The sequence below is a fragment of the Bufo gargarizans genome, chromosome 1 (genome assembly GCF_014858855.1).
Source record: "Bufo gargarizans isolate SCDJY-AF-19 chromosome 1, ASM1485885v1, whole genome shotgun sequence".
Taxonomy (NCBI): domain Eukaryota; kingdom Metazoa; phylum Chordata; class Amphibia; order Anura; family Bufonidae; genus Bufo; species Bufo gargarizans.
In genome coordinates this window covers 230,048,315-230,336,672 of record NC_058080.1, presented here as the reverse complement: position 1 = coordinate 230,336,672, position 288,358 = coordinate 230,048,315, and the positions used below count along the sequence as shown (strand labels likewise).

General features: G+C 44.3%; 1 protein-coding gene across 1 annotated transcript; it reads left to right on the top strand.

The window, feature by feature from the left end:
* The first annotated feature begins 116,766 nt into the window (after positions 1-116,766).
* Positions 116,767-261,215, top strand: QRFPR (pyroglutamylated RFamide peptide receptor). The gene is made up of 5 exons (XM_044277462.1): positions 116,767-117,106; positions 208,303-208,461; positions 211,461-211,522; positions 226,787-227,022; positions 261,110-261,215. Exons 1-5 carry the CDS (start codon positions 116,767-116,769, stop codon positions 261,213-261,215), a joined length of 903 nt encoding a protein of 300 aa, XP_044133397.1.
* Positions 261,216-288,358: the final 27,143 nt, after the last annotated feature.

The window sequence follows — 288,358 nt, the reverse complement described above, 5'->3', positions numbered from 1 at the left end:
TTTGACGGACACTAAATATCTTGCCCAGCAACAACAGTACAGCGGTGGGTAACGAGAGATTTAGAGGGATTTAAATTTGAGGCCTAGTATTTAGGCGCTGGGTCACCGGTATGGATTTAGTGACAGAATTAGACTTGGAAATGCACAGAAGCGTGTGTGTGAAGTTATTCTGAATGACCCTATGTGCACCTTCAATATTATATACCCTTTTAGGGATAGATTTCAAATAGCTCTGATATAGCAGAAACCACTAAATTATGAAATTGCTAAATTGGGAATTGTACTTCAACCCAGAACAAAAAATGTGCTTTGACGGACACTAAATATCTTGCCCAGCAACAACAGTACAGCGGTGGGTAACGAGAGATTTAGAGGGATTTAAATTTGAGGCCTAGTATTTAGGCGCTGGGTCACCGGTATGGATTTAGTGACAGAATTAGACTTGGAAATGCACAGTAGCGGGTGTGTGTGAAGTTATTCTGAATGACCCAATGTGCACCTTCAATATTATATACCCTTTTAGGGATAGATTCCAAATAGCTCTGATATAGCAGGAACCACTAAATTATGAAATTGCTAAATTGGGAATTGTACTTCAACCCAGAACAAAAAATGTGCTTTGACGGACACTAAATATCTTGCCCAGCAACAACAGTACAGCGGTAACGAGAGATTTAGAGGGATTTAAATTTGAGGCCTAGTATTTAGGCGCTGGGTGACAGGTATGGGTTTAGTGACAGAATTAGACTTGGAAATACACAGTAGCGGGTGTGTGTGAAGTTATTCTGAATGACCCAATGTGCACCTTCAATATTATATACCCTTTTAGGGATAGATTCCAAATAGCTCTGATATAGCAGGAACCACTAAATTATGAAATTGCTAAATTGGGAATTGTACTTCAACCCAGAACAAAAAATGTGCTTTGACGGACACTAAATATCTTGCCCAGCAACAACAGTACAGCGGTAACGAGAGATTTAGAGGGATTTAAATTTGAGGCCTAGTATTTAGGCGCTGGGTGACAGGTATGGGTTTAGTGACAGAATTAGACTTGGAAATACACAGTAGCGGGTGTGTGTGAAGTTATTCTGAATGACCCAATGTGCACCTTCAATATTATATACCCTTTTTGGGATAGATTTCAAATAGCTCTGATATAGCAGGAACCACTAAATTATGAAATTGCTAAATTGGGAATTGTATTTCAACCCAGAACAAGAAATGTGCTTGAACGGACACTAAATAACTCGCCCAGCTACAGCACTAGGGACAGATTTAGCTGGATATAAATTTGAGGCCTAGTATTTAGGCGCTGGGTGACCGGTATGGATTTAGTGACAGAATTAGACTGGGATATGGCCAAAAAATAAACAGACTATTGCTGGTTAAATGCACTTGGTGTGACAGCTTCACCCTGATGTAGGCTTTAGCCAAAAAACAACCACACCATTGAGGGTTAAATGCACTTGGTGACAGGCGCAGCTTGCCCCTGATTTTGTATATGGCCAAAAAATGAACAGACTATTGCTGGTTAAATGCACTTGGTGTGACAGCTTCACCCTGATGTAGGCTTTAGCCAAAAAACAACCACACCATTGAGGGTTAAATGCACTTGGTGACAGGCGCAGCTTGCCCCTGATTTTGTATATGGCCAAAAAATGAACAGACTATTGCTGGTTAAATGCACTTGGTGTCACAGCTTCACCCTGATGTAGGCTTTAGCCAAAAAACAACCACACCATTGAGGGTTAAATGCACTTGGTGACAGGCGCAGCTTGCCCCTGATTTTGTATATGGCCAAAAAATGAACAGACTATTGCTGGTTAAATGCACTTGGTGTGACAGCTTCACCCTGATGTAGGCTTTAGCCAAAAAACAACCACACCATTGAGGGTTAAATGCACTTGGTCGCAGCTTGTGCTGGCGCACCACAAGACACAAAATGGCCGCCGATCACCCCAGAAAAATGAGACTGACAAACGGTCTGTGCAGCCTAAAAACAGTGAGCAATTGAGGATCAGCAGCTCAATGATCCACAGCTGCAGATCGATCAGTTAATCAAGTCCTTTGGAGGAGTTAATCTGCCTAATCTCGCCCTACTGTCGCAGCCGCAACCTCTCCCTACGCTAATCAGAGCAGAGTGACGGGCGGCGCTATGTGACTCCAGCTTAAATAGAGGCTGGGTCACATGGTGCTCTGGCCAATCACAGCCATGCCAATAGTAGGCATGGCTGTGATGGCCTCTTGGGGCAAGTAGTATGACGCTTGTTGATTGGCTGCTTTGCAGCCTTTCAAAAAGCGCCAAGAAAGCGTCACAAAAGCGCCAAGAAAGCGACGAACACCGAACCCGAACCCGGACTTTTACGAAAATGTCCGGGTTCGGGTCCGTGTCACGGACACCCCAAAATTCGGTACGAACCCGAACTATACAGTTCGAGTTCGCTCATCCCTATCTGTATTTTCAAAGATTTACTTGAGGCACAATCAAGTTTATCTTTCTGAAGTACCTCCCTCAGGAGCAGGAACTCTGTAATGTGGAGCTCTGTAATGTGCTTCCTCTCTCCAATGTGTCCAAAGGAACTTTCCCTTCTGACAGGACTTACCCACTCCTACCAAGAGGGAAGGAACAGGGTGGTTAGCCTAGTTCCTTGCCAACCATAGTCATCCAGTTTCTTGCTTGAAGAAATGTCCAGAAAACACATATAAAATACACAATAAAACAATAATTATTAACAGTTGTGGCACCCTCAGGTTTCTCCACCACACTGGTTAAAATCAACTTTATTTTATCTGTTAAAACTACAAAGTGTAGATCATGATTTTATCCTATATTCGGACAAAACATCCTTACTCACAGCATAATTATGTATTACATGTTTTAATAAAAACTTTTCCCAACGCCGCTGCTGCTTCTCAGTGTACACAAATGAAAACATCAGGTGTTGGGGGGGAGCAGCCAATGGCAGACGTCGCGGGTGACGCTAGGAAGGCTCGTCCCCATCCATGTCTGCCATTGGCTACTCCTCCTGACACCGGATGTTTTCATCCGTGTACAGGGAGAAGCAGCGGCCGTGAGGGGACCAGGAGTGGTGCGGGGAGCGGGGTAAGTATATTGCCTCTGAGGGGCCCAGCACATGGGGGAGCCGTTTATGATATTGGATAACCCCTTTAATGAAATTATCTTTTAATATCATAGAATTTTGTGACAGCTGGCAAAATCTAAAAATTAGTTTACTTCAAGATACACAAATAATTATCAAGAATTCAAAATATCTTTCAGAGTTGTGAAATATATTTTTCATATTTAGTATTTTTTTCTGTGGAGAGAAAAAAAACTGCAGGAGATGACAGACATTTGGAATATCTATGTGATGGAGAATTCAAGGCAACTCTCATAGCGCTGCAATTTTATGCTATTGCTACAAGTGCCATGGAGAAAATGGAGACATGATTGTGACATTGACAAAATATTACCTCAGCAACACACTTCACTTACTATATCAAGCCTAATGCACAAGACAGATATTAGCTGTATGTATGGAGGCAAATAAAATAAATACAAACTTTAGTTTTAAAACAAATTATATGCATCCATTCGTAGGAATATCAAGGATTTTGTCATTGGGCCTTCTTGAACATGCACAAACAAGCTTGCAGGAGTCAATGCTCTCAAGACAAATCCCTTATAAAAATGCTTAATTTTATTGTTTTTTTTGTGCCTCTTTTTTGTGAGTACTGTACCAATAGGAAGTTAGAATAGAATAAAAACTGTTTAAAAAACACATGTACGTGTATCAGTATCCGTAATTAATAAGAAAAATATAGCCCCTTGTTTTACACTCCTCAACATTGAAATTGTGGCACCAGGAAGGAAAAGTTGTGAAAATATGGAAATCACATGATGGATAGACATGTTAATGATAATCAAATAATTAAAAATGGAAACAAAGGGGCACATTTATTAAGACCGAAGTTATGAAGAGGAACCGGCCTGTACATAACTTCGGAGGATCGCCACTCCGCCACTTCTAAATGTAAGACAGCTTCCTGTAATCACTTTCAGAAGAAGTCACACTATAAAAGATAGACTAATGAGGAGTCGCTATGTGGAGAAAAAGAGTAGTAATGGGTTACAAGAAAGCAATGGCCGGACTGGGGGGGGGGGGGCGAAGCCCTTTAGGGGAGGCCCCCATGATGGGGGTTTGGTTAGGGAACCCAGGAGTTCGTGGGTTTGGAGTGTGAAGTTAGAGGAAGGGGGGGGGAGGGGGCTAAAGGGTAGAATGGGTTAGGATAGGTCAGTTTAAGATAGGGGGGAGGAGTTAAGGGGGGGTTAAATACTGCAGGGAAGAAGAAGAAGGGTGCCATTTTAGGTGAGAAGGAAGCTGGAGAAGGAAGCTGGCAACACCATGGCGACCATGGACCAATTTGAGGCGGCAATCCGTGAATTGTGGGCAGCAGCGTAGCTGAGGGGCTCAGCATGGGCCCATGAGCAAGTACAGCTGCTGCTGAGGGGGGCGGGTGAGGATCGTGATGATCCCGTTCCGCCTCACCCACCCGTTGCACGGCCGCAGTGGGCCAGGCCGCCGGCGCGCTTTTTACCATCTGCCTCCCCTCCTCGGGCTCAGCGCCGTATCCGGAGCCCCTCGCGGGACCCTCCACATCGGGTGCCTCGGGTGCCAGCTCCATCCGGGCCCCGACGTGGGAGAAATCCTACCTGTAGGCGGAGCCTTGGGGGTGGCCAGGCCCGGCCATCCCCTTCAACAAGCGGCGACATCGTGGGATCAGGACCTGGCACTGCGGCAGCCCCTCGGCGTGGGAGGTCTCGTTTCCAGCACGGGGCTGCTGCAAGCATGGTGTCCGGTGGCAGCAGGCTCCAGGAAATGTGCAGAGAGAGAAACTCCGTCCCCAGGAGCACGTGTGAGGAGGTAGTTAACCCCAGCGTCCCTGGCCTGTCCAGGGCCAGGGGACAGGAGACAGCAGGACACAACAGGACCTCAGAAGCAAGGCCAGTAGGGAAGACATGCTGCAGATCTGGTGCCTGCCTTGCCAGGAGGCAAGGTGAAGACCCAGAATCAAGCTCCATCGGCCAGCCAGAAGATGAGGTCCCTGGTCCCAGCGTGCCCAGGGGACTGCAGGACGACGGCGAGGTCACGGGATCGGACGGCGCAGCGCAGAGGAGAGGTCATCCGGATTCAGGACCAGCGGCTGGTGGGCACACAGCACCCAGGCAGCCAGGTGAGATTGCTTGGGGACCACTTGCGCAGGTAGTGCAGGGTTTGGGGGCTGGGGGGGTGGCCCGCCATTAGATTTGAGCAAAGGCTTGGGGCAAGTTTTAGGGGGATTGGCGGGGCTGGTGGCTAGTTGGGGGATGAGCGGGGGGGGGGCACCTTTGCAGGCCTGGGGTGTACAGGGCTTAGCGGCCAGTGCGGCGGCGGGGGTTTCCAGGCGTGGGGCTGTCGGTGCAGGCGGGAGCAGCGGAAGATAATGTGCGGGTGGATGATAAGGCAAAAGGGGAAGTTTACGTTTGTTTTGAGGGCCCGCTGGGGGCTCACTTGAAGCCTGAGGTTAGGGAGCGGATCTGGAAGGGAGAATATGTAGAGATATTTTCCCTGCTACCTTTAGAACGGTTCAATTTGGACGGGGTTCGCAGGGACGAGGGGAAAAAAGAGGAGGAAGAAAAACGCTGATTTAGATTGATACCGCGGACGCTTGCAAATTGGCTGCAAGCATTTGCGATATTGGCCAGTGTGATTGGGGAGAAGGCGCCGGAGGCTTGTTCGGGCCTTTTTTTTTTATTTGGACGCAATTGGGGAGGCTTACCGGGTATACGGGGGAGTTGCTTGGTTAAGATATGATGAGCAGTTCCGTCAGCGGAAAGCGGTGCGTCCGGAAATACGATGGGACCACAAGGATATTGCCTTGTGGTTGAAGGTTACGGCTCCGGTTCGATCAGGGCAGCCCTTTCGGGGGGAGGGGAGCGGCGGGGGGACACTCAGTTTAGCAACAGCCTCAGCTAAGGGTTTGTGTTTCGCCTTTAATGAAGGAAACTGTAGGTTTGGGGTTAAATTTAAATTTAAACACGAATGTTCGGGTTGTGGGGGAAACCATGGGGCAGCGAGATGCTTCAGAAGTGGGAGACAGAGAGGAGGGGACGTTAATGGAAAAGGGGGTGACGTCGGTGCAGCTGGTAAAGATGCAGCCCTACCTAGATAGGTACCCCGATAGGGAAGCTGCGTTGTTGTTGGGATCAGGGTTCTCGGAGGGTTTCAAGATTCCGTTCATGCCAGGGGGGGGGGGGGGGGCTGTGTTGCTCAGGAGGAATTTGCGGTCGGCCAGGGAGAAACCAGAAGTGGTGGGTGAGAAGCTGGGGAAGGAGGTATTGCTGGGGCGGATGGTGGGTCTGTTTTTAGGAGCCGCCCATGTTTAACTTGCGGGTGTCACCGTTGGGGGTGGTCCCGAGAAAAGAGGCGAATAAGTTTCGCCTTATCCATCACCTGTCGTTTCCGAAGGGCCCCTCAGTCAACGTCGGTATTGACCCAGCGGTTTGTTCAGTGGTTTATACGTCGTTTGACGCGGCGGTGGGTTGGGTTAAGCATTTTGGAAAAGGGGCTCTGATGGCAAAAACTGACATCGAGGCGGCGTTTAGGTTACTGCCGGTTCATCCTGAGTGTCAGCATTTGTTGGGGTGTTTTTGGGATGTTTTTTTTTTTGTAGATCGTTGTCTACCCATGGGGTGTTCGCTGTCGTGTGCCTACTTCGAAACGTTCAGCTCGTTTTTGGAGTGGGCAGTTGTGGACTCGTCAGGTTGTGAATCATTAATTCATTATCTGGACGATTTTTTGTGTATCGGTCCCCCGGGGTTGCAGGTTTGTGCGTTGGTGTTGGAAACGTTGAGATCGCTTTTTGACATGTTTGGCGTCCCATTGGCCGACGAAAAGACGGTGTGCCCGGTAACGAAATTGAGCTTCCTAGGGATAGTTATCGATTTGGTGAGAATGGAGTGTAGGTTGCCGGGGGATAAGCTAGAGGATTTGAAGGGGCTAGTGGCCAGGGCTAGACGGGTGAAGAAGTTACAGTTGAGGGAGCTTCAGTCGCTGCTCGGGAAGCTCAATTTCGCTTGTCGGATCATACCCATGGGCCGGGTGTTCTGCAGACGCTTGGCGCAGGCGACCGCAGGGGTGGTCGCCCTGCATCATTATAGTCGGTTGGGGAGGGAATTGCGAGCGGACTTGCAGGTGTGGAGCTCATTTCTAGACCAGTATAACGGTCGCTCGTTGTTCATGGGTGAATTTGTTGATTCGTTTGATTTTGAATTGTTTACGCACGCGGCAGGGGGTTCGGGTTTTGGGGCCTTCTGTGGGGGCCAATGGTGCGTGGGAAGTTGGCCGGCTGTGTGGGTGGAGCGGGGCTGGGTGAAGAATTTGGCCTTACTGGAGTTATTTCCCATTGTGTTGGCAGTTCTGTTATGGGGAGGTCGTTTTAAGGATAAGAAGATACGTTTTCACTGCGACAATATGGGGGTGGTTCAAGCAATCAATGGCTTATCAGCGTCGTCGCCGTTAGTGGTGCGACTACTGCAACGTTTGGTGTTGGAGTGCTTGTCGCTCAATGCTTGGATTGTAGCGGTGCATGTGCCGGGGGTCGACAATTGTATTGCTAACGCCCTTTCTCATTCGCAGTGGGAGCGGTTTCAGCGGTTAGCTCCGGAAGCAGAAGCGGTGGGTCTGGAGTGTCCGGCTTGCCTGTGGGACCTCTTGGAGGAACCATAACGGGGCTCATCCAAGCTTCATTGGCGCCGGGTACGTGGGCACTGTATCAGAGGGCCTGGCGTGCTTGGGAGGATTGGTGTACCGGTTTGGGAGGGGGGAATGAGGAGTTGGAGTTTTCATTGTTAATGTTTTTAGGCCACTGTAAAGAGGAGGGTTGGTCGGTAAGTAAGATTAACGGTTATATGGCAGGGATAGCGTTTGGTTTCAGGTTACGGCGTATGGTGGATGTTACAAAGTTGTTCTTGGTGGTTCAAGCTCTGAAAGGGTAGCGTAGGATGGGGACGGGGGTGGACGGTAGGAGGCCGGTGTTATTCGCGTTACTGCTTCAGTTGGGGAGTCAATTGCGGGGGGTTTGTAGTTCAGAGTGGGAAGTCCGGTTGTTTCGTTTGGCATTCTCTTTAGCGTTTTTTTGGAGCAATGCGGTTGGGTGAACTGGTTTGTCCATCGGTTAGCAGGATGGGGGGGCTTTTGAGGGAAGATGTTGATTTGTTTGCGGATAGAGTGGAGTTTGTGATCCGTCGGTCAAAAAATGATGCGGTGGGCCGGGGTCGGAGAGTGGTGCTTTTTAGGATTGGGGGTTGTGATATGTGCCCCGTTCAATGTTTGCAAGACTATGTGCCCCGTTCAATGTTTGCAAGACTACGGGGCGGGGACTGTTGGGGCGGCGGCCCCTTTTTTGGTGCACGCGGATGGCACCTTTTTATCCCGTTTTCAGTTTTCAGCGGTATTTCATAAGTGTTTGAACCCCGGGGGGGGCGGTTGGAAAGGGAGGGGTACTCCAGCCACTCCTTCAGGATTGGGGCAGCAACGGAAGCGGCAAGATTGGGCCTTGGGGAAGAGGTTATCAAGCGGATTGGGCGTTGGGAATCGGCTCGGTTTCGGTCTTACGTCCGATTAGATCGCTTATAGGTGTTCTCGTGGGAATGGGAAGATTGTAGGTCAAGGGATTGTGGGTTTGGCATGCAAAAACCTGCGATATTGTTCTTGCACTTTTCTCATTGCAGATGCGGCACCTGCTCTGGTGTGGATCCTGGGGCATTCCTACGTCTTCTGGGGGGCCGTCCGGACAGCGGTTCGGCCGGACGGCCAGCAGTTGGGATTTGGCAGAGAGTCCACGGTGGTAAGGTGGATTGGGCGTAGGGGCATGGTTTGGAAGGGGTGTTGCCGGAGGTACATCGATTTGTGCGGATGGACAGGGCGCCTGATGTGTTAGTGGTCCATGCGGGAGGTAATGATTTAGCAGCGAGGCCTCTTCGTGAAGGCTTCCTCACTGTGACATAGTCGGCGCAGGCGCAGTGAGGAAGCCGGCACCAGGATCGCATCATTCACTCACTGCGCCTGCCCCGAAGACAGAAGTGAACGGCGCAGGCGCGGGATTTCGCCAACGATGCAGGGAACAGTGGCATCAATCAAGAGGAGCTGGGCGGGCACAACACAGGACCTGGGCGGAATACAGGGTGAGTGGATGGAGCCTCTAGGTGCTGATTTTACGCCCATATAGCACCTAGAGGCTCATTAGCATATAATAAAAGTGCATTTTTTACAAAAACGGCTGCAGGGACTAACATTAGAAACATACTATTATGTAGTGCTGACATGGGCGCATCGCTAATGTCAGTCAGCTACATAACAGTATTTCTGGTGGTAGAAACCCTTTAATGATAAAAACGATTTAAGTGTATTCCTTTGATTAGTTTTTTTTTGTGTAATGCATCTGTTTATGTACAATGTTCAGCATGTATCGAGTCAGGGGCGGGTTTATGTCCGTGAACCCCATGGCGACCCCGCGTAATGATGAATAAGTACAGCGTGTGTATGCGTGCTGACGTCAGTGGCCTGAAGAAGCGAGTGCTGCGCGAAACGGCCGTCGCCATTTTATACACTGTGTGTCAGCTGTCTTGCCCCGGGCCTCATAACTTTTATCTTTGGAGAAAATAAAGGGCTTTGTTTATTTTACAGTGGTGAGTGTTGCCTATCTATTTTTCTACTTTTATTATATTCATTGTCTCAAGGTTGGAGCATCACATCGACTATATATACATGTGCGGAGACACTTAAAAGGTATTTGTTTGGGACTAAAGCAGTGCCGCTTACACCTTATCGACCTATTTATTATTTATAAATTATTCTGTTGAACCACAATTCAAAAGCAATGTCTGATTTTCATTAGTTGATTTTCAGTAAAAAAAAATATATATTACTACATTTGTCAGTTTGAAGTTATTTCAGTGACCATTTTGGTTTTTCTTTTTTCTTTAACGGAAGAATATCAACAATTTTGTCCTCATGAGTACCTAGGAGAGGCTATATCTGGGTTTAGTGATTAAGACCAGCTTGGTGGGGGACCAGTGAGGAACCATAGTAGAGGCCTGGACAGAGGACAAAGGGTGGGGAAGTGAATGGTAAGTGGAGACCTGTGTGAGACAACACGTCTCTTGTATGTGGATATTGAGGAGTTGATAGGGACCTACGTTCTACCACTGTAAGTGAATTCATATTATATTAAGTGTGCCCTAACAGCAGACTTACTGGGCAGACAGCGACCTTCATAGGTCCTCAGGGCTTAATGCGGATCACTCCCACAATCTCCAATCAGGTCACTGACCTGATCACAGGGAAAGGCAAGTTTGATCTTGCTATGGCATGGATCACAACATGATCAAAGGGTTAACAAATTAATTTGGGCTGGAGGAAGAGTGAAAAATAAGTTATCTTACTTGACTCTTCTATATAATAGAGGAGGATTGATGGTTCCTAATGTTAAGACATATTTTTAGCATCTATTATTAGTAATTACTAATGAAATCCAAAGAGGTTGATTTTTTGGTGGAGGAGTGAAGGACCTATGCCAAATATATATGCATTACTAGAGTCATCTCAGATGGATAGGAAATGGATGGGGTTTATACCCATTGTGAGAATGGTAGTTAGGGCATGGAAAAAAGAGAGATCTTGGGAGTAGCGGGTTCACTATGTGTCACCCCTTTATGGTTTAATGGTAAATTGGGACACATAATTGATGTAGATATAGCTAAATAATGGATTATTAGAGGAATGTGGTATATTTCACAATTTTTATAAAGATGGTAATTTAAAATCAAAGGAAATATTATTAGCTCAGACCAGTAATAAAATAGGAGAGGTATTCAGATACTCACAGTTAGGCCTCATGCACACGACCGTTGTTTGTTTCCACATCCGTTCCGCCGATTTTAGCGCTTCAGGTGCGGACCCATCAATTTTTATGGAGCCGTTGAAAATGCAGATAGTGCACCGTTTGCCATCCGCGTCCGTGATCCGTGGTTCCAGTCCGTCAAAAAAATATAACCTGTCCTATTATTTCCACGGAAAACGGTTTGCGGACCCATTCAAGTCGATGGGACCGCTAAAAAACGCGGAGGCACACAAAATTGTCATCCGCATCTGCGCGTCCGCATCCGCTTTATTCCTATCATTTGCATGGAAAACTGTCTTAGACTTTTTTTTACATTCCTTTATTTCTGGTGGTCCTCGAAAAATAAAGGAAGACACACGGAAACAAAAATGGAAACGGATCACGGAACAACGGAACCCCATTTTGCGGAACGGAACACAACAACGGTCGTGTGCATGAGGCCTTACAGGCACTAATTAAAGGGAGTCTGTCATCAACATTTCACCTTTGTAACCCTTTCCCTCTGACCGCCTATCTACTAACTTCTTGTTTTGCCGAGATCCCGCGCCTGCGCACTCAGTCCGTCGGCCGGCGCATGCGCACTGCGATGCGCACTGCGATGCCCATTCCTTGTACGGCATCACAGTAATTAATGCGCATGCGCTGGGTGCGGGATGAGTGCGCAGGCGCGGGATCTCGGCAAAACAAGAAGTTAGTAGATAGGCGGTCAGAGGGAAAGGATGGGTGGGCGGAGGGAAGGAAGGGGCGGGGGGAAGCGAAGAAAAGGCTGAGCTAGCAGGGCACCTACGAGGGTAAAGCCGCCCCTGGGCACTTGCGAGCCCGATTTGCATATGCTACAAAGATGTTTTTTGCCGGTTTTGTAAGTCCAGGATTGATCATAAAGGTAACGTTTTTATTAACTGTAAGGATGCTAGAAAGCTATGGGAAGGGTTACAAAGGTGAAATGTTGATGACAGACTGCCTTTAAGGATATCAAAAATAAGATATATTTGACAGTTGAGAAGTTAATAAACATTATATTTGGGTGGAGAGGTAAACATAAACTAATATCACAATTATATACTAGATTAAGTGAATTATTGAATGAAGTTTAGAGAGCATTAGTAAGATTAAATGAGAAAGGGATATAGGCCTGATGACCATAGAGCAATGGTATAGACTTTGTAATAACTCTAAATTTACTCGGAATCCATAATATAGAGTAACTCAATTTATGGTGCTCGATCGATTATACAGTATCTCACACCTAGATGGTTGCATAAGTTAAATACTAATACACCTATGGTCTGGAGGGGCTTTGGTAAGGGGTAGGGAACTAGGGATTATTCCTTGAGGTTAGGAAGAGGATAATTAAAATTAAGAAAAACAGATATGTATTTATTGAAGAATTGTATTTTTATCATATATGTCTTATTTCTAATAAAGATTAATTAAATGAAAAAAAAAAAAAAAAAAAAAACTGTTGGTACTGGGGTTTCATCCGACCTAAGAGTCTGCACCAAAAACCTAGACTGTTACTAACAGCTGTTTCATAGCATTGGAAGACTCTAACAGCCTTTAACCCCCCTCAACTGCAGTGACGACAAAATACATTGCTGCAGGCTGAGGACCTGCAACGCCTGCCATCAAAAGACAGTGAGCAGTTGTTAAGAGATAAAACAGAAAACCCAGCCTGCCTTTCTTACAATTCAGTCTTATCCCATAGAATAAATATAATACTGCATTAGGCCTCATGCACACGACCGTTGTGTGCATCCGTGGCCGTTGTGCCGTTTTCCGTTTTTTTTCGCGGACCCATTGACTTTCAATGGGTCCGTGGAAAAATCGGAAAATGCACCGTTTTGCAGCCGAGGCCATGATCCGTGTATCCTGTCCGTCAAAAAAATATGACCTGTCCTATTTTTTTGACGGACAACGGTTCACGGACCCATTCAAGTCAATGGGTCCGTGAAAGAACACGGATGCACACAAGATTGGCATCCGTGTCCGTGATCCGTGGCCGTAGGTTGCTTTCATACAGACGGATCCGAAGATCCGTCTGCATAAAAGCTTTTTCTGATCTAAGTTTTCACTTCGTGAAAACTCATTTCCGACAGTATATTCTAACACAGAAGCGTTCCCATGGTGATGGGGACGCTTCTAGTTAGAATACACTGCAAACTTGGTACAAGACTGCCCCCTGCTGCCTGGCACCACCCGATCTCTTACAGGGGGATATGATAGCACAATTAACCTCTTCAGGTGCGGCACCTAAAGGGGTTAATTGTACTATCATATTCTCCTGTAAGAGATCAGGGCTGCCAGGCAGCAGGGGGCAGACCCCCCCCACCCCAGTTTGAATATCGTTGGTAGCACAGTGTGTGCCCATCGCCCCCCCCCCCCTTCCTCCCTCTATAGTTAAAAATCGTTGGTGGCACAGTGTGTGCCCATCGCCCCCCCCCTTCCTCCCTCTATAGTTAAAAATCGTTGGTGGCACAGTGTGTGCCCATGGGCCCCCCCCTTCCTCCCTCTATAGTTAAAAATCGTTGGTGGCACAGTGTGTGCCCATTGACCCCCCCCTTCCTCCCTCTATAGTTAAAAATCGTTGGGGGCACAGTGTGTGCCCATGCCCCCCCCCCCTTCCTCCCTCTATAGTTAAAAATCGTTGGTGGCACAGTGTGTGCCCATCGCCCCCCCCTTCCTCCCTCTATAGTTAAAAATCATACTTACCTGCTTGCTGCTGCGATGTCTGTGACCGGCCGGGAGCTCCTCCTACTGGTAAGTGACAGTTCTTTAGCAATGCACCGCACAGACCTTTCACTTACCAGTAGGTGGAGCTCCCGGCCGGTCACAGACATCGCAGCAGCAGGCAGGTAAGTATGAATCTTCTACAATTGTACTATTGCTAAGTAACCATGGCAACCAGGGATGCAGTAGCTTCCTGGTTGCCATGGTTACCGATCGGAGCCCCAGCGATTAAACTGGGACTCCGATCGGAACTCCGCTGCCACCAATGATGGGGGGGGGGGGGAAGATGGAGGGGGGCGATGGTGGGCGCACACTGTGCCACCAACGATTTTTAACTATAGAGGGAGGAAGGGGGGGGGGCGATGGGCACACACTGTGCCACCAACGATTTTTAACTATAGAGGGAGGAAGGGGGGGGCGATGGGCACACACTGTGCCACCAACGATTTTTAACTATAGAGGGAGGAAGGGGGGGGGGCGATGGGCATACACTGTGCCACCAACGATATTCAAACTGGGGAGGGGGGGTCTGCCCCCTGCTGCCTGGCAGCCCTGATCTCTTACAGGAGAATATGATAGTACAATTAACCCCTTTAGGTGCCGCACCTGAAGAGGTGATTTGTGCTATCATATCCCCCTGTAAGAGATCGGGTGGTGCCAGGCAGCAGGGGGCAGTCTTGTACCAAGTTTGCAGTGTATTCTAACCTGAAGCGTCCCCATCACCATGGGAACGCTTCTGTGTTAGAATATACTGTCGGAAATGAGTTTCACGAAGTAGCTCATATCCGACAGTATATTCTAACGTAGAGGCGTTCCCATGGTGATGGGGACGCTTCAAGTTATGTTCGGGTGTCCGCCTGGCCGTGCGGAGGCAAGCGGATCCGTCCAGACTTATAATGTAAGTCAATGGGGACGGATCCGTTTGAAGATGACACACTGTGGCTCAATTTTCAAACGGATCCGTCCCCATTGACTTGCATTGTAATTCAGGACGGATCCGTTTGGCTCCGCACGGCCAGGCGGACGCCAAAACGACTTTTTTTTCATGTCCGTGGATCCTCCAAAAATCAAGGAAGACCCACGGACGAAAAAACGGTCACGGATCACGGACCCACGGACCCCGTTTTTTCGGACCGTGAAAAAAAACGGTCGTGTGCATGAGGCCTTAGACTGATTAATAATTTTACACCTCAAGAATGATACATTTTGCATAGTCATCTCGCCTGGTTCTTGCCAATCAAGAAAGAGGGGGAGAGGCTGACAGAGAAAGCAGAAAGAGCAAAGATACACAGAGTAAGGGCTCATGCACATTTGTGCGGATGGACAGGGCGCCTGATGTGTTAGTGGTCCATGCGGGAGGTAATGATTTAGCAGCGAGGCCTCTTCGTGAAGGCTTCCTCACTGTGACATAGTCGGCGCAGGCGCAGTGAGGAAGCCGGCACCAGGATCGCATCATTCACTCACTGCGCCTGCCCCGAAGACAGAAGTGAACGGCGCAGGCGCGGGATTTCGCCAACGATGCAGGGAACAGTGGCATCAATCAAGAGGAGCTGGGCGGGCACAACACAGGACCTGGGCGGAATACAGGGTGAGTGGATGGAGCCTCTAGGTGCTGATTTTACGCCCATATAGCACCTAGAGGCTCATTAGCATATAATAAAAGTGCATTTTTTACAAAAACGGCTGCAGGGACTAACATTAGAAACATACTATTATGTAGTGCTGACATGGGCGCATCGCTAATGTCAGTCAGCTACATAACAGTATTTCTGGTGGTAGAAACCCTTTAATGATAAAAACGATTTAAGTGTATTCCTTTGATTAGTTTTTTTTTGTGTAATGCATCTGTTTATGTACAATGTTCAGCATGTATCGAGTCAGGGGCGGGTTTATGTCCGTGAACCCCATGGCGACCCCGCGTAATGATGAATAAGTACAGCGTGTGTATGCGTGCTGACGTCAGTGGCCTGAAGAAGCGAGTGCTGCGCGAAACGGCCGTCGCCATTTTATACACTGTGTGTCAGCTGTCTTGCCCCGGGCCTCATAACTTTTATCTTTGGAGAAAATAAAGGGCTTTGTTTATTTTACAGTGGTGAGTGTTGCCTATCTATTTTTCTACTTTTATTATATTCATTGTCTCAAGGTTGGAGCATCACATCGACTATATATACATGTGCGGAGACACTTAAAAGGTATTTGTTTGGGACTAAAGCAGTGCCGCTTACACCTTATCGACCTATTTATTATTTATAAATTATTCTGTTGAACCACAATTCAAAAGCAATGTCTGATTTTCATTAGTTGATTTTCAGTAAAAAAAAATATATATTACTACATTTGTCAGTTTGAAGTTATTTCAGTGACCATTTTGGTTTTTCTTTTTTCTTTAACGGAAGAATATCAACAATTTTGTCCTCATGAGTACCTAGGAGAGGCTATATCTGGGTTTAGTGATTAAGACCAGCTTGGTGGGGGACCAGTGAGGAACCATAGTAGAGGCCTGGACAGAGGACAAAGGGTGGGGAAGTGAATGGTAAGTGGAGACCTGTGTGAGACAACACGTCTCTTGTATGTGGATATTGAGGAGTTGATAGGGACCTACGTTCTACCACTGTAAGTGAATTCATATTATATTAAGTGTGCCCTAACAGCAGACTTACTGGGCAGACAGCGACCTTCATAGGTCCTCAGGGCTTAATGCGGATCACTCCCACAATCTCCAATCAGGTCACTGACCTGATCACAGGGAAAGGCAAGTTTGATCTTGCTATGGCATGGATCACAACATGATCAAAGGGTTAACAAATTAATTTGGGCTGGAGGAAGAGTGAAAAATAAGTTATCTTACTTGACTCTTCTATATAATAGAGGAGGATTGATGGTTCCTAATGTTAAGACATATTTTTAGCATCTATTATTAGTAATTACTAATGAAATCCAAAGAGGTTGATTTTTTGGTGGAGGAGTGAAGGACCTATGCCAAATATATATGCATTACTAGAGTCATCTCAGATGGATAGGAAATGGATGGGGTTTATACCCATTGTGAGAATGGTAGTTAGGGCATGGAAAAAAGAGAGATCTTGGGAGTAGCGGGTTCACTATGTGTCACCCCTTTATGGTTTAATGGTAAATTGGGACACATAATTGATGTAGATATAGCTAAATAATGGATTATTAGAGGAATGTGGTATATTTCACAATTTTTATAAAGATGGTAATTTAAAATCAAAGGAAATATTATTAGCTCAGACCAGTAATAAAATAGGAGAGGTATTCAGATACTCACAGTTAGGCCTCATGCACACGACCGTTGTTTGTTTCCACATCCGTTCCGCCGATTTTAGCGCTTCAGGTGCGGACCCATCAATTTTTATGGAGCCGTTGAAAATGCAGATAGTGCACCGTTTGCCATCCGCGTCCGTGATCCGTGGTTCCAGTCCGTCAAAAAAATATAACCTGTCCTATTATTTCCACGGAAAACGGTTTGCGGACCCATTCAAGTCGATGGGACCGCTAAAAAACGCGGAGGCACACAAAATTGTCATCCGCATCTGCGCGTCCGCATCCGCTTTATTCCTATCATTTGCATGGAAAACTGTCTTAGACTTTTTTTTACATTCCTTTATTTCTGGTGGTCCTCGAAAAATAAAGGAAGACACACGGAAACAAAAATGGAAACGGATCACGGAACAACGGAACCCCATTTTGCGGAACGGAACACAACAACGGTCGTGTGCATGAGGCCTTACAGGCACTAATTAAAGGGAGTCTGTCATCAACATTTCACCTTTGTAACCCTTTCCCTCTGACCGCCTATCTACTAACTTCTTGTTTTGCCGAGATCCCGCGCCTGCGCACTCAGTCCGTCGGCCGGCGCATGCGCACTGCGATGCGCACTGCGATGCCCATTCCTTGTACGGCATCACAGTAATTAATGCGCATGCGCTGGGTGCGGGATGAGTGCGCAGGCGCGGGATCTCGGCAAAACAAGAAGTTAGTAGATAGGCGGTCAGAGGGAAAGGATGGGTGGGCGGAGGGAAGGAAGGGGCGGGGGGAAGCGAAGAAAAGGCTGAGCTAGCAGGGCACCTACGAGGGTAAAGCCGCCCCTGGGCACTTGCGAGCCCGATTTGCATATGCTACAAAGATGTTTTTTGCCGGTTTTGTAAGTCCAGGATTGATCATAAAGGTAACGTTTTTATTAACTGTAAGGATGCTAGAAAGCTATGGGAAGGGTTACAAAGGTGAAATGTTGATGACAGACTGCCTTTAAGGATATCAAAAATAAGATATATTTGACAGTTGAGAAGTTAATAAACATTATATTTGGGTGGAGAGGTAAACATAAACTAATATCACAATTATATACTAGATTAAGTGAATTATTGAATGAAGTTTAGAGAGCATTAGTAAGATTAAATGAGAAAGGGATATAGGCCTGATGACCATAGAGCAATGGTATAGACTTTGTAATAACTCTAAATTTACTCGGAATCCATAATATAGAGTAACTCAATTTATGGTGCTCGATCGATTATACAGTATCTCACACCTAGATGGTTGCATAAGTTAAATACTAATACACCTATGGTCTGGAGGGGCTTTGGTAAGGGGTAGGGAACTAGGGATTATTCCTTGAGGTTAGGAAGAGGATAATTAAAATTAAGAAAAACAGATATGTATTTATTGAAGAATTGTATTTTTATCATATATGTCTTATTTCTAATAAAGATTAATTAAATGAAAAAAAAAAAAAAAAAAAACTGTTGGTACTGGGGTTTCATCCGACCTAAGAGTCTGCACCAAAAACCTAGACTGTTACTAACAGCTGTTTCATAGCATTGGAAGACTCTAACAGCCTTTAACCCCCCTCAACTGCAGTGACGACAAAATACATTGCTGCAGGCTGAGGACCTGCAACGCCTGCCATCAAAAGACAGTGAGCAGTTGTTAAGAGATAAAACAGAAAACCCAGCCTGCCTTTCTTACAATTCAGTCTTATCCCATAGAATAAATATAATACTGCATTAGGCCTCATGCACACGACCGTTGTGTGCATCCGTGGCCGTTGTGCCGTTTTCCGTTTTTTTTCGCGGACCCATTGACTTTCAATGGGTCCGTGGAAAAATCGGAAAATGCACCGTTTTGCAGCCGAGGCCGTGATCCGTGTATCCTGTCCGTCAAAAAAATATGACCTGTCCTATTTTTTTGACGGACAACGGTTCACGGACCCATTCAAGTCAATGGGTCCGTGAAAGAACACGGATGCACACAAGATTGGCATCCGTGTCCGTGATCCGTGGCCGTAGGTTGCTTTCATACAGACGGATCCGAAGATCCGTCTGCATAAAAGCTTTTTCTGATCTAAGTTTTCACTTCGTGAAAACTCATTTCCGACAGTATATTCTAACACAGAAGCGTTCCCATGGTGATGGGGACGCTTCTAGTTAGAATACACTGCAAACTTGGTACAAGACTGCCCCCTGCTGCCTGGCACCACCCGATCTCTTACAGGGGGATATGATAGCACAATTAACCTCTTCAGGTGCGGCACCTAAAGGGGTTAATTGTACTATCATATTCTCCTGTAAGAGATCAGGGCTGCCAGGCAGCAGGGGGCAGACCCCCCCCACCCCAGTTTGAATATCGTTGGTAGCACAGTGTGTGCCCATCGCCCCCCCCCCCTTCCTCCCTCTATAGTTAAAAATCGTTGGTGGCACAGTGTGTGCCCATCGCCCCCCCCCTTCCTCCCTCTATAGTTAAAAATCGTTGGTGGCACAGTGTGTGCCCATGGGCCCCCCCCTTCCTCCCTCTATAGTTAAAAATCGTTGGTGGCACAGTGTGTGCCCATTGACCCCCCCCTTCCTCCCTCTATAGTTAAAAATCGTTGGGGGCACAGTGTGTGCCCATGCCCCCCCCCCTTCCTCCCTCTATAGTTAAAAATCGTTGGTGGCACAGTGTGTGCCCATCGCCCCCCCCTTCCTCCCTCTATAGTTAAAAATCATACTTACCTGCTTGCTGCTGCGATGTCTGTGACCGGCCGGGAGCTCCTCCTACTGGTAAGTGACAGTTCTTTAGCAATGCACCGCACAGACCTTTCACTTACCAGTAGGTGGAGCTCCCGGCCGGTCACAGACATCGCAGCAGCAGGCAGGTAAGTATGAATCTTCTACAATTGTACTATTGCTAAGTAACCATGGCAACCAGGGATGCAGTAGCTTCCTGGTTGCCATGGTTACCGATCGGAGCCCCAGCGATTAAACTGGGACTCCGATCGGAACTCCGCTGCCACCAATGATGGGGGGGGGGGGGGAAGATGGAGGGGGGCGATGGTGGGCGCACACTGTGCCACCAACGATTTTTAACTATAGAGGGAGGAAGGGGGGGGGCGATGGGCACACACTGTGCCACCAACGATTTTTAACTATAGAGGGAGGAAGGGGGGGGCGATGGGCACACACAGTGCCACCAACGATTTTTAACTATAGAGGGAGGAAGGGGGGGGGGCGATGGGCATACACTGTGCCACCAACGATATTCAAACTGGGGAGGGGGGGTCTGCCCCCTGCTGCCTGGCAGCCCTGATCTCTTACAGGAGAATATGATAGTACAATTAACCCCTTTAGGTGCCGCACCTGAAGAGGTGATTTGTGCTATCATATCCCCCTGTAAGAGATCGGGTGGTGCCAGGCAGCAGGGGGCAGTCTTGTACCAAGTTTGCAGTGTATTCTAACCTGAAGCGTCCCCATCACCATGGGAACGCTTCTGTGTTAGAATATACTGTCGGAAATGAGTTTCACGAAGTAGCTCATATCCGACAGTATATTCTAACGTAGAGGCGTTCCCATGGTGATGGGGACGCTTCAAGTTATGTTCGGGTGTCCGCCTGGCCGTGCGGAGGCAAGCGGATCCGTCCAGACTTATAATGTAAGTCAATGGGGACGGATCCGTTTGAAGATGACACACTGTGGCTCAATTTTCAAACGGATCCGTCCCCATTGACTTGCATTGTAATTCAGGACGGATCCGTTTGGCTCCGCACGGCCAGGCGGACGCCAAAACGACTTTTTTTTCATGTCCGTGGATCCTCCAAAAATCAAGGAAGACCCACGGACGAAAAAACGGTCACGGATCACGGACCCACGGACCCCGTTTTTTCGGACCGTGAAAAAAAACGGTCGTGTGCATGAGGCCTTAGACTGATTAATAATTTTACACCTCAAGAATGATACATTTTGCATAGTCATCTCGCCTGGTTCTTGCCAATCAAGAAAGAGGGGGAGAGGCTGACAGAGAAAGCAGAAAGAGCAAAGATACACAGAGTAAGGGCTCATGCACACAACTGTATATATTTTGCGGTCCACAAAACACGCATCCGCAAAACATACGGATGATGTCCGTGTGCACTCCGTATTTTGCGGAACGGAACAGCTGGCCCCTACTAGAACAGTCCTATCAATAATAGGACAGGTTCTATCTTTTTGCTGAATGGACATATACAGAAAACAAAATGCACATGCAGTAACTTCCGTTTTTTTTTTGCGGACCCATTGAAATGAATGGTTACACATATGGTCCAGCGGAACGGACACGTAAAGAAAATACGTTCGTGTGCATAAGCCCTAACTTGGACCCACGTAACTGCTCATTTATATATGGATTAAAATACTTTTTCTGCCAAATAAAGCAACAGATCATTAAGTGAAAGGCATCATTACATTCAGCTGAGCTACCTCTACAAGGCAGTGTGCCTGGTTTAAGGCCTCTTTCACACGACCGTATGGCCTTTTCAGTGTTTTGCGGTCCGTTTTTCACAGATCCGTTGTTCTGTTTTTTGTTTCCGTTGTGTTTCCATTTCTGTTTCATTTTTCCGTTCCGTTTTTCTGTATGGCATATACAGTACATAGTAATTACATAGAAAAAAATTGGCTGGGCATAACATTTTCTATAGATAATTCCGCAAAAACGGAACGGATACGGAAGACATACGGATGCATTTCTGTATGTGACCCATTGACTTAAATGGAGCCACGGAACGTGATTTGTGGGCAATAATAGGACATTTATCACTGGAAAAAGTTAACCTTCTTAAAACGTAACTTTTATATTTACTTCTTAAAATAAGTCCCACAAAAATAATTCATAAAATTGACTGCAAAGGTAGTTTGGAAAGTCATATAGGGAGGAAGAGCGGCAATAAATGAATGGCAAATGCAATTCTTTATGCTACGGTTTTGATGCTGGTTGAATCCAGGATAATGTGGTGGCTCTGAGCTTTAGGGTTGAAGGGGAAGTTGTCTTTGTGGGTGACTCTGTTTCTGGTTTTCACCTTGTCTCTTCCGCTTGATTGCTGGATCAGACACTGTAGGGTAGGTCCAGAGGTTGTATATACAATATTTTACCCCCTGGATCTCCAAGTCTACGTATCACTTCTTAATTAGGGGTTTTGGCTGGGTAGTGGGAGGTAAATCCCTACTTGAACTATCAAGCCCTGCCTGAAAGCGGAGGTGTCTCCCACCTAAATGTGGAAGAATCGCCCCAAAGGGAGCGACCCTAGCAATAACTTTCCCTTCCTAAATGTATTGCTCCCAAGCGGTAACCATACTACTTTCCAAGTATACCATCCTGACGCGTTTGCTCTGTCGAAGTAGAGGACAGACTCATCAGGGGATGAAAACAATACATTAAAGCTTGATATCTATAGAGCTTGATAGCTGCAATGATGTGCTGGCTGGATGTAAGCAGTCCAACTGGGTGTCTCTAGACTGCTCCCTCATATACCCAATCTAATCAATAAAAGTTACTGCACTTGTTCCTTGCGTGCTTCCATGGCGTGCGTTCCAGCTCACTGCGCCTGCGCCACCTGTTTTGTCAAGGCGCAAGCGCCGGTATCCACTGTGGAACGCATGACGTCATCAGTGCGCAGGGAGGCATCCATGTCGTGTATGAGCTGCTGTGCCACCGCACAGGCGCATGAATGACATCAGGCGGCTGCGCAGTGGAGATACCGCGTGTATTCAGGAATACTCAGTGTCTGCGCGGCTGAGACATCCCCAAGCGCAGGCGCAGTGCACTCCCCATCTGTTACGATTCCAATAGTACAATGCTATTGGAAAACATTGATAAGAGAAGAGTTATATTGCGAGAATGATTGATCTATTAATTGCTAGTACACAGGGGCAGAATACACAAATCTAGTTTAAAACTATCACCTATATATTGATAGTTACTTTTTGTTTATATGAAGTGATAGAATGTTTTCGTCACATTAAAGGGAGTAAGGCTGATATTAAGGGGATCTTGGTGGATGTACATCCATTTATAGCACTTTCTTTTCAGTATTTTACATTAGGATTAAGGGGCAAAAGCAAAGGGGGACAAAGTGAGAGAATAAAGAATTAGGGCTGATATGTTTGTTTATAAGAATCGAGATAAGCCCTGAATAAATTTACTCACCTGATCTTGATGTATAGTGGTGTTCGAACTTTCTTGGTCTAATGCACTTCTTCCTGACAGGTCTAATATGAAAATATCATTATTCCTATATGTTTGTCTGAGGCATATAGTTGGGTGTTGTATGTCATGTATATATACTGCAATGTTATGTAAAAATAATATAATATTGCAAGTAATTAATTCGGGAGGCCAGAATTTAATGTTGTAGGCACTGCCACGAAATGGAAAAACTGGAATAATACAGTAAATAGTTCTGTCTTATCTACAATTTTTGAGGATCAAATAAAACAAGCGAAGGACAGCGTCTCATTAAGGCCGAATGGATTCACCGTTTTAAGTCTGTCTCCATACGGGCTCTTTCTATTGAGGTCACCCCCCCCCCCCCCCCCCCCCGTGGTGAGGGGCGAACAACCTCTATCACACAGAATTTAGAGATTTGTTATCTCCTTCATGAAAATCCTGTATGTGCCTGGAAATAGTTGTGTCCCTTCTGTGTCTGATGTTTCCTAGGTGGTCCCCTATTCTTCTTCTAAGCTCTCTTTTCGTTTTGCCCACATTGCAGCCGACATAATGCATGTACATAAATACACGACTCTGGTTGTTTTGCAATCTGCAAAATCTCTGATGGAATATATTTTTTGGGTCGAGTGGCTGGTGAAGATCTTTGTTTGGCAGATATATTGGCAGGCTATACAGGAGCCACATCTAATGTGTTTTTTGTCCAGCCATGTGCCTGTTTTTTTTCGGTGGTGTGTAATGGCTATGGACAAACCTATCCCCCAGTGATCTACCTCTTCTGTATGTAATTGCAGGGTATGATGGAAGAATATCCTTGACATCTGGATCCAAAAGTAACATTTCCCAGTATTTCTGCAGGATATTTCTCACCTCCCTGCTACACTTGTCATATGTTCCCACTAATAGAGCCATGGACCTGTCCACAGTATGGTCTTGTTTAGCTTCTTTACTGGACAATAGGTCAGCCCTATTAATACTTAGGGCAGACCTAAATTCCATTTGTAAGGTCCGATTTGGGTACCCTCTCTGATTAAACCTCATTCTCAAATCTCTAGCCTGGTTATAAAAATAATTCTGAGTAGAACAATTCCTGTGAATACGCAGGTATTGTCCTTTTGGGATCCCACGTTTTAGACTTAGTGGGTGATGACTTTCCCATCTAGGCAAACTATTGGTTGCAGTTGGCTTCCTATAGGTCTTGGTATTAAGGAAACCATCAATCAAAGTAATATGCAGGTCCAAGAAGGCCAGATTACTGTCACTGACCTCAGAGGTAAAGTGCATACCAATTTGTATTGAGTTCTGCCAGAAACTCCGGAAAAAGTTCTCTGGAGCCACTCCACAACATTATGATGTCATCAATGTAGCGGCCCAGAAAACTATCCTCGATGTTCCGACACTAATCTCTATGAAGACCACTGTGTCCTCCCACCAGCCCAGGAATAAATTGGCATATGTAGGGGCACTAGTGCACCCCATTGCCATACCCCTGAGTTGGTGGAAGAATTTAGAATCAAAGAAGAAATAGTTGTGTCTCAAAACAAATTCAGTGAGATTAAGAACAAATTGATTATGTGCTACATATTGGGTTCCTCTACTTTTTAAGAAATGGTTTACAGCAGACAGCCCCAAATCGTGGGGAATGTTGCTTTAAAGTGCCTCCAGGTCTATTGATGCCAGGAGGATATCCTCTTCAAGGTGTAATCCATCAATGTTGGTCAATAAATCAGTGGTGTCTCTAATATACGATGGAAGCGCCATAACAAAGGTTCTCAATATACTCAATGTATATTCCCGCATTCCGCGTTAAGGAATTTATCCCTGCCACTATGGGGCGACCTTTCAGGGGAGTAAGGCCCTTGTGGATTTTAGGTATAGCATAGAAAATTAGGATCTGTGGATGTGATTTAAGCATAAATCTAAATTCTTCTTGGGACACTGATTTCTCTTCGAACGCCCCCAGTAGAAGAGCTTCAAGCTATGCATAGAAATCAAGTGTCGGGTCTGTCTTCAATATACTGTAACATCTTTTATCACAGAGAATGGCATTACACATCTGTTTGTAGTCATGATGGTCCATGACAACGAGGTTCCCTCCTTTATCGGACGGTTTTATTATGATATTAGGGTCTGTTTCTATCTTAACCATTGCCTCGATTTTCCTTTTTTCCAAGTTACATTTATTTATACTCTTTTTTTGTTTTTGTTCCAACTTCTCCAATTCCTTAGTGACTATATAAAAAAAAAGGTCTATAGTGTTTGTTTCCATTCGAGGAGGTGGTTTAATACTTTTGGATTTTAAGTTAGTGAAGGGTCCTTCACCAATTCCCTTCTCCCCCTCTGTGAGAAGGTCTGCCATCATTCTGGCAATTGGAAGTTCATCTAGTGGAATCCCTAGTTTTATGCTTTCCTCTAGGTCATTTTGCTTGAAGAATTTTTGCCATTTCAATTTACGGCAAAATAAATGTATATCTTTGACCCAAAGGAAAGAATTATACCTAATGGTTTGTAGAAAAGATGTTCCCTTAGATAATACACTGTAAAGACTCATTGTGTTAAATCAATGATCTGACCTTTATGAATCTGATCTATTTCTCCTGTCTGGGGCGGTCCCTTAAATGATATGGGGTACCCCCTGATTCTAAAAAACCCGAGGATGAACCAGAAGATCCAGAAGGTTGTTTTGCTTCTGAGTATGTAATTCTCTGATCGCTTCTGATTTGGTTTCCCCATCTTTGACCCCGATTTCTAGATCCTCTCTGTCCCCTGTTACCTCTGTACCTGGGTTTACCTCGAAATGTATAATCAGCTGATCTCTCTGTATCTCTGTATCTGAGGTTTCTACTTCCGATGAAGAAGCTTCTTTTTCAATGTGTATTGTCTTATCACATAGATGAGTATAGGCCGGTATTATGGGTATACGCAGGCCCTTAGGGAATATACCCACCTTGATGTAATTCTCTAGGGATTGAGTCTCCCACCAAAACCTGACGTTGTCCCTGTAGCATGCGTATAGTTCTTTGAATAATGATTTTAAATTGTTGGGTGTGTCCTCTGATTTGCATTTGCTATTCATTTAATGTCGCTTTTCCTCTCTATATGACTTTCCAGACTACCTTTGCAGTCAATTTTATGAATTATTTTTGTGGGACTTATTTTAAGAAGTAAATATAAAAGTTACGTTTTAAGTAGGTTAACTTTTTCCAGTGATAAATATTTGATACAAACCTACATATATATGCTTTTAATTATACCTGTGAAGCAATAATAGGACATGTTCTATCTTTCAACGGAACGGAAAAACGGAAATGCGGAAACTGAATGCATATGGAGTACATTCCGTTTTTTTGCGGAACCATTGAAATTAATGGTTTTGTATGCGGACCGTATACGGAACTCAAAAAAAGCCAGTAAACGGAAAAAAAAACGGTTGTGTGAAAGAGACCTAACAGTGAATTTCCTGATGACTGATTTCCTTTAACCACCTCCGGACCGCCTAACGCAGATGTGCGGTCCGGAGGTGGTGGCCCTGCGCAGAGTCACGCATATATGCGTCATCTCGCGAGGGCCGGGATTTCCTGTGAACGCGCGCACACAGGCGCGCGCGCTCACAGGAACGGAAGGTAAGCGAGTGGATCTCCAGCCTGCCAGCGGCGATCGCTCGCTGGCAGGCTGGAGATCCGAATTTTTTAACCCCTAACAGGTATATTAGACGCTGTTTTCATAACAGCGTCTAATATACCTCCTACCTGGTCCTCTGGTGGTCCCTTTTGTTAGGATCGACCACCAGAGGACTCAGGTAGGTCAGTACAGTCGCACCAAACACCACACTACACTACACCCCCCCCGTCACTTATTAACCCCTTATAAACCCCTGATCACCCATGATCACCCCATATAAACTTCCTGATCACCCCCCTGTCATTGATCACCGCCCTGTCATTGATCACCCCCCTGTCAGGCTCCGTTCAGATGTCCGTATGATTTTTACGGATCCACGGATACATGGATCGGATCCGCAAAACGCATACGGACGTCTAAATGGAGCCTTACAGGGGGGTGATCAATGACAGGCGGGTGATCACCCATATACACTCCCTGATCACCCCCTGTCATTGATCACCCCCCTGTCATTGATCACCCCCCTGTAAGGCTCCATTCAGACGTCCGCATGATTTTTACGGATCCATGGATACATGGATCGGATCCGCAAAACACATGCGGACGTCTGAATGGAGCCTTACAGGGGGTGATCAATGACAGGCGGGTGATCACCCATATACACTCCCTGATCACCCCCTGTCATTGATCACCCCCCTGTCATTGATCACCCCCCTGTAAGGCTCCATTCAGACGTCCGCATGATTTTTACGGATCCATGGATACATGGATCGGATCCGCAAAACACATGCGGACGTCTGAATGGAGCCTTACAGGGGGTGATCAATGACAGGCGGGTGATCACCCATATACACTCCCTGATCACCCCCTGTCATTGATCACCCCCCTGTCATTGATCACCCCCCTGTCATTGATCACCCCCCTGTAAGGCTCCATTCAGACGTCCGCATGATTTTTACGGATCCATGGATACATGGATCGGATCCGCAAAACACATGCGGATGTCTGAATGGAGCCTTACAGGGGGTGATCAATGACAGGCGGGTGATCACCCATATACACTCCCTGATCACCCCCTGTCATTGATCACCCCCCTGTCATTGATCACCCCCCTGTCATTGATCACCCCCCTGTAAGGCTCCATTCAGACGTCCGCATGATTTTTACGGATCCATGGATACATGGATCGGATCCGCAAAACACATGCGGACGTCTGAATGGAGCCTTACAGGGGGTGATCAATGACAGGCGGGTGATCACCCATATACACTCCCTGATCACCCCCCTGTCATTGATCACCCCCCTGTAAGGCTCCATTCAGACGTCCGCATGTGTTTTGTGGATCGGATCCATGTATCCATGGATCCGTAAAAATCATGCGGATGTCTGAATGGAGCCTTACAGGGGGGGTGATCAGTGACAGGGGGGTGATCACCCTGATCACCCCCTGTCATTGATAACCCCCCTGTAAGGCTCCATTCAGACGTCCGCATGTGTTTTGTGGATCCGATCCATGTATCCATGGATCCGTAAAAATCATGCGGATGTCTGAATGGAGCCTTACAGGGGGGGTGATCAGTGACAGGGGGGTGATCACCCTGATCACCCTGATCACCCCCTGTCATTGATAACCCCCCTGTAAGGCTCCATTCAGACGTCCGCATGTGTTTTGTGGATCCGATCCATGTATCCATGGATCCATAAAAAATCATGCGGATGTCTGAATGGAGCCTTACAGGGGGGGTGATCAGTGACAGGGGGGTGATCACCCTGATCACCCCCTGTCATTGATAACCCCCCTGTAAGGCTCCATTCAGACGTCCGCATGTGTTTTGTGGATCCGATCCATGTATCCATGGATCCGTAAAAAATCATGCGGATGTCTGAATGGAGCCTTACAGGGGGGGTGATCAGTGACAGGGGGGTGATCACCCTGATCACCCCCTGTCATTGATAACCCCCCTGTAAGGCTCCATTCAGACGTCCGCATGTGTTTTGTGGATCCGATCCATGTATCCATGGATCCGTAAAAAATCATGCGGATGTCTGAATGGAGCCTTACAGGGGGGGTGATCAGTGACAGGGGGGTGATCACCCTGATCACCCTGATCACCCCCTGTCATTGATAACCCCCCTGTAAGGCTCCATTCAGACGTCCGCATGTGTTTTGCGGATCCGATCCATGGATCCGTAAAAATTATACGGACGTCTGAATGGAGCCTTACCAGGGGGGTGATCAATGACAGGGGGGTGATCAGGGAGTCTATATGGGTGATCACCCCCCTGTCATTGATCACCCCCATGTCATTGATCACCCCCCTGTCATTGATCACCCCCCCCCCCCCCCGGTAAGGCTCCATTCAGACATTTTTTTTGGCACAAGTTAGCGGAAATTTTTTGTTTGTTTTTGTTTTTTCTTACTAAGTCTCATATTCTACTAACTTGTGTCAAAAAATAAAATCTCCCATGAACTCACCATACCCCTCACGGAATCCAAATGCGTAAACATTTTTAGACATTTATATTCCAGACTTCTTCTCACGCTTTAGGGCCCCTAAAAAGCCAGGGCAGTATAAATACCCCACATGTGACCCCATTTCGGAAAGAAGACACCCCAAGGTATTCGCTGAGGGGCATATTGAGTCCATGAAAGATTGAAATTTTTGTCCTAAGTTAGCGGAAAGTGAGACTTTGTGAGAAAAAAACAAAAAAAAACAATTTCCGCTAACTTATGCAAAAAATAAAAAATTTCTAGGAACTCGCCAGGCCCCTCATTGAATACCTTGGGGTGTCTTCTTTCCAAAGTGGGGTCACATGTGGGGTATTTATACTGCCCTGGCTTTTTAGGGGCCCGAAAGTGTGAGAAGAAGTCTGGGATCCAAATGTCTAAAAATGCCCTCCTAAAAGGAATTTGGGCCCCTTTGCGCATCTAGGCTGCAAAAAAGTGTCACACATCTGGTATCGCCGTACTCAGGAGAAGTTGGGGAATGTGTTTTGGGGTGTCATTTTACATATACCCATGCTGGGTGAGAAAAATATCTTGGTCAAATGTCAACTTTGTATAAAAAAATAGGAAAAGTTGTATTTTGCCAAGATATTTCTCTCACCCAGCATGGTTATATGTAAAATGGCAAAGTGCACCTTTCGGATTTCACAGGCCATTTTTTACAGATTTTGATTGCAAGGTACTTCTTACACATTTGGGCCCCTAAATTGCCAGGGCAGTATAACTACGCCACAAGTGACCCCATTTTGGAAAGAAGACACCCCAAGGTATTCCGTGAGGGGCATGGCGAGTTCCTAGAATGTTTTATTTTTTGTCGCAAGTTAGTGGAATATGAGACTTTGTAAGAAAAAAATAAATAAAAAAATCATCATCATTTTCCGCTAACTTGTGACAAAAAATAAAATGTTCTATGAACTCACTATGCCCATCAGCGAATACCTTAGGGTGTCTACTTTCCGAAATGGGGTCATTTGTGGGGTTTTTCTACTGTCTGGGCATTGTAGAACCTCAGGAATCATGACAGGTGCTCAGAAAATCAGAGCTGTTTCAAAAAGCGGAAATTCACATTTTTGTACCATAGTTTGTAAACGCTATAACTTTTACCCAAACCATTTTTTTTTTTTTGCCCAAACATTTTTTTTTTTATCAAAGACATGTAGAACTATAAATTTAGCGAAAAATTTATATATGGATGTTGTTTTTTTTGCAAAATTTTACAGCTGAAAGTGAAAAATGTCATTTTTTTGCAAAAAAATCGTTACATTTCGATTAATAACAAAAAAAGTAAAAATGTCAGCAGCAATAAAATACCACCAAATGAAAGCTCCATTAGTGAGAAGAAAAGGAGGTAAAATTCATTTGGGTGGTAAGTTGCATGACCGAGCGATAAACGGTGAAAGGAGTGTAGTGCCGAAGTGTAAAAAGTGCTCTGGTCATGAAGGGGGTTTCAGCTAGCGGGGCTGAAGTGGTTAACAGCCACAAATTAAAGCCCATTATTAGGAGAGTCAGAAATCTAGCACAATATAAAATTAATATTTTTCATCAATAGTGTGGCCCTACAACATATATACACACTGAAGGTGAATCAGCCTGTGGGCAGAAACTCCAGTTCGATCAAAGAAACCTGTATTCATTTTACAAACATGCTATATTTGTTTGTATTTTGTAAGGTTTTGCAATGTGGTTCTAGTGATTGAGTAAAATGCTGTTTTACATACATATGCTTTATGCTGATGGACTATGCTATTTTGATTATTAATAAAATAATTTCTGTTGCAGTATCTTTTCATTCTTTCTTATAGCAGGTCAAATGCTGCTACAGAGATGATGACTGCCTCTGTACATATAAATCAAACACTATGAAGATGATTGTTTACTCCCCTGGTGGTATTATTCATTAGTATTTTTATCTACAGAAACATAGAAAATTGATGACAGCAAAATACCATCTAGCCTGCTTTCATATTATTTCCTTTCATTTTTTTTATAGTAGGATAGATAAATATGCTTGTCTTGACCATGTTTAAATAATTACTGTGGATTTTCTGGAATTTTGTTGCAAGCATCTTCTATTACAGTATTTGGTATAATAATATTTTTTGACTTTTCTTCTGACCTTCAACAAATTTCAGATTGCCCTTCCTTGTTCATATGTCTTATTTAAAGAGTTTTCTGGGAGTAGAATATTGATTACCTGTTCTCAGTATAAGTCATCAATAGAGTTGAGCGGACCCATGGATGTTCACCGGGTTCGGCCGACCTTCAGGTCAAAGTTTGGGTTCGGGACCCGAACTTGGCCCGAGTTCGGACCCGAACCCCATTGAAGTCAATAGGGACCCGAACTTTGGTGCACTAAAATGGATGTAAAAAAGTCATAGTAAGGGCTAGAGGGCTGCAAAGGGAAACAAAAAGGGGGTAAGAGCAGGACAAATGCCCTGCAAACAAATGTGGATAGGGAAATTACTTAAAATAACATGGAATAGAATTTAAAAAAATAATAATAATCTTGAACTAGGAGGCGGTGGTCAAAGTGGAGTAGGAGGTTGAGGAGGCGGTGGATGTGGTGGCTTCAAATGGAAGCAGCAGTGGAGGAGGTAGCCAACACTGTTTTTTTTTTTTGTTTTTTGTTTTTTTTCTTACATTTTTTAAAATTTTTTTTTTTTAGGGAAGATCCCAAAACTTTGGGAAATAGAAAAGAGAATGCAAAGAGAAAGTGCGCTGGAGTCTAACAATGGCTGGGTGCAGACGGTATACTTGTCTATTCAGCACAAGGTGTTGTGGGAAATGTCCTGTGGGATCCATGCCTGGTTTATTTTAATGAACATGAGCTTGTCCACGTTGGCGGTGGACAGGCGGCTGCGCTTGTCTGTGATCACCCCCACGCCGTGCTAAACACACGTTTGGACAATACACTGGCTGCAGGGCAGGCCAGCACCTCCAAGGCATAAATGGCAAGCTCAGGTCATGTGCCTAATTTGGGGACCCAGAAGTTGAATGGGGCAGACTCATCAGTCAGTACGTGTGCACACGCACTGCTCCACCATGTTGGTGAAATGCTGCCTCCTGCTAAGACGTTCCGTATCAGCTGGTGGTGCTGGTTGTTGTGGCGTGCTGACAAAGCTTTTCCACATTTCGACCATGCTAACCCTCCCTTCTGAGGTGCTGGCAGTGCCTCAGCTGCGTTGGTGGCTTCTTCCTCCTCCTCTGCCTTCTCCTTGTGCTTCCACTGAGCCCCCGCTGTCAGGTGGTAATGCCATCAGCAGCGCGTCTACCAGCGTGCACTTGAACTTACGCATCTTCTGATCACGCTCCAGTGACGGAATTAAGGACGGCACGTTGTCCTTGTAGCGGGGATCCAGCAGGGTGGCCACCCAGTAATCAGCACTGGTTAGAATGTGGGCAACTCTGCGGTCGTTACGCAGGCACTGCAGCATGTAGTCGCTCATGTGTGCCAGGCTGCCCAGAGACAACGACAAGCTGTCCTCTGTGGGAGGTGTATTGTCTGTCTCCTCTGTATCCCCCCAGCCATGCTCCAGTGATGGCCATAAGCTGCTTTGGGTGCCATCATGCTATGAACACGGTTCCTCTTCCTCATCATCATCCTTATCCTCCAGAACTGTGTCCTGGCTGGACAGTTGTGAACCTGGGCTTTGTTGGTGCAGGAACCCACCCCCGGAGCCACTTATGAATGACTGGCATGATAACCGTGGAAATGACCCCTCTTTCTCCTGTGCCACATCCTCTTCCATCATTGCCTGAAGCGTTTTTTCAAGGAGACATAGAAGTGTGATAGTAACGTTGAGGATGGCGTCATCGGCACTGGCCATGTTGGTGGAGTACTCAAAATGGCACACATATCCCGCATGGAGGCCCACTCGTTGGTGGTGAAGTGGTACTGTTCCGCAGAGTGACTCACCCGTGCAGGCTGCAGCTGAAACTCCACTATCGCCTGCTGCTGCCCGCACAGTCTCTCCAGCATGTGCAAGATGGAGTTCCATCTTGTGGGTATGTCTCATATGAGGCGGTGTGCTGGAAGGCCGAAGTTACGCTACAGCACAGACAGGCGAGCAGCAGCAAGGTGAAAACACCAAAAGCGCGCACAGATGGCCTGCACTTTCTGCAGCAGCTCTGACATAATCGGGGTAATTTTTCAGGAACCTATGCACCACCAAATTCAGCACATGCGCCAGTCAAGGGATGTGCATCAAACCGGCTAGGCCCAGAGCTGCTATGAGATTTTGACCGTCATCGCACACCACAAGGTGGCACCAACCACTCATCAGTCTGTTGTCCAATGCCCGTCCACAGCTTTTGCTCGGTGTGTGGTTTTCCCCCAAACAGATGAGTTTCAAAACAGCCTGCTGTCGTTTCCCCCTGGCTGTGCTAAAGTTGGGGGTGCAGGTGTTACGCTGACTGGATGAGGAGGCAGTAGAGGAGGAAGCGGAGTAAGAGGAGGAGGCAACGAGAAACGTCCTGCAATCCTCGGTGGCGGTAGGACATGAGCCAAACTGCTATCCGCCTCAGGCCCAGCCACCACTGCATTAACCCAGTGTGCAGTTAGGGAGATATAACTTCCCTGCCCGTGCTTACTGGTCCATGTATCAGTGGTTATGTGGACCTTGCCACAGATGGTGTTCCGCAGTGCACACCTGATTATGTCTGCCACTTGGTTGTGCAGGGCAGGGATGGCTCAGCTGGAAAAGTAGTGGTGGCTGGGAACCACGTACTGTGGGACAGCCACCGCCATAAGGTGTTTAAAAGTCTCTGTCTCCACCAGACGGAATGCCTCGCTTCAGGCGAACTACTACGAACTTCGTTCAAACTACTCGCTTCTTGTCGTCAGCACATTGTCTGAAGAACTGCCATGCCAGGGAACTCCTTGGAGCTGGCTTTGGTGTGTTCAGTCCCTGGGTGCGGTGGGCATTAGAAGGTGTACTGGCTAGGGGACGGCCACTCTTCTTTTGCACCCTGCTCCCTCTTTTGCTGTGCGACTGGCGTTGTGTGACCAACACCTCTTCCTCCGAACTGCACTAGTCACTCAAATGGACTTGATTTCATATGGGGTCTAGGACCTCATCATCCTCCACAACATTTTCCACCCACTCCTCACCCCTGCCCTCCTTGCTGGTCTGCGCACTTCAGAAAGCAGCAGCAGTTAGCACCTGTGTTTCGGCATCATCAGAGATGTGCTGCGGTGGTCCTCCCATGTCTACATCCTAAAACATAAGTGGTTGGGCATCAGTGCACTCAATCGCTTCCACTTCTGGTGCAGGACGGAAACCCTGCCAGCAGAGTCATCAAAAAGCATAAGAGACTGCTGCATGACTTGAGGCTCGGACTGCTTGCCTAATTTGCAAGGGGGTGAGATGAAAGACAGATGTCCATGGGCTGCAGGTACCAACTCTGCGCTTTCAGCAGGGGACCGGGTGGGAGACAATGTGAAGGAACTGGAGGCACTGTCAGCCACCCAATCTACTAGTGCCTCTACTTGTTCTGGCCTCACCATTCGTACACCGGTATTCGGGCCTACAAAATAATGCTGAACGTTCTGTTGCCTACGTGCACCTGAGGAAGGTGTTTCATTTGGGCGTGTAGCTGGCACAGATCGACCATGTCCCCATCCTCTCCCTGCAACAGAAGCTCCACCAACAATAGCAGCACCACAACCAGGGCCACGTCCCTTATTGCTCTCCTCATTCTTTGAGATATCCCACCGAACTAACAGATGGATTAACTAGATTTATTTCCCTGTCACGTATACAGTGCAGGTGTACCTCAGACAAACAGTGGGTATATGTCACCCACCGAACTAACAGATGGATTAACTAAATTTATTTTCCTGTCAAGTATGCAGTGCAGGTGTACCTCACACAAACAATGGGTATATGTCATCCATCAAACTAACAGATGGATTAACTATTATATTTTTGTGTCAGGGGTACAAAGATGGTGCATTGCACCCATAAAAAAATTGCTATAGGTCACCCACAGAATTAACAGCCAGATTAATTATAAAATTTCTGTGTCATGGGTGCCAAGATGGTGCATTGTACCCACAAAAGATCGCTATAGGTCTCCCACAGAATTAACAGCCAGATTATTTATTATATTTCTGTGTTAGGGGTGCAAAGCTGGTGTATTGCACCCACAGAAAAATCACTATAGGTCACCCACAGTATAAATAGCCAGATGAGATTCGTAACACTTTCCCCTCACTTTAGCTGCCTTCTTCCTGTCCCAGCAATACTCAGAGCTGATGGGTGGTGCTACACGTTTTCCAGCTTTTTATAGAGGCTGGGTCACATGATGCACTGGCCAATCACAGCCATGCCATTACTAGGCTTTTAAGTGCCCACAGCATAGAAGCTTGTTGACAGGCTGCCCTGCAGCCTTTCAACAAGCTTTATTAAAAGCCTGAACACTGAACTCGAACCCAAACTTTTCCTGAAAAGTTCGGGTTCGGGTTTGGGTACCTGAACTTGCAAAGTTCGGTATGGACTTGAACTTTACAGTTCAGGTTCTCTCAACACTAGTCATCAACATCTGATTTGTGGGGCTCTGACTTCCAGCACTCCTGTTTATCAGCTGTTTGATAAGGCTGCAGTGCTCTTCCTAGGGCAGTGACGTCATGTTCATTGGTAACATTGCTTATGTGCTGCTCAATGAGCCTAGGCTGCACAGCTGCTATTAGGGTGGCCACTCAAGCCACCCTCAAAAAACGTCCCCGACCCAGTTAGGCCATGCACCCTCCCACTCCGCAGCTGACCAAGATTTAAAAAATTAAGATGAAATCAACCGCAGGTCAGTTGCAGGGGCAGGAGGGAGGGTGACTTTCTCCCCGCAGTTTACCTTCAGACAGCACAGTGGAGAGCCCAGTACATCACCGGATCTCCATAAAAAGCCTTTACCCTGCGTGATTCAGCACAGAGCAAAGGAGAGCATCGTAGCATGCTCTGATGCTCATGTCAGGGAGGCTGCCTGGGTGAAAATGGGGATATGTCCGGGTTTAGCTCTGAACCATACAACCCCTTTAAATGTGTCCACTTTACCATCTTTCACCAAGTCTATACTAATTATGACCTTTAAGTCTCATGATAAATTTTATGCCTCCACTATAGATGAGCGAGTCGAAGTTGAGAAAATAGAGTTCGATCCGAATTTCAGAAAAAATTAGATTTGTCCCGAAGTCGAATTTCCTTGTGCTTTATGGTAATGAATCATATTTTTTCTAAAATGGCTGATGCTCATGTTAGAAAGAGGAAGTAAGAAGCCTTTGAACTAAGGGTCACCCCATAATGTCATGCAGATAGCTAATCAGCACATAGCATTTTCCACACAATAGAGAAGATAGCAAGGACCAATTTGAACAGTGTAAAGCCTGTATAATAGAAACTATTCTATTACACTTTGCTGCACTAATTGGGGTTAAAAGTGTTCTAATACTACTGATTTACTTATATGGATGGAGTACAGTTAACACTCCTGTTTTCTGAGATTTCTGAGTTGTGTTATCTAATCTAAGCAAACACCTTCAATTGCTTTTCAATGGCTTTTGTCTCAAGATGTCCTTCTCTGCCTCCTCATCCTCAACCTTGTCCCCAGCCTCCACTGCAGGCACAATTCAGAGTGCTTGTACAGCATACCACATATGCAGAGCACTTCGGTGTCACGCTGTTCTGCACCTGGTTTACCTGGGCGAACAGAGTCACACCGGGGAGGAACTGCTCCGCGTTCTTCAAAATTGGAACCATGGTCACAGACAACAAGAACATGGTGTCTACGCTGTGTCAAGGAGGGCTGATGCCCTGCATGGCACTCATCTTTAATCTGGTTGTAAAGCAGTTCCTGAATATTGTTGGACGAACATGTGCTGGGACGATTCACAAACGTGATCGCGCGAACACGATCAAATATCTGCGAACCGCAAGTTTGCGGTGGGCCCCATTCACTTTAATGGCAGGCGAACCTGAAAAACCTTCAGGTCATATTTGCAGCCACCAAATACTTACAAGAAGTGCACAAATTGTCCCACAAAATGGACAGTGACATACCAGAGGGGGATCAATGGCAAAAATTCCAACAAAAATTAGGTATTTTACCCAGGGGCCATTATTATCAGCCTTAGGCCTCCTGCACACGACTGTTGTGTGCACCTGTGGCCGTTGTCCCGTTTAACGTGTTTTTCTGCGGTCCCATTGACTTTCAATGGGTCCGTTTTAAAATCGTAAAATGCACTGTTTGGCAGCCGCATCCGTGTTTCCTGGCAGTGAAAAAAATATGACCTGTCCTATTTTTTTCACGGCCAACGGTTCACGGACCCATTCAAGTCAATGGGTCCGTGAAAAATCACGGATGCACACAAGATTGTCATCCGAGTCCGTGATCCGTGTCCGTGATCCATGTCCGTTTTTTCCTATCATTTCAACGGCAAACTTGTTTTTTTTTTTCATGTCCGCGGATCCTCCAAAAATCACAGAAGACCCACGGAAGAAAAAAGGGCACGGATCACGGTACAACGGAACCACGTTTTGCGGGACGTTAAAAAATACTGTTGTGTGCAGGAGGCCTTAAAGGGAAACTCTCAAAAATATGCCATGATGGAGCCTAGAAAAATGTTATTTTAGGCCACGGGGGTACAGGCCCTAAACATTAGGCATTCACCGGACAGAAAACATCAAGTGATTATTAGTGTTGATCACGAATATTTAAACTTCGAATTTTTATCGCGAATATAGGTACTTCGAAAGTTCACGAATATTTCGAATATGGTTATATATTCGTAATTTCTAATATTCAATTTTTTTTCCGATTTATTTAATTTATTTTTTAGATGTTTTTTTTTAAATCTGTACACATGATCCCTCTGGGCCAATAAGAAGGCTGCAATATACTTGACTTTAGGAGTGGTAGTGTTTGCGAATTTTGCTCTATATTAGTTTTTTTCGAATATTAGCTATATTGCTATATATTCTTGTTTTAGAATATTACGAATATTCGAAAAAACAAAGTTATAGCAATATAGCGAATATTCGAAAAAACAAATATATAGCAATTTAGCTAATATAGTGCTATAATCTTCTTTGTGTAATAGGTAAAAGTTGAAAAATTCGCAATGAAAAATTAGAATTCGAATTACGAAAATTTGCATATTACACAATCATTACCTTGCCGATTTTTCGAGTAAAAAAAATCGTAGAATATAATGAATATTCGAATTTGCGAATATTCGACAAAATATTCGCGAAATATCGCGAATTCGAATATGACCCCTGCCGCTCATCCCTAGTGATTATGTGGCTGGAGGTATATTAGACAGTTATTGGATATCAATTTTACTGCAGACCAGTGGAGTACAGGCCCCAAAAATTATTAATTTAATGTACAGAAAAAAACAAGTGATTATGTGGCTGGAGGTATATTAGACGGTTATTGGATATCAATTTTACTGCAGGCCAGTACAAATACATGTCAAATACATATGTTTAAAAGAACTAAAAATATAAAATTGGATTAAAAACATGGCTAACGGAATCCCCCCTCTTGAATAAACCCCAAATGATAACAGGTTGTTGAATTCCTCTAAGGTCCCAAACATCAGGCATTCACTGGACAGAAAATACCTTTTATGCCGCTGTATTCACATAAGACAGGGACCATTATTTGTTCTGGGTGGTGGCGGATAAAATTCAATTAAACGTGGTCGTCACAAGTGTTGAATTCCTCCAAGATCCATGCCTCATTTATTTTTATAAATGTGAGGTAGTCCACACTGTCGTGAGCTAGGCGAGTGCGCTTATCGGTCACGATCCCCCCTGCTGCGCTGTACGTCCTTTTGGAAAGGACAGTCGACGAGGGGCAAGCAAAGAGTTCCATGGCAAATTGTGCCAGCTGTGGCCACAGGTCAACTGTTTCTCTGTGGGTAGAAATTCCTCTGCCAGCACCCGCAACAGCAGAATGCAGAATCTCTCGAAACAAGACCTGGAAATGCTGCATTCTGACAGCCCTCTGTGATGCTGGTAACATGTCCGCCATTTTGTGTTTGTACCAGGGGTCTAAGTACATTGCCACCCAGTACTGGTCCTTGCCCTTTATGCTTTTTATACGGGGGTATCTCTTCAAACACTGGAGCATGAAGGCCCATATTTGCACTAAATTGGAAGCGGTGGAGCGGCCTGGCTCCTGCTCATCGCTCAGGAGAATGTCATCCTTGGTCTCCTCCCCCATCCAGGGACAACACCAGGGATCCCAGAAAAGTTTAAAGCCTGCTCTTCTTGCTTCTTTCTACTCCTCCTCCTCTCCATAGGCACCATCCTCCTCTGACTCCTCTTCAGACTCCTGCTGACTTGTCTCAGATGGAGTAGCCTCCCTGGGAATTCATTCAGCATTACAACTTCCTCATCTTCCTGCTCCTCTACGGCTTGATCAATGACATGACGCAATGCACGCTCCAGAAAGAAGGCGTAAGGTATGATGTTACTGATGACCCTGGCTGTGACTGACCAGTTTGGTGACCTCATCAAATGGCCGCAGAAGTCTGCATGCGTCGCGCATGAGCAGCCACTGGCGGGGTGAAAAAAAAAAAAAGTTCCCCAGAACCTGTCCTGCTGCAGAGTTCGTGCAGGTAGTCGTTATCGGCATATTTCTGCTGGAGTAGACTATCAAGCATATACAAGGTGGTGTTCCAGCGCATCAGGCAGTCACAAATCAGATGTCTGACGATCAAGTGGTGTCGCCGCTGAACATCAGCAAGGCGAGCCATGGCCGTGTAAGATCTTCTAAAATGGCCAGAGATTTTCCTGGCTTGCCACAAGATGTCCTGGACCCAGGGGTATTTGGCAACAAATTGCTGCACAACTAAGTTCAGGACGTGTGCCATGCACGGCACGTGTGTCATTTTGCCATGTTTCAGCGCACGCAGACTGGCACCGTTGTCGCACACCACTTTACCAACTGTCAAATTGAGCGGGGTTAGCCACTGATTGGCCTATGACCGTAGAGCTGAAAGGAGTGCAGGACCGATATGGCTCTTGGCTTCCAGGCACAACAGCCGCAGCACAGCATGGCAACATCTCACCTGGCACATCAAATAGGTTCTGGGCAGCTTGAGGGGTGCAGCGGAAGAGGCGGTAGCAGTGGAAAAGGAGGAGTCAGCCGAGGAGGAGACGGAGGATGGAGTAGGAGGAGGAGAAGAAGAGGCAGGCCTGCATGCAATCCGTGGCGGTAACACCAAATCCACGGGTGCCACGGGTTACATGCTTGACGGCCGTCAGAAGGTTCACCCAGTGGGCAGTAAAAGTTATGTACCTTCCCTACCAGTGTTTGCTAGACCATGTGTCTGTGGTCAGATGTATCTTGGCACTGACACTGTGTGCCAGAGATATATTCACTTGCCGCTGAACATGGCCATATAGCTCTGGGATGCCATTCTGGGAGAAATATTTTCTTCCGGGGACTTTCCATTGCAGTGTGCCAATGGCCACAAATTTTCTAAAGGCCTCCGAGTTCACCAGTTTATATGGCAGTAGTTGGCGGGATAGCAGTTCCGACAAGCCGGCGGTCAGCCATTGGGCAAGAGGGTAATCCAGCGTCATCAACTTTTTGCGTCTGAACATTTGGGCCACAGAAGCCTGCCTTTTGCCAGATGAACGTGACGATGGCATGGTGGAAGATGGAGTGGAGGACAAATGGGAGGAGAGAGGAGAAGAGGCAGGACGTGGAAGGCCGGGATTGTGGCTTTGTGGGTTCTGACTGTGTTGCTCACACTGGGCTCGGAGATGGGAGTCCAGGTGCCTTCTTAAGGCGGTCGTTCCTAGGTGAGTGTTGGGCTTGCCGCGACTTACGTGTTAACAGGACAGGCTGCAGATGGCAACACTATTGTCAGCAGCGGACACGTTAAAAAAAAAACACACTGCAGAGCCATGTGCCGGCGTCCTGGGAGCGCCAGATGTGACCGTGCATGGTGGATGGCTCGCTCCAGATACATTTGCAGTCTGCTTTTTGCCTCCTGTGCACTGTAAGTTCTGCCTGCTTCCCCTCCTTCTCCTCCCTATCTGCTGCTCCGTCTCTCCCTCTGAACTCCCCTCCTCTTCCTCTCTTGTGGGCACACACATTATGTCCATCAACGCGTCATCATCGTCACCTTCACCACCACTGACATTAGAGACCTCGGAGTAGGCAGCAACAGCATGGACCACCCTCCTTTTGCTGATCTGTGTACTGTCGTCAGACTGCTGGGTGGTGGCTGCTGCTACCTCATCTTACTCATTCAATGCCAAGAAGGTAAGGTCTGGAAATTGTTGGGAAAATAATTCCTCTGACTCAAGTGGAGGGACTATGGTGGTGGTGTCTTTGGGGGTGCACACAGCAGAGATTGAGGAGGGTGCTTATACAGAGAATGAGGAGGGTGCAAAAGTGGAAGGCTGAGTGAGCCACTCAACCAAATCTGGTGCGTCCTTTGACGTAATCGCATGCACCTTCTCCAACTTCCCACTTCGGCTCCGGCCTGGTGCACCTGCCTGACCCCTACCACCCCTGCGGAATGGCCTGCCTCTTCCTCTGCCTGTCATTTTTAAAAATGAACCTATGACAAAGTGCCTATAGAAAAGCAGTATTTGTGGAAGCAAGTATATAGAACCCCTTAATGAGTATTTGTGTCCCCGCCAGATCTCTGAGAAATTCTTATAGACGTTCTTCAGTACCTCCTGCATGATGTTCTTTTGTTTTGGCTTCACTTTGACATCTCTTCTCCCTCTCCCAGCTGTCATCTATTAGCAGTGATTGCCTCCCTTTATATTCCCTCCCTTTATAACCACTTTGCGGTTTATACAACTTCCTGGATAGTGCTCACTGCTAGATGCTGCAACTGCTGGCTCTTCAGATAACTCTGTTACTTTATTTGTGTTTTCCTGTTGGCTTGATCCTGGGTGACCCTGACTCCCTCCATACTGAGTGCAGGGAGCCGGTGGTCGTATCCCCTCACTATTATAGGGGTTTCAGGTGTCACTCAGTCTAGGTACGTGGACATGCAACTTTCTATCACAGAGATCTTTGCATGGGCTGAGCAGTCAGGGAGAGCTATAGGGCTTTAATAGGGCTCACCCTTTTGTTCCTTAGTTTTGGGATCAAGTCAGTTGGATCTTTATTTGTTACTTCTTGTTTTCTGCAACACCATCCGTGACAATTTGCTGGAAGGAGGTATATTAAACCCCTTAATCAGTTTATTTTGGGGCAACAGGTATATCACACCAGTTGAAATTAGTTGTTCCAATAGCATTTGTCCCTCTGTATAGCTGCGGTATCTCAGCAGAACCCCACACAAAAGCTGCACATGCACTATATATAAATTATATTATAGGTATATCACACCCCTGCCTCAATCAGTTTTTTAGGGGGCAACTGGTATATTGCAAAAGTTGCAATTAGTTGTATATTAAAAATTAATGTAATAAATATCTTCAAAGGTATAATAAAAAACATCTAAAAACATTTCTTATAAATAAAACCATATAAGTTTGTATGAAATTGATCTATGGGGTTATTCTAATTATCCCTATAGAGACCTGTATGTCTGTATTTCTTTTGCAATAAATTAAAGGGAACCTGTCACCGGGATTTTGTGTATAGAGCTTAGGACATGGGTTGCTAGATGACCGTTAGCACATCCGTAATACCCAGTCCCCATAGCTCAGTGTGTTCCTTTATTGTGTAAAAAAAAACGATTTGATACATATGCAAATTATCCTGAGATGAGTCCTGTACGTGAGATGAGTCAGGGACAGGACTCATCTCAGGTGAATTTGCATAAGTATCAAATCGTTTTTTTTTGCACAATAAAAGCACACAGAGCTATGGGAACTGGGTATTGCGGATGTGCTAGCGGCCATCTAGCAGCCCATGTCCTCAGCTCTATACACAAAATCCCAGTGACAGGTTCCCTTTAATATCTTAATTTTCACTAGTCCAAATGAGTGTTTCACTCCACACTCATTTGGACTAGTGAAAATGAAGAAACTAATATTAATGTATTGTAAAAGAAATACAGACTTACAGGTCTCTATTGGGATAATTAGAATAACCTTTGAAGATATATATATTACATAAATTTTTTAATCTTTCCAGGATATGAATCAGTGGAATGACATTGTTCACCCCATAGTCCTGGCGACTGACAAATAAAGTGGCCTCCTCTAAAGGCACGAGCAAACGGCAGGTGTCACGCATGAGCTGCCACTGGCTAACATCGGAGTTACACAGGGGAGTACCTCTGTCCGCTTGGATCATCAAGAAATCATTTATGGCCTTTCTCTGTTTGTATAGTCGGTCCAACATATGGAGGGTGGAATCACAACGGGTGGAAATGTTGCATATCAGCCTCAGTGTTGATTGCAAATATTCAAATAACAAATTTTTATTTTCTCAAAATTCTCAAAATTGGCACTTTGAGAATTTGCGAATATCTAGAATATAGTGCTATATCTTCGTAATCGCGAATATTCTAGATTTTTTTCATCAGTATTAATGATCCCTCACTGCTTCTTGCTTGTGGAACAAATAAGAAGGCTGAAACATCTTTGACTTTAGGAGTAGTGTTGATCGCAAATTTTCGTATCGCAAAGCTTTATTGCAAATTTCCCGATTGCCGATTTTCGCAATCAAGAAGATAATGACTGGAGATCACAAATTCTTGAATATATGATGAATATTTGCCCAAATATTTGCAAAATATCGCAAATTTGAATATTGTCCCTGCCGCTCATCAATGATCAGCCTATGTTGGAGGACGCCGTTCTGCCGCTGCAGCTCAAGGAGGGTGTGCGTTGTAGTTTGAGTGGCTGAAGTGCATGCAAAGTTTCCTGGCCATTTTTAGGATGTCTTGCAGATGGGTGAAAGACTTCAGGAACTGCTTTACAACCAGATTGAACATGTGCACCATGCAGAGCGCATGGCTCAGCCCTTCTTAATGCAGCGCTGACACCATATTCTTCCCGTTGTCGGTCACCATGGTACCGATTTTGAGTTGTCGTGGAGAAAGCCAGGATTTGATTTCCTTATGAAGGACACGGAGCAGTTCCTCCCCTGTGTGACTCCGTTCACCCAGGCAAACGAGGTATAGAACAGCGTGACACCGCTGTGCCCTGCACATGTGGTATGCTGGAGGAGCACTGTGAATTGTCCCTGCAGTGGAGGCCAAAGGCGTGCGCAGCCTATTGCATTAGGGTGTGCACCCTAAAGTACAAACACACACGCCCCGCGCACTTATGTATATATATATATATATATATATATATATACACACATACACACACAGGCCGGGCCGTGGCGACTCTAGGAACAATATATAGGGGGGCACATAAGCAAAATAGGTATATATAAAGAAGATTACAAAATAGGAGAGTATTGCGGTATGCAGGGATACCTTTTTATTGTACTTTCCTAATACTTAAAAGACAAGCTTTCAAGAGTTTTCCTTTCTTCCTTGGTATTGCTTCAGACCTCAGAAAGAGAGAAACACTCTCCAAAACTTTTCTTTAGAGTTTAAAACAGTTTCAGCACTATAATAAAATAATTTACTTACAAAAAAAGCTATTCAGTCATCTGCTGTGCTGTCCTCTGCTTGCTTCCGCGGATCTTCCCCTCCTTTCAGTCTCTCCATAGTGCGCAGGTGCACTGTTATGAGGGATCTGTGGATGACATTCTGTTATGGGGGATCCGTGGATGAGACACTGTTATGGGGGATCTGTGGATGACACACTGTTATGGGAGATCTGTGGATGACACAGTGTTATGGGGGATCTGTGGATGACACTGTTATGGGGGAATCTGTGGATGACACTGTTATGGGGGAATCTGTGGATGACACTGTTATGGGGGAATCTGTGGATGACACTGTTATGGGGGAATCTGTGGATGACACTGTTATGGGGGAATCTGTGGATGACACTGTTATGGGGGAATCTGTGGATGACACTGTTATGGGGGAATCTGTGGATGACACTGTTATGGGGGAATCTGTGGATGACACTGTTATGGGGGAATCTGTGGATGACACTGTTATGGGGGAATCTGTGGATGACGCACTGTTATGGGGGAATCTGTGGATGACGCACTGTTATGGGGGAATCTGTGGATGACGCACTGTTATGGGGGAATCTGTGGATGACGCACTGTTATGGGCATTTGTAGATGACACTCCACTGTTATAGGGGCATCTGTGGATGACATTGTTATGGGGGCATCTGTGAATGGCACTGTTATGGGGGCATCTGTGGATGACACTGTTATGGGGGCATCTGTGGATGACACTGTTATGAGGGCATCTGTGGATGACACTGTTATGGGGGCATCTGTGGATGACACACTGTTATGGGGGCATCTGTGGATGACGCACTGTTATTAACAGTGCATCATCCACAGATCCCCCCATAACAGTATCATCCACAGACCCCCCTATAACAGTGTCATCCACAGATATCCCCTTAAGAGTCTATTAATAGGATAAATGTGGATGGCACTGTTATAAGGGCATCTGTGTGGAAGCTGACACAGATGCGGGGGGGGTCTGTGGATGACACTGTTATAGGGGGGCTAGGGGGGATCTATGTATGACATATATATAGCAGCATCTTGTGCTATATATGTGTCATCATCCACAGATTCCCCCCCCCATAACAATGTCCCTGACAGTGAGTGACCCACAACTTTTACCATATTGTACTACTATCTCTATTACTAACTTACTGGGACTCCAGCTAGTATTCACACTTTTTCTTTTTCACAGACACAATCACTGGGCGCCTTGGGCGGACGGGCAGGCGGGCTGGCAGGCTCCGCCAGCTTCATTAATAAAGTGGGAGGAGCAGGAGCGTGCGGCGTGACGGAGTGGGTGACGTCACATTACGCTGCCGCCGGCCTGGTTTGAATGTTTGAGAGCCTGCCAGCCCGCCTGCCCGTCTGCCCAAGGCGCCCAGTGATTGTGTCTGTGAAAAAGAAAAAGTGTGAATACTAGCTGGAGTCCCAGTAAGTTAGTAATAGAGATAGTAGTACAATATGGTAAAAGTTGTGGGTCACTCACTGTCAGGGACAGTGAGTGAGTGAGTGGAGTGAGTGACGTTACGCAACCGGCCGCCGGGCCACGGAGCACAGGAGCAGTCGTACTCGTCAGTCGAGCAGATGTGAGAATCTGAGATTTGATTAAAGCTGTGCAGCCGGGGCTGGCAGCCGGGGCTCAAGAGGCTAGGCAGCTGCGGCAGGCGGCAGTGCAGGAGCACAGGGGTGTGATTAGGGTGTGCCCAGGCACACCCGGCACACCCCGTGCACACGCATATGGTGGAGGCTGAGGACACGGTGGAGGATGAGGAAGCAGAGGTGGACATTGTCGCAGGACCAATAGTGTGAGAATGTGGAGACGGAAGCGGAGTCACCTGGCTGAGTTGCTGGTGTGGCTGGGCAGGAACCACATTTACCCAGTGGGCCATAGAGGACATATATTGTCCTTGACCGTAGTTACAGCTACCGACCAATTTTCCCAAAAAACGCTGTATCACAAAAAAAATTCACCACTGAATGACAATGTAAATTCACTGCAGAACAGCTAATAACATGTACTTATTTTTGCTATTAATACAGCGCAACAATATCTGTATGACAATGTAAATTCACAGCAGAACGGCTAATAACACGTACATATTTTTGCTATTAATACAGCGCAACAATGTCTGTATGCCAATGTAAATTCACTTCAGAACGGCTAATACCACATACTTATTTTTGCTATTAATACACCCCAACAATGGCTGTATAACAATGTCGGTTCACTGCAGACTGGCTAATACGACGTATTCTTTTTCCTATTAATACAACCTAAATAAATATAACAATCACTATTCACCACAGAATGGCTAATAGGACGTACGTATCTATCCTATTAATACACCCCGTAAATGGCTGTAGTACAATGGAACTTTACCGCTGAATGACAAATAATCCTTTTTTTTGTGCCACTAATACACGCCAAAAAGGGTTTTAATTTTCTCACTTCACCATAAAACAGCTAATAAACCCTTTTTCTTTTTGCCCGCTAATACATGCCAAAAATGGCTTTAGAACATAGAACTTAGTGCATGAGTACTTGCCACGTCACTCCCCATGCTCAGCTCACAGGACAATGGCGGAGACCGCACAGGATGAGTGATTTATAGGGCTGGGAGATCACAGGGGATGGATATCTGCAGATTCACTGGTTGTACAACATTATGGGTGATCTTGCGTTCCTGGGTTTCTTACTTTCACTTTGTAACATGTGCAGCCACTATTTTAGGAAAAACTGATCTATTACAACAAATAGCGAGGAAATTCAAATTCGTTGCAAATTGACGCTTTCCTAAATTTCGGACTAAATTTATCTTTGAATGCTTTACTCCGCTCAACACTACTCATAAGTTACAGATGTTATTCATGTTCTGAGGTTAGAAAAAATGATAATAAGAAAGTCACCTAGGTGAAGAACCTCAGCTGTGATGGGAGTCATAGCAAAAACACTTGTTGCTAGGGAAATGCTCTGACAGCATATTGTGGCTGTGAAATGATCAGTTCCCATAGATACTGTTTAGAGCCTTCATAAGAATATACTGAAAAAACCCTGAAATCATCTTTTAAAATAAAACTAAAGAACTGATTCTTGCATCTAGGTTTATAATAAGAGATGAGCAATTCTCTTGAAATTTGTTTTGGTTCGAATTCTAATGAATCTGTAGGATTAGATTTAGATCTGGGTACAACTAAATTCACCCGGAATTGAAAGTGTCTTGAATGCCCTGAAAAGTTGTGTATGACACTCTGGGGTCTCCTAAGATGATATCCAAGCTCTTTAACCTTCTTTAATGCCAAGAGGACATTAGTAATGTCAAAGTGACAGTGACATATATGGCTATGGGTGCTTTAAAAATCCACTCTATCAGATTTTATTTTTAAATTAAAAAATGGTTCACAAACTATCCCTTTTTGGTGGCAGTTGACTTCTCTGTATTGTGACCTGTAAAATGGTGTCCGCCATTTTGAGAGCTTTGTCCGCATTGAATTGCAAAAGATTCAGATTCAGCTGAAATCTGATTTTTTTTTGGACATTTGTGATGAATTTGATTCATTTACAATCAATTTTCTCATCTTAGGCTACTTTCACACTCGCGTTTTGGCTTTCCGTTTGTGAGATCCGTCATGGGCTCTCACAAGCGGTCCAAAACGTATTAGTTTTGCCCTAATGCATTCTGAAAGGAAAGGGATCCGTTCAGAATGCATCAGTTTGCCTCTGATCAGTCACCATTCCTCTCTGGAGGCGGACACCAAAACGCTGCGTGCAGCTTGACGAAACTGAGCCAAACGGATCCGTCCTGGCACACAATGTAAGTCAATGGGGACAGATCAGTTATCTCTGATACAATCTGGCACAATAGAAAACAGATCCGTCTCCCATTGACTTTAAATGGCGTTTATGACGGATCCGTCTTGGCTATGTTACAGATAATACAAACGGATCCGTTCATGACTGATGCATGCGTTTGTATTATTAAATCAAAGATTTAGGACCTGACCTGGGCAAGGTTAATAACAACTTTATTTACAAATGCCTACACGGGCAATGGCAACCTATCTTGGCCCAAGTACAAATTTAATACTTCACTTTTATTGTTTTATTCATTAAAAAGTGTCACTGGTGTATGTGATTCACATGTGATAGAACACAGACACACAAACAGAATAGCCTACTAAAGTGTTAAAAACACAGTCATACAGCCCACTGTGAGAGATGATGGATATGGCCGGTAGGAGGCGATACATATAATCGCTTGCTCCAATATACGTGAAGAACAGAAGAGAATATAGTGCCACCACGTCCCGCATATATTGTACCAATTAAATTCTACTGGACTGTCAGTCCAAAATCAATAGTGGGAGAGTGACGCCTCAATCCCACTATGTAGACCGAGAAAATGTTAGACCCACCCCTGTTTATTAATGCCAGGGTGTGTTGCCACATCCGCAGGTTCTAGTGACCAGTCTGACTGTCCAAATTGTTGCCCTTTATTTGTAAGGGAGGTGGGGGGGATTTGTTTCATCACCCCTCTACTCAACTGGAAGTGCTATTTGGCACTAGTGCTTAAATACAGACAATGGCTTCACTATTAACCACCTAGGTGTGGTGGTACATTTGGGGTTAACAATGATATTTTCCTCTTGAATGGTACAGCCTGCTTGTGGTGCCAGGCGCGTACCTATGGTACTAACGGGACTGGTGACACTACTCTCCTACTGAGTGAACGACCTGCTGGTGATGCCAGACAGGTTACAGTACATTGATCGGCCTGCTAACACTCTCCAACAGTGGGAGACATGGCTGCTATTTAAAACTTAAATCTGCCCCCCGACATGTTTCGCCAGTAACACTGGCTTCCTCAGGGGTAACGGGCATCAGCCTAATTATACATACTGTGTATGACAGTGCTGCTGGCATCATCACTGTGGGAGAGTCGCGGCAGTGAATAAATGCAAGCTTTCTTTTATACAGCCTTATGGGGCCTTTTTTGGGGCATTTTAGATGCATGTTTTGCAAATAGTGAGTTTTACCAAATACTTTTTTGGCATAGTGTTTTCTGTGCATTTTTGAACATTTTCCCCCACAACATTAACTATTACCATACCCATGGGATGTCAGATCTTTATGTAAAAAAAGTATATGCTGAATTGTTGTACTCTGATGTACTGTAGCTTTCTGTGCATCCAGAGAAGGACTGTCTCCCAAAGACATGGCAAACTGTTGCTTTTGGCTTGACAGGATCAGTTATTGAGATAAACATGTATGTAAATGGTAATTGAGGCACACGTATGCATGTCATATTATTAATATTAATGTTTAATTATGCTGAAATATAATAAATATACAGTCCCTTTTATGTTTTGGGTACATATGCAACATGCTGCTCCCCAGGGCCGATTGTGTCCCTGGTTTATAGGAATGCCGAGTGGTGTGGTCTTAACAGTCTCTGTATGTGTCACGGTGCTTCTACCTGGATACCATCGCTCCCGAGGGTTTGGCTCCGAATGAAATAAAAGGGATGAGTAATGGTGGAGGGGGAGAATAAGTCGAGTCCAGACTTTTATAAAGTTCAACAGCTTTATTGGTATCAACTTGTATCCAGACAATATTCAGAGTCTCTCTTGGTACCAGCAGACTTTGGCATAAACTGGCAGGCAAACTTGAGTAATCTGCTTCTGTCTCTCTGCTGTGCTAAATTCTGGTAGCTAGACTTTAGGACTGTTCTAGTATCTCGGGAGTGGGGTGCCTTTGGCTGTTGACCCTCTTGTGACACTCTGTAGGTGAATCTGCAAGGAGTCATGATGCTCTATGAGCTGTTTCCCTCTGGAGGGACTCCTGTTATAGGAGGGGGGCCTCCCCTCGCTGCTGCTACATCTTGGCACGTCTGCATCTCACACTGCCCTGGCTTAGACTGACTAGACACTTTCTGCTTCCCCTCCCTTGGTAGGAAATGGGACTAGCCCACTTCTGCCCAAAAGAGGGAGAATGGAATGGTAAGTTCTGAAAGGGATTTTTCATAATTTTACTATTCTATATAGAGATCATGGATTGTCCCTTGCTTTAATTATACAAGGCCTACAGACCTAATTTCCTGTGGAATGCAGTACTCCAAATTACGAGCACATCTCACACCCTGCCAGTTGGTGACACCACAGACGGGGGCAGACAAGTATCACTTGGAAACACAATAGCACCTTCCTCCGGTAACAAATGGCTATTTAACCACTTCAGCCCCGCTAGCTTAAACCCCCTTAATGACCAGACCACATTTTACACTTCTGCACTACACTACTTTCACCGTTTATTTCTCGGTCATGCAACTTACCACCCAAATGAATTTTACCTCCTTTTCTTCTCACTAATAGAGCTTTCATTTGGTGGTATTTCATTGCTGCTGACATTTTTACTTTTTTGTTATTAATCGAAATTTAACGATTTCTTTGCAAATAAATGACATTTTTCACTTTCAGTTGTAAAATTTTGCAAAAAAAACGACATCCATATATAAATTTTTCGCTAAATTTATTGTTCTACATGTCTTTGATAAAAAAAAATATGTTTGGGTAAAAAAAAAAATGGTTTAGGTAAAAGTTATAGCGTTTACAAACTATGGTACAAAAATTTGAATTTCCGCTTTTTGAAACAGCTCTGACTTTCTGAGCACCTGTCATGTTTCCTGAGGTTCTACAATGCCCAGACAGTACAAACACCCCACAAATGACCCCATTTCAGAAAGTAGACACCCTAAGGTATTCACTGATGGGCATAGTGAGTTCATAGAACTTTTTATTTTTTGTCACAAGTTAGCGGAAAATGATGATTTATTTTTTATTTAATTTTTTTCTTACAAAGTCTCATATCCCACTAACTTGTGACAAAAAATAAAAAATTCTAGGAACTCGCCATGCCGCTCATGGAATACCCTGAGGTGTCTTCTTTCCAAAATGGGGTCACTTGTGGGGTAGTTATACTGCCCTGGCATTTTAGGGGCCCTAATGTGTGGTAAGTAGTGAAATCCGAAAGGTGCTCTTTGGAATTTGTGCCCCTTTGCCCACCTAGGCTGCAAAAAAGTGTCACACATCTGGTATCGCCGTACTCAGGAGAAGTTGGGGAATGTGTTTTGGGGTGTCATTTTACATATACCCATGCTGGGTGAGATAAATATCTTGGTCAAATGCCAACTTTGTATAAAAAATGGGAAATGTTGTCTTTTGCCAAGATATTTCTCTCACCCAGCATGGGTATATGTAAAATGACACCCCAAAACCCATTCCCCAACTTCTCCCGAGTACGGTGATACCAGATGTGTGACACTTTTTTGCAGCCTAGGTGGGCAAAGGGGTACACATTCCAAAGAGTACCTTTCGGATTTCACCGGTCATTTTTTACAGATTTTGACACGCATATGGGCCCCTAAAATGCCAAAGCAGTATAACCCACAAGTGACCCCATTTTGGAAAGAAGACACCCCAGGGTATTCCGTGAGGGGCATGGCGAATTTCTAGAATTTTTTATTTTTTGTCACAAGTTAGTGGAATATGAGACTTTTGTAAGAATAAAAAAAAATATAAAAATCATCATTTTCCGCTAACTTGTGACAAAAAATAAAAAATTCTAGGAACTCGCCATGCCCCTCACGGAATACCTTGGGGTGTCTTCTTTCCAAAATGGGGTCACTTGTGGGGTAGTTATACTTCCCTGGCATTCTAGGGGCCCTAATGTGTGGTAAGTAGTTTGAAATCAAAATGTGTAAAAAATGACCTGTAAAATCCTAAAGGTGCTCTTTGGAATGTGGGCCCCTTTGCCCACCTATGCGGCAAAAAAGTGTCACACATGTGGTATCGCCGTACTCAGGAGAAGTTGGGGAATGTGTTTTGGGGTGTCATTTTACATATACCCATGCTGGGTGAGAGAAATATCTTGGCAAAAGACAACTTTTCCCATTTTTTTATACAAAGTTGGCATTTGACCAAGATATTTCTCTCACCCAGCATGGGTATATGTAAAATGACACCCCAAAACACATTCCCCAACTTCTCCTGAGTACGGCGATACCACATGTGTGACACTTTTTTGCAGCCTAGATGCGCAAAGCGGACCAATTTCCTTTTAGGAGGGCATTTTTAGACATTTGGATCCCAGACTTCTTCTCACGCTTTTGGGCCCCTAAAATGCTAGGGCAGTATGAATACCCCACATGTGACCCAAATTTGGAAAGCAGACACCCCAAGGTATTCAATGGGGGGCATGGCGAGTTCATCGAAATTTTTTTTTTTGGCACAAGTTAGCGGAAATTGATTTTTTTTTTTTGTATTTTCTCACAAAGTCTCCCTTTCCGCTAACTTAGGACAAAAATTTCAATCTTTCATGGACTCAATATGCCCCTCACGGAATACCTTGGGGTGTCTTCTTCCCGAAATGGGGTCACATGTGGGGTATTTATACTGCCCTGGCATTTTAGGGGCCCTAAAGTGTGAGAAGAAGTCTGGAATATAAATGTCTAAAAAATTTTACGCATTTGGATTCCGTGAGGGGTATGGTGAGTTCATGTGAGATTTAATTTTTTGACACAAGTTAGTGGAATATGAGACTTTGTAAGAAAAAAAAAAAAATTCCGCTAACTTGGGCCAAAAAAATGTCTGAATGGAGCCTTACAGGGGGGTGATCAATGACAGGGGGGTGATCAGGGAGTCTATATGGGTGATCACCCCCCTGTCATTGATCATCCCCCTGTAAGGCTCCATTCAGACGTCCGTATGTGTTTTGCGGATCCGATCCATGTATCCGTGGATTCGTTAAAATCATATGGACGTCTGAATGGAGCCTTACAGGTGGGTGATCAATGACGGGGGGTGATCAATGACAGGGGGGTGATCAGGGAGTCTATATGGGTGATCACCCCCCTGTCATTGATCACCCCCCTGTAAGGCTCCATTCAGACGTCCGTAGGTGTTTTGCGGATCCGATCCATGTATCCGTGGATCCGTAAAAATCATACGGACGTCTGAATGGAGCCTTACAGGTGGGTGATCAATGACAGGGGGGGTGATCAATGACAGGGGGGTGATCAGGGAGTCTATATGGGGTGATCACCCCCTTGTCATTGATCACCCCCCTGTAAGGCTCCATTCAGACGTCCGTATGTGTTTTGCGGATCCGATCCATGTATCCGTAAAAATCATACGGACGTCTGAATGGAGCCTTACAGGGGGGTGATCAATGACAGGGGGGTGATCAATGACAGGGGGGTGATCAGGGAGTCTATATGGGGTGATCAGGGGTTAATAAGGGGTTAATAAGTGACAGGGGGGGTGTAGTGTAGTGTAGTGGTGTTTGGTGCTACTTTACACAGCTACCTGTGTCCTCTGGTGGTCGATCCAAACAAAAGGGACCACCAGAGGACCAGGTAGCAGGTATATTAGACGCTGTTATCAAAACAGCGTCTAATATACCTGTTAGGGGTTAAAAAAATCATATCTCCAGCCTGCCAGCGAATGATCGCCGCTGGCAGGCTGGAGATCCGTTTGCTTAACTTCCGATCCTGTGAACACGCGCGCCTGTGTGAGCGCGTTCACAGGAAATCTCGCGTCTCGCGAGAGGACGCGTATATGCGTCCAGGAGGAATGAATCGACCGCCTCCAGGACACGTCCCTGCGTTCGGCGGTCTGGAGGCGGTTAAAATCACATCTCACATATAATGACCGAAAACTATGACAAGTCATTCAACTTGTTAGCATTTAGATTACCCTTGGCCAATATGTAAAATAACCCTTTCATGTATTGTATATAGCAGATACCAGTATTGTTTAACAAAGTTTCAACTGTAACATGTCACTCACTCCAGTAATTTTGATGTTCCCACCCCCAATGTCCTATAAATATGTGCTGTGGAATAAAGACTTCAGATATTGACTAAGTTCAGTCTGGGTAATTGATTTCTCCTGGCCAGTGCAAATAGGATATTCACTGCAAAGGGAAATATTCACAGGTTGGAGGTCTGATGCCTCATTGCATAACCATCATAAACCGCCCTGGAGAAAGAAACGCTAACAGTTTTGGTGTCAGAAGGTGGGATCCATCAAAAACAGTATTGGGTAAGTAATTTTATATTTTTTTATATATATTATTACTGCCCTATTCTGTAAGAGTGGATTATTTGAACACGGTAAGCGCTTCTGTAGCGCCTCCCAGGAATCTGATATTCCTAAAGAAAATTAAAGGGGTCTGGAGTCCCCTGATCTGAAAAACAGTACTGTGTGCAGTGAATATCCTTTGCTAAAAAATGTATAGTTGCTTTTTTTGTCATTATATATATATATATATATATATATGACCAGTTAGCAAAACTGCGGACGTAGAAAGTTTTATCATCAGAACTATTTTTAAAGGTACTGCCCGGAGAAATAAACGTGCAAGCTTTGCACTTGCCGCATTTGAAGGTGCTCCATATTAGGAATAGCATCATCTGTCACCGCTATCAGGGTCCTCCAGGGAATCACAGGAGGCACGAGACACGGGGCGGCTATTCCGTTTATAGGTAGGGCTACCATAATAGGGGATGCAGTAGGGATATTGCCCCTTTAGACGATTCACCTTGTCTGGTTACCCTCCTATAACCAAGGAGACCATTAACATACAGTCGTTTTGATTTATGTTTTGTCATTATGGTTTATTTTGGTATTTAAGGGTCCAATATTTTAATAATTATGATTAAAAGTTATGTCTTAGAATTAATGGTAACCCTGTGAAATCTGTTAATTAATTGACCATATTCTACTATATTCCCCTGAACAGGGTTATGTTCATTCTGTGATTTCTAAGCATAAGGTTTGTCAGTAAGTATTTGTACTAAACACAAACATAATCATCTTTAGATAAACCATCAAATTCAGCTGATCTCACTGTATATTTTTAGCTTAGTAAAATGGGCAAGTTTTATGGTAAGAAGGATCCCAAAAAGAAACTGAATTTAAAATTTAGAACTGAAAATCATGTTCCTAAGTCTGCTGCAAATCACTCTACAGGGAGTGCAGAATTATTAGGCAAATGAGTATTTTGACCACATCATCCTCTTTATGCATGTTGTCTTACTCCAAGCTGTATAGGCTCGAAAGCCTACTACCAATTAAGCATATTAGGTGATGTGCATCTCTGTAATGAGAAGGGGTGTGGTCTAATGACATCAACACCCTATATCAGGTGTGCATAATTATTAGGCAACTTCCTTTCCTTTGGCAACATGGGTCAAAAGAAGGACTTGACAGGCTCAGAAAAGTCAAAAATAGTGAGATATCTTGCAGAGGGATGCAGCACTCTTAAAATTGCAAAGCTTCTGAAGCGTGATCATCGAACAATCAAGCTTTTCATTTAAAATAGTCAACAGGGTCGCAAGAAGCGCGTGGAAAAACCAAGGCGCAAAATAACTGCCCATGAACTGAGAAAAGTCAAGCGTGCAGCTGCCAAGATGCCACTTGCCACCAGTTTGGCCATATTTCAGAGCTGCAACATCACTGGAGTGCCCAAAAGCACAAGGTGTGCAATACTCAGAGACATGGCCAAGGTAAGAAAGGCTGAAAGACGACCACCACTGAACAAGACACACAAGCTGAAACGTCAAGACTGGGCCAAGAAATATCTCAAGACTGATTTTTCTAAGGTTTTATGGACTGATGAAATGAGAGTGAGTCTTGATGGGCCAGATGGATGGGCCCATGGCTGGATTGGTAAAGGGCAGAGAGCTCCAGTCCGACTCAGACGCCAGCAAGGTGGAGGTGGAGTACTGGTTTGGGCTGGTATCATCAAAGATGAGCTTGTGGGGCCTTTTCGGGTTGAGGATGGAGTCAAGCTCAACTCCCAGTCCTACTGCCAGTTTCTGGAAGACACCTTCTTCAAGCAGTGGTACAGGAAGACGTCTGCATCCTTCAAGAAAAACATGATTTTCATGCAGGACAATGCTCCATCACACGCGTCCAAGTACTCCACAGCGTGGCTGGCAAGAAAGGGTATAAAAGAAGAAAAACTAATGACTTGGCCTCCTTGTTCACCTGATCTGAACCCCATTGAGAACCTGTGGTCCATCATCAAATGTGAGATTTACAAGGAGGGAAAACAGTACACCTCTCTGAACAGTGTCTGGGAGGCTGTGGTTGCTGCTGCACGCAATGTTGATGGTGAACAGATCAAAACACTGACAGAATCCATGGATGGCAGGCTTTTGAGTGTCCTTGCAAAGAAAGGTGGCTATATTGGTCACTGATTTGTTTTTGAATGTCAGAAATGTATATTTGTGAATGTTGAGATGTTATATTGGTTTCACTGGTAAAAATAAATAATTGAAATGGGTATATATTTGTTTTTTGTTAAGTTGCCTAATAATTATGCACAGTAATAGTCACATGCACACACAGATATCCCCCTAAAATAGCTAAAACTAAAAACAAACTAAAAACTACTTACAAAAATATTCATTTTTGATATTAATGAGTTTTTTGGGTTCATTGAGAACATGGTTGTTGTTCAATAATAAAATTAATCCTCAAAAATACAACTTGCCTAATAATTCTGCACTCCCTGTATGGTAAAACTGTCTTCTAAAAATGAATTAGGGGAAAGTCCAAAAATGTTTGTCCAGAGGTGTTTAGGTCTATTTTATACTAATCCTTGGGTTGATAATATGTGTAAATTGACAGAAGGAATGAAATGTACTGACCCGTTCCCAAAAGAGGGGTCTTTTTCAGATTTTCATATTGCCATGATCAAGGGCCTATGTTTGAATTACATAGACGCTTTTCCATGGCACAAAGGAGACCCTCACTCGGATAAAATATATATTAAAACTTGTGTACAGGCATGGTTATCATTGCAGACCTTTTGGACTGACTTTGGCAGTTTAAATGTAAGACAGCAGATTAAAACCCCCATTGTGACTCCAACTCCTGGTCCACCCCATAGGTGCTATTGTACCCTGTATTAACCAAATTACCAACAGAATCAGAAGATGAGATATGCGCACAGTTAACTGTCCCTCAAGTTTCTGGTTTTACAGAACCTGAAGTGCAGGATTTCTCTGAGCATGCAAATCAACCTATTGTAAAGTCTACACAGCCCAGTAGAACAATATACCCACGTGCAGCAAAGAGTAAGAATTCTGAATCAGGAGATAAACCTCCCATAGCAGCTGAAGCATTCCCTTTTGTAATAATGGGGAATCAGATGGTAATGAAACCATTACCATCCACTGTCTTAAATGATATTATTAAGAATAATAACTGTATCTTACTGAAAGAGAATGTGTAAAGGCCAACAGTTTACTGTAGAGGATTATAGATTAATTTTAGAGGTGTTCACAGGATATCAGGATTCAGGAGAAGGCGGTTTTAACTTTGAAGCATGTGACACTCTTAAAATACCCAGTGCAGACATCACGCCTGCCAATTATCCTTTAAGGACTTCTCTCCAGAGAGAGACAATGTGGACTCAAGTATTGGCACAATTAAAAAACATGCATGGTGATAGGAAAGATATTGGGATAGCCACAGAGTGTAAACAGAAGCCTGGGGAAAGTGTATCAGATTTTTCAAAGAGATTTAGACAAATTTGGATAGAGGAGGCAGGTTTGTCAACTGCAGATGATATGGGTTTGGTGTATACACAGACATTTGTTGCAAATTTGCTGCCAGAAGTTGCTAAGACTTATAAAATGATTGTGGATAACTGGCCAACATTGACCCCTACGCAAACCATGAGGCAAGCCATAGCAAAGGACTCGGCAGGATGTTTTGAGGTCCAAAAAACAGACCATCAAATCATCAGCTCGTGATATACATTTCTCCCAGCCCCGCCCTCACCATGACAATAGGGGTAGATATACAGACAAGCACGGTTTCCAGCAGCACACAGGACCTAGACAAACCCCACATGTATGTTTTAGGTTCAACCGCCTCCGGACCGCCTAACGCAGATCCGCGGTCTGGAGGCGGCAGCTCTGCGCAGAGTGACGCATAAACGCGTCATCTCGCGAGAGCCGTGATTTCCTGTGAACGCGCGCACACAGGCGCGCGCGTTCACAGGATCGGAAGGTAAGAGACAGGATCTCCAGCCTGCCAGCGGCGATCGTTCGCTGGCAGGCTGGAGATGCGATTTTTTTAACCCCTAACAGGTATATTAGACGCTGTTTTGATAACAACAGCGTCTAATATACCTGCTACCTGGTCCTCTGGTGGTCCCTTTTGCTTGGATCGACCACCAGAGGACACAGGTAGCTCAGTAAAGTACCACAAAACACCACTACACTACACCCCCCCTGTCACTTATTAACCCCTTATGAACCCCTGATCACCCCATATAGACTCCCTGATCACCCCCCCTGTCATTGATCACCCCCCTGTCATTGATCATCCCCCTGTAAGGTTCCATTCAGACGTCCGTATGATTTTTACGGATCCACGGATGCATGGATCGGATCCGCAAAACACATACGGATGTCTGAATGGAGCCTTACAGAGGGGTGATCAATGACAGGGAGGTGATCACCCATATAGATTCCCTGATCACCCCCTGTCATTGATCACCACCCTGTCATTGATAACCCCCCTGTAAGGCTCCATTCAGTCGTCCGTATGATTTTTACGGATCCACGGATACATGGATCGGATCCGCAAAACACATACGGACGTCTGAATGGAGCCTTACAGGGGGGTGATCAATGACAGGGAGGTGATCACCCATATAGATTCCCTGATCACCCCCTGTCATTGATCACCCCCCTGTAAGGCTCCATTCAGACGTCCGTATGATTTTTACGGATTCACGGATATATGGATCGGATCCGCAAAACACATACGGACGTCTGAATGGAGCCTTACAGGGGGGTGATCAATGACAGGGAGGTGATCACCTCATATACACTCCCTGATCACCCCCTGTCATTGATCACCCCCCTGTAAGGCTCCATTCAGACGTCCGTATGTGTTTTGCGGATCCGATCCATGTATCCGTAAAAATCATACGGACGTCTGAATGGAGCCTTACAGGGGGGTGATCAATGACAGGGGGGTGATCAATGACAGGGGGGTGATCAGGGAGTCTATATGGGTGATCACCCCCCTGTAAGGCTCCATTCAGACGTCCGTCTGTGGTTTGCGGATCCGATCCATGTATCCGTGGATCCGTAAAAATCATACGGAAGTCTGAATGGAGCCTTACAGGGTGGTGATCAATGACAGGGAGGTGATCACCCATATAGATTCCCTGATCACCCCCCTGTCATTGATCACCCGCCTGTAAGGCTCCATTCAGACGTCCGTATGATTTTTACGGATCCACGGAGAAAATACAAAAAAAAAATCAATTTCCGCTAACTTGTGCCAAAAAAAACAATTTCTATGAACTCGCCATGCTCCTCATTGAATACCTTGGGGTGTCTTCTTTCCAAAATGGGGTCACATGTGGGGTATTTATACTGCCCTGGCATTTTAGGGGCCCAAAAGCATGAAGTCTGGGATCCAAATGTCTAAAAATGCCCTCCTAAAAGGAATTTGGGTGAGATAAATATCTTGGTCAAATGCCAACTTTGTATAAAAAAATGGTAAAAGTTGTCTTTTGCCAAGATATTTCTCTCACCCAGCATGGGTATATGTAAAATGACACCCCAAAACACATTCCCCAACTTCTCCTGAGTACGGCGATACCACATGTGTGACACTTTTTTGCCGCCTAGGTGGGCAAAGGGGCACACATTCCAAAGAGCACCTTTAGGATTTCACAGGTCATTTTTTACACATTTTGATTTCAAACTACTTACCACACATTAGGGCCCCTAGAATGCCAGGGCAGTATAACTACCCCACAAGTGACCCCATTTTGGAAAGAAGACACCCCAAGGTATTCCTTGAGGGGCATGGCGAGTTCCTAGAATTTTTTATTTTTTGTCACAAGTTAGCGGAAAATGATGATTTTTTTTTTGATTTTCTTTTCTAACAAAATCTCATATTCCATTAACTTGTGACAAAAAATAAAAAATTCTAGGAACTCGCCATGCCCCTCACGGAATACCTTGGGGTGTCTTCTTTCCAAAATGGGGTCACTTGTCGGGTAGCTATACTGCCCTGGCAATTTAGGGGCCCTAATGTGTGCAAAGTAGTTTGAAATCAAAATCTGTAAAAAATGGCCGGTGAAATCCTAAAGGTGCTCTTTGGAATGTGGGCCCCTTTGCCCACCTAGGCTGCAAATAAGTGTCACACATCTGGTATTGCCATACTCAGGAGAAGTTGGGCAATGTGTTTTGGGGTGTCATTTTACATATACCCATGCTGGGTGAGATAAATATCTTGGTCAAATGCCAACTTTGTATAAAAAAATGGGAAAAGTTGTCTTTTGCCAAGATATTTCTCTCACCCAGCATGGGTATATGTAAAATGACACCCCAAAACACATTCCCCAACTTCTCCTGAGTACGGTGATACCACATGTGTGACACTTTTTTTCAGCCTAGGTGGGCAAAGGGGCACACATTCCAAAGAGCACCTTTCGGATTTCACCTGTCATTTTTTACAGATTTTGATTTCAAACTACTTTTCACGCATCTGGGCCCCTAAAATGCCAGGGCAGTATAACTACCCCACAAGTGACCCCATTTTGGAAAGAAGACACCCCAAGGTATTTTGTGATGGGCATAGTGAGTTCATTGAAGTTTTTATTTTTTGTCACAAGTTAGTGGAATATGATACTTTGTAAGAAAAAAATAAAAAGAAAAAAATAAATCATCATTTTCCGCTAACTTGTGACAAAAAATAAAAAGTTCTATGAACTCACTATCCCCATAAGTGAATACCTTAGGGTGTCTACTTTCCGAAATGGGGTCATTTGTGGGGTGTTTGTACTGTCTGGGCATTGTAGAACCTCAGGAAACATGACAGGTGCTCAGAAAGTCAGAGCTGCTTCAAAAAGCGGAAATTCACATTTTTGTACCATAGTTTGTAAACGCTATAACTTTTACCCAAACCATTTTTTTTTTTTTACCCAAACATTTTTTTTTTATCGAAGACATGTAGAACAATAAATTTATCGAAAAATTTATATATGGATGTCGTTTATTTTGCAAAATTTTACAACTGAAAGTGAAAAATGTCATTTTTTTGCAAAAAAATCATAAAATTTCGATTAATAACAAAAAAAGTAAAAATGTCAGCAGCAATAAAATACCACCAAATGAAAGCTCTATTAGTGAGAAGAAAAGTAGGTAAAATTCATTTGGGTGGTAAGTTGCATGACCGAGCAATAAACGGTGAAAGTAGTGTAGTGCAGAAGTGTAAAAAGTGGCCTGGTCATTAAGGGTGTTTCAGCTAGGGGGGTTGAAGTGGTTAAACAACCAGGGAATTTTGTTAGAGATTGCTCTTACCCTTCCCCAGACCAGGCTCAGCCAATACCCATACAGACTTGACAAACACAGATTAAATATCCCATTCAGTGGGGAATGAATACAGAAAACCCACAATGAAGGTGCCCAAACTCTGTCGCCATGTATGGTCTAACCTGCACTGCAAAAGAAAAGCCCATGATCAAACTAATTTTGACAGATGATAGATACCCACCATAGTATAGTGAAGAATATTTTTTAATCGAGAGTGAAGCAACAGTTTCAGTCATCAGACAATGGACAGGTAAAGAAACTCATCCTGGCGAACCTTCTGTGGGAATAAACGGAGTGTTAACACCCACCAGACATACCCCACCCATTCAGGTGTATAATCAGTGGAGGAAATTTTTAACAGATCATTCTTTTGCTATTTTGACAACATGTCCCTAAAATTTATTAGGAAGAGATTAAATGATCGATTTAGGCATATCTCTCCTGCCAAACAAGGAAGGAGGATTCTCTATTGACTGTGTACATACTCTGACTTGTCAGCAGGAAATTGTTCCCAGTTCTCTTGAGGAAATTCCACAGGAGACATGGGCACAAGATTCCTTTGATGTTGGTTTTCTCCCCTGCACACCGTATAAGGCTACTGTCAAGCCACATATGCCTGTGTACCTGAAACAGTATCCCATCAAAAAAGCAAAGGAAGAGGCCCTAGCACCAAACGATTAAGGCATTCCTCAAACAGAACGTGCATTCACCACTTCCCCATACAATACACCAGTGAACTCTGTAATCAAGTCAGATGGCTCTTACAGATTCACCCAAGATCTAAGAGCAATAAACGAAATTATTCTCCCCATCACACCTGTGATGCCCAACATGACTACACTCATAAACCAGATCCCAGCCACAACATAATGTTTCAGCATGGTCGATCTCTCCAATGCATATTTTAGCGTACCGCTGGATGAGAAGACACAGCCACTAATGGCATTTGTCTTCAAAGGACGTCAAATGACCTAGTGCAGATTGCCACAAGGTCTAATTGATGCACCTGCAGTTTACTCTTCCGCTCTCCAACAAGTCATTGTAAACTGGCATCTGCAGCATGGTTCCACATTGTTATCTTTTGTAGACGATTTATTAATATGTAGTCCATCTGAACAAGAGTGTCAGAAGGACACACTATCATTGCTGTGTTTTATGGGAACAGAAGGACAAAAGGTCTCTAAAAAACAAGATCCAGTTCTGTCAAAAAAGTGTTACCTTCCTTGGTATGATTCTCACACCTGGCTCTCGGTTGCTCGCACCAAATTGCATCCACACAATAATCAGTCTGCCTCACCCACAAACTAAGTCAGAGTTGATGAGCTTCCTAGGTATGGTGAACTTTTGCAGATTATGGATCCCAGACACTGGGACTCTTTCCTCAGACCTTCCACATCCCTCACTGCTCCCCAGAATATTGTTTGGTCACCTGAAATGATAGATGCTTTTGAGATTTTAAAAATGTCTCTTGTTTCAGCCCCTGCATTTGACATTGCACAAAACAATGTACCATTTCACCTTTATGCACGTGAAAATTACAAAACCATAGCTGCTGTGTTAGCTCAAGACCATGGAGGACGGTTGAGGCCTGTTGCATATATATCCAAACTACTCCCAGTCACTGTGCAGGGCATGCCACCATGTCTCAGGACCTTGGCAGCATTTGCAATGGCTGTAGAATTGACAAGCTTGATCATACTGGGACACAATACCACACTGTACACGTCACACTCTGTCCTACACCTTTTAAAAAATCATCATTAAACACATGACTGCCCAAAGGTTGGCGAGATATGATGTTATCCTTACCACCACCCCTGGGCTCCAGGTCCATTATTGTGCACCAACAACTGCATCAATGTTGTTTTTGAACTCTCTCCTAGGGCTAAAGGGCCCACAAGATGAGATTGCAGAACATCATGAATGTGCAGAACGAATTCACATAGCTACCAGCCCTCGCCCCACCCTACAAAGTGTTCCTTTTCCTGATGCAGAAGATTTTTTTGTAGATGGCTCCTGCACCAGCCAATGCTGGTTATGCAGTTGTACAATTGCCCGATAGAGTTCTTGAGGCCATTTCAGCCGCTGTCTCATCAGCACAAGCTGCAGAGTTAATCGCACTTGATAGAGCTTGCGGAATTAAGGCTGGCAGGCGAGTAAATGTGTACACAGACTCTAGATTCGCATTTTTGGTATGTCATGACTTTGGGGTAATATGGCAGCATAGAGGGCTCACTACAGCGACAGGTAAGCCAGTAGCACATGCACAACTCATTTCAAATCTCCTTGCAGCAATTCGACTCCCAGAGGCCATTGCAGTCATTAAGTGTCAGGCACGCACAACTTCAATGACACTAGTTGCCCAGGGGAACAGGTTAGCAGTCAGGCACGCAAAAGCAGCACACAAAATTGCGCGACCGAGGTTTTTGTCAATTCCCCGCTAGTACCGCTCACGCCTGAAAATAACATAATGTTGTCCCAGCTCCAAACATTTGCAACATCAGCAGACATCGCTTATTGGGAGGTTCAAGGGTTGACCAAAGACGCTAACGGTCTATGGTCAAAGGGAGGAGTAGTAGGAATTCCCCAAATAGCAGTCCCCATTCTTATACTCCAAATACATGGCTTAGGCCACAAGGGACTCAAGCAAATAATTGAGGAGGTAAGTAAAAGGTTTTGTGCAGAGAATTTAAAGCAAGTTACAGAAAGTATGATTTCAAGATGTCTAAACTGTGCTAGAAACAATGTTCAGGGGAAGAGAGTAGGCCGTCATGAACATTTACTGCCCCCGCAGGGACCATTTCAGGAACTGAAAATTGACTTTACACAAATGCCAAAAGCAACAAATGGGTGTAAAATTCTTTTGATAATTGTTGAAAGGTTCAGCAGATGGCCAGAGACTTTCGTGGTAAGAAAAGAGGACGCAAAAACTGTAGCTAAAATTTTGTGTAAGGAAATCATTCCCAGGTGGGGATGCCCAGTCAGAATCAGTTCTGACAACGGAACCCCATTCACAGCACAGGTAACTCAGTCCATAGCTGAACAGTTGGCTATAGATTGGAAGTTCCACATACCATACCATCCTCAAAGCTCCGGAGTCGTTGAACAAATAAACCGCACACTGAAGGACAAACTAAGAAAGGCAACTGAAGGTACCTACCATAAGTGGGACCAGTACTTGCCAGCTATTCTTGCTGAAGTCAGAATGACTCCAGACCCCAGAACCAAGCTATCTCACTTTGAGATTTTGATAGGGAGACCCTTCCCAACTCCATTGACAATGAGTCCATTAATTCTGATGCCTGGAGACTTGCAACAGATACAAGAGGAATATGTGGCAAAACTGATTGAGAAATTAAACTGTGATTATGGTGATATTTCGCTCTCGTTTCCTTTGTCAACAGGTGCACCAACCCACCCATTCAAGCCTGGAGACAGAGTCATGGTGAAGGCCCTCCATAAGTTGAAGTCGCTGGACCCACCCTATGGACCCCCTGTGACAGTCCAGGCCGTGACCAGAACTGCAGTGCTGACAGACGACTCTCCTGTTTGGATTCACGCATCCCGATTGAAGAAAGCCCCACCTTTGAGTCCTTTGCCCGAGTGACCAGAACCAGACGAGTTTCCAATTGGATCAAGCCAAACTGAAGAAGGAAGCATCAGTGTTCCGTACAATGCCGATGTACACCCATACCCCTGGAAGGCCTCACATCCGTGCAGCAGTAGCACTCTTTGTGGTAGGAACAATGCTAGCAGCCACTGTTTGGCTTGTAGCAACATTTGCTCATCATCCAGAGGACCTACCCTCAGTTTGCCCCTCATCACCCCAGGAAGTGAGAGACACAAGAGACATTCGTGTCGCCACTCTACAATTAACCCCAAATCTGTTAGACACAAAGGACAATATATGGGCATTTATTGCTGCCAATATACTGAATTCTTTGTATTTTTTAATTACGGATCACTACAACTCATATGACTTGTTTTCTACCTGCCTCTTATCAGTTCCTACCCCAGTTAGTGTCCTAAGAGTATGGAGGATACTGTTGTATATGCACATCCAAATCTATACACGTATTGTAGCAAAAGATCCTCATATTCACTGACAGAGAAAATGGTCGAGGTAGATACAGGATATATAACCTCCGATCAAGTCTGCTATCACATGACCTGCAGTAGAAGTGACACAACCAAGTCGCCAGCCTACATATACCACAGAATACAACGCCACCTGTTCAGCTTTTTGCCAGTGCAAGTCAGTAACCAGCAACATGACCTGTACTCATACCATAATACAACCTAGTTATGTGAAAAATGTCCAGCTCCCTAAGGGTTGGTTACTGACATGTGGGACACATAGCTGGACATATTTCCCAGGAAATATATCAGGGGGACTGTGTACACTTTCCCGGCTCTCGGTGATCCTACCCCCAAGATCGGTTGCCCACTCCTGATCCCCTAGGTCTCTAGGATATACTCTTCCAAGCGACTGTGACTCAGCAGTACATCTGTTCTCTAAAGCCGAGTATGTCTCTCTGGCCGTATCCCTAGTAGGAGTCCCAGGGCTTGCAACAGCAAATCACAGACAACTGAGTAAGGTCGCCTGTGCACTTGCAAAGGGGTTAAACCACACATCTAGTGCTCTGTCTGAACCATTGATCTTATTGCTTAAGCATAATATGGGATGTGATTCTTTTGAAGGCATGTGTTCTTTCAATCTGAGCGATCGTTCAAAATCCATACAAGGCCATATCAAGACACTGAGTGAACTAGCAAAAGACATCAAGAAGGATATCAGTCAAAATTGGTGGGATTGTTTTTTTGGGTGGTTGCCTGGTTGGTTGGGTTGAAAGGGATTTTTCATAATTTTACTATTCTATATAGAGATCATGGATTGTCCCTTGCTTTAATTATACAAGGCCTACAGACCTAATTTCCTGTGGAATGCAGTACTCCAAATTATGAGCGCATCTCACACCCTGACAGTTCGTGACACTACAGATGAGGGGAGACAAGTATCACTTGGAAACACAATAGCACCTTCCTCCCTTAACAAAAGGCTATTTAAAATCACATCTCACATACAATGACAGCATTCCTACACCCTGCTACGGTCTCTAATGGGCTAACTATAATGTCATCTGTGTATTTATTCTACAGTAGGTCCTTTTACACTGTGAATTAATTGTTCTGCTGTGTAACTGTTATTTGTTATTTGTCACTTTTATGCTGACGACACACAAATTTTCCTCTCTAGTCCAGATATCACCACCGTACTATCCAGAACCCCAAATGCCTATCTTCTATATCTTCCTTCTCCTTTCGCTTTCATCTTTCCCCCATCTCCCTCACCCCCCCAACAGACTTATCTATCACGATCAATGGCTGCACACTATCCACAGTCCACCAAGTCTGCTTCCTTGGAGTAACCTTTGATTCTGCCCTGTCCTTCAAACCGCACATCCAAGCCCTTTCCACCACCTGCTGCCTTCAACAAAAATCAGATGTTCATTATAAAATAATCATTAAAGGGGTTGACCCACGAAAAATATTCTACAGGTTTCAAACCAGCACCTGGATCTGAATACTTTTGTAATTGCTTGTAATTAAAAAAATTAGTATAGCCACTAAGTTGTTCAATAAAATGTATCTGTATAGCGTCACCTGCTGTTTGCCATTTTTTCTAATTTATCTGTCCTGCTCACTGAGATAGAAGCACATGCTCAATTCCATCCTTCAACTGCCACCAGCTGCAGCAGAAAGGATATACCCCTGAAAAAGGACATGTCCCCTAAGATGACAGCTTGAAATCAATCTACCAGAACAATTGGAGCAATGAATAGGGAGATCTCTGGATCCATGTGAGGTATAGGGCTGGTTCTAGCTGTGTAAGAAAGAGGTTGGTATGTACTATATTATGTCAGATTTCCATTTCTTACATTATTCATGGGATAACCACTTTATGGGTATGGCCAGATTTTTACTTCAAAAACTTATTTAAAAAACAAAACAAAAACAAATGTGTTGTAGCCTATTTTTGCACAGAATCTTATTTGCTAGTTTTGAGAACGCCTGCTTATACATTTCATTCTGCATCATAAAATATGAACAAAACCTGGTTGTGTAGGCCAAGACATAATTTCATTAAATCGTTCTTACTGTTCTCTACATGTGTTCACTATTGTTAGTTGCCTACATCCTCACATTATGAAGCAAAACTTTTGTTAGTTGTACAGTATGTGGCAGTCATTTTTCCAAACATGCTTTATTTATCAGATTAACGCTTATGATGTACTGTCATATAACTTTTAAGGGATTAACAGCTAGGATCTGTTGGCTGTCATTTGGGGTCTTAAATAGAGTGTTTCATCTAGAGGCTTTCTGGTGGATCTTTATTTGGGGGTATGCTTGTAGATAAAGGGTGCCACAGGCATTTACTTCAGGTCCCTTCCATAATGTTTTGGAGTGATCTTGGAATTATCGGGGACCACAAATCAGTCTTTACATTACTGTATATATTTATTAGACCTAATAGAAATATAATGTAAGGCTGCTTTTTGGTCCCAGATACTGTAATCCAAAGATAATTTCAATCTAGTAAGGAGGGAAGGTGGAGAGAATGACGTTTGCCTGTAGGAATCACTTTTCCCACCTATCCAAAATAAGGTGAGTGGAGCCTGCATTAAAGGGGTACTCTGGGATTTAAGAAAATGAAAATACTTAAATATTACTTATTTTTTTTAATATATTCCCAAATACCTTTCATTAGTTATAATGGCTCATTTTGTCTAGGGAGCAATCATCAGGAGAAATAAAATGGCCGCTGTCCTATTAGTGCACACAAAACCTGTCCTAATCACACAGCAGGAAAAGTTACTTTACAACAAGATCTGCCTCACCCTTCTCTCCTACTTGTCAGGAATTATACATCTGATAAGAACTTTAGCTGAATCTCTGTGGGAATGGAGTCCATGAGGAGACATGAAGTACAGACAGGACAGACTGTGGTAATAGAGACTGCATACAAGTGATGCTGCTCATTAACCACATCCCCACCTCCTCTCTGTCTCCTCATGAGCTCCCTTCCTACAGAGATTCAGCTGAAGATCTTATCAGCTGTATTCAGGATTATAATTCCTGACAAGTAGCAGAGGAGGATGAGGCAGCTCTTCACCTTAGTGTTGTGAAGTATCTTGTCCTTCTGTGTGATTAGGTGTCTCCTTCTCTCTGCGAAGTATTAATTTATCACACTATGCCCTGCAGCTGCCATAATATTTGGGGCCCTGGACAAAAACATCTGGGGCTCAAGCCCCAATTTTGTGTGATTCGATACAGGAGAATCAATGAGAAAGAAACTCTTTCAAATTGTGCTGAATTTATTTGGATCCAAATTGAATTGCATGGTCAATTTGGCCAAATTTGAGGTGAATCAAATTTTAAGAAATTCACTCATCTCTAGTGAACACCGAAATTACTATATCAATTATGGATTAATTTAAAACTGTTACGAAGGGCACACATGAATGTGACATCTGCCAATGTTCCTCAAATACATGATAGTATCCATTAATAGGGTTGAGCGAACACCTGAAAGTTCGGGTTCGCCAATCACTGGTTCAACCGAACTTCAGGTCAAAACCTGGACCCCATTTAAGTCAATAGGGACCCAAACTTCACTTTATTATTTTCCGTTATAACATGGTTATAACGGAAAATAATATCATTCTTAAAACAGAATATCTTCTTTTCTTCAGGACCTGCAAAAAGACCTGCGGTGACATCACCGCGCTCAGCACGTGGTGAGCATGGTGACATCACTGCAGGTCCTTTTGCAGATCCTAAAGAAAAGAAGATATCAGCTGCGCGATCAAGTGGATGAGGTGAGTTTTTTTTTTTAACCCCTCAATGGACATTTTATTTAGCATTCTGTTTTAAGAATGATATTATTTTCCGTTATAACCATGTTATAACGGAAAATAATAAAATCACCCGAACACCGAACCCCAGTGAAAAAAGTCCAGGTTCGGGTCCGGGTACCCGAACCCGCAAAGTTTGGTACGAACCCGAACTTTGCAGCTCGGGTTTGCTTAACTCTATCCATTAATTTGAATGAGTCATCATAGAGACAGTACATGTGACCTCAGTGTGTAAACACTGTGAAGTGAGTAGCATAGCATATGCTTTAAACATATGTCAACTGCCTAAGGCAACATATATTCCATGAGGGCCAATATGCCCTACATACAACAGACAGGTGCAAATTACATGTCGTACATATGTATCACAAATAGAGTTGAGCGGACACCTAGATGTTCGAGTTTGGGACTTTTCAAAAAGGTTCCAGTTTGGGACCAAAACTTAACTCAAACTTGACCCCGAACCCGAACCTCATTGAAGTCAATGGGGACCCGAATTTTGGAGCACTAAAATGGCTCTAAAAAAGTCATGGAAAAGGCTAGGGGTCTGCAAAAGGAAGCTAAATGTGGTTAAGAGCATTGCAAGTGCTCTGCAAACAAATGTGGATAGGTAATTACTTCAAATAACATTTAAAAAAATCTTGATCTAGGAGGAGGAGGTCCATATGGAGTAGGAGGTCGAGGAGGCGGTGGATGTGGCTGTGTAGGTGGAAGCGGCGGTGGAGGAGGAGGTAGCCAACACTGTTTTTTGGTTTTGCTTTTTATTTTATTTTATTTTTGTTTTTTGTTTAAATTTGGGTAAACCCCAAAACATTGGGAAATATAAAAAATAAAACAAAGAGAAAGTGCGCTCGAGTACAACTATGGCTGGGTGAGGCCGGTATACATGTCTATTCTGCACAAGGTAAGGACAAGTCCTGTGGGATCCCTGCCTGGTTCATTTTAATGAACGTGAGCTTGTCCACATTGGCTGTGCGCTTGTCTGTGATAACCCCCTCCTGCCGTGCTAAACAAAAGTTCAGACAATACACTGGTTGCAGGGAAGGCCAGCACCTCCAAGGCGTAAAGGGCGAGCTCAGGCCATGTGCCCAATTTGGAGAACCAGAAGTTGAAGGGGGCATACCCATCAGTCAGTACGTGTAGGCGTGTGCACACATGCTGCTCCACCATGTTGCTAAAATGCTTCCTTCTGCTAAGATGTTCTATATCAGCTGGTGGTGCTGGTTCTTGTGGCGTACTGACAAAACTTTTCCACATTTCGACCATGCTAACCCTGCCTTCTGAGGTGCTGGCGGTGCCCCAGCTGCATTAGCGAGCTCTTCCTCCTCTGCCTTCGCTTTGTGCTTCCATTGTGCTCCCACTGTCAGGTGGGAATGCCATCAGCAGCGCATCTACCAGCATGCCCTTTTAGTTGCGCATCTTCCGATAACACTCCAGTGATGGAAATAAGGACAATACGTTGTCCTTGTAATGGGGATCCACCCAGTAATTAGCACAAGTTAGAATGTGGCCAACTTGGCGATCGTTGCGGAGACACTGCAGCATGTAATCGCTCATGTGTGCCAGGCTGCCCAGAGGCAACGACAAGCTGTCCTCTGTGGAAGGTGTAACGTCTGTGTCCTCTGTATCCCCCCAGCCACGCACCAGTGATGGCCATGAGCTGGTCTGGGTGCCACCCTGCTGAGAACACGGTTCCTCCTCCTCCATCTCCTTCTCCTCATCCTCCACCTCGTCATCCTCCAGAACTGAGTCCACCCTCGGAGCCACTTGTAAATGACTGGCCTGAAACCCTTGTAAATGATCCCTCTTCCTCCTCCTCCTGTGCCACATCCTTTTCCATCATCGCCCGAAGCGTTTTTTCAAGGAGGCATATAAGTGGGATAGTAACGCTGAAAACGGCGTCATCGGCACTTGCCATGTTGTTGGAGTACTCAAAACAGTGCAACAAGGCACACAGGTCTCGCATGGAGGTTCACTCATTGGTGGTGAAGTGGTGCTGTTACGCAGAGCGACTCACTCGTGCGTGCTGCAGCTGAAACTCCACTATCGCCTGCTGCTGCTCGCACAGTATGGCCAGCATGTGCAAGGTGGAGTTCCACCTTGTGGGCACATTGCATATGAGGCGGTGAGCGGGAAGGCTGAAGTTACGCTGCAGCTCAGACAGGCGAGCAGAAGCAGGGTGAGAACGCTGAAAAGTGCGCACAGACTGCCCTCACTTTCTGCAGCAGCTCTGACATATTGGGGGAATTTTTCAGGAATTTGTGCACCACCAAATTCAGCACATGAGCCAGGCAAGGGATGTGCGTCCAATCGGCTAGGCCCACAGCTGCTACGAGATTTCGCCCATTATCGCACACCACCAGGCCGGGCTTGAGGCTCACTGCCACCAACCACTCATCGGTCTGTTGTTCCATGCCCGTCTACAGCTCCTGCGCGGTGTGGGGTTTGTCCCCCTAACAGATAAGTTTTACAACTGCCTGCTGTTGTTTACCCCTGGCTGTGCTGAAGTTGGTGGTGAAGGTGTTACGCTGACCGGATGAGGAGGCGGTAGAGGATGAGGAAGCAGAGTAAGAGGAGGAAGCAACAGGAGGCAAAGAGAAATGTCCTGCAATCATCGGTGGTGGAAGGACATGCGCCAAACTGCTATCCACTCAGGCCCAGCCGCCTCTGCATTTACCCAGTGTGCTGTTAGGGAGATATAACGGCCCCGACCGTGCTTACTGGTCCACATATCCGTAGTTAGGTGGACCTTGCCACAGATGGCGTTGCGCAGTGCACACCTGATTTTGTCCCCCACTTGGTTGTGCAGGGAAGGGATGGCTCGCCTGGAAAAGTAGTGGCGGCTGGGCACAACGTACTGTGGGACAGGCACCGCCATCAAATTCTTAAAATTGTCCGTGTCCACCAGACGGAATGAAAGCATTTCAAAGGCCAGGAATTTAGAAATGCTGGCATTCAGGGCCAGGGATTGTGGGGGCACTTCCTCTTTCCCTCCAGTGTTTGGAAGATAGACAGCTGAATGCTTCCATGAGACAGTGTGGAGATGCTTGGTGACCGAGGTGGTGGCGTTGCTGGCATCCTCTGTTTGCGGGGTGGCAGGTGCCACTGTCACTCCAGAGGGGGATGAAGAGGCCAACACTGCAGCAGAAGAGGAATCAGGAAGAGCCAGAGACCTTTCTTGGTTTTTGAGGTGTCTACTCCACTGCAGCTCGTGCTTTGCACTGAGATGCCTGGTCATGCAGGTTGTGCTCAGGTTTAGAACGTTTATGCCTCGCTTCAGGCTCTGATTGCACAGCATGCAAACCACTCGTGTCTTGTCATCAGCACATTGTCTGAAGAACTGCCACACCAGGGAACTCCTTGGAGTTGGCTTTGGTGTGCTCGGTCCCTTGGTGCGGTGGGCAGTAGCAGGCTTACTGTCTAGGGGATGGCCGCTCCGCTTTTGCACCCTGCTTCCTCTTTTGCTGTGCTGGTGGCTCTGTGCGACCACCGCCTCCTCCTCTGAACTGCCAAGGTGACTCGCATGACCTTGATTCCATGTTGGGTCAAGGACCTCATGGTCCTCCACATCATCTTCCACCCAGTCTTCACCCATGCCCTCCTTGTCGGTCTGGACACTGCAAAAAGCCACAGCAGTTGGCACCTGTGTTTCGTCATCATCCGAGATGTGCTGCGGTGGTCCTCCCATGTACTCATCCTGAAACATAAGTGGTTGAGAATCAGTGCACTCAATCTCTTCCACTTCTGGGGCAGGACTATGTGAATGGCCCTGGGAAACCCTGATAGCAGAGTCATCAAAAAGCAGAAGAGACTGCTGCATGACTTGAAAATAACAAACGAAGGAATCCCTAAGGGGGTTGCTACGCTAATATAGTGCAACAAATTGAAATTAAGTGGTCACTAGGACCTGAGCGTAACTTTGCAACACCTCTGACTAATGTTAAAACTAAACTTTATTTCACTATATTAAAAGTATCAACAGACTTCTTGGGAACATTAATTAAAATCGTCAGGAGTTCAATGGGTCAGGGTCATATGCCATATGTTGATATACATGTATATGTGTTTGCACTCCATGCTATTACTGGCTTGACAGATTGTTCACCATCTGGGTGTCCAAATAATTTCACTAGGCGCCCTAAACAACTCCTGCCTAAAAACTAAAGTCCTGTGTCCGTACATGTTTCGCCGAGCCTCTCGGCGTCTTCAGGGGAAACTATACACCTGTATAGACCTGTATAGTTTCCCCTGAAGACGCCGAGAGGCTCGGCGAAACATGTAGGGACGCAGGACTTTAGTTTTTAGGCAGGAGTTGTTCAGGGCGCCTAGTGAAATTATTTGGACACCCAAATGGTGAACAATCTGTTAAGCCAGTAATAGCATGGAGTGCAAACACACATACATGTATATCAACACATGGCATATGACCCTGACCCATTGAACTCCTGAGGATGTTAATGAATGTTCCTAAGAAGTCTATTGATACTTTTAATATAGTGAAATAAAGTTTAGTTTTAACATTAGTCAGAGGTGTTGCAAAGTTACGCTCAGGTCCTAGTGAACACTTAATTTCAATTTGCTGCATGACTTGGGGCTCAAACTGCTTGGCTGATTTGCAAGGGGGTGAGGTGAAAGACTGATGGCCATGGGCTGCAGATGCCAACTCTGATCTTTCAGCAGGGGACTGGGTGGGAGACAATGTGAAGGAACTGGAGGCACTGTCAGCCACCCAATCTACTATCGCCTGTACTTGTTCTGGCCTCACCATTCGTAGAGCGGCATTCGGGCCTACCAAATAACGCTGAAAGTTCTGTCGCCTACTCGCACTTGTGCGTGTAGCTGGCACAGATCGACCACGTCCTCTCCCTGCAACAGGAGCTCCACCAACACCAGCAGCACCACGACCAGGGCCACGTCCCTAATTTGATGCTCTCCTCATTCTTTGCGTTCACCCACCAAACTAACAGATGATTTATGTCAGGCGACAATGTAACCGCCAATAGTCAACAATTAAGTTAACTGACATTAAGGCTGTGCCGGTGTCATAAAGAGAAAAAATGTCTTGAGGTCACACAACAGTGTGACAGGCGAATTTAATACATATACTTTACGGTCACCAAAAATTTGAATTTGTCAACCAACAATGTAACAGCAGTATTGACTGGTTTTATTGGACTTTCAGAAATGCAGCGCTAGCCGCAAATGTACTATCTAGCACAAAAAGGGTGTTTTTTTCAAACAATATAACAGCACTATTTAACGGTTGTATTGGATTGTCAGAAATGCAGCGCAGGCCGCAAATGTACTATGTAGCACAAAAAGTGCGTTTTTTTCAAACGACAATGTAACAGCAGTATTGACTGGTTTTATTGGACTGTCAGAAATGCAGCGCAGGCCACAAATGTACTATCTAGCACAAAAAGGGTGTTTAATAAAAAACAAACAATATAACAGCAGCATTTAACGGTTTTATTGGACTGTCAGATTTGCAGTGCAGGCCGCATAGGTACTTTATGGCCCAAAAAATATTGTTTTTTTGACCCACAATGTCCCAGTTGTATTCAATTATATTTGCAGTGCAGGCCGCAAAGGTACTTTATGGGGGAAAAAAATATGTTTTTTCACCCACAGTTAAAAAGATGGATTTACTGATTATATTTTACTATCAGATTTGCAGTGCAGGCCGCAAAGGTACGTTATAGAAAAAAATATAAGATTTTTTTCACCCAAAATTAAACAGATGGATTTAACTGATTTTCTTTCACTATCACAAATGCAGTGCAGGACGCAAATGTACTTTTTAGCAAAAAATAAATTAATTTTTCCCCCCAGAATCTAACAGATGGATTTACTGAATTGATTACACTCACATATGCAGCACAGAGGTACTTTACAGAAAAAAAATTTAATATGTCACCCTCTGGGTCCCTGAACTCACAAACGCATTACCTATATTTTCCCTTCCCCTGGCACATATGCAGTGCAGGTGCACTTAAAAAATGGGTATATGTTGCCCACTGAACTAAAAGAACAAGGTTAAATTATTGTCCCTGGCACATATGCAGTGCTGGTGCACTGAACTTGCACAAAATGGCCGCCGACGCCAACCTAACTAACAGACGGATAAAACACATTTTTCTGTGTCACTGGGCTCAGGGCAGGGTACAAAAATGTTGCATTGCACCCACAAAAAAAAAATAGCTGTAGATCGCAGACTTAACAACAAGTTCTGATATCAGATAAATTCTTTCATATTCTCTCCCTCACAGCAGCAGCATCCTATCCCTATACTAGTAACAGCTGAGTGACGTGCGGCGCTACGTGACTCCAGCTTATATAGAGGCTGGGTCACATGCTCCACTGGCCAATCACAGCCATGCCATTAGTAGGCATGGCTGTGATGGCTTCTAAGGGCACACGAGTTAAACGCTTGTTGATTGGCTGCCCTGCAGCCTTTCAAAAAGCATAATTAAATCGCCAAACTTTTACTGAAATGTTCAGGTCCGGGGTCAAAAAATCCTAAAGTTCGGTACGAACCCGGACTTTACAGTTTGGGTTGGCTCAACCCTAAAAACTAACCTTTCAAGAATTGAGAAATTGACTAATAAAACACCCTGAATACACAATTTCTATATACTATGTATATACTATGTATAATACATTTTATATTGACGTGCTGAATCAACATAGGTGCATTCACGCACCTTCTGGAGTATCTAGGCATGTTTGAAATACAATATGGCCTAAATTATGGGTATTACACCTTACAACCATCTTACAGTTGTATGAATAGTATCTCAGATAGCTACTCACCCATTTTCTGTCCCTGTTTCAAGCAAATACTTAAAAAAAAGGCATGAAAATGCCATTAAAACAGCAAGTAACATTACAACATGTGTTTTGGCTGCTCCTCTCTCCCAGTCTAGTACTCACTCCTCCTGCTGCACCTTGCTCCAGTGTACACTAGTAAAATATATGGTATTGACACCAGGTAAGAAACTAGTGTCCAAAAATATATGAAGGCTTGCTACACCAAAAAACTAAGAGCAGAGCAGTTGGTAGCTTAATGCATAAATGGCAAGGGGCTTTAAATCCCCAACGGGAAGAGTTTGGGGAACTGGCCATACAGGAAAAAAGCAGGGTCTCAGAGAATTTTTTGCATAGAATCATCCAATTTAATATATTGTACCGCCTCTACTACTCTCCCAAGATTCTAATGAAGTGTTACAAGCCTAAGGCGTTTGGTTGTCAAAAATGCAGAGAGATAGGAGTTAACGATACACATATACTTTGGACATGCGTAAGAATTCGAGAGTTCTGGGCAAAGGTTAACGGAAAAATAGAGGAATATCATCGGTTTAAAGTACCTAGTCAATTTGAAAACTATATTTTGGGGGTGATGGAAGGAGGGGATTCCCCTCAACACCGAGAGATAGCATCCAAACTCCTATTCCATGCTAGGAGATGTATTGTTCGTCACTGGGGGGGGGAGTGCTTCTCCCACGGTTGATGAATGGGAGAGATCCAGCAGAGTCTCGCTGGTCAGCGAGGAATTCCTCCTGGTAAATAAAAAAATCTAGATTTGCCAGAACATGGCAGAAATGGTTAAATTAAATGACAGAGGATATTGGGTAGATGGGTTGGGGAGATGAGGTGGGGGGGGGGGATAGGGGAGAGAAATTATAATTTTTACCTCGATTTATTTTTTATTTTATTTTTTTGGAACAAGTGGCGGCTTAAGGTATGGGGGGATTCTAGTGTACAGTCGTGGCCAAAAGTTTTGAGAATTACATAAATGTTGGAAATTGGATAAGTTTTGAGAATTACATAAATGTTGGATATTGGATAAGTTTTTATAATAGCAATTTGCATATACTCCAGAATGTTATGAAGAGTGATCAGATGAATTGCATAGTCCTTCTTTGCCATGAAAATTAACTTAATCCCAAAAAAACCTTTCCACTGCATTTCATTGCTGTCATTAAAGGACCTGCTGAGATCATTTCAGTAATCGTCTTGTTAACTCAGGTGAGAATGTTGACGAGCACAAGGCTGGAGATCATTATGTCAGGCTGATTGGGTTAAAATGGCAGACTTGACCTGTTAAAAGGAGGGTGATGCTTGAAATCATTGTTCTTCCATTGTTAACCATGGTGACCTGCAAAGAAACGTGTGCAGCCATCATTGCGTTGCATAAAAATGGCTTCACAGGCAAGGATATTGTGGCTACTAAGATTGCACCTCAATCAACAATTTATAGGATCAATAAGGAAAAAGGTTCAATTCTTGTTAAGAAGGCTTCAGGGCGTCCAAGAAAGTCCAGCAAGCGCCAGCAAGAGGATTCAGCTGCAGGATCGGAGTGCCACCAGTGCAGAGCTTGCTCAGGAATGGCAGCAGGCAGGTGTGAGCGCATCTGCACGCACAGTGAGGCGAAGACTTTTCGAAGATGGCCTGGTGTTAAGAAGGGCAGCAAAGAAGCCACTTCTCTCCAAAAAAGACATCAGGGACAGATTCATCTTCTGCAGAAAATATGGTGAATGGACTGCTGAGGACTGGGGCAAAGTCATATTCTCCGATGAAGCCTCTTTCCGATTGTTTGGGGCATCAGTCCTGTGTCATGCCAACAGTAAAGAATCCTGAGACCATTCATGTGTGGGGTTGCTTCTCATCCAAGGGAGTGGGCTCATTCACAATTTTGCCCAAAAACACAGCCATGAATAAAGAATGGTACCAAAACACCCTCCAACAGCAACTTCTATCAACAATCCAACAACAGTTTGGTGAAGAACAATGCATTTTCCAGCACGATAGAGCACCGTGCCATAAGGAAAAAGAGATAACTAAGTGGCTCGGGGACCAAAAAGTTAATATTTTGGGTCCATGGCCTGGAAACTCCCTAGATCTTAATCCCATTGAGAACTTGGTCAATCCTCAAGAGGCGGGTGGACAAACAAAAACCCACTAATTCTGACAAACTCCAAGAAGTGATTATGAAAGAATGGGTTGCTATCAGTCAGGAATTGGCCCAGAAGTTGATTGAGAGCATGCCCAGTCGAATTGCAGAGGTCCTGGAAAAGAAGGGCCAACACTGCAAATACTGACGCTTTGCATAAATGTCATGTAATTGTCGATAAAATCCTTTGAAACGTATGAAGTTGCGTGTAATTATATTTCACTACATCACTGAAACAACTGAAACAAAGATCTAAAAGCAGTTTAGCAGCAAACTTTGTGAAAACTAATATTTGTCTCATTCTCAAAACTTTTGGCCACGACTGTATGTAAATGAATTAAATTGCTGTTAAAATTATTATTATTGATTGCAAAAAAGTAATAAAGATATTATTAATAAAAAAAACAGCAAGTAACATTACAACATGTGTTTTGGCTGCTCCTCTCTCCCAGTTGAGTACTCACTCCACCTGCTGCACCTTGCTCCAGTGTACTTGCAACCTTCCCTATCTTCTTTCTCCTGCTCTGGCTGGTGGCACACATGCTTACTTTTCTTGGATTTTAAAGGGCCATTGTGTACATGGGCTAATCTGTCTTAAGCCTATGGCAGAATTCTTTGGGGTATATATGGCACCTTACTCCTGGGGTGTTGCTAAGTTAAAACATTCTGGACCTGGGCCCCGGATGTTTTTGTCCCAGGCCCTGAATGTTCTGGTAGGGTGGCCAGACGTCCGGTTTTCTGGCTCCCTGTCCTCTGTCCGGCGCAGGGCCTGGATGGATGCAGGGATGTCCACCCTTTCAGTAGCTCACGCTCAGACAGCAGCATTGCGCTGGCTGAGTCAGAGCTGCAGCAACTGACTGAGGCTTCTCTCACCCCCAGTCAGTCACTAGAGCCGCAGACATGGCTCCCTGTGGCTGACTGAGGGGGAGAGAAGCACCCCGACTTCCCCCAGCTCACCTTCCCCAGAAATTTCTTCCTTCTCCTCTCCCCATTTTTTCCCCCGACCGGCGATGGGGGGGTGGCTTCACTGATGTGGGGGCATGGCTTCACTGAGGTGGGCATGGTGTATAGTGATGTCGTGAATATAAAATTTTCCATTCGCGAACGTGCGAACCGGGCGAACCGCAATAGACATCAATAGGAAGGCGAATTTGAAAACCCACAGGTACTCTTTGTGGCCACAATAGTGATGGAAAAGTTGTTTCAAGGGGACTAACACCTGGACTGTGGCATGCCGGAGGGGGATCCATGACAAAACTCCCATGGAAAATTACGTAGTTGACGCAGAGTGTGGTAAGTTGAAATCGCAATGCGATTTATAGAACTTGAATTAATCGCATTGCGATTTCAACTTTCTCAAATCCGACAGTACATTCTAGCATGGAGTCGTTCCCATGGTGACAGGGACGCTCCATGAGCACGGAAGTCAGCAGAAGTTCTGTTGAAATCGCAATGCGATTTATAGAACTTGAATTAATCGCATTGCGATTTCAACTTAGAGCTTCTGCCGACTTCCGTGCTCATAGAGCGTCCCCATCACCATGGGAACAGCTCCATGCTAGAATGTACTGTCGGATTTGAGAAAGTTGAAATCGCAATGCGATTAATTCAAGTTCTATAAATTGCATTGCGAATTCAACTTAGAGCTGCTGGGTTCCTAATGGTTGTATTGCTGGTATATAACAAAGATTGAGAATATAGTGCTATATTCGTTATATTCGTCAATTCTAGCAATACAACCATTAGGAACTTAGCTCTAAGTTGAATTCGCAATGCGATTAATATAACCTGCATTATTCGCATTGCGATTACAACTTAGATCTGAGTTCCTAATGATTGTATTGCTAGAATTGACAACGAATATAGCACTATATTCTCAATCTTCGTTATATTCTATCAATATAACCATTAGGAACCCAGCTCTAAGTTGTAATCGCAATACGAATAATATAACCTGTATTAATCGCATTGCGATAACAACTTTGTGACACTGCAGCTTCAGAATTAATCTAAGATGGATGCTGTCCTTGCTTTTCGATAGGTGGCGCCGGCGAATAGTTCGGGACATCTTTAATGGTGTATCAGTTTGGGGGCGTGGCCAGTGAGGCCCGTCTTTCTTGAGTGAAGCCAGTGGCCACCTGAGGTATACAACTGTATCGCCGTCCTCAAAATGGCAATACAATTGAATCACTGTAGCAGGACATGGGAGCCAATTGCTCTCTGTCCTGCTATTCTCTCACAAAGGCTGCAGGCAACTAGGCCTGAGGCCTATGAGAACTAGTACAGTGCAGACAGGTCCTAGACGCAGGTGCGTGCTGACTTCATTGCAAGCGCCTGAGTAGAGAAGCAAGGTCGGAAGTCAGGTGAGTATCACTATAAAGGCTGTGGGAACTACAGGGGGGTAATATAAGGTTTGGGGGCACTATAAGGTCCAGGGGCACTGCAAGGGGAAGTTTAAGGAATGTGGGAACTACAGGAGGACACAATAAGGTCTGGTGGCAGTACAGGGGGGCATTGTAAGGCCTGGGACACTACTGGGGCACTATAATGGGCATTTCAATCACTGGGGCATTATAGGGGACATTATAACTACTGAGGGCACTACCAAGAGGACTTAATACTACTGGGAACTCTATAGGTTGGCTTTATTAATACGAGGGGAGCTACAGAGATGCCTTATTACTACTGGATGCACTATGGCAGACATTATTTGGGATAATATAGGAGCACTTCTAATGGGCACTCTTTGGGATTATTATCAATATTGGGGTCACTAATGAGGGTACTCTGGGACAGAATTATTGCTAGTCGTGAGACTTTTATATTACTATAGGGGCAGACTATCTTGTCTGATACGAATGGAGAAGATGATGAAAAAGAAAATTTACGTACATCAGAGGAGATGTCACCTGTGAGGCACTGGATGTAACAGGTATGTGGTGCTGTATAGTCCTGTATGTTTGGTAGTGTCTATGCAGCAAGTAAAAAATATATTTAGTGCTAGAGTATGGTGATGGTGGGTCGACTTAGAGAATTGGGCCATATGCATTGGGACTTGGTCCCTGGATCTTTTAAGACCCTAGCAATGCCCCTGCCTTACTCTATAAGGAAGGTGTCTGCAAAAAAAATTAAAAATCTTCCTAGCCTGTTTAATCCTTGCAAAGAAGCGCTTATCATACATTCTAAACTCATGTGACTAGCCTCTGTCTGTTAAACGTATTGACCCTGTGCTGCCTGTTCTGTCTTCTGCTGTTCGCTGTATTGATCTTGTGTCACCTGCCCTATTGCCTGATTGCCATATTATACAAACCCTTAGTGCTGCTTCACACGAGCGAGTCAATTGCGGGAATCACGCTCCTTGTGTGAGTGTGATCCTCTGCTCTGGACTTGCAGGATCGACAGCATTATCATGATTTATAATGCTATGTGCCTCTGCTTGACCTTATTTCTACTGAATCATTCTGACAGCTTTAGGTTACTATGATTCTGTGTAAAAAAGGCCATGCAGAGACACATAGCATTATAAATCATGATAATGCTGTGCGCTCCTGCAAGTCCAGAGCGGAGGATCACACTCACACACTGAGCGTGATTCCCGCAATGGACTCGCTTGTGTGAAACAGCCCTTACCCATTGATCACATTCCTGCCTGTCCCCTTGGTGCCTTGCACCTGTGTGTCTTGACTCACCTAGGTCAGCAGCTTCCTAACGGAGACTACTCCTAGAAGCAGAAGCCCATTGACCCCTGCAGTGGAGTGAAGATCCTCATAAGAGGGTAAAAGTGTACATATCAGTAAACCACTATAACAGTGTCCCTCAGGAGTAGCCTCAGGCCAAATCCATTCAGAGGCATGATGAGTGCACAATCCATATGTTGCAGTTCATCGGTCACGTTCCACGTATGGACATGTCACTATGGACATGTCACCTCTGAGACCAAACTATTGCAGCAGTAGGCTGGTCTGCAGAAAGTTGGGTTGGTGCCTATTGCAATGCTCTGCAAATACATAGGATTGCTGTGGTCAGGTGAAGAGAAACTAGAGGAAGGGGCTGACATACTGTCTGCAGATAGGCCAAGGTGAGGGGCGGCAACCCAGCTAAAGATCAGTACCAGACAGGCCAGGCAGTACTGCTAACCTGGGGAGCAAAAGATGAAGGGAGTGACATAAAACGTTTCTTCCAGCATGTCATAAGGGGGATGGGGGTTAATGGTGAGATGGGCAGGGCTTAAAAGGAAAGGAACAGATCTTAGCATTGCCATGGCCTGCTACTAGTAAAGTTTTCAGTCTATCAACTGCAAAAAAAAGTGGATATGTATAACACTATGATGTTTATGAAGGTACAATCACACAGCACGACTGCTCCATGTAGTAGTACCTTAACCACTTCAGCCCCGCTAGCTAAAACCCCCTTCATGATCAGGCCACTTTTTACACTTCTGCACTACACTACTTTCACCGTTTATCGCTCGATCATGCAACTTACCACCCAAATGAATTTTACCTCCTTTTCTTCTCACTAATAGAGCTTTCATTTGGTGGTATTTCATTGCTGCTGACATTTTTACTTTTTTTGTTATTAATCGAAATTTAACGATTTTTTTGCAAAAAAATGACATTTTTCACTTTCAGCTGTAAAATTTTGCAAAAAAAAACGACATCCATATATAAATTTTTCGCTAAATTTATTGTTCTACATGTCTTTGATAAAAAAAAAATGTTTGGGCAAAAAAAAAAAAATGGTTTGGGTAAAAGTTATAGCGTTTACAAACTATGGTACAAAAATGTGAATTTCCGCTTTTTGAAGCAGCTCTGACTTTCTGAGCACCTGTCATGTTTCCTGAGGTTCTACAATGCCCAAACAGTAGAAAACCCCCACAAATGACCCCATTTCGAAAAGTAGACACCCTAAGGTATTCGCTGATGGGCATAGTGAGTTCATAGAACTTTTTATTTTTTTCTTACAAAGTCTCATATTCCACTAACTTGCGACAAAAAATAAAAAATTCTAGGAACTCGCCATGCCCCTCACGGAATACCTTGGGGTGTCTTCTTTCCAAAATGGGGTCACTTGTGGGGTAGTTATACTGCCCTGGCAATTTAGGGGCCCAAATGTGTGAGAAGTACTTTGCAATCAAAATGTGTAAAAAATGGCCTGCGAAATCCGAAAGGTGCACTTTGGAATATGTGCCCCTTTGCCCACCTTGGCTGCAAAAAAGTGTGACACATCTGGTATCGCCGTACTCAGGAGAAGTTGGGGAATGTGTTTTGGGGTGTCATTTTGCATATACCCATGCTGGGTGAGAAAAATATCTTGGTCAAATGCCAACTTTGTATAAAAAAAGATATTTCTCTCACCCAGCATGGGTATATGTAAAATGACACCCCAAAACACATTCCCCAACTTCTCCTGAGTACGGCGATACCAGATGTGTCACACTTTTTTGCAGCCAAGGTGGGCAAAGGGGCACATATTCCAAAGTGCACCTTTCAGATTTCGCAGGCCATTTTTTACACATTTTGATTGCAAAGTACTTCTCACACATTTGGGCCCCTAAATTTCCAGAGCAGTATATCTACGCCACAAGTGACCCCATTTTGGAAAGAAGACACCCCAAGGTATTCCGTGAGGGGCACGGTGAATTCCTAGAATTTTTTAATTTTTTGTCGCAAGTTAGTGGAATATGAGACTTTGTAAGGAAAAAAGAAAAAAAAAGAAAAATCATCATTTTCCGCTAACTTGTGACAAAAAATAAAAAATTCTAGGAACTCGCCGTGCCCCTCACGGAATACCTTGGGGTGTCTTCTTTCCAAAATGGGGTCACTTGTGGCGTAGTTATACTGCCCTGGCAATTTAGGGGCCCAAATGTGTGAGAAGAACTTTGCAATCAAAATGTGTAAAAAATGGCCTGCGAAATCCGAAAGGTGCACTTTGGAATATGTGCCCCTTTGCCCACCTTGGCTGCAAAAAAGTGTCACACATCTGGTATCGCCGTACTCAGGAGAAGTTGGGGAATGTGTTTTGGGGTGTCATTTTACATATACCCATGCTGGGTGAGAGAAATATCTTGGCAAAAGACAACTTTTCCCATTTTTTTATACAAAGTTGGCATTTGACCAAGATATTTTTCTCACCCAGCATGGGTATATGTAAAATGACACCCCAAAACACATTCCCCAACTTCTCCTGAGTACGGCGATACCAGATGTGTGACACTTTTTTGCAGCCTAGATGCGCAAAGGTGCCCAAATTCCTTTTAGGAGGGCATTTTTAGACATTTGGATCCCAGACTTCTTCTCACACTTTCGGGCCCCTAAAAAGCCAGGGCAGTATAAATACCCTACATGTGACCCCACTTTGGAAAGAAGACATCCCAAGGTATTCAATGAGGGGCCTGGCGAGTTCATAGAATTTTTTTATTTTGCATAAGTTAGCGGAAATTGATTTTTTTTTTAGTTTTTTTCTCACAAAGTCTCACTTTCCGCTAACTTAGGACAAAAATTTCAATCTTTCATGGACTCAATATGCCCCTCAGCGAATACCTTGGGGTGTCTTCTTTCCAAAATGGGGTCACTTGTGGGGTATTTATACTGCCCTGGCTTTTTAGGGGCCCGAAAGTGTGAGAAGAAGTCTGGAATATAAATGTCTAAAAATGTTTATGCATTTGGATTCCGTGAGGGGTATGGCGAGTGCATGTGAGATTTTATTTTTTGACACAAGTTAGTGGAATATGAGACTTTGTAAGAAAAAACAAACAAAAAAAATATATATATTTCCGCTAACTTGGGCCAAAAAAATGTCTGAATGGAGCCTTACAGGGGGTGATCAATGACAGGGGGGTGATCAATGACAGGGGGGTGATCACCCATATAGACTCCCTGATCACCCCCCTGTCACTGATCACCCCCCTGGTAAGGCTCCATTCAGACGTCCGTATGATTTTTACGGATCCATGGATAAATGGATCGGATCCGCAAAACACATGCGGACGTCTGAATGGAGCCTTACAGGGGGGTGATCAATGACAGGGGGTGATCAGGGAGTGTATATGGGTGATCACCCCTCTGTCATTGATCACCCCCCTGTAAGGCTCCATTCAGACGTCAGAATGATTTTTACAGATCCATGGATACATGGATCAGATCCGCAAAACACATGCGGATGTCTGAATGGAGCCTTACAGGGGGGTGATCAGGGAGTGTATATGGGTGATCACCCCTCTGTCATTGATCACCCCCCTGTAAGGCTCCATTCAGACGTCCGAATAATTTTTACGGATCCATGGATACATGGATCGGATCCGCAAAACACATGCGGACGTCTGAATGGAGCCTTACAGGGGGGTGATCAATGACAGTGGGGTGATCAATGACAGGGGGTGATCAGGGAGTGTATATGGGTGATCACCTGCCTGTCATTGATCACCCCCCTGTAAGGCTCCATTCAGACGTCCGCATGTGTTTTGCGGATCCGATCCATGTATCCATGGATCCGTAAAAATCATACGGACGTCTGAATGGAGCCTTACAGGGGGGTGATCAATGACAGGGGGGTGATCAATGACAGGGGGTGATCAGGGAATCTATATGGGTGATCACCCGCCTGTCATTGATCACCCCCCTGTAAGGCTCCATTCAGACGTCCGCATGTGTTTTGCGGATCCGATCCATGGATCCGTAAAAATCATACGGACGTCTGAATGGAGCCTTACAGGGGGGTGATCAATGACAGGGGGGTGATCAATGACAGGGGGTGATCAGGGAATCTATATGGGTGATCATCCGCCTGTCATTGATCACCCCCCTGTAAGGCTCCATTCAGACGTCCGCATGTGTTTTGCGGATCCGATCCATGTATCCATGGATCCGTAAAAATCATACGGACGTCTGAATGGAGCCTTACAGGGGGGTGATCAATGACAGGGGGGTGATCAATGACAGGGGGTGATCAGGGAATCTATATGGGTGATCACCCCCCTGTAAGGCTCCATTCAGACGTCCGCATGTGTTTTGCGGATCCGATCCATGGATCCGTAAAAATCATACGGACGTCTGAATGGAGCCTTACAGGGGGGTGATCAATGACAGGGGGGTGATCAATGACAGGGGGTGATCAGGGAATCTATATGGGTGATCATCCGCCTGTCATTGATCACCCCCCTGTAAGGCTCCATTCAGACGTCCGCATGTGTTTTGCGGATCCGATCCATGTATCCATGGATCCGTAAAAATCATACGGACGTCTGAATGGAGCCTTACAGGGGGGTGATCAATGACAGGGGGTGATCAGGGAATCTATATGGGTGATCACCCGCCTGTCATTGATCACCCCCCTGTAAGGCTCCATTCAGACATCCGTATGCGTTTTGCTGATCCGATCCATGTATCCGTGGATCCGTAAAAATCATACGGACGTCTGAACGGAGCCTGACAGGGGGATGATCAATGACAGGGGGGTGATCAATGACAGGGGGGTGATCAGGGAGTTTATATGGGGTGATCATGGGTGATCAGGGGTTTATAAGGGGTTAATAAGTGACGGGGGGGGGGGTGTAGTGTGGTGTTTGGTGCGACTTTACTGAGCTACCTGTGTCCTCTGGTGGTCGATCCAAACATGGGGACCACCAGAGGACCAGGTAGCAGGTATATTAGACGCTGTTATCAAAACAGCGTCTAATATACCTGTTAGGGGTTAAAAAAAATCACATCTCCAGCCTGCCAGCGAGCGATCGCCGCTGGCAGGCTGGAGATCCACTCGCTTACCTTCCGTTCCTGTGAGCGCGCGCGCCTGCGTGCGCGCGTTCACAGGAAATCTCGGGTATCGCGAGATGACGCGCCGATGCGTCCAGGAGGAGTAAATCAACCACCTCCCGAACGCATCGGTGCGTTAGGCGGTCGGGAGGTGGTTAAAGGGATTCTGTCACCTGCTTTTAGCATTTTAAGCTGGCACCATCGCTATGTTGACTAAAGTACCTTATTTCCTGCAGTCTTCTTTTTACTTATTTTCATTTGGTAGTTTTGATATAAAAGCGATTTTTATGTTATGCTAATTAGGGTCCAAGGTGCCCAGAGGGGCGTTTTTTTCAGTCTTCGAAGCTAAGATGTCTGTGTTTCACGCTCTGCAGAAACGAGGCGCTGCTGAGAGAAGTTGTCTGGACCGAATGGAGAAGATGATTACAGAGAAGATCTACAGCAGAGGAGACATCACCTGGGAGGTGCTAATTGTGAAAGGTACGTGCTGCTGTATAGCAAGTACAGTTAAATGTCTTCAGTGCTAGCGTTTGCAGGGGGAGGGGTTGGGGGGGCGATTGGTTGACTTTGAGAATTGGGCAATATTCATTGGGGCTTGTGCCCCGGATCTTTTGAGACCCTAGCAACGCCCCTGCTTTAAAGGGATTCTGTCACCTGCTTTTAGCATTTTAAGCTGGCACCATCGCTATGTTGACTAAAGTACCTTATTTCCTGCAGTCTTCTTTTTACTTATTTTCGTTTGGTAGTTTTGATATAAAAGCGATTTTTATGTTATGCTAATTAGGGTCCAAGGTGCCCAGAGGGGCGTTTTTTTTCAGTCTCCGGTGCCCAGTGACGCCCCCCTGCAGTGCCCAAGACAGCCTCCTGATCATCAAAACACCTCCCACAGCCCGGCAAACGGTTCCGCCCCCTCCCCACGTCATAATCTACCTTATAGAAATGCCCCGCCCTCCTTCCTGTCTGCGGCCAGAAAACTCGCGCAAGCGCAGTACCGCCTGCGGCCTGCGCCTGCACGATCATCAACCTCCTGAGGGCAACAGCCTCAAAAGTCTCACTGGGCACGCGCCGAGCCCAGTGATGTGACCTGAGTGCTGTTGCCCTCAGGACGTTGATGATCGCGCAGGCCACAGGCGGTACTGCGCCTGCGCGACTTTTCTGGCCGCAGACAGGAAGGAGGACGGGGTATTTCTATAAGGTAGATTCTGACGTGGGGAGGGGGCGGAACCGTTTGCCGGGCTGTGGGAGGTGTTTTGATGATCAGGAGGCTGTCTTGGGCACTGCAGTGGGGCGTCACTGGGCACCGTAGACTGAAAAAAACCGCCCCTCTGGGCACCTTGGACCCTAATTAGCATAACATTAAAATCGCTTTTATATCAAAACTACCAAACGAAAATAAGTAAAAAGAAGACTGCAGGAAATAAGGTACTTTAGTCAACATAGCGATGGTGCCAGCTTAAAATGCTAAAAGCAGGTGACAGAATCCCTTTAAAGCAGGGGCGTTGCTAGGGTCTCAAAAGATCCGGGGCACAAGCCCCAATGAATATTGCCCAATTCTCAAAGTCAACCAATCGCCCCCCCCAACCCCTCCCCCTGCAAACGCTAGCACTGAAGACATTTAACTGTACTTGCTATACAGCAGAACGTACCTTTCACAATTTGCACCTCCCAGGTGATGTCTCCTCTGCTGTAGATCTTCTCTGTAATCATCTTCTCCATTCGGTCCAGACAACTTCTCTCAGCAGCGCCTCGTTTCTGCAGTGCGTGAAACACAGACATCTTAGCTTCCTCACTTTTCTCTACCCCTAAATACTATCCTGAAGAAAAATAAGTGCCCCCCATAGTAATAGTACTCCTCATAGTCCCACCAATAGTAATTTCCTTCTAGAATACCCTCATTAGTAATACTACCCCCTACAGTGATAGTGCTCTCCAAGAGTGCCTCCATTAGTAGAAGAGGCCTCCGGTATTAATAATGTCCTTACAATGCCCAGTGTTATCCCAGTGGTAATAAAGCTCTCTACAGACCCCTCAGAAGTAAAAAGGCCTCCATAATGCTCTAAATAGAAATAATGTGGATCTATAAGTCCCTCCTATAGAGCCTCCAGTAGTAATAAGAACACTTAGTGTCCCCTGGATTTAAAATGTCCCCACAGTGCCCCCAGTATTTGTAATACCCCCTACTGTTATAATGCTCACCCTGAAGTGTTCCAGTATTTATATCGCCCCCTACTGTTATAATGCCCATACAGTGCCCCCAGTGTTTATATTGCCCCCTACTGTTATAATGCTCGCCTTGAAGTGCCCCCAGTATTTATAATGCCCCCTGCAGTGCCCCCTGTAGTATTCCTCCATTTACTGTCCTCAGAAATTATAATTCCTCAGCCCCTCCACCATACAGTCCCATGTAAATAATATTATTTCCCTCCTCCCTTGTAAATTCCATCACACCATATCTCCAGCCCCCTCAAATATACAGTCCCATGTAAATAACATCCTTCTATATCTACAGCCCCCTCCAAAATACAGTCCCACGTAAATAACATCACCCTCAATATTCAGTCCCATGTAAATAACATCACTCCACCCCACTGTCCCACATAAATAATTTCAGCCCTAACATACAGTCCCAGTTAAATAACTACAACTCCCAACATTGCTCTGCCTCTCACACTGAGTAATCCCCTGACAGCAAAGAACTTTGGATTCTGTGGCTGGAGGTACATTAGGCGGTCAGAGGGTAAAAAGGTAACTGTCGACCAGTACAGGCCCCAAAAATTAAGCAATAGGCATTCACCCGACAGCAAAAAACTTTGGATTCTCTGGCTTGAGGTGCATTAGGCGGTCACAGGATAAATATGTAGTATTGTGAATCAGCGGTCACTCGACCTTGTGTATGCGCTGCAGCGGGAAGGAGCAAAACTCCACGTCTAATTCAAAAGGAAATCACAGCAGTCGTCAATTGTGGATAAGGATATTCTTTTTATTCAGTCATAATAGTATATCTTATGACGCGTTTCGGCTATAGCAGCCTTCATCAACAAAGGTTACATACAAGTGTTCAGTACTATCTTATATAGCAAGTATAGGTGCTTTTTTACATGTGAATCAACCAATGTCATCTACATGATAAAATGCCCTTGTGGTTTAGCCTACATAGGTGAAACCATACAGGCGGTTAGGGATAGAATAGGGAAACATAAGTCCGCAATTAGAACAAAAAGTTTATTGTTACCATTACCTTATCATTTTGATAAATGTGGACACACAATATCACAATTGAGGATTTAAGGTTTTAGAACAGATCAAGAGACCTGGTAACATGTGATGCTGGTAACATGTCCGCCATTTTGTGTTTGTACAGGGGGGTCTAAGTACGTTGCCACCCAGTAAAGGTCCTTTACCTTTATGCTATTTATATGGGGGTCGCACTTCAAACACTGGAGCATGAAGGCCCCCATTTTCACTAAATTGAAAGCAGTGGAATGCCTGGGCTCCTGCTCATCGCACAGTAGAATGTCATCCTCGGTCTCCTCCCCCTAGCCACGGACAATACCAGGGATCCCAGAAAAGTTTAAAGCCTGCTCTTCTTGCTCCTCCTCCTCCTCCCCCCAGCCACCATCCTCCTCTGACTCCTCTTCAGACGCCTGCTGACTTGTCTCAGATGGAGTAGCCCCCCCCCTGGGAATTCATTCAGTTTTGCAACTTCCTCATCTTCCAGCTCCTGCTCCTCAATGGCTTGATCAATGACACGACCAATGCACATTCCAGAAAGAAGGCGTAAGGTACGATGTCACTGATGGCACCCTGGCTGCGACTGACCAGTTTGATGATCTCATCAAATGGGCTCAGAAGTCTGCATGCGTCGCGCATGAGCAGCCACTGGTGCGGTGAAAAAAAACCAAGCTCCCAGAACCTGTCCTGTAGCAGAGTTCATACAGGTAGTCGTTAACGGCACGTTTTTGCTGGAGCAGCCTATCAAGCATATACAAGGTCGAGTTCCAGCGTGTCGGGCAGTCACAAATTGGACGTCTGACAGGCAAGTAGTGTCGCCAATGAAACGTCAGCAAGGCGAGCCATGGCCGTGTAAGATCTTCTAAAATGGCCAGAGATTTTCCTGGCCTGCCACAAGACATCCTGGAAAACTTCTTGGCAACGAATCACTACACGACTAAGTTCAGGACATGTGCCATGCACAGCACGTGTGTCATTTTGCCATGTTTCAGCGCTCTCAGCAGATTGGCACCTTTGTCGCACACACTTTGCCAACTGTCAAATTGAGTGGGGTTAGCCACTGAGCGGCCTGTAACCGTAGAGCTGAAAGCAGTGCAGGATCGGTGTGGTTCTTGGCTTTCAGGAACAACAGCCGCAGCACAGCATGGCAAAGTCTCACCTGGCACGTCGACTAGGTTCTGGGGAGCTTGGGGGGTGCAGCGGAAGAGGTGGTAGCAGTGGAAAAGGGTGAATCAGCCAAGAAGGAGACGGAGGATGGAGTAGGTGGAGGAGAAGAAGAGGCAGGTGCCTTCTATTTATTTATTTTTGTAAAAAAAAATATTCGGGAAGAATAAGGACATAATCAAATGTACAATGACACCAATGGAATTAGCATGACAAAAATAAATGTTCATACAAAGACAGTATCATAATGACATACATTTCTCATCCATAGATTAGAGGCAGGTGTCTTTTTAAGGCGGTCGTCCCTAGGTGAGTGTTGGGCTTACTGCGACTTATGCGTTGACAGCACAGGCTGCAGATGGCAACACTATTATCAGCAGCTGACACGTTAAAAAAGGCCACACTGCGGAGCCATGTGCCGGCATCCTGGGAGCTCAAGATGTGAATGTGCATGGTGGATGGATCACTCCAGATACATTTGCAGTCTTCTTTTTGCCTCCTGTGCACTGCGAACTGCCTGCCTCTTCTCCTTCACCTCCCTATCTGCTGCTCCGTCTCTCCCTCTGAACTCCCCTCCTCTTCCTCTCTTGTGGGCCCCCACGTGACGTCCATCAACACGTCATCATCTTTGCCTTCACCACCACTGACATTAGAGATCTTGGAGTAGGCAGCAACAGCGAGGACCACCCTTCTTGGGCTGATCTGGGTACTGTCGTCAGACTGCTGGGTGGCGGCCGTTGCTACTTCCTCTTCCTTATCCGATGCCAAGAATGGCTGTGCATCGGTAAGGTCTGGGAAAATGGATGGGAAAATAATTCCTCTGACTCGAGTGGAGAGGCTATGGTGGTGGTGGTGGTGTCTTTGGGGGTGCACACAGCAGAGGGTGAGGAGGGTGCAGATACAGAGGATGAGGAGGGTGCAGAAGTGGAAGGCTGAGTGAGCCACTCAACCAACTCTGGTGCGCCCTTTGAAGTTATCGCACACGACTTCTCCAAGTTGCCACTTAGGCTCTGGCCTAGTGCACCTGCCCGACCCCGACCATCCCTGCGGAATGGTCTGCCTCTTCCTTTGCCTGTCATTTTCTAAATGACCCTCTGCCTAAGTCCGTAGAGAAGAGAAGTATTTGTGGAAAAATGTATATCGCAGCCCTAAATCAGTATTTGGCAGAAACAGGTATATAGCACCCCTCAATCAGTATTCAGTGGAAACAGGCATATGGCACCCCTCAATCAGTGTTTTGTGGAAGCAGGTGTATCGCAGCCCTCAATCAGTATTTGGTGGAAGAAGGTATATATCAATAGCACCCCTCAATCAGTATTTTGTGGAATAAGGTATATGGCACCCCTCAATCAGTATTTGGTGGAAACAGGTATAGAGCACCCCTCAATCAGTATTTGGCGGAAACAGGTATATGGCACCTCTCAAACAGTATTTTGTGGAAGCAGTTGTATCGCAGTCCTCAATCAGTATTTTGTGGAAGAAGGTATATAGCAATATCACCCCTCAATCAGTATTTTGTGGAAGAAGGTATATGGCACCCCTCAATCAGTATTTGGCGGAAACAGGTATATAGCACCCCTCAATCAGTATTTGGCGAAAAAAAAAGGTATATAGCACCCATCAATCAGATTTTGGCAGAAACAGGTATATGGCACTGGAGATGGCCTTGCGGTTTGCCCGGCGGTAGTTTCGAAGCGAACTTTGCTCGTTCGCGAGTCGCTGAACATGCGAACATATGGCGATATTCGCATGTGCCATATTTTTTTGCATAGCGCCGAAATTTAACTCATAACTAGGGTTGAAACTACCAGCCTACACTGGTTCAGGCCGTGTGAGATACACCCTCTACATATAGGGGTTTGATTCAGGCATTTAAAATACAGCCGTTTAAAATACAGCCATTTTGGGCAAATAAATATTTAATTCAGGCCTATACTGGATCAGGCCCTGTGAGCTACACCCTTTACATACAGGGGTTTGATTCAGGCATTTAAAATACAGCCATTTGAAATACAGCCATTTTGGGCAAAGAAATATTTAATTCAGGCCTATACTGGTTCAGGCCCTGTGAGATACACCCTCTACATACAGGGGTTTGATTTAGGCTTTTGAAATACAGCCATTTGAAATACAGCCATTTTGTGCAAAGAAATCTTTAATTCAGGACTACAGTGGGTCAGGCCGTGTGAGATACACCCTTTACATACAGGGGTTTGATTCAGGCATTTAAAATACAACCATTTTGGGCAAAAAATATCTTTAATTGAGGCCTAGTCTGGTTCAGGCCATGTGAGATACACCCTTTACATACTGTCGTTCTATTCTACTATTAATTAAATACCCATTTAGGGCAAGATCCTAAATTCGAAAAATATGAGGAGAGCGTCAAATAAGGGACGTGGCCCAGGTTGTGGTGCTGCTGGTGGAGCTCCTGTTGCAGAGAGAGGACGTGGTTGATCTGTGTCAGCTACACGCACAAGTGAAACCCCTTCCTCAGGTGCAAGTAGTACTTGTTCATATTCGTCATATTCCTTAAAACGAAGATAACTAAGTATTCTCCATCTTCGTTTTAGCTCCATATTCGTCACCTTCGCTAATTCTAGCAATCAAATAGGAAAGTTGACTAGGGACAGCTAAGTTTTAAATTCGAATAGCGAATTAAACACAGCTGTCTCTATAGTCAACTTTCCTATTTGATTGCTAGAATTAGCGAAGTTGACGAATATGGAGCTAAAATGAAGATGGAGAATACTTCGTTATCTTCGTTTAGAGGAATATGACGAATACATTTGTCATATTCATCATCTTCGCTAATTCTACCAAGCCAACCATAATAAACCAGGTGTAAGTTGAAATCGCAATGCGACTACTTCAAGTTATATTAATCGCATTGCGATTTTAACTTTATTCTCACATCCGACAGTACATTCTAGTATGGAGGCGTTCCCATGGTGATGGGGACGCTCCATGAGCACAGCTACACAGAGTGACAGACGCTATTGGAACAAATAATTTCAACTGGTGTGATATTCCAGATGCCCCCCAAAAAAACTGATTGAAGCAGGGGTTTGATATACTAATAATATACTTTATTTATGGTGCATTTAGGTAATGCAGCATTTGTTTGCGGTTTGGCTGTGTTACCGCAGCTACACAGAGTGACAAACGCTATTTAAAAAAATAATTTCTATGTCATGCCTTGCCCTGTGAATGTGCGGAGGTCTGTCAGACTGGCTGCACATGTCTGACTTCTCTGTTTGTTTTGATTTGGGTTTGAGCTGGATCCACCTTCCCTCAGGGTTTCATTTCTAGTGAGGCTGTTTATCCCTCCTTCCCCCAGTGGCCTGTGCGAGTTATAGTTCTTTCCTGGGAGCTCTTGATGTGTGGTGGATTGTCTGCTCCAGCTCTGCTCAAGATAAGTCCTCTCCGTTATTTTCCTTTTGTGTGTTTTATCTAGGCCTCTAGGGAGACGCTTGCTTCCTCCTGGTTTGAAGAAGCAGGTTGTCTCTTGCCTTTTCCCTGCTGCTTAGTGTTTGCCCAGGGTGTTTAGGTTTAGGCACGAGGGCATGTGCCTATCCACCATAAGGATAGGCACATGGGCACAGCAGTTTAGGGAAAGCTTTTAGGGATCGCTAGGAGGTGACCCTTTTCTCCCTAGCTTTTGGGCCTAGTCGTTTGTTCTGTTTGTTTTCCTGTGTTTGGTTATTTCCCCGCTTACCTACCTATTTGCAGCCAAGAAATAATTACTAGAAGTGCACAAATAGTCCCACAACATGGACAGTGACATACCAGATGTATTATTCGAATTTACGATCTCCATTCATTTTTGTTTTCAATGCGAAATATCGGCAATATCATTTTTGCATACGCGTATGCGCAAATGCACTATACAGTACCCAAATGCACTATAAAGAAAGTATATTGGTATATAACACCCTGCTTCAATGAGTTTTTTGGGGGGACGACTATATTGTATAGTATATTGGTATATCACACCAATAGAAATTATTTGTTCCAATAACGCTTGTCCCTCTATATACCTGCAGTATCGCAGCAGAACCGCACACAACTGCCGCACAATACAAATGCACTATAATATACTTTCTATAGAAAGTATATTATAACATTGTATAACAAAGGCAATCCATTAGAATATACATGAAGATAAAACGTAACCTTTAAAAATTTTACTATGAGGGTCCATTCACACGTCCGTAAGTCCGCAATGTGCATTCCGCAATTTGTGGACCGCACATCGCCGACACTATATTAGAAAATGCCTAATCTTGTCTGCAATTGCGGACAAGAATAGGACATGTTTTATTTTTTTGCGGAAACGTAAGCACAGATGTGGAAGTGCTGATCCGCGGATGCTCACAGCACATTCCAGCCCCATTGAAAATGAATAGGTCTGCACCCGTTCCGCAAAATTGCGGAATGGATGCGGACCCATTTTGCGGACGTGTGAATGGAAAAGATATCCCTCAAAATTAAAATAAATGAAATTATTAAAGTTAACCAAAAAGCATAAATGTGGTAGGCAATAACAAGTGCTCGGTGGCACTAAATCAGGTACTTGGCGGCACCAAATCAGAAACCATATGTCCTACCACAATCCGGGGGGTTCCAATGCACATCGATGAATCCAGGAGGGAAATCCCTGGGCTAGATGATGATGTGGTATTGAAGGACAGGGTGGGCAAAGAACTGTCCCTGATATTGCTTTACAGGGGGGTGATATTCTGGCCCTGATAGCCTAACCACAGACCACCCGCCCTGATAAGAGCGACCCCGTCCGGAACCTTACCCTATATAAAAATGGAGCTAGTAAGCCCCTAGCCCCTAGGCCCCTGACTTCCAGGTGATCACTATATAGATCTATGTGTTTTTGACTCATTATAAAGTATATTTTAAGTATATTGCACCCCTCTGTGTATCACACATATCGATAGCACACCTATGCTAGTGCGTAAAATGACTTTTGTGGCCCTATTAGCTAGCGTTTGGTGTACCTAACAGCCTGTCCCTGCTCCACACAGCAACCTCTCCCTACACTGGCAAAACACTGAATGTAAAATGGCGGCCGGATCAGGTTTATTTATAAGGTATGGGGTATGTCAATGTGATGAAATGTCTCAATTTGCTGTCCTGTACCACCTGATGGATGTGTCATGGGTCAAAGTTCTTCACAATGTAAAAGAATATGGCGGACGCGAATTTCTCCATATGTTCGCATGTTCGGCGAATTGCGAACAAGCAAAGTTCGCCGCGAAATGACCGCCGGGCGAACCGCAAGGCCATCTCTAGTGTTAAGTTCATTGTTGAAAAAGAACTCTGGAAAAATAGATGATGCTTCACTTAGGATCCTATCCTATGAAGTAATGTCTATTGTTAACAGAAGTCCACTTACAGTTGATAACATCAACGATCCAACAAGTTTGGACCCTTTAACTCCCAATCATCTACATCACCTTAAGTCGGATTACATACAGCCACCGCCTGGCAAGTTCACCAAAGAGGATTTATATGCCAGAAGGAGATAGCGAAGAGTTGAATATCTATCAGAACACTTTTTGAATAGATGGAGGAAAGAGTACTTAGCCAATCTTATGCTAATAAGTAAATGGCAAACACCCAGAAGAAATGTCCAAGTTGGTGACGTAGTGTTAGTAAAAGAATTTACCTAGAAGTCAATGGAAATTGGCCAAAGTTCTAGAAGTTCAAAAGGATGAAGATAAACTAGTAAGAATAGTGTTGTTACAAAAAGGAGACTCAAAACTTGACAAAAAAGGAAAACGTCTCACTACTCCACTCAAGTTGGAACGTTCTATACAGAAGTTAGTTGTTCTACTTGAGAGTGATAAAAGACACTTGGAAGTTGAGAACCTGATGGAAATTCATGTTCAAGTCCTACCACTAAGGACACTTTTGATGGGAATGTAGCTGGCCAGCTAAGACCTGTCCTAGGTTGCTAATATACCGTATTTTTTGCCCTATAAGACGCACCGGCCCATAAGACGCACCTAGGTTTTTGGGAAGGAAAATAAGAAAAAAAATATTTTTAACCAAAAGGTGTGCTTTTGGTGGGTTTGGAACTAATGGTGGTCTGTGGATGGCACTATTACTGGGGATCTGTGGATGGCACTATTATGGGGGATCTGTGAAGGACACTGTTATGGGGGGATCTGTGAAGGACACTATTATGGGGGGATCTGGGGATGACACTGTTATGGGCGGATCTGTGGATGACGCACTGTTATGGGGGGGATCTGTGGATGACGCACTGTTATGGGGGGATATGTGAAGGATACTGTTACAGGAGGGGATCTGTGGCTGACACTGTTAAGGGGGATCTGTGAATGACACTGTTATGGGCGATCTGTGGATGGCACTGTTATGGGGGATCTAAGGATGGCACTGTTATGGGGATCTGTGGATGGCACTGTTATTGGGGATCTGTGGATGGCACTGTTATGGGGGATCTATGGATGGCACTGTTATGGGGGATCTGTGGATGGCACTGTTATGGGGGATCTGTGGATGGCACTGTTATGGGGGATCTGTGGATGGCACTGTTATGGGGGATCTGTCGATGGCACTGTTATATATATGTGCCATCCACAGACACCACACCCCATAACAGTGCCATCGACAGACCCCCCAGCCCATAACAGTGCCATCCACAGACCCCCCCACCCCTTAACAGTGCCATCCACATATGTCCCCCATAAAACGGTCATCCACAGATTCCCCCCCCCACCGCTCCAGTGCTGCAGCATACAAATATAAAATCTTGCGATTTACATACGGTTTTCTATTATGTTCCATCTTTATATGATTTTCTGTGATTCTTTTATAGAAATATATTAATCATTTATAAAAAAAAGACATAAAAAGCCCACAGTTAATTAAAAAAAAAAAAAAAAAAGACTTTTTAAATTAAAAAAAAATTATGAGTCTTCTAAAAAAAAACGTAATTAGAAAAAGTTTGAAAAAAGGTTTTGAAAAAATATTTTTGAATATTTTTAAATAAATATATCTCAAAAACAAGATATAGAAAAAGATATATATTTGAAAAAAGATTTGAAAATGTATTATTGTGAATCCTCTCTGAAGTAAATATCCAATAGGAAATCAATGATCCTTATTTTGGTTATGCTGGTTCTTTATTTCATTAAAATTTAAATTAAAATAAAAAGGAATAGTTCTAGGTAGATGGATCATTTTCAAGAAGGTTATAAAGGGATGGAAACCCACCACCAAGGGAAAACCTGCCTGGCATAAATAACAGGCGGGTTCTCCATTGGTGAGTGGCACCCACCCAAAAGGATCACAGAAAACCAAAGAGTTCGAATTCTGCATTGAGGCCCTTAGGTATAATAGAATCAAACTCGAAGATACGTCTCAATTCTAAACGCAACATTTTGCTAATATGGTTGCCACCCCCTCCAATCTTTCTCCACTTTTTCTATCGCTGCAAATTTTAACCCCCTGGGGTCTTAATTATGGACCAGTTTAAAATGATTTAAGACTGAATGGTTAGTGAATACCTTTTTAATATTAGCTATGTGTTCGGGAACACGTTTTTTCAGTGTCCTCTTCGTCCTGCCTATATATAATTTTCCGTATGGGCACTCCAATACATATATTAAATCTGTTGAATTACAGGTTAGAAAGTCCCTAATTTTGTGTCTATGGTAATTAATTCTGGATGTAATTTCCAAGGTTTTCTTTTGAAATGTTGTGGTCCTACAATTCTGGGATTTTCCGCATCTGAAGAAACCTACTAATTTGACCCATTCTTGAATAGTCTGGTTTTTGGCCTTAGGCTGTTTAATGGTTGGTGCAATTTTTAGGCCTAAATTTGGAGCTTTGGTGAATGTTATCTTAGGTTTTGTAGGGATACGTGATCCTATTATCTTATCTTTTTGGACATGATGCCAATGTTGAATTTTTCTATATTCTGCATTGCACGGCAGAATAATTCGTATTTGGTCATCTTCTCGTGTAGTTTTACTGTCCTCTTTCTTTGTAAAGAAAGATATTCTCTCCATTTCTCGTACTATATTTAATGCTATATTTAATAGTGTTTCTGGATATTTTTTGTTCAAAAATTGTTGTTTCATATGTATAGCTTCTTGTTCGAATTGGCTATCATCTGTACAATTTCTCTTAATTCTGCGGAATTGTCCTTGTGGTATATTGGAGAGCCATTTTGGAAAATGGCAACTTGTGTGTAATATATAACAGTTTTTTGCTGTAGGTTTGTAAAAAGTATTGAACATAAATCTATCTTCTATAATCGTAATTTGGAGATCCAAAAATTCAACTGAATGTGTGCTGATATTGGATGTAAACTGCTGATGGTATGAGTTAACATTTATTTCTGTCAGAAAGGATTTAAGTTGTTCTTTTTCACCTTTCCATATAAAAAACACGTCATCTATGTAACTTTGCCAGAGCACCAGGTCCGTCCCCAGTCTAGGCTCAATGGTCTGATCTTCCCACTGTGCCATAAATAGATTAGCATAACTGGGGGCGAACCTGGTACCCATGGCAGTACCCCATATTTGGAGATAGTAGCTGGAATAAAATGTAAAGTAGTTATGTTTTAAAATGAAGTCAATGCCATCCACTACATAATCAATTTGTTCAACAGGGAGTCTTTTCTCTTGAGTCAATTGTTGTTTCCCAGCTGTTATACCTTGATCATGTTTGATAGTCGTATACAGTGATTGAACATCGAGTTTCCCCATACTCCATTGTGGTTCAAATCTCAAACTCTCCAATATCTGTATTATTTGGGTAGTGTCTTTAGTGTAGGATGTTATTTCTTTAACTTTAGGCTGTAATAGTCCATCCAGATATTTTGATAAATTGGATGTGATTGAGCCAATCCCTGATATAATTGGGCGACCTGGTGGATTATCTCTATTCTTGTGAATTTTTGGTAAGCAGTATAGTATTGGTAATCTTTGCTCCGTATCTAATATGAAATTCCGTTCACTTTCAGTCAATAAGCCTCGATTAGTGCCTTTATTGCAGTATTCAATCAACTCTTGGTGAAAATATTTAGTTGGGTCACTACCTAGTTGTTTATAAGTCTCAATATCTGATAATTGTCTATTACACTCTTCCTTGTATTTTAGGGTATCTTGAATAACGATCGCACCTCCCTTATCTGCTGGGTGTATAATGATATTGTTTTGTGATTGTAATTCTCGAATCACATTGACTTCTTTATTAGTTAAATTATTCCTTATTTTTGATCTCTCATTTAATTTCCTCAAGTCACTTTCCACATTTTGTTTGAAAGCTGCTAGTTCCTGGCCTATTTCTTGGCGGAGATTTTTCTTTGAGTTTTTTTTCAATGACATATGTATGTATTAGTTAACCACTTCCCATCTGGGCCATTTGCCCCCTTCCTGACCAGGCCTAATTCTGCAAAACTGACCTATCTCACTTTATGTGGTAATAGCTTTGGAACGCCTTTATTTATCCAAGTCATTCAGAGATTGTTTTCTCGTGACACATTGTACTTCATGATAGTCATAAATTTGAGTCAATATATTTCACCTTTATTTATGAAAAAATCCCAAATTTACCCAAAATTTTGAAAATTTGCAATTTTCTAAATTTCAATTCCTCTGCTTTTTAAACAGAAAGTGATACCTCATAAAATATTTATTACTTAACATTCCCCATTTGTCTACTTTATGTTGGCATCATTTTGGAAATGTCATTTTATTTTTTTAGGACGTTAGAAGGCTTAGAAGTTTAGAAGCAATTCTTCACATTTTTAAGAAAATTGCCAAAACCCACTTTTTAAGGACCAGTTCAGGTCTGAAGTCACTTTGTGGGGCCTACATAGTGGATACCCCCATAAATGACCCCATTGTAGAAACTACACCCCTCAAGTTACTTAAAACCGATTTTTACAAACTTTGTTAACCCTTTAGGCGTACCACAAGAATTAAAGGAAAATGGAGATCAAATTTTTAAATTTCACTTTTTTGGAATATTTTCCATTTTAATCCAATTTCTTCTTTAACACATCGATGGTTAACAGCCAAACAAAACTCAATATTTATTACCTAGATTCTGCGGTTTACAGAAACACCCCACATGTGGTCATAAACTGCTGTATGGGCACACGGCAGGGCGCAGAAGAAAAGGAACTCCACATGGCTTTTAGATGCCATGTCCCATTTGAAGCCCCCTTGATGCACCCTTACAGTAGAAACTCCCAAAAAGTGACCCCATTTTGGAAACTAGGTAATAAGGTGCCAGTTTTATTGGTACTATTTTTGGGTACATATGATTTTTTTATCATTAATTATAACACTTTATGGGGCAAGGTGACCAAAAAATTTGTTGTTTTAGCACAGTTTTTATTTATTTATTTTTACAGCGTTCACTTGAGGGGTTCAGTCAAGTGACATTTTTATAGAGCAGATTGTTATGGACGTGGCGATACCTAATATGTATACTTTTTCTTATTTATTAAAGCTTTACCCAATAATAGCCTTTTTGAAACAAAAAAACTATGTTTTAATGTGTCCATGTTCTGAGAGCTATAGTTTTTTTTATTTTTTGAGAGATTTTCTTATGTAGGGGCTTATTTTTTGCGGGATGAGGTGACTGTTTTATTGGTACCATTTTGTGGGACATACGCCTTTTTTGATCACTTGGTGTTGCACTTTTTGTGATGCAAGGTGACAAAAATTGCTTGTTTTGACACAGTTTTTATTTTTTTATTTTTACGGTGTTCACCCGAGGGTTTAGTTCATGTGATATTTTTATAGAGCTGGTTTTTACGGACGCGGCAATATCTAATATGTATACATTTTTTTTTTTATTTCACTTTAACACAATAATAGCATTTTCGAAACAAAAAAATGATGTTTTAGTGTCTCCATGTTCTAAGAGCTATAGTTTTTTTTATTTTTTGAGAGATTTTCTTATGTAGGGGCTCATTTTTTGCGGGATGAGGTGACTGTTTTATTGGTACCATTTTGTGGGACATACGCCTTTTTGATCACTTGGTGTTGCACTTTTTGTGATGTAAGGTGACAAAAATGGCTTTTTTTGACAGTTATTTATTTTTATTTTTTATGGTGTTTATTGGACTGGGTCGATTATGTGATATATTTATAGAGCCGACTTTCACGGACGCGGCAATACCAAATATGTCTATTTTATTTTATTTTTTCTATTTTTTTATTATTTTTTTTATTCCTTACTTGGGGAATTTTTTTTTTTTACATGTGAAAACTTAATTTTTTATTTTTCTTTTACATTTTATTTTTATTTTTTTTATTTTACACTTTGCGTCCCCCATAAGGTCATACAAGACCTCTGGGGGACATTTAACTTCACTTCTTTTTTTTTTCTTTTCACTGTTGATTTCTCCTGTACCTGGGGCTGACACAGTAGCCCCAGTTACAGGAGAAATGCACCCCCCAGAGAGGCTGTACAGCAGTATACTTTGCTGTACAGCCTCATTGCAGGGCTGATCGAGGTCTCTGGAGACCTGACAGCTCCTGCACTCACCCGGCTCAGACAGTCACATGTCCTGGAGATCGTGCTGATTGGAGTGAAAACAGCTGCTGGGTGAGTGTAAATGTTCCGATCTCCCTCTCCTGCCAGCACTAATGAGAGGGAGATAGTACAAGCCTTTCTGAGCGCTGTAACTGCAGATTACAGCGCTCACAACACATGCTCTGGAGACAATGCTGATGATTTGTCTCCAGTGTAAACAGCTGCTGGGGGATCGCTGCTGGAGTATGAATGTACCGATCTCCCTCTCCTGCCAGCGCTACAGAGAGGGAGACGGTGCAAGCATTTCAGAGCGCTGTAACTGGAAATTACAGCGCTCACATGCCCTGGAGACCATGCTGATCGGTCTCCAGGGCTTACAGTTAAGAATAACGATCGCGATGCCTAGTTTAAATACCGATCTCCCTCTCTGACTGGCAGTAATAAGAGGGAGATGGTAGATGCATTGGTGATTGCTCTGACTGCTTGTCAGAGCGATCAAAAGCCCGGAGACCAGCAAAAAAAGTCTCAGGGTAAAGCTCCATGTTCTTGGCTGTCAGGAGGGAGCTTAGTCACAGAGTTTCTATGTACAGGGGCAGAGCACAGGGGGGAAAGCTGCAGGACGTTTTAAAACGTGCTGTCAGAAATAGAGATCCACCTCCTGGACGTTTATAGTCAATGGGCAGACGGGAGGTGGTTAAGAATCTTAGATAATTGGATTTTTCATATAATATTTTTTGAGGCATGACCTCCTAATAAATTTTTCTACACCAATGAAAGTATCGAATTTATTACGTTTATTTGTTGTGCAAATTTAAGTCCCTTATTTAGTAATTGATTTTGTGCCAATGTGAGAGTGACTGAACTTCGATTGACCACAGCATCATTGATTGGCTGGTCTCTATTTAGTTTTTGTAATGCCTTCTTGCCTCTTCCTCTTCGTATTTTTTTCTTTTTCCCTTGTGTTCATTCATTGGGTATCAGTGTTTGTGAGTGTACCTCTTTTGATGTGTCGTTTCTACCTGTTGTTGTGATGGATAGGGGTGATGTGGTTTGTAGTTTTTCTCTTGTGATTGATACCTGTGTCTCAAATTGTATTGGTGATTTTGTGGGGTCCTGTGTAGATGTGTCAGTGATGGTGACCTCCTTTGTCGAGTGCGGGGTTTGTGATGTGGTGGGGTTCTGTCTAAAAAAAGGTGTAACTTTTTTTATATTTCAGTTCACATAGCTGTATGAGCATTTATTTGTTGGAAAAGTTTTCTTTATAATGCCACCATTAATTATGGCATACAAAGTAGTGGTAAAATAAATTCCAAATAGGGGGGAATTGGAAAAAAAAAAAACGCAATTCCTCCACCATTTTACGGGTTTTGTTCGCACAGCATTCTGTTTGCCGCAAAACTGGCCCATGCCCGTCATTCCCTGGGTCAGTATGATTACAACCATACCCCATATGTATAGGTATTTTTTTATGTCTAAATAGTGTAAAAATAAATGTAAACTTTGAAAAAATTATTTTTTTACATCACCATATTCTGACCCCCAAAACGTTTTTTATAGTTACGTATATCTACTGAGCTGTGTGGGGGCTAATTTTTTGCTGGACAATCTAGTTTGTATTGATACCATTTTGGAGTGTGTTTGACTTTTTGATCGCATTTTATTAAAAAATTTTGGGTGAGAGAAGCAATGAAAAAAATGGCAAATTGGTCATTTTGACCCTTTTGTCATTATGCCATTCACCATATTGGAAAAATATTTTTATATTTTAATAGTACAGGCGTTTTCGGTCATGGTGATAATAATTCCATGATGTTTAAATTTTTTTGAGAGAAAGAAAGATCCTCCAGCACAGCCGTCTGCTGTTAAAATCCAACTTTTATTCGGTGTACATTAAAAGTACAGGAACCTAAGTCATAACTAGTGATGAGCGGGAGGTGCCATATTCGATTTCGCGATATTTCGCGAATATTCGATTGAATATTCGTGTTATATTCGTCGAATATTCGTAATTATTCAAATTATCGCGAATAATATGAGATTTAATTAATCGCGTATTGCGATTTTTTTTCTTAGGCAACGTTCCTATGACTAATTGACTATGGCTAGGCTATATGTGTATTTTACAAATATTCTTAACATTGCTCTAACTTCGTCTTTTAGAATATTCGTAATATTTTAAAAGACGAAGTTAGAGCAATATTAAGATTTTTTTTATAGATTGTAATTTAGCTAATATAGTGCTATAATCATTTTTTTTTCTCAATTTTTTTTTGCCTCTTATGAACTTAAGTTTTGTAAAATATGTACACTATTAAAAAAAATTACTATAGCAGTATATTAGCTAAATTACAATCTATATGTGTATTTTACGAATATTCGTAATATTGCTCTAACTTCGTCTTTTAGAATATTCGTTATATTGCTCTAACTTCGTCTTTTAGAATATTACGAATATTCTAACAGACGAAGTTAGAGCATTAAGAATATACGTAAAAGTTGAAATTGCAATTCGATTATTATAACTTGAATTAATCGAATTGCGATTTCAACTTAGCATAAAAGACGAAGTTAAAGTTAGAGCAATATTAAGAATATACGTAAAAAGTTGAAATCGCAATTCAATTTTTATCACTTGAATTAATCGAATTGCGATTTCAACCTAACACTGCTATATTCCATATTTGTTAATTCTAGCCCAATATGGAGTATAGCAGTGTTAAGTTGAAATCGCAATTCGATTAATTCAAGTTATAATAATCGAATTGCGATTTAAACTTTTTACGTATATTCTTAATATTGTTCTAACTTCGTCTTTTAGAATATTCGTAATATTCTAAAAGACGAAATTAGAGCAATATTACGAAATTTCGTAAAATACACATATAGAGTATTTTACGAAATTTCGTAATATTGCTCTAACTTCGTCTTTTAGAATATTACGAATATTCTAAAAGACGAAGTTAGAGCAATATTAAGAATATACGTTAAAAGTTGAAACCGCAATTCGATTATTATAACTTGACTTAATTGAATTGCGATTTCAACTTAACACTGCTATATTCCATATTCGTTAATTCTAGCCTAATATGGAATATAGCAGTGCTAAGTTGAAATCGCAATTCGATTATTATAACTTGAAGTCATCGGATTGCGATTACAACTTAGCACTGCTATATTACATATTAGGCTAGAATTAACGAATATGGGATATAGCAGTGTTAAGTTGAAATCACAATTCGATTATTATAACTTGAATTAATCGAATTGCGATTTCAAAGTAATTCTCAAATCCGACAGTACATTCTAGTATATGGAGACGTTCCCATGGTAATGGGGACGCTCCATGAGCACGGAAGTCGGCAGAAGCGGCAACGGGCACTGACTGGAGCAGCCAGGAATCCAGGAATCCAAAGGACAGGTAAGAACAACTTTGGGGAAGTGGGAAAGTAAAAAATATAACAATAAAAAAAAACGAATATTCGATTTCGCGAATATATAGAACTATATTCTAAATATTCGCGAAATCTCGAAGTTACGATATTCGAGAAAAAATTCGCAATTCGAATATTCGCGCTCAACACTAGTCATAACAGGTTGACGCGTTTTGACATCAAGTCTTAGTCAAGTCCTGTTATGGATCCTCCAGTGGACGACCATGCTGTAGGCTTTTTCTTTTTCTCATTGCAAGTTTCCTAGTCCAGGAGCTCCATGCATGTCTCTTGCTAGCAGCGGGTGAGCTGATATTTTTTGTTATTTAAGTATTTATTTTTTTATTATATGGATTATATGGATTTAAACTTTTATGTTTTTATAATTTTTTATATATTTTTTTACAGTTTTTTTTATTTTTTGTAATGATTTAGAAGCTTGTATTTGAACCTACAAAACCAATTTTTTGAATTTTTAATAATCATGTATTTTTCTGAGAATTGCTCATTTATTATGTTGGCCTGAAATCTGGTGGCCAAAATAAGAATTGCAGTTTGAATGTTCTCAGCCTCTTCAGCGAAGCTGAGCGCATTTAAACCAATTACCGGTATCCCTATTGGCCACATAGGATGCTGGTAACACTTCAAGAAGTGCAAGCTTTTGGGTATTTGCTCATTTAAAGCCTTTAATTTCCGCGATCAGCATTATTGCTAGTCTCAATAATTCGCAGCAGATCTCTGCTGTTTGAAACAGCAAGGATCTGCTAGCCATGACGCTGGCTGCACGTGCAAGCGGGCGCCATGTTTGCCTATTGCTCCAGCGCCGTACATGTATTGGTCTGAACGGAGAAGATGACTAAAGGAGAATCTCAACATTAGAGAAGACGTCACTGAATGTAAGAGGTATGTGCACTGTATTCCCCTATATATTTGTAGTGCTGTATGTAATGGTTTCCAAGTATGTCTTTAATAGTAGGGCTGGGAGGAAGAGGTTAGGTTTTAAATTTGACCTCTGCAGCCAGAGAAAGTGCGGGACGCCGCACCCAGGCACAGAGCACCCCTTCTTCCCACAGTACCCGAATGATAATTACAACAGCATCCTATGATACAATGTACTAATGCACACGTACCCTCCATGGAATAACACGGCTCATAAAAGGAGTCCTAAGGCGCAATACCCATTCTTTTATTCATATCTAGAGAATATTATTATAAAAGAATAAGACTACCTTAGATTAAGGAACAATACGGATTATTCTAAGACTATTATTATATAGACGTATCTACCCATAAGGACATCGTTATTACTATTATAATTATTTTTACCCTTTTTGTTTTTCTAGCGCATTATTTTCCTAGCGCACATTTTATATCCATATATTCACATTTCCCAGCACATCATCCTTATAGCGCATATTTTATATCCATATCTATACATACACATATATATTTTATTCCTACAACCTCTTCAATACCAGCTGGTAACCATTGAATGATAATCCACCCATCTCCATAAAAAAGATCCTCCAATACGATATTTTATTGAACACTTTTTAATATACCTTACAGTCACTATATATACAAATAAATTAATTTATTGACCCAAGTCAGAGTGTGCCTGCTTACTCTCTTTATAGGTTTTAAATTTGGCATCGGTGGGGGAGGGTTCGCCATTTCAATTTTTGCCTCTGGCAGCAGAAAGTGTAGGTGCACCCCTGCCCCTTGTCACAAAGCACTGAGGGAAGGGGGGTTAGGCACATTCTTTGTACAGGGGCCCTCTGCTGTCTGTGTCTGCCCCTGGCTGAAATGGCTATACTGACATGATGGGTATGTATTAACATTATGGATTTTGGGGCTATGTTGAGGGTTAGGGTTATTAATTAAACTATAGCTATTCTACAGTATACAGGAATATTATGTAGTTGCTTTTAATCACTATGAACTAATGTATCTGATGGTCTACAAATGTTTTGCACATTGTACTTGATTATATTGTCTGACCTAATCTGGCAATGGCTGTATACTACAGTATATACTCTATTGAATTGTCTTCTAATGTACTGATATATATATTTTTTTGTACCATAAGAGTGATACAGTTCAATTGCTTTGTTATTGTGGCTCAAAATATCTCAGGCAAGTTAATTACAGCACTTGTTATTACCATTGCCATTACAGTCAAGCATGCCCTGGTGTTGCCGCCCTTCCATGTATGACTCACTCTTTATCCATATTTGTTTCACACTTATTTATAACAAACATTATTTTTAGTGATTTGCTGGCTATATTAACTCATTTTAAAATAGGATATTTGCATGTATGGAGTCTAGCCATATACTTGGTATTTAAACTAGTATGAACTGATGATTTTTATATAATTTTAGGTGCTTTTACCCTTTTGTCTACTTTGGTTATCAATTGTTATAAAATAAAGTATTCAAAGTAGGGTACATGCAATCCAGATCTTGATCAAATAGCAGGTAGAAGAGATAACAGCACTCCAGGGATGTGAAAAAATAGTTATTCCTCTATATCCATAAAAACACAAAGTTTGAGCTCCCCCCAAAGCTTTTTTGAAGCTTGAAAAAAGCTACACATAGGAGCTGAACTGTTTCATTTTTATGAATACAGAGGAATACATCTACTTTATTATCTATATATTATCTTTCTGTTTCTATCTCATATATTTGAGTTTTGACTTTAAGCCAAAAAACTGACATATGATTTGATAAATTCCCCTGAGGTGCTTTGCAAATTTGATATTTTAATTAAAAAAAAATATCTGTGCCCATCCACCACACCAAGGTGACCTCAGTTGAGACTTTCAGTTTTGGCGCCAACATGGACAGGAGTGAGTAAGAAGAGCTCCATGCAGCTAATCTCCAAACCTCCCCTTACATGCCAACCTGAAACCATGACAATCACTTTCTTATAAGACTGGACTAGTCTATGGATCATTTTATTGTACCCATGGGGAACAAAACTAAACCCAAAGGTCAAGGCAAGATTGTGAAGAGCGCAGCCAAAGAAACCATTATGGCTGCGGGGGACCTTCCTCCTTCCGCCCTCGACTCCCAGCCAGACCCAACTCTGCCAGAGCTGGATAATGAAGGAGGGGACACATATTGATTATTGGAAAGTTGCTATTAAGATTTTTGCATGTGATTCTCCATTCGCCACATTTGTGCCAATTCTTGTCACTAAAAGGTACATCTTAAGGCATTGGCTTACTTCATCTCTGCTCTCTCTCAGGGAAATCCTAGAACATGCTTCAATTCATTTGGAGGTGGACAGATGAGAGGCAGAGAGACAGAAAGGACACCACCTTAAGCTTTTTAACAAATTTTTTTTCAGTTTTTATCAAAGTTTTCCAAGCCTCATCTATACTACTGACTAAATTATTGTTTCGACATCTATAGAGAGACAATTAGAGGACATTTCTGCAGTGGGCGGGGAGGGGGGGGGGTAGGTTTTCTTGCTCTATATTTGTCTTTGACTCTTATTCTACTATCATTTAACATATGTCCGAATATCTTGCAATGTACTGCTTATATGGGTATATAATTATAAAAAAAACAATAAACTCTGCTAAAAAAAAAGTGACCTCAGTTGGGATGGGAAACTCTATTTACTACCTATCACTATGATCGTATGGGCATCTAAGTTCAAGGAGAACAGTCTGCTACAATTATTACCTTTCTAGGTCAGCAGGCCACAATGTGTTATCTCTCTCTATGCCAGAAGACTTTCAATGAGCAAGGAGAGCCATGGTGGATAGACAAAGATATTTTTTGATCAAAATATATTTGCTAAGCATTTCATGCTTATTTGTATATAAATATTGTGAGAAAGTGAAGAGACTGGTCTGGGAAAACAGGTATCTATTGCCCAGCAGATTGCATTGTGTATGGTGAAACCCCGGATTTGTCTGCCTCAACCTGTGAGCTGGCTGAGACAGATAAGCAGGAAAGAGTATTGATCTATGTCATGCGTAGCTGCCATAGACCTTCTCTAAAAGTCTGCCTTTTATGGAGTGAAGGGTAGGTGGGCAGGGGGACTCTTCACTCCATCCCGGGTTTTTCCCTAGCTCACAGCTCTGGGTCATGTGGCTCGATAGACGTCTGATATCATTTCCTTCAGAGAATCATAGGTGTGCATTACCTGGGGACTTGCATATGCTGTGTTGCTGTATCAACCAAGGTAACCGTGTGCCATCTGGTTCAGTGGAACCATAGCGTCGGTCTGGTAGCCAGGCATTTGTATCAAGGGATTGTTCTGTGTATTAGCTAGTGGCTAGACGGCCGAGGTGTTTATTATTGCCTGAGTTATGGATGCTTATGCATTATTTTGAAAGTATGAATAAAACACTGTTTTTGGACGTTAACCTGCTTGTGTCCCTGTCTCACTGCATTGCTACCACCTGCCTACCAGAGCAAATCTCCACTATATTATATATATATATATATATATATATATATATACTATACACACACACACACACATCTGGAGGAGTAGCTGCCTCCATGGTTGTACTATTGCTGACCCATCCTCCCACTGGTTGTTTTTAGTTAGCGTCATATGTATCTGAGTCTGCTCTCCCTGCTTATTGTAGGTGTTCTGGCATAGAGGGAGGTAAAACGTTGTGGCCTGCTGACCTTGAGAGGTAACAATTGTAGGAGATACTGTATATATTGTGTGAGTTCACCTTTTTTTGAAAAGTCGGACTGGGGTTTCTAGGGCCCACCAGTAAAATTAATTCTGGGGACCCACTGCACAGATACCTGCACAAATTCCCTGCTCACACAGCCACAGACAGCAGCAAGACACTGCAAAATGATTGATTATGAGGGTCCCTACAGAAGGGGGGGTCCCTAGGAAACAAGAATTCTGGATGCGTCTAGAAGTCATCTGCCACTGAATGCATCTAAAATAATAAACTGTACACTGTCTATCTATATGTAATGTACTAACTCTACTATGCCATGTGCCAATTGTGCAGAGGGTGAGGGACTAGGGGTTCACCTTATTCAGGGGCACACCGGGGGATTCACTTGCCCCCCTGTGGGCCAGTCCGAACCTGCCCATAGGGCATACTGATTGGTAGCAAACAGAGTAGTTTTGTTTGCACCAACACCGAGCATCTGCGCACTCCCAACCCAGCCCCTCCTACCACCGCGGGCACACCAAAACGCCCCACGCTGGTAATGGTGATGCCCCTGCCATCCCCCACCCAGCAAGCAAACCTGCCAATCCGCCCAATAACTTCACCAAACCCCTACTTAAGTCTGCCAGGGGAACCCAACCCCCCCCCCCCCCAGGACACAACAAAAAAGGCAAAAGGATTCAACAAGTCATCTCATCTGGCTGCATGTGTGCTGTGACTCCGTCAGTCGCAGATTCTGACTCCAGCTGAAACATTCTCTGCGCCGTCCCAGAAGATCCTGGCAAAGGAAAATCAGTTGTTAGTCCCCTAGCAACCAGCATGCCAGGGATGTTGAAGAAGCTGCTCTAAGAAGCCTGCGTGGAAAGAGACATGGAGCCAACTTCATGCTGCTCCAGGAGGGGAAGGACCTGTTGCCTCCTGCCACACTGCTCGAAGCAGCCCTGCTCTGAGCGCCAACTTTAACCTGCTAAGGGGCCCCCTCACCTGCTGCCAGACGAGGGGAGCTCGCTGTTCCTGGTCCTGCTCCATTGCTGACCGCTGCAAATGTTGGAGGCGACCGGCCCCAGCCCCGTGAGTCCGGCCTGCCTATTGGATTCCTTCCACGCCAAGGTGCGCGGGAAAGAGCCTGGCCCACCACCTTCTGGTCAGAAGGGTCATGGGAGCGGCTCCTGATGGTGCTGGACTCTGGGGGGCTGATCGGGACTGAGGCTCACCGGCAGGCGGGTCCGCCGCGGTCGGCGTGAAATAGGCTGAGGCAAGGCTGGTACTTTAGCCACCCCCTGCAAGAGATCCGGTACCTGCTCCTGCACCTACCCAGCGCCCTGGACATCAGCTGCTGGCCTCCAACTAAGCCATATCTATGCAAGGTAAGTGCTTCAGCTTCACTGAATCTAACAAAATAGCCTTGTCTACTTCCTGCAAACCCTATTTAACCTTTTATTTCCTGCCCATAAATCAAACTAACCAATCCCCATTCCCTGGGTCTCCCTGAACCAAACCCACCGTCATGCCAGCCTCCCCTAAGGCCCTGCCCCTGGTCTGGCCTCTTCTGGCTCTGGTTTGAAAACTGTAGAATATGTATCGTGGATCAACCCATTTAAGCTGAAGGATGGCATGACCAGAAATGCTCTGGCATTGAAAATCTGTGCTCATAGCAGACGTCAATTTTATTTTCTGTCTTTAGGAAAGTGTGCATCTCTTAATACATTTGCCACAATTTACTCCAACAGACTTTTACAAAATGTTAGTCTTAATGCATCTGCCCCATGGTGTTTCAACTAGCTTGTAATACTCAGATTCTTTTAACGTCATGTCATTTTTTAAGGGGTTTTCTGAATATTTTATACTGATGAACTACCCTCAGGATAAGTCCGACACTCTAACCTATCAGCTGTGGGCAGCCCCTCCTTGGCTGCTATGAGTTCCAGGGCCAGGCAGTGGCAAAGCAGTGAGAAAGAACTGTTAACAGATATGAGCGGAGCTTTGTTTCAACAAGAGCAATGGTGATGCCTTCATTGCACCAAATGCCTAATTTGCACATTAAGGTCTCATGCACACGACCGTATGTATTTAGTGGTCTGCAAAAAATACAGATGACGTCCGTGTGAATTCCATATTTTGCGGAACGGAACAGCTGGCCCCTAATAGAACAGTACTATCCTTGTCCATAATGAGGACAATAATAGGACATGTTCTATTTTTTTGCAGAATGGAAATACGGACAAATGGAAACAGACTGCAGTACCTTCTGGTTTTTTTTCGGACCCATTGAAATGAATGGTTCCGTATACAGTCCGCAAAAATAACAGAATGGACACGGAAAGAAAATATGTTTGTGTGCATGACCCCTAAGAAAAATCCTAACTCGGGAATATAGCCTCGGATCAACAAAAGAAAAACAGCACATTTTTGTATAAGTGCCAAATCAGATCCTTCTCATAGAAATCTGCTCACCTGGGGCTTATTCTTCCTTGCACTTTTCCTATTTTCTTGGAATGTAATCCCATATACAGCGAGTTGACGGAGTAGCACAACAGATTACCACACACTCAACAGTCATTAATTAATTCATAGGAAATGTTTATTGAACACTAGAAAGCTGCTTATTTTTGCATTTAATACGCAAAAGAAGAGGAAGCATATCAATGCAAAGGTGTCTATCACCTTTCTTATTAGAGGCAGTCCATTATAACATTCTGTTTTCCTGTACCCACCAGTAGTTGGTGCTTGCTGCATGATAATATAAACGGCTGTTACCAAACTTAAAGGGGTTTTCCAGGACTTAGCTATCATCAGAATAGGTCATCAGTTTCAAATGGGTGGGGGGGGGCAAAACTATACAGTGGACAGAGCAGGAGGATGAACGCGCCGTCCACTGTGTAGTGCCTGTGCTTGGGTACTGCAGCTCTGCATCCATACAAGTGAATGGGAGCAGAGCTGCAGTACACTGGAACAGGAAACTACATAGTAGATGGAGCTTTTGGGCCACTGTATCATTTTCAGTTGATCAGTGGTGGTGCCAGGTGTTCACCCCCTACAAATCTGATCCTGAGTATAGGTCATCAATAGCTAAGTCCCAGAAAACCCCTCTAGTAAAATTCAGTATATAATGCTCTATATAATTCATTGATTGTGTACTGAAATAGCACATACAAGACACTTACTAATGTATAGTAATTGACCATATTGCCTCCTTTTCTTTTCTTGGATTTTTCCATTGCATTATACAATGCTCATTTCCAGGCGGTACTGTTGTGCTTGCACATTATAGGAAAAAGCCCCATTCTCTCCACTGGGTAGGACTGTGGGAGCACGTGCAGGCAGCAGCTCCTCACCACCCCATTTCTGCGCTGCAGGGTGGTCGTAACCCCTGGAAATTAGTTTAGTCAGCAAAGGACGCAATATGGACAATCACAGTATATTAGAAAGTGCCTTCTCTACATGTTAAATGCCATTTTGCTGAAGCAAGACAATCACTTTAAAGGGGTTCTCCAAGGCCTATAATGGCCCTTAAAATGCCCAGGCCTCTCACACAGATTGTACTTACCTCGCTCCCCGGCAACCGTGTCACTTCTGATGCCGGCATGGCCAGCACTACATCTTCCCATCACGTGATTGAAAACATCTGGCATGGGTAAGGGAGGGGTGTCAGCCAATAGCAGGCCACGACAGGAATGAGCCTCCCTAGCATCGCGGGTGACACTAGAGAGGCTCGTTCCCGCCAGGGCCTGCTATTGGCTGCCACCGCCCCCCCCCCCCCACGCTGGATGTTATCATCTGTGCGATGGGGAGATGCAGCGGTGGCCGGGACGGCATGAGAAGTGACGAGGGTGCCAGGGAGGGAAGTACAATCTGTGTGAGGGGCCCGGGCATTTGGGGGGGGGGCATTATAGGGGTTAAATAACTCATTTAAGCCTTTGCGTATTGAGGGGGTAGAAATAATGCAGCCTTGAAAACTGAAACGACAAATTCAAATCTGGTGCAGGTGTAGAACAACCACAACTGGCAATCTGAAGCACTTAGTTATACCAGGAGCAGCAATCTACTTTCCTTATCTTTTGGAGAGGTAACAGCTGAGTAGATCACATGTAGTAGGACTGTATGTGTTACTTTTTATACAACTATTAGCAATTCCTATATTATCTTATGCCATGAACATTAGGGGCAGCCCCACACACTGCCACATGTAGTATTTCAGTCTACAGCACCAGATCTTCCTAACACTGTATCTGACCTTGTTACTTCAGCTTTTCTCATCTTGACTTGAGGTTTCTACTTAGCATTGCCAGTCATGCCTCGTTAGCAGCAATCACCCCGTGTGAGGGTCTTCCTCTCATTACATACCTACCTGACTAGTATACAAGATTTGGTAGAGTGAAGCTCCTTTCCTCTGGGTCAGTCCATGCGTCATCTGCAGGCAGGAGTCCACCCATAAAGGAGGCATTGCTGGGGGGGCATAGCCAGTGGAGGGAGAGGGATTCTAGGCTCCTGTAGCCTGCTGCAGCTCTGACTGTGTACACATGAAGAGGAGCTGTCCTTCAGCATCACGGACAGTGAAGCTCTGCACTTGGAGTCCTCCTGGATCCTAGCTCCCTAGTGTAGATGGAAAAGTTCTGTGGTGGTGGTGTCCCTCACAGTTCCTTCTCTCACCTGTTCTCTTTCTTGTAAGCAGTTGGATCTGATGCAAAATGCTATTGCAAGCCCTGGACACTTCAGAGTCTAATATTGATGTGAGAAGAAGTTCTACAGCATGTTCTTATGATCCTCTGAAGTGTTCTGCTGCACTGGCTGCATGAAGAGGAGTGGGTCAGCTCAGCCTGATCGCACAGCAGAGTTCGCCGACTGAATGCAGTCCCTCAACATCACCCCTGAGCTGATCTCCAGGCTCCTGCAGGAGAACAACCTCACCCGGGAGCGGTTCATTGAGCTTTACCAGCTGCAGCCCCTCATCTACATCCCAGAGCTCCCTGCCAGCACCAAGGTTGCTTTTGTGACAATATGTGTGCTGATATTTGTGCTGGCACTGTTCGGAAACTCCCTGGTCCTCTATGTGGTGACCACAAGCAAAGCCATGAGGACAGTCACCAACATTTTCATCTGCTCCTTGGCTGTGAGCGACCTGCTCATTGCCTTTTTCTGTATCCCCTTCACTATGCTCCAGAACATCTCGTCCAACTGGCTGGGAGGTGAGTAACTGTAATCAAGGAACACTTAGGAAGGGTTAAGAAAGCTGTTACTTGTAGTGAAGCCATGGTAAGTCACAAATACCCTATGCTGGGCAGTAGCTTTTCAGAGAAAAATCTGCTGATGAAGTGTTGCTAAAGAAACAGGTTGGCTGTGGTGTTAAAACGAGTGCAATCATAGAAGTATCAGAAATGTTCTTTTTCCATCAGGCTAAAAATGTCTTAATGGTCAAGATTACACATACCCCAGACTAGAAATGCTCTATAGAGCTTTTTTGGGGATGGATAGATGTCTATGGATTAGATACATAGTTGGACAGATAGATATTTGATAGCTGATAGATACATAGATAATAGTTGGACAGTTAGATAGATACATAGATGATGGCTAGATAGATGGATAATAAAAAGATCGGTAGAATAGATATTAGATAGAGAGTAGAAAGAGAGATACAAAGATGATAGATACATAGATGAATGATAGATAAAAAAAAATTGATATTAGATATATTGGATTTAGGTAGCTCAATGATAGATTAAGATTAGACTGGTATAGAGTATACTGTAGATTAGTTATAGGTTAGAATGATAGATAGATAGATAGATAGATAGATAGATAGATAGATAGATAGATAGATTCAGGAGTCCCAGGAGATTAGATCGATTGATTATATAGATTTTGATTAGAATGGTATGGAATACATATTCAATAGTTATAGGTTAGACAGGTAGACATATAGATAGATAGACTGACAGACCTATAAAACAGACCTGTAATGCAAAACTTGGAAAATACTGATAAATAGATACTTTACATAAATATAGATTAGATAGGTATAGATTGATAGAAAATGTATGAAAGGCAAAGCTTTCAGTCGGTAAATACTAAATATTATTTTATTATTTGCTAACTTGAAATTTTCTTCTCTCAAAGATGCTCTGCAGTTAGCTGGGGCCATATACATTAATAGCTTAGAACAGTTGGGCTGTATAATATTCTGAATGGTCTATAATGTATAGGATTATGCTGCTGAAGAGCTGAATTCAGTTCAAAGAGGCTGAACTGCAGAGATGAGGGGAAAAAAAGAAGAAGTCTGCATTCTCCAGGCTCCAACAGGTTTTAAAATGTCATTTGAGTGAAGTGTAACCTATAGTGTACTGTCAGTATTTGCCATGAATGTAAGAAATATAGGACGGCATACTAAGGTCTTGTTTTTGTATATTGCGGACTTGTAACAGTTCTCATACATGTACACAGTTACAGTATATTACATCTCTGTGATTGATCAAAATACAGTATTTAGTGCCAAGGGAAGGAGAGGAACCTATCCACTAAGATTAGAAAAGCATTTCCCAAAGAAAATAATTCTTGCCGCTAAATTTATGGCTCAAACGGAGAGCTATAATATGGTGTGTTTGAGCTCTTAAACTGAGACCGCTGTGCACCCATGTTTAAATGTCCATATAGCAGGTGTAACATCTGCATCATCTAAAGCTCTGTTGAATTGTACTCGAAAATCATGATCACCCCGTAGAACGGTATTGGATCCACATATTTTAGCTGTTCTATAAACCCTAACGATGGCCATATTATGAACCTCTGAAGTTTGCCTCAAATACTGTACCACATCATTTTGCAATGTAAACGGTAGTAATGCCTTCTTTCTCCCTTTATCAATGGAATGCAGTTTCGGTTTCGAGGATGAACTACTAAGCCTTGGGGTTCTCCAGGAATTAATAAAATTAAATTAATGAAAATACCTAAATATTACTTTATTATAAACACATTCCTTTACAGCTTTCATTATTTATAATGGCTTATTTTTTCTAGGTGGCAATTAGCAGGAGAAATAAAATGGCCATTGTCTTATTAGCAGACATAAAACCCGTCCTAAAAATACAGCAAGACAGGTTAATTCAAAGCACTGAGCTATAGAGCTGCCTCAGCTCTCGTCACTTTCTGCCTGTCATGAATTACAATCCTACAGTACATACAGCTGATAAAATCTTCAGCTACAATCCTGGTCAAAAGTTTTGAGACTGACACAAAGCTTGGTTTTCCCAATATTTGCTGCGTCAATTTTTATGGTGGCAATTTGCATTAACTGTAGATTGTTATAAAAAAGTTATCAGGTGAATTGCAATTAATTGCTAAGTCACTCCTGGCTATGAAAATTAACTTAATCACAAAACCCCCATTTGCATTGCATTTCATCACTGTCACAAAGTGGCATGCAAACATTAGTTCAGTGATCTACTTGTTCACTCAGGAGAAGGAGTTAATGCGGACAAGGCAGCTAATATCACTCTGTCATACTGATTGGAATAGAAGAGCAGACTGTTTGACTTAAAATGGAGGTGGTGCTTGAAATCATTGTCTTCTTCTGTTAACCATGGTTAACTTAAAAAAAAAAAAAACACATGCAGCCATCAATGCCTTGCATCAAAGGGGCTTCACAGGCAAGGTTGTTTCTACTTGTAAGATTGCACCTAAATCAACCATTTATCGGATCATGAAGACCTTCAAGGAAAGAAGATCGATTGCTTTGTAGAAGGTTTCAGGGCACCTAAGAAAGTCCAGAAAGTGCCAGGACCGCCTCCTAAAGAGGATTCAGCAACGGAATTGGTTCACTGTCAGTGCAGAACTTGCTCAGGAATGGCAGCAGGCAGATGTGAATGACTTTGCATGCACAGTGAGGTGGAGGCTTTTGGAAGATTGCCTGGTGTCAAGAAGGGCAGCAAAGAAGCCAATTCTCTCCAAAAAAAAGATCAAGACTGACTTTCTGCAGGAAATATGAGGATTGGATTGTAGAGAACTGAGTAAAGTTATGTTCTATGATGAAGCCCCATTCAGACTATTTGGCACATCTGGAAAAATGATTGTCCACAGAAGTAAAGTTGAGCCCTACCATGAGTCCTGTGTCATACAATCATACAAACAGTAAAGCATCTTGAGACCATTCATGTGTGGGGTTGCTTCTCATCCAAAAAGTGGGCTGACTTTTTTACAATTTTACCTAAGAACATTGAATATAGAATGGTGTCAAAACAACCCTCAAGAACAACTTCTTTCCATCATCCAGAAGCGATTGGATGATGAACAATGTTTTTCCCAGAATTGTGGAACACAATATCACAAGTCAAGAGTGATAACTAAGGCTCGATTAACAAAACACTGAAATTTCGAGTCCATAGCCAGTAAACACCCCAGATCTCAATTCCATTAAGAATCTGTGGTCAATCCTCAAAAAGTGGGCGAACAAACAAAAACACAGAAACTGTGATAAACTCCAGTCACTGTTTAGGTAAGAATGGGTATCGCATCAGTCAAGATTTGGCCCAGATGCTGATATCCAGTATGCCAAAGTGAATTGCAAAAGTTTGAAAATGAAGGGTAAACATTAAATATTAAGCTTTTGCATAAAGTTGATGTATTTGTTAATAAAAGTATGAAAAAAAATTAAATGCTTAAAACTGTACTTCAGTATTCCATATAAACATCTAGCACAATTTGCACTATATGGCTAGAGGGAACCAGCTATAGGTTTACTGCTCTTCCATCTAGTCATATTGCAGCTGCCTGAACACACAAATAAATGCATTTATGAAATCTATATTTTCCCTGTTGAGGTAGCCATGCTCTGAGATGTAATGTTAATTTTTGCATCCACTTTGGAGAGTGCCGGATTTTTCAATTACATTTAAAATAGGATGTACTTCCATATGGAAAGCTTTATTTGTTTTTACTGTGAGAGGCCAGGAAGTGACAGCTGATGTACATTGAGGACAGAAAGGACAGTGTCACGACCCTTGGTCATGGTCGTGACTCTTGTGGCCGCATGCAGTTGCCTGCGGTCTTGGTGTTGTTGTCAATCACAGGTGAAGGCTATAGTATGTTGCCTCACCTGTGGTTGCCGCTGGCAACATTGGGTATGTGGCAGCAGAGCAGCCTGAGCGGTGCTAGGCAGCTTGCTGCAGTAGGCATGCGGTTGCACCTTTCAACCTCTCCTATAGGTGTGCTTTTTATCAGTGTGCACGGGGTGTTATATATGTTGTGTGCACTTCCCCTTTAAGTTGATGTTTTCCCTTCCCTGGTGTTGGAAGGGTTATCTTCCTTCCTAGTGTTTGTGTGCACTGGGTGTGTCTGACTGTTGGGTGTGGCTTCTTGGTCCTATAAAGCCTCAGTGGAAGGTAGTAGTCAGAGGGGGTTCTTCAGCCATGCTTGCTGGAGACATCCTCCTGGTTATTTACCATCTGCCAGTGAGGGCCATCCTGGTGGTCATAAACTTTATGTCTGTTGTTGCAGCATATGGTTTACTGGGTTCCCGTGTGATGTCTGTTGTGTGCTGTGTCCTTGGTGTTGGTTGTGGATAGCAGCACTTGCACGTGGGTTCCAGGTTGTGTGTCTGTGGCAGGTAAGTGTGGTACTAGTCTCACTTACCTGTCATTACCATATGTCTGTTTATGTTTCCCCTTTCGGTGTAGCTTGGCCAGTGAGACTCCTGTTCCTCCGTGTCTAGGAGGAACGGGTCGTCTTACCCTGCTCCTAGTCCAGGGCCACCCTGAGGGCGAGCAGAAATATCAGGTTCCGGAGTATGGGGTTCAGGGTTGGCTCATACGGATAGGAGACAGGGTCAGAATTAGGGATGTGTATGAGGTGACCAGCTCCCTAATTCTCTGTCCTGGCCTTGCAGCGACTCCATCTGCTGATACCGCACGGCTGAGGGTTTTCCCCATCCGCAGCCGTGACATACAGACTGTGCTAATGTGGGGATAATGTGGTAATATAGCAGAGTTCATCCAAGTGCTGCTGCCCATTATCCCCACCCATCCTCTCTCCATTTCAGCTGTCAATTTGCTGTTCCTACACAGACAGCTGAAGATCTGATCAGCTGTTTGGAATATCACAATTCATGACAGGCAGAGCAGTGAGAAGAGCTGAGGCAGCTCTTTAGCTCAGTGCTCTGAAATAGGCAGTCCTGCTGTTATTACAATAGGTTTTGTGTGTCCTAATAGGACAGTGGCCATTTTATACCTGCTGATGATACTTGTAACTTCCATAGTGGCCAATGGCATGTTAATAAACGCTATAGGAATAAAACATGTATAGTATATACACTTTGTAAAAAAAAATACCAAAAAATTACATTATCTACTGTAGTATTGTTACATCCAATGCAATGATTTCAAGTGATATGAAGAAACATGGTAGAAAAGCAGAAACCATTGGCAACTCCACACTAGCCTGACAATGGTACACTGCACTAGCTTGACAAAGTTAATTTTCTTTCTCTTTTTGTCAAATTATATTACAGAGTTTAACCACTGTTATCATATACCATAGGTCTTCTACCACATGCACAAATGTTCAATTTATTCCACAAAATCATGGATCTCACAGCAAATGTCTGGCTAGGCACGTAAAATATAATTACAGTGCTAATTAGCACTTGCTATCTGATCTCTCATGTTGCAGAAGCCTGAAACTGAATAATAGCAGTCAAAAGAGTCTGACTCCTTATTGATCTTCGATGAAGGAAAACTTTAATAAATTGGCTGTAACTGAAACATTCCTTTGAGAACAAATACTTAATTCCCAAATCTCTTTAGAGTTGCTTCTGCAATATCATTTCATTTCACTTCTACTCTGACGCTACCAGGCCTGTCTCTGCAATTAGAGGCATACAGAGGTACATTTATTGACACCAGTGTTTTAGGCTCCAGTCTTAATAAAGGCCCACAGCTGGTTTTGGATCCGCCGAAGTTATGAAGGGGCGCCGGCCTCTCCATAACGTCTGCGCATGCAACGTCAGTTCTAAATGTAAGACAGCTTCCTAGCTGTCTTACATTTAGATTATTTTCTACACCTAAAACAAGCATAGAAAATGAATAATGAAATGGGCTTCCTGGCCCATCCCCTTCCCATCCACTCCATAGCCACGATTTTAGACCATTGTGCCACCATCTGCGGGTGAAATACGCCTAATTTAGCCCTTTTTGCTTAATTTAGGCGTATTTCAGATTAATAAATGACCCCATTAATGTTTTCCAGCCCTATTACAGCTCAAAACAGATCCATAATAGGGCCATGTCATAGGACTCAATAGTTTCAAAAAGTATATTAGAATGTCATGCCCTGCTCAGGTCATGTGCTGAGGTCTGCTAGATTAGCAGCACATGTGTAGCCTTTTGTTATTGTTTTGGAGTTGAGCTGTATCCGCCTCCCTTCAGGTGCACTGGGTAAATTACGCCCACTTCCAGTGTCCTGTGCAGGCTATAGCTTCTGTCTTGTTCAAAGGAAGGAAGGAGGGAAGGATTGCTGTTCCTGCTCAGTACAAGATAAGTTGGTTTTGTTTTCTTGTGATGGTCTGTCTAGGCTGTTAGAGAGACGACTGCACCCTCCAGGTTCTGAGGGAGCAAGCTGCCTCTTTCCCTCTTTCACCATCTTAGGGATTTTAGGGAATCTTCAGCCTAGGCACAAGGACATGTTCATTCTCACCTTCAGGGTCTGAATGTGGGCATAGAAGTCTAGGAAGAGCTGGTAGGGATTTGTCAGGAGGTTACCTTTATCACCAGCTTCTTGCCTAGACATTTGTTTTGTTGTATTCTGTGTATCTTGTATCCTGTCCAGCGTGACATAGAATTTTGGATATTTTTATTTATACATTTTCTATAAGTAGAAAATGTCTTTATTTTTATAAAGTATTATGAAAACCCAACTAAGCAGCCACAATGGTATAGCTGTAGTTTCCCAAAAATGTTATTATAGCGTAGGTATTATTGAAACCAAAATGGAGTTACAAAATAGAATAGGATTATAAAAGGATCAATAATCTTAATAATCTTGCTACTTCTAAAGACAAATAATGATAATATGCAGTTTTAAGCAGAACTAATGCAACATGTGAACACTACTGAATGGGCCCTAGTAGAGACCCTCGGGAGGTAAACCTCAAAAAGAACAGCCGGTCACAGCATGTGACAGTTCAACAAATTATATTGTATATTATATGGCAAAAATTATGCTAATGATCATCTAGACACTGATGCATGCATTTTAGTTCCCACTTGCTGACAAACATAGCCTCATAAGCATATATACATATAAATCAATATAATACAGTGACAGTAAAACAAGGAGTCCTAAATATATATTGTCACATCGGCATCCAGTTGCACAATAATCAAAAGCAAAAACAGATCCTCAGTTTTATTGGACATCAACTTAACATCAATATTTTTTGAAGTTTTAGAATCATTCTTTGACCACACTGCATCCAGACAATGCTGATTTTTTGTATTTTGTGCCTGTGCACCCACCACTGCATCTCTGCACTATTGTCATGGTCCCTGCTAGATAAACAATCACCACTGCTATCAATAGAAGCAACACATCATCTGTGTTTTATTTTTTCTTCTGCCATCATACTTTACGCTGGCTAAATGACCATACATCTCAGCTGGAAGCAATGGTCAAAGTCTTCCTGTACTATTTCCAAAGCTGTGAGTTACCTGTAAGAAAATTTACTAGTGTTGAGCGATCATGCTCAGCCACACACCAGTTAGGCTTGAGCATGGCTATGCTCGGCACATCACGGAGTTCGGCCGAACACCGCGTGTGCTCGAGTGCGATGCTCATGTCAGTGTATTTAAATCTAATTTAGCCTCTATTTCTATGCAGAAGATCGCTGTACAGTGAGAGAATCCCTAAGTTTAAGTCCATGGCTTAAGAATCCCTGCTCTGACTTCATATATAGCTATGTCTTTATATGGAGTCAGTGCTTGGGGACAACCCAGTGTATTTAACACTAAATATATAATAATATGTGAACATATATTATGGATAAAAAACATATATATACAGTCAGGTCCATAAATATTGGGACATGAACACAATTCTAAAAATTTTGGCTCTATACACCACCAAAATGTATTTGAAATGAAACGAACAAGATGTGCTTTAACTGCAGACTGTCAACTTTAATTTGAGGGTATTTACATCCAAATCAGGTGAACGGTGTAGGAATTACAACAGTTTGCATATGTGCCTCCCACTTGTTAAGGGACCAACAGTAATGGGACAATTGGCTTATCAGTTGTTCCATTGCCAGGTGTGTGTTATTCCCTCATTATCCCAATTACAATGAGCAGATAAAAGGTCCAGAGTTCATTTCAAGTGTGCTATTTGCATTTGGAATCTGTTGCTGTCAACTCTCAAGATGAGATCCAAAGAGCTGTCACTATCGGTGAAGCAAGCCATCATTAGGCTGAAAAAACAAAACAAACCCATTAGAGAGATAGAAAAAACATTAGGCGTGGCCAAAACAACTGTTTGGAACATTCTTAAAAAGAAGGAACGCATCGGTGAGCTCAGCAACACCAAAAGACCCGGAAGACCACGGAAAACAACTGTGGTGGATGACCGAAGAATTATTTCCGTGGTGAAGAAAACACCCTTCACAAAAGTTGACCAGATCAAGAACACTCTCCAGGAGGTAGATGTATGTGTGTCAAAGTCAACAATCAAGAAAGGACTTTACCAGAGTGAATACAGAGGGTTCACCAAAAGATGTAAACCATTGGTGAGCCTCAAAAACAGAAAGGCCAGATTAGAGTTTCCCAACGACATCTAAAAAAGCCTTTACAGTTCTGGAACAACATCCTATGGACAGATGAGACCAAGATCAACTTGTACCAGAGTGATGGGAATAGAAGAGTATGGAGAAGGAAAGGAACTGCTCATCAGTGAAGCATGGTGGTGGTAGTGTCATGGCGTGGGCATGTATGGCTGCCAATGGAACTGTTTCTCTTGTATTTATTGATGATGTGACTGCTGACAAAAGCAGCAGGATGAATTCTGAAGTGTTTCGGGCAATATTATCTGCTCATATTCAGCCAAATGCTTCAGAACTCATTGGACGGCGCTTCACAGTGCAGATAGACAATGACCCAAAGCATACTGCAAAAGCAACTAAAGAGTTTTTTAAGGGAAAAAAGTGGAATGTTATGTAATGGCCAAGTCAATCACCTGACCTGAATCGGATTGAGAATGCATTTCACTTGCTGAAGACAAAACAGGAGAATGCCCCAAGAACAAGCAGGAACTGAAGACAGTCGCAGTAGAGGCCTGGCAGAGCATCACCAGGGATGGAACCCAGCATCTGGTGATGTCTATGCGCTCCAGACTTCAGGCTGTAATTGACTGCAATGGATTTGCAACCAAGTATTAAAAAGTGAAAGTTTGATTTCTGAATATCTGTCCCATTGCCTTTCGTCCCTTAACAAGTGGGAGGCACATATGCAAACTGTTGTAATTCCTACAACGTTCACCTGATTTGGATGTAAATACCCTCAAATTGAAGCTGACAGTCTGCAGTTAAAGCACATCGTGTTAGTTTTATTTTAAATCCATTGTGGTGGTGTATAGAGCCAAAAATGTTAGAATTGTGTCAATGTGCCAATATTTATGGACCTGACTGCAGTTAGACCTGCTAAAATGTGAAGTTGTACGTATTGCGCCAAAATATGCACATCATTAAAGGGGTTAGCCATTCTCCGTGTATTTTCTGCAACTGTGTGGGAGGCAGGGAAAAAGGATATTTCCTAATATATGTATTTAAGTAGATATGCCTATTTTTTTTTCAACAATCTGAAGCCACGCTCCCTAAACCTCGCTCTGATGTGCAGCCAGTCCGTCCATGGCTGCACGCGACATGGAGAAGCTCCGTCCATGCCTACTGTGTAAATGAGCATGCGCTGCTTTTCCACATCGCATTGCAGCGCATGCCCAGTCTGCCACTGCCATAGGCGCGCTCCCTGCTCCTACTCTGCTTTTTCTGTCAGACTTCTGAGCGTCAGTACCATCCTACCTACAGCAGCCCCTGACGGTAGGTGTGCCCAGCTTGCCACAGAGTGCACGGAGGAAAGGTTCTGATCTCCACAGTTCATGACTGTGAAGATCAGAACCTTCTAAAATGTAGATATAATGTCCTTTCCCCCCTGCAACCTTCAATGTGCCCCCTCATTTTCTTTACTTAGCAGGCGGGAAGACCGGGCGCGTGATTCCCCGATCCTCCCCCCTGCAGCCCTCAATGTGCCTCCATATTTTATAAGCTGGCGGGAAGACCGGGCCCGCGGCACCGCCTCCTAGCTAATTTGTTCACTTCACTTGCCTCTGTGTAATCTCGCACAGGCTCACTGGCATAGGCATCGTCGAGCGAAGTGCACATGCGGCGTCTTCCAGCGCACCTCGTTAGACGATGCCTCTGCCAGTGCTTCTCTGCAATTACAAGGCAAGTGAAGTGAATAAATTAGAGGAGAATCCCCGCCCCGTCTATCTTCCGAACTGTCTCCCGTCTGCTAGCCCCGCCTCCCACCTCCTAGCCCCGCCTTCTAGTTCCGCCTCCCGCTTGCTAACTCCACCACGCATGATTCCTCTGGATTGCCACAACCCCACCAGTAATGAAGTAAGTGACATGAGGACAGTGCAGAGGTGTATGTGTGTGGAGGAGGGGGGGTCACTCAGCTTACCCAGGCTATTCCTCTGCACATATGCCATTCAGAACAGGAGGAAAGCTGGGTGCTATTATGTAATGTGACTCAGCTTTCCTGATAACCTGCATGGCACAAGTGCAGAGGCATGAGAAGATATGAGGGTAGGTGGGAGTTGTGTTATTCAGCTTTCTCCGACTATTCTCATGTCTCTCCTTATGTGCCATGCAGGACAGCAGAAAAGCTGGGTGCTATTACATCATGTAATGTCACTCAGGTTCCCTTCTATCCTGCAAGGCATAAATGCAGATAATAAGAACATGGAAAGGCAGGGGGGAGGGGTTCACCCAGCTTTCCCAGAGACTCATGTCTTTGCACATGTGTCATGCAGGATAGCGAGTAATGTCAGTGTCTCCCAGCTGTCCTGCATGACACAGAGGATGGGGGAAGGGGGGCACTCACTTACTCACACTTTTCTCATGTCTCTACTCATGTGCCATGCTGGACAGCAGGAAAGTTGGGTGGTATTATATCATGTAATGCCCCATATTCTTGTCAAAATATGCTGAACACCGCCGAAACCAACCAGATCCAATTCACTATAATGGGTCTGTTGGGTTCCGGCATGAGTACTGCCATTTTGTAGAACAAAATACTGCTGCATGAGATATGGCAGGTCAATATATTAGGTAGGGTAGTGAGAGGAGCCAGGGCGTATAGTGGGGGAGACTAGGAACGGGCATGGGGGCCCAATCTAAATTATTGCTATGGGGCCCAATGATTTCTATGTACGCCCCTGCTTAGGGGGATCTGTGGATGACATTTATGGGGTTCTGTGGTCGATGACACTTATGGGGGATTTGTGGATGACACTGATGGGGATCTGTGGATGACACATATGGGGATCTGTGGATGAGACTTATGGGGGATCTGTGGATGAGACTTATGGGGGATCTGTGGATGACACTGATGGGGGATCTGTGGATGACACTGATGGGGGATCTGTGGATGACACTGATGGGGGATCTGTGGATGACACTGATGGGGGATCTGTGGATGACACTGATGGGGATCTGTGGATGACACTGAGGGGGATCTGTGGATGACACTGATGGGGATCTGTGGATGACATGGTATGTAGCTGGAGGGAGAAAACATGGCCTTACCAAAATGAAGGGTACAGTCTGTATAAATAGGTAGCCAACATAAAAGGGGCGGGTCAAATGGCATGGTCAATAGGCGGAGTCAAGGGGGAGGCAAAATTAGCTTTTGCCTAGAGTGGCAAAAATCCTTGCACCAGTTCTACACGCGATTCCCCGATCTCCCCCCCCCCCCCCCCCGCAGCCCTCAATGTGCCCCCTTATTCTATTTACTTAGCGGGCAATTCCTCAATCCTCCCCCTCCTCTCCCTCTCTAATTTTCAGCATGGCTGAGCTGTTTAACCCCTTCCATGCCGCAGTCCATAGGGACCGCGGTATAAAAAGGGTTAACAGTGAGGGAGCTCCCTCCCTCTCCCATCGGGTGCTGCTGTGCCTTTGCAGCCGCCCGATACCCCTCCCTCCTTCACTCATCAGCGGCTGCTTTGTTATGGCAGCCGCTGATTGTTACCATGGCAACCTGACGCCTTCACAGGCTTTCGACTTGCCATGGTATAGCTAAGCTGGATCATGCTTCTGCTAAAGGCAGCAGCAGCTTGATCAGCCTGTGTGTAAAGTCACAGTACAGTACAGTACACACTATATAATGTGCTGTAGTGTATTATATAGGCATCAGACCCACTGGATCTACAAGAAACAAGTGGGTCTGGGTCAAAAAAATGAAAAAAGTAAATAAAAGTAAAAAATAATAAAAATTAAAAATCTTCTTATAGCCGCACATTTATCACCGATTATAAAAAAATAAAATACACTACGCGTTTGACATCACCGCGTCCGTAACGACCTGATCTGTGAAGGGGTCATGCTACTTTCCCAGAATGCCATTAAATAAATAAAAAACTATGATGAAATAAAAAGTTTGCCCACCTCACTTCCAAAAAAGGTAACAAAAGTGATCCAAAAAGTCGTATGTACGCCAAAATGGTACCAATCAAACCGTCACCACATCCTGCAAAAAATGATCCACTACATTAGACAATCACCCAAAAAATTTATAAAATATAGCTCTTAGACTATGGAGACACTAAAACTTAATTATTTTTTTTATAAAATGCTATTATTGTGTTAAAGTAAAAAAACAAAAACAAAAAAAAACATATTAGACATAGGAATCGCCGCGTCTGTAAGAACCTGCTCTATAAAAATATCACATGACCTAACCCTTCAGGTGAACACTGTAAAAAAAAAAATGTAAACTGTGTAAAATAAGCCATTTTTTGTCATCTTGCATCACAAAAAGTGTAATACCAAGCTATCAAAAATGGCTTATGCCCCAAAATAGTTCCAATTAAACTGCCATCTCATCCCACAAAAAATGAGACCCTACCTAAGATAATTGTTCAAAAAATAAAAAAGAGCCCTTACATAAGACAGTATCCCAAAAATGTAATTGATAGATATGAGATAGATAGATAGATATGAGATAGATATGAGATAGATAGATATGAAATAGATATGAGATAGATTTATATTAAATAGATAGAAGATAAATAGACAGACAGATGCTGACTTGTCTGTGATGAAATGACACCTGAGGTGCTGTTGTTACTATGGTATCATAATTGGCCAGGGATGTCATGTGACCACTCCTCTGAAGATGCTTGCTGTGATGCATGCTGGAATTTTTACTTTCACTTTGCAGCTGCTCCGCCCACACAGCCTCTCATCTATGGGAGCATACTATGCTGAACACATTAGAAAAATTATACATACACAGTATATCTATCATTATACTAATATCTCTTGGCTTTAGTTATTATCTGGGGCCATTTTTTTTTTTATTATGCATAAGGTAGCCAACCCCTTTAATTTTGCGCAATCGACAATATATTGGAACACTCTATCTGCATATATAGCTATTGTAATATTCTGCTGTGCCAACCATTTTCTCCAGTCTCGGGAAACTTCTAGCAGCTTGAAAAATGTAGCAACAGTGACCCACGCCTGTATTGCGCGCGCAATACGCGCTTATTACATTGCCAATTTTCGCAATCAAGAAAATAATCACGAATTCGCAAATATATGACAAATATTCGCCCAAATATTCACGAAATATTGAAAATTCGAATATTGCCACTGCTGCTCATCACTAGTAATGAGTCTATCTGTCTATCTCATATATTAGTTTCACCTTTTAAGTTGCATTACTGAAATAAATGAACTTCATCTGTGTATATATATTTATATATATATATATATATATATATATATATATATACAGTACAGACCAAAAGTTTGGACACACCTTCTCATTTAAAGAGTTTTCTTTATTTTCATGACTATGAAAATTGTAGATTCACACTGAAGGCATCAAAACTATGAATTAAGGGTACTTTCACACTAGCGTCTTTCTTTTCCGGCATAGAGTTCCGTCACAGGGGCTCTATACCGGAAAAGAACTGATCAGTTTTATCCCCATGCATTCTGAATGGAGAGTAATCCGTTCAGTTTGCATCAGTTTGCATCAGGTTTGCATCAGTTTGCGTCTTCAGTTCAGTCGTTTTGACTGATCAGGCAAAAGAGAAAACCGTAGCATGCTACGGTTTTCTCTCCGGCGGAAAAAACTGAAGACATGCCTGAACGCCGGATCCAGCATTTTTTCCCATAGGAATGTATTAGCGCCGGATCCGGCATTCAGAATACCGGTATGACGGATCCGTCGTTCCGGCATGCGCAGATCGGTAAAAATGAGAAAAATGTACAAGACGGATCCGTCAGTCCGCATGACAAGCGGAGAGACGGATCCGTCCTTGCAATGCATTTGTGAGACGGATCCGCATCCGGATCCGTCTCACAAATGCTTTCAGTCAGCAGCAGATCGGCGGATCCGGCGGCCAGTTCCGACGACGGAACTGCCCGCCGGATCACACTGCCGCAAGTGTGAAAGTAGCCTAACACATGTGGATTTATATACATAACAAAAAAGTGTGTAACAACTGAAAATATGTCATATTCTAGGTTCTTCAAAGTAGCCACCTTTTGTTTTGATTACTGCTTTGCACACTCTTGGCATTCTCTTGATGAGCTTCAAGAGGTAGTCACCTGAAATGGTTTTCACTTCACAGGTGTGCCCTGTCAGGTTTAATAAGTGGGATTTCTTGCCTTATAAATGGGGTTGGGACCATCAGTTGCGTTGTGGAGAAGTCAGGTGGATACACAGCTGATAGTCCTATTGAATAGACTGTTAGAATTTGTATAATGGCAAGAAAAAAGCAGCTAAGTAAAGAAAAACGAGTGGCCATCATTACTTTAAGAAATGAAGGTCAGTCAGTCCGAAAAATTGGGAAAACTTTGAAAGTGTCCCCAAGTGCAGTCACAAAAACCATCATGCGCTACAAAGAAACTGGCTCACATGTGGACCGCCCCAGGAAAGGAAGACCAAAAGTCACCTCTGCTGCGGAGGATAAGTTCATCCAAGTCACCAGCCTCAGAAATCGCAGGTTAACAGCAGCTCAGATTAGAGAACAGGTCAATGCCACACAGAGTTCTAGCAGCAGACACATCTCTAGAACAACTGTTAAGAGGAGACTGTGTGAATCAGGCCTTCATGGTAGAATATCTGCTAGGAAACCACTGCTAAGGACAGGCAACAAGCAGAAGAGACTTGTTTGGGCTAAAGAACACAAGGAATGGACATTAGACCAGTGGAAATCTGTGCTTTGGTCTTATGAGTCCAAATTTGAGATCTTTGGTTCCAACCACCGTGTCTTTGTGCGATGCAGAAAAGGTGAACGGATGGACTCTACATGCCTGGTTCCCACCGTGAAGCATGGAGGAGGAGGAGGTGTGATGGTGTGGGGGTGCTTTGCTGGTGACACTGTTGGGGATTTATTCAGAATTGAAGGCATACTGAACCAGCATGGCTACCACAGCATCTTGCAGCGGTATGCTATTCCATCCGGTTTGCGTTTAGTTAGACCATCATTTATTTTTCAACAGGACAATGACCCCAAACACACCTCCAGGCTGTGTAAGGGCTATTTGACCATGAAGGAGAGTGATGGGGTGCAGCGCCAGATGACCTGGCCTCCACAGTCACCGGACCTGAACCCAATAGAGATGGTTTGGGGTGAGCTGGACCACACAGTGAAGGCAAAAGGGACAACAAGTGCTAATCATCTCTGGGAACTCCTTCAAAACTGTTGGAAGACCATTTCAGGTGACTCCCTCTTGAAGCTCATCAAGAGAATGCCAAGAGTGTGCAAAGCAGTAATCACACTTTTTGTTATGTATATAATTCCACATGTGTTAATTCATAGTTTTGATGCCTTCAGTGTGAATCTACAATTTTCATAGTCATGAAAATAAAGAAAACTCTTTGAATGAGAAGATGTGTCCAAACTTTTGGCCTGTACTGTATACCAGCAGTATAACCAAGGTGAGCCAAATGTTTTGTTATATTAGACTTCTCCAGAGTTTGACTCTTAGTTGATTTATCGTAAAGTGGCTATTTCATGTATCATATTCTTGTATCAATGTATTCTCATAATTGCCACTTATTAAGTTCTATAGAAGCCAAATTGTTATAATTATAGTCTCTTCATCGCTGTTTGTTAAATAACGCAGCAGTATACACAAAGCACAGACATCTATATAGGTAATGTTATCCAGCTCGCCTGGTCGGCGTGTAATATCCCGTGTGCACGGAGTCAAGCCAGCAAGTTCCTGGGCGTAGACAAAGTGAAATAGAAAAAATGATTCCAGCACCTATTTTTCTTCCCATAACATCTTCCTCTTTATTCAATCACATCATATGCGGGACAGTATCACAAACAAGCTGTTTACGCGTTTCGGAGACGACTAAGGATAAGGTCTCTGAAACGCGTAAACAGCTTGTTTGTGATACTGTCTCGCATATGATGTGATTGAATAAAGAGGAAGATTTTATGGGAAGAAAAATAGGTGCCGGAATCGTTTTTTATATTTCACACAGACATCTATACCAAGAAGCAATCCATATAACCACCCCGCATAGTTGGCATTCTAAAGCCTCCAATCGGCATGCACTCGAAGGTACCGGCACCAGTATATTCACAGAAGCAAAAACAAATATGTAGATGGGTCAGTGGGTACACCGATTTGGAAAACTACAGGGAGTGCAGAATTATTAGGCAAATGAGTATTTTGACCACATCATCCTCTTTATGCATGTTGTCTTACTCCAAGCTGTATAGGCTTGAAAGCCTACTACCAATTAAACATATTAGGTGATGTGCATCTCTGTAATGAGAAGGGGTGTGGTCTAATGACATCAACACCCTATATTAGGTGTGCATAATTATTAGGCAACTTCCTTTCCTTTGGCAAAATGGGTCAAAAGAAGGACTTGACAGGCTCAGAAAAGTCAAAAATAGTGAGATATCTTGCAGAGGGATGCAGCACTCTTAAAATTGCAAAGCTTCTGAAGCGTGATCATCGAACAATCAAGCGTTTCATTCAAAATAGTCAACAGGGTCGCAAGAAGCGTGTGGAAAAACCAAGGCGCAAAATAACTGCCCATGAACTGAGAAAAGTCAAGCGTGCAGCTGCCAAGATGCCACTTGCCACCAGTTTGGCCATATTTCAGAGCTGCAACATCACTGGAGTGCCCAAAAGCACAAGGTGTGCAATACTCAGAGACATGGCCAAGGTAAGAAAGGCTGAAAGACGACCACCACTGAACAAGACACACAAGCTGAAACGTCAAGACTGATTTTTCTAAGGTTTTATTGACTGATGAAATGAGAGTGAGTCTTGATGGGCCAGATGGATGGGCCCGTGGCTGGATTGGTAAAGGGCAGAGAGCTCCAGTCCGACTCAGACGCCAGCAAGGTGGAGGTGGAGTACTGGTTTGGGCTGGTATCATCAAAGATGAGCTTGTGGGGCCTTTTCGGGTTGAGGATGGAGTCAAGCTCAACTCCCAGTCCTACTGCCAGTTTCTGGAAGACACCTTCTTCAAGCAGTGGTACAGGAAGAAGTCTGCATCCTTCAAGAAAAACATGATTTTCATGCAGGACAATGCTCCATCACACGTTTCCAAGTACTCCACAGCGTGGCTGGCAAGAAAGGGTATAAATGAAGAAAATCTAATGACATGGCCTCCTTGTTCACCTGATCTGAACCCCATTGAGAACCTGTGGTCCATCATCAAATGTGAGATTTACAAGGAGGGAAAACAGTACACCTCTCTGAACAGTGTCTGGGAGGCTGTGGTTGCTGCTGCACGCAATGTTGATGGTGAACAGATCAAAACACTGACAGAATCCATGGATGGCAGGCTTTTGAGTGTCTTTGCAAAGAAAGGTGGCTATATTGGTCACTGATTTGTTTTTGTTTTGTTTTTGAATGTCAGAAATGTATATTTGTGAATGTTGAGATGTTATATTGGTTTCACTGGTAAAAATAAATAATTCAAATGGGTATATATTTGTTTTTTGTTAAGTTGCCTAATAATTATGCACAGTAATAGTCACCTACACACACAGATATCCCCCTAAAATAGCTAAAACTAAAAACAAACTAAAAACTACTTCCAAAAATATTCAGCTTTGATATTAATGAGTTTTGTGGGTTCATTGAGAACATGGTTGTTCAATAATAAAATTAATCCTCAAAAATACAACTTGCCTAATAATTCTGCACTCCCTGTATGGTACGATGCTCACCCCGCGACTCACCCCAATGTCACAATGCTATTCCATCCGGTTTGCGTAAAGGGCTCTTTCACACCTGCGTTCTTTTCTTCCGGCATAGAGTTCCGTCGTCGGGGCTCTATGCCGGAAGAATCCTGATCAGTTCTATCCTAATGCATTCTGAATGGAGTGAAATCCATTCAGGATGCATCAGGATGTCTTCAGTTCCGGAACGGAAAGTTTTTTGGCCGGAGAAAATACCGCAGCATGCTGCGCTTTTTGCTCCGGCCAAAAATCCTGAAGACTTGCCGCAAGGCTGGATCTGGAATTAATGCCCATTGAAAGGCATTGATCCGGATCCGGCCTTAAGCTAAACGTCGTTTCGGTGCATTGCCGGATCCGACGTTTAGCTTTTTCTGAATGGTTACCATGGCTGCCGGGACACTAAAGTCCTGGCAGCCATGGTAAAGTGTAGTGGGGAGCGGGGGAGCAGCATACTTACCGTCCGTGCGGCTCCCGGGGCGCTCCAGAGTGACGTCAGGGCGCCCCAAGAGCATGGATCACGTGATTGCATAGCACGTCATCCAAGCGCATGGGGCGCTCTGACGTCACTCTGGAGCACCCCGGGAGCCGCGCGGACTGTAAGTATACCGCTCCCCCGCTCCCCGCTCCTACTATGGCAACCAGGACTTTAATAGCGTCCTGGTTGCCATAGTAACACTGAAAGCATTTTGAAGATGGATCCGTCTTCAAATGCTTTCAGTACACTTGCGTTTTTCCGGATCCGGCGTGTAATTCCGGCAAGTGGAGTACACGCCGGATCCGGTCAACGCAAGTGTGAAAGAGGCCTTAGTTGGACCATCATTTATTTTTCAAGAGGACAATGACCCCAAACACACCTACAGGCTCTGTAAGGTCTATTTGACCATAAAGGAGAGTGATGAAGTGCTGCGCCAGATAACCTGGCCTCCACAGTCACCGGACCTGAACCCAATCAAGATGGTTTGGGGTAAGCTGGACCGCAGAGTGAAGGCAAAATGGCCAACAAGTGCTAAGCATCTCTGGGAACTCCTTCAAGACTGTTGGAAGACCATTTCAGGTGACTCCCTCTTGAAGCTCATCAAGAGAATGCCAAGAGTGTGCAACTATGGTACGATGCTCACCCCGCGACTGACCCCAATGTCGCAAGGCAGAATTAGCACTAATAAATTATGGATATGGGGGGCACTGTAATATCCCTGACTGTATATAATGATAACAATGTATATAGTGCAAACATATATTTCTTTCTTTAGATAATTTTGGGTATAGAAATATTCGAATTCGCGATATTTCACGAATATTCTCTAGAATATTCGTTTTATATTCGAGAATATTCGTATTCAGGATTATTTTCGCGATTGCGATTAATCTAAAATGAAAAAATCGCATAATGCGAAGTTGATTAAAAAATAATATATAGCAGTAAATAAATATAGTGCTATATATTCGTTTTAAGAATATTTGTCATATTCTAAAACAAGAATATATAGCAATATAGCAAATTTTCGTAAAATACACATATAGACTGCAATTTAGCTAATATAATGCTATATGCTATAAAGTTGTAATTTTTCTTCAAATCGGAAGCTCATAAGAGAAAAAAAATTATGAAAAATTATGAAAAAAAGTTTATACCACTATATTAGCTAAATTGCAGTCTATATGTGTATTTTACAAATATTCGCTATATTGCTATATATTCTTGTTTTAGAATATGACAAATATTCTAAAAAACTAAGTTATAGCAATATATCGAATATATTCGTTATTTCGAATATTTGTCTTTTTTTTAAAAATCTGTACAGTTATTCCACTTTGGCATACTCCTCCCAGACAAGCGTCCCCATCACAATGGGAATGCCTGTGGGTTAGAATATACCATATGATCTGAGTTTTCACGATCTCAGAGAAAACTCAGATCCGATGGTATTTAAAAAAAGAAATAAAAGAATATTCTAAAAAAACAAATATATTCGCTATATTGCTATATATTTGTTTTTTCCAATATTCGTGGATAAAAAGGATATATAGCAATATTCAGCCGATCTCTAATAGTTTGATAAACAAAAATTTCGCTAGACGGGCTTAGACGATTATCTCGGTCAGGCAGGCCAAGCAGGAAGAAGCACCAGTATGGCAATAATAACCAGTACGGGTACAATAATCAAATAATATTCCATTTATTATATTCGCTACCGCTATCCCTAATTTAAATAAAGCAGGTAACGTAAACCTGCGTGAAAAAGCGTCTGGCGTAATTTACAGTATTCAAACCGCCCAGTGACTGTGACCAGTGTGAACTACCCTTCATCAATCATCAATAGTTGAACTTGAGAAGTGAATGAATACAATGACTACTGGAAGTACGTCAAAATTCAGACATATATTTGAGAAAGATGAGGATAACATCATATTAACTGTAAGTAATATTCTATTAAAGCATATGTGTTGTTTTTGTTTGTCATATTGCATGCAGCACAATGATAGTTTGGTAGATCACGAATTCTGAAATATTCGTAGATGCGATTATTATCTACAGGTCCTTAAAAAATAGCATATTGTGATAAAGTTCATTATTTTCTGTAATGTACTGATAAACATTAGACTTTCATATATTTTAGATTCATTGCACACCAACTGAAGTAGTTCAAGCCTTTTATTGTTTTAATATTGATGATTTTGGCATACAGCTCATGAAAACTCAAATTTCCTATCTAAAAAAATTTGCATATTTCATCCGACCAATGAAAGAAAAGTGTTTTTAATACAAAAAAAGTCAACCTTCAAATAATTATGTTCAGTTATGCACTTAATACTTGGTCGGGAATCCTTTTGCAGAAATGACTGCTTCAATGCGGCGTGGCATGGAGGCAATCAGCCTGTGGCACTGCTGAGGTGTTATGGAGGCCCAGGATGCTTCGATAGCGGCCTTAAGCTCATCCAGAGTGTTGGGTCTTGCGTCTCTCAACTTTCTCTTCCCAATATCCCACAGATTCTCTATGGGGTTCAGGTCAGGAGAGTTGGCAGGCCAATTGAGCACAGTAATACCATGGTCGGTAAACCATTTACCAGTGGTTTTGGCACTGTGAGCAGGTGCCAGGTCGTGCTGAAAAATGAAATCTTCATCTCCATAAAGCTTTTCAGCAGATGGAAGCATGAAGTGCTCCAAAATCTCCTGATAGCTAGCTGCATTGACCCTGCCCTTGATAAAACACAGTGGACCAACACCAGCAGCTGACATGGCACCCCAGACCATCACTGACTGTGGGTACTTGACACTGGACTTCAGGCATTTTGGCATTTCCCTCTCCCCAGTCTTCCTCCAGACTCTGGCACCTTGATTTCCGAATGACATGCAAAATTTGCTTTCATCCAAAAAAAGTACTTTGGACCACTGAGCAACAGTCCAGTGCTGCTTCTCTGTAGCCCAGGTCAGGCGCTTCTGCCGCTGTTTCTGGTTCAAAAGTGGCTTGACCTGGGGAATGCGGCACCTGTAGCCCATTTCCTGCACGCGCCTGTACACGGTGGCACTGGATGTTTATACTCCAGACTCAGTCCACTGCTTCCGCAGGTCCCCCAAGGTCTGGAATCGGTCCTTCTCCACAATCTTCCTCAGGGTCCGGTCACCTCTTCTCGTTGTGCAGTGTTTTTTGCCACACTTTTTCCTTCCCACAGACTTCCCACTGAGGTGCCTTGATACAGCACTCTGGGAACAGCCTATTCGTTCAGAAATTTCTTTCTGTGTCTTACCCTCTTGCTTGAGGGTGTCAATGATGGCCTTCTGGACAGCAGTCAGGTCGGCAGTCTTACCCATGATTGCGGTTTTGAGTAATGAACCAGGCTGGGAGTTTTTAAAAGCCTCAGGAATCTTTTGCAGTTGTTTAGAGTTAATTAGTTGATTAGGATGATTAGGTTAATAGCTCGTTTAGAGAACCTTTTCATGATATGCTAATTTTTTTAGATAGGAATTTGGGGTTTTCATGAGCTGTATGCCAAAATCATCAATATTAAAACAATAAAAGGCTTGAACTACTTCAGTTGGTGTGTAATGAATCTAAAATATATGAAAGTCTAATGTTTATCAGTACATTACAGAAAATAATGAACTTTATCACAATATGCAATTTTTTTTAGAAGGACCTGTATATTGATACGATTTGCATGCACATAGCACATCAATTTTCCTGCCACTAAATATATACCACACACTATATAACACACACACACACACACAATATATATACAGATTCTATTTTATGACCAAGAGCTTTCTTAGTCTGAATGTAAGGTTTTGCCGGTTCATTTTGCGTTACACAGGGTGCACCCCGGCGAGGCGAACCAGCTTTACAACACATACGGATAACAGTGCAGGTACATCTCAGCTTACTTGGGCAATATCTGGATAAATAGATTTGTCAGAGCCCACACACACATAGAATCGCAATAGAATCAGGATTCTTAACAGTAACATGAACATTTAAATTTGGCTTTTTTTCCCCGGATATATGTTTAATATGTGGTATACTAAAAATGTTTTGAATATATGCTTTCATCTTTATCCATCAGCAATTTCTTCTTCGGGAATATGACCGGACCAGGAAAAGAAAGGACAAAATGGAAATAGTACTGTCTCTTCAATCTGAATTATATGCAAAATATGGAGTGTGGTATGAAATACCAGCCATCCCAGAAAAATGTGTGACATCAAGTGGCAACACTATGATCGAGTAGTAGAGTATAGTAAGCGATTATGCCCAGGTACAATGCTTACATGAATTTGGTCCCTCTCTCTGCAACACTCTGCAATGTATATATACAGTAATGCTGCTAATCCGTACAGATGTAGTAGGGTTAACACACCTCTTAACTCAAATTTATGAACTCATCACGTTTTCTTGAAACAAAATCCATTAAAAAAAAAATTATTGACGCATAACATTTCATTTAGTTTACATAACGTGTCTCATAAAGCATCTGTGTTAACTTTACCATATCCGTATTTTATCCTTTTACAAATGATTACTTAATACCGGTTTTGACATGTGCAAAATCATCCGGTTACGTCATACATCTCTCCCTCGCTGTGATTGTATGCATATATAGAGTTATACACACAGCGCGGTACTGATCTATGATGTCACCGGATTATTTCATACATTTCACACACACATAAATATATATACATCTCGGCTATATACATATACATCAACAGCAAACATCTTTCAGTATTCCGGTGAAAGGACCCGTCCATTACATACATCCCCCTCGTAATTTGCATGGAATTACAGAGTATGTATATATATATATATATATATACATATATATATATATACAGTATATTTGTACACACACACACACCAGTAAATTCACCTCATAAACCAAAAATTCTATGCTATATGAGAGGTTAAGATTGTAATAGGGGGAAGTTATGGGAGATCAGACATTAGTGATGTAAACTGTTGATTTTACATGGAAGACTAACATTAACCGCTGAATAGACCTGTTTATTGCCCCTTCTAATAAGTGACTGAGGCAACTAAGTCATCAGGGAGGGAGGGCGGGCAGGCTGCAGATCATAAATATGTGGCTTGGCAGACAGTATAATGCTAGCAGCCACCACAAAGTAACTTACCCAACATAACAGCATCCAATAACCCCGTATCTAATTGCAGAACTGTTGTTTAGTTCCCTAACCATCAATAACCCAGCCACAATACCCTATAGCACATCCTCCTAACAAATCCCCTGTTACCCCATCGTACCTTGTAACTTCGACTAGTTCTACCCATCTATAACACTTGTTTTGGCATATTATAAAACCACAAATTGAGGAAAAAACACCATGTGGATAATCATAATCCCAAGCAGATCATTACATTTTGGAATTTCTTGATCTATTACTTTGTTATGAATTCTGAGTTTTTGGTCTAAATTCTTAACATTGTGTGAATATTTACAGGGCATCCCGTTCCATCGACAAAACGACGAAGACCCAAAAGACCTGTTGTGAATGTGGTGCAGGTGTCGATGGACTAAGAGTCGGAGGAGCAGTCGGAGGGAGAGCAGGCCGAACCCTTTGCAAATGTCTAGGCCACTTCCCCCCTGTTGTCTGCAGTTCCCCCCGATGTCTGCACTCCGCCCCTGATGTCTACAGTTCCCCCCCTGATGTTTGCACTTCCCCCTGATGTCTGCACTTCCCCACTGATGTCTGCACTTCCTCCCCTGATGAGTCGGAGGAGCAGTCGGAGGGAGATCAGGCCGGCCCCTTTGCAAATGTCTTGGCCACTTTCCCCCCTGATGTCTGCACTTCCCCTCCTGATGTATGCACAATGGTGGAAGTCGAGTCGGAGGAGGCAGGCCTTTTCATCCACCAGAATCTAACCACCCAGGTCAAGAAGAAGAAGAGGAGGAGGGATAGGTGGTCTACACCCCCCACCAGGACGGTAAATATGTGCACATATCAAAATAATTTTGTATACATAAGCTGTTTACATACATCACATGATCCCCCCACCCTCCTTAACCACTTCAGCCCCGCTAGGTGAAACCCCCTTCATGACCAGAGCACTTTTTACACTTCGGCACTACACTCCTTTCACCGTTTATCGCTCGGTCATGCAACTTACCACCCAAATGAATTTTACCTCCTTTTCTTCTCACTAATGGAGCTTTCATTTGGTGGTATTTTATTGCTGCTGACATTTTTACTTTTTTTGTTATTAATCAAAATGTAATGATTTTTTTGCAAAAAAATGACATTTTTCACTTTCAGCTGTAAAATTTTGCAAAAAAAAAACGACATCCATATATAAATTTTTCGCCAAATTTATTGTTCTACATGTCTTTGATATTTTTACTTTTTTTGTTATTAATCAAAATGTAATGATTTTTTTGCAAAAAAATTACATTTTTCACTTTCAGCTGTAAAATTTTGCAAAAAAAAAACGACATCCATATATAAATTTTTCGCCAAATTTATTGTTCTACATGTCTTTGATAAAAAAAAAATGTTTGGGCAAAAAAAAAAAAATGGTTTGGGTAAAAGTTATAGCATTTACAAACTATGGTACAAAAATTTGAATTTCCGCTTTTTGAAGCAGCTCTGACTTTCTGAGCACCTGTCATTATTCCTGAGGTTCTACAATGCCCAAACAGTTTTTTTTGTTTTTTTTACCTTTATAGAACAAACCTCTCCTTCCCCATGGGTCAATGTGCAAAGCGCAAATCGCCCAAAGATGTGGCGAAGTGCGTTATGCACTTTGTCCCATGTGAAAGGAGACGTTTGCAGCAGCAGTGAGTGAATGGGCCCTAATAGCCCTGTGTGCCTATCCTGGTGAGATGATCCCTATGCTAATAGTGTACCTGTGAGTGGTACTTCCGGAAACACTCTCCAAAGCATAGGGCAGGGTGGTCAGGACAGTCAGGACAGAAATAGCTGGTGTCACGCCTTATTCCACTCCTGCTACAGACACGACATCTTTTTCGGGGTGACGGTTGGGTTGAGGTACCAGGAACGACATTGGGGAAATGTCGCTCGTGTAGACGGCTAACTACACTGGTGGATGGGGCCACGGAACCTCCTGGGTATAGGAGGTTCTCGATGATCTCTTCCTGAAATTTGAGGAAGGATCCAGTTCTCCCAGCCTTACTGTAGAGAACAAAACTATTGTACAGAGCCAATTGAATTAAATATACAGACACCTTCTTATACCAGCGTCTGGTTCTGCGGGAAACTAAATACGGAGACAACATCTGGTCATTGAAGTCCACCCCTCCCATGTGGAGGTTATAGTCGTGGACTGAGAGGGGCTTTTCAATGACACGGGTTGCTCGCTCAATTTGTATTGTCGTGTCTGCGTGAATGGAGGAGAGCATGTAAACGTCACGCTTGTCTCTCCATTTCACCGCGAGCAGTTCTTCGTTACACAGTGCGGCCCTCTGCCCCCTTGCAAGACGGGTGGTAACGAGCCGTTGGGGGAAGCCTGCGCGACTAGTTCGCGCGGTACCACAGGCGCCAATCCGTTCTAGAAACAAATGCCTAAAGAGGGCCACACTTGTGTAAAAATTGTCCACATAAAGATGGTACCCCTTGCCAAATAAGGGTGACACCAAGTCCCAAACTGTCTTCCCACTGCTCCCCAGGTAGTCAGGGCAACCGACCGGCTCCAGGGTCTGATCTTTTCCCTCATAGATCCAAAATTTGTGGGTATAGCCTGTGGCCCTTTCACAGAGCTTATACAATTTGACCCCATACCGGGCGCGCTTGCTTGGGATGTATTGTTTGAAGCCAAGGCGCCCGGTAAAATGTATAAGGGACTCGTCTACGCAGATGTTTTGCTCTGGGGTATAAATATCTGCAAATTTCTGGTTGAAATGGTCTATGAGGGGCTGAATTTTGTGGAGCCGGTCAAAAGCAGGGTGGCCCCTGGGACGGGAGGCGGTGTTGTCACTAAAGTGCAGGAAACGCAGGATGGCCTCAAAACGTGCCCTGGACATAGCAGCAGAGAACATGGGCATGTGATGAATCGGGTTCGTGGACCAATATGACCGCAATTCATGCTTTTTTGTCAGGCCCATGTTGAGGAGGAGGCCCAGAAAAGTTTTAATTTCGGAAACTTGGACTGGTTTCCACCGGAAAGGCTGGGCATAAAAGCTTCCCGGGTTAGCGGTGATAAATTGTGTGGCATATCGGTTTGTTTCGGCCACAACTATGTCTAAAAGCTCCGCAGTCAAGAACAGCTCAAAAAATCCCAGGGCCGAACCGATCTGAGCTGTCTCAACCCGAACTCCAGACTGGGCAGTGAAAGGGAAAACTACGGGTGCGGCTGAAGTTGGGGACTGCCAATCAGGGTTTGCCAGCACCTCTGGGATTCTAGGGGCTCTACGGGCACGTCTTTGCGGTGGCTGCGATGGGGTCACTACTGCACGTGCCACCGTACCAGCTTCAACTGCCCTTCTGGTGCTCGCTACTTCACCAGGTTGTACGGCAGTGCTGGTACTAGGTCCAGGGAGGGCTGGGCTGCTGGTGTATGCCTCACCACATAATCCGACAGCACCAGCCCCACTCTGCTGCTCTTGAAGCGGATCCTGCGCAACCTGTGGTCTAGCGACACGGGGCCGGGTACGCCTGGTGGTATCAGGGACCTCAGCCTCCTCGTCTGAACTTTGGGTCAGAGAGCCACTGCTTTCTACAGGTTCGTATTCTGACCCGCTGGATTCATCAGATGAGGGTTCCCACTCCTCATCCGACTGGGTCAGAAGCCTGTAGGCCTCTTCAGAAGAATACCCCCTGTTAGACATGTGGGCAACTAAATTTAGGGGTATTCCCTGAGACTACCCAAGAAAAAAAAAGCAAGCCTGTCTTACAAAGGGGAGGCTAGCGAAGTACCGGAGGCCGCTGCGGTTGATAAAAAATATCAAAACTGATTTTTTTATCGCCGCAGTGCGTGTAAAGTGATTGTGCAGTGAACCAAAAAAAAAATTTTTTTTGTCACTGCGGTGGGGCGGGTGTGGGCGAACGCACGTGTGGGCGACCGATCAGGCCTGATCGGGAAAACACTGCGTTTTGGGTGGAGGGAGAACTAAAGTGACACTAGTACTATTATAGATCTGACCGTGATCAGTTTTGATCACTTCCAGATACTATAAAAGTACAAATGCTGATTAGCGATACGCTAATCAGCGAATAACGGACTGCGGTGCGGTGGGCTGGGCGCTAACTGATTGCTAACTACCTAACCAAGGGGCCTAAACTATACCTAAAACCTAACGGTCAATACCAGTGAAAAAAAAAGTGACAGTTTACACTGATCACTTTTTTCCTTTCACTAGTGATTGACAAAGGGGTGATCAAAGGGTTAATTGGGGTTCAGGGGGGTGATCAGGGGCTAAAGTGTAGTGTTTGGTGTACTCACTGTGAAGCCTGCTCCTCTGCTGGATCCAACCGACGAAAAGGACCAGCAGAGGAGCAGGGCAGCCATATAACAGATCATATTTACTAATATGATCTGCTATGTGGCTTCTGATTGTTTTTTTTAAAAATCAGCAACCTGCCAGCCAATGATCACGGCTGGCAGATTGCTGACGAAATAGTCCTGAACGAAATGCCGGCGCGAACTGCGCATGCGCGGGCGCATATTCGCGTCATCTTGCGTCTCGCGAGATGACGCGTATATGCGTGACTGTGCGCAGCGCTGCCGCCTCCGGACCGCACATCTGCGTTAGGCGGTCCGGAGGCGGTTAAACTCTGGAGCTAAAATGCACATGTGTAAGAATTCTAAACTATAGCCGAACTTAGTTAAAATGACTGCCTGTTTACCTGAGCAGCCTTTGCACACCGCTTAGCAAGCGACAATGCCTGGAGCCCGGGGGTTTGTTGTTACATAATAGTATGTACCTGTGCGTCCAGTCACTTCCCGCTGCGGCTTACTAGTAAATTGGCCTGTTGGTAATTGTTTATAAGTGCCTACAATGAGGGGGTGAACATAAACTACCTTAGTATAAAGAAACAGAAATGCACCCTTTCATTAGGCGCATGACTGTTGTTTAGGTCCGCCTCCAAGCCGCAGTTTTTGTCACTGCGGTGGGGCGGGTGTGGGCGAACGCACGTGTGGGCGACCGATCAGGCCTGATCGGGAAAACACTGCGTTTTGGGTGGAGGGAGAACTAAAGTGACACTAGTACTATTATAGATCTGACCGTGATCAGTTTTGATCACTTCCAGATACTATAAAAGTACAAATGCTGATTAGCGATACGCTAATCAGCGAATAACGGACTGCGGTGCGGTGGGCTGGGCGCTAACTGATTGCTAACTACCTAACCAAGGGGCCTAAACTATACCTAAAACCTAACGGTCAATACCAGTGAAAAAAAAAAGTGACAGTTTACACTGATCACTTTTTTCCTTTCACTAGTGATTGACAAAGGGGTGATCAAAGGGTTAATTGGGGTTCAGGGGGGTGATCAGGGGCTAAAGTGTAGTGTTTGGTGTACTCACTGTGAAGCCTGCTCCTCTGCTGGATCCAACCGACGAAAAGGACCAGCAGAGGAGCAGGCAGCCATATATCAGATCATATTTACTAATATGATCTGCTATGTGGCTTCTGATTGTTTTTTTTAAAAATCAGCAACCTGCCAGCCAATGATCACGGCTGGCAGATTGCTGACGAAATAGTCCTGAACGAAATGCCGGCGCGAACTGCGCATGCGCGGGCGCATATTCGCGTCATCTCGCGTCTCGCGAGATGACGCGTATATGCGTGACTGTGCGCAGCGCTGCCGCCTCCGGACCGCACATCTGCGTTAGGCGGTCCGGAGGCGGTTAAACTCTGGAGCTAAAATGCACATGTGTAAGAATTCTAAACTATAGCCGAACTTAGTTAAAATGACTGCCTGTTTACCTGAGCAGCCTTTGCACACCGCTTAGCAAGCGACAATGCCTGGAGCCCGGGGGTTTGTTGTTACATAATAGTATGTACCTGTGCGTCCAGTCACTTCCCGCTGCGGCTTACTAGTAAATTGGCCTGTTGGTAATTGTTTATAAGTGCCTACAATGAGGGGGTGAACATAAACTACCTTAGTATAAAGAAACAGAAATGCACCCTTTCATTAGGCGCATGACTGTTGTTTAGGTCCGCCTCCAAGCCGCAGTTTTTACAGCTTGGATATGAGCCCATTCAATTCCATGGTGCCGAAAAAGATGCGGACTGCAATCCATGTGCTGTCCCCATCCGTAGCTCTGTTATGTGGTGCCTAGAAAAATATTACCTGTCCTATTGTTGTCTGTTTTGCGATAATGTATATTCACCATAGGTTACTATTGATGCTGTGCGCATCGGCCACCCGCGGGATGATTGTCTTACACTCATATGAACACAGGACTATAGTTCCATGGGCGGCCGATGCAGAGTATCATAGTAACCTCTGCTGCTGTGCGCTCACATGTGCACGATGTATGCCGCTCCGGGACATATGGCATGCTCATGGACTGTATGTCTCGAAGGGCATACAGTCGTGTGCAAGTGGTGTGTCTAAAGTAGCTAAATAATATAAACTACCCCCCAAAAAATAACATTAAACTGTATCCGAACTATTGCTAATCCAAAAAACACTATAATGACCATAAACATGTGTAACTTCTGGATTTTGATGTAAATCTGAAGTGTATACACCTACTCCACACAATGCACTAATTGTCTGCTAAACTAAATTGCATTAATATTTTATGTTATTTTAAACATAGAATAATCAATAAATGCCATAGACGAATGGCCAAGTTCTAGAAGGAGCAAAATGATCTATTGGCTCTCCATAAGCTGCTGCGGCAGGTTTCGAAGAAGGTTCAAAAGATGGATAAGAGGAACCATCAAATAATGAAGGAAATAGTGGATTTCCATGAAAAACTAACAAAGTAGCCCGAAAGGACAGTTATTGTTAAAATGTTATTAATTGTTATTATTAAAATGTTGTTAAAAATATTGATCTGCCACAGACTATTTTTTTTCATGTTAGCCCATTCCTGCTGCACACTTACAACATGATACTGTCAGAGGTCTTGGTTTATCTTTGGTGTTGTCCTGGTCTGGTAGGGGCCCATTCCTGGGAACACATTCCTGCTGCACCTTTCGAACCTGCTGCTGGCTGTTGTGCTGAGTTAGGCCGAGCTATTTGTAGGCCTTATACTGGACCCATAACATCTACCTGCTGCTGATGCTGAAGTCTGTCCTGACCCTGATGACTTATGTGTGGGCCTTATACTCCACCGCTACCAATACTTGATGTTTTAGGTCCTGACACTGCTGAGTTATGTGTGGGCCTTATACTACAGTGTTACCATGTATCTACTGCTGTCTGTTCTGCTGTCTGTCCTGATCAAGATGAGTTTGACCCTGGAATAAAGGGGCCTTATAACTAACTTATAAAATTATACTGTAACAGAGCGCGTTATCAAACTAAAAAAAGGTATTTATTACAAACATAATAATAAAAAATGCCTCTAGGGCAGCTTTTTGAGATCCGACGTTTCGGCTCAGTGCTAGAGCCTTCCTGCTTTTTTTGTTATTAATCAAAATTTTACGAAATTTTTGCAAAAAAATAAAAATTTTCACTTTTGGTTGTAAAATTTTTCAAATAAAACTACATTTCTATATACATTTTTCTCTAAATTTAGTGTTCTACATTTCTTTGATTAAAAAAAATGCAATAAGTGTATATTTATTTGTTTGGGTAAAAGTTATAGCGTTTACAAACTATGGTACAAAAATTTGAATTTCCGCATTTTGAAGCAGCTCTGACTTTCTGAGCACCTGTCATGTTTCCTGAGGTTCTACAATGCCCAGACAGTAGAAACACCCCACAAATGACCCCATTTTGAAAAGTAGACACCCTAAAGTTTTCGCTGATGGGCATAGTGAGTTCATGGAAGTTTTTATTTGGATTCCAGACTTCTCACGCTTTAGGGCCCCTAAAATGCCAGGCCGGTATAAATACCCCACATGTGACCCCATTTTGGAAAGAAGACACCCCAAGATATTCCATGAGGGGCATGGCGAGTTCCTAGAATTTTTTATTTTTTTTTGGTACAAGTTAGCGGAAAATGATTTTGAAAGAGATAAAAAAATGAATAATAATTTTCAGCTAACTTGTGCCCAAAAAAAAAATATTCTAGGAACTCACCATGCCCCTCACGGAATACCTTGGGGTATCTTCTTTCCAAAATGGGGTCACTTGTGGGGTATTTATACTGCCATGGCATTTTAGGGGCCCTAAAGCGTGAGAAGAAGTCTGGAATATAAATGTCTAAAAATTTTTACACATTTGGATTCCGTGAGTACTAGAGATGAGCGAACTTCTGTTTTAAGTTCGGCGTCTAAAGTTCGGGGGCGGGTTACCGGAGAATCCCGATCTGGAACCGGATATGGATTCCGACTTCCGTTGTGGTCCGTGGTAGCGGAATCAATAATGGCCGATTATTGATTCCGCTACCACGGACCACAACGGAAGTCGGAATCCATATCCGGTTCCAGATCGGGATTCTCCGGTAACCCGCCCCCGAACTTTAGACGCCGAACTTAAAACAGAAGTTCGCTCATCTCTAGTGAGTACATGTGAGATTTTATTTTTTGTCACAAGTTAGTGGAATATGAGACTTTGTAAGAAAAAATAAATTAAAAAAATCAATTTCCGCTAACTTGTGGCAAAAAAAAAAAATTCTTCCATGAACTCGCCATGCCCCTCAAAAGTGATCTTTTTATAGCGCTGCAGCGGTTTTACTGTGTTTTTGTAGTGATCAGAAAAAAATTAATTTCTCTCACTGCGGTGGGGCGAACTGAACGCAAGTGTGCGCACAAGATCAGACCTGATCGGGCGAACACTGCGTTTTTTGTAGAGCCTATAGAACATGTCCTATTCTTGTCCGCAATTGCGGACAAGAAAAGGCATTTTCCATATAGTTCTGGCAATGTGCGGATCCGCAAAATGCGGAAAGCACATTGCCGGTGTCCGTGTTTTGCGGATCCGCGTGTCCGTGTTTTGCGGATCCGCAAAACACATACGGGCGTCTGAATGGAGTCTTACAGGGGGGTGATCAATGACAGGGGGGTGATCAGTGAGTCTATATGGGGTGATCACCCCCCTGTAAGGCTCCATTCAGACGTCTGTATGTGTTTTGCGGATGACGCACCGGCGCATCAAGGAGGAACAGATCGACCGCCGCCAGAACGCTATCCTGCGTTAGGCGGTCCGGAGGCGGTTAATCAGTACACATGATCCCGCCCTGCTTCTAGCTTGTGGGCCAATAAGAAGGCTGCAATATACTTGACTTTAGGAGTAGTGTTGTTTGCGAATTTTCGTAATGCGAATCTTTGTAATGCAAATGTTTTGTCAACTTGCAACTATTAGACAAAGAAGATTATAGCACTATATAGCGAATATTCAAAAAAACAAATATAAAAAAATCGTAGAATATAACGAATATTCGAATTTGTGAATATTCGACAAATATTCTACAAAATATTCGCGAAATATCGCGAATTCGAATATGACCCTTGCCGCTCATCACTAGTTAATACATGCTTTATGAGACGTGTTATGTAAACTTAATGCAATTAAATGCGTTAAGCTATTTTATTAAATGGCTTTTGTTTCAAGATTACGTTATGAGTTAAGAAATTTGAGTTAAGAGGTTGTTTGTTAACCATACTACATCTGTACGGATTAGCAGCATAACTTAATATATACATTGCTGAGTGTTGTAGAGAGATACAAAATTCATGTAAGCATTGTACTTAGGCATAATCGATGACTATACTCTTTGACCTGATCTGGGTGTAGGAGCTTCAGGTCGCACCACTTTTTTTGTATAGCTTTGTGATCTCTTTTCCGGGTCCTTTCATAGCCCTGCTCCAGAAAGCGGTGAAGGATAAAGATGCAAGCATGTAATCGCAATATTAGATGTAATGTTACCATTATAAGATCGGAGCAATCAGATATTGGCCAGCTAAGATGCAATGTACCTGTCTAGTTAAGTGACAGTATGGTATTGGGTGTACTGCTGTTTCGCCTCCCCATGGTGCACCCTCGGTAACGCTAAATGAACCAGCAAATACTTTTGGTCCAGCAAAAAAAGCTCATGGACATAAAATTAAATCTATATATTGTGGGTATGGTATATATATTCGCTATATTGCTATATATTCGTTTTTTAGAATAACACCAACAAGGCTTAGATGCCCTCAAAAAACAACTAACTTCAAACAATCCATAGAAAAAAGACCAAATTGATTTCATACTGGAATGCCTCCAATACATTTTAACTCAACTATTTTACGTTTGATTCAAAATTTTACTTACAGCCATGGGCACCAGATTTGCCCCCAGTTACGCCAATATTTTCATGGCTTAATGAGAGGAGAGTGTCATCAACTCCAAACTAGGAACAAGTCTGGTGTCATGGAGAAGATACATTGACAATTTCATATTTATTTGGCAAGACACAGAGGAAAATCTTAACACTTCCATACGAGAAATAAACACGAATGATAGAAATCTCCTGTTCACCATGAACATAAACAAAACAAATGTGGAATATTTGGATCTATCAGTATAGAGAAAAACTAATTAACGTGCAAAACTTATTATAAGCCAGTGATGAAAAATAATTGTAGTTCATACACTAGTTGTCACCTCCCTAGATGGCTTCTTAATATTCCCACAAGCCAATTCTGAAGAAGAATAAAATGGAATTGCACCAATAGCGATCAATTCGAACTGGAAGCAACAAAAGTGAAACAAGAATTTTTAACAAAGGTTTACCCATTCGACTGAATTGAAAACTCTCTAGAAAAAGTCAAGGCCATGAATAGAACATATTTTTTTACATCTATAGATAAAACATTAAAACAGGAAGACATTCTCTGCATTATTTTACCCTTCCATGTCCAACATAAGAAAATTGAACAAATAATAAATAAACATTGACCTCATCTTTTAAGAGATAAGACCATAGGATCTGTTCTGACTAACAAACCACAAATAACATACACCAATGCCGCAAATTTAGGTCTTAATTAGCACCGACTATCAAGACAAAAACCACGCCAAATCTATCTAATTGGTTGACATTTAAGGGTTTCCACAGATGCGGTAAATGCAACAACTGCAAAACCACCTCTGGCTGTCTACCAGCACCTCGATCTCCCCTCCCGGGAGGGCCCCCGCCCCTACCGTCTTCATATTCTATCTCAACACCCCTCTTCATTTATATTCTATCTCAACACCCCTCTTCATTTTCCTTACAGACATTTCCCTTCCGTTGTATATCGGGAGAAAGGAACAAATATACATGTCAAGTATATATGGAAAATATTAACATTAAAAGAAAAATAGATCAATATATAATAATTATTGATAATGACATATATATTAATTAGTATATGACACATGATAATGAAAAGAGGATAATGTATCCGATCACCCTCAACAACACATTCCATCTTAAAAAATAAATAAAAAAATAATATTTTTCACTTAAACTTGCACAAGAAATGTACTTCACAGCATAAGGTACATCACTACTATAAGATATTGAAGTATTTAATCATTATACTTACTATATTCACATTAGAAAATATTTTTACACCACATTAATACTGCACTAAATGCACTTCATTACACAGCCCACATTATTAGCACAAAAATCTCAAACACTCATATACAGCTGTAGAATAAAAACAGCCAGCACGACCATTACAAAAATTCTGACATTATACTCATGTCATACACCTACAGTAGTAACAGTCCTTTATCTACACTGTTATAACAATATATTAATAACATATGACTTACCTATATATGCTCCCTGGTGTAGAAAGGCAATATTCTAATAAAACAATAAGCCATAACCTTTATGTGAATCAATATTAGTATTGGTATATATATATTCATCTGTGTTGAGCGTTTTGTGATTTCTGCCTCAAGACGATCAATTGCTTCTAGTTGTTCTCTTCTTGTTTCTTGTATTAAGGTCATGCCAGCATCACAACTTAGCTCACCAGGCATCTTTTTACATCTTCCAACTCTTCTCTCTGTAGAAATGTTGCACATTTCACATATCTGCAGAGCTTTCTCAGTTGCCTCTAACACTACACTGTCTCGTTTTTCCTGGCAAAATAAAACCAGTGCTTTCAGCTTTTGCACACATTGATCAAGGGCAAGTCCTTTTTGCTGCAGGTAGAGCTGAGCATCATTCACTTCGTTTAATACTGGACTCCAAAAATGCAAGAATGAAAAAAGAGGATAAGTCATAATGCAAACTAATAGACTTCCTGCATCCCCTTTGGTTTCAAAGTTTTCTCCTGGCCTGTCTCGCAGCATTTCCAAAGCATCTATTATCTTGCTTTGAACTCCATCTTGTGTCACATGACCTTTTTAAGTTAATTGGTACATGTTCCTTAAAGGTATTCTGTCACCAAGTTTTGGGCTATAGAGCTGCGGACATGCACGGCTAGATCGCCGCTAGCATGTCCGCAATATACATGTCCTATATGGCAGTCTGCTTTTATTTTCTTTAAAAAAGGATTTTAGAGATCTGTAAATTAGTCTTGTAGGTGCCTAAGGGGCTATGCGAACCTTCCTGGTGCCCAGTTGTGCCCAGCCACGCCCGCCTGTGAAGGAGCTCAGCACCGTCTTTGTCCTCCGAATCTCCTCCTTTCATCAACGATAGACTGCGGTAATCTCGCGATGCGCGAGATCGCGTATGCGCAGCTCTTTCCCTGAGGCTGATGCAAGCACAGATTACGGCATCGCGAGATTACGGCAATCTATCGGTGATGAAAGGAGGAGACTCGGAGGACATAGGCGGCGCTGGGCTCCTTCACAGGCGGGCGTGGCTGGGCACGGCTGTGCACCAGGAAGGTTCACATAGACCCTTGGGCACCTGCAAGATTAATTTACATATCTCTAAATCCTTTTTTAAAGAAAATAAAAGCAGACAGCCATATAGGACATGTATATTGTGGACATGCTAGTGGCGATCTAGCCGTGCATGTCCGCATCTCTATAGCCCAAAACTTGGTGACAGAATCCCTTTAAGAACATCCCATCTATGGGTGGAGCTTGAGAAGAAAGTATATTGTTTTTCTACAGTGCTAAAGAAAGTTATAGACTTTGTTCCAACACCAACTGCATGCACACCGGCAAGATTGAGCAAGTGATTGTTACATGGCACAAACACTGCTTTGGGATTGATATCCAAAATGCGCTTCTGTACTCCACTAATATGTCCAGCCATAGTTGCTGCGTTGTCGTATCCTTGGCCATAGCAGTGCTCAGCTTAAGGCCATCTGTCTTTAACTTGTCACAAATGTGTTTTGTAATAATATCTGCTGATTTCCCAGATAACTGAATAAAATCAATGAATGATTCGAGAACGTTGACTTCAGTATCTTCAATGTGAACATATCGAATCACTTGTGACATTTGGTCAGTGTGAGAAATATCTGGAGTGCTATCAAACATGATAGCAAAATACTTGGCCTTTGTGATTCTTTGCAAGATGGCTGTTCTAACATGATCACCAAGCAAGCTGATGAACTCATTCTGGCTCTGTGGAGAGAGGTAGGATGCAGAGTAACCATGTGCCTGCTGAACTTTGTGAAGGTGCCGATTGGCAACTGGGTCATATTTTGCTAGTAGCTTGAAAGTTTCTAGGAAATTTCCACACTTATCATCAGTGCTTATATTTTCAGAGTGACCACGTAAGGGTAAAGATTGCCTTGCTAGATATAGCACACAGTCAAGTATTCTGGTTAGGATTGCCTTCCACTTTTCAAATGACCTCTGTTGTACAAGCTGGGCAGCAGCATCAATAGTCTCTTGTTTTTGTAGCCGCATTTCAAATTCTTTTCACATTGTAAATGCACGAAGGTGGCAAAAACTACGCTCATGTTCTAGCAACCTGGGGTTTAGTTTTCTCTATGCATTAAATCCATTAGACTTTACAAAATAACTTTTCCCTTTGGCCTTCTGGAAAAGCATACAAGAAAAGCAATATGCAGCACATTTCATAGGTGAAAACACTAACCTTGTCCTTAACATAGTCTCGCCATTCTCCATATTAATGTAGAACCATTCCTTAGAAAATGACCTGCCATCACTATCTTTTGGAAACAATGCATCCTTATTCTGTAGTTCCACTGTTCCTCTCTTGACAAGTTCAGTTTTCAAAGTTTCATCCACAGTTTCTGGCCAATAGCCAATATCGGTGAAGACTTTGAGGTCAATTCTTTCTAGTATAATATTTGGCTGAGCAGAAGTAGGAGCATCTTCACACAAAGCTGTCTCTTCTGTTTCTAAAGTAACAAAAGGAATGTCCACAGGCCCTTGTTCCAGTTCGTGAGGCTCTTGTGATGCTACTGGTGATGGTGATCCTAATGTACTTACAGCTGTGTTCACAAGAAACCCGTCAAGGCTTCCAGCTATTTTAGCTTGCTACTTCTGCTCTATCTTTCTCCTCTTTCTGCCTTGTGCACCTGATTCTTTTTTGTTTGGCATAATAGCTAACAGCAAAGGTATAGTCTTCAGCCCAAAAAATAATAATTCTAACTAAAATATTTATTCACGGTCACTCATTGGGCCAGCATACACATGACAATATCATGGTTAGACATGTGTGTCCATGCATTCACCTACCTTGTGTCTTTGTGATGATGTTGAGAAGGTCCTTGTTTCTCCTGGTAAGGTATAGTTTAAGCTGGGTAAGGAGTTTCTCCTTATAGTTGACCGCGTTGGTCTCCAAACGGCAAGAGCTGGAATGACACAGGAAGGCATCTTACAAATTCTGCCACACTCACTATCCACCAAGCATGGATGTCCATCTCTAAAAAACAAGTACCAGCAAACAAGCAGCTGCCTGGACCCATGGCAGTCACAGGCAGAGCTGCACACAGACTTGACATCCTCCCTCCACAGAACCCAGGAGCCCTCTCACAAAGTTGCAATGGTAGTCTATGGGGTTATTCACATGGCAGTTTTTTGCCTGTCAGTAAACAACAGACTTTAAAAAATAGAACATGTTCTATCTTGTCCGTTTTTAAATGACAGACTGCTCCCATATAATTGAATGGATCTAAAGGAATCAGTGAAATAAATGTCCATTAAAAGTGTTCATTTTTAACTGACTTTTTTTCACAGTCGTGTGCATATAGCCTGAGTCCCCTGGCTAGGTGGCCACACAAACAGGGCAGAGGGCATCACCAAGGTGAGGTGCATGGCTCCTGCACCCAGCAAGGCTGGAGACATACCGCCCCTAAACTCAGTCACAAAGGTCTATAAAGAGCACCTAGTGGCCACACACCCAGACCAAGACCATTAACCCCATCAGAATTAAACAGGGAGGGGAGAATGCATGAATACTGAAGTGAAAGCACAGGCTGCAGTACTGGACGTTGCTCCTAGCAACAAGTATTCAGGCGGTTGAACAGCCTGATGTATCTGTCCCACCGCTAGTTTACACGTGCCTCTGGACTGCCGCTCCATACCCATTGACTATAATGGGGGTGGTGGCTGAGTTCCCGCGGCAGTACGGAAGCGCACAGTAAGAGGCTGCCAAAACTCCACCCCCCCCCCATAATAGTCAATGGGGATGGATCATCAGTCCAGGGGCACATGTAAATCACAGGCAGGATCCGACAGGCTGTTCACCCGCCAGAACAGCCTGCCCTGCCGCTAATGAGAAATTAGCCGAAAACTTGGTCAGCGACTGCAGAGATACTTGTCTGGACATGAGGTGAAGAGGAAGCTTATAGCCAAACAGCAGGTATGCAGTGAAGTGCTATGAGAGCCAGGCAGGCCAAGCAGGTGGCAGTCAGGGTGCTGGTGAAGGGTGACTCTAGGATGCCATCTGCCCATCTCTGCTGTCCATACCAGCCCAGCCCCAGGCCCAGGGTAGGCCTGGTATAGAGATGGGCAGATGGCATCCCAGAGGCAGTAATGTCTCAGTGCCTCTCTACCGTTATCCTGCCACATTAGAACCATGAATGCCAGACTGCCATGCCACCTATTTGGCCTGGCAGAGCTCTGGCACTTCACTCATTGATTTATTACCCTTATTATTGCATGCCCAGACAGTGGTGCACACTGTAAACCCACCAGCCACCATCCCCCCCACACACAGACTCAGGAAGGTCATCATGGTGACATGGTCACCCAACTTAATCACTGACAGTGACACTAACACAGCCTCAGTGGGGTGGGGCAGCAGCTGCCTGGCTACCCCTCTACCTCTGCTCTGTAGTCTGGACTCTTCTAGGCTCAGGGCTCACTCAGGCTGACTGGTCAGTGACTGACTGTCTGACTCAACAGTTCTCTCTCTGGAGTCTGACACTCTGAGTCTGACTGGACTCAGTGTTCCGCCGCCGCCTCCTGCTCCTGGCAATCTTCTACTGGCTTCTGCTGGCTCTGGCTCCCGCGCTCCGCACTGTGTTTCCTGCCTGGAAAAGGGGCGGAGCCGGAGGGAGCCAGGCCAGCCTAATGATTGCCTATCCCGACGCCGACCCTATGTATGTGAACTAACAACTAACTGAAGTGCGCCGCGCCCGCACCGCACAAACAGCTCTCAGGCCGTTGCGCAGGGCCTGGCACTCCGGCAGAGAGAGAGAGCCGCCCTGAAAAACTTACTTTTACTATTAGCCGGAGCACCCCCCTGCAGTTTGGCGCCTGAAGCAACGCCCCCCCCCCCCTCCACGCTATGCCCCTGGACCCGAGCATTCCTCTCTTTGACCTGGCTTCGGTCACCAGACGGAACCTTCTCCCCAAAAGATAGTAGCGGAGAGACTTGGGTGCCCACTTGATGGCCAGGCACTCTCTCTCCACTATACTGTACCTAGTCTCGGCTGGGGTGAGCTTCCGGCTGAGCACCAAGACCTACCTCAGAGGCATTGGTCTGCACTATAAACTCCCTTTTGAAGTCGTGCGTCACCAAAACCGGGGACCCACACAGGGCAGACTTCAAAGCGGAAAAAGCCCTTTCCGCCTGCTTATTCCAGTGGACCGTCACTGACTTGCATCCCTTCAAAGGCTTGTCAATGGTGCGTGACTGTAGCAAAATTGGGGACAAACCTCATATAGTACCCCACCATACCCAGGAACGACTTCACTTGCCGAGTAGTGACAGGTCAGGGCCAATTCCTAATTGCCTCAATTTTGTTCACCTGAGGTTCGATCATTCCACGCCCAATTACATACCCCAGGTACTTGGTCTCTTCTAACCCTATCGAGCACTTTTTTGGGTTAGAGGTTAAGCCAGCCTTCCTAAGGGAGTCCACTACAGCCGGTACTTTAGGTAAGTGACTTTCCCAGTCGGTGCTATGGACAACGATATCGTCCAGGTACGCCGAAGCGTATCGACGATGTGGACGGAGTACAATATCCATTAGCCTTTGAAACATGGCGGGAGCGCCATGTAGACCAAAGGGTAATATCTTGTACTGATACAGCCCCTCTGGCGTGCCGAAAGCCATTTTTTTTATCTTTGGCAGCCTCAGTCAAGGGTACCTGCCAGTACCCTTTGGTGAGGTCCAACATAGAAAAATACCGGGCTTGGCCCAACTTCTCAATAAGCACATCCACTCGGAGCATGGGATACGCGTCAAACTTGGACACCTCATTAAGTTTGCGGAAGTCATTACAGAACCGCAATGTCCCGTCCGACTTGGGTATTAATACTATCGGACTGGTCCACTCACTTCTGGACTCCTCGATGACACCCAGCTGGAGCATTAGCTACATTTACTCCGTGATATCTTGCTGCCAAGCCTCGGGTACCTGGTACGGTTTTAACCGGACTTTCGCCTGAGGCTCAGTGATAATGTCATGCCGGATTATGGACGTGCGTCCAGGGAGGTCTGAGAACACATCTGTGTTCCGACTAATAAACTCCCTGGCTTCCAGAGCCTGTTTAGAGGAGAGGCTGTCAGCAATTTTCAACGTGGCAGCAGCTTCCCCTGCTTCAGACCGAAGGGCCGAAACCGCTTCCCCTAGGAACAGTACAGGTTTCCCTTTACTTCCATGGCTTGAGCAGATTCACATGGTACACCTGCTGCGGCTTTCGCCTCCCTGGCTGGTGTACATTGTAATCTGACAATTTTTTCAAGTACCTCGTAGGGCCCCTGCCACCTAGCTAGGAACTTACTGTCTACAGTCGAAACCAAAACCAACACCCGATAACCCAGGTTAAAGTTTTGGACCTGAGCCTGCCGATTATAGACCCTACTCTGGGATCGCTGCGCTGCCTCCATATGCTCCCTAACCAGAGGTAACACTGTTTCCATCCGTCCCTGCATCTGGGTGACATACTGAACAACACTTTTGTGCGGTGTGGTTTGTTGTTCCCACGCATCTTTGGCGACATCCAATAAACCACGAGGGTGTCTGCCATATAGTAGTTCGAAGGGCGAGAACCCGGTAGAGGCCTGGGGCACTTCTCGCACTGCGAACATAAGATAGGGCAGAAGAAGGTCCCAGTTCCTCCCATCCTTAGACACCCCTCTTTTCAACATATTTTTTAGCGTCTGGTTAAACCTCTCTACAAGGCCATCCGTTTGCGGATGATACACGGATGTCTGTAATTGTTTTATGTGGAGCAACTCACAGAGTTCCCTCATGACATTGGACATAAATGGGGTCCCTTGGTCAGTTAGAACCTCCTTAGGCAGACCCACTCTAGAAAACATTTCCATTAACTCCTTAGCTATGAGTTTAGCTGACGTATGATGCAGTGGCACTGCCTCCGGGTACTGCGTGGCATAGTCGAGGATGACCAGGATGTGCTGGTGCCCTCTAGCTGATTTCGGTACTGGGCCTATGAGAATCATAGCGATCCGCTCGAATGGAACCTCAATAATCGGGAGAGGGACCAGGGGACTACGGAAATGTGGCTGGTTATCTGGCAGGTTGGGCAAAACTTGCAATACTCTTCTACCTCTCTGAACACACTGGGCCAGTTGAACCTCGTTAGAATCCGGTCTTGCGTTTTCTGCTGGCCCAGGTGTCCCCTAAGAGCATGTTGGTGGGCTTAATCCAACACGAGCTTGTGATATGCCTTGGGCACCACCAGCTGTTCAATATGCTCACCCCATAGTTGATTTACTCGGTACAGCATCTCCTGTTGAACCCCAAATGGGGGAACATAGACCCGGCCCCCGGTTGTTGTGGATCACCCTCAACCACTACTACATTTTCCCAGGCTCGCGATAGGGTCGGGTCTTGGTGCTGTACCAAAATTATCTCCGGAGACGTTGAGGTCTGCCAACTCCGGACCCGGCGGCAAGTCTTCCACGTCACCTACCATCACACTTAGCGGGGTTGTCTCCCACTCCTCCACCGAAGTGGTGGTCACCCCTACCGCTGGCCCTTCAGATTCAGGTTCCTAGGGTTCTGCTCTCCACCCTGATCCGGGCCACTCTGCTAGAGTTGCATCTGTCTCATGTGTATTGGTGACTTTCGTATCTGGCCAGAGTGGAAGAATCTCCCAATTATTAATTCATAAGGTAGCCCTGTGGCGACGGCCGCCTCATGAGTCCACCTGCCGGCCACTGTTTTTAGACAGACCAATGCTGTGGGATAGTCCTTTAAGTCCCCATGGATACAGACGGCCGACCTTTCGGCCAGTATACTCAGCAGGCCGCACCAGGGCGGCTCTCACCAGGGACACCAGGCTCCCTGAATCCAGCAGTGCATCCATCAGAGTGCCCCCCACTTCCACCTGGCACAGGTGGCTATTGTCCATAATCTCGGAGGTTCCTGTGGCACACAACTTTCTGGCATATAATGAGTGGCGGTAGCCATAGTTTGTGTTCATGGGTTCCCCCCGATGGAGACAGTCGGCCCTTATATGTCCAGGCTCCTGACAACACCAACAGACCACTGGGGTTGGGTCTGCAGGGGGTACATCCCGAGCGGGTCTAGCTGGCACCGGCCGCCGGGTCTGGGGTGGAGTTTTCCGGGGTTTGACTGGCCCCCTCCCAAAATAACCCCCCTGTAGATTTCTGGTGGCCTTGTAGCGCTCGACCAGGTCGACCGTTTCCAAGGCATTACCCGGATACACCTGGCCGATCCAGTGCTGGAGAGGGTACGGCAAAGCCCTCCAGAACACATCCACCAGCAGACAGTCCAGCATAGCCGTGTGAGTCAAAACTTCAGGCTGCAGCCATTTTTGCAACCGGTGTAACAGTTCATAGTACTGTGGTCTAGCAGGTTCAGCCAGGTTAAATTCCCACTGATGTACCCGCTGGGCCCAGACCAACACATTCACCCCCAGTCTCGCCAGGATCTCACCTTTTACGGTCAGGTAGTCGGCCAATTGATTATCAGGGAGATCAAAGAAAACTTGCTGGGGTCCAGACGCCAGGAACTGAGCGACGACCTCAGCCCACTGGTCTTGGGGTAACTTTTCTCTCACAGCCACCTTTTCGAATACCGCCAGATAGGTCTCGACGTCATCAGATCCGGTCATCTTTGGGATTGCCGCACGGACAGCTTTCCGGGCATAGTGGATGTTGTGGGATGCTACTGCAGCTTGCAACGCCATCACATGTTGCAATAGTAGCTGGTTAGTTTCCTGCTGCTGCTTATTAGCCTCCCGCTGCTGCAAGTTAGCCTCCATAAGGGACTTCAGGACCGCCTCCATTTTGTCAGGGGACACGGGTCGCAACTTTGCCAGCCTGATATAGGACATAAACTTATGCCAGGGAAAACAAAAACTTTTCGGCCTTCAGGCCTGCCCCACTGAGTCTGCCCGCATCCGACACCAAATGTGGGAATTCGCTCTGGTAGGCAGGGTAAGCAGACGCAGTACAGAGGCAAAAACAAGGATGTAAATCAAAGTTCAGTGTTTTATTCACACAATAGGAAAAACAAGAAAAAAAGTAACGGTGTTCAGTTTTTTGTGCTTGTTTACACCACACAAAGTCCACAGTGCTCAAAACCTTCACCTGGTCAGTAGATTTCCACCCACAGTCCACAGCAGGCTTTAAAGGCCTGTTTCCCCCAGCATACGGCTCTCACAGCTCCACAGCTTCACAGCTTCTCTGTCATGGAGGATAATTCCCCAGCTAAACATGCTGGCTGAAATGTCAGACTGCTCTACAGAACTGACACTTCAGTAAAAGAATCCGGTGCTTACCTCACCGAGGCCAGGAACCTGGGTGACACGTATCTTCCGTCAATGATGGCTCCTTGTTCCTTCTTACAATATACAAAGACTATTATTTTACAAAATCAGTGGAAGGAAAATTTCTATGAAGTGGATTCCTTTTTCTACAAAATAATTATTTTTTATTTAACTTTTTTATTTTATATTTTTTTTTTAAAAAATGTGTTTTCTATTTTTTATCCTAAGCTAATCATTATGAAAAAAGATTAACATTTTTTTTTATATAACATCAGCAAGTGTACCTTTGATGATATGTGCATAACACCTTTTTAGTATCTCAACAAATAAATTTATACTGTGTTAAGTCATACTTGTATTGTCATAAACATTTTTTAATATTGAAGAGCTTTTCATACCCCAAATTATCTAAAGAAAGAAATATATGTTTGCACTATATACCGGTACATTGTTATCATTATATACAGCCAGGGATATTAGAGTGCCCCCACATCCATAATATATTCACAGAAGCGCAAAGACGAGCGGTCTGAATAGAGCATTGTCACATATGATCGAAAGCACGTATGTATAAAATCACTAACAAATACAGCAACTAACATCTCAGCATGTGGGTAAGCAACTGATATTGAAGTCTTTCTAATTTAACGACATGTGAAGACTGCATCATATATTGAACTGAGTTAACAAACAGCGGCAGAGAGACTCTATAATTATAGCAATTTGGCTTCTATGGAACTTAATAAGTAGCAATTATGAGAATACATTGATATAACAATATGATACATGAAATAGCCACTTTATGATAAATCAACTAAGAGTGCTACTCTGGAGAAGTCTAATATAACAAAACATTTGACTCACCTTGGTTATACTGCTGATATATATGAATTTAACTGTGAATAGTGCGAGAGCTCTGCACTAAAATACAGAGGGACCGTGACTACATTTATTTTTTACCATTTTTTATTTATTATCATAATTTTATTGTATCTGTATGTGTAAGGATTTACAATTGTGCACAAACTTTGTGAGAATAAATAGGGTTATTTTGACATTATATAGCCAGACATTTTTCATTTTTGTATATCTGATCAGCTAAGTGGTATAGCAGGCTGAGATTAATTCCAGGGAGCCCGCTAATAGATATTATGAATATGATTATAACGAAACCAGTAATATTTATTAGCTTTCTAAAAAAATAAAAAATAATGTTTTCTCAATACGATAATGATTTAGACCTTTCTTATGGGAAGAAAAAACTTTGGCGTTTCTCCCGAGATTCAAACCTGTGATCTCTACTAGTGTTGAGCCCGAATATTTGAAAAGCAAATTTTTATCGTGCATATCACTTAGTGAATTCGCTAATATTTAGAATATAGTGCTATATATTTGTAATGACGAATATTCGTTTTTTTTAACACAGTACACATCAGGTGATCATCCCTCCCTTCTTCTAGCTTGTGGGCCAATGAGAAGGCTTTGTCACAGCTTATCAACATCCCTAGCAACCAATAGAAAAGTTGCCCACCCCACGCCGGTATTTCACTCGCTTTACGCGAATAATACATTACCGATTTGTGCCATCAAGAATATAATCTCAAATTCGCAAATTCACAAATATATGACGAATATTCTACAAAATATCGCAAATTTGAATATTGCCCCTGCCGCTCATCACAAGTGTCGAGCGCCAATATTCGAAAAGCTAATTTTTATCGTGAATATCGGCACTTTGAGAATTCTCGAATATTTAGAATATAGTACTATATTTTCGTAATAACTAATATTTTTTATTTTATTTATTTTTTTAAACACAGTACACATCAGGTGATCATCCCTTCTTCAAGCTTGTGGGCCAATGCTTAGAAACATCCCTAGCAACCAATAGAAAAGTTGCCTACCCCTTACTATACAAGTTGCACGTAATGTGAAAAAATATGGGCATCATTAATTGCTGAATATTAGCAAATATATTGGAGCACTCTATCTGCATATAAAGCTATTCTAATGTTCTGCCGTGTCAACCATTTTCTCCAGTCTCAGGAAACTTATACCAGCTTGACAAATGTAGCATAAGTGACCCACACCGGTATTTCGTGCGCATTACGTGAATAATACATTGCTGATTTTCGCAATCAAGAATATAATCTCGATTTATCGAGTTCGCAAATATTTGACGAATATTCTACAAAATATTTGTGAAATATCGCGAATTCGAATATTGCCCCTGTCACTCATCACTACTCATTACTAATGTCTACATGCAAAACCACTTAGCTGTAACATTACCACACAGAAAATGTAGTTTATTCTATGGTTATAAGCTAACACACATTACTGGTGTCTATATTTATATACTAGCGGAAGGACACGACTTTGTATGTGTATATTTCGTTTATTTCATTTAAGGTTTGTGTGTGTCGTTAAAAGATATCAACAGTATTCCCTATAAAAGTGACATCTAGAGTACCCCACCCCCTTAACAGTGACCTCCACAGCCCTCCACCCCTTAACACTGACCCCCCACAGTGTTTCCACAACACCCCGCCCCCTTAACAGCCGCCTTTACAGCAATCTTCCTCTTAACACTAAACACTAACCTCCATAGCGGATTGTCCCCTTAACTGTGACCTCCACAGCAGCCTGCCCCCTTAACTGTGATTTTCACGGCACTCCGTTTCCTTAACAGTGTCATCCACAGCACCCTGCCCCTTTAAAGCTGATCTACAGCAGTGAAGAAAAATGGCTCAGTTGTTATGGAAACCTGGTGTAAAACTTTGTGTATATGGTGACTAAGGGCCTGTGAGCTTCTATTGGCTGATAAGGGTTATTTGACCGTGTGTGTAGCAGTTGGGATATGAGGAGAAAGACCTGCAGGCTTCTATTGGCTAATGTAGGTCATGTGCTGGTGCCATATTAGCATTTTCTGGGGGAATATCTCAGGAACGGTATGTGCTAGAGAGCCGAGACCCGGTCTAAAACCTTCCTGGACACCTGATGTACATGTGTGCCAAATTTCATGATTGTAAATGTGATGGTGTGGATTCCTTTAGCGGACATACATATATACATACATTCACTCAGCTTTATATATTAGACTAGCTGAAGGACCCGACGTTGCACGGGTATATTTCATCTATTTCATTTAATGTTTGTGTGTGTCGTTAAAATATACCGACAGTATCAACTATAACAGTGACATCTACAGTACCCCACCCCCTTAACAGTGACTTCCAAAGCTCTCCACCCCTTAACATTGACCCCCCCCCCCCACAGTGCCCTGTATCCTTCAAATGGGACCACCACAACAGCCCACCCCCTTAACTTTGACCTTCACAGCAGCCTGCCTCTTTAACAGTGAGTTCCACAGCACCCCACCCCCTTGACAGTGACCTCCACAGGGGCCCGCCACCTTAACAGTGACCTCTACAGCACAAGCCTCTTAACACTAACCATAGGTTATAGTCCCCTTAATTGTGACCTCCACCATTCCCGGCCCTATTAACAGAGACCTCCACTGCAACTGACCGTTTAACAGTGACTGCCACAGTCCCCCGCTCCCTTAACAGTCACCTTCACTGTACCCTGCTCCCTTAACTGTGACATCACAGTACCCTGCTGCTTTAACAGTGACCTCACAGTACCCTGCTGCTCCTTTAATAGTGGCCTCCACAGTCCCCTCCTCCCTTAACAGTGACCTCCACCATTCCCGGCCCTATTAACAGAGGCCTCCACTGCAACTGAGCATTTAACAGTGACTGCCACAGTCCCCCGCTCCCTTAACAGTGACCTTCACTGTACCCTGTTCCCTTAACTGTGACATCACAGTACCCTGCTGCTTTAACAGTGACCTCACAGTATCCTGCTGTCCCTTTAACAGTGATCTCCACAGCGGCCTGTCCCCCCTAACAGTAACATTCACAGCACCCTCCCCTTTAACACTGACCTCCATAGCGGACCGTCCCCTTAACTGTGACCTCCACCATTCCCTGCCCCCTTAACAGAGACCAACACAGCACCTGCCCCTTTAACAGTGACCTCCACAGCAGCCGCCCCTTTATTAGTTACCTTCACAGTACCACGTCTCCTTAACAGTGATTTACACAATACCCCGCCCCCTTAACAGTGGCATCTACAGCAAACTGCCCCTTAACACTGACCTTCATAGAGGACCGTCCCCTTAACTGTGACCTCCACAGAAGCCTGCCCCTAGGGTGGCCAGAGGTCCAGTTTTAGGCTAGACAGTCCAGCTTTCAGACTCCTTGTCCTCCGTCCGGAGCAGGACCTAGATGGACACAGGCATGTCCTTTTGAACAGCTTACTCTCAGACAGCAGCACTGTTCTGTCTGAGCGTGAGCTGCAGAGAGAAAGTCACCCTCCCTCCCACCCCTGCAGCTGACAGAAGTAGATTTTTACCTTAATTTTTTAAATCCCCGTCGGCTGCGGAGTGGGAGGGGAACTGGCCTAACGTGGTCGGGGCGTGGCTTGGCGGGAACGGGGGCGGTGTTTTTAAGTCTGTCTTTTGAGGGTGGCCACCTTACCTGCCCCTGAACTGTGACCTCCACAGCACTCCGCTCCCTTAACAGTGTCATCCACAGTGCCCTACCCCTTTAAAGCTGACCTACAGCAGTGAAGAAAAAGGGCTCGGTTGTTATGGAAACCTCGTTTAAAGCTGTGTGTATGTGGAGACTAAAGGCCTGTGAGCTTCTATTAGCTGATAAGGTTCATGTGACCAGGCTTCTATTGGCTTATGAATTTTTTGGGAATATCTAAGGAACGATATGTGCTAGAGAGCTGAAACCCGGTCTAAAACCTTTCCGGACACCTGATTTACCGTGTGCCATTTTGTGATTGTAAATGCGACGGTGCTAATTCCTTTACCGGACATACATACACTATGAAATATAAACGCAATGCTTTCGGTTTTGCTCTCATTTTGCATGAGCTGAATTCAAAGATCTGAAACATTTTCTACATACACAAAAGACCCATTACTCTCAAATATTGTTCACAAATCTAAATCTGTGTTAGTGAGCACTTCTCCTTTGCCGAGATTATCCATCCCACCTCACAGGTGTGGCATATCAAGGTGCTGATTAGACATCATGAATATTGCACAGGTGTGCCTTAGACTGGCCACAATAAAAGGCCACTCTGAAATGTGCAGTTTGATCACACAGCACAATGCCACAGATGTTGCAACGTTTGAAGGAGCATGCAATTGGCATGCTGACTGCAGTAATGTCTACCAGAGCTGTTGCCCGTGCAATGAATGTTCATTTCTCTTCCATAAGTAGGGATGAGCGAACCCGAACTGTATAGTTCGGGTTCGTACCGAATTTTGGGGTGTCCGTGACACGGACCCGAACCCGGACATTTTCGTAAAAGTCTGGGTTCGGGTTCGGTGTTCGTCGCTTTCTTGGCGCTTTTTGAAAGGCTGCAAAGCAGCCAATCAACAAGCGTCATACTACTTGCCCCAAGAGGCCATCACAGCCATGCCTACTATTGGCATGGCTGTGATTGGCCAGAGCACCATGTGACCCAGCCTCTATTTAAGCTGGAGTCACATAGCGCCGCCCGTCACTCTGCTCTGATTAGCGTAGGGAGAGGTTGCAGCTGCAACAGTAGGGCGAGATTAGGCTGATTAACTCCTCCAAAAGACTCCATCCAGTGATCGATCTGCAGCTGTGGATCATTGAGCTGCTGATACTCAATTGCTCACTGTTTTTAGGCTGCCCAGACCGTTTGTCAGTCACTTTTTTCTGGGGTGATCGGCGGCCATTTTGTGTCTTGTGGTGCGCCAGCACAAGCTGCGACCAAGTGCATTTAACCCTCAATGGTGTGGTTGTTTTTTGGCTAAAGCCTACATCAGGGTGAAGCTGTCACACCAAGTGCATTTAACCAGCAATAGTCTATTTTTTGGCCATATACTACATCAGGGGCAAGCTGCGCCTGTCACCAAGTGCATTTAACCCTCAATGGTGTGGTTGTTTTTGGGCTAAATCCTACATCAGGGTGAAGCTGTCACACCAAGTGCATTTAACCAGCAATAGTCTGTTTATTTTTTGGCCATATACTACATCAGGGGCAAGCTGCGCCTGTCACCAAGTGCATTTAACCCTCAGTAGTGTGGTTGGTCAAGCTGTCACACCAAGTGCATTTAACCAGCAATAGTCTGTTTATTTTTTGGCCATATACTACATCAGGGGCAAGCTGCGCCTGTCACCAAGTGCATTTAACCCTCAGTAGTGTGGTTGGTCAAGCTGTCACACCAAGTGCATTTAACCAGCAATAGTCTGTTTATTTTTTGGCCATATACTACATCAGGGGCAAGCTGCGCCTGTCACCAAGTGCATTTAACCCTCAGTAGTGTAGTTGGTCAAGCTGTCACACCAAGTGCATTTAACCAGCAATAGTCTGTTTATTTTTTGGCCATATACTACATCAGGGGCAAGCTGCGCCTGTCACCAAGTGCGTTTAACCCTCAGTAGTGTGGTTGGTCAAGCTGTCACACCAAGTGCATTTAACGAGCAATAGTCTGTTTATTTTTTGGCCATATACTACATCAGGGGCAAGCTGCGCCTGTCACCAAGTGCATTTAACCCTCAGTAGTGTGGTTGGTCAAGCTGTCACACCAAGTGCATTTAACCATCAATAGTGTGGTTATTTTTTGGCCATATCCCAGTCTAATTCTGTCAGTAAACATATACCTGTCACCCAGCGCCTAAATACTAGGCCTCAAGTTTATATCCAGCTAAATCTGTCGTTACTGGTGTGGCTGGTCAAGTTATTTAGTGTCCGTCAAAGCACATTTTTTGTTCTGGGTTGATATACAATTCCCAATTTAGCAATTTCATAAATTAGTGGTTTCTGCTGTATCAGAGCTATTTGAAATCTATCCCTAAAAGGGTATATCATATTGAAGGTGCACATAGGGTCATTCAGAATAACTTCACACACCCGCTACTGTGCATTTCCAAGTCTAATTCTGTCAGTAAACCTATACCTGTCACCCAGCGCCTAAATACTAGGCCTCAAATTTATATCCTGCTAAATCTGTCGTTACTGCTGTACTGTTGTGGCTGGGCAAGTTATTTAGTGTCCGTCAAAGCACAGTTTTTGTTCTGGGTTGAAATACAATTCCCAATTTAGCAATTTCCTAATTTAGTGGTTTCTGCTGTATCAGGCCTACTTTAAATACATCCCTAAAAGGGTATATCAGAATCAAGGTGCTGATAGGGTCATTCTGAATAACTTCACACACACGCTACTGTGCATTTCCAAGTCTAATTCTGTCAGTAAATCTATACCTGTCACCCAGCGCCTAAATACTAGGCCTCAAATTTATATCCAGCTAAATCTGTTGTTACTGCTGTACTGTTGTGGCTGGTCAAGTTATTTAGTGTCCGTCAAAGCACATTTTTTGTTCTGGGTTGAAATACAATTCCCAATTTAGCAATTTCCTAATTTAGTGGTTTCTGCTGTATCAGAGCTATTTGAAATCTATCCCTAAAAGGGTATATCATATTGAAGGTGCACATAGGGTCATTCAGAATAACTTCACACACCCACTACTGTGCATTTCCAAGTCTAATTCTGTCAGTAAACCTATACCTGTCACCCAGCGCCTAAATACTAGGCCTCAAATTTATATCCAGCTAAATCTGTGTTACTGCTGTAGCTGGGCAAGTTATTTAGTGTCCGTTCAAGCACATTTTTTGTTCTGGGATGAAATACAATTCCCAATTTAGCAATTTCAAAATTTAGTGGTTTCTGCTGTATCAGAGCTATTTGAACTCTATCCCTAAAAGTGTATATAATATTCAAGGTGCACATAGGGTCATTCTGAATAACTTCACACACACGCTACTGTGCATTTCCAAGTCTAATTCTGTCAGTAAACCTATACCTGTCACCCAGTGCCTAAATACTAGGCCTCAAATTTATATCCTGCTAAATTGCTGGGGCTGGGCAAGTTATTTAGTGTCCGTCCAAGCACATTTTTTGTTCTGGGTTGAAATACAATTCCCAATTTAGCAATTTCCTAATTTAGTGGTTTCTGCTGTATCAGGCCTACTTTAAATACATCCCTAAAAGGGTATATCAGAATCAAGGTGCTGATAGGGTCATTCTGAATAACTTCACACACACGCTACTGTGCATTTCCAAGTCTAATTCTGTCAGTAAATCTATACCTGTCACCCAGCGCCTAAATACTAGGCCTCAAATTTATATCCAGCTAAATCTGTCGTTACTGCTGTACTGTTGTGGCTGGTCAAGTTATTTAGTGTCCGTCAAAGCACATTTTTTGTTCTGGGTTGAAATACAATTCCCAATTTAGCAATTTCCTAATTTAGTGGTTTCTGCTGTATCAGAGCTATTTGAAATCTATCCCTAAAAGGGTATATCATATTGAAGGTGCACATAGGGTCATTCGGAATAACTTCACACACCCACTACTGTGCATTTCCAAGTCTAATTCTGTCAGTAAACCCATACCTTTCACCCAGTGCCTAAATACTAGGCCTCAAATTTATATCCAGCTAAATCTGTCGTTACTGCTGTAGCTGGGCAAGTTATTTAGTGTCCGTTCAAGCACAGTTTTTGTTCTGGGTTGAAATACAATTCCCAATTTAGCAATTTCATAATTTAGTGGTTTCTGCTGTATCAGAGCTATTTGAAATCTATCCCTAAAAGGGTATATCATATTCAAGGTGCACATAGGGTCATTCAGAATAACTTCACACACCCGCTACTGTGCATTTCCAAGTCTAATTCTGTCAGTAAACCCATACTTGTCACCCAGCACCTAAATACTAGGCCTCAAATTTATATTCAGCTGAATTTGAATACAATACATTGGGCCAAATAATATTTTTGTTGTTGTGGTGAACGATAACAATGAGGAAAACATCTAGTAAGGGACGCGGACGTGGACATGGTCGTGGTGGTGTTAGTGGACCCTCTGGTGCTGGGAGAGGACGTGGCCCTTCTGCCACATCCACACGTCCTAGTGTACCAACTACCTCAGGTCCCAGTAGCCGCCAGAATTTACAGCGATATATGGTGGGGCCCAATGCCGTTCTAAGGATGGTAAGGCCTGAGCAGGTACAGGCATTAGTCAATTGGGTGGCCGACAGTGGATCCAGCACGTTCACATTATCTCCCACCCAGTCTTCTGCAGAAAGCGCACAGATGGCGCCTGAAAACCAACCCCATCAGTCTGTCACATCAGCCCCATGCATACCAGGGAAACTGTCTCAGCCTCAAGTTATGCAGCAGTCTCTTATGCTGTTTGAAGACTCCGCTGGCAGGGTTTCCCAAGGGCATCCACCTAGCCCTTCCCCAGCGGTGAAAGACATAGAATGCACTGACGCACAACCACTTATGTTTCCTGATGATGAGGACATGGGAATACCACCTCAGCATGTCTCTGATGATGACGAAACACAGGTGCCAACTGCTGCGTCTTTCTGCAGTGTGCAGACTGAACAGGAGGTCAGGGATCAAGACTGGGTGGAAGACGATGCAGGGGACGATGAGGTCCTAGACCCCACATGGAATGAAGGTCGTGCCACTGACTTTCACAGTTCGGAGGAAGAGGCAGTAGTGATACCGAGCCAACAGCGTAGCAAAAGAGGGAGCAATGGGCAAAAGCAGAACACCCGCCGCCAAGAGACTCCGCCTGCTACTGACCGCCGCCATCTTGGACCGAGCACCCCAAATGCAGCTTCAAGGAGTTCCCTGGCATGGCACTTCTTCAAACAATGTGCTGACGACAAGACCCGAGTGGTTTGCACGCTGTGCCATCAGAGCCTGAAGCGAGGCATTAACGTTCTGAACCTTAGCACAACCTGCATGACCAGGCACCTGCATGCAAAGCATGAACTGCAGTGGAGTAAACACCTTAAAAACAAGGAAGTCGCTCAGGTTCCCCCTGCTACCTCTTCTGCTGCTGCCGCCTCGGCCTCTTTTGCTGCTGCCGCCTCGGCCTCTTACTCCGCCTCTGGAGGAACGTTGGCACCTGCCGCCCAGCAAACAGGGGATGTACCACCAACACCACCACCACCTCCGTCACCAAGCGTCTCAACCATGTCACACGGCAGCGTTCAGCTCTCCATATCACAAACATTTGAGAGAAAGCGTAAATTCCCACCTAGCCACCCTCGATCCCTGGCCCTGAATGCCAGCATTTCTAAACTACTGGCCTATGAAATGCTGTCATTTAGGCTGGTGGACACAGACAGCTTCAAAGAGCTCATGTCGCTTGCTGTCCCACAGTATGTTGTTCCCAGCCGCCACTACTTCTCCAAGAGAGCTGTGCCTTCCCTGCACAACCAAGTATCTGATAAAATCAAATGTGCACTGCGCAACGCCATCTGTAGCAAGGTCCACCTAACCACAGATACGTGGACCAGTAAGCATGGCCAGGGACGCTATATCTCCCTAACTGCACACTGGGTAGTAGCAGCTGGGCCCCAGGCGGAGAGCTGTTTGGCGCACGTCCTTCCGCCGCCAAGGATCGCAGGGCAACATTCTTTGCCTCCTGTTGCCACCTCCTCCTTCTCGGCTTCCTCCTCCTCTTCTTCCACCTGCTCATCCAGTCAGCCACACACCTTCACCACCAACTTCAGCACAGCCCGGGGTAAACGTCAGCAGGCCATTCTGAAACTCATATGTTTGGGGGACAGGCCCCACACCGCACAGGAGTTGTGGCAGGGTATAGAACAACAGACCGACGAGTGGTTGCTGCCGGTGAGCCTCAAGCCCGGCCTGGTGGTGTGCGATAGTGGGCGAAATCTCGTTGCAGCTCTGGGACTAGCCGGTTTGACGCACATCCCTTGCCTGGCGCATGTGCTGAATTTGGTGGTGCAGAAGTTCATTCACAACTACCCCGACATGTCAGAGCTGCTGCATAAAGTGCGGGCCGTCTGTTCGCGCTTCCGGCGTTCACATCCTGCCGCTGCTCGCCTGTCTGCGCTACAGCGTAACTTCGGCCTTCCCGCTCACCGCCTCATATGCGACGTGCCCACCAGGTGGAACTCCACCTTGCACATGCTGGACAGACTGTGCGAGCAGCAGCAGGCCATAGTGGAGTTTCAGCTGCAGCACGCACGGGTCAGTCGCACTGCGGAACAGCACCACTTCACCACCAATGACTGGGCCTCCATGCGAGACCTGTGTGCCCTGTTGCGCTGTTTCGAGTACCCCACCAACATGGCCAGTGGCGATGACGCCGTTATCAGCATTACAATACCACTTCTATGTCTCCTTGAGAAAACACTTAGGGCGATGATGGAAGAGGAGGTGGCCCAGGAGGAGGAGGAGGAGGAGGAAGAGGGGTCAATTTTAGCACTTTCAGGCCAGTCTCTTCGAAGTGACTCATAGGGAGGTTTTTTGCAACAGCAGAGGCCAGGTACAAATGTGGCCAGCCAGGGCCCACTACTGGAGGACGAGGAGGACGAGGAGGACGAGGATGAGGAGGAGGTGGAGGAGGATGAGGATGAAGCATGGTCACAGCGGGGTGGCACCCAACGCAGCTCGGGCCCATCACTGGTGCGTGGCTGGGGGGAAAGGCAGGACGATGACGATACGCCTCCCACAGAGGACAGCTTGTCCTTACCCCTGGGCAGCCTGGCACACATGAGCGACTACATGCTGCAGTGCCTGCGCAACGACAGCAGAGTTGCCCACATTTTAACCTGTGCGGACTACTGGGTTGCCACCCTGCTGGATCCACGCTACAAAGACAATGTGCCCACCTTACTTCCTGCACTGGAGCGTGATAGGAAGATGCGCGAGTACAAGCGCACGTTGGTAGACGCGCTACTTAGAGCATTCCCAAATGTCACAGGGGAACAAGTCGAAGCCCAAGGCCAAGGCAGAGGAGGAGCAAGAGGTCGCCAAGGCAGCTGTGTCACGGCCAGCTCCTCTGAGGGCAGGGTTAGCATGGCAGAGATGTGGAAAACGTTTGTCAACACGCCACAGCTAACTGCACCACCACCTGATACGCAACGTGTTAGCAGGAGGCAACATTTCACTAACATGGTGGAACAGTACGTGTGCACACCCCTCCACGTACTGACTGATGGTTCGGCCCCATTCAACTTCTGGGTCTCTAAATTGTCCACGTGGCCAGAGCTAGCCTTTTATGCCTTGGAGGTGCTGGCCTGCCCGGCGGCCAGCGTTTTGTCTGAACGTGTATTCAGCACGGCAGGGGGCGTCATTACAGACAAACGCAGCCGTCTGTCTAAAGCCAATGTGGACAAGCTGACGTTCATAAAAATGAACCAGGCATGGATCCCACAGGGCCTGTCCGTCCCTTGTCCAGATTAGATATTAACTACCTCCCCTTAACCATATATTATTGTACTCCAGGGCACTTCCTCATTCAATCCAATTTTTATTTTCATTTTACCATTATATTGCGAGGCTACCCAAAGTTGAATGAACCTCTCCTCTGTCTGGGTGCCGGGGCCTAAATATATGCCAATGGACTGTTCCAATGTTGGGTGACGTGAAGCCTGATTCTCTGCTATGACATGCAGACTAATTCTCTGCTGACATGAAGCCAGATTCTCTGTTACGGGGCCTCTCTCCTCTGCCTGGGTGCTGGGCCTAAATATCTGACAATGGACTGTTGCAGTGGTGGCTGACGTGAAGCCTGATTTTCTGCTATGACATGCAGACTGATTCTCTGCTGACATGAAGCCAGATCCTCTGTTACGGTACCTCTCTCCTCTGCCTGGGTGCTGGGCCTAAATATATGCCAATGGACTGTTCCAATGTTGGGTGACGTGAAGCCTGATTCTCTGCTATGACATGCAGACTAATTCTCTGCTGACATGAAGCCAGATTCTCTGTTATGGGACCTCTCTCCTCTGCCTGGGTGCTGGGCCTAAATATCTGACAATGGACTGTTGCAGTGGTGGCTGACGTGAAGCCTGATTTTCTGCTATGACATGCAGACTGATTCTCTGCTGACATGAAGCCAGATCCTCTGTTACGGGACCTCTCTCCTCTGCCTGGGTGCTGGGCCTAAATATCTGACAATGGACTGTTGCAGTGGTGGCTGACGTGAAGCCTGATTTTCTGCTATGACATGCAGACTAATTCTCTGCTGACATGAAGCCAGATCCTCTGTTACGGGACCTCTCTCCTCTGCCTGGGTGCTGGGCCTAAATATCTGACAATGGACTGTTGCAGTGGTGGCTGACGTGAAGCCTGATTTTCTGCTATGACATGCAGACTTATTCTCTGCTGACATGAAGCCAGATCCTCTGTTACGGGACCTCTCTCCTCTGCCTGGGTGCTGGGCCTAAATATCTGACAATGGACTGTTGCAGTGGTGGCTGACGTGAAGCCAGATTTTCTGCTATGACATGCAGACTGATTCTCTGCTGACATGAAGCCAGATCCTCTGTTACGGGACCTCTCTCCTCTGCCTGGGTGCTGGGCCTAAATATCTGACAATGGACTGTTGCAGTGGTGGCTGACGTGAAGCCTGATTTTCTGCTATGACATGCAGACTAATTCTCTGCTGACATTAAGACAGATTCTCTGTTACGGGACCTCTCTCCTCTGCCTGTGTGCTGGGCCTAAATATATGCCAATGGACTGTTGCAGTGGTGGCTGACGTGAAGCCTGATTCTCTGCTATGACATGCAGACTAATTCTCTGCTGACATGAAGACAGATTCTCTGTTACGGGACCTCTCTCCTCTGCCTGGGTGCTGGGCCTAAATATATGCCAATGGACTGTTGCACTGGTGGCTGACGTGAAGCCTGATTCTCTGCTATGACATGCAGACTGATTCTCTGCTGACATGAAGCCAGATCCTCTGTTACGGGACCTCTCTCCTCTGCCTGGGTGCTTGGCCTAAATATCTGACAATGGACTGTTGCAGTGGTGGCTGACGTGAAGCCTGATTTTCTGCTATGACATGCAGACTAATTCTCTGCTGACATGAAGCCAGATCCTCTGTTACGGGACCTCTCTCCTCTGCCTGGGTGCTGGGCCTAAATATATGCCAATGGACTGTTGCAGTGGTGGCTGACGTGAAGCCTGATTCTCTGCTATGACATGCAGACTAATTCTCTGCTGACATGAAGCCAGATTCTCTGTTACGGGACCTCTCTTCTCTGCCTGGGTGCTGGGCCTAAATATATGCCAATGGACTGTTGCACTGGTAGCTGACGTGAAGCCTGATTCTCTGCTATGACATGAAGACTGATTCTCTGCTGACATGAAGCCAGATTCTCTGTTAAGGGACCTCTCTCCTCTGCCTGGGTGCCTGGAACTAAATATCTGACAATGGACTTTTACAGTGGTGGGTGACGTGTAGCCAGATTCTCTGCTATGGGACCTCTCTCCAATTGATATTGGTTAATTTTTATTTATTTTATTTATATTTTTATTCATTTCCCTATCCACATTTGTTTGCAGGGGATTTACCTACATGTTGCTGCCTTTTGCAGCCCTCTAGCTCTTTCCTGGGCTTTTTCACAGCCTTTTTAGTGCCGAAAAGTTCGGGTCCCCATTGACTTCAATGGGGTTCGGGTTTGGGACGAAGTTCGGATCGGGTTCGGATCCCGAACCCGAACATTTCCGGGAAGTTCGGCCGAACTTCTCGAACCCGAACATCCAGGTGTTCGCTCAACTCTATCCATAAGCTGTCCCAAAAGGTGTTTCAGAGAATTTGGCAGTACATCCAACCGGCCTCACAATCGCAGACCACGTGTAACCACACCAACCCAGGACCTCCACATCCAGCATGTTCACCTCCATGATCGTATGAGACCAGCCACCTGCAGCAACAATCGGTTTTCATAACCAAATAATTTCTGCACAAACTGTCTGAAACCATCTCAGGGAAGCTCATCTGCATGCTCGTCGTCCTCATCGGGTCTGTACCTGACTGCAGATGGTCGACATAACTGAGTGGGCAAATGCTCACATTCAATTACGTCTGGCACGTTGGAGAAGCGATATGTTCACGGATGAGTCCCGGTTTTCACTGTTCAGGGCAGATGGCACACAGCGTGTGTGGTGTCGTGTGGGTGAGCAGTTTACTGACATCAACGTTGTGGATCAAGTGGCCCATGGTGGGGTTATGGTAAGGGCAGGCATATGTTATGGACAACGAACACAGGTGAATTTTATTGATGCCATTTTGATGCACAAAGATACCGTGACGAGTTCCTGAGGCCCATTGTTGTGTCACTTATCCACGACCATCACCTCATGTTGCAGCATGATAATGCACGGCCCCATATTGCAAGGATCTGTACACAATTCCTGGAAGCTGAAAACATCCCAGTTCTTGCATGGCCAGCATACTCACTGGACATGTCACCGATTGAGCATGTTTGGGATGCTCTGGATCGGCGTATACAGCAGCGTGTTCCAGTTCCTGTCAATATTCTTCAACTTCTGACAGCTATTGAAGAGGAGTGGACCAACATTCCACAGGCCACAATCAACAACCTGATCAACTCTATGCGACGGAGATGTGTTGCACTGCGCAAGGCAAATGGTGGCTACACTAGATACCCCCCCACCCCAGTAAGGCAAAACTGTGCACATTTCAGAGTGGACTTTTGTTGTGGGCAGTCTAAAGCACACCTGTGCAATATTGATGCTGTCTAATCAGCACCTTGATATGCTACACCTGTGAGGTGGGATGGATTATCTCGGCAAAGGAGAAGTGCTCACTTACACAGAGTCTTTTGTGTATGTAGAAAATGTTTCTTTGATCTTTGAGTTCAGCTCATGCAAAATGGAAGCAAACCCAAAAGAATTGCGTTTATATTTTTGTTCAGTGTACATACACATACATACACTCTGCTTTATATATTAGACTAGACATTAAGCCCGTTACAATAACGGACACTAGAACAGTAGTGCATAAACATTAGTAGGAACAGTCTATATTAAATGGCAAGTGAACTTGACCACACTGACTGGTGGCTGAGACTGGTGGCTGTGGCTGGTGGCCGAGACTGGAGGCTGTGGCTGAGATTGCTGGCACTGACTGGTGGCTGTGGCTGAGACTGCTGGCACTGACTGGTGGCTGAGACTGGTGGCTGTGGCTGGTGGCTGAGATTGCTAGCTGCGGCTTTTGGCTTAGACTGCTGGCCCTGACTGGTGGCTAGGACTGCTGGCACTGACTGGTGGCTGTGGCTGAGACTGCTGGCACTGACTGCTGTCTGTGGCGGAGACTGCTGGCTGCATCTTGTGGCTGAGAATGCTGGCACTAAGTGCTGGCTGTAGCTGAGAATGCTGGCACTGACTGGTGGCTCAGACTGGTGGCTCTGGCTGAGACTGCTGGCTGCGGATGAGACTGCTGGCACTGACTGGTGGCTGTGGCTGAGACTGCTGGCACTGAGTGCTGGCTGTTGCTGAGACTGTGGGCACTGACTGGTGGCTGAGACTGGTGGCACTGACTGATGGTTGAGATGGCTGGCACTGACTGGTGGCTGACACTGTTGGCACTGTGACTGGTGGCTGTGGCTGCACGACTGGCATTGACTGCTGGTAGCGACTGGTAGGTTAGACTGCTGACAGGGGCTCCTCTCTATATGGCTGATAGTGCTGTGACTGACGAACAGAAATGGCGCTGGGACTGACGAACAGAAATGGCAGCTGGGACTGACAAACAGAAATTGTGGCGCTCCGACCTGCTTGCCGGCGCGCAGGTGTGGGCGGTGCAGGCGGCATGAGGAGCGCCATGTCCTGATTGGTCGGCATGCTGGTGTGAGCGGTGCAGGGGGCGTGTTATTATTAGGGTTATTCCTGCTGTATAGAAATATTTTGCTAGAGGTAGTTGTGCATTGTGTGTGTGTGTATGTTTATATTACAAGGTAACCAAAAAAATGGCTGTTCTGGCACAGTTTTTATTTTTTATTTTTTATTTTTTACAATGTTCACCTAACAGGGTAGATAATGTGATATTTTTATAGAGCAGGTCGTAACGATGCAGCGATACCTAATAAGTCTATATTTTTTATTTTATTTTAGATTTACACAATAACATTTATTGGGAAAAAATCATGTTTTTGTGTTTCCATTTTCTGAAAGCCATATATATATTTTTTTGGGGAGATTATCTTAGGTAGGGTCTCATTTTTTGCTGGAAGAGATGATGGTTTTATTGGTACCATTTTGGGGTACATATGAATTTTTGATCTCTTGGTATTACACTTTTTGTGATGTAAGATGATGAAAAATAGCTTTTTTGGCAGATAATTTTTTTTTTTTTTTTTACGGCTTTCACCAGATGGGTTGGATCACATACTATTTTTATAAAACAGGTTGTTATGGACACAGCAATGCCTAATATGTGCTTTTTATTATTTTACACAATAAAAGCATTTTTGAAAAAAAATAATGTTTTTGTGTTTCCATTTTATGAAAGCCATATTTTTTTGGGGGGCGATTGTCTTAGGTAGGGTCTCATTTTTTGCTGGATGAGATGAATAGTGTGATTGGTAACATTATGGGGCACATATTACATTTTAATTGCTTGGTATTACACTTTTTGTGATGTAAGGTGATAAAAGGGATTTTTTTGGCACATTTTTTTTTATGGTGTTCACCAGATGGGTTGAATCACATGCTATTTTTATAGAGCAGATCGTTACGGTCATGACAATACCTAATATGTGTATTTTTTTAACTTTATTTTATTCAATAAAAGCATGTTTGAAAAAAAATCATGCTTTTGCTTCTCCATTTTCTGAAAGCCATATTTTTTATTTTATTTTGGACAATTGCCTTATGTAGGGGCTCATTTTTTGTGGGATGAGGTCACAGTTTGATTGGTGTTAATTTTGGTTACATATGACTTTTTTGATCACTTTTTATACAATTTTTTGGGAAGTGCGGTGGTCAAAATTGCAATTCCATCATAGTGTTCACCATGTGGTAAAAGTAACATGATCCTTTTATAGATCAGATCCTTATGGACGCGGCGATACCAAACATGTTTAGTGTTTTTTATTTTTAACCAATTATGTGTGTATATAGGAAGTTTTATTTATTTATTTTTTATTGTTTTACTTTTTTTCCCTTTTTTTTACATGCTTTGGACCCAGACCCACTTGGTTCTTGAAGATCCAGTGGGTCTGATGGCTTACAATACACTGCAGTACACTATATAATGTACTGCAGTGTATTGAACTTAGGGCTGGGCGATATGGCCTAAAATCTATATTGCCATACAGGGAGTGCAGAATTATTAGGCAAGTTGTATTTTTGAGGATTAATTTTATTATTGAACAACAACCATGTTCTCAATGAACCCAAAAAACTCATTAATATCAAAGCTGAAAATTTTGGGAAGTAGTTTTTAGTTTCTTTTTAGTTTTAGCTATTTTAGGGGGATATCTGTGTGTGCAGGTGACTATTACACAACATTCAACATTCACAAATATACATTTCTGACATTCAAAAACAAAACAAAAACAAATCAGTGACCAATATAGCCACCTTTCTTTGCAAGGACACTCAAAAGCCTGCCATCCATGGATTCTGTCAGTGTTTTGATCTGTTCACCATCAACATTGCGTGCAGCAGCAACCACAGCCTCCCAGACACTGTTCAGAGAGGTGTACTGTTTTCCCTCCTTGTAAATCTCACATTTGATGATGGACCACAGGTTCTCAATGGGGTTCAGATCAGGTGAACAAGGAGGCCATGTCATTAGATTTTCTTCTTTTATACCCTTTCTTGCCAGCCACGCTATGGAGTACTTAGACACGTGTGATGGAGCATTGTCCTGCATGAAAATCATGTTTTTCTTGAAGGATGCAGACTTCTTCCTGTACCACTGCTTGAAGAAGGTGTCTTCCAGAAACGTCTTACAGAAACTGGCATTAGGACTGGGAGTTGAGCTTGACTCCATCCTCAACCCGAAAAGGCCCCATAAGCTCATCTTTGATGATACCAGCCCAAACCAGTACTCCACCTCCACCTTGCTGGCGTCTGAGTCGGACTGGAGCTCTCTGCCCTTTACCAATCCAGCCACAGGCCCATCCATCTGGCCCATCAAGACTCACTCTCATTTCATCAGTCCATAAAACCTTAGAAAAATCAGTCTTGAGATATTTCTTGGCCCAGTCTTGACGTTTCAGCTTGTGTGTCTTGTTCAGTGGTGGTCGTCTTTCAGCCTTTCTTACCTTGGCCATGTCTCTGAGTATTGCACACCTTGTGCTTTTGGGCACTCCAGTGATGTTGCAGCTCTGAAATATGGCCAAACTGGTGGCAAGTGGCATCTTGGCAGCTGCACGCTTGACTTTTCTCAGTTCATGGGCAGTTATTTTGCGCCTTGGTTTTTCCACACGCTTCTTGCGACCCTGTTGACTATTTTGAATGAAACGCTTGATTGTTCGATGATCACGCTTCAGAAGCTTTGCAATTTTAAGAGTGCTGCATCCCTCTGCAAGATATCTCACTATGTTTGACTTTTCTGAGCCTGTCAAGTCCCTCTTTTGACCCATTTTGCCAAAGGAAAGGAAGTTGCCTAATAATTATGCACACCTGATATAGGGTGTTGATGTCATTAGACCACACCCCTTCTCATTACAGAGATGCACATTACCTAATATGCTTAATTGGTAGTAGGCTTTTGAGCCTATACAGCTTGGAGTAAGACAACATGCATAAAGAGGATGATGTGGTCAAAATACTAATTTGCCTAATAATTCTGCACTCCCTGTATAATTTGAAGCATGTGCGATAACGATATATATCGCAATATATTATTTTCTATATTTTGGTTATACTTTTTTTTTAACTTTTTATTTACTATTAGCCCTCTTAGGGGCTAGAACCCTTGTCCTTTTCACTTTAATAGAGATCTATTAAGGTAAGGTGAATAGAACTTTACACTGTCCATGCTGCCCTGTGCTTTGTGCACATGGCAGCAGGGAGCTTACCATGGCAGCCAGGGCTTCAGTTCCGTCCTGGCTGCCATGGTGACTGATCGGAGTCCCAGGATTACACTGCTGGGGCTCCGATCAGAAGCTGCCACTGCCACCAATGATTTAATACTGTGGGGGGGAAAGAGGGGAGCATATCATATAATACTGAGAAGAGGGGGAGTAGAAGGGAGGGACTGTGGCCACAGCGCCACCAATGAATATAGTTAATGCTTGAATACAAACGTAGCCTGCGTGTGCCGGCCATATCCCATACCCAGCCTCTATGACTGCACGCTGGGTATGGGATATGGCCGGCACACGCAGGCTACGCTTGTATCCATGCATTAACTATATTCATTGGTAGCGCAGTGGCCACAGTTCCTCCCTTCTACTCCTCTCTGTTATCATTGGTGGCCAGCGGCAGCCGCACACAGTGGGGGGGAGCTTAACCCTTCAAGCATTGGGCCGCTGCCAGGGCAGAGCAGCGGCCCGATGGTTAGCCCCTTCAAGACAGCGGTCCCTAAGGACCGTGGAATGGAAGGGGTTAAACAGTTATGGAGAGCTGTGTGTGTGTGGAGCGCTGTGTCCTGATTGGACGTCCAGCTGCGTATGCCCAGTGTAAAACTGGTGACACACACACGGACACAGCGCACTCACACAGGAATTTTATTATTAGAGATTGTGCCTGTAAATAAAGCAGTAATATTATATGTAGTTATATGCTCACACACAGCTCTAAGCTACAGCTTAGCCCTCAGCCTGCTGTCTAGCCCTGTCAATCAAGGGGAGGTGGAGTGAGCAGAGCACAAGGGGTATTACAGAACAGTGCACAAAGGATTTAGCCCTGCCCCCTGGTGCTCAAAATTCTCATTTACATATGAATACGAACACAGATATCTCTGCAGCTGTTTATCATATATAATACAACAAAAACAAAGACAGGTGCACTCTGCGGTCTTACTAAACCCTCAAACTGGTGTTAAAATTGAGAGATTAGCCAACATGTCCTATGTGAGGACATGTCTAAGCCCGGCACCGCGCCAAGGTTTCTCAAGTAGCTCGGGACCTAACGCTAAACCTACCTGGGCCATATGGGCAATACCAGGAGACAGTGGGCGAATTACAGGAGCGCAAGGTCCGACTCAGAGCAATCTCCCAGTAACCTCCAGCATGTGACCATGCATACAATGGGAGGAGGCATAGAGCTCTGAGCCCCACCCAAGACTGGCTGATATAGCCCGGGCCTCACATGTGCACCAGAATGCTGGCTGTAGATGGAAATAAAGGCACATTCAGACTAGGAGTTTCTACACCTCCAAAAAATTCTAAATACAAACTACAAATTGGCGTGGTATTAAAAGGCAGGAAGTGCTCAACCCCATACTGTTTATCACATCCACACATTTGCTATTCTGTGTAGGATGTCCATTGTGGTACTTGTGGTCCGCTGCAGGCATCCTCCATTGTATGCATTATTGCTGGGGATTGCCATTAGCAGCGGACCACAAGTGCAGGATCTGCCCCCCCCCCCCCCCCCCCGGTATAGATGCACCACTACATATGGGGTTGAGCACTTCCTGCTTTTTAATACCATGCCAATTTGTAGTTTGTTTATCATATAGACAAAAGAAAGATATTGTTTTAATCAGTATGATGAGCCCTTCCAGGCTGTATGTATGGTTTAGTAGGGTTGATCCTGGTGACAGAACCTCTTTAACAACTTCCTGACAGATGACCTAATAGTACGTCAGAGCGGCAGGTGATTTGCTGCAATTTGACATACTATTACATCATCGTAATCGTGCAGGCACCGTAGCGGTGTGCACCCGATCACTGCAGGGGACTAACAGTTACCGATAGCCGGGCCCCTGCTTTGTCCGCCGGCATCACTGTAAACGCCGATGCCGGCAGATTAACCACTTCTATGCCACGGTCAGCGTTGACCGCGGAATAGAAGGGGTTTGTGGTCAGTGAGGAATCCCATTGGGTCCCCGCTCTGCGATGACGGGAACTCGATGGGTGAGAAGACAACCCTATGCCTTGCAGAGGCTGCCCAATACCTTGCAAGTCATTGGGACCTGCCTTCTACAGAAGCCAAGGAGATCCAGCCCCAGGCTGGGTCTCCTAGGCCAGTGTTTCCCAACCAGTGTGCCTCCAGCTGTTACAAAACTACAACTCCCAGCATGCCCGCACAGCCAAATGCCACCCGGGCATGCTGGGAGTTATAGTTTTGCAACAGCTGGAGGCACACTGGTTGGGAAACACTGTCCTAGGCAACCTGTTAGTGTATTACACTGAGTAATACACTAACAGGCAATGCATTACAATACAGATGTATTGTAATGCATTGCAGAGGGGATCAGACCCCCAAAAGTCAAAGTCAGAACTAAAGTAAAAAGAAAACTAAAAAAAAAGTGTTTTTTAATAATAAAAAAAAGTAAAGAAAATGCCCCTTTCCCCTGATTTCATAATAAAAAAATAGTAAAAAATTAATAAAAACCACACATACCAGGTATCACCACGTCCGTAATGACCGGCTCTATAAATATATTCCAATATATTCCATAATATACCCCATCAGATAAACACCGTAAAAAAATAAAAAATAAATAAAAAATGCGCGCAAAAAAGCAATTTTTTTCACCTTATATAAAAAAAACACAAAGCGATCAAAAAGGCATATGCCCCCCAAAATGGTACCAATCAAACCGTCACTTCATCCCACAAAAAATGAGACCCTTCCTAAGGTCTCTTGCTGTCACGGAAGGTGTACAGGAAACAAGACAATGCAAAATGAATATATGACTCACTGGATCCAAAACTAAGGAACAAAAGGGAGACCCGTGCATCAGACCTGGCTCTCTCCCTTACTGCTCAGCCTATGCGATAATCCCAATGGTGGACGATCGCATATCCTCGTACCTTGACTGTATAACACCTGAACACCCTACAATAGTGAAGGGACACGACCACCGGCTCCCTACACTAGACACGGAGGGAGTCAGGGTCACCTGGGATCCAGCAAACAGAAAATCACAAATTAATGTACAACACTTAACTTGTAGAAGACTGGGAAATAGGATCAGCATGCACACACACTCCAGGAAGCTGTATAAACCGCACACTAATGCATTATGGGGAGGAATTTAAAGGGATGCAATCAGTCCAACTACATGACAGCTGAGAGCGGCTAACGAGATGAGGAACTGAAAACCAAAACCAAGAAAACTCAAGGAGGAGGTTCTGAAAGGCTTCTGTCAGAGCTTCTCAGCTGTCTGGTTGTGACAGTACCCCTCCCTCTACGAGTGGACTCCGGACACTCAGAGCCAACCTTCTCAGGATGGGACCTATGGAAAGCCCTGATGAGACGAGTGGCCGTAATGTCCGTCACTGGGACCTACATCCTCTCCTCAGGACCATAACCCTCCCAATGAACGAGGTACTGGAGAGAACCGCGGACAAGACGAGAATCCACAATCCTAGAGACCTGAAATTCAAGATTCCCATCAACCATAATCAGAGGAGGAGGCAAAGGCGAGGGTACAATGGGTTGAACATAAGGTTTCAATAAGGACTTATGAAAAACATTATGGATCTTCCAAGTCTGAGGAAGATCAAGACGGTAGGCAATAGGATTGATGACAGACAGGATTTTGTAAGGCCCAATAAACCTAGGACCCAACTTCCAGGAGGGGACTTTCAATTTGATATTCTTGGTAGACAACCACACCAGATCACCAACATTCAGGTCCGGACCAGGCACACGTCTCTTATCTGCCACACGCTTATATCTCTCACTCATGCTCTTTAGATTATCCTGAATCTTTTGCCAAATAGATGACAAAGACGAGGAGAATCTGTCCTCATCAGGTAGACCAGAAGACCCCTCTCCCGAGAAAGTCCCAAACTGCGGATGAAACCCATATGCACCAAAAAATGGTGACTTATCAGAGGACTCCTGACGACGGTTATTTAAAGCAAACTCAGCAAGGGACAAAAAAGAACACCAATCCTCCTGATTCTCCGCCACAAAACAGCGCAGATATGTCTCCAGATTCTGATTGACGCGCTCTGTCTGGCCATTCGACTGCGGGTGGAAAGCAGAAGAGAATGACAACCGAACCCCCAAGCGATAACAGAAAGCCTTCCAGAATCTGGAAACAAACTGCGTGCCCCTATCAGAGACTATGTCTGAAGGAATACCATGCAATTTGACAATGTGATCAATAAATGCCTGCGCCAGCGTCTTAGCATTGGGCAAACCAGGAAAAGGGATGAAATGCACCATTTTGCTAAAACGGTCCACCACCACCAGAATCACAGTCTTCCCCGAGGAACGAGGCAGGTCCGTTATGAAGTCCATGGACAGATGTGTCCAAGGACGGGAAGGAATGGGTAAGGGAAGGAGAGTACCTGATGGCCGTGAATGAGAGACTTTGGCACGAGTGCAAGTCTCGCAGGCTGCCACAAAACCCTCAACCGACTTACGAAGCGCAGGCCACCAGAATCTCTGAGCGATGAGATCCACTGTGGCTCTTGCCCCCGGTGCCCAGCAAGCTTTGTATCATGGTGTTCCTTAAAAATCTTGTGTCTTAAAGCGAGAGGCACAAACAACCTCCCAGGAGGACAAAGATCAGGAGCCTCTGACTGGGCTGCCTGCACCTCTGCCTCCAATTCAGGAAAAAGAGCAGAGACTACCACACCTTCAGCCAAAATAGGACCCGGGTCTTCAAAATTCCCACCTCCAGGAAAACAACGTGACAGGGCATCTGCCTTCACATTCTTAACCCCAGGGCGGAACGTGACAACAAAATTAAACCTTGAAAAGAACAAAGACCATCTGGCCTGTCTCGGGTTCAGACGCTTGGCTGACTCCAAGTAGGCCAGATTTTTATGGTCAGTAAACACGGTAATAGGGTGTCTGGCTCCCTCTAGCCAATGGCGCCATTCCTCAAAAGCCAACTTGATGGCCAACAATTCCCTATCTCCCACATCCTAAATTTCTCTCTGCGGAGGAGAGTTTCTTCGAGAAAAAGGCACACGGTCGCCATTTGGCAGGAGAGGAACCCTGAGACAAGACCGCACCCACACCTACCTCAGAAGCATCAACCTCAACTATGAAGGGTAGAGAAATATCAGGTTGTACCAAGATGGGAGCAGAAGCAAAACTCTCCTTGATATTAGAAAAGGCCTTACGCGCCTCTAGCGACCAGGAAGAAAAATCTACCCCCTTTCTGGTCATATCAGTGAGTGGTTTAACAATAGATGAATAATTCAAAATAAACTTCCTGTAATAATTGGCAAAGCCCAAAAAACGCATCAGCGCCTTCTGATTCTCAGGAAGCTCCCACTCAAGCACAGCGCGGACCTTCTCGGGATCCATGCGAAAACCAGAAGCGGAGAGAAGAAACCCCAGAAATTTAATTTCTGGAACCGCAAACACACATTTTTCCAGTTTCTCGCATAATTTATTCCCCGCAGGGTGAGCAAGACCTGACGTAAGTGTTCCTTATGAGTTTTGAAATCAGGAGAAAAAATCAAAATGTCATCCAAATACACTAATACAAATTTTCCCATTAAATGATAAAAAATGCTGTTCACGAAATGCTGAAAAACGGCTGGGGCATTCATCAAACCAAAAGGCATAACCAAATTCTCAAAATGGCCCTCAGGGGTATTGAAGGCCGTCTTCCATTCGTCTCTTTCTCTGACCAGGTTGTATGCCCCTCTTAGATCTAATTTGGAAAAGACTTTAGCCCCAACAATCTGGTTAAACAGGTCCGGGATCAGAGGAAGCGGATAAGGGTCACGAATAGTGATACTGTTCAGCTCCCTGAAATCCAGACAAGGTCTTAAAGAACCATCTTTTTTCTTAACAAAGAAAAAAACAGCGGCAACAGGTGACTTTGAGGGTCGTATGTGTTCTTTTCTCAGACTCTCTGAGATATAAGCACACATTGCGACCCTTTCAGGTTGGGAAAGATTATATAAACGAGATTTAGGCAGCTTGGCGCCTGGGATGAGATTAATAGGCCAATCGTACTCCCTGTGCGGGGGCAAATCCTGAACTCCACTCTCAGAGAAGACATCCGAAAATTCAGAGAGAAAAGGTGGTACAGTCTTAGTAGAAACCTCAGAAACAGATGTTGTGAGGCAATTCTCTCTGCAAAAGTCACTCCAACCATTTATTTGCCTCGCTTGCCAATCAATGGTAGGGTTTTGTTTAGTGAGCCAGGGTAGCCCCAACACAAGAGGAGTAGGTAATCCGCTAAGGACGAAACATGACACATCCTCAACATGAGCATCACTCACAATTAAACGAATATTGTGAACTATGCCCTTAAAGAAATAATGATTTCTGAGAAAGTGGAGCGGAATCAATAGCAAAAACAGGAATATCCTTTCCCAAAGTGCACACCTGGAAACCATGAGTTATCGCAAAATGATTATCAATGAGATTGACAGCTGCTCCACTATCTACAAAAATCTCACAAAAAAATGGTCTTGCTCTCTAGCGCCACCCTGGCAGGCAGGACAAAATGGGAACTACAAGCAAACGGAAAACCTTCAATTTCTGCCTCAACCCTGCCAATGGTAACCGATGGAACATTTTTAAAAGATTTTTTCCTTTTTGTTTCTTTATTACTCCCAGAAAACTGCCTGAATCTCCTAGAGGGACAAACATTTGCCAAATGATTTATACCTCCACAACAAAAACAAACCTTCCCATGCAGGCTGAATCTTCTATTGTCAGAGGCAATCAACCTCAGCTGCATGGGCTCCTGCTTAGAAGGGGCTGACAGCGACTGAGACCCCTGCACACAGAATGAGACCGCTGCACTGTCCAGGGTCTGAGTATGACAGGAAGGAGAGATCTCTCCTCTCTCTAAGACGCCTGTCAATACGAACGGCCTGAGACATAGCAGAGTCCAAGGAGATAGGCCTCTCATGAAAGGCAAATGCATCTTTCAATCCCTCTGAAAGACCATGGCAAAATTGACTTCGGAGTGCAGCATCATTCCAACCAGTATCAGCTGCCCATCTCCGAAATTCTGAGCAGTATATCTCTGCGGATTGTTTACCCTGGCATAACAGACGTAGTCTAGACTCAGCCAAAGCAACACAATCCGGATCATCATATATCTGACCCAGGGCTAAAAAGAATTCATCCACTGAACGGAGGGGCCGTGCCCCCACCGGCAGCGAAAAGGCCCACGACTGAGCGTTACCCCTGAGCAGCGATATAATGATCCCCACCCTCCGTTCCTCATCACCAGAGGAATGGGGAAGAAGGCGAAAATGGAGTTTGCAAGCCTCTCTGAAACGCACAAAATTCTCACTACCCTCGGAGAACGTATCCGGGAGCGAGATCTTAGGCTCAGAACAAACTCCATGAACGCAAGCTGAACCGGTCACTAGAAACTGAGAAAGAGTCTTACGGAGATCAGCTACCTCCAATGAAAGACCCTGGAAGCGTTCAGTCAAAAGTGAAACCGGATCCATGCTTGAGACGGTTTTGGCGGTTTATAATGTCACGGAAGGTGTACAGGAAACAAGACAATGCAAAATGAATATATGACTCACTTCATCCAAAACTAAGGAACAAAAGGGAGACCCCTGCATCAGACCTGGCTCTCTCCCTTACTGCTCAGCCTATGCGATAATCCCAATGGTGGACGATCGCATATCCTCGTACCTCGACTATATAACACCTGAACACCCTACAATAGTGAAGGGACACGACCACCGGCTTCCTACACTAGACACAGAGGGAGTCAGGGTCACCTGGGATCCAGCAAACAGAAAATCACAAATTAATGTACAACACTTAACTTGTAGAAGACTGGGAAATAGGATCAGCATGCACACACACTCCAGGAAGCTGTATAAACCGCACACTAATGCATTATGGGGAGGAATTTAAAGGGATGCAATCAGTCCAACTACATGACAGCTGAGAGAGGCTAACGAGATGAGGAACTGAAAACCAAAACCAAGAAAACTCAAGGAGTAGGTTCTGAAAGGCTTCTGTCAGAGCTTCTCAGCTGTCTGGTTGTGACACTTGCACACGACCGTATGTATTTTGTGGTCCACAAAAAACAGATTCGCAAAAAATACAGATGATGTCTGTGTTCATTCCGTATTTTGTGGAACGGAACAGCTGACCCCTAATAGAACAGTACTATCCTTGTCCGTAATGCGGACAATGAAAGGACATGTTCTATTTTTTTTGCAGAACAGAAATACAGAAATACAGAAACGGAAAGCATACGGAGTACCTTCCGTTTTTTTTTTGCGGACCCATTGAACGGACACGGAACGAAAATACATTTGTGTGCAAGAGGCCTAAGACAATCGCCTAGAAGATTTTAAAAAACGATAGCTCTTAAAATATGGAGACACTAAAACTTTTTTTTTTGCTTAAAATATTGTGTTAAAGCAAAAAAAAAAAAAAAAATATAGACATATTAGGTATCTCCATATCCGCAACAACCTGCTCTATAAAATATCACATGACCTGCCCCCACAGGTGAACGCTGTAAAAATAAATAAATAAAACTGAGCCAAAACAACCAATTTTTTGGTCACCTTTCCCCATAAAGTGTAATAATGAATGTTGAAGTACCCAAAAATGGTACCAATAAAAACATCAACTCTTCCTGCAAAAACGAGCTCCTGCACAAGACGTTCCGTTTTTTTGCATTCCGTATACAGACCGTATACAGAACCAATCATTTCAATGGATTCGCAAAAAAAACCGGAAGGTACTCCGTATGCCTTCCGTTTCCATATTTCCATTTTTCCGTTCTGTTCAAAGATAGAACATGTCCTATTATTGTCCGCATAACGAACTAGGATAGTATTGATCTATCAGGGGCCAGCTGTTCCGTTCCGTAAAAAATGGAATGCACAAGGATGTCATCCGCATTTTTTGCGGATCCATTTTTTGCGGACCACAAAATACTGAAAAAGCCATGTGGTCGTGTGCAAGAGGCCTAACCCTGGGTTCACACCTGAGCGTTCCTCAAACGCGCGTTTTACGCGTGTTTTTGTCGCGCGTTTTTATGCGCGTTTTTTGTAATAGTAAACGCGCGTTTGACGCGCGTTTGTGTCATTGACTGCAGTGTCCTATGGCCACAAACGCGCGTCAAAACGCCCCAAAGAAGCTCAAGTACTTGTTTGAGCGTCGGGCGTTTTACAGCGCGTTCGTACGCGCTGTAAAACGCCCAGGTGTGAACCCTTCCCATGGGGAAGCATTGGTTTTCATGTCTTAAGCGTTTTACAGCGCGTTTGAACGCGCTGTAAAACGCTCAGGTGTGAACCCAGGGTAAGGGAGAACCTTTCTAATTCCTCTTTCAGAGTAGTAAAAAGCTCTTCTACTGTTGTGCTGCTGACCAGGGGCGGATTGGGAACTCAAACTGGCCCTGGAAAAAAGGTAAAAATAGCCCCATGTTGTAGGTGGGCCTAAACTGGCAGAAGCGTGGCCGCGTCAAGTAGGCGAGGTCAGCAAACCGTTAGGCCAGCTACAAATACAGCCTTGTATATTATTGAGTAGCAGACTTTCATGCAAAATTCTTACACAGATCCCATATTAGGCTGAGATGAGATCACCGTTTATTTTTCTGTTCTTCTGATCCGCCAAAAGAACAGGAAAAAAAAAATAAAATTAATGGAGCCTATAAAAATAAAACAGATCCTGAACATCAGTTATGTAAATTTGGCATCCGTTTGAGCAATTTTTGCCTGAGATCCGTTTTTTTAGGAAAAAAAAGTACTGCATCAGAAGAATGGAACAAAAACATGCATAGCGGCTGTGTGCGTTCCTCATTTTGTGGAATGGATCATCTGGCCTCTAATTGAACAGTTCATGGTGCAGACAAAGATGGGACATGTTTTATTTTTTTTGCTGAACGGCCTTGTGGACATACAAACATGGGATGCACATGGAGTTATTTCCGTTTTTTTGCAGCCCCATTGAAGTAATTGGTTCCACATACAGGGCACAAAAAACGTGACACAGAACAAAAATACGTTTGTGCGCATGAGCCCTTAGATGTTACTTGACTTTATATTTTTGTATTTAACATATTTTGCTTTTGTATTTTTACTTTTTTTTATGATTATGGATCCATATTCATGTCCAGATCGTTTTGAAAACCGCATTTTTTTTCATTGGCGGAACATACATGTATATGTCCACACACACACACACACACACACATTCACATTGCAGGATTACCCCAATAGATAGATAGCTAGACACACTGCAGTACATATCTATACATATACACACACACACACACACACACTGCAGTATATGTATATATATATATATATATATATATATATATAAATAATGGAAAAAAATCGGACAGCACTCCAGACAGTTTCTTCGGTAAAGCAAGTAAAGTTTAATCACCCATGTAGTGGCAGCAAAAAAGCAACGTTTCGGCTCTACATGAGCCTTTCTTTTTGAGAAAGGCTCATGTAGAGCCGAAACGTTGCTTTTTTGCTGCCACCACATGGGTGATTAAACTTTACTTGCTTTACCGAAGAAACCGTCTGGAGTGCTGTCCGATTTTTTCCATTGTCTACTAGTGGGTAAGCTCCAGTTGCCGTACTTGGACCTTGCACCCGTTTTTTGTTTTACAGGTGGTGCTGCCGGTAGATTTTTTTACTATATATACATATATATATATATATATATATATATACAGTACAGACCAAAAGTTTGGACACACCTTCTCATTCAAAGAGTTTTCTATATTTTCATGACTATGTAAATTGTAGATTTACACTGAAGGCATCAAAACTATGAATTAACACATGTGGAATTATATACATAACAAAAAAGTGTGAAACAACTGAAAATATGTCATCTTCTAGGTTCTTCAAAGTAGCCACCTTTTGCTTTGATTACTGCTTTGCACACTCTTGGCATTCTCTTGATGAGCTTCAAGAGGTAGTCACCTGAAATCGTCTTCCAACAGTCTTGAAGGAGTTCCCAGAGATGCTTAGCACTTGTTGGCCCTTTTGCCTTCACTCTGCGGTCCAGCTCACCCCAAACCATCTCGATTGGGTTCAGGTCCTTTGACTATGTAGGCCAGGTCATCTGGCGCAGCACCCCATCACTCTCCTTCATGGTCAAATAGCCCTTACACAGCCTGGAGGTGTGTTTGGGGTCATTGTCCTGTTGACAAATAAATGATGGTCCAACTAAACACAAACCGGATGGAATAGCATGCTGCTGCAAGATGCTGTGGTAGAAAAACCAAAAAGGAGCACATACCAAACCGCAGTAGCACATTGCAATGGCAAGGAACAACATTAAAAGACAGAAACATGCAATGCGACAATAACCTGCAATATAAAGTACAAAATTGCATAATAATAACAAGTAGAGTTGAGCGAACACCTGGATGTTCGGGTTCGAGAAGTTCGGCCGAACATCCCGGAAATGTTCGGGTTCGGGATCCGAACCCGATCCGAACTTCGTCCCGAACCCGAACCCCATTGAAGTCAATGGGGACCCGAACTTTTCGGCACTAAAACGGCTGTAAAACAGCCCAGGAAAGGGCTAGAGGGCTGCAAAAGGCAGCAACATGTAGGTAAATCCCCTGCAAACAAATGTGGATAGGGAAATTAATTAAAATAAAAATTAAATAAATAAAAATTAACCAAAATCAATTGGAGAGAGGTTCCATAGCAGAGAATCTGGCTTCCCGTCACCCACCACTGGAACAGTCCATTCTCAGATATTTAGGCCCCGGCACCCAGGCAGAGGAGAGAGGTCCCGTAACAGACAATCTGGCTTCATGTCAGCAGAGAATCAGTCTTCATGTCATAGCAGAGAATCAGGCTTCACGTCACCCACCACTGTAAGAGTCCATTTTCATAAATTTAGGCCCAGCACCCAGGCAGAGGAGAGAGGTCCCGTAACAGACAATCTGGCTTCATGTCAGCAGAGAATCAGTCTTCATATCATAGCAGAGAATCTGGCTTCCCGTTACCCACCACTGGAACAGTCCATTCTCAGATATTTAGGCCCCGGCACCCAGGCAGAGGAGAGAGGTCCCGTAACAGACAATCTGGCTTCATGTCAGCAGAGAATCAGTCTTCATATCATAGCAGAGAATCAGGCTTCACGTCAGCCACCACTGCAACAGTCCATTGTCATAAATTCAGGCCCAGCACCCAGGCAGAGGAGAGAGGTCCCGTAACAGACGATCTGGCTTCATGTCAGCAGAGAATCAGTCTGCATGTCATAGCAGAGAATGAGGCTTCACGTCACCCACCACTGCAACAGTCCATTTTCATAAATTTAGGCCCAGCACCCAGGCAGAGGAGAGAGGTCCCGTAACAGAGGATCTGGCTTCATGTCACCAGAGAATCAGTCTGCATGTCATAGCAGAGAATCAGGCTTCACGTCACCCACCACTGCAACAGTCCATTTTCATAAATTTAGGCCCAGCACCCAGGCAGAGGAGAGAGGTCCCGTAACAGAGGATCTGGCTTCATGTCACCAGAGAATCAGTCTGCATGTCATAGCAGAGAATCAGGCTTCACGTCAGCCACCACTGCAACAATCCATTGGCATATATTTAGGCCTAGCACACAGGCAGAGGAGAGAGGTCCCGTAACAGACAATCTGGCTTCATGTCAGCAGAGAATCAGTCTTCATATCATAGCAGAGAATCAGGCTTCACGTCAGCCACCAATGCAACAGTCCATTGTCAGATATTTAGGCCCAGCACCCAGGCAGAGGAGAGAGGTCCCGTAACAGAGGATCTGGCTTCATGTCAGCAGAGAATCAGTCTTCATGTCATAGCAGAGAATCAGGCTTCACGTCACCCACCACTGCAACAGTCCATTTTCATAAATTTAGGCCCAGCACCCAGGCAGAGGAGAGAGGTCCCGTAACAGACAATCTGGCTTCATGTCAGCAGAGAATTAGTCTGCATGTCATAGCAGAGAATCAGGCTTCACGTCAGCCACCACTGCAACAGTCCATTGTCATAAATTCAGGCCCAGCACCCAGGCAGAGGAGAGAGGTCCCGTAACAGACAATCTGGCTTCATGTCAGCAGAGAATCAGTCTGCATGTCATAGCAGAGAATGAGGCTTCACGTCACCCACCACTGCAACAGTCCATTTTCATAAATTTAGGCCCAGCACCCAGGCAGAGGAGAGAGGTCCCGTAACAGAGGATCTGGCTTCATGTCAGCAGAGAATCAGTCTGCATGTCATAGCAGAGAATCAGGCTTCACGTCAGCCACCACTGCAACAGTCCATTGTCATAAATTTAGGCCCAGCACCCAGGCAGAGGAGAGAGGTCCCGTAACAGACAATCTGGCTTCATGTCAGCAGAGAATTAGTCTGCATGTCATAGCAGAGAATCAGGCTTCACGTCAGCCACCACTGCAACAATCCATTGGCATATATTTAGGCCTAGCACACAGGCAGAGGAGAGAGGTCCCGTAACAGACAATCTGGCTTCATGTCAGCAGAGAATCAGTCTTCATATCATAGCAGAGAATCAGGCTTCACGTCAGCCACCAATGCAACAGTCCATTGTCAGATATTTAGGCCCAGCACCCAGGCAGAGGAGAGAGGTCCCGTAACAGACAATCTGGCTTCATGTCAGCAGAGAATCAGTCTGCATGTCATAGCAGAGAATGAGGCTTCACGTCACCCACCACTGCAACAGTCCATTTTCATAAATTTAGGCCCAGCACCCAGGCAGAGGAGAGAGGTCCCGCAACAGAGGATCTGGCTTCATGTCAGCAGAGAATCAGTCTGCATGTCATAGCAGAGAATCAGGCTTCACGTCAGCCACCACTGCAACAGTCCATTGTCATAAATTCAGGCCCAGCACCCAGGCAGAGGAGAGAGGTCCCGTAACAGACAATCTGGCTTCATGTCACCAGAGAATCAGTCTGCATGTCATAGCAGAGAATGAGGCTTCACGTCAGCCACCACTGCAACAATCCATTGGCATATATTTAGGCCTAGCACACAGGCAGAGGAGAGGTTCATTCAACTTTGGGTAGCCTTGCAATATAATGGTAAAATGAAAATAAAAATAGGATTGAATGAGGAAGTGCCCTGGAGTCCAATAATATATGGTTATGGGGAGGTAGTTAATGTCTAATCTGGACAAGGGACGGACAGATCCTGTGGGATCCATGCCTGGTTCATTTTTATGAACGTCAGCTTGTCCACATTGGCTGTAGACAGGCGGCTGCGTTTGTCTGTAATGACGCCCCCTGCCGTGCTGAATACACGTTCAGACAAAACGCTGGCTGCCGGGCAGGCCAGCACCTCCAAGGCATAAAAGGCTAGCTCTGGCCACGTGGACAATTTAGAGACCCAGAAGTTGAATGGGGCCGAACCATCAGTCAGTACGTGGAGGGGTGTGCACACGTACTGTTCCACCATGTTAGTGAAATGTTGCCTCCTGCTAACACGTTGCGTATCAGGTGGTGGTGCAGTTAGCTGTGGCGTGTTGACAAAAGTTTTCCACATCTCTGCCATGCTAACCCTGCCCTCAGAGGAGCTGGCCGTGACACAGCTGCATTGGCGACCTCTTGCTCCTCCTCTGCCTTGGCCTTGGGCTTCCACTTGTTCCCCTGTGACATTTGGGAATGCTCTCAGTAGCGCGTCTACCAACGTGCGCTTGTACTCGCGCATCTTCCTATCACGCTCCAGTGCAGGAAGTAAGGTGGGCACATTGTCTTTGTAGCGTGGATCCAGCAGGGTGGCAACCCAGTAGTCCGCACAGGTTAAAATGTGGGCAACTCTGCTGTCGTTGCGCAGGCACTGCAGCATGTAGTCGCTCATGTGTGCCAGGCTGCCCAGGGGTAAGGACAAGCTGTCCTCTGTGGGAGGCGTATCGTCATCGTCCTGCCTTTCCCCCCAGCCACGCACCAGTGATGGACCCGAGCTGCGTTGGGTGCCACCCCGCTGTGACCATGCTTCATCCTCATCCTCCTCCACCTCCTCCTCATCCTCGTCCTCCTCGTCCTCCAGTAGTGGGCCCTGGCTGGCCACATTTGTACCTGGCCTCTGCTGTTGCCAAAAACCTCCCTCTGAGTCACTTCGAAGAGACTGGCCTGAAAGTGCTAAAAATGACCCCTCTTCCTCCTCCTCCTCCTCCTCCTCCTGGGCCACCTCCTCTTCCATCATCGCCCTAAGTGTTTTCTCAAGGAGACATAGAAGTGGTATTGTAACGCTGATAACGGTGTCATCGCCACTGGCCATGTTGGTGGAGTACTCGAAACAGCGCAACAGGGCACACAGGTCTCGCATGGAGGCCCAGTCATTGGTGGTGAAGTGGTGCTGTTCTGTAGTGCGACTGACCCGTGCGTGCTGCAGCTGAAACTCCACTATGGCCTGCTGCTGCTCGCACAGTCTGTCCAGCATGTGCAAGGTGGAGTTCCACCTGGTGGGCACGTCGCATATGAGGCGGTGAGCGGGAAGGCCGAAGTTACGCTGTAGCGCAGACAGGCGAGCAGCGGCAGGATGTGAACGCCGGAAGCGCGAACAGACGGCCCGCACTTTATGCAGCAGCTCTGACATGTCGGGGTAGTTGTGAATGAACTTCTGCACCACCAAATTCAGCACATGCGCCAAGCAAGGGATGTGCGTCAAATTGGCTAGTCCCAGAGCTGCAACGAGATTTCGCCCATTATCACACACCACCAGGCCGGGCTTGAGGCTCACCGGCAGCAACCACTCGTCGGTCTGTTGTTCAATACCCCGCCACAACTCCTGTGCGGTGTGGGGCCTGTCCCCCAAACATATGAGTTTCAGAATGGCCTGCTGACGTTTACCCCGGGCTGTGCTGAAGTTGGTGGTGAAGGTGTGTGGCTGACTGGATGAGCAGGTGGAAGAAGAGGAGGAGGAAGCCGAGAAGGAGGAGGTGGCAACAGGAGGCAAAGAATGTTGCCCTGCGATCCTTGGCGGCGGAAGGACGTGCGCCAAACAGCTCTCCGCCTGGGGCCCAGCTGCCACTACATTTACCCAGTGTGCAGTTAGGGAGATATAGCGTCCCTGGCCGTGCTTACTGGTCCACGTATCTGTGGTTAGGTGGACCTTGCTACAGATGGCGTTGCGCAGTGCACACTTGATTTTATCGGATACTTGGTTGTGCAGGGAAGGCACGGCTCTCTTGGAGAAGTAGTGCCGGCTGGGAACAACATACTGTGGGACAGCAAGCGACATGAGCTGTTTGAAGCTGTCTGTGTCCACCAGCCTAAATGACAGCATTTCATAGGCCAGTAGTTTAGAAATGCTGGCATTCAGGGCCAGGGATCGAGGGTGGCTAGGTGGGAATTTACGCTTTCTATCAAATGTTTGTGAGATGGAGAGCTGAACGCTGGCGTGTGACATGGTTGAGACGCTTGGTGACGGAGGTGGTGGTGGTGGTGTTGGTGGTACATCCCCTGTTTGCTGGGCGGCAGGTGCCAACGTTCCTCCAGAGGCGGAGGAAGAGGCCGAGGCGGCAGCAGCAGAATAGGCCGAGGCGGCAGCAGCAGAAGAGGTAGCAGGGGGAGCCTGAGTGACTTCCTTGGTTTTAAGGTGTTTACTCCACTGCAGTTCATGCTTTGCATGCAGGTGCCTGGTCATGCAGGTTGTGCTCAGGTTCAGAACGTTAATGCCTCGCTTCAGGCTCTGATGGCACAGCGTGCAAACCACTCGGGTCTTGTCGTCAGCACATTGTTTGAAGAAGTGCCATGCCAGGGAACTCCTTGAAGCTGCCTTTGGGGTGCTCGGTCCCAGATGGCGGCGGTCAGTAGCAGGCGGAGTCTCTTGGCGGCGGGTGTTCTGCTTTTGCCCACTGCTCCCTCTTTTGCTACGCTGTTGGCTCGGTCTCACCACTGCCTCTTCCTCCGAACTGTGAAAGTCAGTGGCACGACCTTCATTCCATGTGGGGTCTAGGACCTCATCGTCCCCTGCATCGTCTTCCACCCAGTCTTGATCCCTGACCTCCTGTTCAGTCTGCACACTGCAGAAAGACGCAGCAGTTGGCACCTGTGTTTCGTCATCATCAGAGACATGCTGAGGTGGTATTCCCATGTCCTCATCATCAGGAAACATAAGTGGTTGTGCGTCAGTGCATTCTATGTCTTTCACCGCTGGGGAAGGGCTAGGTGGATGCCCTTGGGAAACCCTGCCAGCGGAGTCTTCAAACAGCATAAGAGACTGCTGCATAACTTGAGGCTGAGACAGTTTCCCTGGTATGCATGGGGGTGATGTGACAGACTGATGGGGTTGGTTTTCAGGCGCCATCTGTGCGCTTTCTGCAGAAGACTGGGTGGGAGATAATGTGAACGTGCTGGATCCACTGTCGGACACCCAATTGACTAATGCCTGTACCTGCTCAGGCCTTACCATCCTTAGAACGGCATTGGGCCCCACCATATATCGCTGTAAATTCTGGCGGCTACTGGGACCTGAGGTAGTTGGTACACTAGGACGTGTGGATGTGGCAGAACGGCCACGTCCTCTCCCAGCACCAGAGGGTCCACTAACACCACCACGACCATGTCCACGTCCGCGTCCCTTACTAGATGTTTTTCTCATTGTTATGGTTCACCACAACAACAAATATATTATTTGGCCCAATGTATTGTATTCAAATTCAGCGGGATATAAATTTGAGGCCTAGTATTTAGGCGCTGGGTGACCGGTATGGATTTAGTGACAGAATTAGACTTGGAAATGCACAGAAGCGTGTGTGTGAAGTTATTCTGAATGACCCTATGTGCACCTTGAATATTATATACCCTTTTTGGGATAGATTTCAAATAGCTCTGATATAGCAGGAACCACTAAATTATGAAATTGCTAAATTGGGAATTGTATTTCAACCCAGAACAAAAAATGTGCTTTGACGGACACTAAATATCTTGCCCAGCAACAACAGTACAGCGGTAACGAGAGATTTAGCAGGATATAAATTTGAGGCCTAGTATTTAGGCGCTGGGTGACAGGTATGGGTTTAGTGACAGAATTAGACTTGGAAATACACAGTAGCGGGTGTGTGTGAAGTTATTCTGAATGACCCAATGTGCACCTTGAATATTATATACCCTTTTAGGGATAGATTTCAAATAGCTCTGATATAGCAGAAACCACTAAATTATGAAATTGCTAAATTGGGAATTGTATTTCAACCCAGAACAAAAAATGTGCTTTGACGGACACTAAATATCTTGCCCAGCAACAACAGTACAGCGGTAACGAGAGATTTAGCAGGATATAAATTTGAGGCCTAGTATTTAGGCGCTGGGTGACAGGTATGGGTTTAGTGACAGAATTAGACTTGGAAATACACAGTAGCGGGTGTGTGTGAAGTTATTCTGAATGACCCAATGTGCACCTTGAATATTATATACCCTTTTAGGGATAGATTTCAAATAGCTCTGATATAGCAGAAACCACTAAATTATGAAATTGCTAAATTGGGAATTGTATTTCAACCCAGAACAAAAAATGTGCTTTGACGGACACTAAATATCTTGCCCAGCAACAACAGTACAGCGGTAACGAGAGATTTAGCAGGATATAAATTTGAGGCCTAGTATTTAGGCGCTGGGTGACAGGTATGGGTTTAGTGACAGAATTAGACTTGGAAATACACAGTAGCGGGTGTGTGTGAAGTTATTCTGAATGACCCAATGTGCACCTTGAATATTATATACCCTTTTAGGGATAGATTTCAAATAGCTCTGATATAGCAGAAACCACTAAATTATGAAATTGCTAAATTGGGAATTGTATTTCAACCCAGAACAAAAAATGTGCTTTGACGGACACTAAATATCTTGCCCAGCAACAACAGTACAGCGGTAACGAGAGATTTAGCAGGATATAAATTTGAGGCCTAGTATTTAGGCGCTGGGTGACAGGTATGGGTTTAGTGACAGAATTAGACTTGAAAATACACAGTAGCGGGTGTGTGTGAAGTTATTCTGAATGACCCAATGTGCACCTTGAATATTATATACCCTTTTAGGGATAGATTTCAAATAGCTCTGATATAGCAGAAACCACTAAATTATGAAATTGCTAAATTGGGAATTGTACTTCAACCCAGAACAAAAAATGTGCTTTGACGGACACTAAATATCTTTCCAAGCAACAACAGTACAGCGGTAACGAGAGATTTAGCAGGATATAAATTTGAGGCCTAGTATTTAGGCGCTGGGTGACAGGTATGGGTTTAGTGACAGAATTAGACTTGGAAATACACAGTAGCGGGTGTGTGTGAAGTTATTCTGAATGACCCAATGTGCACCTTGAATATTATATACCCTTTTAGGGATAGATTTCAAATAGCTCTGATATAGCAGAAACCACTAAATTATGAAATTGCTAAATTGGGAATTGTACTTCAACCCAGAACAAAAAATGTGCTTTGACGGACACTAAATAACTTTCCCAGCTACAACAGGACAGCGGTAACGAGAGATTTAGCGGGATATAAATTTGAGGCCTAGTATTTAGGCGCTGGGTGACAGGTATGGGTTTAGTGACAGAATTAGACTTGGAAATACACAGTAGCGGGTGTGTGTGAAGTTATTCTGAATGACCCTAATGTGCACCTTCAATATTATATACCCTTTTAGGGATAGATTTCAAATAGCTCTGATATAGCAGAAACCACTAAATTATGAAATTGCTAAATTGGGAATTGTATTTCAACCCAGAACAAAAAATGTGCTTTGACGGACACTAAATAACTTTCCCAGCTACAACAGGACAGCGGTAACGAGAGATTTAGCAGGATATAAATTTGAGGCCTAGTATTTAGGCGCTGGGTGACAGGTATGGGTTTAGTGACAGAATTAGACTTGAAATACACAGTAGCGGGTGTGTGTGAAGTTATTCTGAATGACCCAATGTGCACCTTGAATATTATATACCCTTTTAGGGATAGATTTCAAATAGCTCTGATATAGCAGAAACCACTAAATTATGAAATTGCTAAATTGGGAATTGTACTTTCAACCCAGAACAAAAAATGTGCTTTGACGGACACTAAATAATCTTTCCCAGCTACAACAGTACAGCGGTAACGAGAGATTTAGCAGGATATAAATTTGAGGCCTAGTATTTAGGCGCTGGGTGACAGGTATGGGTTTAGTGACAGAATTAGACTTGGAAATACACAGTAGCGGGTGTGTGTGAAGTTATTCTGAATGACCCAATGTGCACCTTGAATATTATATACCCTTTTAGGGATAGATTTCAAATAGCTCTGATATAGCAGAAACCACTAAATTATGAAATTGCTAAATTGGGAATTGTATTTCAACCCAGAACAAAAAATGTGCTTTGACGGACACTAAATAATCTTTCCCAGCTAACAACAGTACAGCGGTAACGAGAGATTTAGCAGGATATAAATTTGAGGCCTAGTATTTAGGCGCTGGGTGACAGGTATGGGTTTAGTGACAGAATTAGACTTGAAATACACAGTAGCGGGTGTGTGTGAAGTTATTCTGAATGACCCAATGTGCACCTTGAATATTATATACCCTTTTAGGGATAGATTTCAAATAGCTCTGATATAGCAGAAACCACTAAATTATGAAATTGCTAAATTGGGAATTGTACTTCAACCCAGAACAAAAAATGTGCTTTGACGGACACTAAATATCTTTCCAAGCAACAACAGTACAGCGGTAACGAGAGATTTAGCAGGATATAAATTTGAGGCCTAGTATTTAGGCGCTGGGTGACAGGTATGGGTTTAGTGACAGAATTAGACTTGGAAATACACAGTAGCGGGTGTGTGTGAAGTTATTCTGAATGACCCAATGTGCACCTTGAATATTATATACCCTTTTAGGGATAGATTTCAAATAGCTCTGATATAGCAGAAACCACTAAATTATGAAATTGCTAAATTGGGAATTGTACTTCAACCCAGAACAAAAAATGTGCTTTGACGGACACTAAATAACTTTCCCAGCTACAACAGGACAGCGGTAACGAGAGATTTAGCGGGATATAAATTTGAGGCCTAGTATTTAGGCGCTGGGTGACAGGTATGGGTTTAGTGACAGAATTAGACTTGGAAATACACAGTAGCGGGTGTGTGTGAAGTTATTCTGAATGACCCTATGTGCACCTTCAATATGATCTACCCTTTTAGGGATAGATTTCAAATAGCTCTGATATAGCAGAAACCACTAAATTATGAAATTGCTAAATTGGGAATTGTATTTCAACCCAGAACAAAAAATGTGCTTTGACGGACACTAAATAACTTTCCCAGCTACAACAGGACAGCGGTAACGAGAGATTTAGCAGGATATAAATTTGAGGCCTAGTATTTAGGCGCTGGGTGACAGGTATGGGTTTAGTGACAGAATTAGACTTGAAAATACACAGTAGCGGGTGTGTGTGAAGTTATTCTGAATGACCCAATGTGCACCTTGAATATTATATACCCTTTTAGGGATAGATTTCAAATAGCTCTGATATAGCAGAAACCACTAAATTATGAAATTGCTAAATTGGGAATTGTACTTCAACCCAGAACAAAAAATGTGCTTTGACGGACACTAAATAACTTTCCCAGCTACAACAGGACAGCGGTAACGAGAGATTTAGCAGGATATAAATTTGAGGCCTAGTATTTAGGCGCTGGGTGACAGGTATGGGTTTAGTGACAGAATTAGACTTGAAAATACACAGTAGCGGGTGTGTGTGTAGTTATTCTGAATGACCCAATGTGCACCTTGAATATTATATACCCTTTTAGGGATAGATTTCAAATAGCTCTGATATAGCAGAAACCACTAAATTATGAAATTGCTAAATTGGGAATTGTACTTCAACCCAGAACAAAAAATGTGCTTTGACGGACACTAAATAACTTTCCCAGCTACAACAGGACAGCGGTAACGAGAGATTTAGCGGGATATAAATTTGAGGCCTAGTATTTAGGCGCTGGGTGACCGGTATGGATTTAGTGACAGAATTAGACTGGGATATGGCCAAAAAATAACCACACTATTGCTGGTTAAATGCACTTGGTGACGGGCGCAGCTTGCCCCTGATGTAGTATATGGCCAAAAAATGAACAGACTATTGCTGGTTAAATGCACTTGGTGTCACAGCTTGACCAACCACACTACTGAGGGTTAAATGCACTTGGTGACGGGCGCAGCTTGCCCCTGATGTAGTATATGGCCAAAAAATAAACAGACTATTGCTGGTTAAATGCACTTGGTGTGACAGCTTCACCCTGATGTAGGCTTTAGCCAGAAAACAACCACACCATTGAGGGTTAAATGCACTTGGTGACAGGCGCAGCTTGCCCCTGATTTTGTATATGGCCAAAAAATGAACAGACTATTGCTGGTTAAATGCACTTGGTGTGACAGCTTCACCCTGATGTAGGCTTTAGCCAAAAAACAACCACACCATTGAGGGTTAAATGCACTTGGTGACAGGCGCAGCTTGCCCCTGATTTTGTATATGGCCAAAAAATGAACAGACTATTGCTGGTTAAATGCACTTGGTGTGACAGCTTCACCCTGATGTAGGCTTTAGCCAAAAAACAACCACACCATTGAGGGTTAAATGCACTTGGTGACAGGCGCAGCTTGCCCCTGATTTTGTATATGGCCAAAAAATGAACAGACTATTGCTGGTTAAATGCACTTGGTGTGACAGCTTCACCCTGATGTAGGCTTTAGCCAAAAAACAACCACACCATTGAGGGTTAAATGCACTTGGTGACAGGCGCAGCTTGCCCCTGATTTTGTATATGGCCAAAAAATGAACAGACTATTGCTGGTTAAATGCACTTGGTGTGACAGCTTCACCCTGATGTAGGCTTTAGCCAAAAAACAACCACACCATTGAGGGTTAAATGCACTTGGTCGCAGCTTGTGCTGGCGCACCACAAGACACAAAATGGCCGCCGATCACCCCAGAAAAATGTGACTGACAAACGGTCTGGGCAGCCTAAAAACAGTGAGCAATTGAGGATCAGCAGCTCAATGATCCACAGCTGCAGATCGATCAGTTAATCAAGTCCTTTGGAGGAGTTAATCTGCCTAATCTCGCCCTACTGTCGCAGCCGCAACCTCTCCCTACGCTAATCAGAGCAGAGTGACGGGCGGCGCTATGTGACTCCAGCTTAAATAGAGGCTGGGTCACATGGTGCTCTGGCCAATCACAGCCATGCCAATAGTAGGCATGGCTGTGATGGCCTCTTGGGGCAAGTAGTATGACGCTTGTTGATTGGCTGCTTTGCAGCCTTTCAAAAAGCGCCAAGAAAGCGTCACAAAAGCGCCAAGAAAGCGACGAACACCGAACCCGAACCCGGACTTTTACGAAAATGTCCGGGTTCGGGTCCGTGTCACGGACACCCCAAAATTCGGTACGAACCCGAACTATACAGTTCGAGTTCGCTCATCCCTAATAACAAGTGCTACACTATAAGTGCGAGATACTTGGCAAATCGTTTTGTACAAAATTATTTGAGCCCGTCTGCCGAGCGTCAAGGCGATCTCTGTTAGACGGGTTCCTACGCTAAATTCTACCTGTTAGGTGCCATGTCCTTTAAGATGCTGTGGCAGCCATGCTGGTTCAGTATGCCTTCAATTTTGAATAAATCCCCAACAGTGTCACCAGCAAAGCACCCCCACACCATCACACCTCCTCCTCCATGCTTCACGGTGGGAACAAGGCATGTAGAGTCCATCCATTCACCTTTTCTGCATCGGACAAAGACACAGTGGTTGGAACCAAAGATCTCAAATTTGGACTCATCAGACCAAAGCACAGATTTCCACTGGTCTAATGTCCATTCCTTGTGTTCTTTAGCCCAAACAAGTCTCTTCTGCTTGTTGCTTGTCCTTAGCAGTGGTTTCCTAGCAGATATTCTACCATGAAGGCCTGATTCACACAGTCTCCTCTTAACAGTTGTTCTAGAGATGTGTCTGCTGCTAGAACTCTGTGTGGCATTGACCTGGTCTCTAATCTGAGCTGCTGTTAACCTGCGATTTCTGAGGCTGGTGACTCGGATGAACTTATCCTCCGCAGCAGAGGTGACTCTTGGTCTTCCTTTCCTGGGGCGGTCCGCATGTGAGCCAGTTTCTTTGTAGCGCTTGATGGTTTTTGTGACTGCACTTGGGGACACTTTCAAAGTTTTCCCAATTTTTCAGACTGACTGACCTTCATTTCTTAAAGTAATGATGGCCACTCGTTTTTCTTTACTTAGCTGCTTTTTTCTTGCCATAATACAAATTCTAACAGTCTATTCAGTAGGACTATCAGCTGTGTATCCACCTGACTTCTCCACAACACAACTGATGGTCCCAACCCCATTTATAAGGCAAGAAATCCCACTTATTAAACCTGACAGGGCACACCTGTGAAGTGAAAACCATTTCAGGTGACTACCTCTTGAAGTTCATCAAGAGAATGCCAAGAATGTGCAAAGCAGTAATCAAAGCAAAAGGTGACTACTTTGAAGAACCTAGAATATGACATATTTTCAGTTGTTTCAATTTTTTTTGTTATGTATACAATTCCACATGTGTTAATTCATAGTTTTGATGCCTTCAGTGTGAATCTACAATTTTCATAGTCATGAAAATAAAGAAAACTTTGAATGAGAAGGTGTGTCCAAACTTTTGGTCTGTACTGTACGTACACTGTTTTAGGGTGCAGCCTCGGTAACCATCCACCATATCACCACCTACCCCATCCCAAACACTCCGTCATTTCCCGATAGTCCTCCTGGCGCTCCAGAATTACACTCCTTTTTTCTTTTTTACTGCCCATACATTTTTTCTCTTTTCCCTCTTGTTCATGCAGAGGCACAATGACTAGATTAATGATGTTATTCAAGTTGTATGGGCTTGTCACTGTACCATTCACAAAGTTCTCTATTAACTAGACTGTACCACCACCAACACCACCAAAGGCTCATCTGGTGATATCAGTTAACGCTCTCCTTGACATCTCCAACATTGTTAATGGACATCATTTCTACTTAGCGTGAACTGACTTTCATCAGTGAACAGCAATGAAGCCCACTAGTCCCTCGTCCAGTGTAGATGCTCCCTGACCCATGTAAGACGATGATGGAGCCTGTGGTCATGTACCCTTGCAGTTCGTCTTGGTCACGTGATGTAAAAATGTGAACAGCATGATGAGGAGGACTGTTTAAATATCAATTCTAATTGAAATTTATTGGGGCGATTCATGGATCAAACACGCAAATTTTGCAGTTTAGCTCCTTGTTAAAGAACAGCAAGTTGTGCAAAAAGTACTGAAACATTGAACAGTTAGACATGTGTATTAAAAATTTACAGAAGGTCACATTAAGTTCACCTGCAAAGGTTAGAGTGCAATTTATGTTCGGCCTGAAATTTCACTACTTTGTGAGTAGTGCATGTGTAAACTTCTGCATGAATGCACGTTTTTGGTGCAAATAATTGTTTTGATGCATTATATAAACTAATTCCTGTTTGTTACAAAATTACCTAAAGGTAAACATGGTTGTCAACAGTCAGTCAGAGTAACCTGCACTCATCAGGTTGTCTGCTTTTAGGAAATATATTGGATAGGTTTTGGGAATTCACTTACTTTGCAAGAACTGTAATCCCTGCATGTTATAGGTTGCAACTTTTTTAAATTTCCAGCTTAAAATCACATTTTTGATCTTTTCAATTCTGGGAATTTTATGAAGCTATGCTAATGTACAATACATTTAAGCCTAAGTGGTATGTATGAACTCTGCACTTGTTGAATGTTTATTGTGTGTAAGAGGTGTGATCCATATAACTTTCTGACCCACTAATTACTATAAACTTTTATGCAAATGTTATGGAAAATTACACTTTGACACAAAGTTGCATGAAGGTGACTGTGTGTATAAAGTGCTGAGTGGCATATTGACAATATGCTGGATATCTACTTTCATACAGTATACACGTATTGGGGAATTATTATTATGTTTTTGTAATTTAGGTTTTATTTTGTACATGTAAAAACGGTGAAAATTTTCCTGGCTATCAGAGCAGCAAAAAGGTAGCGAAAAGGTTAAAGTGAGAGCGACATATATGGTATGGCTATGGGTAAATATATGACTGCTGGTGGTATCAAATTAAATTAATTTAGAATCCATTTTCTCATCGCTATAAATGAATAATATTTACCTATTTTATTATACTTTCCTTTTTCTTTTCCTTCTAAAGCATTTCTTTTTAGATGCAACATTCGCCCTTCCTATGACAAAGTTTGTTTCCATTTTTTGTGTAATTTTACAGGTGCCTTTGCATGCAAAATGGTCCCATTTGTCCAGTCTACAGCCATTGTCACAGAGATCCTCACAATGACATGCATTGCCATAGAAAGGCATCAGGGAATCATACATCCTTTAAAGATGAAATGGCAGTACACTGATAGAAGAGCTTTTACAATGCTAGGTAAGCAATGTAATGTAAATGTATTAATAAATTGTGACATGTTATAGTTCTGGTGTTTGCTCTCTGTACTGGTCAAACTTTTTTCTTCCAAATTATTAGATAAGCAGGGTTATCACCAATTGGGTTGAGGGCAAAGCCACTGGGCCAGATAGGGTAACGAATGAATTCTTTAAACGTCTACAGAAAGACCTGATACCCTGCCTCTAAGGAACATCTCTCAGAAGGAAACCAAGTTAGGAACTGGACTAAAAAAAGGACCTAAAAGTACTTACCGGTACCTCACAAATTCCACAGCATCACTCTGGTTCTCCCAGCCAGGCTCTATTTACTTAGCTGCAGTGGTGACGACATGACGACAACAAGTGACTAACACAAACACTCACTTGCCTCAGTGGTGCATCCAACAGGACATTGATTGTCTGCAGCAGTTACATGTTGTCGACATGGAGAACCAGAGCGGCAGTGCGGGATCTGTGAGTTAAATACCTACCTGTTTATTATTTCAAGTGGATCGCAGAGATTTCCTGGTCTCCTCCTGAAACCGGACTAATTCACAGAAATACCATTCAAAGATCTTAGCAAAATTATATACTAAAACATCAGTCGCACACAGTATTAGATTGGTCAAAATGCCCATCGGATAAGTGTAGAGGAGCAGATGTCATAGCAATGAATGCAGAAAAGGCATTTCACAATCTGGTATGGTCATGGCTATATGAAGTCCTAGAAAATAATAAGATTTGTGAAACGTTTTTACAATTTTAAAATTGTATGATGTCAGGGTAGCTTGGGATCTGTACTCCTTTTGCCTTTCATTGCTGCCGGAAGTGGTGTACATAGAGAAGTAAGGGCCCCATAGCAGGGATCAAACCAGGCCCGCCACACAGGACAGAAGGGTTTCTACTAAACCCTTTTCAATGACCCTTGGGCCATTTTCCTGCTACCTCATTTGCTAAAGGTTTTTCCTTCAGAGGGTAGAGTCCTGACCACGTTTTCACCTCTAGTAGAAGAGAAGATAACCCAAATAAGACTGGGTCCTCTCTTGCCCTGGGCCCCATAGCAGTCACATGGTCTGCCGCTATGGTAGTTAAGCCTCTGGCTGCCGGCATCGAGATTTGTTGTCTGAATTCAGTTTATTTTCTGCTTCCTGCGTTTGGTTTTTTGTTTTGTCGCTGGCTATCGTGCTTAGGTTTATATTGCTGATCAGGGTCAGATTCTGTTAGTGTTTTTTTTTTTTATGTTTACCTTGATTCATCTCTATCTCTATCTTCAATTTGCTTCATTGCCGACTTCCATTTCCCTCATCCATTTTCCATCATCATTCAGTTTTTGTAATCTATCAGTGAGCTTACTTCTTTTTGCTTGCTGTTCACTAGTATTGATACAGCCTTTAATATATATATATTTTTGACCATATGGTTGTTATCCAATTTGGCCCTACTGTAAGACTTATGGTATATGAGCACTAGGAGACGCAGTTAGTACCTTGGAAAGATGACAACCAGCATCATTGTAGTTACTTAATTGGTTTTATACTTAGTTCACTAAGTTTTGTTTAGTACCCGCCTCAAAGGCTCCTGTCATCAGCTGCCTTTCCAAGGTGCAGCATTAGCTAACATATGTGAAAAAGTGGAGGTGTGTATTAAATAGTCATCTGATTCTGGGTTTGGCCAGCTATTATCCAATGTGTATGCTTAAAGGGGTTGTCACACTTCAGTAAGTGGTGTTTATCATGTAGAGAAAGTTAATACAAGCCACTTACTAATATATTGTTATTATCCATATTGCTTCCTTTGCTGGCTGAATTCATTTCATTCATTTTTTCATCACATTATACACTGCTCGTTTCCATGGTTACAACTACCCTGCAATTCTGCAGCAGAGGCTGTGCTTGTGCACTATTGGAAAAAGTTCTGGCCTCTATGGTGGCTGGGATTGTGGGAGAGTGCATAGGGCATCACTTTTTCCTATAGTGTGCAAGCACGACCAACGTTGCTGGATTGCAGGGTGGTTGTAACCATGGAAACGAGCAGTGTATAATATGATGGAAAAATGAATCAAGCCATTAAAGGAGGCAATATGGATAATCACAATACATTAGTAAGTGCCTTGTATTACCTTTCTCTAGATGATAAATGCTATTTGCTGAAGTGATACAACTCCTTTCTGTCATCAGAATTTAGGCCTATAAGCTAAACATATGGCGAGGTCCCTACTAATACACAGAATCCTAAAGTGACCTTATCAAATGCGCCTGTGGCTCTATAATCATATAAAAAAGCGAATGCGCACTTCGCATAACGAGGCCGCTGCCAGGAGTCCCCGCGTGTGCCCACTAGGTATAACCTGATGCGCCCGTGCGATCTGGCTGAGGAGGCGTCTCTAATGAAAGGGAGGGCGGCGATTTCAATTCAGAGGGCGGTGCTGGGCACCGAAAGTAGATGGCTGCAGCTGGGCACCCTGCATCGTGAGACGTCCCCTTGGACACATTTTGACGTGAGTGACAGGTTATATAAACCTGTTTTATATGATTATAGAGGTGAGGGTCTCATTTAGTTACCTATCCTCCTTCCCTCTCTGATCAGAGTGAATGGTCTGATTGAGAAAGTCAAACAAGACATTTTGCTTTGCTAGAAGTCCAAACAATTGAGGAAGCTAAAGAGTCATAACAGGAAGAATACATGGAGTGACTTCAAAAAATTATATCCAGAAAGGAACCACACTTTTTTGTAGAAATAAAAAAGCTATAGAATATTATCATACAGGCTTTTAATAAGTGATAAAAAAAGATTGTGTGTCTCCATAATAGTTGACTTCAGTACACAAAAAGTCCCCAGCATGAATAAAATTATATTTATAGAGAATGTTTTAATAGTAAAAGTCAAACCCCTTCAAACCCCTTGTTTTAGTAAATGAATCTAAAAATGTTCATCACAGAATACTTGCGTACAGTACACAAATTAGGTCAAATTTCTAATTTTGTAATGTCTTTATTTCAGGTTTTGTATGGCTAACAGCAGCACTTGTTGGTATTCCACTATGGAAAGTACAAAAACTGGAGGTAATACATATTGTAATATTTCAAAATGGGTAGGTTCACACAAGGCAGATTTGTTGTAGAAATGTCTGTCAATGAGAATCTGCTTTGTGAATGAGGATTGTGTTTGCAGCAAGTGTATGGATTTTTACAAATCCCATTCAGATGTATGACTAACATTTATTTCATTTCACTATTGGGTCTTACAAACTTTAGTATGCAATGGTGTATCATCCATGATGATGCAAGGTGAGAATTTTGGTCTCATGTGGAACCCTTCCTAGACAACAGGAAGCTGCATATTGGTAGATTAGCAGTTCATGCCTATACATTTCCATCTCCAAGTAGACAAGTGTGGGGTGCAGTTATACCCCAGGCAGAACAAATGCCTTGAAGTACTTCTGTATGGCAGCTTTAGTGATAAGACAAAAATGATATGGCAACGTTTTAACTTCAAAGTTTTTTATTTTTTTAATCAAGTCAGGAAATGTTAATTTTGATAATATATGTGACATAGAAATATTTTTCTAGCTCTCTGAAACATACTGTCATGTTCTGGGGTCGGAAGAACCCCTGAACATATCATAAGTGTACAGAAAACAGACAAACAGATCCAGAGTAGGCCAAAAGGAATGTTTTATTAAACAAACAAACAGACACAAACCTAATTAGACTAAGGCTACTTTCACACTAGCGTTCGGGTGTCCGCTCATGAGCTCCGTTTGAAGGGGCTCACGAGCGGACCCGAACGCAGCCGTCCAGCCCTGATGCAGTCTGAATGGAGCGGATCCGCTCAGACTGCATCAGTCTGGCGGCGTTCAGCCTCCGCTCCGCTCGCCTCCGCACGGACAGGCGGACAGCTGAACGCTGCTTGCAGCGTTCGGGTGTCCGCCTGGCCGTGCGGAGGCGTGCGGATCCGTCCAGACTTACAATGTAAGTCAATGGGGACGGATCCGTTTGAAGATGCCACAATATGGCTCAATCTTCAAGCGGATCCGTCCCCCATTGACTTTACATTGAAAGTCTGGACGGATCCGTCCCAGGCTATTTTCACACTTAGCTTTTTTTTGCTAATATAATGCAGACGGATCCGTTCTGAACGGAGCCTCCGTCTGCATTAATATGATCGGATCCGTTCAGAACGGATCCGATCGAACGCTAGTGTGAAAGTAGCCTAAGTCAATGGGGACGGATCCGTTTGAAGATGCCACAATATGGCTCAATCTTCAGGCGGATCCGTCCCCCATTGACTTTACATTGAAAGTCTGGACGGATCCGTCCGAGGCTATTTTCACACTTAGCTTTTTTTTGGCATTTTAATGCAGACGGATCCGTTCTGAACGGAGCCTCCGTCTGCATTAATATGATCGGATCCGTTCAGAACGGATCTGATCGAACGCCAGTGTGAAAGTAGCCTAAAGAAGCCAGGAAGGAACCACAGATAAGAAGGATAGCAGATTACATAGCTGAGCAAGCTGTTACGGATCAGGTGGATAAGTGGTAAAAGTGACCACTGTGCCAAGTGACCGGTTTGACTTAAGCACAAATGGTAAGGGTGTTATTCTAGTTCTCCCCTAGTTTTCACCCTTTAATCCCTTTACAGGGATCTGCTGTTCGTCACAGGGAGCAACCGGACTGCTACCTCCTGGGATGGTCCCGGTCACTTAGCAGCTGACCTGCAAGGAACAGTTGCTGGTGCAAGACATCGGCGGTCCAGGCAAAACATAAAACCAGAAACATAGGACACTGTTCAGTCATAGATGAGCCACATTGTCAGGAACTCATGCGGAACTGGATGCAAGGAGCATGGTGCTCACTGATAGGAACTGGGCAGACCAGTACGTGCAGACAACATAGAAACATGCCTGGGATCCATGCGGAACTAGGTGCATGGCAGTCACAGATGAATATATACAAAACATGAAGACATAGCAACATGCCTGGAACCCATGCAGAAGTGGGTGCATGGGGGTAAGAGAAGAGAATACAAAATATGAAGGCATAGTACCATGCCTGTATCCTATGCGAAACTGGGTTCATGGTGGTCATAGATGAACATACAAAACACAAAGACATAGTAACTAGGGTTGAGCGAACCCGAACTGTAAAGTTCGGGTTCGTTCCGAACTTTATGGTGTTCGGCACCCGAACCCGAACATTTCAGTAAAGGTTCGGGTTCGGTGTTCAGGTAATATTAATATACCATCAGATCAGAGTTTTCTCCAATCCGATGGTATATTTTAACTTGAAGCGTCCCTATCACCATGGGAACACCTCTATGTTAGAATATACTATCGGATTTGAGTTAGATCGTGAAAACTCAGATCTGACAGTATATTCTAACACAGAGGCGTTCCCATAGTGATGGGGACGCTTCAAGTTAGAATATACTGAGAACTGTGTACACAACTGCCCCCTGCTGCCTGGCAGCACCTGATCTCTAACAGGGGTCTGTGATCCGCACAATTAACTCCTCAGGTGCCGCACCTGAGGGGTTAATTGTGGAGATCTCAACCCCCTGTAAGAGATCGGGTGCTGCCAGGCAGCAGGGGCCAGACCCCCCTCCCTCCCCAGTATTAAAGTCATTGGTGGCCAGTGCGGCCCCCCACCCACCGCATATTAAATTTATTGGTGTCAGTGCGGCCTCCCCTCTCCCCCCCCTAATTAAAATCATTGGTTAACAACCCCCCCATCATTGGTGGCAGCGGAGCGGCAGTTCCGATCGGAGTCCCAGTTTAATTGCTGGGGCTCCGATCGGTTACCATGGCAGCCAGGACGCTACTGCAGTCCTGGCTGCCATGGTTACTTAGCACTTTTAGCAGCATTATACTTACATGCGCTGTCTGTGGCCAGCCGGCGCTCCTCCTACTGGTAAGTGAAAGGTCTGTGCGGCTCATTGCTTATAGCACAGACCTTTCACTTACCAGTAGGAGGAGTGCCGGCAAGCCACAGACAGCGCACGTAAGTATAATGCTGCTAAAAGTTCTAAGTACCATGGCAGCCAGGACTGCAGTAGCGTCCTGGCTGCTATGGTAACCGATCAGAGCCCCGAGGGTGGGGCACCTGAGGGTTTAATTGTGCGGATCACAGCCCCCTGTAAGAGATCGGGTGCTGCCAGGAAGCAGGGGGCAGTTATGTACACAGTTCTTAGTATATTCTAACTTGAAGCGTCCCCATCACCATGGGAACACCTCTGTGTTAGAATATACTGTCGGATCTGAGTTTTCATGATAGTGAAAACTCAGATCTGAAAAAGCTAATACTATTGTAGCGGAGAGCTGATATTCCACAGCCAATCTCCACCTAAGATCCCAGTGAGGCTCAGGAACAAGTATCATAAATCCATAGAGTAGTAATTCCAGCAGGCAAAATAATCCAATAATATCCCAACAGCAATCCCAATGACTGGACGACACACAGCATCAGGAGCAGAACTAACTTTATTTGGACATAGCACACACTAAACCCCCCAACAGCCTTATTTACATACAATGGGGCACATAGATGACCATGGTACAAGGAAGGGTGGGGACAGACAATAGCAAGGGCTGATGGGAGATGGAGGAGGGACAGAACAGCTAGATTACTGGTCTCCCAGTGTCCCTGAGACAACACCCTGCTGGGAAAACAACGGGACAGGAAAAAAAGGGGGAGGGGAGGAGGCACAGAAAAGCAATGCATCCAACACAGTAAACATTACAGTTTACAATACATAGCCATACAATCAACCGAATGTCGTCCTACATGATCCAAACAGGCCAGGCTAAATACAATCCGCTACACTGCTCCCCCTTGCCCACAAGCCGGCATACACAGTCTGATCCAGCACGGATCGGCTTGGGGATGTCCGGGGTGCTCACGGATCATTTCTCCAAATCAGTTTGTCTCGACAACCCGTCAGCGTTTCCATTTTGTTTGCCCGGGCGGTACTGAATATTAAAGTCAAAAGGCTGCAGCGCCAAACTCCAGCGCAGCAGCCTGGCATTGTCCCCAGCCACCCGGTTCAGCCATACTAACGGGTTGTGATCCGTGAGCAGGGAAAAAGCCTGTCCATATAAATACGGCTGTAACTTCTTTAGGGCCCACACCACAGCCAGGCATTCCTTCTTGATGGCGGCGTAGCTTACTTCTCTGGGTAACAGTTTGCGACTGATATAAGCCACGGAGTGTTCTCCGCTATCGGCCCCAACTTGGCTCAGTACTGCCCCCAATCCAAACATAGAAGCGTCTGTGTGAACAAGAAAATGTTTAGTTGGATTGGGAGCTGCCAAGACAGGGGCATTAATAAGTGCATTTTTCAGATGTTGGAAGGCCTGCTCACACTCCGGGGTCCAGGTTACTTGGCGAGGAAGGTTCTTACGGCTCAGGTCAGTAAGGGGTTTGGCCAGGGCGCTATAATTGGGGACAAACTTTCTGTAATATCCTGCTGTCCTTAGAAATGCCAACCCCTGAGTCTTAGTCCTAGGAGTAGGCCATTGGGCTACAGCCTCTACTTTGGCTGGTTCTGGCTTCTGTTTCCCACAACCCACTCGATGGCCCAGGTACTGTACCTCGGGCCATTCCTACACTGCATTTGGCCGGTTTCAACGTCAAACCGGCCTCCCTAATCCTGTCTAGAACCGCTCCTATATGGGTTAAGTGCTCCTGCCAGGTATTGCTAAAAATTGCAATATCGTCGAGGTAGGCACAGGTGTAGTCCTGGAACCCATCTAGAAGTCGGTCCACCATCCGCTGGAACGTAGCCGGAGCATTTTTCATCCCAAATGGCATAACCTTAAAGTGGTATAGGCCGAATGGGGTGACAAAGGCTGACTTAGGGATGGCGTCCGGAGCCAGGGGTATCTGCCAGTACCCCTTACACAGATCAATAGTAGTGAGGTATTGGCCTCTGGCCATCTGGTCTAGCAGTTCATCTATCCTGGGCATCGGATAAGCGTCTGATACAGTCTTTTCATTCAACCTCCGGTAGTCTACGCAGAAGCGGGTCGTACCGTCCCGCTTTGGTACGAGGACTACCGGAGATGCCCAGGGGCTGTCTGAGGGCTCAATCACCCCCAGCTGGAGCATATTGTCGATCTCCTTACGCATATTCTCTCTCACCGCTTCAGGGATGCGGTACGGGGTCTGGCGCATGGGTAGTTGCCCTGGGGATTCTACTCTGTGAGTGGCCAGAGGAGTGTACCCAGGCACATTGGAGAAGGTCTCCTGCTTCTCTCTTAGCAGCTGTTATACCTCGGTACGTTCCTGTGGGCTCAGCCGGTCCCCCAGTACAACTTCTCCTAAATCCCCAGACAGCTGACCGTCCCCCAGTAGATCCGGCAGGGGAAGACTGTCAAACTCTTCAGAGCTGGGTGCACAAATAGCGGTCACCTCTTCTGAGCGTTCCTGGTAGGGCTTCATCATGTTCACATGGAGCATTCGTCGCCCTCCGGTCCCTGCGCAGGGGCCAATTATATAAGTGGTGTCACATCTCTGTTCCACTACTTTATAAGGGCCTTGCCAGGCGGCCTGTAACTTATCATGTCGGACAGGTTTCAAAATTAAAACTTTCTGCCCAACCTGGAAGCTACGGTCCCTGGCGCCCCGATCGTACCATGTGCGCTGGCGCATCTGAGCCGCCTGGAGGTTTTCCTTTACCGTCTTGGTTAGAGCTTCCAAGCGATCTCGGAGCGCCAACACATATGGTACTATGGGGGTGCCGTCTGCGCTCCTGTCTCCCTCCCAATGCTCCCTAATTAAGTCCAGTGGTCCCCTTACTCTCCTCCCGAACAACAATTCAAATGGGGAGAATCCTGTGGATTCCTGCGGCATCTCCCGGTAAGCAAAGAGGAGGTGAGGCAGGAATCGTTCCCAGTCTCGGTGGGTCTCAGCAAAGGTTCGGAGCATTTGTTTTAAGGTGCCATTGAACCGCTCGCAGAGCCCGTTGGTCTGAGGATGGTAGGGGGCACTGATTATAGGTCTGATTTTGCAAATTTTCCAGAGGTGCTGGATGACCTCTGCAGTGAATTGAGTACCCTGATCCGAGATGATCTCCCTGGGTAATCCCATCCGGGAGAAAATCTGCATCAGGGCCTCCGCCACGGTTTCTGCGTGGATGTTTGTCAAGGCTACGGCCTCTGGGTAGCGGGTGGCGTAATCCACCACCGTCAAAATATACCTCTTGCCAGAGGGGGTAGGTTTCCGGAGGGGACCTACTATATCTACGGCTATTCTATGTAACGGTTCCTCAATTATAGTTAGCGGGTGTAACTTTGCTTTCCGCCGGTCCCCCCTCTTCCCTACCCTCTGGCACGTATCACAGGTGCTGCAATATTTGCGTACTCCCTGGCTAATTCCTGGCCAAAAGAAACTTTGGATCAGCTGATATCTAGTACGACTGACCCCCAAATGTCCGGATAACGGAATATCGTGCGCTATCCGGAGCAGTTCGGCTCGGTACCTCTGTGGTACAACTAGCTGTCTCATAACGATCGGGTCTGACCCAGCTAACTGCTTGTCTGACTCCCTGTATAATAGCTGCCTATCCCATACAAATCTTTCCCCCTCCGCCCCCCGGTTGGTCAGAGGTGACTTTGTCTCTATATACCTGTAGAGTAGGGTCAGTGATCACCTCTGCCGCAAATTCGTCAGGAGGGGCCCAAGGGACACAGTCTAGGGAAGGGGAAGGTTGTCTTACCTGGACCTCCGGCAGTGTGTTGTAGTCCTGGGTGCGGGCCTGTTGCCTGGTGACCACTGGATGTGCTTCCTCAGTGGTTGTGGTTTGTGGCTCAAATGCAGATGTGAGCTTTCCCAGGTCATTTCCCAGTATCACCTCTGCGGGTAATTGTGGCATAAACCCCACCTCCACAGTCCCTGACCCCGCACCCTAATGCAAATGAACCCTTGCTGTATTCAGCCGATATACAGCTCCCCCAGCAACCCTGACAGCCACAGTCTTATTGGTTTTAGCTTTGTCCGCGACCAAGTGGCTTTGGACCAAGGTTATGGTTGCTCCCGAATCTCTGAGTCCCTGCAAAGGTTTCCCCTCCAGGTATACTGTTTGCCTGCGGTGCTGCCGATTATTCGCCTGTGCTTGTAGTGGGTTGGCTTCATGGAGTACTTCCCACTGTTCTATAGTGGTGACTGGAACTGCAGAGCCATAAGCGGTAGGTGTCTCCTCCTGATAGTGGTGTGCTGCTGCTCTCGTGGTGGTGGTGGTCCTGGTCGAATCCAGGTGGATCGGTCTCTAAGCTGCGGGCATTCCCGCTTGTAGTGTCCCCACATCTGGCACTGGTGGCATTGCACAGAGGAGGGTGGGCGAAACCTCGGTTGAGCCGCTGTAGGAGCTGGTGGGGGTAGGGTCTCAGTGGTGTGTTGGTGCTAGCTGAAAATTGGTTTCCCCCTAGAGGTCGCACAGCTGGTTTAACACCCACAAGCTTGTGCTGCCTGCGGGCATCCAAATAGTCATCGACATTTTTAGCTGCTTCTGTGATAGACGTGGGGTTACGATCTCTCACCCATTCCTGCAGGTCTGCGGGTATCCCATCATAGAACTGTTCTAGTAGCAGCATTTGTAATAGGTCCTCCATGGACCGTGCCTGGTTCGCCTGTACCCATCCGAGGGCTGCCCTTTGTAAACGGCAAGCCCATTCTGCATGCAAGTCTTTTTCAGCTTTTTTCAATTCCCTGAACCGTCTCCGGTATGCCTCTGGTGTCATAGCATATCGGGCCAGGATAACCTCTTTGACACGGCTGTAATTCCTAATTTCCGTATCTGGTATCGTACGGTAGGCTTCAGCTGCCCTCCCAGTTAACCGTCCTGCTAAGATGGGTACCCAATCTTCCATATGTATTTTATGTAACGTGCATAGTCTTTCAAAGTCTTGGAGGAATGCATCTATATCTTCCTCCGCTTCTACATACATTTTAAATGCCTGGTATGGAATTTTTGGCTTACCCTCTTGCACCATAGACACTGCTGGGCTTGGTGTTTGTGGTCTCCTTTGCCGCGTTATAAATTCTTGAACCTCTGTCATTGTCTTGGAGATAATTTCCACTGGTGGGTTCTCCCCATAAAATGACAATCTGAATAAGAGCTGCCTTTGGAACTCTGCTTGCTCTGTTCCGTCTGTCTCGTCCCTCTGTGCAGTGACCGAATCATCCTCTGTTCGGATTTCTGCCATTATTTCAGAGATAAGTGTTGCCTTTGTTTTGTTGCTGGCTGAAATACCTCTTGCTTCCAGAAGATCTTTAAGTGTGGATCGTTTTAAAGTGGAGTAATCAATCTCCATTAATCCTTGTTCCTCTGTGAGTCTGGATCCCAGCGCTGCCAACCAATGTAGCGGAGAGCTGATATTCCACAGCCAATCTCCACCTAAGATCCCAGTGAGGCTCAGGAACAAGTATCATAAATCCATAGAGTAGTAATTCCAGCAGGCAAAATAATCCAATAATATCCCAACAGCAATCCCAATGACTGGACGACACACAGCATCAGGAGCAGAACTAACTTTATTTGGACATAGCACACACTTTAAACCCCCCAACAGCCTTATTTACATACAATGGGGCACATAGATGACCATGGTACAAGGAAGGGTGGGGACAGACAATAGCAAGGGCTGATGGGAGATGGAGGAGGGACAGAACAGCTAGATTACTGGTCTCCCAGTGTCCCTGAGACAACAGCCTGCTGGGAAAACAATGGGACAGGAAAAAAAGGGGGAGGGGAGGAGGCACAGAAAAGCAATGCATCCAACACAGTAAACATTACAGTTTACAATACATAGCCATACAATCAACCGAATGTCGTCCTACATGATCCAAACAGGCCAGGCTAAATACAATTCGCTACAACTATTATTTTCTGTTATAACGGAAAATAATAAAGTGAAGTTCGGGTGCCCATTGACTTCAATGGGGTTCAGGTTCGGGTCCAAGTTCGGATCAAGTTCGGGTCCCGAACCCAAACTTTTTTTTAAAGTTTGTCCGAACTCCCCTAACCCGAACATCTAGGTGTTTGCCCAACTCTAATAGTAACGTGTCTGAACCCATGCGGAACTGCGTGCATGGCGGTCATAGATGAACATAACACCATGAAGACATGGTAACATAATACAAACTACCAGACAGACTAGGACATAGTGACCTTGTAAAAACTCCCAGACAGACTAGGACATAGTGACATTGTACAAACTCCCAGACAGACTACGACATAGTGAAACTGTTGAAATTTCGGGTTGACCACACAAGTCAGGGTAGATGTCATGAACACACTGGTCAGTAGAATGCACCCTGCACAAAGCATTCCTGGAGACAGAATGACCCTCAGGCCACAACTCACAGGTCAAAATAGCCACTTCAATTAAGGCACCTGACCACCTGATGATAATCAGACACAAACATAGAAAAATATTAATCCTACATAGACACAGGGAGCACAGAAATCACAGGGTACAGTTCACACTAGAAGACCTCAGCCATCAGGCACCATACAAGCGACCGGCATGAGAACTGCAGCCAGCCAAGCTAAGCGCACAGGCAGCCAGCCTACACAGCAACTCATAGTCACATAAAACTGCACTGTGATACATACAAGACACAGGGAGTACACAAATTCACAGGACATGGTTCACACACATATTGTATGATAATTTCAACATTTTATAAGATCTCCATGGGCATAGCTATAGGGAGTCAGAGGAAGCAGTAGCACCTTGGCTATAGTACTTGACCTGGCCCTAAAGCTTCATCTTTTGCCTCTCAACACTTCATATATTTCTTGCTCACAGATTGGAATTTCATAACAAATTTGTCAGCAGAGAGACAGATAGATAAAACTCATAAACCGAGAGGTAATCCATGGTCAGTTTACTGCTGTTGTGAGGGGAAGATATTATCTGCTAGTATATTAGTATTTGTAGAACTGGGATGACAGTATGACAGCTGTATTGTTCTCTAGATAGGCCAAGAAAAAACATACCCACATAAGTGCACTGCAATTATTAGTGTAAAGTGAGATGCACTAGTTAATTATTGCCCTCTCCACACTATTGATAAAACTGCTACATTTTATGACTCCACGTAGTTATACAGTACCAACAGTTTTAGACACTTTGCAAGACTCTCTGATGAGGTGCAAAAATATTAAATATGGCACACATCTAGGTTTGTCATCCTTCTGAGCTAAAAACCGCCAGGTTTACATGGTTCAAAAGGGTATGGTTTTGGGGGGGTGTCTTTGGGGATATGGCTTAAGATGGATTGTTATTTTACGCCAGTTGTTTCTTCATACTTTGAGTTTTCCAACATTTTTTTAAACTAATCTTTTCCTGTTATTTTAACCCATTAGTGACCAGCCTGTTTTGGGCCTTACTGACCAAGCGTTTTTCTTCCTTTTTTCATCGTCGCGTTCCAAAAGCTATACCTTTTTTACTTTTCCGTCTATATAGCTTTATGTGGGCTCGTTTTTTGCGAGACGAGTTTTAGTTTTTAATGGCGCCATTTTGGGGTACACATAACTTTCTGATTAACTTCATTAACTCTTTCTGGGAGGGAGATGGGAAAAACAGCAATACTGACAAAAAGTTATACATTTTATAGCGTACATTTTTCAGTATAAATAACATAATAACTTTATTCTCTGGGTCAGTACGATTACAGTGATACCAAATACATAGAGTGTTTTTCCATTTTACAACTTTTTTGCAATAAAACCCCTTTTTTTTTAAAGACATTTTTTTATTGCATTGCCGCTTCCCAAGACTCATAACTTTTTTTATTTTTCTTTCTATGGAGTTGTGTGAGGGCTTGATTTTTGCGGGACGAAATGCATTTTTCTTTGGTATCATTTTGAAGTAAATGTCGCTTTTTGATCGCTGGTTATTATGTTTTTTTCGGTGGCAACTAAGAATAAATTAACAATTCTGTATTTTTTATTTTTATTTTGTTTTTCGCCGCGCTCACCGCAGTGGATAATTTAAATGATATTTATGTAGTCTGGGTCGTTATCGATGCGGCAATACCAAACATATGGGAAAGATTTTTTTCAGCAATTTTTTTCTTTGAAAAGCGTGTTTACTACTTAGCACTTAATGTGCACTATGTAACAAGAAAAGGATAAGGCGGAATAGGTAATAAACCACTTCTGTCTTCTTCTCAGGCTTCCGAACTGTCACAGACAGCCAAACTAAACAGCTAGATTGCAGGAGCTTTTATGGTGTTCCAGATTAAAACCCAGCATCAAGCACCATTCATTTATGGTGCCTTCTTATTATCAGGTGGAATATTCAGACCTGACAACCACCTATTGAGTGCTGTATGCTATATGCCAGGGATGGCCAACCTGAGGCTCTCCAGCTGTTGCAAAACTACAACTCCCAGCATGTCCAGACTGCCTACAGTTATCAGCCTACAGCAGGGATGTCAAACTGCGGCCCTCCAGCTGTTGCAAAACTACAACTCCCACAATGCCCTGCTGTAGGCTGATACCTGTAGGCTGTCCGGGCATGCTGGGAGTTGTAGTTTTGCAACAGCTGGAGGGCCGCAGTTTGACATCCCTGGCCTACAGCAAAGCATGGTGGGAGTTGTAGTTTTACAACAGCTGGAGAGCCACAGGTTGGCCAGCCCTGCTATATGCAGTATTCATATGAACTGGCAATTTATCCTTCCGAAGATGTAGAGAGAGTCATCAGTCTGTGCAGATTTTAAGTATATGGTCCTGCTATGCTGTGATACAGATATGTTTTATTCCCTCTTGTCTTGTAGGGAAAGCAAGGTAGATTCAATTTCCTATTGATCAAAGAGTAGGGTGGATAGTCACATTATTCTTTTTACCTGTTAAAGTAGTAGCTCTCTACTTAAGTCAACTCACATGCTATGCAATTGCTGCAGATTATCGGTGTGAATTCCACACTGAAAATTCATAGCAATTTATAAAACAGTACATTGAATGGCATTTTAAAACCTCATCCACCCATCATGTTAAGAGAATGCTATGGATTTTCAAATCTACAGCATATCAATTCTATTGTTGATTTGTCACAGATTTTTACTATGGATATCACCTTTTGCAAATGCATAGGGCAAAATGTATACATGCCAAAATCCAGGTCAAAATTAAACACATGTAGATATGCTTGTGGATTCACCATCGGTTTGCAATAAAAAATGTCTGCAATATATGAACTTGCCTTAAAGTGTCGGAAGAAAACTGTTCACATGGCATATGATGGTGTTGTGATTGTGACTAGAGATGAGCGAATAAAAAAAAAAAATAGCCAAATTTTTTGAAAAAATGTGCTTTGATACAAATTTATATATGAACTCAGCCTTACAGGTCGATGTTATCGCCAAGAAGAAGCGCAGTCCTTTTACACCGTCGTCAGCTGATTTCACATAGATGTCTACAGAACCTGTTCTATGAAACACTTATACAAGTAGAGCCCCCCAACAGATTGGAGAGGGTGTCAGCAGTAAGTTTGTGTTGACATCACTGATTATTTTGCCCTTCCTTTGATCTGTCAGAACAATAACCCCCAAAAAATTAATCCTGTCTGTGGAGCATCCGCCTTCACTCGGTCAGCATTTGGTCAGTAATCCATCAGTATTGCTAATGCCAAAAAACAGGAGTGGATCCAAAACAGAGATGACACGTGAATGGAATATTTGCATGTCTTCTGTGTTTTGTACCCACTCCTGCTTTTGGCTACCAAATCACAAGCCAATTCTTATGGGACTATACAGGCCTCACAGATGCTACACAGACAGGATCCGTTGTGCATCTCATTTTTCCTTCCTTCTGACAGATCAGAAGAAGGGTCAAATAAATTATGATGTCAGCCAGGCTGAAAGAAAAAATAGTGGCCCAGTCGTGAAGTGGGGAGGGTGGGAACAGCATTAGAAGTCCACAGAGTGGCCCTATGACATAGTGGTGAGGTGGAAGCAGCATGAGGAGACCACAGAGTGGCCCAATGACAGTGTCCGGAGGTGGCGGCAGCATCAGGAGGAGGTCACATAGTGGCACAATGACAGTGTGGAGGTGGCAGCAGCATCAGGAGGCCACAGAGCGGCAAGGTTACACAGTGTGGAGGTGGCATCATAATAGTAGCTCAGTCAGGTAGCCTGAAGAAATCTGTCTCTTTTGTCAAGGTTTGGGTGAAGTAGGATGGATGATCTAATCTGATGCACCAGGCATTGGTGGGTGGAAATCCTGGCTGATCCACGCCTGATTAATCTTGACAAAGGTCAGTCTCTCCACACCCGCTCTGATGCCACACTACTGGCTGGGCAAGACAGCTTTTCCAAGGCAAACTCAGCCAGTTGAGGCCACAAATCGAGTTTGGCTGCCCAGTAGTCCAGAGGATCTTTGATGTGGGATGGCAGGGTGCACTCCAAGTATGCCACACCCTGCTGGTTCAGGTTCTGCTTTATTTCTATCTGCTGCTGCTGGTGAGTAGTTTAGTTTTACAAGTAGAGTCAGAACCCCAAAGTATACTGAATTACCTGACCACAGTGTGGAATTTAGTTTCAGAATTCTTTTTTCAACCCTTCTAAGGCTGAGTGCACATGGGCGAGATTTCTGCGCGGGTGAAATGCGGGAGGTGAACGCATTGCACCCGCACTGAATCTGGACCCATTCATTTCTATGGGGCTGTGCACATGAGCTGTGATTTTCACGCATCACTTATGCGTTGCGTGAAAATCGTAGCATGCTCTATATTGTGCGTTTATCACGCAACGCAGGCCCCATAGAAGTGAATAAGGCTGAGTGAAAATCCCAAGCATCTGCAATCAAGTGCGGATGCGGTGCGATTTTCACGCATGGTTGCTAAGATGACAGTCTATTCACTGTATTATTTTCCCTTATAACATGGTTATAAGGGAAAATAATAGCATTCTTTAATATAGAATGCTTAGTAGGTGGTCAATTGAGGGTTAAAAAATTAAAAATAATTAACTCACCTTCTCCTCTTGATCGCGTAGCTGCCGGTCTCTTCTTACTTCTTTAATCATGAGCTGCCGGCTAAAGGACCTGTGGTGACGTCATATCACATGGTCCAATCACATGATCCATGACCATTCACCCCCATACAAATTCATTGATGGCAGAAAATTCCTGTGTGCACAGGATGATATTGTGTCGACAAGTGCTGATATGTGCTCATAAATGATGGATCACCTGACAAACAAGTGTTTTGCTCGGTTGGTGGGTAATCGGCAACAAATTTACACAGAGCAATTTTCGACTACTAACAGTTTACGAATGCTTGCTCCCAATAATTGGCCCAATAATATGCCCATATAAATGTAAATCTGTCAGCAGTTTTAAGCAGGCTAAACTGCTGTCAACACTATTTGGAAACTGGAATCTTTTGTGGAGTATTTGTTATCAGGCGTAGTAACAATATTAACTTTTATTATGCCAGATTCTGCTCATTAAGTGTCCAAGGAGGCGGAACTTCCCTGTGAAGTGCAATCTGCACTTTGTAGTGAGCTCTTTCACAGCCCCTCTCCTCTGAGTGAATCCAGTAGTGGTCTTATGGTTGTTTGCTACATCTGTTATTTAGAGCAGAAAAGAGTGACCGTGAAACAGCTCAATGTAGAGAGCACTGTACAGTGAAGCAGAATTTGGCAGAATAAAAGTTCATACTCACACTACTGCAGATAATAAAAGCACCACAATGGCTATGCTTATACTGCTCTCCCTAGCCCCTGCCTAGTGCTGTCAGCAGTTTAGCGTGGTCCAAAATGCTGATAGATTCCCTTTAAATTCATGAGTGTGCAGCACTAGTGTCTAAGCTGGTGGAGTCAGGAAGTAAGAGAACCATAATAATGTGCAACATAGAAAACTAAGGGTCCATTCACACGTTCGTAGTGTATCTGCAAATTGCGGATCCGCAATACACCTGGCCAGCACCCTATAGAACTGCCTATTCTTGTCTGCAATTGCGGACAAGAATAGAACATGTTCTATTTTTTTCGGGAGCCCCGGACCAGAAGACCGGGGCCGCACTCCGGAAATGCGGATGCAGACAGCACACTGTGTGCTGTCCGCATCTCTTAAAGCCCCATAGAGAATGAATGGGTCCGGATCCATTCTACAACGTTGTGGAACGGACCCGGACCCATTCAATTGACATGTGAATGGACCCTAACAGTTTCAGCATTGATAATTGGATGTATGCTTTAACAGATATTAAGGGAGGGAGATAGATTTGTTATTCCAGTGTTGAATTAAAAGCCTAAATTAATCAAATCATTTTTTAGGTTAACGAGTACTCTAACATAGCTTACGTTGTTATGTTTCAGATTAAATATGACTTTTTGTATGAGAAACAGTATGTATGCTGCCTGGAGAAATGGACCAGCCACGTCCACCAGAAAGTCTACACAACCTTTATTCTAGTGATCCTGTTCCTCCTTCCACTAACATTGATGCTTCTGCTCTACAGTAAAATTGGTTATGAACTCTGGATTAAGAAACAAGTTGGAGATGCTTCAGTTCTGCAAACTATCCATGGCAATGAAATGTCTAAAATATCCAGGTCAGTTAATGAGTTGCTTTTTGTAACTGATATTGAAATATATTTTACGCCTGTTGGTTCCTTAGCCATAGCCATAATTATGACTAAGGGTCATACAAGCCCGAATTTCTTAAGCAGTGGTATGTTCCTGTGTCCATGATGGATATATTACCCTGACTTAAGGCTATAAAGGCTATGGGCCAGATTTATCATTAGCTCAAGTCAGAATAATGGAGTGAAAAATTCGGGAAAAAAATGTGCAAACTCTAAAACTGCGCACAAATTTGCAACTTTTTTCTGCTCTGCACTATGCTCGCCAGTTTTCTGAAAGTGGGCGTGTTTTCTTATGTAAATGAATCTCTAGACAGATTTACTATTGGGACTATTTAAAAAGTCGCAAAAAAGTCGCAAAAAAAATGCGTAATTTCACTCCAGTGAGGACCATGCTTATCTTATGAGACTTTTTAATAGAACATGCAACTTTTTCGTAAAAACTTGCAACTTTTTCGTAAAGATGTGCGACTTTTGTAAAGCTGCTTACTGACGGATAAACTGCTACCGTCAAACCACATTTATTACAGTCTTAAAGGGCCGATCATAAATCTGACTTGGCTAAAACTGACTTTAGCCATATGTGAAAGTGGAGTGAGCTGTCAGAGTCATGATAAATCTGGCCCTATGTTTTTGAATGATGAATTTTCCTTCACTTTCTAATGTAATGTCCTACACCTCCACACACAAATACTGCTGTTGTAAGCTGGATTGCACTTTTCTCTATGGGAGTAATAAAATTGTACAAATAGAACAGTTCAATATATGTTTTTATGCATAATAATATTGTTTTAGTGGGCTTGAAGATTCAAATTAAACATAATACGTGCTTGGGAACATACGCTGGGTGTACTTAAAATCCTATTAAATTCCTAATAACAGTATGCTCCCCACCCTTACATTCAGCTTCCCCTGGTGGCAGCTCTAGATATTATTGTGCGCAATAGTTTGATTCTAATAATGATGTTTTGCGTCATATCACTGGCAAATAACATAAGTAAGAACCATGAATTTCGGTGATATCTTTGATGGACTTTTTAAAGGGAATGTGTCATCAGAAAATGACCTACTGTTCAAATCATGTTTTTATGTTAAAGGGAACCTTTCATCAACTTTATGCTGCCCATACTAATGGCAGAATAAAGTAGAGACAGGTGAGTTTTTCAGCGGCCTGTCATTTAAAAGTAAGTGGTTGACGAGAACTTTTCGTGATTCTTTTTCCAGGGCTGGCTTGATTGTGATAATCATTGCAGACTGGCCCTGGAAAAGAATCACGGCCACCTGAGTGATGGTTATTCATAAATTCCTGCTATCCCTGCCCACTGTCACAGGTGAAGTTGCAGATAGCTGGAACTTATAAATAAACGACGACTGGCTTGATCCCAAACTAAGGAGCATATAGGTGAGCCCTATAAAACCCTAAGGCCCCTTTCACACGGGCGAGTATTCCACGCGGATGTGATGCGTGAGTTGAACGCATTGGACCCGCACTGAATCCCAACCCATTCATTTCTATGGGGCTGTGCACACGAGCGGTGATTTTCACGCATCACGTAACGCAGGCCCTATAGAAATGAATGGGGCAAGCATCCTCAAGCAAGTGCGGATGTGGTGCAATTTTCACGCACGGTTGCTAGGAGACGATCGGGATGGAGACCCGATCATCATTATTTTCCCTGCATAGTACAATAGCGCTGGAGGGGTAAAAAAAAAAAATATATAATTTAACTCACCTTAATTCACTTGATCGCGCAGCCGGCATCTCCTTCTGTCTTCGTCTTAGCTGTGTGGAGGAACAGGACCTGTGGTGACGTCACTCCGGTCATCACATGATCCATCACCATGGTAAAAGATCATGTGATGGATCATGTGTTGACCGGAGTGACGTCACCACAGGTCCTGTTCCTCCACACAGCTAAGACGAAGACAGAAGGAGATGCCGGCTGCGCGATCAAGTGGACTAAGGTGAGTTAAATTATTTTGTATTTTTTTTTAACCCCTCCAGCGCTATTGTACTATGCATTCTGTATTCAGAATGCTATTAGTTTCCCTTATAACCATGTTATAAGGGAAAATAATACAATCTACAGAACACTGATTTGGGTACCAAACATGCGTGATTTTTCTCACGCGAGTGCAAAACGTTTTAATTAATACGGACGGAGTCAGGGTCACCTAGAATCAAGCCAGCAAGGAAACACAATAAAGGAAAAGACTTATCTGAGCAAACAGCAGCAGCAGCCTCCAGCAGTGAGCGCTTCATCCAGGAAGTAGTATAAACCGCAAAGTGAGGTAGTATGGGAGGGAATATAAAGGAAGACGATTAGTCTAAATAAGTGACACCTGGCAGAAGGAAACGAGATTAAAAACTCCATCCGATATTTAGGCATTAATATAGGGAAAACCCCGGAATCAATATACTCTATGAACTACCCTCCTTTAATCCAGAAAATCCAGGGAGACATTGACAAGTGGTTGCATCTTCCCCTGTTAGGTAGGTCCCATTTAATAAAAATGATCAGTTTCGCACGCTTATTGTACCCCATGCGAAAAAATCCCGCTACTGATTAGACACACAGATATCCAATCTTTGGAATCAGCGTTCCGTTATTTTTTATGGAAAGGAAAGCATCCGAGAATTTCATTAAAGAAATTACAACTACATAAAGAAAAGGGAAATCCTCCTGATGAAGCATTAGCGAAACGTACGTCGAGGAGTACGCCAGATAGAGACAGCCCACACACACGCCACTGGATATCGGGTAAGAAAGAAACTCAGATCGGTCCGATACATTCATTATGGCAGCTTTATGATGTACTGAATTGTTCGGATGGTATGGATCAGAATATATGGATGCCACCTACACCCGATATTTATTCATGCTAGATTCGCTTTACAGATGAGGTAGTTGTGTTTTCATGGCTAGATACAGCTTTGATAATTATATGCTGATCTAGACCCCTTATTCACAACACCCTCACTGCGATTGAGGGAATTAAGTGATTGAATATCTGCTGATAGTGGAATTATTGTGGACTGCCCCTTGAGGCACGCTGTACGGTCTCTACATTTATGTTTGTATGTTTTTATGTCATAATAAAATTAAATTTTATTGGGTAATATTTAGTACCGGTTCTCTTTTTGTTGATATATATATTAAGGAGGTACACCCTTGCTAACACAAGGCTGTGTTGATCCAGTTGAAGAGTATAAAGAAAAGGGAGGAGTGAATTTCCCTGATATCAGGAGATATAACCTCGCAAGCAATTTCAGACATGCCATGGATTGGTTGACAGGAAGAAGCAGCTATTCTAATTACAAATTAGAATCGTATTTAGTTTCCCCTTGGTCATTGTCTGCGTTGCTCCACACTAAATTCGCCAATTTGCCTCAGACTCTGAGAAAGAGCCTAATTGTAAAAGACACAGTAGCTACGTGGAAAGCAGTGCGGAAGGAATACGGGCTGCCATTTATGTTATCAAAGCATATGTCTATTTGGGGGCACCCTGAATTTTTGGAGGGAAGACTTAATAAACAGTTCCAAGACTGGAGAAACAAAGGAATACGCTATGTATCTGATATGTGGCACTGTACAGAACATAGTTATCTCAGTTTTGATGAACTGTGCACTAAGTATGATTTGGGCACTGGTCATTACTTAGCATATCTTCAGGTATATAGTTTTTTAAAAGGTAGAATAACTGACCTCAGAAGAGAATTCCCCACAAATAGATTTGATCTTTTGAGGGGCTCATCCACTTCTTCGTTATCATTAGCAGAGCTACAAGGTAGATTGCAAGAGGCTAAACAGGAGAATTCTCCCTTTCCAACCATTCAGGGCATGGGATAAGGAACTTGATAAACAAGGAATAAATGTAAATATCTTGAAGGGATGGCTATGTCTGAGAAATATGACCCCCAATGAAATTTGGAGAGAAACTCAATTTAAAATAGCGCACAGGGCCATATATGGGTTTTATAATACAAGATCAGCTATTCAAGCAAATGTGGAATTGCCCGAAAGAAGTGCAGTTTTGGATGGCCTTTATAAAATGGTTGAAAGACGTGATGCATATCACGATTTCATTAACTCCAGAGTTAATATTATTCAATTTTTATCCCAAAGGTACGAAGTTAGCACAAATTACCCATATACTGTATGTATCATGGCGGCAAAAAGATGTATACTTAGGAACTGGTTACTCCAGACAACCCCCTCAATCGAGGAAATAATCAGTGAAATAAAATGGTGCCTTAACAGGGAGATCTTTGCGGCAGAGCAGTGCACAGAAAAAGCACTAAGAAAACTAATGGGCAGGTGGAAAGGTTTTATTAGCTGTGTATTGGAACCGGTAGAGATCAAAACACTTATGGATCCTTTGAAACATACCTCCTGGTACCTATTAGAACAAATGAAGGGTACATTAGGTAAATTGGAGCAGTAAGATCTTGAATAGTCTTAATGATACAAGGATGATCAGGATGGTCTAGGGGATAGAGGAAGCACTGGCGTGAGGTAATGTTCAGTCTTTTTTAGGCTGGGGGGGGGGGTGGGGAGGGAGGTGGGAGGGAGTGTTAAGGTTTCTGTTCAAATTAACATGAAAACTTGAAAATGTTGGTTTGTCTCAATGATGTGATAAGCCCTGACGTACTTTTGTAACATCTGTCTATGTATTTATGTTATGGTGAACATTGGATGTATGTAACTTGTACTTGCATCAGATGGAAGACAAACTAAATAAATAAAATTTGGTTTAAAAAAAAAAAAAAAAGAAGGAAACGAGATGACAAAGTGAAACCAAAACAAAGAACGTCATACAAGAGGTAGAGAAGAACGTCTGTCAGACCTTCTCACAGAACTGGCGGTGACAGTACCCCTCACTCTACGGGTGGACTCCGGACACTCAGAGCCCACCTTCTCAGGGTGAGACCTATAGAAAGCCCTGATGAGATAAGTGGCCTTAATATCCGCCACTGGGACCCACATCCTCTTCTCAGGACCATAACCCTCCCAATGAACGAGGTACTGAAGAGAACCGCGGATAATGTGAGAATCCACAATCTTAGAGACCTGAAATTCAAGATTACCATCAACAAAAATCGGAGGAGGAGGCAAAGAGGAGGGTACAGTGGGTTGGACATAAGGTTTTAATAGGGACTTGTGAAAAACATTATGAATCTTCTAAGTTTGAGGAAGATCAAGACGGAAGGCAACGGGATCTTGTAAGGCCCAATAAACTTAGGACCCAACTTCCAGGAGGGAACCTTCAGTTTGATATTCTTTGTAGATAAATACAAATCACCCACATTCAGGTCCGGACCAGGCACACGTCTCTTATCCGCCACACGCTTATATCTCAGATTACCCTAAATCTTTTGCCAAATAAATAACAAAGACGAGGAAAATCTCTCCTCATCATGTAAACCAGAAGACCCCTCTCCAGAGAATGTCCCAAACTGCGGATGAAACCCATATGCACCAAAAAATGGTGACTTATCAGAGGACTCCTGGCAACGGTTATTTAAAGCAAACTCAGCAAGGGACAAAATAGAATACCAATCCTCCTGATTCTCCGCCACATAACAGCGCAGATATGTCTCCAGATTCTGATTGACGCGTTCGGTTTGACCATTCTACTGCGGGTGAAAAGCAGAAGAGAACGACAACCGAACCCCCAAGCGAGAACAGAAGGCCTTCCAGAATCTGAAAACAAATTGCGTGCCCCTATCAGAAACTATGTCTGAAGGAATGCCATGCAATTTAACAATGTGATCAACAAACGCTTGTGCCGGCGTCTTAGCATTGGGTAACCCAGGACAGGGAATGAAATGCGCCATTTAGCTAAAACCAGAATCAAAACCTTTCTAGAGGAACGAGGCAGGTCCGTAATGAAGTCCATGGACACATGCGTCCAAGGATGGGAAGGAATGGGTAACGGGAGGAGAGAACCCGATGGCTGTGAATGAGGGACCTTGGCACGAGCGCAGGTCTCGCAGGCTGCCACAAAATCCTCATCCGTCTTACGAAGAGCCGGCCACCAGAATCTCCGAGCAATGAGATCCACTGTGGCTCTACTCCCTGGGTGCCCAGCAAGGACAGTATCGTGGTGCTCCTTAAAAACCTTGTGTCGTAAAGCGAGAGGCACAAACAACCTCCCAGAAGGACAAAGATCAGGAGCCTCTGCCTGGGCTGCCTGAACCTCTGCCTCCAAATCAGGATAAAGAGCAGAGACGACCACCCCATCAGCTAAAATGGGTCTTCAAAGTTCCCCCCTCCCGGAAAACAACGTGACAGGGCATCCGCCTTCACATTTTTAACCCCAGGGTGGAACGTAACAACAAAATTAAACCTAGAAAAAAACTAAGACCATCTGGCCTGTCTCGGGTTCAGATGCTTGGCCGATTCCAAGTAGGCCAGATTCTTATGGTCGGTAAGCACGGTAATAGGGTGTCTGGCTTCCTCTAACCAATGGTGCCATTCCTCAAAAAAGCTAATTTGATGGCCAACAACTCCCTATCTCCCACATCGTAATTTCTCTCTGCAGAGGATAGTTTCCTTGAGAAAAAGGCACACGGCCGCCATTTGGCAGGAGAGGGACCCTGAGATAAGACCGCACCCACACCCACCTTAGAAGCATCCACCTCAACAATAAAAGGTAGAGATATCAGGTTGTATCAAAATGGGAGCGGAAGCAAAACACTCTTTAATACTAGAAAAGGCTTTAAGCGCATGTACCGACCACGAGGAAAAATCCACCCCCTTTTTAGTCATATCAGTGAGTGGCTTAACAACAGAGGAATAATTCAAAATGAACTTTCTGTAATAATTAGCAAAACCCCAAAACCGCATCAGCGCCTTCTGATTCTCAGGAAGCTCCCAATCAAGCACAGCGGAGACCTTCTCAGGGTCCATTCGAAAACCAGAAGCGGAGAGAAGAAAACCAAGAAATTGAATCTTCGGAACCGCAAACACACATTTTTCCAGTTTAGCGTACAATTTATTCTACCGCAGAATTAGCAAGACCTGACATAGGTGGTCCCGATGAGTCTTGAAATTAGGAGAAAAAAATCAAAATGTCATCTAGATACACCAGTACAAATTTTCCCATTATATGCTAAAAATGCTGTTCACAAAATGTTGGAAGACGGCCGGAGCATTCATCAAACCAAAGGGCATAACCAAATTCTCGAAGTGACCCTCAGGGGTATTGAAGGCCGTCTTCCATTCGCCCCCTTCCCTGACCCTGACTAGGTTGTATGCCCCTCTTAAATCTAACTTAGATTTTTTTTTAGCCCTAACATTAGCCCCAACAATCTGGTTAAACAGGTCCGGGATCAGAGGAAGCGGATATGGGTCGCGAATCGTGATACGGTTAAGCTCCCTTAAAATCCAGACAAGGTCTTAAAGAAGCATCTTTTTTCTTAACAAAAAAAAACTGCGGCAACAGGTGACTTCGAGGGTCGGAGGATGTGTCCCTTTCTCAGGCATAGCGACTCTTTCAGGTTGGGAGAGATTGTATAATCGTGATTTTGGCAGCTTGGTGCCTGGGATGAGAGTATGGGCAGTCGTAATCCCGGTGAGGGTGCAACTCCTGGACACCACTCTCAGAAAACACATCCGAAAATTCAGAGAGAAAAGATGGCACAGTCTTGGTAGAAACCTCTGAAATAGACGCCGTGAGCCAATTCTCTTTGCAAAACTCTCTGCAAAACTCACTCCAACCATTTATTTGCCTTGCTTGCCAATAAATGGTGGGGTTATGTTTAGTGAGCCAGGGTAGCCCCAACACAAGAGGAGTAGGTAATCCGCTTAAGACGAAACATGACATATCCTCAACATGAGCGTCACCCACAGTCAAACGGATATTGTGAACTATGCCCTTTAACGATCTTTGAGAAAGTGGAGCGGAATCGATAGCAAATACAGGTATATCCTTTTCCAAAGTGCACACCTGGAAACCATGCGTTGTTGCAAATTGATTATCAATGAGATTGACAGCTGCTCCACTATCTACAAAAATCTCACAAACAATGTTCTTGCTGTCTAGGGCCACCCTGGCAGGTAGGAGAAAATGAGAACTACAAGCAAATGGCAAACCTTAAATTTCCACATCAACCTTGCCAATAGTAGCAAATGGAAAGTTTTTAGAGGGTTTCTTTTTTTTGATTACCCTCTGAAAACTCCATGAATCTCCTAGATGGGCAAACATTAGCCAAATGATTTATACCCCCACAACAGAATCAAACCCTCCTCTGAGAGCTGAATCCTCTACTATCAGAGGCAAGCAAACCCAGCTGCATGGCCTCCTCCTCAGAAGGGATTGAGACAGACTGAGACCCCTGCGTACTGAATGAGACAGCCCCACTGTCCTTGGGCTGAATATGACAGGAAAGAGTAGTCTCCTTTCTCTGTCTAAGATGCCTGTCAATACGAACAGCTAGAGACATGGCAGACTCTAACGACGCTGGTCTCTCATGAAAAGCAAATGCACCTTTCAATCTTTCCGAAAGACCATGGCAAAATTGACTTCGGAGTGCAGCATCATTCCAACCAGTATCAGCTGCCCATCTCCGAAATTCAGAACAATATATCTCTGCGGACTGTTTACTCTGGCATAAAAGACACCGTTTAGATTCAGCCAGAGCAATACGATCCGAGTCATCATATATCTGTCCCAGGGCTACAAAAATTCATCCACCGATCGGAGGGGCCGTGCCCCCACCTTCAGCGAAAAGGCCCAAGACTGAGCATTATCCCTGAGCAGCGGGATGATGATCCCCACCCTCTGCTCCTCATCACCAGAGGAATGAGAAGGTAGGCGAAAATGGAGTTTGCAAGCCTCTCTAAAGCAAACAAAATTCTCACTACCCCCGGAGAACGTATCCGGAAGCGAGATCTTAGGCTCAGAACAAACTCCATGAACGCCAGCAGAACCAGCAGTCACCTGAAACTGAGACACAGTTTTACAGAGATCTGCTACCTCCAGCGAAAGACCTTGCATGCGGTCATTCAAGGCTGAAACCGGATCCATGCTTAAGACGGTTTTGGCGGTTTATAATGTCACGGCTGAAGTTGCAGATAGCTGGAACTTATAAATAGACGACCGACTGGCTTGATCCCAAACTAAGGAGCATATAGGTGAGCCCTTTAAAACCCTAAGAGCTCTCCCTGACTGCTATACACATGCAAGGGTCTCAGTGGTAGAAGATTGCATGCCCACGTACCTAAGACTGTGTGACATCTGAAAACCCTATAATAGTGAGGGGACACGACCACCGGCTCCCTGCACTTAATATGGATGGAGTAGTATAAACCGCAAAGTGAGGCAGTATGGGAGGGAATATAAAGGAAGATGATTAGTCTAAATAAGTGACACCTGGCAGAAGGAAACGAGATGACAAAGTGAAACCAAAACAAAGAACGTCATAAAAGAGGTAGAGAAGAATGTCTGTCAGACCTTCTCACAGAACTGGCGGTGACACCCACCTGCTGATGACTGACAGTCTTCTACCTAGATTTCTCCCTTTTTTCTCTAGGAGAGAACTGCCAATCATCAGCAGATGGGCGGGGAGAGCAGGAGATTATAAATAACCATGACTCTTCTCAAGTAGATTTGACTCTTTTCCAGGCCTGTGCTGGTTCTCGGCAACCACTTACTTTTAGCTCATTAGTGACACACCGCTGAAATCAGCGCGTCTGTCACTATTTTATGCTGCCCCCAGTGAGGTCAGCATAAAGTTGATGACAGGTTTCCTTTAAGCATATTTTTTAGATTTGTGTGGCAAGTTTATTTTTCAGTTATTTAGTTGTTTTTTCCCTTTAATAATTAACTTTAACTATTAACCTTAATTATTACCTTTTAATGTGAGATACTGTAAAAATACAGAGCGCAATAGTGCCCACTAAGGACTGAGGTCATTGTACATGTCTAATGCACTCTGGAGATCTTTTTAGGAAGGGCTAGGAAAGGCCATTAAGCTGAAAAAGTTCCATGCATATAACAGCATCTTCAGCTCCACTGAGGATTGATCGGGTAAGATGATATCTTGTGAATATCTCTCCCTTGTATTACCATGAAGCATCAGACATATCCCAGGTCGACGGGGGCTCTCTCCACATATAAATCAAAATTCAGAAATTTTAGCTAAGCAAATCTGAACAATGACTAAAATGCTCTGAAGCATTCAAAATCTAATTTTTTTTTCTGTGTACTCTTAAATAAATGCTTCTAATATTTAAATCACCCCCTTTATAAGTTGGAGCATTTTAACCAACAATAAACATCAAATACCAGCCATTAATTTCCTGGCATTGTCAGAAGACTAAAAGCACCATTTTAAGCACCCAAATTCTGTAAATGGAGAGAATATCTTTCTTTACTAAGGAGCAATTATTACTGATTATTTTCCTCTCGCCATTCACAGAGTACAAACATCTCATGCTGACTGTGCTAATTTACACCCACAAGTAAAAGGAACTCTGGGGTGTAACGGGGCATCCAGGCGGCCAAGAACCATGCAGCCATGCAAATCACGGCAGTATTCCATTAGCTCATTAGAAACAGATTGGCATACAGCATTCATTGTTAATGACTATGTGGTAATCCACACAACCCACTGGGCCATTAGCAAAACCGTTGCCATAGTCACAGTTTACACAAAACTAAACATATTATATATCAAAACAACCAACACAAAATAGACAACCAATTTTAATAATCTATTTTGGTGTCAGTTTGCATATTTAAAAACTAAAATCCAATAGGTTGCAAACAAAACATTTTTTCATATATTTAACAAAATAAAACAAAAAAAAGTGCAAGATAATGCACGTGGGGCGTAAAAACCCAAGAGCAGAATATAAAATAAGTGATACAGTCCTAACCTCAGTATCTGAGGAAAGTGATTTAGGGATAATTATTTCAGAAGACTTAAAGGTAGGCAGACAATGTCATAGAGCAGCAGGAAATGCTAGCAGAATGCTTGGGTGTATAGGGAGAGGAATTACCAGTAGAAAGAGGGAGGTGCTCATGCCGCTCTACAGAGCACTAGTGAGACCTCATTTGGAGTATTGTGCGCAGTACAGATCTCCAGAAGGATATTGATACTTTGAAGAGAGTTCAGAGAAGAGCTACTAAACTGGTACATGGATTGCAGGATAAAACTTACCAGGAAAGATTAAAGGACCTTAACATGTATAGCTTGGAAGAAAGAAGAGACAGAGGGGATATGATAGAAACTTTTAAATACATGAAGGGAATCAACAAGGTAAAATAGGAGAGAATATTTAAAAGAAGAAAAACTGCTACAAGGGGACATAGTTTTAAATTAGAGGGGCAAAGGTTTAAAAGTAATATCAGGAAGTATTACTTTACTGAGAGAGTAGTGGATGCATGGAATAGCCTTCCTGCAGAAGTGGTAGCTGCAAATACAGTGAAAGAGTTTAAGCATGCATGGGATAGGCATAAGGCCATCCTTCATATATGATAGGGCCAGGGGCTATCCATAGTATTCAGTATATTGGGCAGACTAGATGGGCCAAATGGTTCTTATCTGCCGACACATTCTATGTTGCTATGAAAAAAAATCCTTAAAAAACACAAAAAAGGCTTAGATGTCAGGCACAAAAAATACATTGTAAGCAATATTTTGACAATCCAACAAAATCAAAAAGTTACTTGTTAGGACTAGAGATGAGATAATTTCTTACAAATTTGATTTGGCCGGTTCGCCAAATTTACCAAAACGATTAGATTCAATCCGAATTTATTTGAAGCGAATCGGGTAAAAAAACCTGCTATTTCCTGGCTGCAGGAAAACTCACATAGAGAGTCCGCTGTGGTATTGAAACAATACTATGTCAGTATGATAGACAAAGGAAGAAAAGCCAGCTCACCTCACATGTCCAATGTAGCTGTGCACGGGGCGGACCCAAGTCAGTCCGTGTAATAGATTCAATTGAAAGAAGAGGCTCCAGCACCAAGCGTGGACGTAGAAAAAATTCCCAATCTTTATTCAGCAATATTCCATATATACAGCAATCAGTGGCACAGGCTCCCGCTTAATCCCAGGCAATCAACGCGTTTCGGACACAAGTGTCCTTAGTCATGATCTAGGTGTCCTGCATGGTGATCACTGAAATAGGGTCCAGTTCCCGCTATTCCGCCCCCAGGACTCCTCCTGGGGGTGGAATAGCGGGAACTGGACCCTATTTCAGTGATCACCATGCAGGACACCTAGATCATGACTAAGGACACTTGTGTCCGAAACGCGTTGATTGCCTGGGATTAAGCGGGAGCCTGTGCCACTGATTGCTGTATATATGGAATATTGCTGAATAAAGATTGGGAATTTTTTCTACGTCCACGCTTGGTGCTGGAGCCTCTTCTTTCAATTGAATATGTCAGTATGACATGCATATGACAGGCGTCGCTCTTAGAATCACTGCACACTTCACTTATTTGGGCAGTTACGGGGCCAAAACTGACCATATAACTTAAGTATGAACTCAGCTTTACAGGTTGATGTTAGCGCCAGGTATAAAGAACCGTGCATCCTACTGTAGCGTGAAAGAGCGCACTCCTTTTACACTGTTGTCAGCTGATTCCACATAGATGTTTACAGAACCTGTTCTATTAAACGCTTATACAAGTAGATCCCCCCTGACAGAGTGGAGAGTGTGTCAGCAGTAAGTTTGTGTTGACGTCACTGATTATTTTGCCCTTCCTCTGATCCGTCAGAACAATAACCCGCCAAAAAACAGATCCTGTCTTTGGAGCATCCACCTTCACTCAGTCAGCATTTGCTCAATAATACATCAGTATTGCTAAAGCCCCCCCAAAAAAACAGGAGTGGATCAAAAACAGAGATGACACGTGAATGGAATATTTGCATGTCTTCTGTGTTTTGGTTGCTTTTGGTTACCAAATCATATTTTGATCATACAGGCCTTACAGCTGGTACACAGACAGGATCGATTATGCGTCTCATTTTTCCTTCCTTCTTACAGATCAGAAGAAGGGTCAAATAAATTATGCTGTGAACCAGGCCAAAAAGGCAAAATAGTGGCCCAGTCATGGACTTTTGACATAGTGTTGAGGTAGCAGCAGCATGAGGAGACCACAGAGTGGCACATTCACATAGTGTTGAGGTGGCATGAGCTGACGATGGTGGGTGTAAGAAGGAGCACTTGGCATCAGATGTGTGGCATCAGGCGGGTGGCAGCTAGAGATGGCCTTGTGGTTCACACGGTGGTCATTTTGCAGCAAACTTTTCTCGTTCGCGATTCACATGCGAACATATGGCGATTCGCCATATTCTTTTGCATTGCGCCGAACTTTGACCCATAACACATCCATAAGGTGGGACAGGACAGCCAATTGAGATGTTTCAGCACATGGACACACCCCCACCCTGTAACAGAACCCGATCTGTCAGCCATTTTACATTCTGTGTTTTGCCAGTGTAGGAAGAGGTTGCTTTGTGGAGCAGGGACAGACTGTTAGGGACACCAAACGCTAGCTAATAGGGCCACAAAAGTCCTTTTAAGGACTGGCATAGGTGTGCTATCGATAGGTGTGATAAACTGAGGAGTGTGATATACTTATAATATTCTTTCTAACATAGAAAGTATATTATAGTGCATTTGTATAGTGCAGCAGTTGTGTGCGGTTCTGCTGCGATACCGCAGCTATATAGAGGGACAAATGCTATTGGAATAACTAATTGCAACTGTTGTGATATACCTGTTGCCGCCCAAAAACTGATTGAGGGGTGTGATATACCAATAATATACTTTCTAACATAGAAAGTATATTATAGTGCATTTGTATAGTGCAGCAGTTGTGTGCGGTTCTGCTGCGATACCACAGGTATATATAGGGACAAGCGTTATTGGAGCAACTATTTATCAATCGGTGTGATATACCTGTTGCCGCCCAAAAAACTGATTGAGGGGTGCGATATACGTGCTTCCACAAAATACTGATTAAGGGGTTTGATATACCTGCTTCCACAAAATACTGATTGAGGGGTGCGATATACCTGCTTCCACCAAATATTGATTCAGGAGTTCTATATACCTGTTTCCACAAAATACTGATTGAGGCCTGCGATACACCGGCTTCCACAAAATATTGATTGAGGGGTGCCACATACCTGCTTCCACTAAATATTGATTCAGGGGTTCTATATACCTGTCTCCGCAAAATACTGATTAAGGGGTGCGATATACCTGCTTCTACAAAATACTGATTAAGGGGTTCTATATACCTGCTTCCACAAAATACTGATTAAGGGGTTTAATATACCTGCTACCATACAATACAGATTGAGGGATGCAATATACCTGCTTCCACAAAATACTGATTAAGGGGTTTGATATACCTGCTTCCACAAAATACAGATTGAGGGGTGCGATATACCTGCTTCCACCAAATATTGATTCAGGTGTTCTATATACCTGTTTTCACAAAATACTGATTAAGGGGTTCTATATACCTGCTTCCACAAAATACTGATTAAGGGGTTTAATATACCTGCTACCATACAATACAGATTGAGGGGTGCGATATACCTGCTTCTACAAAATACTGATTAAGGGGTTTGATATGCCTGTTTCCACAAAATACAGATTGAGGGGTGCGATATACCTGCTTCAACAAAATACTGATTGAGAAGGGTTCGATATACCAGCTTTCACAAAATACTGATTAAGGGGTTTGATATACCTGCTTCCACAAAATACAGATTGAGGGGTGCGATATACCTGCTTCCACAAAATACTGATTAAGGGGTTTAATATACCTGCTACCATACAGTACAGATTGAGGGGTGCGATATACCTGCTTCCACAAAATACTGATTAAGTGGTTTGATATACCTGCTTCCACAAAATACTGATTGAGGGGTGCGATATATCTGCTTCCACCAAATATTGATTCAGGTGTTCTATATACATGTTTCCACAAAATACTGATTGAGGGCTGCAATATACCTGCTTCTACAAAATACTGATTAAGGGTTTCTATATACCTGCTTCCACAAAATACTGATTGAGGGGTGCAATATACAGGCTTCCACCAAATACTGATTGAGGCCTGCGATATACATGCTTCCACAAAAACTGCTCTTCTCTAAGGACTGGGTCATTTTGAAAATGACAGACAGAGGAAGAGGCAGGCCGTTCCACAGGGGTGGTAGGGGTCGGGCAGGTGCCCCAGGCCGGAGCCTAATTGGGAAGTTGGAGAAGGTGCGTGCGATTACGTCAAAGGACGCACCAGAGTTGGTTGAGTGGCTCACTCAGCCTTCCGCTTCTGCACCCTCCTCATCCTCTGTATCTGCACCCTCCTCACTGTGAGCACCCCCAAAGACTCCACCACCACCACCATAGCCCCTCCACTCGAGTCAGAGGAATTATTTCCCCATCCATTCCCAGACCTTACCGATGCACAGCCATTCTTGCCATCGGATGAGGAAGAGGAGGTAGCAACGGCCGCCACCCAGCGGTCTGACTACAGTACCCAGATCATCCCAAGGAGGGTGGTCCCAGCTGCCTACTTCGAGATCTCTAATGTCAGTGGTTTTGAAGGTGATGATGATGATGTGTCGATAGACGTCACGTGGGTGCCCACAAGAGAGGAAGAGGAGGGGAGTTCAGAGGGAGAGACGGAGCAGCAGATGGGGAGGAGAATGAGGAGAAGCAGGCAGAACTTGCAGTGCACAGGAGGCAAAAAGCAGACTGCTAATGTATCTGGAGCGAGCCATTCACTATGCACGGTCAAATCTTGTGCTCCCAGGACACCGGCACATGGCTCCGCAGTGTGGGCCTTTTTTAACGTGTCAGCTGCTGACAATAGTGTTGCCAACTGCAGCCTGTGCTGTCAACACATAAGTTACGGTAAGCCCAACACTCACCTAGGGATGACTGCCTTAAGAAGGCACCTGGCCTCCCATTACCAAGCCCAGTGGGAGAAACACCGTCAGAACCCACAAATCCACACTTTCGGCGCTCCACATCCTGCCTCTTCTCCTTCTCCTCTCTCCTCCCATTTGTCCTCCACTCCACCTTCCACTGTGCCGTCGTCACGTTCATCTGGCAGAACGCAGGCTTCCGTGGCCCAAATGTGTGAACAGGTACTCCAGCTCAGGATGATTGAACTACATTCCACAGTTCTTCTCTATTTCTTGGTTTTGCCTCAGAAACTGCATTTTTGATGTCACTCCACAAGTTTTCTATTGGATTAATATCCGGGGATTGGGCTGGCCACTCCATAACGTCAATCTTGTTGATCTGGAACCAAGATGTTGCATGTTTACTGGTGTGTTTGGGGTCGTTGTCTTGTTGGAACACCCATTTCAAGGGCATTTACTCTTCAGCATAAGGCAGCATGACCTCCTCAAGTATTCTGATGTATTCAAACTGATCCATGATCCCTGGTATGCGATAAATAGGCCCAACACCGTAGTATGAGTAAAATCCCCATATCAGTGTACTGTGGCTTGTATTCAGTGTTTGGGGGTTGTCTGACAAACGGTCTTCGGCCACTAGAACCAAAAAGAACAATCTTACTTTCATCAGTCCACAAAATGTTGCACCATTTCTTTTTAGGCCAGTTAATGTGCTCTTTGGCAAATTGTAACCTCTTCAGCACATGTCTTTTTTTCAACATGGGACTTTGCGGGGGCTTCTTGCAGATAGCTTGGCTTCACATAGGCGTCTTCTAATTGTAACAGTGTTCACAGGTAACTTTAGACCTTCTTTGATATTACTTGAGCTGATTGTTGGCTAATTGAGTCCTTGCAATTTTGGCTATTCTTCTATCCATTCAAATGGTAGTTTTTTTGCTTTCTTCCACGTCTTTCAGGTATTGGTTGCCATTTTAAAGCATTTGTGATCATTTTAGCTGAGCAGCCTATCATTTTATGCAATTCTTTATATGTTTTCCCCTCTCTAATCAACTTTTATAATCAAGGTACGCTGTTCTTCTGAACAATGTCTGGAACTACCCATTTTCTTCAGAATTTCAGAGAGAAGTGCACTGTAACCAGCATGTACAACATTTTCTGCCTTCCTTCCTTAAAGGGAACCTGTCACCTCCAAAAACCATCCCAAGCCACTAGCAGTACCTGACAGTAGCCAGCAGCGTGTTTCTAACGATAATTTTCTTTCTGAAGGCCAATGCACCTAAAGCTCAGAAAATGTTCTTTTATCCCCTGCCGGCACGCTTCTCTAGTCATGCTTGAAGTCAAGGGGGCAGCGGCCTTCATGCTTCAAGTCACGGTGACCACGCCCCCTTCCCTGCCCCTTCGCTGTGACTGACAGCGCTTATGCATAGAGTTGAGCAAAACCAGACAAACTGCTGGCTGTAAGCTACAGCAAAGGGTCAGAGAAGGGGGTGTGGTTATCTTGACTTGGAGCAAGGAGGCCATTGCCTCCATGACTTGAAGCCTGAAGAGAGAAGCTCGCCGGCAGGGGATAAAAGAATGCTTTCTGAGCTTTACATTAGATAGACGGTGTAGCAGCACTAAAGGGTATACTGGCCTTAACCACTTCAGCCCCGCTAGCTAAAACCCCCCTTCATGACCAGGCCACTTTTTACACTTCTGCACTACACTATTTTCACCGTTTATCGCTCGGTCATGCAACTTACCACCCAAATGAATTTTACCTCCTTTTCTTCTCACTAATAGAGCTTTCATTTGGTGGTATTTCATTGCTGCTGACATTTTTACTTTTTTTGTTATTAATCAAAATGTAACGATTTTTTTGCAAAAAAATGACATTTTTCACTTTCAGCTGTAAAATTTTGCAAAAAAAAAACGACATCCATCTATACATTTTTCGCTAAATTTATAGTTCTACATGTCTTTGATAAAAAAAAATGTTTGGGCAAAAAAAAAATGGTTTGGGTAAAAGTTATAGCGTTTACAAACTATGGTACAAAAATGTGAATTTCCGCTTTTTGAAGCAGCTCTGACTTTCTGAGCACCTGTCATGTTTCCTGAGGTTCTACAATGCCCAAACAGTAGAAAACCCCCACAAATGACCCCATTTCGGAAAGTAGGCACCCTAAGGTATTCGCTGATGGGCATAGTGAGTTCATGTAACTTTTTATTTTTTGTCACAAGTTAGCGGAAAATGATGATTTTTGTTTTATCTTTTATTTTTCTTACAAAGTCTCATATTCCACTAACTTGCGACAAAAAATAAAAATTCTAGGAACTCGCCATGCCCCTCACAGAATACCTTGGGGTGTCTTCTTTCCAAAATGGGGTCACTTGTGGGGTAGTTATACTGCCCTGGCAATTTAGGGGCCCAAATGTGTGAGAAGTACTTTGCAATCAAAATGTGTAAAAAATGGCCTGCGAAATCCGAAAGGTGCACTTTGGAATATGTGCCCCTTTGCCCACCTTGGCTGCCGTACTCAGGAGAAGTTGGGGAATGTGTTTTGGGGTGTCATTTTACATATACCCATGCTGGGTGAGAGAAATATCTTGGCAAAAGACAACTTTTCCAATTTCTTTATACAAAGTTGGCATTTGACCAAGATATTTTTCTCACCCAGCATGGGTATATGTAAAATGACACCCCAAAACACATTCCCCAACTTCTCCTGAGTACGGCGATACCAGATGTGTGACACTTTTTTGCAGCCAAGGTGGGCAAAGGGGCACATATTCCAAAATGCACCTTTCAGATTTCGCAGGCCATTTTTTACACATTTTGATTGCAAAGTACTTCTCACACATTTGGGCCCCTAAATTGCCAGGGCAGTATAACTACGCCACAAGTGTCCCCATTTTGGAAAGAAGACACCCCAAGGTATTCCGTGAGGGGCATGGTGAGTTCCTAGAATTATTTTTTTTTTGTCGCAAGTTAGTGGAATATGAGACTTTGTAAGGAAAAAAGGAAAAAAAAGAAAAATCATCATTTTCCGCTAACTTGTGACAAAAAATAAAAAATTCTAGGAACTCGCCGTGCCCCTCACGGAATACCTTGGGGTGTCTTCTTTCCAAAATGGGGTCACTTGTGGCGTAGTTATACTGCCCTGGCAATTTAGGGGCCCAAATGTGTGAGAAGTACCTTGCAATCAAAATGTGTAAAAAATGGCCTGCGAAATCCGAAAGGTGCACTTTGGAATGTGTGCCCCTTTGCCCACCTTGGCTGCAAAAAAGTGTCACACGTCTGGTATCGCCGTACTCAGGAGAAGTTGGGGAATGTGTTTTGGGGTGTCATTTTACATATACCCTATATACCCATGCTGGGTGAGAGAAATATCTTGGCAAAAGACAATTTTCCCATTTTTTTATACAAAGTTGGCATTTGACCAAGATATTTTTCTCACCCAGCATGGGTATATGTAAAATGACACCCCAAAACACATTCCCCAACTTCTCCTGAGTACGGCGATACCAGATGTGTGACACTTTTTTGCAGCCTAGATTGGCAAAGGTGCCCAAATTCCTTTTAGGAGGGCATTTTTAGACATTTGGATCCCAGACTTCTTCTCACACTTTCGGGCCCCTAAAAAGCCAGGGCAGTATAAATACCCCATATGTAACCCCACTTTGGAAAGAAGACACCCCAAGGTATTCAATGAGGGGCCTGGCGAGTTCATAGAATTTTTTTTTTTTTTGCATCAGTTAGCGGAAATTGATTTTTTTTTTGTTTTTTTCTCACAAAGTCTCATTTTCCGCTAACTTAGGACAAAAATTTCAATCTTTCATGGACTCAATATGCCCCTCACGGAATACCTTGGGGTGTCTTCTTTCCGAAATGGGGTCACATGTGGGGTATTTATACTGCCCTGGCTTTTTAGGGGCCCTAAAGCGTGAGAAGAAGTCTGGAATATAAATGTCTAAAAATGTTACGCATTTGGATTCCGTGAGGGGTATGGTGAGTTCATGTGAGATTTAATTTTTTGACACAAGTTAGTGGAATATGAGACTTAGTAAGAAAAAACAAACAAAAAATATATATATATATTTCCGCTAACTTGGGCCAAAAAAATGTCTAAATGGAGCCTTACAGGGGGGGGTGATCAATGACAGGGGGGTGATCACCCATATAGACTCCCTGATCACCTCCATCATTGATCACCCCCCTGTAAGGCTCCATTCAGACGTCCGCATGTGTTTTGCGGATCCGATCCATGTATCCATGGATCCGTAAAAATCATACGGACGTCTGAATGGAGCCTTACCAGGGGGGTGATCAATGACAGGGGGGTGATCAATGATAGGGGGGTGATCACCCATATAGACTCCCTGATCACCCCCCTGTCATTGATCACCCCCCTGGTAAGGCTCCATTCAGACGTCCGTATGATTTTTACGGATCCATGGATCCATGGATCGGATCCGCAAAACACATGCGGACGTCTGAATGCAGCCAATGACAGGGGGTGATCAGGGAGTGTATATGGGTGATCACCCCCTTGTAAGGCTCCATTCAGACGTCCATATGATTTTTACGGATCCATGGACACATGGATCGGATCCACAAAACACATGCAGACGTCTGAATGGAGCCTTACAGGGGGGTGATCAATGACAGGGGGGTGATCAGGGAATCTATATGGGTGATCACCCGCCTGTCATTGATCACCCCCCTGTAAGGCTCCATTCAGACGTCCGCATGTGTTTTGCGGATCCGATCCATGTATCCATGGATCCGTAAAAATCATACGGACGTCTGACTGGAGCCTTACAGGGGGGTGATCAATGACAGGGGGGTGATCAATGACAGGGGGTGATCAGGGAATCTATATGGGTGATCACCCGCCTGTCATTGATCACCCCCCTGTAAGGCTCCATTCAGACGTCCGCATGTGTTTTGCGGATCCGATCCATGGATCCGTAAAAATCATACGGACGTCTGAATGGAGCCTTACAGGGAAGTGATCAATGACAGGGGGGTGATCAATGACAGGGGGTGATCAGGGAATCTATATGGGTGATCACCCGCCTGTCATTGATCACCCCCCTGTAAGGCTCCATTCAGACGTCCGTATGTGTTTTGCGGATCCGATCCATGTATCTGTGGATCCGTAAAAATCATACGGACGTCTGAACGGAGCCTGACAGGGGGGTGATCAATGACAGGGGGGGTGATCAGGGAGTTTATATGGGGTGATCATGGGTTTATAAGGGGTTAATAAGTGACGGGGGGGGGGGGTGTAGTGTAGTGTAGTGTGGTGTTTGGTGCGACTTTACTGACCTACCTGTGTCCTCTGGTGGTCGATCCTAACAAAAGGGACCACCAGAGGAGCAGGTAGCAGGTATATTAGACGCTGTTATCAAAACAGCGTCTAATATACCTGTTAGGGGTTAAAAAAAATCACATCTCCAGCCTGCCAGCGAGCGATCGCCGCTGGCAGGCTGGAGATCCACTCGCTTACCTTCTGTCCCTGTGAGCACGCGCGCCTGCGTGGTTCTACCACTCTCCAGGTAATTATCCTTTGCCCACCCCCTACTGTATTGATACACTAATATATTGCCTAATTTGGAGTTTTCTCCTTTTACTGGTCAGAGAGCCAGAGAGGGCTGTATGGCAAGAGTATACAACCAATACACTTTGCTGTCACCTATTTATATAAACTGACACAGCTGTATATAATTGATAGGCAATGCCATACCAGACACTACTGACTTTGTGCCCCCATGCGATGCTATAAGTACGGCATACTAAGTACCGCTCAGGAGGAGACTTAACTACTGTGATGGCTGATATTGCGCCAACCGACAACGCAGTACTACAGGCGCTTGCGCAACAGGACATTGGACAGCAGCCTACCAGTGCGCCTGCGTGGGTCCACGCCTGCGCACATCAAATGTGCCTCTGCGCAGGCGCGAGCCCCGTTCGGATGCGCAGGCGCACTAGGAACCAGAAGACGCCGCGATTCAAAGAATTTTGGCGCGCGTCATGCCTCTGCACGCCTGCGCAGTCACATGGAAACGAAGGGGATACAGACATGCCGCTTAGTACATGATATTCATAGTACATGATATACATATCCCGATTATATACCCCCACCAGTACTCCACCAGGTGTACCAAAGTAAGTGATGATTGATATTTGTATATTTGCAAATCTTGGAAGGATGCCTAGCCTTGCTGTTTTAAGAGTGTTCTTGATTTATTATTATTTTTTGACATGTGTGTTAGCTCCTCCTAGTAGGAGGGTATTTAAGCCTGGTAATGATGTATTGTCAGTTGCTTGAAAAAGACCGTCCAGGTCGAAACGTCGCATGGATTTGATAGAATAAAGGAATTAATGAGACAAGAGAGTGCTGCGGTTTTACTATTTTTGGCTGCCTTTCTGAGCTTTAGCCGCATCGGCCTTCAGGAAGAAAATTATCATTGGAAACATGCTGCTGGCTACTGTCAGGTACTGCTGGCGGCTTGGGATGGTTTTTAAATAAGGGCAATAATTGCCACCTGTTTTTCAAAGAATGAATGACCTTACTAATTGAACTCCACACTGCTATTATTTTGAACATGTTCCTTTCAATTAGTGATTTAATTACCCAGAATCAGCAGCATGCATGTTATGACTGTTGGGTCTGTTGGTTTTCTATTACTCTACTACACCTGCTAGTAAATTATTTGCCATGTAGAAATATAGTTTATACTAAAAACATTGATCAGGTTAGTGATGTCTGACTGCTATTATTTTGAACATAACTGTACATCTGACCACAGACACGTGGTCTAGCAAACACGAGCAGGGAAGATACATAACTTTTACTGCCCACTGGGTGAACCTTCTGACGGCCGTCAAGCATTTAACCCGTGGCACCCGTGTGGATTTGGTGTTACCGCCACGGATTGCATGCAGGCCTGCCTCTTCTTCTCCTCCTCCTACTCCATCCTCCTTCTCCTCCTCGGCTGACTCCTCCTTTTCCACTGCTACCGCCTCTTCCGCTGCACCTTCCAAGCTCCCCAGAACCTATTCGATGTGCCAGGTGAGACGCTGCCATGCTGTGCTGCAACTGTTGTGCCTGGAAGCCAAGAGCCACACTACTTTCAGCTCCGCGGTGACAGGCTGATTAGTGGTAAACCCTGCTCAATTTGATAGTTGGTAAAGTGGTGTGCGACAACGGTGCCAATCTGCTTAGCATGCAGAAACAGGGCAAAATGACACACGTGCCGTGCATGGCACACGTCCTGAACTTAGTCATGCAGCGATTTGTTGCCAAATACCCCGGGGTCCAGGACATCTTGCGGCAGGCCAGGAAAATCTCTGGCAATTTTAGAAGATCTTGCACATCGATGACTCGCCTTGCTGACGTTCAGCGGCGACACCACCTACCCTTCATACATCTGATTTGTGGCAGCCCGACACGCTGACACTCCACCTTGTATATGCTTGATAGGCTGCTCCAGCAATGGGGCGTTAAAGACTACCTGTACGAACTCTGCAGAAGGACAGGTTCTGGGGAGCTTGGTTTCTTTTCACCGCACCAGTGGCTGCTCATGCGCGATGCATGCAGACTTCTGCGGCCATTTGATGAGATCACCAGACTGGTCAGTCGCAGCCAGGGCACCATCAGTGACATCCAAAGGAGCACCCAGGGATTTTGTCTAGGGGGGTCCAAAAGGCAAAAAATGTGGCATGTGTAGCGCGCTGTGCCAATTCTTTTGCCCGTCCATTTTTCAAAGCCCCCTTCATATTTAAAAATGCGGGGCACATAGTGTGCTGCGCCGATTCTTTTGCCTGGCCATTTGTAAAAGCCCTGTAAGAGTGGAAAAATGTGTCGCACATTCCACGTCGCTCACAGTTTTAGCCCTGCCCATTATTAAAAGCCCCTCCTACATATAATAGGCCACTCCCAACAAGCACTGTACAACTGAAATTCTATTGTTGAGGCCTGTCTCTACACATCATATGGAGAGGGAAGGGTGTGTCCTGGCTACACTGCCTGCTTAACATTATACAATAAACAACAGCAGGATACAGCCAAGAATTTCCTCCACTCTCCTCCCTCCCCAGATGCTGCTCAAGGCCTGTCCTTCCACCATCTGCCACCTGCCCCTGGCCTGCTGCCCCCCTTGGCCGTCCTCACCCAGCTCTGAATCCTCCTTCTGAAAATGGCAGGAGGAGGAGCCGGAGCATTTCTTATCCTACATAGCGCCTCATGCCTCTTACATCCAGTGATGTCACCTTTGTTGTAGACGTTTCTCTTTCCTCATCTTCTCCATTCAGAGCAGACCGCCATGATGATTTTTCAGCCATCTCCCGTCTCTGCAGAGATTGGCAAACAATCATTAGTTTACCACATTTCCATCATCATTACATCTTCTGAACACCCTTTCCTGCCACCCCCAATACTATACTGCAGAAAAAGTCCCCCTGGAAATGCTTCTACCACACAGATAGTGCCCCTTCAACAATTATTGGCACACAGTGCTCTAAAAAAAATCTGCGCCCATACACTAATAGTATAAGGATAATGTCCCCCAAAAATAATTGTGCTAAGCCGATACTGTGCCAGGGTGTCCCCCAAAGTAACAGTCCTCCCCAAAAATCCCACAAATAGAAAAAATTCTCTGCCAGAGCACACTTAGTAGTAGTAATAATACCCCTATAGTGCCCATGCTAGTAATCATGTTCCTCATAGCTCCTCAGTAGTAGTAAAGCTCCCCATAATACCCCCTAGTAGTAATAATTCTCCTCATAATATGACAGTACATGAAATACCCCTGCTTAGGGCCCGCAGTTGAGCTAATGTCCCCATAATGTATACCAGTATAAAATACCCCTATATAGTGCCCCAGTAAATGCCCTCATAGTGCTCCTCTCCCCCTTCCCCATAGTGTCCCCCATAATATGCCAGTAAAATAATGCCCCTTCTTAGTGCCCCCAGCAGATATCCCTATAGTGCTCCTCTCCCCCATAATGTGCCAGTAAAAAATGCCCCTTCTTAGTGCAACCAGATGCACTAATAATGATGACATCATCGCACCGCCTGAGCCGGCCTCTGATGGGCCGCAGGCATTAGTGCCTGCGGCCTATCAGAAGAACAGGGAAGGGAAAAGCCTCTCCCTCCCCTGCCCCGCCGCAGCACAACCATCTGTATCGCTGTTCTGAGGACGGTGATACAAATGAATATGGAGATGAGAGTTTCCACAATGGAAGCGCTCATCTCCTACTGCCCCCCCACCGCCGCCAGCAACTAGAACCTGTGGTAATCGGCAATGTGGCCCTGAGGGATAAAACAATTGACTGGTTGTTCTAGTGTGAGTCCAGACCCGCTGGACCACCCCTGTCGGTGCGCCACTGGTGACATCATGCCTTAAGCCTTCTTTCTGGAGCGTGCATTGCGTTGTGTCATTGAACAAGCCGTCGAGAAGGAGGAGCTGGAAGATGAGGAAGGGCTACTCCATCTTAGACAAGTCAGCAAGAGTCTGAAGAGGAGTCAGAGGATGATGGTGCCTGGGGGGAGGAGGAGGGATCTCTGGTGTTGTCCGGGGATGGGGGGAGGAGACCGAGGACGACATTCTCCTGGGCGATGAGCAGGAGCCAGCTGCTCCACTGCTTCCAATTTAGTGCAAATGGGTGCCTTCATACTCCAGTGTTTGAAGAGGGACCCCCAGATAAAAAGCATAAAGGGCAAGGACCAGTACTGGGTGGCAACGTACTTAGACCCCCGGTACAAACACAAAATGGCGGACATGTTACCAGCATCACAGAGGGCTGTCAGAATGCAGAATTTCCAGGCCTTGCTGCGAGAGATGCTGCATTCTGCTCTTGCGAGTGCTGGCAGAGTAATTTCCACCCACAGCAAAACAGGTGCAGGTACCAATCCTACCGCGCCTGCCAGAAGAGGGCGGTTTGAAGATGTGTTGGTCACTTCGGATATGAGATCATTCTTGCAGCCAACCCATCGAGAGCCGCCCTCCAGATCCAACCTCAGGGAATGCCTAGACCGACAGGTGTCCAACTAAAATCAGGTTAACGGCCGATGTGGACGCTCTCAGAAGTGAGGAACGCCTGGACTACTGGGTGTGCAGGCTTGAACTGTGGCCAGAGCTGGCACAGTTTGCCAGGGAACTCTTGGCTTGCCCCTCATTAAATGTCCTGTCCGAAAGGATGTTTAGCGCAGAAGGGGGGATCGTGACCAATAAGCGCACTTGCCTAGCTCACGACAGTGTGGACTACCTTACATTTAAAAAAATCAATGAGGCATGGATTTTGGAGGAATTCAACACCTGTGATGACCACATATCCGCCACCACCCAGAGCAAAGAATGGTCCTTGTCTTATTTATATACAGCGGAATAAAAGGACTTTTCAGTCAGATGAATGCCTAATTTTTGGGGCCTCTACTCCAGTGCCCTACAGTAAAAAAAGTATCTAGTGACCGCCTAATGTACCCCCAGAAACATAATCACTAGTTCTTTTATGTCAGGTGAATGCATAATTTTTGGGGCCTGTACACCACTGGCCTGCAGTAAAATTGTTTTCTACTGACCGCCTAATATACCTCCAGCCACATAATCACTTGTTCTTTTCTGTCCAGTGAATGCATAATTTTTGGGGCCTGTACACCACTGGCCTACAGTAAAATTGTTATGCACTGACCGTCTAATATACCTCCAACCACATAATCACTTGTTCTTTTCTGTCAGGTGAATGCTTAATGTTTGGAGCCTGTACTTTACTGGCCTGCAGTAAAATTGTTATCCACTGACCGTCTAATATACCTCCAGCCACCTAATCACTTGTTATTTTCTGTCAGGTGAATGCATAATTTTTGGGGCCTGTACTCCACTGGCCTACAGTAAAATTGTTATCCACTGAGCGTCTAATATACCTCTGGCCACATAATCACTTGTTATTTTCTGTCAGATGAATGCCTAATTTTTGGGGCCCGTAGTTCCATTTTTGAGAGTTTCCCTTTAAGACGCATAAAAATGGCCCCTGATTAAAATACATATTTTTTGTTGGAATTTTTGCCATTTATCCCCCTCTGGTATGTCAATGTCCATGTTGTGGGACAATTTGTGCACTTCTAGTAAGTATTTGGTGGCTGCAAATATGACCTTAAGGTTTTTCAGGTTCGCCTGCCTTTAAAGTGAATGGGGCTCGCCGCGAGCGCGCTAGTTTGCGAACATTTGATCGCAAACGCGCGTTCGCGAAACATCCCGGCCGATGTTCGTCTATCACTAGTGGCAGCATCAGAATAGTAGCTGAGGCAGGTAGCCGGAAGAAACCGGTCTCTTTTGTCGAGGTTTGGGTGAGGTAGCATGGATGATCTAATCTGATGCATCAGGCATTTGTGGGTGGAATTCCCATGCTGATCCACGCCTTTTTCATCTTGACAAAGGTCAGTCTCTCCACATTTTGGATGTACAGGCGAGTTCTCCTTGGGATAACTATGGCCCCCGCCACACTAAACACCCACTCTGATGCCACACTACTGGCTGGGCAGGACAGATTGAGTTTGGCTGCCCAGTCGTCCAGGGGATTTTTGATGTGGGATGGCAGGGTGCACGCCAAGTATGCCACAACCTGCTGATTCAAGTTCTGGTCTATGTCTATCTGCTGCTGCTGGTGAGTAGTTTCTTCAGTAGGCGGGTGAAGAAAACTGCTCATCATCGACTCTAGACTTAAGTTGCTGCTGATGGAGCTGGTAATGCTTCTGCAACCCCAACCCCCCAGCAGCCATGGCAGTGGAACGTGAGCACAGAGGACCTCCCTGGTCAGACCTGCGTGAGGAAGGGCGATGGCGCCCATAGGTAGCGGCCAACTGACTACATAGGATGTCTCTATAGTATTTCAGTTTGTCCTCCCTCTCAGCGGGTGTAAAAAAGGCCCCCATTTTGGATCAGTAGCGAGAGTCCAACAAGGTCAGACAAGAGCCAGAAGTCATCCCTCTGCCGAATGATGACAATTCGGCTGTCACTATGCAAGTAAGTGAGCATGCAGCCGGCCATTTGAGCAAGTGACTCAGAGGGACACCCTGCCTCCATCTCCACTGCATACAGCCACGGTGAGCCTGGGTCATCTGCCTCATCTTTCTCATCTCCCTCTTGCTCCTGAAGAAGCTCCTGCTCATCCTCTCCTGTCACCTGCAGATAAACACCACCCATTTCGCTACACATTGCTCGTGCCTCAATGTCCTCCTCTTCCTCCAGTTCAGCCCCCACAGGGCTCATGTGGCCGTGAGATGTAGACGCCACGTCTCCAGTATCCTGACCAGGCAGATGTACCAGCATGTTGTTCATCCCGTAGTCATATCGACTGTCAAATAACACGGCATCCTCAAAGTGCCTGAGCAAACAGCAGGTGTCACGCATGAGCTTCCACTTGCTGACATCAAAATTACACAGGGGAGTACTTCTGTCCGCTTAGATCAACAAGAAATCGTTTATGGCCTTTCTCTGTTCGTATAGTCGGTCCAACATATGGAGGGTGGAATTCCAACGGGTGGAAACGTTGCATATCAGCCTGTGTTGGGGGACCCTGTTCTGCCGCTGCAGCTCAAGGAGGGTGTGCTTGGCGGTGTACGAGTGGCTGAAGTCTATGCAAAGTTTCCTGGCCATTTTTAGGATGTCTTGCAGATGGAAGACTTCAGGAACCGCTTGACAACGAGATTGAACATGTGCACCATGCAGGGCGCATGGCTCAGCCCTCCTTGACGCAGTGCTGACACCATGTTTTTCCCGTTGTCGGTCACCATGGTTCTGATTTTGAGTTGTCGTGGAGAAAGCCAGGATTTGATTTCATGATGAAGGACATGGAGCAGTTCCTCCCCTGTGTGACTCCGTTCGCCCAGGCAAACAAGGTGTACAACAGCGTGACACCGCCATGCCCTGCACATGTGGTATGTTGGAGGAGCACTGTGAATTGTCCCTGCAGTGGAGGCTGAGGACACAGTGGAGGATGAGGAGGCAGAGGCGGACATTGTCGCAGGACCAACGGCGTGAGAACGTGGAGGCGGAAGCGGCATCACCTGGCTAAGTTGCTTGTTTGGTTGGGCAGGAACCACATTAACATATATTGTCCTTGACCGTAGTTACAGCTCCATACGTTGATGCTGCCATGCACTTTGGCAAACATCGACAGGCTCAAGGACTGGCCCACCTTCTGTTCTACATATTTGTGCAGGGTTGGTACTGCCTTTTTGGCAAAAAAATGACTGCTTGGAACCCTTCACCTTTGCTTGGCACAAGCCATCAGTTCTCTGAAAGGTGCAAAGTCCACCACTTGGAAAGGGAGTGACTGCAGCACCAGCAACCTGGCCTGGTGCACATTCAGCTTTTGCGCGCATACTGTCTTCTCTTGGAAATCGCTTTGGCGATCGATTGCTGATGGAATGACTGATGAGGAATAGGAATGCGAGGAAGGGGAGCATCAGTAGATGATGGGAAGGACAGACAGATCGCTTTGGTGGTGGAGCCTTGACTAACTGATATCGGGTGTGTGCCACCGGGTAATGCAGCGGTTGTTGCGGCAGCCGGCAGGCTGAACCACCATATTCAAGTCACAGTTCTCCCAGGCCACTTTATGGTGATGCTGCATATGTTGACGCAGGGCCGTGGTGCTAACAGTGGCACCCTGGCCACTCTTCACCTTCTGCCCACAGATTCGGCAAAAGGCCATGTTCACCTCCTCTGGCGGCCTAAAAGACTGCCACACCGCCGAGTGGGTGATTTTACCCCCAAAACTCTGCACTGACTGACTGCTACTGCTGATACATCCGTGAACCCGTGCACCACTACTTTTCAGGCAGGTAGTCTCCTGCAAAGCGGGTGGCCTACCCCAGGCACGTTTGGCTACCGACCTCTTACTGCCGCCACCCTGCTGACTCCAAGCCACGCTACCAACTTGCTGCCTCCTGCGCTACCTCACGGGCAAGCTGCCACCCTCTTCTTCTGATGTTGATGAAGCCCCTTCGTCAGCCGGCTCCCAATTGCGATCTGCTTTATCATCATCAAGTACTGTCTGCACGTCACCGATGTCCTCCTCAACGGTCTCTGATCCAGGAGCCTGACCAGCAACCACACCACTCTCCTTATCACTACTTGCCCACCTACCGGAGAAAGCAGCAGATGTCTCCTCCAGACTTTGGCTGGGCAGTAGCTGCTGACAGTCCTCGGACCTCTAGTAGCTCGTTCTTGCTGTATAGCTGAGCCCACAGCATATAATACTTCTCTGGCTGAGGAAACAGAAAAGGACAGAGGAAGGTTAAGGACAGGTGCTCCTGGGCCATGCCAACTAAGGGTTGTGTCTGACGAACCCACTGACTCTTGGCTGGAGGTGTGTGATGTCACTTGGGACGAAGTGGATGACCGAGTCAACCATTCAAGAACCACTGGGTTGCTAGTCAAGACACGACCGCTAGCTGACACTGGGAGCTCAGGCCTCTGGAAGTGACCCCTGCTGCGATGCCCCCTTACTCTGATGTGACCTATGCCTGCTCCAGAAACATTTAGGCCTCTGCATTTTCCCTGTGCGGGGCCTGTCACTTCTCTATCTGACATACTGTTAGATCAAATAAGTAAATACAAAGGAAATTAATACACCCCAAAAAATCTGTAATTTTGTCACCACCACACAACGGCAAATAATCCTTTTTTTTTTGCCACTAATACAAGACAAAAAAGGCTTTAGAACATATAACTGCACAGCTGAACGGCAAATAATACACACCAAAAAGGGCTGTAATTCTCTCACTTCACCACACAATGGCTAATAATCCCTTTTTTTCCCCACTAATACACGCCCAAAAAAAACTTTAGAACATATAACTGCACCGTTGAATGGCAAATAATACATTTTTTTGCTGTAACAGTTGCTGTGCGCCGCTGTTCCCCTGCTTACCGCCGTGGTTCTGAGCACCGTGTTCAGCGGTGATCTGCGGCCGGTGCTTCCCATTTCAACGCTAAAGTCCTGGGCTTTGTCTGTGTTGGTGCTGTTGTTCTGGATCCGCTCTACAGTTTGCTCTCAGCCCTGGCCACAGCATGTTTGCTGTTTGTTACTGCTGCAGTTCCTTAAGGGCCGGCGCGCGTTACTTCCTGGGTTTTGTGGCTTAGGTCATGTGACCTTGCTGACCTATCCTAGCCCTCCTGTGCATATATAAGTGGCTCAGCTCCCTTCCCAGATACCTCAGCGTCAAGGTCCTTGTGCTCTGCTAAGGCTCCTGATAATCACTTGTCTTCCTGTGTTCCTGACTCGTATTTGTGTTATTGGATTCTGCTACCCATCTGATCCCTAGTGCTAGCCTTGACTCTCCTGTTGCCGAACCGGATTGCCTGATCTGTACCTGTGCCGCCTGCCTTGACCTTTCGCCTGTCTGACTACGCCTCTGCCTCATCCTTCGGTCCTGCACTGTTGCTCCTGGTAATGACTACGCAATGCCTGTACTTCTAGTACCTTTCCCTTTTACCTCCTGGTCTGCCTGGACCAGCTGCCTTGTGTGCCTATCCTCTTCAACAGGTTGCAACTTGGTGTTCCCCTCGGGAAAGTCTATCCCCACCATCAGGGGTGCTGTGAAGAATCGAGGGGTTCACTTAGACAACGCCCTTAGAGGAGGTAGGACACGTGGCACAGTGGGTTCACACCTGCTGGTTCGTGACCTTTGCCACTAATACACGCCAAAAAAAGGCTTTAGAACATATAACTGCACCGCTGAACGACAAATAATACTTTTTCTCCCCCACTAATACATGCCAAAAAGGGCAGTAATTTTCTAATTTCACCACACAACTGCTAATAAGCCCTTTTTTCACCCACTAATACACTCCAAAAAAGGCTTTAGAACATATAACTGCACCGCTAAACGGCAAATAATACTTTTTTTGCCACTAATACACCCCAAAAAGGGCTGTCATTTTCTCACTTCACCACACAATGGCTGATAAGCCCTTTTTCCCCCCACTTATACACGCCAAATATGTCTTTAGAACATATAACTGCACCGCTGAACAGCAAATATGCCCTTTTTTTCCCACTTATCCACGCCATAAAAGGCTTTAGAAAATATAACTATACCGCACAAGGGCTAAAAAGACATAGAAATATTTCCTAGTAATACACCCTGTTAATGGCTGTATCAAACAGCACTTTCACCCCAATAAAAAGAACCGTTTGCTGGAATTAGAGGTATCATCTATTGCAAACCTGAGAGCAGCAGTATAATGGCAATTTGGATCCCAGTCAGTGCAGCAAGGTGTAAAAGGATTGCTCCTATTACCTAGGCTGTACACTTCCCTATTAGACCTTGTTCTCTATGTTCTCCTTTTATAGTGTGGAATAATTCCTTCCTATTCTTTCCCTACACTTCAAATGATCTTTCCCTGAACTTCTATTCAGCAAAATAAAAGTTTTAAAGTCTCTTCTAGCACTGTTTCTAGCGCCTGCTGACGTCTCTCCCTGCACTAAGTACACTGGAAAATGGCTGAATCCAAGATGGCTGAAGCTATTTATAGGGCTGTGACATCACAGGGCTGGCTGGCTGCTGATTGGCTGAAATTCGGATAGAATTCCACTTCATCAACTTCGATTCGCTCATCTCTAGTTAGGACCATTTAACCACCATGGGTGATAAATCATGAAATAGCATCTGGTCTAGAGATAAAAGGATAAATTAGTTAGAATCAAAATTCAACCCAAATTATAGTAGAATTTGATTTTTTTCTGATTCATTTGGTAGAACTGAGAGAAATACATTTTCTCCTTATGGAAAGTGCTGAGTAGTTGTGATGAGTCTTATGGACCAGGCAATGCTCCTCTTGGAAAACAATATTTAAAATAGCTCAGATTCTAAAAAGAAAAGTCAATGCTTGACCTTTTAAACAGTCAATGCTTAACCCTCTTTGCAGATCAGAGAGATATTGATTAGCTTGGTGAGAGGCCTTGGTCAGGATTCAGAGAGTACTATTTCTTTTAGGCTACATTCACACGTCAGTATTTTTCTATAATCCGAATTTCGGTCAGTTTTTTGCGGATCCGTTGTTCCTGAAAATGTTTCCGTATGTCATCCGTATGTCATCCGTTTTTTGCGGATCCGCAAAAAACGGAAACATGTATACATTTCAATAATCAAATAAAGTTGTTTGGATTTCTTTGAAAAAAAATGGAAAAAAAAAATATATAAATTTGCTATGTGTTTCCAGGAACGGATTCCGCAAAAAACGGAAGACATACGGAATGACATCCGAATGTCTTCCGTTTTTTGCGGATCCATTGACTTTGTATTGTACCAGGATCCGAATTTTGCGGAAAAGAATAGGACATGTTTTATATTTAAACGGACATGCGGAACGGAACAACGGAAACGGACAGCACACATTGTGCTGTCCGATTTTTTCCAGGACCCATTTAAAATGAATGGGTCCAGATCTGGTCCTGATCTGTTCCGCAAAAAACGGAACAGATCAGGAAAGAAAAAACGGACGTGTGAATGGACCCAGAAGGTATGAGGAGTCTTATAGACCAGACAACGTTCTTCTTGGGTTTCTGGAAAAAAATAGATATTCAAATAAGCTTTCCTGTTACAGCTAAGGGGGCCATCACATGTGGCCAAAAAGTCTTCCAGACAATACACAGGTGTGGATTTCTACAAACCTTTGGTACAGATTTTGTTGGGGATATTTACACATGGGTTAAGTTGTGGATTTCTGTGGGGACTACATCCCCCATTAAATGAATGGAGACACTGAGCTTCAGAAAATCCACAACAAATCATTATTTACACTGTGGAATATTAATTTTGTAGCAGAAGATAGAGAAGGGATTGACAATTTCCAGCCCTATATGACTCATAATTAGTTTGCCAATTTAGATGAATCGGAATAAAAAAATAATAAATTATTTCATTCTTAGTCTGGTCATTAAGGCTTTTTTCAGGCCTGGTCATTAAAGGGTTCCATTAGATTCAAAGATGTGCTGCAGCTTAATTTTCATTATATAGTCTACCATAGTATGTCAAGAATGCTCATCTAATTGTTGTGTTGGAAATGATTATCTGAGTATAAAGAAAGAATGATCTATAATAGATATTACATGTTCAGTGACCTTGATTAACTGCAATTACTTTCATCTAGGAAGAAGAAGCGAGCTATCATAATGATGATAACAGTGGTTGTCCTTTTTTCAGTCTGCTGGGCACCATTTCATGTTGTGCATATGATGATAGAATACAGTAAGTAAATATGTTGTGGTTGGAATTTTAATCTGCCAAGTGTTAAAGGGGTTGTCACATTAACCCCTTAGTGACCAAGCACATTTTTTAAAAATTGCATTCCAAGAGCTAGAACTTTTTTGTTTTTTCATAAATGTACTTGTATGAGGTCTTATTTTTTGCAGGACAAGTTATAGTTTTTAATGCACCATTTTAAGTACATGTATTGAATGATTAAAGCCAGCCGTTTAGCTAAAACCTCCATTGTTTACGTCAGTAAAAACACATATGGGTGGTCACTAAGAACTTCTCCCCTATCCACAGTATTTGATCACCAAGCTCCAGAAGTCCCATAAAGATTTGAATGGAGTAGCGGACGCACATGTATGTCTGCGCTCCAAACAGGGAAACATGGGCCTCAAGTCTAATGATTGGTGGGGCCCCTAGTGGTCGGCTTATGTAGAAAGCATACAAAAAAGACAGTCCGCTCAACCCCTCAACTACAGGACACTCCAGGTGCATGGACACCTGGAACCAGGAAATACGTAATGGGAAAAAGGTGAAGTCCAGCACATAGTGTTTCTGTTAAAACATCATTATTTAATTGATTAATTACAAATAATTTTAAATATCAAAATGACTATTTTACACATGGAATTATTGATTTTCTCTTTATTTTATCTATCATATTTGGTTTTACATAATAATCACAATTCTTTTTCATACAAAATATAACTGGCTATTGACTATTTAATGTATTATTAAATGAATGCACAAATAATAAAGGTTGCCGCATTACAAGAACTTATGCCTTATCCATAGTAGATGGGATAAGGGTCTGTTGGAAAAAGGTGAAGTCCATCATAATTTAATAAAGTCCATTAAAATAAATCACATACTGTACCATGAGTACAGTACCGCAGGATCAGTCTGCGTGATTCAAACTTAATGTTTCTTAATCATGACATACTGTAGATAAAATAGAACATTGATAAAATAAAGAAGAAATCAAAAAGTCCATGTGTAAAATACTCATGTGGAGATAATACTTGCAATTCTAATGTAATGTAAATCTAATTCCATAGAGAATCTAAGTTCATGCATTTTCAAGAGCTTTTTTTTTTTTTGGAACACATAAATACATAAAAATATAATATATGTTTGTTATGACAATAGCGTAGTATAAAATCTCTGCTTGTCTTTGCTTGTCTTATTCTTTGCTCTACTATAAAACTCAGCAATACATTCAGTTCTACAGCATGAAAGCGCTATAGATTTAGCAGACACCTTTCATTCCTTGTATGATTTTTTCAATTGTAAATTGAAAGATATTCCTGCTGTTTAAAAGGCTCCCCTCTGCTGCTTTATTTACAACGTCCGATTATATACCCCAACCATGGGATGATTACTTATTCAAGTAACAATTAAGCTTGTGGCAGCTTTCATATTAAATACACAACCTACATAGAAAATGCCAGACCGCTTATACTAAATTAAATCCTTTATTACAAAACTCGCAATTTATTACAGACAGAATTAAAAGAAATTGGTGCAGGAGATAAAAACACTGGAGGAATCATTAAAGTGCATATGCAAAAAATTCATAAATGGAAAGAAGGAACATAGGACAATTACCCATACTGTGTCTCCTCCAGGATGGCGCCCACCCCAACGCGAGTTTCGGCGTACCTTCGTCTGGGGGTAGCGTCATCACTGGGAAACATGGTTTATATATGGGAACCGACCAATCGCTACATACTATCTATTTGCTAATTCTTTGGTCACCGCAATCGCGCCGGAAGTGACCTATAACATTTGAATGCCGGCATCCAGAGGAGCACGTGACCGGTTTGGATCACCTGATCCTCACGCGGTCACATCCGGGTGACGTCACGTAGATGCGTACAGAATGTCGCGGCCCCGCGACGTCATCCTGACTTATACACAGTTCAAAATAGCAGCAGAATGGTCGCATTATCATACTCATACAACAGAGGGACGGAAGTGCATAAGATTGAGAGAGTTATAAGAGCATAGAAGAAAACAGATAGATCGGTGGCCACCTTCATTTAGATATAAAAGTCAATGTATGAATACACATTCATTTCAAACGTGACCCATAGTGACCCATAGCATATATTCCCCATGGGTCAAAGCACGTGAACATACATGTGAAAAAACATATATTAATTAATGAGTGATTACTCCTATAAAATCCACTTACATCTCTCAGGCCTATGCCATATTGTACGAAAACCCCAGACTGTGTTTCAAATGACAATTTGTGAATAATATACCTCAGTTACGTGTTGCTCCAAATCATGATTCCATTAATAAAATAAGTGACAGAAGTGTTGCGTACCTATTTTTATACACAAACAGCCATGTATATAAAGTGCACAAGATATATTTTGTCTCACAAAGAGACATCATATATCTAATACGGTGCACAATATATGTGAAAAGGGAAATAATGAATTTAAATAAAGGATGTAGACAAGGAAGGGAAAAGGGGGAGTGGAAAGAGGAAAGGGGGAAGGGGGAAAAAAATCAGGGGAGGGGGGGAAGGGAGGGGGAGGGGAGGGAAAAAAGGGCGGAGGAAAAGATGAAAGGGGGAGGGGGGGGGGGAAAGATACAAGACGGGGGCCTACAGCCCAAATCTGTATTGGCCAATCTATTGTCAGTATATATTCTCCATCAAAATCCATCTCATACACTACTCCCAATGTATAATCATATCCCCTACATTAAACCCCTTAAAACGCAGGGCTATTGGCCGTGCGGATTGAGAATTCATGAGATGGTGATACTAAATCAAACCAGTGATGACCCTAAAAGGTAAGGGGGTTAGAATCAGTTAAAACATCATTAAAATTACACAAAAAAAACCTTTTGGGTGTGGAGACCCATGTGACCCCCTTAAGCCTATAGAAATGAGAAACCAGTGGACTAATTTAGGCCACCCGGGTGTAGTGTATTCAACTTCCAAATCCACTTACACTCGAGTTGTCCCAATCTTTTTGTTACATTGCCGCCCCTAATATTTTTCATGACACAATCAATCGCCCATACTTTCAGATGCACAGGATTGCAGTCGTGGTATGTCTTGAAAAATGCCTTGCGACCGGTTTTAAATTACATAGATCTTCTTCATTGGTTGCTGCCATTATGTCCCTAACGTGTTCTCGTACTCTCACTTTTAATTCTCTTGTGGTTAAACCCACATACATTTTTGGGCAAGATCATTTTGCGTAATACACGACTGCTGTACTTGTGCATGTGAGACATTGTGTTATTTTAAAGGTTTTCGTATTGGTTGCATCATCAAAAGAGGTCGCTCTTTCCATATTTGGACATGCTATGCATTTCCCACATGGGACAAAGCCCCATTTGGGTTTTCCTATTCCTGGAAAAAGTGGTTGATTTTGTTTTAAAATAAGCTGCGTACAAGATGATCTTTCAAATTTTGGGATCGTCTGGCTGTAACCATAGGATATGGTGCTATATATTTTGTCAGGATAGGGTCAGTCAGCAATACAGGCCACGATCTTCTCAGGGCATCTTTCATCTCCATCCATCTTCCATGGTATCCTGTGATAAATCGTGTCCTGTTATCACTGATCCTTTGATCTCCAGAGAAAAGCAGATCCTGTCTGGAGCATGTCTTTGCTCTCCTATAGGCCTTAATTGGACGCTGACTGTATCCACGACTGGTGAATCTCTCCTTCAATTCTTCAGCTTTCTGTTCAAATATTTCATCCGTCGAGCATATTCTCCGAGCCCGTAGAAATTGCCCAGTCGGAATTGAATTAATCATCTGTGGAGGATGTGATGAAGATGCATGTAAATATGAATTCACTGCTGTTGGTTTCCTGAATATGATCGACACTATACACCCATCAATGCCTTTTTCCAACTGCACATCCAAGAATTCAATGGATTCCCTGCTATACTTGTATGTCAATTTGATGTTCTTACAGTTGTTATTCAATGCCTCAAAGAACTCTCCTAGCTCCTCAGTGCTTCCCTGCCAGATCAAAAATACATTGTCGATGTACCGCGCCCCAAAAATGGCACGGTCCATCGACAGTATCGATCTGACAGGAAAAGGTCCCTCTCCCACAGCCCCAGGAACAAATAGGCCTATCATTTAAGGCCGGGGTAGTTTGACAGAGAAAGTAGGAGGGTATCTAGATTCCCAGCTTAAAAATCTAGTAGTCAGTCTCCCCTTGTACATCAAGGATACGGCCGACTTCCTACGGAAGATCGATGGCATCCATCTGGGGGATGATACACTTATGGTGACCTGTGACGTTGAGTCACTATACACCAGCATCAGGCACATGGACGGAATTCAGGCGGTGGATTTCTTCCTTGTACAAGAAAATCTGGATGCCAACAGGAGAGGGTTCCTTCTGGAGCTTTTATACTTTGTTTTGACGCACAATTTCTTCTCCTTTGGAGGGTCCTTCTACCTGCAGCTCCAGGGCACTGCGATGGGGGCGCCTTGTGCGCCGTCGTACGCAAATTTGTTCCTGGGGCTGTGGGAGAGGGACCTTTTCCTGTCAGATCGGTACATGTCGATGGACCGCGCCATTTTTTGGGCGCGGTACATCGACGATATATTTTTGATCTGGCAGGGAAGCACTGAGGAGCTAGGAGAGTTCTTTGAGGCATTGAATAACAACTGTAAGAACATCAAATTGACATACAAGTATAGCAGGGAATCCATTGAATTCTTGGATGTGCAGTTGGAAAAAGGCATTGATGGGTGTATAGTGACGAATATTTTCAGGAAACCAACAGCAGTGAATTCATATTTACATGCATCTTCATCACAGCCTCCACAGATGATTAATTCAATTCCGACTGGGCAATTTCTACGGGCTCGGAGAATATGCTCGACGGATGAAATATTTGAACAGCAAGCTGAAGAATTGAAGGAGAGATTCACCAGTCGTGGATACAGTCAGCGTGCAATTAAGAAGGCCTATAGGAGAGCAAAGACATGCTCCAGACAGGATCTGCTTTTCTCTGGAGATCAAAGGATCAGTGACAACAGGACACGATTTATCACAGGATACCATGGAAGATGGATGGAGATGAAAGATGCCCTGAGAAGATCGTGGCCTGCATTGCTGACTGACCCTATCCTGACAAAATATATAGCACCATATCCTATGGTAACAGCCAGACGATCCAAAAATTTGAAAGATCACCTTGTACGCAGCTTATTTGTAAAACAAAATCAACCACTTTTTCCAGGAATAGGAAAACCCAAATGGGGCTTTGTCCCATGTGGGAAATGCATAGCATGTCCAAATATGGAAAGAGCGACCTCTTTTGATGATGCAACCAATACGAAAACCTTTAAAATAACACAATGTCTCACACGCACAAGTACAGCAATCGTGTATTACGCAAAATGATCTTGCCCAAAAATGTATGTGGGTTTAACCACAAGAGAATTAAAAGTGAGAGTACGAGAACACGTTAGGGACATAATGGCAGCAACCAATGAAGAAGATCTGTGTAATTTAAAACCGGTCACAAGGCATTTTAAGACATACCACGACTGCAGTCCTGTGCATCTGAAAGTATGGGCGATTGATTGTGTCATGAAAAATATTAGGGGCGGCAATGTAACAAAAAGATTGGGACAACTCGAGTGTAAGTGGATTTGGAAGTTGAATACACTACACCCGGGTGGCCTAAATGAGTCCACTGGTTTCTCCTCATTTCTATAGGCTTAAGGGGTCACATGGGTCTCCACACCCAAAAGGTTTTTTTGTGTAATTTTAATGATGTTTTAACTGATTCTAACCCCCTTACCTTTTAGTGTCATCACTGGTTTGATTTAGTATCACCATCTCATGAATTCTCAATCCGCACGGCCAATAGCCCTGCGTTTTGAGGGATATAATGTAGGGGATATGATTATACATTGGGAGTAGTGTATGAGATGGATTTTGATGGAGAATATATACTGACAATAGATTGGCCAATAAAGATTTGGGCTGTAGGCCCCCGTCTTGTATCTTCCCCCCCTCCCCCCCTCCTCCCCCTTTCATCTTTTCCTCCCCCTTTTTTTCCTCCCCTCCCCCTCCCTTTTTTTTTAACCTGTTCACTAGGTATAGAAGTGGTACTATACACCCAAAAATTTGTGAATTTCACACGAAAGTAGTGAAATGATATATAAAAAAAAAAACGTAAAAAAAAAAAATGGATTTATGAGGTGGAGTTCCATATGGAGGAAACTGCAGCAGAAGAGGAAGCAGGAAGAGCCAGAGACCTTTCTTGGTTTTTGAGGTGTCTACTCCACTGTAGCTCGTGCTTTGCACTTAAATGCCTAGTCATGCAGGTTGTGCTCAGGTTGAGAACGTTTATGCCTCGCTTCAGGCTCTGATTGCACAGCGTGCAAACCACTCGTGTCTTGTCGTCAGCACATTGTCTGAAGAACTGCCAACTCCTTGGAGCTGGCTTTGGTGTGCTCGGTCCCTTGCTGCGGTGGGCAGTAGGAGGCATACTGTCTAGAGGACGGCCGCTCCTCTTTTGCACCCTGCTCCCTTTTCTGCTGTGCTGGTAGCTCTGTGTGACCACCGCCTCTTCCTATGAACTACATAGGTCACTCGCATGACTTTGATTCCATGTGGGGTCGAGGGTCCTCCACATCATCTTCCACCCAGTCTTCACCCCTGACTTACTTGTCGGTTTGCACACTTTCGAAAGCCCCAGCAGTTGGCACCTGTGTTTCGTCATCATCCGAGACGTGCTGCGGTGGTCCTCCCATGTACTCATCTTGAAACATAAGTGGTTGGGCATCGGTGCACTCAATCTTTTCCACTTCTGGGGCAAGGCTAGGTGGATGGCCCTGGGAAACCCTGCTAACAGAGTCATCAAAAAGCAGAAGAGACTGCCGCATGACTTGGGCCTCAGACTGCTTGGCTGATTTGCAAGGGGGTGAGGTGAAAGACTGATGGACATCGGCTGCAGGTGCCAACTGTGGTCTTTCAGCAGGAGACTGGGTGGGAGACAATGTGAAGGAACTGGATCCACTGTCAGCAACCCAATCTACTATCGGCTGTACTTGTTCAGGCCTTACCATTCGTAGAGCCGCATTAGGCCCGACCAAATACCACTTCAGGTTTTGTCGCCTACTCGCACCTGGGGAAAGGGTTTCACTTGTGCGTGTAGCTGGCACAGATCGACCACGTCCTCTCCCTGCAACAGGAGGTCCACCAGCAGCACCACGACCTGGGCCACATTTCTTATTTGACGCTCTCCTCATATTTTTTTAATTTAGTCCTAAATGGGTGTTAAATTAATAGTAGAAAAGAACGACAGTATGTAAAGGGTGTATCTCACACGGTCTAAACCAGTGTAGGCCTAAATTAAATATTTCTTTGCCCAAAATGGCTGTATTTCAAATGGCTGTATTTCAAATACCTGATTCAAACCCCTGTAGGTAGAGGGAGTATCTCACACGGTCTGAACCAGTGTATGCCTGAAGTAAATATATCTTTGCACAAAATGGCTGTATTTCAAATGGCTGTATTTTAAATCCCTGATTCAAACCCCTGTATGTAGAGGGAGTATCTCACAGGGCCTAAACCAGTGTAGGCCTGAAGTAAATATATATTTGCCCAAAATGGCTGTATTTTAAATGGCTGTATTTCAAATCCCTGATTCAAACCCCTGTATGTAGAGGGGGTATCTCACAGGGCCTAAACTAGTGTAGGCCTGAAGTAAATATATCTTTGCACAAAATGGCTGTATTTCAAATGGCTGTATTTTAAATCCCTGATTCAAACCCCTGTATGTAGAGGGAGTATCTCACAAGGCCTGAACCAGTGTAGGCCTGAAGTAAATATATCTTTGCACAAAATGGCTGTATTTCAAATGGCTGTATTTTAAATCCCTGATTCAAACCCCTGTATGTAGAGGGAGTATCTCACAGGGCCTAAACCAGTGTAGGCCTGAAGTAAATATATATTTGCCCAAAATGTCTGTATTTCAAATGGCTGTATTTCAAATCCCTGATTCAAACCCCTGTATATAGAGGGAGTATCTCACAGGGCCTGAACCAATGTAGGCCTAAATTTAATATTTATTTGCACAAAATGGCTGTATTTCTAACGTAGGTGCTGGCGGAAACCCGGATTAACGTAGGGCCATCAATCCTTGGCGTCGGTAGCACCCTTGCCATCCCAGGGTACGACTCACTCCCGGCCTCCACAACATTCTGTCACTACCAGAGCTTTGAGACAATCTCACAGCTCTGTGTCTCCACCCCTGTGATGATGTCACTTAGAGTTTGGAGGTGTTCTCACTGTTCTGTTTCTCCGCCCCTGTGATGAGGTCTTTACTCCCAGCTGTCTCTCCTGCGATTGATTTCCCTGCCTTTAAATCACCCCTCCTCCTATTGCAGGGCGTGGATTATATTTCTCTTTTCAGTTGTAGCTCTGCCTTGAGTATCTTCACTTCTTAAGCTACTAGTTCTCTGGACCTGTGTTCTGCTGCTGCAAGCACTCCGGATATTGCCAGCGGCCCTTGGATCCGTCTTCTCTGCGGCTGCAGCTCCATCAGCTAAGTGTGCAAACTTTGTTGTGTACCTGGTGATTTCCTGACTGGATCTGAGGTGGCCACGGTTCCCTCCATATTCTGAGCAGGGCATGGGTGGCCGTGCCCCTTCCACTACTGTAGGGGTTACAGGGCTCATCAGTCTAAGGTACGCGGGCATGCCTCGTTCCACCATTTGGATCCGGGCATGTGCTTTAGCAGCATAGGGAGAGTGTTGAGGGTCTGACAGGGGTCACCCTTTCTCTTCCCTAGTTTGGGTCCGGTCAGTAGCTCTTCTTACTGTGTATGCTCTGGTTACCCTTAAACAGCCGTGACACATTCACCCGGTGTGCCGTCAGGGAAATGTAGTGTCCCTGGCCGAATGCACTTGTCCATGTGTCCATGGTTAAGTGAACCTTCCCAGTAACTGCGTTAGACAGTGCACGTGTGATGTTACGGGACACATGTTGGTGTAAGGCGGGCATGGCACACCTTGAAAAATAGTGGCGGCTGGGGACTGCGTAACGCAGGACTTCTGCCGACATCAGGCTGCGGAAGGCCTCAGTGTGCACAAGCCTAAATGGCAACATTTCCAGGGCCAGTAATTTGGAAAGCTGCACATTTAGTGGCCTGTGGGTGGGTGGCTGGGTATTTTCGCTTGCGTTCAAAGCCCTGGGATTGGACGCTGCACTGGAACATGGAAGTGGATGCTGGTGGTAGTGAGGTTGCTAGTGTTCACACCCCAGCTCATTTTGGTACGGCACAGGTTGCAAACCACTATTCTTTTGTTGTCCGCACTTCCCTCAAAAAATCGGCATATTGCGGAACACCTACCCCTTAGCAAGGGAGATTTCCACAAGGGGGTTCTCTGTGGAATAGTTGCGGAACTCTTTGGTGTGGCCCACCTTCTTCCTTTTGCCACCCCACTGCCTCTTCCAGCCTGTTGCAGTGCTGCAGATCCCTCCCCCTCTGGACTGCTGTCCTTGTTCAGCTTTCCACCTTCCCAGGTTGGGTCAGTGACTTCATTGTCCACCACCTCCTCTTCCTCACTCTACTGATCCTCCTTACTTGTTGACCTAACCACAACCTCAGTAATTGACAACTGTGTTTCATCCTCTTCATCAACCTCTTAAGACAGTAATTGCCGTTGACTTATTGGCAACTGTGTCTCATGATCATCCACCTCTTTAAACAGTAATTGTCGTTCCCAACCGTCATCTTTTTGTCACTGTGGATGCTCAAGAGTTTGGGGATCAGGGCACAAGATCTGTCCCTCTTCAAGCATGCTTGGCGAGAGTGCCAAATCAAGGAATGGCGCTGAAAAGAGGTCCTTGGAATAGCTGAGTGTGGGATCACTTGTTTGCCCAGACTCTCCATAGTGGGAGGAAGGAGGATCAGGGTGAGGATTCTTTTGAGCAGACTCTTGGCTACTGAGACTGGACTTGGTGGAAGACAGGGTGGTGCTTAACCGACTTGAAGAATCCAACTGACCACCTGGTGGCACTGGTCAGACTTCAAGAGTGGTGTCCTGCGCCACCCTGCAAATTGGGACATGAAGCTAGGTATTGTGGATGATTGTTTTTCTTGTGCTCTGGCAGCAGGCACTGTTTCAACGCGCCCACGGCCACAGTCACTGCGTGCACCATCAGCATAATGGCTACTTTCCCGACCCTTACTGCTCGACTTCTTCATATTAAATGTTATATATGCTTGAAAGTTTGTCAAACGTACAGTAGCGTAGGATTTGGAAGTGTATGCGCAAACAAATTAAAAAAGGTATTTGGGATGTGGAAACGTCACACAGGAGATATCCTGCAGATAATGTCAATGCTGTCACCAGCGGCTAATAAAAAATTACAGGGAATGTCACAGGTATTTGGGATGAGGAAATGTTATACAGGAGAGGTACCACCGGTAATGTCACTGTCCGAAGTGTCTATGGAAAAAGTACACTGTATGTCACAGATAAAAATTTTACGCGCACACGTTACACTAAAGATGTGGCACTGGTAATGTCACTGTCAGAAGCGGACACCGTCTCTTGAAAAAGTACATTTTATGTCACAGATAAATTATTTCAGCGCACACGTTACACTGCAGTGGTGCTGGTAATGTCACTGTCTGCAGCAGACACCGTCTACGGAAAAAGTACACTGGATGTCACAGATATTTTTTGGATGCGCACACTTTACACTGGAGATGTGGCGCAGCTAATGTCACTGTCCGCAGCGGACACCGTCTACGGAAAAAGTACACTGGATGTCACAGATATTTTTTGGATGCGCACACTTTACACTGGACATGTGGTGCAGCTAATATCATTGTCCGCAGTGGACACCGTCTACGGAAAAAGTACACTGGATGTCACAGATATTTTTTGGATGTGCACACTTTACACAGGATATGTGGCACAGCTAATGTCGCTGTCTGCAGCGGCCTAACTATTGCACGCTATTTAATGCAGGAAACGCTAAAAATAGATATTGCTGCCACACAATAGTCCTTAAAAGGACTTTTGGGTCTGTAAAGTTTCAACTATTTAGCGCAGTTTGCGCTAAAAATATATATTGCTGCTGCTACACACAATAGTCCTTAAAAGGACTTTTGGGTCTCTGAAAAGTTTTTCTAATAAAAATATTTCTATATTACTCCCTACACTGTATGTCTCTTCCTCAGTACAGCTCTCCCTGACTAAGACTGAGCCGAACACTGGTCATCTGGTGCTATATAGCACCCGATGACACGTTCCGGCCAGCCAATCACTGTAATGCCAGTAACCAACATGGCTACGGCATTACAGTGAAGGCAGTACTTACCTGCACGTTTATTGGCTGTGTAGCAGGCAAAAAAAAGTGTGGGTAGGAGACTTGAGCATTGCGCTCGAGCACATGCAGTATTCGGCCGAATACCGCCATGTGCCGAGCATGCTCGATCAACACTACCAGAGAGCTATGCTGGGCAGCTGTCAGAGACAATTGCGATCATATTCCTGTCACCATGGCTGACAATGCAGTGACAGGTTGAAGCTTGGATGTGACTGTACGTCCAAATGCAGTAAATTACTTGAAAATTGGACGTACAGTTATGTCCCAATGCGTGAAAGGGTTAATAAATATTTACTTTACTTTATGTTGGCAATTGGCATCCTTTTATAAATGTAATTTCATCATTTTAAAAGTTAGAAGGCTTCGGCTTCTTTCACACAAGCAATATGGATTGCATCAGGATCTGTGAAGGAAACAAATTATGGTTTTGCACACAAGTTGCTTACGTTTTGTCCACGATTGCGTTCAGTATTTCTTTTTTTTTCATACAGATTGCATCTAGATGCCTTCTGTTTTTCACACAAGCCCATCCACCTCTATAGAGTTAGAGCTGCATGAAAAACTCACAATATAGAACATGCTGCAATTTTTCCTGACTGCAAAGATGATGGATGATAAACGACGCGCATGTACATACATAGACCCCTTAAAATGAATGGGTCAGGATTCAGTCTGGATGCTATGTGTTTGCTACATGCTTCGCATCTGAACGGAAAACTCATTTGTATGAAAGAATCCTTCGAATTTTAGAAGAAATTATTCTAATTTTCCAAAGAAAATTTCTAAAACAGATACCATCCATAAATAACCCCATTTAAGAAACTAAAACCCTCAAAACTGGTGGTGAAATTTCAAATTTTCACTTTCTTTTGCAGATTCTACATTTTATTGTGCTTTTTTTCTGCTAAGACATCATAATTTAACAGCACGAGAAACCTCAGCATTTATTAACCTGATTCTGAAGTTTACAGAAAAACTTATGTGTGTCTGTAAATTGCTGTATGGGCACAATGCAGGCTCAGAAAGAAAAGGAGCATGATATGGTTTTTGGAGGGCAGAATTTGCTGGAATGGCTTTTGGGTGGGTGCCATGTCACATTTGAAGAGACCTTGAGGTAGCCATACAGTGGAGACCAGCAAAAAAAATTTGAAACACCTGCTGGAACAGCCTGCCGGACAAGCCTAGTGCGAGTGTGAAAGAAGCCTAACAATACCAACATAACATAAGATGCAGTAAGAAATCCAAACAACTTTGGGAAACATGACTCGCAGATAGAGTATGTAGCCCACATGCTGGTAGATAGTGGAAGTTGTGGATCTCCATTACACTAGGCCAGTAAACTGTATTTAGTGCGTGTCTGAAGCATACTATTGGAGGTTTTGTCATTTACTTCTAAACTCATGTACTGTATCAGCAAGTGAGCGCCATTCAGGGGTGTGGAGCCACTGCCTAATCAATCTTCCCAACATTCTGTGCATGTAAGGATCAGTAGTGTGGAGAAGTCACCTGGTGTGATCTCATAGCTTGCCTGGTGAATTTGGCATTGCTCAACGTCAGCTGGATAGGGATTCGTTCATTGTGACATAGCATTTCACCCCTCATTGCATCTCTGACAGCAAATTATAGCCACTCTGAATGTAGCACAGGAGGAGATAACATCTGTTGATCCCTTACAGAGAACCTATCACAAAATGCAGTGCCCTCTGCAGGCAGCATGTTATAGAGCAGGACGACCTGAGCAAACGACTACATAGTTTTGTGGGAGAAGATTCAGAAAAAAGTAATTGTATATGTTTAATTCTCTGCTACATATTTCTGATCTCACGATGGCCCATTTGGCTATTATCAGTAATTTATACCATTCACTGTGTAAATATAGGGATGATTCCAGCTTCCATTAAAAGAATGATGTCATTATTGGTGCCAGTAAATCCAGTAATATAACACAGATATACAGTACAACTTATACCATTTAAAAAAAACACATAAATTATGATACAAAGAGCTATAAAGCTAATATATATGAATGGAGCAGGAAGTACTTAACCTGTGCTGTATCATGACCCCGAGTTAGGCCGAATGCACACAGCTTTTTTTCACAGCCGTGAGCGGTCCGTGGAACCGCAGCCTGGATTCCTGCTGAGAGCAGGAGCGCATGGCTTCATTGGTTGCTATCATACCAGTGTATTACTGTAGTGCGGCGGCAGCAGGGAGCGCACGGCGTCATAGCAACCAATGACGCCGTGCGCTCCTGCTCTCAGCAGGAATCCAGGCCGCGGTTCCACGGACCGCTCACGGCTGTGAAAAACGGCCGTGTGCATTCGGCCTTAGGGTGGGAGTTTAGCAGAATGGCTGTAGATTTGTATCACATAGGGCCACAACATTGGCTCGATTATCTGGGCAGTTTCAAGTATGGTCACAGAATATGTAATTGCTGTAGTGTCATCCAAGTGTCAGGACAGTTTCAAACATTGTTTACAAAAAAAACATATAATGTACAACAATACATAAACTGTACCACTCCTTTTGTAGTATACGTATTTAATTACATATACATCATGCAGGTTGCAGTATGTGGGATGTAACACCACTAAATTTAAAATACGCATTAGCAAACATACAGTTGAAACCAGAAGTTTACATACACTATATAAAAAGACACCTATGCATGTTTTTCTCAATATCTGACATGAAATCAGAATAAACCTCTCCTGTTTTTGGATAATTAGGATTACCATATTTATTATTATTTAACAAATGCCCGAATAATGAAAGAGAGAATGTTTTAAGGCATTTTTATTACTTTCTGCAATTTTCAAAAGTTTACACACACTAAGATTACCATGCCTTTAAACAATTCTGGACTACCCATATGATGATGTCATGTGTTTGGAAGCTTCTGTTAGGTTTGTTGGCAACACCTGAGTTAATTAGAGACACCTGTGGATGTATTTAAATGCACACCTGAAACACACTGCTTCTTTGTGTAGCATCATGGGAAAGTTTTAAGAAATCAGCCAAGATATCAGGAAGAGAACTGTGGACTTGCACAAGTCTGGCTCAACCTTGGGTGCAACTTCAAGATACCTGAAGACGCCTCGTTCATCTGTACAAACAATTATTCGCAAGTACAAACAAGATTGGAATGTCCAGCCATCATACCGCTCAGGAAGGAGACGGGTTCTGTGTCCCAGAGATGAACGTGCTTTGGTCTGACATGTGCATATCAACCCAAGAACAAAAGCAAAAGACCTTGTGAAGATGATGGCAGAAGCTGGTAAGATTGTGACAATACCTACAGTAAAACGAGTACTGTATCAACATGGGCTGAAAGGCCACTCTGCCAGGAAGAAGCCATTACTCCAAAAGAAACATAAGAAAGCCAGATTCATGTCTGCAAATGAACACAGGAACAAAAACCTACATTTTCGGAGACATGTCCTGTGGTCTGATGAAACTAAAATTAAACTTTTTGGCCATAATGACCATCGTTACATTTGGAGCAAAACGGGAGACGCTTGGAAGCCTAGAACATCATCCTAACTGTGAAATGCGGGGGTGGCAGCATCAAGTTGTGGGGTTGTTTTGCTGCAGGAGGGACTGGTGTTCTTCACAAAATAGATGGCATCATAAGAAAAGAATATTATGTGGAAATACTGAAGCAACATCTCAAGACATCAGCCAGGAAGTTATAGCTTGGGAGGAAATGGGTCTTTTAAATGGACAATGACCCAAAGCATACTGCCAAACTGGTTACAAAGTGGCTTAAGGATAACAAAGTCAATGTTTTGGAGTGGCCATCAAAAAGCCCTGATCTCAATCCTATTGAAAATGTATGGGCAAAGTTGAAAAGGCAGGTGTAAGCAAGGCAACCAACAAACGTGGCTCAGTTACACCAGTTTTGTAAGGAGGAATGGGCCCAAATTCCGACCAACTATTGTGAAAAGCTTGTGGAAGTATAACCAAAACATTTGACCCAAGTCATACAGTTTAATGGCAATGGTATCAAAAATTTATGAAATGTATGAAAATTTTAACTTTGCAGAAAGTAATAAAAATGCCTTAAAACATCTTCTCTCTCTCTCTCTTTCTTTCTCTCTCTCTCTCTCTCTCTCATTATTCTGGCATTTGGCAAATAATAATAATGATGGTAATCCTAATTGACCAAAAACAGGAAAGGTTTATTCTGATTTCATGTCAGATATTGAGAAAAACATGCACATGTATCTTTTTATATAGTGTATGTAAACTCCTGGTTTCAACTGTATTTCAGACATACCCCACACTGCAACTAGAAATATGTCAGCTGTTTCTCTGCTCTTTGCAGTTCAACATAAGGGTAATATTAACTACACTAACAGCACAGGATAGAGCGATAGTTGCTGGATACATAGGAAAATTGACACATAATAGAATAACCACAGACGTCATGGTGGAGAGGAGTTAAATCATGCAGAGTTGATGAGAGTCAGGATATATAGAACAGAAAGTTCCCGGAGGTGTTTCTATACAGAATATGGCCAGATAGATGTTGTCAGAAAATTCCATATGGTGTATCTTAATAGGGTGTGTTAGTGACATCCATCTTGGTCATAAGTGTAAACCATAAGTGGATTTAGTGTATACACTTTGCGCAATTGTGTACATAGTGGGTTAATGACCACATCTATCCGTGTATCCTATATAAAGTTTGTCATATAGATAAGTAATAGCATCTGGACGGGATCTTCTGGATACATAGGAGAATATTGTCGCATTATATCAATAGATGGCTGTATAGACATATGTGCATCACAAAGTATCCCACACTGCGTACATTCCAGAGATTCGCTTTAAATATAGCCTATATACAGATGGCTGTACCGGAATGGTATATATTGCCTCTATGGACGGCGACATACAACAAGGTTAAGTTAAGTTAATAGCTGTGCACTTTCTAGATGCATCTGAATGTAATGTACAATATATGCCAGGTACATGCTCTGAACCTATCTGAAAATTATATATATACACGCCGCTATATCAGCAAAAGGACAGAGCTCCATTGGGTATATGGGACAGAGCTCCATTGCATAATGGTGCCAAAACCGACGTTTGCTGATGTGAATATATATAACACAGACATGAAAGATATATATATGCCAGGTGCCAGGTGTTTTAAGAGCTGTCAGTCACTGATAGATGTAATAGAGGGGGTCTTAAAGAGGATTTCCCATCTTAAAATGTGTGGCATAGGATAGGAGCGGGTCCTATCTCCAGAAAGTGTCCCCTGAGTGAAGGGAGACCATCCGCACAAGCTCGTCCACTCTGCTCACTGCTATGAGAGTTCCAAAATGAGCCGAATGCTGGCTTGGCTATTTCTGGTAGTCCCGTAGCAGTAAATGGAGAAATGGTATTCACTGCTATGGGACATACAGAGGTGGCCAGGTGCACTTTCCTGCATTTTGGGGGCCACATTCTGGAGATAGTAGCTGGTCCCAGTAGTGGGACCCACACATATCTGACATTTGTGGCATATTCTAGTGATATGCCACAAATCCTGAGATGGGAAAACCCCTTTAAGTTCAGAAAGAGCAGAAGTTTGCATTTACGAGACTGGGACTGGGAAGCAAAACTATGGTGGGTGACCTGGAGTGGAGAAGTCCCGAGAATAGCTCATCATGGTAAGGGTAGGGGATGGGCTTATAATAAGAGTGTGGGCTATGTCTTCCTCGGAGCTAGGATACATTGCACCTATATTAGCGGTATTGTGCCCGTCTCGTCGCTGGAGGTGGGGGGAGTGGGAGGGTTAGGGGTGGATTATTCAATACTCTTTTGTACCACAATTGAAGAGGTATGTCTCCGTATAATGTGCCTTTATTATTGAAAGCTGGTTGCCATTTATGAAAATGTCTTGATAACTGTCTGAATGACCACCCAGACCCAGACCCAACCCTATATCTTCTGAAGTGTTCTTCCTTTTTCTGTGTTTGTAAATTGGAAAACTGTTAATAAAAATGATCTGATTTAAAAAAAGAAAGACCATAAGTTGCCATAAATAATGTAAAAAAGACATCATAAAGTCCATGACAGTACCTTTCTAACAATACTATAAAAGAGACATATACAGCAATTCATTGCAGGATCTCATAAAATACAGGGTTCCATTAACCCCATCAGAATTAAACAGGGAGGGGAGCCCGCATGAATACTGAAGTGAAAGCACAGGCTGCAGTACTGGACGTTGCTCCTAGCAACCAACATTCCGGCGGTTGAACAGCCTGACGTATCTGTCCCACCGCTAGTTTACACGTGCCTCTGGACTGCCGCTCCTTACCCATTGACTATAATGGGGGTGTTGGCTGAGTTCCGGCGGCAGTACGGCAGCGCACAGTAAGAGGCTGCCAAAACTCCACCCCCCCCCCATAATAGTCAATGGGGATGGATCGTCAATCTGGGGGCACATGTAAATTACCGGCAGGATCCGTCAGGCTGTTCACCCGCCGGACAGCCTGCCCTGCCGCTAATGAGAAATTAGCCTAAAGCTTGGTCAGCGACTGCAGAGATACTTGTCTGGACATGAGGTGAAGAGGAAGCTTATAGCCAAACAGCAGGTATGCAGTGAAGTGCCATGAGAGCGAGGCAGGCCAAGCAGGTGGCAGTCAGGGTGCTGGTGAAGGGTGACCAGAGACAGTACTGACTCTAGGATGCCATCTTCTTCCCATCTCTGCTGTCCATACCAGTCCAGGCCCAGGGTAGGCCTGGTATAGATGTAGTGTCCCACTAGGTAGGGGTGGGCACTACACAAGGGTCAATTGGTGTGCGCGTTACTCCTACTCACAAGGAACAGAAATGTCATATTTAATTCTGCATTTAATGTATGTTTTAATGTGTTGTTATATGCAATGTACCCCTGTATGATGCAACAGCAGGCCTAGTTGGGTGTAGTTAGACATCCCAGACACTAGAGGGAGATAGGGAGCCCCTAGTATAAATGTCCAGGCCCAGACAGGGAGAGTTAGTGCAGAGTCAGGAGTCTGAGAAGACAGAGGCCAGAAAGCCTGCTCCTGACATGCAGCTGGATAGCCCTAGCTGCTAGTGATGTCCAGGAGGCTAGTGAGAAGCTCCAGCCTGCCTGAGAACAAGAGAGCCTTAGTTAGCTCTGAAAACACCCCAGTTGCAGGACCCAACTTCCTGGGAGAAACCCACAGTCATCCACTTTACAAGAGAGGGCGATCCAGGGTAAGCTAAGTGACCCTGATGGGCAGATGAAACTAGAAAGTGCAGCAAGAATCTAATACCTGAGGAAGATAGTAACCAAGGATTTAAGCCACCCTTTAGGCATCCGGGCCTTGGGAGATAAAGCCAGAGCAGGAGTTCTAGAAAGGACAGTGTACATTGATTCTGAGGAAAGGTACAACCTGCTGCTGAGTGCTTGTGAAGTTTACCCTCTGCGTATCTTGCATGAATATTGCCTGCCATTTTGTGAATAAGCCTACTTGTGGAACTGTGATTGAAAGACTGTACTACTACCTGCTGTACAAAGTTGGATTGTTCAGTAAAGTTACGTTTGGTTCACTATTCTACTTGTGTACCTCCATCATTCCAACTACCAACCGGTGTGCCACCGTCCAAAGGCACTGGCGTCACAAATACAACAGGGACCTTGCCCCAGGCACTCAAAATACCCGTAACATCCAGGGCACCTCATCCACCATCAGGCCTGGTCCCTATATACAGAGTGTGCCCCAGAGGAACCGTGTCTACCTCTCCTTCACTGCCACGCGCCTGCCCAGGGTTATCCAATATAGTGAGTAACCCTCGATTGCCCATAACTGTGACCTCACTTCGTCATACCCTGCAGGTCTGGCGTGTTGCATAAATTGGCGTCACGAACAGGATCCGAATATTCCTGCGCCATTGCGGATTTAAAAACTGTGTGCTAAAAATTGTCTTAAAGTGACATGCCCCAATTGTTTTATTGAAAATTGCTGGGCCAAAGTGAACTGTAAATAATTGCGGTGTGAAAATAGCATTGTGTGGACTGTTTTCTACTTATTTAAGCCACCGCTTGCTGTCAGTGAATAGACAGCTATTTTGCTCAAAGATGGCCGCTGAGCTTGATTGAAATTGTTTGCTGCGTCATCTTCATCCTGAATTGGCGGTAAAAATTGGCGCCTTCTGCTAAAAGTGCAGGAAGGCTGTATGCTGGCGCCACCACCCTGTCTGGACATTTGCATGTCTGCTGTAATGGACTCCGCCTCCCCCATACTGGAGTACCTGGGGGGCGGCCTCCCAGTGCAATGGGAGGATCTGTCTGAACTTGTTGGCACCACCCTGTCGCTCTCCAGAGAAGGATCGAGCATGTTGAGGAGTGAGGACTATTCTGCTGAGATGTCCGCGCCTGATTTGTTAACCATGAATGTGACTGGTGTAGAGCAAGAGGACGCTCCACCGGCCTACTCTCCGGGACCGGAGAGACCCGCCTGCCCGCCACCGAGGACGCAACCGGAGACCTACTATGGCTCCTGGAGAGACTTCTTCCAGCCCTCGTTCAAGTGGTCAGCTCTAATGGCAGAGATCCGGGAGGCCGCCATAAAGAAGACAACTAAAACCAAGATATACTATGAAGAACTGGCAAAGACCGTTCACGAGTGCCACACCGACACACAACCCCGCCTGGAAAGGAGAATGGGGTTGGTTGTGGCCTTTGACAAGGACCGAGGCTTCGGTTTCATAAAAGACTACCTGACTGGAAGAGACTTATATGTCAATAGGAGGTTCATTCAAGCGGAGCTACCTCCCAGAACGTTTACATAACCTCCGCGAGGGAGAGGAGGTTGAATTTACCCCTGCTGAGGGCCTGCGAGGCCCCTACGCCACTGCCGTGTCCCGTCCGAAAAAGAAATCGGAGGACTGGGACCTTGATGAGGACTACTCTGGCTGCGAGCGCGAATCTGTGTGCTCTCCAGGACCGGCCCATCATGCCTTCCAGGAACGGGGCTCTTTCATTGGCCCAAATGTATTCTGGCAACCAACAGTGGTGGAGAAGAGGGTTAGCCCATGGCCCTCACCAGAGTTGCCTCGCAGGGAGAAAACTGTCCGTGAGCTTCAGGATGCCGAGAGATTCCGAGCTACCCTGGAAAATATCCGCAGAGGGAGGAAAGCGGATGCCTCACCTGAGCCTGCAGCGGCTGCGCAGGAAGAACCACCCACCTTCCAAGTGCCGACGGCGACAGCGGAGACCAGCGATCCCGACTCCGAAAGCCTGGACGACCAGATCGTGCGGCTGGAGCTGAAACTGCGGGAGCTGCGCCAGATTGCTTCCGCCAGGATCCGGACTCCACCTGACCCACAAGAAAGAGGACGTAAGGACTCGGATGTCTCCGGGTCTAAGGTGAGAGTACCTGTCTCTGCCAGTCGTCCCTCCTTAGTACCGGCACCTGTGGTGGGATCCTCTTACGCTGTGCACCGGCGCACAGAGCCAGTCGTTCCAGAACCCACCGGACCGCTTGCAGCAGCGGTACCCAGGCCAGTGCAGCAGCCCACGATTGTTATGCCTGCTCCAGTGAGGTCAGCGACTTTGATAACCCCTAGGCCTATGGGGCCTATACCTATTAGGGGTCCGTTTATGTTGCAGTTGCCCCCCAATACAGTGTTGTGGGCACATCAATCTATTGAACCTCAGTACAGGCCCGATATACAAATGGAGCCAGGGAGCACCACTGAAATGTAAAGTGGATATGACTTGCCCCTGTGAATTGGCCTGCTAGGCCCTTGATGGTTGATTTGTTTTACCAAGGGATCCTAAAGAAGACTTAACCCTTCCAGGACAGGAGTCCTTCGTTGTTTTGGCCCTCTGTTGCTGCTGCCAGTTACCCACGGCTCAGTGGAGGCGGCAAGCCACTGAAATACCACGTGCAGCAAGGCCATCTTGTTTACAGGACCTCCTGCCTGCTTTCTCAGAGTGAAAACCCAGTTGTGCCTGTTTTCATAAGTTGCACTTTTAACCCTTTAACCCCCTTTTCAGGTTGATTAAGGGTATTACAGCACTTATTTCTATATGTATGCCATTTGAATAATGTGGACTATTTTATGTGCTGCTATTTTATTATGCAACTTGAATTTCAAGAATTGGGCCGAGGGATAGACTCAAATGCACATGAGCCTCTGAGATTTTGCTACTATTATAAAGTATTGTGCCCAGAGATGGACTCCACCTCGTGCGAGCCTCTGTGATTCTATCTGCCTCTCTAGTTTCATCTGCGATATCTTTACGTGGCTGTGGATTAAACAAAAAGAAAAGAACCTGGGTACGGACTCATTTTAAATGCTTTGAGCCTCCAAGAATTGTTATTTAATGTTTTACATTTTTCATGGACAATTTGCACTTATGGACTATCCTGGTTTGTTGTTACGCTGTGCCAGGTCAGCGCCCCTGTTCCCATTGTGTTATCCTGAGAGAAGAGAACGACGCCCCTTGTCACCATTACTTGCTCCTAATCCAGTGGAACTGCCTGATGTATACATATAATGTATTCTTGCAAATGTAGATGTGTTTTCCTGCTTTGCTTTATTTTCCCTATTACAGATGCAGTATCCAGCTGTGCAGGGACCCTCCATGTTGCGCCGAGGACGGGTAACGTTATAGCGTGGGGGTATGTAGTGTCCCACTAGGTTGGGGTGGGCACTACACAAGGGTCAATTGGTGTGCGCGTTACTCCTACTCACAAGGAACAGAAATGTCATATTTAATTCTGCATTTAATGTATGTTTTAATGTGTTATATGCAATGTACCCCTGTATGATGCAACAGCAGGCCTAGTTGGGTGTAGTTAGACATCCCAGACACTAGAGGGAGATAGGGAGCCCCTAGTATAAATGTCCAGGCCCAGACAGGGAGAGTTAGTGCAGAGTCAGGAGTCTGAGAAGACAGAGGCCAGAAAGCCTGCTCCTGACATGCAGCTGGATAGCCCTGGCTGCTAGTGATGTCCAGGAGGCTAGTGAGAAGCTCCAGCCTGCCTGAGAACAAGAGAGCCTTAGTTAGCTCTGAAGATACCCCAGTTGCAGGACCCAACCTCCTGGGAGAAACCCACAGTCATCCACTTTACAAGAGAGGGCGATCCAGGGTAAGCTAAGTGACCCTGATGGGCAGATGAAACTAGAAAGTGCAGCAAGAATCTAATACCTGAGGAAGATAGTAACCAAGGATTTAAGCCACCCTTTAGGCATCCGGGCCTTGGGAGATAAAGCCAGAGCATGAGTTCTAGAAAGGACAGTGTACATTGATTCTGAGGAAAGGTACAACCTGCTGCTGAGTGCTTGTGAAGTTTACCCTCTGCGTATCTTGCATGAATATTGCCTGCCATTTTGTGAATAAGCCTACTTGTGGAACTGTGATTGAAAGACTGTACTACTACCTGCTGTACAAAGTTGGATTGTTCAGTAAAGTTACGTTTGGTTCACTATTCTACTTGTGTACCTCCATCATTCCAACTACCAACCGGCGTGCCACCGTCCAAAGGCACTGGCGTCACGAATACAACAGGGACCTTGCCCCAGGCACTCAAAATACCTGTAACATCCAGGGCACCTCATCCACCATCAGGCCTGGTCCCTATATACAGAGTGTGCCCCAGAGGAACCGTGTCTACCTCTCCTTCACTGCCACGTGCCTGCCCAGGGTTATCCAATATAGTGAGTAACCCTCGATTGCCCATAACCGTGACCTCACTTCGTCATACCCTGCAGGTCTGGCGTGTTGCATAGAGATGGGCAGATGGCATCCCAGAGGCAGTACTGTCTCAGTGCCTCTCTACCGTTATCCTGCCACATCAGAACCATGAATGCCAGACTGCCATGCCACCTATTTGGCCTGGCAGAGCTCTGGCACTTCACTCACTGATTTATTACCCTTATTATTGCATGCCCAGGCAGTGGTGCATGCTGTAAACCCACCAGCCACCATCCTCCCACACCCAGACTCAGGGAGGTCATCATTCATGGTGACATGGTCACTAATTCACTTGAATATGAGAATGTTGTAGACGTACTGCTAAAAAATTAATGTTTACTGCCTATCTAAAGTACGTTAAAAACACTTTATTTGATAATGTTAAAAATAATAAATCTCCACATGAATAGGCTGATAAGGTGAACTGGAATATTTCAGACTATTTATATGCCGGTTCCTAGTAACACCCTACCACAAAGACTCCTTTATATTTAGGAGTATATGGATAATGGAAAAAATCCTCTAGTGATCTTACAGGGATATTTTTGCACTACATATGCAGGGCTGTAAACCCTTTGGTAAGTGCTGTATAGGATCTCACACTTAGAGGATTAATCCCTAATAGGCTCAGTATAGAAGCGAGAGTCAGTCTGCATGTATTTCTGTACTGCAGTCTAATGCTCGACACGTTTACCTATCCAACTATTGTCGGTATTTCATCAGGAGCATTGGTCCGCACTGTGTTTCCTGTCTGGAAAGTGGGTGGAGCCAGAGGGAGCCAGGCCAGCCTAATGATTGCCTATCCCGACCCTATGTATGTATTAGCCTTAGCAGCCGGTGCCAGAGCGCCCCCCCTGCAGTTTGGCGCCCGGGGCAACGGCCCCCTGGCCCCCTCACGCTACGCACCTGTATGCAGGTACAGGTGCTGGTTTGCAAACTGTAGAATATTTTTCATGGGACAACCCCTTTGAATGACATGTTTTGAAAAAACTATATATCACTCTTTTCAGCGTCTCCTGCTCTATAACATGCTAGCTGCAGATAAGAACTCCACTCTTATATTCCCCATTCCTGTGTAGTTCTATTCACTATTATCTTGCATTTATGAAAGAGCAGTAAATCCCAGCGGGGACATTCCTACTGCATGCAGAACACTATTTTACTTTATATTTCCTGAGACTTGTTTTGGCAAGAATGGGATGAAATGTTTTGTGTGATACAAACCCTTTTACTGCATAGTCTCCTCTCTGGTATCTGCCGCCTCATCATGTCACACGAGAATACAACTGGACACATTTATTTGTAGCCTTACTGTCAGTTATGACTGCAACATTGTTTAAGCTCCACTTACCTCAGTTAGCAAAATCAATACAGACATAAAAAGAATCAACTTCATGGTTGGAAATACTAATGCAAAACAGTTATATTAACCCCTGCACTTCCTTAGACCATCAGAGAAGTTTTAACTGCAGTAGTATGAGATTTCCCCCCCCCTATTTTGTAAATCTGAATGCATCTTATAGGCACACACTGCCAATGGGACATAGTGCCTATTTTCAGCTTGTCTTGTCTTGCAGTAAAGCTTTCTATCTTAAAGGAGTTATGCTGGTAATCTGATGTTATCTCATATCCAAAAGTAAGGGATTAACTATTACAAACAGTATGGGGGTCCTACTACAGGGGCCCCTTCTGATCATGAGAACGGGAGGCTTGTTCCCTGCAGGGTCCCACTACATGAAGTATTAGGTCGAGCATAAGCACTGCCACTAATACTGTTGAACGAACTGAAGCATTCAAAGTGGAATTCAGTCTGAAGAAAACTTTGATTCGCAACAAAATCTGAATTTCCTTGTGATTATTCGTAACAAATCTATTTTTCCTAAAATGGTGGCTGCACATGTTACAAAGTAAGAAGCCCGGGACCGTGAGATCACCCATAATGCCATGCAGCCAGCCAATCTGCATATAGCCATCCCCTGTGATGTTATCCCACACAGTCTCCACCATTTTCTTGTGAGCTGAACATAGGGAGAGACGTGGCAAGCGCTCATCTTCTAGGGACAGTATTGCTGAAAATGATTAGTAGAAGAATATTGGAGAGGGAGAGTGCAGTAGAGGGCAGGGAGAGAGCAGGGAGACCTATTCTGCATCAGTTTTATTTATTCCTACATTTACTTATTCCTACATCAACCGTAAATTTATTTTGATACCAATAAGATAAAAGCCTTTATTATTCCAGTGCCATGGTGCCAACCAATACCATCCATTCTGCACCTCTTAGTGGGGGCCAGTCTTAATGATGACCGTCCTCATCATTTGCTGGCTCTACTTTTTCCAAGAAAAAAATGTGTATAGCAGCACAACGAAAAAATATAAATAAAACCTTTTCTTGTGGTGGTGCCAGCCGTGTTGGGAGCCAGTCTGAAGTCCCCCCTTGGATGCATCATATATGAAAAACCGCAGCACTCACTTGTCTTCAATTCTGTAGAATTTATTTCACCAACAACAATGCGACGTTTCGACCGTAACGGTCTTTCTCAAGCAACCTTTTAGAGCAGAGTTGCTTGAGAAAGACCGTTACGGTCGAAACGTTGCATTGTTGTTGGTGAAATAAATTCTACTTTTTCAAAATCATCCTTCAAAGTCTCCATGTCCTAGACAAGTCAGCAAGATGCAGAGAGAGGAGGAGCTAGATATCCTGATCAGTGATGGCCAGTTCGCAGTGTTCACCGACGAACACAAGCGATCTGCCATCTTTATTCCCAAGCCCAGCGATGCAGAGGTAAGTCCTTACCTGTGCCTGTGCCACGAGCCACTCTGAAACACATGCGGTCACCGGGAGCAGGCAGTTCTGAGAACAGCCCGATGAAGGCTGTTCTTGGAACTGCCTGCTCCCGGTGACCGCATGTGTTTCAGAGCGGCTCGCGGCGCAGGCACAGGTAAGGACTTACCTCTGCATCGCCGGGCTTGGGAATAAAAATGGCAGATCGCATGTGTTCATCGGCAAACACTGCGAACTGGCCATCACTGATCCTGATGACATAATCTCATCCATATTAGATGATGTGGAAAAGGAGGAAAAGTAGATGGCAGAAGAAGGGCTCCCACCTGTAGGGCCAGAGAGCGCTGGGATTGGAGAAGTGGTTATGCCAATGCTAATTAATGTTCTGTGTTTACTGTCAAATAACCTGCAGGAGACTGCAGGCAAAAACAGCATTAATATGTATATTACCAGCCAAACCCCATACCAGCAACAGCCCTGTGAATTAAAGGTGCCACATGACCATTAACAATGAAGAAGGATTATATGGTGCAGTCTTCATCATTAAATGAAAGGCAGCTGTGGGCTAATTGGCTGCGTGCTTCTTCACCGCAGCATGGCTGCAACCCACCCACAGCATGGCCGCTCCATGTGGCCATACCTTAAGGCAGAGTGACCTGGGCATACCTGATTTATAGCGATTCGTGATTATTAATTCTGAATTAATAAAATTTCTTAGATAACTTTGACGAAGTTGCTGAATCGAATTTTTCAAGACTTCGCTCATCTCTAGCCACTGCGCTCATTCCTATGAGACTGTGGGAGATAAAGGGTAATGTTTTCCGCTATTTTCACCTGGTCCCATAGACTTGAATGGAGTGGCAGTATGCATGATTAACCTTCCTATCTATTCATTTTGGGGGGGTCCTATGGGTTATGGAGCCTTCATTTTAATGGTCAGTGGCAGTCCCAGCAATAGAACCCATGCAAATCTAATAGTTAAACCCTATCTTTTCCCCTTTTCCTTTTTTTTTTTTTTTTTTTTTTTTTTTTCCCCTCTATACTGCTGGGACTAATTCTGTTGATCCTACTCTGATAGGCTGCTGGTGTTAATACCTTAGGGGAAAAAGATAAAATAAAAAATGAGGTGCCTATGATTATAAGAAAGTGAACTATAGAGTCTAAAGCATAAGGTGGAGAAGGGGAGGGAGGAGAAGGAAGGAAGAGAAAAAAAGAGAGGAGAAAGAGTATAAAGAAGAGGGGACATAATAAAGAAAAGGGAAAAAGGAAGGGAGGGAAGGGGAGAAAAGGAAA

Coding starts and splice junctions, on each gene's coding strand:
- QRFPR (XM_044277462.1), top strand. CDS start 116,767: ATGCAGTCCCTCAACATCACCCCTGAGCTGATCTCCAGGCTCCTGCAG. Junction 117,107..208,302: donor CTCGTCCAACTGGCTGGGAG/GTGAGTAACTGT, acceptor GTAATTTTACAG/GTGCCTTTGCATGCAAAATG. Junction 227,023..261,109: donor GAAATGTCTAAAATATCCAG/GTCAGTTAATGA, acceptor ACTTTCATCTAG/GAAGAAGAAGCGAGCTATCA.